Here is a 288,358-nt window from a genome sequence, read left to right as displayed (position 1 = left end):
GTCCTAATCCACCTGGGGCTGCCATGATATTTCTTTATGTGGCTCAGCTTTGTTTGTTCATTTTGTTCTTCTGATTACAATTTTTATGAGCCATTTTTCTACATTAAATACAATACATAGGCCTGGATTTTAGTGAGGTCAGTGTTTGGGGGTGGCGGTTTCCTAAGGTTACCACCACCTGCATCCTCCTGAGGAAAGTTGTTTCCAAATTGACTAACTTTAAAACAAGCTGTCCCACAGCAATAGCATACGGCCAATAGCTTAAATGAGGTGAGAGTCTGACTTCTGCCCTCTCAGTGACAGAAAGTCTCCTGTTGATAGCTGCTGGAAAATCTAATTGGCCAGCAGTTCTAGCTATCCCAGCAAAATTCAGTGGTTGGCACTGCTGGAACTATAAGGGGGCCTTAGAATGAAGAGCATTTGGCCATTGGTGAGAGGGAAGTCCAGGATTTGGGCAGCCTTTTGGATATGGGGGAGTTTTGGGCCGGGGGATTTGTGGGAACATTGAGAGCTTTGGAATCCAGTAGGGATGCACCAAGGGGACACGGGGACCTTGAATTTGAGGTTGCTCCTGATGTGCACAGGGTACCTGTCCAAATGACATGTCCCACTTTTTCACTGAAATAGTTTTAATAAGTGGAGTTTTGACTCTCACCTGCTATTCCCATGTTACAGTAGTGGATGCGCATTGCGTAGCCAAGCATAGTTTACAGGGAAGTGAAGAAACAGCTATCATTCTCTAAGGTTGGCACACTATGATCCCAACCGAGGTATGGTATTGACATGCAATGCCACCCCATGACTTCGGGATAGTATTAACTCATACGTGGTCCAATGGAGAGGAACACTCAATAGCGTATGCATCCCGGACTTTAGCTAATGCAGAAGGTAAATATGGCCAGATAGTGAAGCAAAATTTGGCGGTCACATTTGGTGTCTGGAAATTCTACCAATACCTTTGTGGATCTAAATTAGTTATAATAAAGGACCACAAATCCCTGCTAGGTCTAATTAAAGAGAATAAGGCAGTGCCACCCATAGCTTCAGGCTGAAGTTATTGTTGGGTTCTAACACTAAGTGCATATAATTATAAGTTGGAACACTGTCAGGAAGGCCAATTAAAGAATGTGGATGCATTGAGCCACTTCCTGGTGGCAGATGCACCGGAAGAGTCCATAATGGTCTTAAATTTTCTGGATACCCTTCTAATCATAGCTGACAATATAATTGAATTGAATATCAGACTTTGGATGCAAAAAGATCTGGTCCTAGCAAAACTGAAACAGCTAGTGGTAATGGGTGAAACCAAAGGACCGTCACAACCAGAACTGAAACCTTTTTGAACCCAAAGAGACCAGATCGCAGTAGAAGATGACAAATTATTACGGGGAACAAAGATTGCCACCGGATACTGGCTGAACTCCACCAGGGTAATCCAGAGATTTCCAAAATGAAGATCTTGGCAAGAAGTTACATCTGACGGCCAGGATTAGATGCAGACATAGCCACATAGGTGGGGCAGTGTCCAGAATACCAATAAGAACAAACATTACCACCTGCAGCTCCCTCACATTTGAGGGAATGGCTGGGTAAACTCTGGGCCCAGTGACACGTTGACAATGCAGGTCTTTTCATGGGCCCCATATGCTTTAGTCATTGTGGACATCCACTTAAAGTGGCATAGAGTTCATTCATCAAATACAGGGATGATAAGTGGAAAAACTGCATGGATTCTCAAAAGCAGGGATTTTGAGTATTTTAAGGTTGAAAGGTACTCAACATGTTAACGATACCTTTCATCATCCAATGGTCTGGTAGAAAGAGCAGTACAAACTTTGAAGGTAGGCTTAAAGAAACAGCGTACAGCTACACCAGACACCAAACTCTCCAAGTTCCTATTTGATTTTTGGACAACCCCATATGCAACTATAATTGCGAGAAGACTCCACACCAGATTTATACTGATCTGCCCAGACCTGGAGGGGGAGGGTGAAATGGCATCAGAAAAGCCAAATGCCTGATACAAGACATTTATTTTGTGACAAAGCTGGGCGTAGGAGGTCATGAAATGGTCCTGCACAGGTAAAAGGCATGGTTGACATGAGGTTAGATCAAGTACATATGAAGTTTGGGTAAGTGTGACAGTCCTGAACATGACTGGCTCCTCGGAACAGTCAGAAAGACTGGCGGAACCCATGGGTTCTTCCTCTCAATCAAGTATTAAAGAAACCTCAGAATCTGAGATGGATATGATAGATGTTGTCTTTTGATACCTTTGTCGCCTGAGGAAGACAATGAATTTTTTCCGAGACCCTCTGGGTGCAAGAGGTGAGCTACTCTGTCTTACATGCTGCCTGTATTCAAGTCAGTCAATGGAATCTGACCCAGAAGGAGCTACAGAAAAAAAAGAACCAACCTATGTCCTCAGACTCAAAGATGGAGGAATGTAGCAGTTGTAACGAGGTCAGCCAAGTGGGTCTCCTAGAATATGAGTTCCCTGATTGAAACAGATAAAAAATAAGATTGTCAGGGATTCTCACACTCTGAGAGCTGGCTCTCAGGGAGTGTCAAGGATCAGTGTTAAGGACTTTCCACATGTAAATAAAGAGTGCTTTGGTGATGGGATACTGGCTTCCATGGAGTTATTTCAGAAGCCAGGAGCATCTAGTTCCCAGCAGTATTTTTCAGGGTGTTGCACATCTCTATTTCAACGGTGATTAATTTGGGAGATGACTTTTATATAATTACCTGAATGGGCTTTCTTGTTAATGTAACCTCTTCTACTGCTGACATTTTTTAATTCTTCCGACAAATACTAAATGTCTAGAAGATGCACAGTGAACATTGTTTTTTTAAGTTATCTGCAGTCCTGTATACAGCATTAGATAAAATACACAGATATTGCTAGTCATTGCCAATCAGAAAAGCAAAATAAAGACTTGCAGTATAAGAGGAGAGTGCCATCTATAGTTTTTGGTATTAATGTCAGTCAGTAGCAAATAAATAAAGAGTTTACATCATATTGAGAGTCAGTTTCCTCATACTTTTTGATGCAATTCCATTGCTCAACATAGACGTGCAAATTTTTATGGCAGTAAAAATTAATGAGTCAGAAATAGAATGAAAAATATGCATTCGAAAAATATGTTCAAATTTATTTATTTAACTAACTTTCCAAATCGACAAATTCTTTTAAAAAAATCAACAAGTGCAAAAGTAACATTTTATGGATTTCTACTGTAGTTTATATTATTGTAATAGTTCTCTTATAGTACCAGGAAAAATTACAAAGCACTTTTACATCAATCAAGTTGAAAAAAACAGAGTAATGTATAATATTAATTCCACATAGCCAAATTATTTATCATCAATGAATGCTCCTTGAATGTTTTGAAGACCCAGATAGGCAGGATATGTCTTTTGAACATCAAATTTTACTATAAATAGCAAAGTCTGGAATGTCTGGAGTATGTTCTTAGGATGTCACATAGTAAATTCTTCTCAAAATTATCCCTTAAGGAGATGGGAGATGACAATGTCAGAAAAAATGGACAAATGTGATTATAAGTCATTAAGAGAATGAAAACTGACCATTTGAAAAACCAATACAAAAACAAAGGTTTTATGGGCTGCTGTAGGTAAGCATATATATTTGTCAACTTTGATAATTTGTTCATGACAGCATTCATATTTATCTGAAAGAATCCATAGTTTGGTTCACATATGAAGCCTAATACACCTAGAAATTCTATAACTTTTGTCCGATCTTAGAAAACATCTTTGTGTAATGCATCAGCAATTACATTATGAAAGGACTCTGCCAACTTTAGACATAGAGCTGTTTGAAGTTTCAGCTGATGATTTTCTCATTATTTGCACTGATTTTATCCTCCTCACAGATTTATTTTTTTTTAGGCACACAGTACAAAACTCAAGAGGTCTGCAGGTTATATTTGTAGCCTGAATAGAGGGTTGAGGGTCAAGTTGCATAGGAATTAGATAAGACCTGTCCCAATCAAGAGGGTGTCTGTTCACCAGTGACACACAAAGAACTGACAGGAAGCTCTTCAAGCTATTGTTGGATCCCAAGTTTAGAATGTGGTTTTATTACTATTTCAACAGGAGGTAAGGATCATAACTTAGGTCAGCATTTGTTCCTCCTTTCTACTTGTCTTTGAGCTGCCTTCTTGGACTGATGCAGTCCATATGTGGATACAGTCACAGTCCTGTTAATAACTGAAACAGTAATTAAGCAATTAGTTTTCTAAAGAAGGTACTTCAGAAAGGTTGAGAATTTGACCAATTGTGTTTTCAGCTTTTTGGTAGTGTTGTATTTCTGATGGGGAAGGAATGTATGCAGAGATAAGTTTTGCTTTAGTTTCATTGTTTCTCCAAATGTAATCATGCCATCAATGCCTCGAATTTTAAAACTGGCTGATATAAATTATTAACATGTTTCAAATCAATGTTTTCAACTTGATTACAGCAAATGTATAAGGGAGTAAACTGGAAAAGTATGATTAATGCTTAAAATATAAATGTTAATTATATTTTATTTAGAAAAAAAGTTTTTGAAATCCATCCAGTTAAGCAAGGTACTCTCTGCATCAATAGAATCAAATCCTAATTACAATATGTTCTATCAACCCTGCACTTCATGAGTTTGAGAAAGAAATTATGTTTGGAGTGGATAGGTGAAAAGTCATATTTAGTAAGGCAGAGGACATAATGATGGAGCAAATTTTAAAATCCTATTTATTATTGCATATTTATAAACAGCATTGTGGAATGTGTTTGTATTAAATTGTATCCTGTACATTAGTTCTTTCTTAAAAGATTCAGACTCATCTGAAGTATAGCAATCAAATACTTGCAACCCTCCACGTTTTTTCTTGAGTGCCCATTTTTCATATATAAACCAATGTATTAAGTGTTGATATTCTATATAAGTGCCTCAACATTGTCCAATATCCACCTAGTATCCACACATTTGCATTTTTCAACAAGAATTAATAGCAATCATAATCAAGTTATGTTTTGTTCCCCTAGACTGACATTACACCCTCAAGACCCCATTTGTCCTCTCAAGTGGATGCTGAAGAGTTCTCCACAATATCCTGGCCACTATTTATCCGAACTCGTCTTCAACCTATTACAAAGCTTATAATGTATAAGTTGGCTGCCATACTTCCCATATTGCAGCAGTGACTACATTTCAAAAGAATTTCATTAACATTAAAGCTTTTAGGATGTGATTAGTTGTGAAAACCATTATATAAATGCAAGTACTTTCATTCTTTCTCCCCTGTTTAATTCAGAACAAATAAGGTCTATTTAGCACCCATTTAAAACATCCTATGAAGATCAGTTAACTGTATAATTCAAAGATCAAACTTAGCAAATTGCTGGTCTGTCAGATCTAATTGTCACAAAGTAGATTATTTATTCTAAATCTGTGAAACATGATAACAATGAAAGATTCATTATTCACAAGTGTAACAATCTTGCATATGTGATGAAACCTTGAACATTTTTGCAGATGTGTATTCAGATTATTTCTGCCAGTTTATTTCCTGCTGAAATTATAAGTGCAACCTTTCTTGGACAAGCCTTTAAAGGAATTTTTAGAAAAAAAAATGCCCAGTTGATTAGTGTCAACAATACATCAAATATGTGTATCACTTGGTACTCTTAGATACCAATGGATTCACATAAGAAATGGATCTTAAGTCTCCTTATTAACATAGGGAGGAATTTTCCCTTTATCAGTTAATGCTTTTTTGTTCAGTGAGATTGCCCAGTCCACCACGACTAAGAGTTTCAGGTTTCTCAAATGACCTTTCACTCTTCACTTTGTTAATTATGTAGCCAGGTTCGTTGGCATCTTTCCTGTGGTATTGTGTAGCTGGAGAAGCAGAAACTCTTGGTACTGCTGGACCTGGTGGTGTTCACAATGTTGGTGCCACATTTAAATCCCAGACACTGAAAGACAAAATTGACCCTCACACTGTGGTGTCAACTGGTATCACTGATGCCATACCCCATAGGATTAATCTGGAAGTATTGGTGGGACAGGCTGGTACAGGAAAAGATCGTTTTTTTTCTGGGGATCAACATTTAGTCTAGTTGCATCGCTCTAGTCAGCCTGCAGCTCAGGTTCAAGATGATGTAGAACACCCTACTATGAAGGAAGAGGTCAGTAATCTTCAACACTCTTCAAGGAAATGCAATCAATTCCTCCCTGCTACCTCACACTCATTTGGCTATGATACGACACACTCTAATTCAGGCACTGTGCATGCCTCTTACCAAAGTTCACTCTTGCATGCATCATGTCTACTTAATGGTTCTCATCTATCCCACCCTCTCAAACTATTAACTTTCCTGCACTGTGCCTTTTGCTCACTCAATGAGGCCACTTCAACACATCTGCTTTTCAATCATCATTAACTGCACTTCTATCCACTACCATCATGTTTACTCCCTCCCTTTGCATCAATGCAGGACATCTCCTGGACTGATGTCTCCACAGCAACCCAATGGCCCACTTTAAATTTCCAAAAAGGGTTATGTTTGGCTTGCAGTACAGACTGTGGCCCAGTCCCTGTATTGCAATAATATGGATCCCTTGACAATGTTCGGACTAATTGCTCAAGTGGCTACAGCCAACCACCTGGAATGGAATAGGATGAGCTTCTTGACTGATTGTAGCAGTACCGTGACTGTCCATAGACCCCCTTCACCTCTCCAAAAACTGATAGATGAGGGACAGGAATGGCTGTTGGAGGTTCCTGGTTACAGATGTTTCAGTAAGATTAGGGAGGGTGGTAAAAAAGGAGGGGGGGTGGCATTGCTAATTAGAAATGGTATAACGGCTGCAGAAAGGAAGTTTGAGGGGGATCTGCCTCTGGAGGTAGTATGGGCTGAAGTCAGAAATAGGAAAGGTGCAGTCACCTTGTTGGGTGTTTATTATAGGCCCCCCAATAGCAGCAGAGATGTGGAGAAACAGATTGGGAAACAGATTTTGGAAAGGTGCAGAAGCCACAGGGTCGTAGTCATGGGCGACTTCAACTTCCCAAATATTGATTGGAAGCTCTTTAGATCAAGTAGATTGGATGGGGCGGTGTTTGTGCAGTGTGTCCAGGAAGCTTTTCTAACGCAGTATGTAGATTGTCCAACCAGAGGGGAGGCCATATTGGATTTGGTACTCGGTAATGAACCGGGACAAGTGGTGGGCTTGTTAGTGGGTGAACATTTTGGTGATGGCGACCACAATTCTGTGACTTTCACCTTGGTTATGGAGAGAGATAGGTGCGCACAACAAGGAAGTTTTTACAATTGGGGGAAGGGAAATTACGATGCTGTAAGACAGGATTTGAGGAGCATACGTTGGGAGCATAGGCTGTCAGGGAAGGATGTGGTGGAAATGTGGGACTTTTTCAAGGAGCAGATACGACGTGTCCTTGATATGTATGTACCGATCAGGCAGGAAAGAAATGGTCGTGTGAGGGAGCCTTGGTTGACGAGGGAGGTTGAATGTCTAGTAAAGAGGAAGAAGGAGGCTTACATAAGGTTGAGGAAACAAGGTTCAGACAGAGCAGTGGAGGGATACAGGATAGCCAGAAGGGACCTGAAGAAAGGGATTAGGAGAGCTAAGAGAGGGCATGAAAAATCCCTGGCGGATAGGATCAAGGATAACCCCAAGGCATTCTATGCGTATGTGAGAAACCTGAGAATGACGAGAACGAGGGTAGGTCCGATCAAGGACAGTGGTGGGAGACTGTGTATTGAGTCGGAAGAGATAGGAGAGGTCTTGAACAAGTACTTCTCTTCAAAAAAAATTCTTTTTTTTTTGAGTTTGTAAGAAGGCCTATGGAGTATTATCGTTCATTAGCAGAGGGATTGAATTCAAGAGTCGTGAGGTGATGTTGCAGCTGTACAGGACTTTGGTTAGGCCACTTTTGGAGTACTGTGTGCAGTTCTGGTCGCCTCACTTTAGGAAAGATGTGGAAGCTTTGGAGAGGGTGCAGAGAAGATTTACCAGGATGTTGCCTGGAATGGAGAGTAGGTCGTACGAGGATAGGTTGAGAGTTCTCGGCCTTTTCTCGTTGGAACGGCGAAGGATGAGGGGTGACTTGATCGAGGTTTATAAGATGATCAGAGGAATAGATAGAGTAGACAGTCAGAAACTTTTTCCCCGGGTACAACAGAGTGTTACAAGGAGACATAAATTTAAGGTGAAGGGTGGAAGGTATAGGAGAGATGTCAGGGGTGGGTTCTTTACCCAGAGAATGGTGGGGGCATGGAATGCGCTGCCCGAGGGAGTGGTAGAGTCAGATTCATTGGCGACCTTTAAGCGGCATTTGGATAGGTACATGGATGGGTGCTTAATCTAGGATAGAAGTTCGGCACAACATCGTGGGCCGAAGGGCCTGTTCTGTGCTGTATTGTTCTATGTTCTATGTTCTATGTTCTATGATCTCCTTTGACTTTCACACATGGCCACTTGTTCTATTTTTACATCATTCTTAGGATGGGTGGTTTGGCCAGCATTTCTTCTCATTTCTCATTCCTCATTGCTCTGCAGGAGATGGATTTGAGCTGCCTTCTTGAATCATCCTTGGGACATAGGGACATCCACAGTGCTGTTAGAAAGGGAGGTGCCAGATTTTGATCCAGTGTCAGAGAAGGAACAGCAATATAGTTCCAAGTCAGGATAGTGTGTGGCTGGGAGGGGAAACTGCAAGTAATGGTGTGCCCATTCACCTGTTGCTTTTGTCCTGGGTAGTAGAGGTTATTGAGGAGCCTGAATGAGACAAAGTAGGGTACGGTGAGGAGACAGTGCATGTTGAAGGTGGTGATGGGAAGTGAATCATACAGGTTATGTTTTCTTGGATGGTGTCAAGCTGTTTGAGTGTTGCTGGAGCTGCATTCAGCCAGGCAAGTGGACAGTATTCCATCAGACTCATGAGCTCTGCCTTTGTAGACTTTGGACTACAGGCATTGTGGGCACAGAAGGTGACTTACTCGCCACAGAATACACCATCCTGCTCTTGTTGGCACATTATTTATATGGCTGGTCCAGTTCTATTTTAAACCAGCAGTAAACACCAGGATATAGATAGTGGGATATTCAGTGTGGTTAGTTTTTCTGGTTGAAGACTAACACCTTGCAAGCAAGTAGGCATCTGTTGTAACTTCAACAGATTGAAACTTTTAAGTATGCTTGGTGCTGCTCATAGACTGCCCTTCTACACTCTTAATTGAACTATGGTTGATCTCCTGGCCTGATGGCAATGGTAGAATGGGAGATACACCAAGCTATTAGTTTGCAGATTGCAATTTAATAATAATCTGCTACTGCTGATGGCTGACATACCTCATGGATGCCCGGCTTTGAGTTCCTAGATCTGTTTGAATTGTATCCCACTAAGCACAGTGGTAGTGCCACACAACATGAAGGAAAATATTGTCAAAGTGGAAACTGGATTACAAGGCAGTGACATCATAAATACATACCACTTCCTGTACCATATACTTGAAGCATGTGCAGTCTGTTTGCTGCATAAAACTGTTGGCATATGCTGTAGGTGTGACGTTATCATGGTGCAGTGCTCCATGACATATCCAGTCTCTTGATTGTTCCGTGCTCCCCATCATTACAAGCTGCCAGAACCTCCCTCTGTCCTGCAAAGGAATGCAAGCCACAGAGAGCAGCACCCTCTAACCCTGTTTGCTTAGAATGAATTAGGACCAATACAGATACTGGGAGCACATAGGTCAGCGGCTGAGAATTATGAAAGCAATGTGTACTAGATAAAGGCTAGCAGCCTTCAAATAAGTACAATGTCAGTGGGTACTAGGAAAACCAGCTAGCAGCTACAAGACACAACATGCCTAAGTGCAAGACATTTGTGTGTCCCTGCACACAAAACAACCTGTTAGAAGCATAGATATCATAGATGTCCCTGAACTACGACTGACATTGGAGGGCTGAAATGGAATGTGAGTTGATCTGAGAACAGTTATTGTGAATGTGGTGAGCCTAGAGTTTTGTCAGAGTAGATTTGCATGAATGAAGGGTCAAGCAAGATGGTGGCCACGTAGCATGCAGGATTGTTATTATGAAGAACCTTTTGGGTGATGGTCATGAAAAGCATTTGGTCTTCTGTACCCATCCATTGTGATTTGCCTATCGGGAATTTGAAACATATAGTTCCTCAGGAAGAGAGAAGACTTGGTAGCATTTAAGCAAGGCAAGTTGGGAACTTAATGTGATGAAAATAAGGTAGTGGTCATGCAAATACAAGATTCTGAAATTGCCATTTAAGGCTTGAGGGGGAGAAAGAAAGATTTTAAAAATCACAAAACATCTTTCTCGATGTTAACATTTCTGACTTTATTATTCTTTTTTTTTGCCACGTTTCTTGACATTGCTCACACCACAACAGAAGGGTAAAACTCTGCCCATAATATATATAGTGAAGAGCTCATTATTCAAACTATAATATACAATTTCAATTTGCATACTTAGATAAAACATATTCTTTGAGTAGTTTAATTGAATCCAAATTCCCCTCCAGAGGGCAGTATTATATTAATTTGTGAAAGTTTGCATTGGATTTTAATGGGAAAGATATCAAATGACTGAACATAACATCCAACATATATGATTTGGGGATGCTGGTGTTGGACTGGGGTGTACAAAGTTAAAAATCACGCAACACCAGATTATAGTCCAACAGGTTTAATTGGAATAACTATCTTTCGGAGCGCTGTTCCTTCATCAGGTGGTTGTGGAGTACACAGTTGCAAGACACAGAATTTATAGCAAAAGTTTACAGTGTGATGAAACTTAAATTATATATTGAAAAATACCTTGATTGTTTAAGTCTCTCATCTGTTAGAATGACTGTTAGTTTTACTTCTTTCATATGTAAATCACAAAACATTTTTAAAAGTTACATTCTCCGATGAACTTTAATAATTGGTGTCAGCTCAGATAATGTGTTGAAGGTGTTATCCCCCTGTGTGCTGCTGTCTATGCCATCGTGTTTAGACTGATTCTATTCTAAAAAATGAATTGACAGAATCTTACATGGATTCATGCAGTTTTTGAGCAAAGTACAATGTAACTCTGCAAGCATAAATTCACCCCACAAATCTCTGTGTGTGTGGGGGGGGGGGGGGGGGGGGGAAACGGGGGGGAGGTGGAGTTGTGAGTGTCTGTGAGAAAGAGCATGTGAGAGTGTGGGAGTGTGTGTGTGTGTGTATGTGTGTATAGAAGTGCCTGTGTGTTTTTGTAGGAGTGCCTATGTGTGTATAGTGCAATGGGTTCCTGGTTAAGGCCATCCCTCTGGGTACAGAACTTAGCTATTAGGCTCCGCTCGGCCACTTTTCGCTGCTGCCTGTCCCAAAGTCTGCCTTGGAGGATGGTCACCCGAAGGTCCAGGGTTGAATGTCCTGGACCACTGAAGTGTTCCCCAACTGGGAGGGAACATTGCTGTCTGTTGATTGTTGTGCGGTGCCCACTCATCCGTTGCCATAGCCTCTGCTCAGTTTCACCAATGTACCATGCCTCAGGGCATCCTTGCCTTTAGCATATGAGATAGACAACGTTGGCTGAGTCGCATGAGTACCTGCCACCTACATGGTGGGATGTGTCCCCATGGGTAATGGTGGTATCCATGTCCACACTCTGACATGTCTTGCAGCACCTACCGTGACAGGGTTGTATGGAGTTGTCCTGAAAGCCTGACAGTTTGCTACGAACCATGATCTGTTTTAGTTTTGGTGGTTGATTAAAGACGAGAAGTGGAGGTGTGGGGAAGGTCTTGGCAACGTGTTCATCCTCATTGATAATGTGTTGCATGGCGCAAAGAACATGGTGTAGTTTTTTGGCTCCTTGGAAGTACTGGACAACAAAGGGTACCCTGCCGGTTGCAGCACGTGTCTGTCTCCTGAGCCCTCCACAATCACCTGATGAAGGAACGTCGCTCCGAAAGTTAGTGTGCTTCCAATTAAACCTGTTGGACTATAACCTGGTGTTGTGTGATTTTTAACTTTGTACACCCCAGTCCAACACCGGCATCTCCAAATCATGTCTCCTGAGGAGGTCATTATGGTTTCTCGCTGTGGCATGTCAGAACTGGCGGTCGATGAGTTGAGCATCGTACCCCATTCATGTCACACTATAGATGACCCATTGCCCTATGCATACACACAGACACTCCTATATATATACACACACACACACACAGACACTCCTATACATACACACACACACACCTACAGACGCATACACTCCCACACTCACACATGCATCCTCTCACAGACTTAGACCTCTTTACACTCACACACAGACAGATACGCTGTCTCCCACAAATACCCACTATGCCCTGCACCCCCCCCCCCACCCCCACACACACACAAACACACACAAAATCACATGCACACATACATGGGATGAAATTGTGGGATGAATTTGTGCTTGCAGAGTTACATTGTACTTTGCTCAAAAACCGCATGAATCCATGTAAGATTCTATCAATTCATTTTTTAGAATACAATCAGTCTAAACATTATGGCACAGACAGCAGCACACGGGGGGCTATCACCTTCAACGCATTATCTGGGCTGACAACCCTGGCCGACCCATTATCTCAGCATGCTCCTGCCCCACTGAACTCATCTCTACCTAGATTGACACTGTCCTATCCCCCCTAGTCCAGGAACTCCCCACATACGTTCGAGACACCACCCACACCCTCCACCTCCTCCAAGACTTCCGTTTCCCCGGCCCCCAACGCCTCATCTTCACCATGGATATCCAATCCCTCTACACCTCCATTCGCCATGACCAGGGCCTCCAAGCCCTCCGTTTTTTCCTCTCCAGACGTCCCAACAGTACCTTTCCACTGACACTCTCATTCGTTTGGCCGAACTTGTCCTCACCCTTTACAGTTTCTCCTTTGAATCCTCCCACTTTCTCCAGACCAAAGGCGTAGCCATGGGCACACGTATGGGCCCCAGCTATGCCTGTCTCTTTGTTGGCTATGTAGAACAGTTGATCTTCCGTAATTACACCGGCACCACTCCCCACCTCTTCCTCCGCTACATTGATGATTGCATTGGCGCCACCTCATGCTCCCGCGAGGAGGTTGAGCAATTCATCAACTTCACCAACACATTCCACCCTGACCTTAAATTTACCTGGACTATCTCTGACACCTCGCTCCCCTTCCTGGACCTCTCCATCTCTATTAGTGACGACCGACTTGACACTGACATTTTTTACAAACCCACCGACTCCCATAGCTACCTGGATTACACCTCTTCCCACCCTACCTCTTGCAAAAATGCCATCCCGTATTCCCAATTTTTCCGCCTCCGCCGTATCTGCTCCCAGGAGGACCAGTTCCACCATAGAACACACCAGATGGCCTCCCTCTTTAGAGACCGCAATTTCCCTTCCCACGTGGTTAAAGATTCCCTCCAACGCATCTCGTCCATATCCCGCACCTCCGCCCTCAGACCCCACCCCTCCAACCATAACAAGGACAGAACACCCCTAGTGCTCACCTTCCACCCTACAAACCTTCACCAACCAAATCATCCGCCGACATTTCCGCCACCTCCAAAAAGACCCCACCACCAGGGATATATTTCCCTCCCCACCCCTTTCCGCCTTCCGCAAAGACCGTTCCCTCCGTGACTACCTGGTCAGGTCCACACCCCCCTACGACCCACCCTCCCATTCTGGCACTTTCCCCTGCCACCGCAGGAACTGTAAAACCTGTGCCCACACCTCCTCCCTCACCTCTATCCAAGGCCCTAAAGGAGCCTTCCACATCCATCAAAGTTTCACCTGCACATCCACTAATATCATTTATTGTATCCGTTGCTCCCGATGTGGTCTCCTCTACATTGGGGAGACTGGGCGCCTCCTAGCAGAGCGCTTTAGGGAACATCTCTGAGACACCCGCACCAATCAACCAAACCTCCCCGTGGCCCAACATTTCAACTCCCCCTCCCACTCTGCCGAGGACATGGAGGTCCTGGGCCTCCTTCACCGCTGCTCCCTCACCACCAGACGCCTGGAGGAAGAACGCCTCATCTTCCGCCTCGGAAAACTTCAACCCCAGGGCATCAATGTGGACTTCAACAGTTTCCTCATTTCCCCTTCCCCCACCTCACCCTAGTTCTAAACTTCCAGCTCAGTAACTGTCCCCATGACTTGTCCGACCTGCCTATCTTCTTTTCCACCTATCCACTCCACCCTCTCCTCCTTGACCTATCACCTTCATCTCCTCCCCCACTCACCCATTGTACTCTATGCTACTTTCTCCCCACCCCCACCCTCTTCTAGCTTATCTCTCCACGCTTCAGGCTCACTGCCTTTATTCCTGATGAAGGGCTTTTGCCTGAAACGTCGATCTTGCTGCTCGTTGGATGCTGCCTGAACTGCTGTGCTCTTCCAGCACCACTAATCCACCAGTTGTTAAAGTTCACCGGAGAATGTAACTTTTAAAAAAATGTTTGTGATTTACTTATGAAAGAAGTGAAACTAACATAGTCATTCCAACAGATGAGACACTTAACAGACAATCAAGGTATTTTTCCATGTATAATTTCAGTTACATCACACTGTAAACTTTTGCTATAAATTCTGTGTCTTACAACTGTGTACTCCACAACCACCTGATGAAGGAGCTTTGCTCCGAAAGCTAGTGCTTCCAATATGTAGCAATCTTAGCAGCACATATGGTAAAAGTATTTTCCAGTTTGCCATTGGCAGAAAGAGAGGGCTGAACTTTATCTGGGTTTGAAGACTGGAGATGTGAGGACATTCTGAAGTTTCAGGGGAGGTCAGGAAGGGGCAGGAGAGGCATTGAATAGCCTGCTCATACCTAGGCCTATTGAGGCACTTAAGTGACCAGTTTATACTGTGGAGGGAGCCCAACAGCTTTAGCTGTGTCATTTATTTTTCAGGCGGGGTTGGGGAAGCCTCCTTATCCTGACCCTGGCCCAATCTCAGGCATCCACGCTTAAAATCATTGTTCTTTTTAATCTCACTTCAAGTCCTCGATAACCAGGACCCCTTTACTCATGAACAAGGCCCCCGATGTCAGATCTTCCTAGGCTCTTTGGTGTGACGGAACTGCACTCCTGGCTGTGACTGCTCAGTCTACAAAGCTACCAGTCATCTCATTAAACAGAAGCTATTTAAGACAAGACACCTTTTTCAGAAAAGTGTTAATAAGTCTCACTTTAAAGTCTTGCATTGCCAGGGTTAAACTACTATGGGCAGCAGTCTGGATTGTGATGACTCTGCTGAATTTTAATTGAGAAGTGTCTGTTTCTGTGCTGTACATCTGTATGACCCAATGACTCTAAGTGGGAAGACGCTGGGACTACAGTATTCTGTAAGATCCAGTCCACATCAGTCTTACACACACATGATAAACTTATTGCCATTTCTAGCTGGGGAACAGATGAAGGCTTGCTATAGGACATAACATTTTTGCATAAAGTCTGTGGTTTGGCATGCTACTGATCACTGTTGTTCCGGTTCCCTTTTCTCTAGTTGAAAAACACATAGCAACCCAGCAAATATTTATCATAATTTTCAAGTTCAAGTTAAAGACAAATTCTTTGATCAAATGTGCACTTGGAATGGAAAAACGTGGTCACTATTACTCAGAAGTTTCTGCACCAGGATTTCAAAAAAAGCATATTAAATAAAACACCTACCTATATTTAGGCAAATATTTGAATTTCACAGTACTCTCAACCCATAGGTTCAATCTCAGTCTCCTGAGCTGGTTAAGAAATGTAACGATTTTAAACTGTTCAATCTTTAGAAGTATTCACTGCTGTAGTTCTTCATAACAGATCTCTCAGCTTCAATTGTACATCAATATTAATGGTAAACATTCAATTATAATGAAGGTAAGCAAGCAGGTACAGCAGGTAGTGAAGAAGGCTAATAGCATGCTGGCCTTCATAACAAGAGGGATTGAGTATAGAAGTAAAGAGGTTCTTCTGCAGCTGTACAGGGCCCTGGTGAGACCACACCTGGAGTACTGTATGCAGTTCTGGTCTCCAAATTTGAGGAAAGACACTCTGGCTATTGAGGGAGTGCAGCGTAGGGTCACAAGGTCAATTCCTGGAATGGCGGGATTACCTTACACTGAAAGACTGGAGTGACTGGGCTTTTATACCCTTGAGTTTAGAAGACTAAGAGGGGATCTGATTGAGACATATAAGATTATTAAAAGATTGGACATTTTGCAGGCAGGAAACATGTTTCTGCTGATGGGTGAGTGCCGATCTAGAGGACACAGCTTAAAAATACGGGGTAGACCATTTAGGACAGAGATGAGGAGAAACTTCTTCACCCAGAGAGTGGTGGCTGTGTGGAATGCTCTGCCCCAGAGGGCAGTGGAGGCCCAGTCTCTGGATTCATTTAAGAAAGAGTTGGATAGAGCTCTCAAGGATTGTGGAATCAAGGGTTATGGAGATAAGGCAGGAACAGGATACTGATTAAAGATGATCAGCCATGATCATATTGAATGGTGGTGCAGGTTCGAAGGGCAGAATAGCCTACTCCTGCACCGATTGTCTATTGAATGTAAATTTGACATGTAGTGAAAAACAACATTGGTGTCGGTCTTGACCTGATGTGATAGTGTAGAACGAGTGATATCAAATCAGCAGTTTGTGTTATGTCTCTCACAACTTTTTATTTTTTATTTTGCATTAAAATGAATGTCCATAACTATTGAAAGAGCTGTAATGCAGGCTGTTAATGTGCCATCACCCATTCAGACTACTGCACAAAGTGAAATCTCTGGATTATAAAGCATTTCACTTTTTCTTATTATGCTTGAGTTGCATACACACAAGCTTTTTGATTACTTCTTTATTTCTACTTTGTCATCTAATTGTTTGATTATCAAAGGAAAAATATCAACTGACTTTTTAATTGGTTCTTTTTCACACTAGAGGTACTGGACAAATCAAATATTGTGAATAAGAAATATTTCTAATGCATGTTACAGGACATAAATGCTAATTTACCTTTATATGGCCAACAAGCATATCCTAGTGCATCCTTACTTGTCCTTCAGATAAACGTCATTCTTCTTCAGAAAGAGTATATGTAGTTTATCAGGTAACAGTTGTACCATGACCAAGAAGCAAACTTTCCATCACGTGACATATTGAGTGAATGTTGGCATACATTCTTATCATGGGAAAACTCCCACAAGAAACCTAATTGAGATCAGCTAACTCAGAACAAAACAATTTCATTTTTAATTGGAAAATAAACATAACCCAAAACTTTATGAATAATTCAAATCAGAAAAAAATGCAGCCAATGTATGTATATTTTTATCATGACATACAACAGTTAAGTTCTAATATAGATATTAACAGGGTAAATTTAAAATAGCATTTCTTTACAATATGATTTCTAAACCTGAGGATGTTTCTCAATAAAATTGCCTGTTCTATTTATCTAATCTACTGCTGATTCATTCCCTTGTTATTTCTTTGAAAAAAAAATACAAATAGAGCTTATGTAGTGTTGAAAACTTCTATCTGCTTTCCACAGTCAGCTATGAACTCAAGAGCTATCCACATAGTTGAAAATTATGACTGTGTCACAGTTTTGACGATGTCAGTTTCACTGAGTTTCATGAAGGGTTTCTGCTCACAAGACCTAACAAGTCGTCTTGCCATATCTTACCAAACTCCCCTCACTAACTACCTACTTGCCCTCTACGTTATCCCCTTTGATTCTAGCCTCAGTCTATCACTCACCGTACCTAGAACAACTCACTACTGCTGGGATATCTTGGAATTAACCTGCATCCCTCGTGCTGGCATCACAATTAACGAACCACTTTGTGGCTGGACACGCTTTTGTTCGGAAGCTGCCTTGGTCCTGATATTTTCCCAAACATGGGAGACAGGGAGAAAGTTGGCACCTCATTTTCACTCATGGACTTGGATGTTCTCCTAGAAGGATGGATGCAGGCCCAGGATGTTCTCTTCCTCAAGACCAGCAAAGGAAGCTACAGCCTGATTTGAGATTGCCATATGGGTCAGTGCAGGAATGCACAACAATTTAGCAAGACGGTCAAATGACCTTCTCCACTCCGCCAGGATAAAGTACACTATTTTCTCTCCAGTACCTCATATGCACTCTATCTCTGCTACTGTACCCACCTTCCACCAAAGCTCATGCTCTGTAACTCTCACAATTGCCTGCAACATTTTCCTCACTTGCTCTCACCTACCCTAAAGTATCCTTGCTGCAGCATTACAATGGTAATTACTGTTGCATCAAAAAGTAAATCACTGAAGTGCAGCAGTGTAACTGGATCAAGATATTTGATGAGGATTCAAAGAGATTGGTATCTATAAAGTACCAATGTCATGAACTTGAAGTGTGTGTGGCTGGTATCTATGGAACATGACCTGAGATGCTGAGCCTTGTGTCCAACATGGAGGTACTTTGGAGTAAGCACTGCGCTGAAGCAGCAAGGTAGCCCTTCTGACTTCCATCTTAAAACTTCTAGGTGTCCAGTTTGCTTGTGGTGATTGGAACAATAGTAAGCTGCATGTTACTGAATAACAATTAACAAGCAACAATTCCCATTAATAGATAATGTGTCACTGCCTAGCAAGAGTCTCATCTCAACATCCAGAATTTAGTTAAAAGAAGCACCACTGACATCAAGATAGGCTTTACCGGACTTCTTGCATGATTCTGCCACACTTCCTCAAAATCAACCCAGGGTAAAGTGTTCTAGAACTTTGTCTTTTTCTTCTGGGAGTGGTTAGGTTTCCAGGAGTCGTGGTGAGCTTTGTCAGAAACGATGCAGAGCAGGCCGGGCAGAAGACACTTTGTCGAACTCTTTTTAAAAAAAAAATCTCATATCAGTCACCAGTTCCCATCCCTCATCTCCCATATATTTCTTATGGTTCTTTCTAGCCCCTATGACAATTTAGAGGCAATTCATACCAACCCATCACCACTCTCCCACCAACCCATCTACATCCCAGTATTCAACTTATGACCTTGGGTAAGGTGAAGTACAAAATAGCTGTAAATCTATTGCAGATTTTATTTAAAAATCTAATTAATTAAATCCCATTCACTTTATTTACATTCCTTCAACTACATAATCATTTATAAAACAAACAGGTCATCGTAATGCTGAATCCTTATAAAAATGGAATTAGTAGTTCCGCTTCAAATAATTTAAAATTACTTGCGGCTGTCAATCAAATTGTGAAGTAGTAGACACCCCACTGAGAAACTGGAAAGTTGTAAAATCAAACAGACAGCCCTTCCCCAGGCTTCTGTGAATAGAAAGGATGAAATGGCAAGCAATGACGAACAATGATATTCCACAGACTTTTTTCATATTCACAAAGGGCAGCGATTTTAAATACCTTTTTTCGCACATTTCACCGTACTTTTTGCCAGTTCGCTTCATAGTTCTAATGAGTTTATGCATTTTTTTTCACTGTTATGTCTACTTTTAGTAATCTCAGAACACACTTTAACTATCCCAAAGAGCAGGTCACCTCTCACAAAGGGACCTGACTTCTCCAAGGTGCCCCAGGACAGATTGGAAAGGGAACCTACTTCACTGCTCCTAGCATTGCTCTTCCCCTAAAAGGTGAGACTGGACATGAGGTCTCCACACATTTGTACCTTAATTTTCACACATCCGGATCCCTCCTCCAGGCCAACTAAAATCAAACTAGAGACAGTTGCTGTTACATCTGGGCAACTGCCTCTGCGAGCAACAGATTTGTGAGTTCAAATTTACCATCGTGTTTCAAAGATAGTTGTGATCATTTGAGAGTGCTGCTTCCAGATTTAATTTTCTGCCATTGTCATAAATGTCCCTAAACTCCAAAGTGAAATCCTGAAGGATTGAATGGTGTGTAAGTTTATTCTAAAGCGAGCATGATAAAGTGGTGAGGCTGATGGTTTGGTGATGATCACTTGCATGGACAAAGTTTGAAAGAGGATGGTGTCCATGGAGCTTGCAGGAGCATTGTGAAGAAAAGTTGTTTGAAGGTTCAGAGAAACAACAGACTGGGAAAATGGCCTATGGTCACTGTTTCAGTGAGGCAGACTGGGAGTAGTGATCTGAGGTTTTTTTTTATTTCAAAAATAAACTTTATTCATAAAATTATTTGGGTCTCTTTACAATTGATCATGCCATTCTTGTGCACACATTACATTTCTTTACACACAGACATTGAAATTTATTTTTCCTATATTAAAGTCTGTACATTTACTATCCAGCTCTTCTGCTGAGGCGTCAGTGGAGCCCAAATGACTGCATGGCCCCCCTGTTCTTCTTAGGCAGGCAGATGTTACACGGTGGTCTTTCCCCACCGCACCTTGGCGACAGCTGCCCCAAGCTTCAGCATGTCCCTCAACACGTAGTCCTGGACCTTGGAACATGCCAGTCTGCAACACTCAGTCGGGGTCAATTCCTTCAGCTGGAAGATCAACAGGTTTCGGACCGCCCAGAGAGCGTCCTTCACCAAGTTGATGATCCTCCAGGCGCAGTTGATGTTCGTCTTGGTGTGCGTCCCGGGGAACAGACCATAGAGCACGGACTCCCGCGCCACGGCGCTGCTCGGAACGAACCTCAACAAACACCACTGCATTCCTCTCCAGACTTCTTCTGCATAGGCACATTCCAAAAGGAGGTGTGTGACAGTCTCGTCCCCCGCAGCCACTTCGAGGGCAGCGTGCGGTGCGGCAGAGAGTCCGGGCGTGCATAAAGGATCTCACAGGCAGAGCCCTTCTCACCACCAGCCAAGCCATGTCTTGGTGCTTGTTGGAAAGTTCTGGCGATGAGGCATTCTGCCAAATGGCTTTGACAGTCTGCTCAGGAAACCGCTCGATAGGGTCCGCCCTCTCCTTTTCCTGAAGGGTCTCAAGAACACTACGTGCTGACCACTTCCTGATGGACTTGTGGTCAAAGGTGTTTTTCTTCATAAACTTCTCCACGAAGGACAGGTGATACGGAAAGGTCCAACTACTCGGAGTGTACCGCGGCAGCGAGGCCAGGCCCATCCTTCGCAACACCGGGGACAGGTAGAACCTCAGTACGTAGTGACACTTGGTGTTTGCGTACCGGGGATCCACGCACAGCTTGATGCAGCCATACACAAAGGTGGCCATCAGGGTGAGTGTGGCATTGGGTGTGTTTTCTCCCCCAATGCCCAGATCTTTATACATCGAGTCCCTTCAGACCCGGTACATCTTTGATCTCCATATAAATTGGAAGATGGCCCGGGTGACTGCAATGGCACAGGTTCTGGGAATAGGCCAGACCTGTGCCACGTATAACAGCAATGACAGTGCCTCACACCTGATGACCAGGTTTTTTCCCGCGATGGAGAGCGACCGTAGCTTCCATCTGCCCAGTTTCTGCCTCACTTTGCTGATACGCTCCTCCCAAGACTTGGCGCATGCCCCAGCCCCCCCGAACCAAATACCCAGCACCTTCAGGTGGTCAGACCTGACGGTGAATGGGATCAAGGATTGGTCGGCCCAGTTCCTGAAGAGCATGGCCTCGCTCTTGCTTCGGTTGACCTTGGCCCCCGAGGCCCATTCGAACTGGTAACATATGCACATGAGTCTGTGCATGGACAGCGGATCCGAGCAGAAAATGGCGATGTCATCCATGTACAGGGAGGCCTTAACCTGCAGGCCCCACTGCCAGGAATAGTCACCCCTCTCAGGCTCGCATCCTTCCTGATGGACTCGGCAAATGACTCTCTGCAGTACATAGGAGCGAGAGGGCAGCCCTGCCTGACTCCAGATCTGACTGGGAAGCTATCTAATTTCCACCCATTGATTGAGACTGCACTGACAATGTTGGTGTAGAGCAGTCTGATCCAATTGCAGATTCCCTCCCCAAAGCCCATTTTGGAGAGAACATCTCTCATATATGTGTGTGATATCCTGTCAAAGGCTTTCTCCTGGTCCAGGCTGATGAGGCAGGTGTCCAACCCTCTGTCCTGCACATAGGCGATCGTATCCCTGAGGAGTGTGAGACTCTCAGCGTTCTTCCTGCCCGATACAGCACAGGTTTTGTCAGGGTGAATCTACGACCCCAGAGTAGACCTGACCCGGTCGGCGATAACCTTTGACAAAATTTTGTAATCTGCATTCAATAGTGAGATTGGTCTCCAATTTCTGAGTTCCTCCCTCTCCCCCTTCTGCTTGTAGACGAGGGTGATGATGCCTTTCCTCATGGATTCATTCATGGTACCTGCCCGAAGCATACTGACATACACCTCCAGCAGGTCCTGGCCAATCAAGTCCCACAGAGCAGAATAGAGCTCGACTGGTAAGCTGTCGCTTCCAGGAGTTTTATTCTTTTTGAAGGACTTGAGGGCCTTGGTCAGCTCATCCAGAGATAGCGGTTGGTCCAGCCTCTCCCATGTTCTGTCATCTAAGACCTCTGTGATAGTGGACAGGAACAACTGGGAGGCTGTGCTGTCGTTTGGCTTCGCGTTATACAGACTAGCATAGAAGGGTTTGCTGATCCTCATGATGTCAGCCTGAGATGACGATATCGAGCCATCTTCTTCCTTCAGGCTGCTGAGCACGGAGCTCTCTTTGTGCACCTTCTGAGGTCACCATCACAGTGAGGTAGATGAGGAAATGTGGCCAGGGGTTCACTGTCACAGTGAGGCAGACTAGGAGTTGATCTCAACCGAACGTTGGAACTGGCACTTTCCAAGGTCAAGGACGATGTGCTGAGTGATGCATTGAGGATAGCTGCTGCATGTAAGTGTTGTCTTGTATGTGTAAGAGATGTCTTTGGTTTGTTTGGATAGAGTCAAACCCTAAATTTTCTTTGTTTCCTTGATATGCTACTTCACAGAACCAAATTGCATTTGTAACTATGTATATATACAAAAGTATTTTTAATGAACAAAGTATATTTTTGAAATTAAAAAAAAGCAACACGACCTAGGGTCACCGTCACACTGAGGCAGACTGGGAAGAGAGGCCTGGGGTCACCGTCACTGTGGGGAAGATTGGGAAGAGAGGCCTGGGGTCACCGTCACACTGAGGCAGACTGGGAAGAGAGGACTGGGGTCACCATCACAGTGAGGCAGACTGGGAAGTGTGGCCTGAGGTCTGTTCTCTTTGAGGAAAAGGAACACTGGCATCATAATGTCCATAAGTTCATTGGCAGATGTTGGAAAGGAAGGATTTTAAGGCAGGAAGGTCACACCAAACTCCAGATCAAGATTTGACACAGGCACTTGTTTATCAGGAAATCCAACATTAGGCAGGGAGCATGTCTGGACTCACCTAAGTAGGGGAAGAACAATGCCAATAGCAGTGAAAACTACATAAAGCCAGAGATAATGATCATTCCAGTCTTCACATTTATTTCTTTTCTTTTTAGAAATTGGTGTCACTGAGAGCCATGGTCTGATTGGTTGGTAAGGGACTAGTCATAGAGATGTACAGCATGGAAACAGACCCATTGGTCCAACCTGTCCACGCCAACCAGACATCCCAACCCAATCTAGTTCCACCTGCCAGCACCCGGCCCATATCCCTCTAAACCCTTCCTACTCATATACCCATCCAAGTGCCTCTTAAATGTTGCAATTGTACCAGCCCCCACCACTTCCTCAGGCTGCTCGTTCCATACCCGTACCACCCTCTGTGTAAAAACATTGTCCCTTAGGTCTCTTTTATATCTTTCCCCTCTCACCCTAAACCTATGCTCTCTAGTTCTGGACTCCCTGACCTCAGGGAAAAGACTTTGTCTATTTACTCTATCCATGCCCCTCATAATTTTGTAAACCTCTATAAGGGTCAACCCTCAGCCTCCGACACTCCAGGGAAAACAGCCCCAGCCTGGTCAACCTCTCCCTTTCGCTCAAATCCTCCAACCCTGGCAACATCCTTGTAAATCTTTTCTGAACCCTTTCAAGTTTCACAACGTCTTTCCAATAGGGAGGAGACCAGAATTGCACGCACTATTCCAGCAGTGGCCTAACCAATGTCACGTACAGCCGCAACATGACCTCCCAACTCCAGTACTCAATACTCTGACCAATAAAAGAAAGCATACCAAACACATTCTTCACTATCCTATCTACCTGCGACTCCACTTTCAAGGAACTATGAACCTGCACTTCAAGGTCTCTTTGTTCAGCAACACTCCCTAGGACCTTACCATTAAGTGTATAAGTCCTGCTAAGATTTGCTTTCCCAAAATGCAGCACCTCATATTTATCTGAATTAAACTCCATCTGCCACTTCTCAGCCCATTGGCCCATCTGGTCAAGATTAGATTAGATTACTTACAGTGTGGAAACAGGCCCTTCGGCCCAACAAGTCCACACCGCCCCGCTGAAGCGCAACCCACCCATACATTTACCCCTTACCTAACACTATGGGCAATTTAGCATGGCCAATTCACCTGACCTGCACATCTTTGGACTGTGGGAGGAAACCGGAGCACCCGGAGGAAACCCACGCAGACACGGGGAGAACGTGCAAACTCCACACAGTCAGTCGCCTGAGGCGGGAATTGAACCCAGGTCTCTGGCGCTGTGAGGCAGCAGTGCTAACTACTGTTGTAATCTGAGGTAACCCTCTTTGCTATCCACTACACTTCCAATTTTGGTGTCATCTACAAACTTACTAACTGTACCTTTTATGTTCGCATCCAAATCATTTATGTAAATGACAAAAAGTAGAGGACCCAGCACCGATCCTTGTGGCACTCCACTGGTCACAGGTCTCCAGTCTGAAAAACAACCCTTCACAACCCTTGTACCTTTGAGCCAGTTCTGCATCCAAATGGCTACTTCTCCCTGTATTCCATGAGATTTAATCTTGCTGATCAGTCTCCCATGGGGAACCTTGTCGAACGCCTTACTGAAATCCATATAGATCACATCTACTGCTCTGCCCTCATCAATCCTCTTTGTTACTTCTTCAAAAAACTCAATCAAGTTTGTGAAACATGATTTCCCACGCACAAAGCCATGTTGATTATCCCTAATCAGTCCTTGCCTTTCTAAATACATGCACATCCTGTCCTTCAGGATTCCCTCCAACAACTTGCCCAGCACTGACGTCAGGCTCACTGGTCTATAGTTCCCTGGCTTGTCCTTACCAGCCTTCTTAAACAGTGGCACTACGTTAGCCAACCTCCAGTCTTCCGGCACCTCACCTGTGACTATCGATGATACAAATATCTCAGCAAGAGGCCCAGCAATCACTTATCTAGCTTCCATAGAGTTCTCAGGCATACCTGATCAGGTGCTGGGGATTTATCCACCTTTAACCGTTTCAAGACATCCAGCACTTCCTCCTCTGTAATCTGGACATTTTGCAAGACGTCACCATCTATTTCCCTACAGTCTATATCTTCCATATCCTTTTCCACAGTCAATACTGATGCAAAATACTCATTTAGTATCTTCCCCATTTTCTGCAGCTCCACAGAAAGGCCGCCTTGTAGATCTTTGAGGGGCCCTATTCTCTCTGTAGTTACCCTTTTGTCCTTAATGTTTTTGTAAAAACCCTTTGGATTCTCCTTAACCCTATTTGCCAAAGCTATCTCATGTCCCCTTTTTGCCCTCCTGATTGCTATCTTAAGTATACTCCTATTTCCTTTATACTCTTCTAAGGATTCACTCGATCTATCCTGTCTATACCTTACATATGCTTCCTTCTTGTTTCCTTTCACCCTGACAGGAATATACTTTCTCTGAATTCTTGTTATTCATTTATGAAGGCTTCCCATTTTCCAGCCGTCCCTATGAACATATGCCCTCAATCAGCTTTTGAAAGTTCTTGCCTAATACCGTCAAAATTGGCCTTTCTCTAATTTAGAACTTCAACTTATAGATCTGGTCTATCCTTTTCCATCATTATTTTAAATCTAATAGAATTATCGTCACTGGCCTCAAAGTACTCCCCCACTGATACCTCACTCACCTGCCCTGGCTTATTTCCCAAGAGTAGGTCAAATTTTGCACCTTCTCTAGTAGGTACATCCACATACTGAATCAGAAAATTGTCTTGTACGCACTTAACAAATTCTTCTCCATCAAAACCTTTAACACTAAGGCAATCCCAGTCTATGTTTGGAAAGTTAAAATCCCCTACCATCACCACCGTATTATTCTTACAGATAGCTGAGATCCCTGGGCGGCACTGTGGCACGGTAGTTAGCACTGCTGCCTCACAGCGCCAGAGACCCGGGTTCATTTACCCCCTCAGGCAACTGTCTCTGTGGAGTTTGCACATTCTCCCTGTGTCTGTGTGGGTTTCCTCCGGGTGCCCCGGTTTCCTCCCACAGTCCAAAAATGTGCAGGTTAGGTGAATTGGCCATTTTAAACTGCCCTTAGTTTTAGGTGAAGGGGTAAATGTAGGGGAATGGGTCTGGGTGGGTTGCGCTTCGGCGGGTCAGTGTGTACTTGTTGGGCCGAAGGGCCTGTTTCCACACTGTAAGTAATCTAATCTCCTTACAAGTTTGTTTCTTGATTTCCCTCTGACTATTAAGGCGTCTATAATACAATCCCAATAAGGTGATCATCCCTTTCTTATTTCTCAGCTCCACCCAAATAACTTCCCTGGATGTATTTCCGGGAATATCCTCCCTCAGCACAGTTGTAATACTATCCCTTATCAAAAATGCCACTCCCCCTCCTCTTTTGCCTACCATTCTATCCTTCCTGTAGCATTTGTATCCTAGAACATTAAGCTGTCAGTCCTGCCCATCCCTGAACCATGTTTCTGCAACTGCTATGATATCCCAGTCCCATGTTCCTAACCATGCCCTAAGTTCATCAGCCTTCCCTGTTAGGCCCCTTGCATTGAAATAAATGCACTTTAATTTATTAGTCCTCCCTTGTCCCTGCCTGCCCTGACTGTTTGACTTGCTTCTGTTCTCAACTGTACCCATCTCAGATTGATCTCTTTCCTCACTATCTCCCTGGGTCCCACTCCCCCACCTTACTAGTTTAAATCCTCCTGAGCAGCTCAAGCAAATTTCCCTGCCAGTATATTAGTTCCCTTCCAATTTAGGTACAATCCGTCCTTCTTGTACAGGTCACTTCTACCCCAAAAGAGATTCCAATGATCCAAAAATGAGAATCCTTCTCCCATACACCAGCTACTCAGCCATGCATTCATCTGCTCTGTCCTCCTATTCCTGCCCTTACTAGCTCGTAGCACTGGGAGTAATCCAGATATTACTACTCTTGAGGACCTCCTTTTTAAATTTCTGCCTAACTCCCTATAATCTCCCTTCAGAATCTCATACTTTTCCCTTCCTCTGTCATTGGTTCCAATGTGGACAATGACCTCTTGCTGGCCCCTCTCCCCTGTGAGAACATTCTGCACCCTCTCTAAGACATCCTTGATCCTGGAACCAGGGAAGCAACACACCATTCTGCTTTATTGCTGCTGGCCACAGAAACGTCTGTCTGTACCTCAAACTACAGAATCCCCTAACACTATTGATCTCTTGAAAGCCGACGTACGCCTCGTTACATTATAGCCAGTCTCAATACCAGAAACTTGGCTGTTCGTGCTAGGTTCCCCTGAGAATCCATCACCCCCTACCTTTTCCAAAACAGCATATCTGTTTGAAATGGGTATATCCACAAAAGACTCTTGCACTAGCTGCCTACCTCTCTTACCCTTCCTGGAGTTAACCAATCTATGTGACTGTATCTGAGATTTTTCCCCTCTTCCTATAACTGCCATCCATCACATACTGTTGCTGTTGCAAATTCCTCAGTCTTCACTAGTAGAAGATTCAGAAAGGAGTGTAATAATTTAGGGACGATCCAAGAATAATATTTCTCAACAATAAACAAAACTTAATTAATTATATTAGAAATGAACACACAGGTGATGTGTGGTCCATGCATGATGTGGGAACTGGTGGGTCCCATTGTGAGCCACAGTGATCACATCTGCACTAAGTGTCTGCAGCTTGGAGGAACTTCAGCTCAGAGTTGAACAGCTGGAAATCTGAGCTTCAGATAATGTGGCACATCCAGAAGGACAGAGTAACCTTGATATTGTGTTTAAGGCTAGCTTGATTGCAAGAGTTCTTTAGATATATAAAGGAAAGACAGAGGCAAGGATGGGCATTGGACTGCTGGAAAACAAGGCTGGAGAATTAGTAATAGAGAACAAAGAAATAGCAGAGGAACTCAGTAGGTAGTTTGCATCAGCCATCATGGTGGAAGACACTAGAAGCATTCCAGAACTTCAAGAGAGTCAAGGGAAACAGGTGAGTGTAGTGACTATCACTAAGGAGAAGTGATGCTGGAAGGTCTGAAGGTGGATAAATCACCTAGACTACATTCCATGGTTCTGAAGAATGTTGCTGTGGGGATTGTGGAGGCATTGGTAGTGATTTTTCAGGAATCAGTTGAGTGTTGGAAGGATTGAAAAATAGTTAATGTAACACTCTGTTTAAGAAGGGAAGGAGGCAGAAAATGGTAAATGAGAGGCCAGTTAACCTAATCTCAGTCATTGGAAAAGTTCAGTCCATTATCCCGGATGAGACTGTAGACCGCTTGGAATTGATGAGCTGAATGGCTTAATAACAATAGATTGGGAAAGCAAGAACCAAGATATAAGAAAAATGGAAAAGATTGTATACACTACACACACAACTTTCAATGTTCTTACGAACTTGCATTTTCTTCTTGCTTAATAATTTAACTGTTATATAGTAATTTTGAGCATCTGAGGAAATGATCCTCTGTCTAGAATCTAAAAAAAAATGCCAGTTGATTTCTAAATTTATATTTTTTATTTCTGTGACATTTTTGAAGAAATAAATTAACATGCAATTTGTGTCCCCAAATCAGACCTCTTTATAAATATGTTTTTGAATATCATGGATTTCTCTGACTCTGACATAATTGGGTCATTTAAAAGCAGCGATTTCCATTGAGATCGTTACACTACTTTACTGTATGCCTGAGAGATTCAGGTTAATACTGGAAAACGTTGGTACAGTGGAAGCATCACATGCCATTACATGTTTAGATGGATGATTTACTAATAGCACAAATCCCATTACATAAACTGAGGAAATTTGCCAGGATTTCCGGCTAGAGACAATTATCAGTGGATGCAACAAAAACAGAAATTGCTGGAAAAACTCAACTCTGATTTCTCTTCACAGATGCTAATGTTTCAGGTCCAATGACCCTTGTTCAGAACTGGATGGATGGATGAACCTTTTGTTGTCTGATAGCAGAACAACAGAGAAGGGATATCTTGGACCACAATTTGAAAGTAATTTGGAAAGTTTGGTAGTTTCAGTAAAACCAGGTTGAACTAATTGGTTTTCTTCATAATAAGAGTAAAAATTAATTTTAAATAGGGCAAATGATGAGTGGAATTTACCAATACATAAACCACTTAGTGGTCCTGACATTCATTTCAACATAAATTATAAATTTGCAGTTTAGGAACACTCAGAAAGTAATTTTGTAAAGGCTGAATTCGGTATGTATTAGGTGCTATCATAATGTCATGGTCTATAATTGCAATAACAATCACAGAGGTGTACAGGACAGAAACAGGCCATTCGTGCCAACTCGTCCGTGCCAACCAGATATCCCAACCTAATCTAATCCCATATGCAGCACTTGGCCCATACCCCTCTAAACCCTTCCTATTCATATACATTTCCAGAGGCCTTTTAAATGCTGAAATTATACCAGTCTCCATCACTTCATCTGGCAGCTTCATTCCACACACGCAGCAAACAAATTGCCTCTTTGGTCTCTTTTATATCTTTTCCCTTTCATCCTAAACCTATGCCCTCTAGTTCTGGACTCCCCGACCCCAGACTTTGCCTATTTACCCTATCCATGCCCCTCATAATTTTGTAAACCTCTATAAGGTCATCCCTCAGCTCCAGGGAAAACAGCCCCAGCCTGTTCAGTCTCTCTCTACAGCTCAAATCCTCCAACATCCTTGTAAATCTTTTCTGAACCTTCCAAGTTTCACAACATCCTTCTGATCAGAAGGACACCAGAATTGCATGCACTACTCTAAAAATGGCCTAACCAATGTCCTGTACAACCGCAACATTTCCTTCCAACTCCTATACTCAATGCTCTGACCAATAAGGGAAAGTGTACCAAATGCCTTCTTCACTATCCTATCTACCTGTGACTCCACTTTCAAGGAACTATGAACTTACATTCCAAGGTCTCTTTGTTCGGCAACACTCCTCAGGACCTTACCATTAAGTGTATAAGTCCTGCTCTTATTTGCTTTTCAAAAGTGCAGCACCTTGCATTTATCTAAATTAAATTCCATCTGCCACTCCTCAGCCCATTGGGCCATCTGTTCAAGATCTCATTGTACTCTAAGGTAATCTTCTTCGCTGTCCACTAGACCTCAATTTTGGTGTCACCTAACTATACCTCTTATGTTCACATCCAAATCATTGAAAAGCAGCAGACCCAGCAACAATCCTTACAGCACACCACTGGTCACAGGCCTCCAGTCAGAAAAGCAACCCTCCACCACCACCCTCCTGTCTTCTACCTTCGAGCCAGTTCTGTATCCAAATGGCTAGTTCCCCTGTATTCCATGAGATCTAAACCTGTTAAACAGTCTCCCATGTGGAACCTTGTCAAACACCTTACAGAAGTCCATATAGGTCACGTCCACCGCTCTGCCCTCATCAATCCTCTTTGTTATTTCTTCAGAAAACTCAACAAGTTATTTTAGCTCTCATGTTAACTTGGAGTCAAATGATATGCTGCAGGAAAAGAACTTTCTGATTATCTACTGTAAATGAAAAAAGAACACTAACTATTTGATTTGAAATGTTCAATACTCAGTACAATTTTTATGCCCACTTTTTATGATCACAGCTGATGATTTTGCTGAACAAGTCAGATTTCAGCTGGATTTGTGAGTACATCATGTTTTAGTTTTGATTTTAATACAGTGGTTTTACACTATAACATAAACACACAATGCTGCAGGTTCACTTATGACTCAAAACTCCTGACATTGTATTCCAATCACATTCCCAGTGTCAGCCATTTTATGAGAGTTGGTTTCTTAAGTGAGCAGGCCTGCCTCTCCCAATGAGATGGGTTGTCAATTAAGCCCATTAACAGCTTTTTTATGGCAATGAAGTGAGCCTAACTGGATTTTTCAGCTGGCTTCCAGTTTACCAACACAAAGGTGATCAGTTTAACTGTTTTGAGGTGTGCACCCAGATACAGCCTGTGAGACCAAGACCCCAGGCAGTACTAAAGGTCCATTCTGCTTCTTTGGGTGTAAGTCTCATCATTGGCCACACAGCAATAGCTTTTGGTTCCTCTATTCTACACTCCTCCTTGAATGGGCTAGATGCTTCTTCTGGAGTATGGTATAGAACATGCTGAATGGAGCCATGTAGAACAGATATACGAAGTGCAGGCTCAGAATCCAAAGCACTTCCAAAGGCTTCAGTGAAAATTTCAAGTCCTGGCAATAGAATCGAGAATCCTGGAATTGAGACCCAACTGTCATTTTCATCCCTGTATAGAGTCTCTCCCAAACTTTATGAAAATCAAACCCCTGGTTTCAGAAGCACTCACATTCAGATATAAGACCATAAAACCGTAATAAGTCGGAACAGGAATAGGCTGTTTGGCCCTTCAAGCCTGCTTTGCCATTCAATAGGATCATGGCTGATCCAATATTCCTAATGACCATTTCCTGCTTTTTCCCCATTACCTATGATTCCTCTACTAATCAAGAATCGAGCTATCTCAGCCTTAAACATACACAAAGACTCTGCCCTCACAGGTCTCTTTAGCAAGATATTTCAAAGACTCTCAAACCTTTGAGAGAAGAAATTTCTCCTCATTTCAGTCTTACATTGGCTCCCCCTAATTCTGATACCATGCCGTCTTTGCATTTATCCTGTCAAGTTCATTAAGAATCCTATCTATTTCAATGAGATCACTTCACATTCTTCTAAACTCAAGGGATAGACAACATTGCCAGAAGCATATTTTGAACAAAGGTCTCAGAAGTAAAGGCTAGTGCCCAACTCACTACACCACTTAGTTTTTGTTGTTACTTTTAATGAACCAGTTTTAATTCTTAAAGACCAGAGAATATTTCAATCCACTCTTTCCTAATGTTGACAATTAATTGCTAGTCAGTGGAACTCCGTGCATGCATCAAGTATATATGAGTAAAGTTTCTTCTCACTATGTGTGTGAGTCAAATTCAGGTCATTGCATACCATTACAAGATTCTACTGACTATGCAATGTAGCTAGTTGGCAGATGCCATTTTCAAGTCATAGAGGTGACCTTACTTGGTTTATTGGGTTTTAAGGCAACAAAGTCAGAAAAACCATTTGGCTTGGGCATCAACATTTTCAATCAATTGAAAGACAAGAATGAAGGATGATTGGATCAGGCGAGCGTTACCAAGGTGACTCAATTTTGGCAAGAATCGAAAAAATACGCAGTCCTCTTTGTTTTAAAAGCTCAGTTGCAAAGCCTTAATGAAATTGCACAATGCTGTATCTATACTTTTTGATTACTTTCTAAATTCAACGTTTGCCCTAAGCAGGTTTAATGAGTCTTACCCCGGTGGAACATTAATCCACTTTTATATGCATAGTAACGCTCTTAAACTTACTCTGGTATTTCCTGAATTGCTTCTGTTAGGCTCCAGGTTTACACCACAAAATGAGTACTTTCTATTTCTTTAAAGCTGTGTTGATCCAAAATATTTTTCTTATTCTTAAAATAGCTATTATAATATATGTCTTGATGGAATTCACAAGATGTAAAAAAAACATCAAACTTATGATGCATTGATATTAATTTACCATGCCATTAAATGTTTGGTTACAAATTTGAACACTTCAGTCATTGCAAGGTGTGGATTTAATTTTAACTCATTCCACTGAAATCTGTTGAGCAAAGCTGATCTTTATCATATAAACAGCAAATGAATGCTAATTGATGGGTGTGTCTGAGCAGTTATCTAAATACCCACAAAACTAAAAGCAAGAAACAAATTTCTACCTCATATTGGCAGCTGTGAGTAACTTAAATTCAAACGGTCTTGTGACACAGTGGTGGAGTCCCTGCTCTTGAGTCAGAAGGACTAGGCTCAAGCCCCACCTGTTCTGAACAGGTTGATTAAAAATAGCTCGAAGCAGGTTTCTTCCCCAGCGAAGGGCTTTTTGTAAGACGGCCATCTCTATGGTGGACAGGGTTGCATTCAGCAGTCCCATGCAATTAAAGGTTGGGTAGGTAGGTAGGTTAATGAGATACCATGCCACGCGTAGCCTTTGTAAGCTAGAGGAAACCAGTTTCTCATGTTTCTTTTATTCTGTTTTATTCACTTGTGGAATGTGGGTGTCACTGGTTGACCAGCATTTCTTACCCATCCCTAGGTGCCTTGAGAAGGTGGTGCTGAGCTGCCTCTTGAACAACTGAAGTCCACATGCAGTAGGTTGACCCACAAAGCTCTTAGGGAGGGCATTCCAGCCGTTTCATTCAGCAACAGTGAAGGGATGGTGATATATTTCCAAGTTAGGATGGTGAATGGTTTGGAGGGAAACTTGCAGATGGTGGCTGTCTTTGTCTTGCCTAAAGATGATGTCTAAAGACCTTAGGTGAATTTCTGCAGTGCATCGTGTAGACAATGCACACTGCTGCTACTGAGCATGGGTAGTGGATGGGGTGGATGCTTGTGAATATAGCACCAAGCAAGTGAGCTGTTTTGTCCTGGTGTGAAGCTTGAGTGTTGTTAGAGCTGCAACCATCCAGGCAAGTGGGGAATATCCCATCATACTTATGGCTTATGGTTTGTCGGATTTGTGGAGTCAGAAGGTTCACTGCAGTATTCCAAGCTGCAGCCACTGTATTTATTTGGGAGTCCAGTTGAGTTTCTGGTCAATGATAAACTCAAGGATGTTAATAGTGAGAGATTCAAAGATGGTAATACGATTGAATACCAAGAGGAGGTGGTCAGATTGTATCTTATTGGAGTTGGCTATTGACTGGGGTTTGTGTGGCACAAATGTTACTTGTCACTTGTCAGCTCAAGCCTGAAAATTGCCCATATCTTGTTGCATTTGAACATGGAGCTGCTTTAGTATCTGAGGAGTGATGCTGAACATTATGCTATCATTCACAAACATCCCCACTTCTGACCTTCTGATGGAGAGAAGATAATTGTTGAAGTAGTAAAAAAGTAGGACACTCTCATAATCTCCACAAGGACTATGCAGTGGTCACTCTTACTGATACTGTCATGGACAGATGCATCTACAGATGGCAAACTGGTGAGGATGAGGTCAAATATGTTTTTCCCTTTAGCAGTTATGTCCTTTAGAACCTGACCAGCTTGATTAGTAGTGCTGCTGCTGAATCACTCTTGATGATGGACATTGAAATCCCGCCTCCAGAGTATATTTTGCACCCTTGCCACTGTTGGTGTTTCCTTCAAGCTTTCTGTTCAACAGGAGTACTGATTCATCAGCTGAGGGAGGATGATTAGTGGTATTCTGCTGGAAGTTTCCTTGCCTATGCTTAATCTTAAGCCATGAGACTTCATGGGATCTGGAGCTAATGTTGAGTACTCCACAGCAACTCCCTCCTGACTGTATACCACTGTTTGGCAAAAGTGAGGACTGCAGATGCTGGAAACCAGAGTTTAGATCAGATTGGTGGTGGGAAAGCACAGCAGGTCAGGCAGCAACTGAAGAGCATGAAAATCGATGTTTCGGGCAAAAACCCTTCATCAGGAATAGAGGCAGGAAGCCTCCAGGGTGGAGAGATAAATGTGGGGGGTAGGGGGGTAGAGCTGGGGAGAAGGTAGCAAAGAGTACAATATGTGAATGGGGGTGGGGATGTATACCACTGTTGTCCAACCACTGTTGGGTCTTTCTTCCTGTGGGGACAGGATATATCCAGGGATGGTGATGGTGGTGTCTGCTACATTGTCTGTAAGGTATGATTCCGTGTGTATGACCATGTCAGACTGTTGCTTGACTGGTCTGTGAGACAGAGCTTAAAAATGTGTTGCTGAAAAAGCGCAGCAGATCAGGCAGCATCAAAGGAGAAGGGGAATCGACGTTTCGGGCATAAGCCCTTCTTCAGGAATCTGTCTCTCCCAAAATGTTAGTAAGAAGGACTTAGAGTCATAGAGTCATAGAGATGTACAGCATGGAAACAGACCCTTTGGTCCAACCCGTCTTTGCCGACCAGATATCCCAACCCAATCTAGTCCCACCTGCCAGCACTCGGCCCATATCCCTCCAAACCCTTCCTATTCATATATCCATCCAAATGCCTCTTAAATGTTGCAATTGTACCAGCCTCCATCACTTCCTTTGGCAGCTCATTCCATACACATACCATTCTCTGCGTGAAAAAGTTGCCCCTTAGGTCTCTTTTATATCTTTCCCCTCTCGCCCTAAATCTATGCGCTCTAGTTCTGGACTCCCCAACCCACGAAAAAGATTTTGTCTATTTACCCTATCCATGCCCCTCATAATTTTGTAAACCTCTATAAGGTCACCCCTCAGCCTCTAGCGTTCCAGGGAAAACAGCCCCAGCCTGTTCAGCCTCTCCCTTTAGCTCAAATCCTCCAACATCCTTGTAAATCTTTTCTGAACCTTTCAAGTTTCACAACATCCTTCCGATCAGAAGGACACCAGAATTGCATGCACTACTCCAAAAGTGGCCTAACCAATGTCCTGCACAACGCAACATTTCCTTGTAAATCTTTTCTGAACCCTTTCAAGTTTCACAAGGGCTGTTTCTGTTGTTGTCTTTTTGGTGCCTAGGTTGATGCCAGGTTTCTTTCCTGTGTTGAGACTTTCTGGTGATTGAATCAACTGAGTGGCTTGTTACAGAGTATTTCAGAAGGTAGCTAAGAGTCAACCACACTGCTGTAGGCCAGACCAGGTGAGGATGGCAGATTTCCATCCCTCAAGGACATTAGTGAGCCAGATGGATTTTTCCAACAATCAACAACGGTTTTATGGTGATCAGCAGATTCTTAATTCCAGACTTTTATTGAATTCAAATTCCACCAACTGCCATGGTGTGATTCAAGCCCAGGTCCCTGAGCTGGGTTTCCCGAGTAATAGGAGAAAGTGAAGACTGCAGATGCCAGAGATCCGAGTCAGAAAGTGTGACACTGGAAAAAGCATAAGCCCTTCATCAGGACGTGTGTGTGTGTGTGTGTGTGTGTGTGTGTGTGTGTGTGTGTTGGGGGGGGGGGGGGGGGGGGGGGGAGGTGGTGGAGGTTGGTGGGGGAAGGGGGCTGAGAGATAAATAGGAGGATGGGGCGGGGGGAAGGTAGTTGGGAAGGTGATAGGTAGATGCAGGTGGAAGGTGACAGTAATAGGTCGGAGGGGAGAATGGAGTGGAGAATGGCTCGGCAGCAGCACCACTGATCGCCTTCCCACCTACCTTCACAACACCCCCACCCTCCTATGTATCTCTCTCAGCCCCCGTTCCACGATACACCCCCTCCCTCCACCCCACACACGTTCCTGATGAAGGCCTTATGCCTGAAACATTGACTGTTCTGCTCCTTGGATGCTGCCTAACCTGCTGTGCTTTTCCAGAGCCACACTTCCTGGAGTAATAGTCTAGCAATAACACCACTAGGCCATTGGTTCCCCTAAATTTATTATAATATTATAAATAAAATTAATTATTAAAAAATTATTTAAATGCTTTCATTTTCAGTTCTCTTTTTAAAGAAACAGCTGCTTTTAAATGCTCGGTTGCACTTCAACTCCATGCTTCTGATCTAATAAAACCTACATTGACGAGGTTGGGCAGATTGAAAGACCTCTTCATTGGCCTGGCCAAGATGGCTATCAACAAATCTAGGCAACATCCTATGGAGCCCGAAAGTTTGCATATCTTCTGCCATTATGTCTATGCTCTGGTGTCTGAGGAGAGGTACCATGTAGGGTCCACTGATGTACAATTGACCTTTAGGGACTGGTGGGTTCCACAGGGATTGAGGTGCATCATCATCCCTAGTGATGACATATTAATTTAAATTTGATAAGTTTTCTTTTTAAGTTTTCGTTGAGGTTTTGTTTTATTGTTTCAGAGCCCCATTTGTCAACCCTGTCAGGACTTTCTCTTCACCAAAGTCTCACCCTTCAAAATTCTCATCTTTGTCTGTAAAGGCCTTCAAGATGTCATTCTACTTCCAATCTCCTCTAGCTCTACATCAAAATCAATACTTACATTAAAATTAACATCTTCTGGATTTAATACTTCCCACCTTCTTTTCACTCCCCAGTCAGAAAGAAACATTTTGGTGTTTGCTGCCTAAACGTTTCTTCCTAAATCTGTCTAACTTGCTTCACTTTCCTCATACCTCTGAGTGCATTAGTTCATTTCGGGACATCAAAGCTGATGTCGACATGTCAGTTTTTGTTGTTGTTCAGATGGGGTATTAAGATGAGGCCCCACATGCCATCTCCAGTGGTTGTAAAAGATCTAATCGAACTCTTTCATCTGAGTGTCCTTGTTCATGAATCGCTGAAATCTAACATGCAGGTGCAATAATCGATTGGAAAGGCATATGTTTTGTTGTCTTTTATTGCTAAAAGATTTGAGTAGAGGCATAAAGATGTCTTGTTTCAATTGTATAGAACTTTGGGGCATTATGTGCAGTTTTGGTCCCCTTACCTAAGGAAGGACATACTTTCCATAGAGACAGTGTAGTAGAGATTCACCAGACTAATGCTTGGGATGGCAGGACTGTTCTGTGATGAAGGATAGAGGAGATAGGGTCCGTATTCTGAACAGTTTGGAAGAATGAATGCTGATCTCATTGAAACCTACAAAATGCTTCAAGGGACAGACAGCATAAATGTAGGAAGGATATTTCCCCAGGTGTGGGGATCCTGGAACTAAGAGATACAATCTCAGAATAAGAGACACAGTGCTTGGACTGAGATGAGGAGAGATTTCCTTGAGCAGCTTTTTCACACAGAGGGTGGTTCGTACATGGAATGAACTGCCAGAGGAAGTGGTAGATGCAGAAGACATTTGGACAGGTACGTGAAAAGGAAAGATTTAAAGGGATGTGGGCCAAACACAGGCAAATGGGACTAGTTTAATTTGGGAAACCTGATCAGCATGGGCACTATGATGATAAAAGTGTATTCTGGCCATTGTTTAACTGTCAATCAAGTAGGTAAAATTCTGGCCAATAGATGTTGGGCAATGACTATCTCCAGTTCTAGAGAATCGCATCTCCTCTTGACATTCAAAAACATTAGCATCTCTGAATTCCTCACCATTGACACACTGGGCTCACTCTTCACCAGATGCTTAACTGGACGAGCCAAATAAATATCTTGGCTACAAGAGCAGATCAGAGGCTAAGAATTCTGCAGGAAGTATCTCACTTCCTGACTCCCTAACTACAAGGTGCAGGTCTTGATCAGGATGAGCCCTGCTCCAATAACACCCAAAAAGCTTGACATTATCCAGGACAAAGCGATTAGCTTAAAACCAAAAGAACTGTAAATGTTGGAAAACTGAAACAAAAACAGAAATTGCTGGAAAATCTCAGCAGATCTGACAGCATCTGTGGAGAGAAATCAAAGTTAACATTTTGGGTTCAATGACCTTTCTTTACAACCTTTCTTCAAAGCAGTTGACTTAATTATCTTAAATATTCACTCCCTCCAGTAGGGATGCAATGAAGCTGCAATGTGCACTGATGTAAAAGGTTGTAAGGGTCTTAGGATGGCAATACTGAGGCATACTTGAAGCACTACCCACTATAATGATGTTATTTGGATGATGGGGTGCAATTTAGAATATTGAAGGAGTAAGATAAAACATCTAGGCTTTCTGCATAGTCTCTGTAACAATGTCTATCATAGTAAGATTCAACCCGCATGCCATGGCACACTGGTGTGCCTTGAGTGCCAAGTGTGGCATAGAATTTAACATTATTTCATCTTAAGCAATATCTAATACTATCTACCCAACCAAAATTACAAGTAATAAAATTTAAATTAATCATCAGTTTAAAACTACGGTATCAGTCTTTTGATTCTAAATCATGAACACTGTAAAAGCGTATGGCCAAAGGACAAAATTGACATTATGTTAAAAAAAATGTGTCCCATGGAATTATTTGTTTTACTGCAGTATGTTGTGTTACTGAAAAGGTTGGGAAGCACTGGCCTATCACATCAGTGTAGCTTGTATGTCATTGCTATCATGCAAAAACTATTCATTTTTGAAGACAAGATTCTATTCTCATTACACTACTCAGTGGTGTCCACTACCATATACTGGTTCAAGCAGGCACTGTAGATCCCTGCCAAGGAAAAGAATAGAGGTACTAGATCAACCAGATAATTTATTCAACGTGATGAGGTGTGGTGAGAATTCATTCTTGCATTATGTGCCATTCACAAGATGTTCTGCGACAACTTGCCAAGCAGCTTTCAACAACACCTTCTAAACTCATGACCCTTACCATCCAGTAAGACTAGACCAATGATACACTGGAACACCACCTGAAAACTCCCCTCTGAATCATATACTCTCCTGACTTGGAAATATCTCACCATTCCTTCATTGTTGCTTGATTATAACCCTTAAACTCTCTGTAACGTTACAAAGGTATACCTATACCAGGTGAATTAAAATGGTTGAAACAGGTAGCTCACTATCATCTACTCAAAAGCAATTATGAATAAAAAACAGATGATAATACACATATCCATTAATGAATGAAAGAAAAATCATCACAAAAACAGATTAGCTGTTCAACCTCTCACTAGTGCTCATGGAATTTGCTAGCCACAAATTAGCTATTGCATTTCCTACATTACAACCTTCAAAAGTACTTCCTTGACTGTAAAGCATTTTAGGTTTTCCAGTCATTGTAAAAGATGCCATATGAATAAACATCTTTTTCGCTATGGTCCTGATACTTATTCCACTAGCACCACTAATACATAAGATGTAAGCCAATCAGTTCACCATGTGTAATCCACTTAACGCCACTTCAAGTTATCCTTACTCTCTGTGGGCAATGTCTTAGGAGTTTCACCAACTGCTAATGAACATCCAATTCTTCAGTTAATTGTGTGATGAATACTTTTTAAAAATGTATTTAAGGCAATCAGGAAAACAGAATCATATTTGTTGGTTATATCAATTGAAATCCTTTAGGAAATGTTGTTGTGTAATATTGCACAGCTAGTATACATTGTACCTTTAAGAGACATGCTCATTAACTTATGGTGTGTGATCTGATAGTATAAAGATCTCCGTCTCCATCTTACTGAGATTTTTTGTAGCAAGATATATTGAGGGAAGCGTGCTAAAGTTTGGAACCAAATTGCTCAGTACTCAGCCAGAATTGACAGTACCTGTGATTGTAATTTAGATAAGACTAGGAGCTGTAATTTATTGAATCTTTCAGTTCTATATGACTTACACTAAGTTCTTATGTTACCTGAACAAACATAAGTATCATCTCATCAGGTACAAATATCATGGTGAAGGTAAAAGCTCATCACTGCATCTTAAGCAGCTTATGAGGGTAGAACAGAAAATGCAGTGTCTGTTTATCAAGAAATGATTTCCAGATTCCAGGTATATCATGTTAAATGTTTTACAGAAAAATTTGCTTTATCTGGTACCACCGGAATATGAATGCTGCACTATCTGGAATCTCTGACATCTCCATACACTCCGTGTGTAGGCATCACTGTTACTACATAAAAATACTGATGTTCTCAGTTGGAATGATTGTAAAAGAATCTAAGTTTGTTCAATATATTGTACCAGTTGAATGATACTATGATATTTTGCTATAAATTTTGTGTCTCATGATCCTACCCCACGAGCTATCTGATAAAGGAGCAGTGCTCCGAGAGCTTGTACTTCCAAACAAACTTGTTGGACTTTAACCTGGTGTCCTGTGATCTTTAACTTTGTCCACCCCAGCCCAACACCCCAGGTACTGACCTTCACATCATATTATTTATGAGCATTCTGCTTTTCAATACATTTATCATAGCTGCTCATAGCAGATAACTTTCTCTTACTTGCATTAGTCTCCAAATTCCTATGTAACTTGGTTATAGACCTGCAAAATCATAGAATCCCTACAGTGTGGAAACAGGTCTTTTGGCCCATCAAGTCCACAGTGACCCTCTGAAGAATATCCCAACCAGACCCATTACCCCACCCTACTACTCAACATTTCCCATGACTAATGCATCTAGCCTACACATCACTGAAGACTATGGGAAATTTAGCATGGCCAATTTACCTAACCTGTACATCTTTGGACTGTGGGAGGAAACCAGAGCACCCAGAGGAAACCCATACAGATGTGGGGAGAATGTGCAAACTCCACTCAGACACTCGCCTGAGGCTGGAATCAAACCCGGGGCCCTTGCACTGTGAAGCAGCAGTGCTAACCACTGTGTCGCCAATTGTGAGCCACTGTTCCACTGAAAATGATTCTAGCCTCCTAGTTTGTTCCACAATAGCAGTGAGGTTCGTATCATGTCCTCTTATTAATGTGCAAAGTGTCTCGTAACATACTGAGGAAGAAATAACCTGTGAATTATGAATTGGCTTGGGTTGCTATACAATTTTTGCCACTGCATTGTTACCTTCAAGAAAACTGCAGCTCACCCTAATATTTCTACAATTTTAATTAAACTGCTGAATTTGCACACAATTGCAAATTAAACTCACTGTAAAAAGTTAGATCTTATATTCAAAAGCATGCCAATTGATTTTCCAATGCATATATTGAAAAATTTAAACTGTGACATGTCATCTCTAAAATTATAAATACTATAGTGAGTGTAATGAGGTCAGCCAGGTGGATCTCAAAGAATATGAGTTCCCTGATGGGGCTGTTAATCAGGGAACCCTGGCTGACAGATAAGAACAGGAGTGTCAGAATCCTGTTCATTCTGAGAGTTAGCTCTGAGTGAGCTGGATCAGTGTCGAGGAATTTCCAAGAGTGACTTGGTGATGGGACACTACCCTCTGTGGAGTTATTTCAAATACTGTGTCCTTTTTTTCTTTCTTGCTATTTGTGTGCTTGATTTGATTATAATTTGTCTTTCTTTCCTGTTACTGTTGTTTTCAAAATCCTAACTTCACATTGGTTAAGGAGACAGACTATTGGTTCCATCATACTAAGGCTCTAAGTGTTCCATTGGATCCTCACTTATCAGCTTGTACCGTGTGCTGCCAGCAATTTACAGAACAAAATGTTAAGAAAAAAAAGAAGCTGACTGTGTGTTCTGCCAAGTCCCTCATTTCAGTAAAATTTAGGCTGGTGAGTCATAATTTGTGGGCGGCACGGTGGCACAGTGGTTAGCACTGCTGTCTCACAGCGCCTGAGACCCGGGTTCAATTCCCGCCTCAGGCGACCGACTGTGTGGAGTTTGCACGTTCTCCCCGTGTCTGCGTGGGTTTCCTCCGGGTGCTCCGGTTTCCTCCCACAGTCCAAAGATGTGCAGGTCAGGTGAATTGGCCATGCTAAATTGCCCGTAGTGTTAGGTAAGGGGTAGATGTAGATGTAGGGGTAGGGGTATGGGTGGGTTACGCTTCGGCGGGGCGGTGTGGACTTGTTGGGCCGAAGGGCCTGTTTCCACACTGTAAGTAATCTAATCTAATCTAATTCCATAGTAAATTTCATGTTCTTTGTTAAATGTAATTTAAGCTCAGATTTAAACAATTTATCTATGTTGCTTTTCATTTTATTGGAAAATATTTAGGTTATAGATTTTTATATTTGGTACAACCATATTAAATTACATGATCGTAACATTTCTACTTGACTCTAATGGACATTATCAGGTAGAAGATCCCTTCATAAAGGCCAAAGTGATCTGCAATTGCATCTTCATTGCCCACATCTTCCAAAAGGCAATGAGATATTGATGGCTAAATTAATGGTCAGCGGGAAAGATTGGCCAGAGGAAGTAATACTACTCTGGTGGCTGGAAACAGGAAAAGTTTCTGACTGTTTTAGGCTCTTTCACTGAAGAATTTGATGTCTCACCTGTGCAACAAGGTTTGCTGATACATCAAACAACTGGAACTGTTTACTTTTCAACGCTGGATTTTCTTGTTATTTTCAGATGTAGTGGATGGTGTATGGGAAAGGGAATTAAAGTTGAATGCAAGTCCAAATTAATACAAATGTGTACGTTTCTTTACATGGATGTTTTGTTTTGTGACTTCTTGGATTCCTCAAGGTTAGCACTGAGAAGTGGAAGACTTTTAATTATGGGCATTAAATATGATGCTCAAATATCATATTGGAAATTGTACATTCCAGCATAGGGGTGTGACTATAATATGCCTTTAAGAGATGTATTCTGTCCTGTTTCTTTTGCAGCAGGGTGTTGTCACAGTGGTACCAAAATGTCTCCTTCAGACAGGCAGTTGACAAGCAATTTTAAGTTCCTCCTGAGCGTTATTTTTAAAAAGGAAGACAAAAGAATCATGAATGGGCAGGGTAAGGCTTACACAAAGGATTTTGGTTTTGCTTTCAGTTAGTTGGTGGATTTTGCTGGCTGTTGAAAGCTTGAGTTCTCTGCTGCTAGAGTGAAGTCTTAGACAGAGAGGCTTCCTCTTAAAAAAAATCAAAATGGGCGGATCATTTCTTTCGATGTTGCTTTCTACTGGGCTGGTGAGAGACAGCACTTGAGAATACTAACTGTGTTAGTGAATTACCTTTGCCAAGGATGTACTTGTCGGATGCTGCCTATAGTGGAACAATAATGATTAGTGGTTAAATAACACATGATTTTGTTCGGTATTTCAAGAGAGTAAAGTACTTCAATTCTTCTTTTGTCGCATTTTAACTGTGTTATATGAATAAAGTGTGCTTTCATTAAAGCTTTAGTGGTGGACCACTTGAATCATGTCTGGAACACAATACCTTAGACTTGTCTTTTTAGAAAATATAGAAGTTAGAGTCTAGGTTATCTCCAGAATATATTTTTGGGGTCTGGTTAGGTCCCTAACAAGGGGTAGAACCTTCTGCACTTTTATCCTCCATGGTAGCAGGGTGAAGCTACCATTTTCAGCACTGATCATCCTCAAGATCTTCGAGGATGCCAACCTATGTCAAATTGTGAGGAGTTTTGTGCAGTGGGAATGTACCTGTAAGGAAACTCATTTTCTGATAGTAGGTTGTTCTCACGTTTCTGGTTCCCAAACTTACTTTCAATCACATGCTTTTACATCTTTCTCTATTCCATCTTTGTTTGTCTGAACTTTCTTCTTATTCTTTCTGTAAGCTTCAAAGTGCTAGCACATTCTTTGTTACTTCCCTGCATGTACACAGTGCTGCGATCAGGACTCATAGCAACATGTTTAGTGTTAATTCATTATTTCCTACTGCCTTAAAAGTGTGAGACTCATTAATTTTCCAGTCTGCCATTATTCATAAACCTACACTCGCCATAGTTTACAGTATTACCACTTTTTGACTCAATCTTGCTTCTTTGCTTTTCAGTCTATGGGTTACATCTTACCATTTTTGGCTGAGTCCATGGCTATAGTGAGTTCTAGCATGTTCTCTTGCTATACCTTGCCAAATTTATCGCTTTAGTTAATTATAACAGCCCTAAGGCACCTCTGAAATCCAATTCCAGCCCCAGCTCACCAGGCACAATTCCCAGAACAATTTTCCACTCACTAGTCATTCCAGAAATCACCATCATCTTTTGTGCACAATTTCAAAGCCTGTGGTGCACCCCAGTAAGCACAGTCAGTCTGGAGCTGTCATGCATGGTTCTTGATATTTGCCCGAACATGACAAACAGGGCAAAATCTACACTCCACTTTAGAGCCAGCTCATGGTGGGATCGGGTGGTGACAGTGGGGGGAGGTTCCTGCTGGACAAAATGATTTACATGTGGGATATCATTATTCCTCATGTCCAGCAGTGGAGGCCATGACACCAGACCATGTCAGCATGGTCTGAGGTTGCCACCATGGTTAAAGCAATCTCAGCAACTTGGAGGAATGCACAACAATATAGGAAAAAGGCAATCACCTTTCATATTCTGTCAGCGTAAGTGCTGCCATCTTCTCTCTGTGACCTCACAATCTCTTTCTCTGATAATGTACAAGCCTCCCATTAAGGTTAATGCTTTAACACTCTCACTATTGTCTTCAATATATTCTCACCCTCACTTTCACCACACCAATTTCAAACATCAGGAATGCTGTATGACCTCTGTGCTGGCTAATCATTCATTAGGGACATCTCCCTACTTGCACCCAAACTTACAGCTGTGCAACCCATTTTCATCATATGTAATATCTGATTCTTTCTCATTCTAAGTGAAAAACAATCTACAGTCGGGCAGAAAACGTCATGATGGGTAGTGAGCTGGCTGACATTTTTGGAGTCTGGTTAGGTCCCTAACAAGGGGTAGAACCTTCTGCACTTTGATCCTCCACGGTAGCAGGGTGAAGCTACCATTTTCAGCACTGATCATCCTCAAGGGCTCTTCACCCCTTATGTGGAGAGGATACTGACTCTGACAGCTGCAAGCAGACCCTGGACTAGTTTCAGCGGCTGCCCTTGACTTACTGTGTCAGAACCTCTGGGTGAAAGCTATCTCCCCTGACTTGACTGAGGCTTACTGACAACTATGATAAACTTTCTTACTGTACATCTGCATTAAGTGGCCAGGAAAGACCGCAGTATTATGAGGTGCTGGAAAAGCGCAGCAGGCCAGGCAGCATCTGAGCCCGCTGCGCTTTTCCAGCACCACACTTTTCAACTCTGGTCTCCAGCATCTGCAGTCCTCACTTTCTCCCAGCAGTATTATGAGCCTGGTATCTCTGACTGAGGGAGAAAAGTTCAAAAAGTCAATGCAAGTCAGGGATGCTGTGAGTATCCAGATAAGTTCACAATGAGTCAGTGCAATGACAGTGAATAAAGAGCCCAAAGATGCAGCCTGGTCAAGTCCATAAGCTGGGTGTGTTTTCCTGAGTGTGCAGTGTCCTCGCAGCAACATTACGAGAGTTGTCAGTGTAGCCCAAGATGCAGTATTGAAGTGCAGAAGTGTTCTGTAAGTTAATTAGAAGGGTGTCATGAGGGTTCTTAGATGCTGGCACGTTCAGATGCCAGCACGTTCAGATGCCAAGATACATGGTCAAGAGGTGAGTGCGACCAGTGTCCATGGAGCCTATGAGCTGTTGTTTACCGTGTCCAACATGGAGGTCGTTTGATACAAGCATGAACTGAATCCACCAAGTAATCACTCTGATTTCCATGTCAAGATTTGCCTGATCATGATATATATTAAGGTTCCATTATTTGCAAAGCTGAAATTAAATCATGCTAATGCTAAGCTAACACTTTGAATGCAGACAAATTCATTCCTCCACAATGAAATTGCAGTACTGACACCAATTTAGGATCATTATTTGAAATTGCACACTCTATCTGGAAATGTTCTAAACAAGGAGACATGTTTGCCTGTGGTATATCACTGTACTGTTAATCTAGAGACCTAGGTAATATTCCTGGGAACCTGAGTTCAAATATTGCCATGACAGGTGGTGGAATTTGAATTTATTAGGGATGGCTCAGTGGTTAGTACTGCTGCCTCACAGCACCAGGGACCCAAGTTTGATTCCAGCCTTTGTGACTGTCTGTGTGGAGTTTGCATGTTCTCCCTGTGTCTGCGTGGGTTTCCTTCAGGTTCCTCTCATAATCCAAATACATGCAGGTTACGTGGATTGGCTATGAGAAGTATAGGGTTACAGCGATAGGATAAGAGAGTTGGTCTGGGTGGGATGCTATTCAGAGGTTGGTGTCAACTCGATAGGCTGAATGGCCGCATCCACACTGTAGGGATTCTATTATTCATATGGCTTTGTTTAAATCCTCAACATTTCATAGGTTGAACTAAATTGAAATTGTATCAAAGCATGGGCACAGGCATATATTCCACAATCCAAGTGTGCGTTAATGTCTGTGTAGTCACTTTGAAGTGATAACCTCTCAGTATCTGTGACCTACTTTATAAATTTAGATTACAGTTGTGCTCTGATGAATGATAGTCTGTGGAACAGTGGAAGCAAAGTGAAGCCGAAAGTATAACAAGAATTACAATATAGGCTATAGTGAAATATGTAGGCACAACATATAAAAGTAAATATACAAGGATTAAAAACTTGAGAAATGTGCAAAAAATGCTATAAAATGTTATCACAGCAAAACCTTCTGTTGGAGGTCACTGAAGAAAATAAAATGCCAGTAATGACCAGGGAGTTTAGTAGAGCTTAGAATGCCATTTGATGACCTCTTCTGCCTGTCACATGCACTGGCTTATATATTAACTCTTAATTTACAAGCAAACTGAAAGGCAGGGATGTGTGGATCAGCTGTCAAATTGAACGAATTTTTAAAAATGCACTCATGGGACATGGGCATCTCTGGCTGGCTTGCATTTATTGCCTGTCCTTGGTTGCCCTTGAGAAGATGGTGGTGAATTACCTCTTGAACCAATGCAGTCCACATGCTGCAGATTAATCCACAGTACGCCTGGGAGTTTGACCCAACAAAAGTGAAGGAACAGCAATATATTTCCAAGTCAGGATGGTAGGAGGTGTGCTCCCATGTATTGTCTGTCCTTGTCCTTCTAGATGGAATTGGTTGACTGTTTGGAGGGTACTATTTAAGGATCTTTGGTGAATTTCTGCAGTGCATCTTGCAGATAGTACACAATGCTGCTACTGAGGGTTGTTGGTGAGGGAATGGATGTTAGTGGATGAGGTGGAAATCAAGTGGGCTGCTTTATCTTGGATAGTGTCAAGCTTCTTGAATGCTGGAGTTGCTCCCATCCAGGAAAGTGGGGAACTATTCCATCACACTGATGACTTGTGCCTTTTGATGGTAGATAGGCTTTGGGGAATTAGGAGGTAAGTTGCTTGCGACAGTATTCCCAGCTTCAGACCTGCTCTTGCAGCAGCTGTATTTATGTGTCTAGTTGTATTTCTGGTCAGTGATAAACCTAAGGATGTTGGTAGTGGGGGATTCGAATTGAATGTCAAGAAGTGATGGCATGATTCTTTTTTATTGGTGGTGGTCACAGCCTGGCATTTGTGTGACACAAATGTTTCTTGGCACTTGTCAGCCCAAGCCTGGATATAGTCTAGATCTTGTTGCATTTGAATATGGACGGCTTCAGTATCTGAGAAGCTGTGAATAGTGCTGAACATTATGCAATCATTAGTGAACAACCCAACTTCTGACCTTATAATGGAGGGAAGATTATTGAAGCAGCAGAAGATTGTTGGGCCGAGGGCATTACCCTGAGAAACTCCAACAGGCTTGTCCTGGAGCTGAGATGACTGATCTCCAACAACCGTAACCATCTTCCTTTCCGCCAAGTATCACTCCAACCAGTTTATTTATTCCAGCTTTTCTAGAACTCTTTGATGACACACTTGGTCAAATGCAGCCTTGATGTCAAAGGCTGTGAGTCACTTCATCTCTTGTAATCAGCTCTTTTGTCCATGTTTGAACCAAGGTTGTAATGAGGTCAGGAGTTGAATAATCCTGGCAGAATCCATACTGGGCATCACTGAACAGATTATTGCTGTGCAAGGGCAGCTTGATAATATTATTGATGACACCATCCACCACTTTACTGATGATCAGGAGTAACTGATGGGATAGTTATTGGTAAGGTTGAATTTGTCCTGCTTTTTGTTTTCAAGACATATCTGGGCAGTTTTCCACATTGTCAGGTAGATGCCAGTGTTGTAATTATACTGGACCAGCTTGTCTAGGGGAGAGGCAAGTTCTGGATCAAGTCTTCAGTACTGTTGCTAGCAAGTTGTCAGGACTCACAGCGTCAGCCATTCTTTGACATCAATTGGAGTCAATCGAATTGGCTGAAGACTGGTATCAGTGATGTCAGGGGACCACTAAAGGAAGCCAAGGTGGATCATCCAACCGAATTTCTGGCTGAAGATTGCTGCAAATGCATCAGCCTAATCTTTTTCACTGATGTGCACTCGGCTTTTCTATCATTGAGGATGGGAATCTTTGTGGAGTCTCTGCATCCAATGAGTTCTTTAATTGTTCAATGGTATTCACAACTGAATGTGAAAAGATTGTGGAGCTTAGATCTGATTATTGGTTGTCAGATCACTTAACTCTTGCACGTGTTCTTCATGCTGTTTGGCATGAAAGGAGTCCTGTTTTGAGGCTTCATCAGGTTGACACTTCATTTTTAGATGTGCTGGCACTGGTCCTGCCATGCACTCTCTAATGAACCAAGTTTGATGGTAATGGTTGAGTAAGGGCTATAGAGTCATAGAGTCAGACAGCATGGAAATACACCCTTCACCCCAACTTATACATGCCGACCTGGTTTCCTAAACTGAATGAGTCCCATCTGCCTGCATTTGGCCTATATCCCTCAAAACCTTTCCTACCCATGTCTTTTAAGTGTTGTAACTGCACATATCTCTACCACTTCCTCTGGCAGCTTGTTCTATAGATGCACCTCCACTGTGTAATAAATTTGTCCCTTAAGACACTTTTATATCTTTTCTCTTTCACTTTAAACCTCTGCCCTTAAGTTTTGGACTCCCCTACTGTGGGGAAAAGATCTTGGTTATTCACATTATCTATGCCCCTCATGATGTTATAAACCTCTGTAAGGTCACCCCTTAGCTGCCTATGCTCCAGCGAAATGAGTTGCAGCCTATTCCACCTCTCCTTACATCTGAAAGCTTCCAGTCTCAGTTAAACTCTTGTCAATCTTTCTTGCGCCTTTTCTAGTTTAGTAACATCATTTCTATAGCAGGGTGACTGGAATTGTATGCCTTACCAATGTCTTGAACAGCTAATGACATATCTCAAATCGTGTACTCAATGATTTGACCGATGAAGGCAAGCACGCTAAACACCTTTTCACCACTCTGTCTACCTGTGTTGCCACTTTCAAGGAACTACATACCTGTATCTCTAGGTCTCTCAGTTTGACAACACTCCAATCATTAACTGGCTTTTCCGACCAAAATGCAACACCTTGTATTTTTCTGAATTAAACTTCATCTGCCATTCCTCTACCAACTGGCTCAGTCGATCAAGATCCAGTTAGAAAACTTTCTTCACTGTCGACTATACGGCCAACTCTGGTGTCATCTGCAAACAAACCAATCATGTCTTCTATATTTTCAGCCAAATTGTTTATATAAATGATGAAAACAATGGACCAAGCACCGATCCTTGTTGCACACTGCTAGTCACAGGCCTCCAGCCTGAACAACAATCCTCTCCCACTAATTTTGTATTCAGTTGGCTAGCTCTCCCTGGAACTCATGTGATCTAACCTTACTAACCAGCCTATCATATGGAACCTTGTCGAAGGCTTTGCTAAAGTTCGTGAAACAACATCTACCACTCTGTCTTCATCTAACTTCTTGATCACCTCTCCATAAAACTCAATCCAAATTTGTGAGACATGATTTCACATGCACAAACCATGTTGACTATCCCTAATCGGTCCTGGCCATTCCAAATGAATGTAGATATAGTCCCTCAGAATCTCCTTCAACAACCTATCCACCATTGATGTAAGGCTCACCGGTCTATAGCTCCTGGCTTTTCCTTCCAGCCTTTTTAAAATAATAACACAACGTTAGCCATCCTCCATCCTCCTGCACCTCACCCATGGCTGTCAATGATACAAATATTTCTGCCTGGGGCCCAGCAAATCCTTCCCTTGCTTCCCACAATGTCCTGGGATACACTTGATCAGGTCCTGAGGATTTATTTAACTTCATGCATTTTAAGAGCTCCAGCACCTCCTCTTTTGTAATGTGGACTCTTTACAAGACATCACTAATTATTTCCCCAATTTCCCTAGTGTTCAAGTCTTTCTCCTGGGCAAATACTGATGAGAAATACTCAATTATATTCAACAAGAAATATGCTGGGCCATGAGGATGCAGATTATGATGATGGACATTGAAATCCCTGCCCAGAGTACATTTTGAGTCCTTGTCACCACAATGCTTCCTCCAAGTGAGGATGTTCATCCAACACCTTTCCTCAATTCTGGTAGAGTTAAAGCAGAACTCAAATGAAGCAGAAAACCATTTGTTTGCTTTCTTCCCAAGAAACAATTACACAACTCTAGATAGGTCCACTAGCTTTTATGATTCTGCTGTTTTTCAAGGCCCATAGCACCTCACAGATATCCAATCTTGATTTGCCAGAGCTGCTCGAAATCTGTCTCATTGAGCACAAGTATAATGGAGGATATTCTCAATGCAAAGACAGGACTTTGTCTCCACAAAGATTATGTGCTGGTCACTTTTACCGATAGTGTCATGGACACGTGTCTGCAGGTTGCAGATTGGCAAGAATGAAGTAAAGTATGTGTTTCTCTCTAGTTGGTTCCCTTACCAACTGCTGCTGACCCAAGCTAGGAGCTACATCCTTAGGACCTGACAGCTCGATCTGTAATGCTGCTGCCAAGCCACTTATGATGATGGACATTGAAATCCCTGCCCAGAGTACATTTTGAGTCCTTGCCACCACAATGCTTCCTCCAAGTAAGGATGTTCATCCAACACCTTTCCTCAATTCTGGCAGAGTTAAAGCAGAACTCAAATGAAGCAGAAAACCATTTGTTTGCTTTCTTCACAAGAAATAATTACACAACTCTAGATAGGTCCACTAGCTTTTATGTCCAAACAACCCATTAGAATTTCAGGATCTGTTAGCTTTGTATAAGCTGGGTGACTCACAATACTACTTTGTCCTTAATTACTGATCTGCTTGTCTGTTATTTTACTAATATTCTGGCCCTGGTTTTAGCAAAAGAAATGTTCAGTTTGCAAAAATGCAACTGATTATATATCTGAAGTTAATTGTTACATGGAGTAAAGTGATTGCAAGTTCCTAATAAATATTGAATTATTTGAAAAGAATGGACACAGGATAACTATACCAAGGTTTACGCATGTTGCGGAACATTGGTGGATATTGATCCCCTGAAAATTGAGCCTTTGAATTTGTATATTCTATTTTCTAATGTCCATTTTACTCTCAGAAAGTAGATAATGATCTAAACTGTACTAACTCCCAGTTAAACCAGAAATCTCGACCGCTGACTGGATGGTTGGCAAGAGACCTGTACGATCTCCTCTGGGAAGGCCCACCATTATTAGTTGCCATTCAGGCAGGTCAGCAGTCAACAGTATCAAGGACCCTGAGTGCAGAGACTCCACCTAGCAGCAGTTTCTAGATGACCAGAGAATTGAAGTTCTTTTGAATGATAATGTCACTGGGAAAGCTGGGAGTACTGTCAGAACAACATCTGCTGGAGGCTTAGGATTCAGGAAAGACTCATGCCACAGGTAAGTAATGGTGCAAGGCATTTGGGAAGGTCAACAATAATATTGGATGGAGCACGTCAGTGATGGGTTTCTCTCTGTGATGTTGTATCACTTGGTCAGGTGTTGAGTGCCTTTGAAAGAGAGACCTTCACACCTCCCCTCCTCTCAAGATACTACAAGCAGACCACATAATTTTTCCTGTCATACATAATATGTTAATCCACTGTTCTGCAACTGGGCTAATGCTAGCAGTGATAAGAAGTCCACAATGACTTAATTCTGCCAGAGGCAGGAATGTGGCATAATTCAGGTATGTGACAATCCTGCCAATTCAATTGCCCTTCCCTCCACTGTAAGAGAGGCCATAAAATTCCACCAAAAGTAAATTAACATGTTCATTTGAAGGTGGACTAGCCTGTTTGGAAATCTTTTTTAAAGTTGCCTTACTGCAGTTTTGACTATAGTGATTTCAATAGATTAATTTGACTGAACAATTACACACTACATGCTGTATGAGGGCACTGTTTACTGTAGCAGGTATTCCTGAAAGGCATCCTTGCACACAGTATTGGCTGTTAACTACTCTAGCAGATGTGGATCTGCACTTTTGCCCACTGACTCCTGTTGACCAAGCCACCTTTCAATTGCAGTACTCATCTACAGAATGGCAAGTGATGGCAGGGAATGCAGCTCCTTGTAGACACCATGAGCACCAGTAAAACACCACCCCACTGGCTCAGGAGCCTCTATGTTCCCAGCAGCACCCCCTCCCACCTCCCATTTCCACACACTAACAAAATAGCACATTTCCACCCATCCTACCCATGTGGTGACCCAACACATTGAACTTTACATGTCCCTTCGGTGTTGCTGGGTCAAAATGCTAGAACTCCCTCTCTATCAGCTGTGTGGGCATAGCTACACCAAGTAGACAGCAGCTCACCACTACCTTCTGAAGAGCAACTAAAGATGGGGAATAAATACTAGCACAGCCAGTGACACCTACATTTCATGAAAGAAATAAGACATATCACCTTTTTGTTAACTTCCCTTTCACAAGGTTATTAACAGTTTGAAAGTGATCTGATTCCAGCAAACCGTAAAGGCAAGTGTGCAGGTGACATGAGGGTAAGAACTAGGAATTCAGTTCTAGAATTAGGTTGGAGTAAAGCCACAGAGGGACTTTAAATGTGAACAGTAAAATTATGTTTGGGAGTTATTCTACTTTTATATTTCCAATCACTCCTAATATATCCATAATGGTGAAGAAAAACATTTATCTCTTCTGTTGTAGTACACTAATCTATTTGATCCAAATGCTGAACTCTTTCAGAGGTTCAGTATTACCTGAATATAGTCAGTGCTCACATTAGTAATTTTGTCATGAAGTTGATATTTATAGAAGACTCTCCATTTCATCTTATCTAGTCTGAGAGTACCATCAATCATTTGTTGCATGAGGGACCTTGTAATGTGTTTATCATCCCTGAGCTCATTCTCAGTGCTACTGACCTAAATACTCCATGTTAGGATGGAGATAACAGTTCCTGTTCAAGCATAAAATACCATAGATAAGGCATTTAAACTGAACTAACAAGAATGGGAAGGGAAAGATGATGAAAGCAATTTCACTCAGGTTTAAAGATAACTATAAATCAGGCAAGACATCGACTATGGATTGGAAAAAGGTTGTATTTGAAAATATCCCGAACAAAAATGAGATAAAGAACTGAAGTAAAGTTAAAGGTAAAGTCATGAAGTGATATTTTATATTACACATACACCCTTAAAAGAATACTTGGCATCACCCCTACTGTGCACTTCAGTGAATCACCTCTATATATAGATTTTAAGGAAAAATTGGCTTAGGTGGTGGGAGTAGTTTCCTGTGAGACCTGCCAGCTGTAACAATGTACCATAGGAAGCTGTTCTAAATTGTTGTACATAAACTGTGTTCAAAGTGCCATGCCAAATTGTAATTGTCACCTTCAGATTCTTGTTGCTTTGTATAATTCAAGTTTAAATGTTTCAAACAAAATCAAAAGGACCTTATAAAGTGGGAGAGGAACAAATAATAGCATTGAAATTACATTGTGGGAATCTAGTGAATGAGGGTTTAGCACATTTATTTTAAGCAGATTAATGTCTGCTAAAATAAAAGACAAATGAACTTCAGGTAAAACACATTAAGCATTGTACTCTAATATCTTCGAGAATAATGCCAAGGCCAAAACTATCACCAGAATAAATTCTTATTATACATTGACTTTAGCATTGCAAAATTTCCAAAGCAATTGGCAAGCTGAGTTTGGAGAGGCTGGGTAGGCAGATTTCAGATGCTCAGTAGGAATAAAGACAGTAACTAGGCAACATAATCTAAGGTGTGGTAGATGAGATGGATTTTTCGAGAGTACTTTGTAGGTGAAGGAAAATGTAATAAGGTAGAGGAATATAGGATAAAAATTCCAGATTTCAGTGCGAAAATAGCAGGGAGTGATATAAAAGGGAGTATGAAGGGCCAAACCAAGGAAAGCACTGAGTACAAACTTTCTGATCAATTATATACTTGGTACAAATTTAGGGCTGAATCTTCACCCCAAAGTGAGCATAGGATTTGAAGCAGATGTGCTCGCAATTCTTCAAACAGCCAAAATGTCAATCTGCCAACATGCATTCTTTCTGACCTTTTTTCAGGGAAGCAGCTTCTAGGATTGATGGTTACATGTCTGTCAGTGGTGTGTAGACTATTATCAATTAAGAGCACTCGATACAGTTTCTGGACTTTTGAGATGGAACTGGAGCTGTACAATGCAACTGGAGCTCATACATTAAGGATTAGTGGCGTCTTGGAGACACCATATACAGAGACAGAGCCATCTCTCCTAGTGGGGAAATCAGGCAGTTCAAAGCCTTCTGTGCAACCACTGACTCTGTTAAGGTACAGAGTTCATCCATTTTCTTAACAGATGGCTTTTCTTGAAAGTCTCCTTCAATGTACTGCCATGGTTACATCTGGATTTCCCACCTGGAATTCAATTCAACACATTACTAAAACCCTGGAATTGAATGTCCTTCACATTTGCCTCCTATTTGACCCAGAATTTAATGTCTGATTACATAGTAAGATAATCTACTATTTCTTCCATAATATTATTTGTTTCCATTGCTGCATTTGCTTATCTGATGCTGAAACCCTCAGTCATGCCTTTCTTTACTGCATCAAGATTTGACTATTTCCTGGCCAGACTTCAACTTTCTGTACTCCACAAACTTCTCCAAAATTCTGCTGACCATGTCAAGATTCGCAGCAAATTCCATTCACCCCTTATCCTGGTGCTCACTAATTTTTATTGACCCTTGGTTCATCAGTGTCTAGATTTTAAAGTTTGCACTCTGATTTTCATTTTCGTCTATGTTCTCACCCTTATCTTTGTAACCTTCTCCAGCCTTGCAACCCTCAAGCATCTTCTTCATAGTTGGCACCTTGTGCCCACTCAGTTTTCGTCTCTCCACAGATGCTCCTGGATCTGCTATGTTTCTCCAGTATTCTCCGTGTTTGTTTCTTCTCTCCATTACTGGCAGTCGTGCCTTCAGCTGCCTAGGCACTAAGCTGTATAAGTACCCTGAAAGTCTCTGATCATTTGAATTTGAAGCAAGGTTAGGCCATTCAGCCTGTCACGTCTACACCACATTTGATGTAATCATGGCTGATCTGAATGCAGTCTCAACTTTACTTTCTAGCTTACCTTTTTACTTTCTTGTCAAATCAGGAATCTATCTAACTTAGCCTGAAAAATATTCAGCGACGCTGCCTTCACCATGCTCTAGGGAAAGGGAATTCAACAGATGATCCACCAAGTGAAAAAAAAGTTTCTCTTTATATCGGTCTTAAATTGGAGATGCTTCATTTTAAAACTGTGTCACCTAGTTCTATTCTCTCCCATAATAAAGGAGAAACCTTTATTCATTTATGGCAAGTGGGCTGCTCAGGCTAGGTAACAATTTATTGCCTTTCATTCATTGCCCATGAAAAGGTGACAGTGTTCTACATTCTGAAATGCTACAGTCTTGGTGTAGATATGTCCACCTTGCTGTTAGGGTGTGAGTTCTAGCATTTTGACTGAACAACATTGAAGAATCAACAATCTATTTCAAGGCAGGATGGTGAGTGGCTTGGAGGGAACTTGCAGCTGATGGTGTTCCCAAATATCTACTGCCCTTATCCTTTTAAATAATAATGGTTCTGGGTTTGGAAAGTGCTGTCTGAGGAGTTTTGATGAATTTGTCTTGTGGATAATTCACACTGCTGCTACCGCACTGGGCCAGTGTGTGGGAAGAGTGAATGTGGTGACAATCAAATGGGCTGCTTTCTCCCAGGAGGGTGTTTTGGGTCCTTGAAACAACAGCCTCTTATCATTGAGCCTCATTAGTGGGTTTCTGCTACCACTGTAAACCAAGTAAGCATTTAGACTAGTTAAGGAAAGAGGAAGATAGTATATACTACCCACAACCTTGTAGTGGCTGGCATTGCAACACGTACAATAGATGTCACCTTCTATTATAACCCAAATAGCAAACAATAAAACTCCTTTGAAATTATTAGGACTCCTGAAAATGTGTTAAGATCTTAAAAGCACTCCTCTGGTGGATCAGAGCAGGGCTCTTATCAGGTGATCAAATTAATTTTTATTTTCAAATTAAATCATTAACATTGTTCAAACCTGTGATATAATAATTAAAAATCCCTGCATTGCTTTTATTAGATTTGGATAATAGTCTATTTTAATTTTCTTTATTTTTGACTCTAGTCAACAACAAAAACCTATGTCAACTAGAAAGTATTAGATTTGAAACAACTGTATCAGACCGACTGTTTAATTATTTGCAGAAGAAACCATATAAAGCCATACACATACTACATTCTCTTTAAGGTGTGCCTTACTTGTCAGTTTCCTTTTTTTTATATATACACATATGAGAAATTTCCGATGCACATATTGTTTGCATCTGAAATAAGAGATTAAAGGTTATCTTTTTGTTTTACTTAATTTTTGATTGTGGATTGCACTCAGTAAAGGACTGAGAAAGGAATTGATTTTAGAAAACAAATTACTGAAACTCATCATAAATCATGTACCTTCCTTTGCAAAGCAACAGTGTTAACAAGAGGAGATGATACAGTTCAAAGGGTTCTGTGCATGGTGAGATTAGGCCTGCACCATTCCAGATCCACATCAGATGCCATATCACTTGCCCTTCACTCCTCCCTAGAACATCTTGACACCAAGAACAGCTACGTAAGAATCCTACTCATTGACTACAGTTCAGCCTTCAACACTATTATCTCCTAGAGATTGATTACTAAACTTAGTGATCTCGGACTAAGCCCCACTCTCTGTAACTGGATCCTCAGTTTCCTGACCCACAGGCAACAATTAGTGAAGCTTGGGGACAATATTTCATCGTTATTAACACTCAACACTGGACCCCCTCCAGGGGTGCACACTCAGCCCACTACTGTACTCACTCTATATCCATGACTGCATCGCCAAATACCAAACTAATGCCATTTACGAGTTCGCTGATGACACCATCATTGTCAGTCAATCTCAGATGGTGACAAAACAGGCTACAGACGGGAGGTTGAAGACCTGGAAAAATGGAGCAATGCTGGCAAAACCAAGGAACTCATTATTGACTTCTGGTGGGATGTTACTCCTGCCCACCTACACATTAACAGCACAGAGATGGAACAAGTGGAGAGCGTCAAGCTCCTGGGAGTGGTCATCCACAACAAGCTTTCTTGGACTCTTCATGTGGACACACTGGTTACAAAGCCCAACAATGTCTCTTCTGTCTTAGGTACCTGAAGAAATTTGGCATGATAGCAAATGCCCTTACCAACTTTTATAGGTGCTCCATCGAGAGCATTCTGTCTGGATGTATCAGTAACTGGTGTAGCAACCGTACCATTCAAGATTGGAGACTGTTACAGAGAGTGGTGAATTTGTCCCGGACAATCATAAAGGCCAACCTCTCATCTATAGATTCTACCAGGCCCGTAGTCAAGGAATGTCTGCTAGCATTCTCCATCCCACCCTGGCAATGTTTTTCTACAACCTCTACCATCGTGGAGAAGGTACAGAAGCCTGAACACACGCACCAGCTAGTTTTGCAACAGTTTCTATCCTACTGTTGTTAGAATACTGAAAGGACTCAAACTCTTAACATTCGCCTGTACCTGTGTTTTAAGTTTTTGCCGCTGTTTACCATCAATGCTACTTAACTTCATGATCTGCCTGTATTGCTCGCAAGACAAAGCTTTTCACTGTGCTTCAGTACATGTGACACTAAATTCAATTCAATACCAAGTTGCTGATTGGTTTGTGGAGTGGTGAGCAGTTGGGAATGCTAGAGGCCATCAGCATGACAATGACTGTCTGCTTGGCTCTCGGATAGCTGAACAGCTTGTAAATGTGAACAATACTGCCAGAAACATTCAGACTTTGAAAAGGGCAGATGGTGTGTATCTCTTTCTCCAGTAAAATACTTAAAGCCTGAAGAGAGCTAGTTTATTTTCTCCCATCAGCTGCTGTAAACTTTTATTTTTAACCAACAAGTCAGAGATTTTATGATTCGCAAATCAGTCACTTTGTACATCCTGTAAAAAAAAGATAGGAATATAAAGGATTTGGGAAACAAAAAGTAACACTTGCAAGTTTTGAGAAGATTTGTAGCTCAGGTTGAGTTCTGGTTGTTGGTTTGCTTGCTGAGCTGGAAGCAAACCAGCTCAGCGAGCAAACCTACATCCACAAGTAACACTCCATTGAATCATGTGGATTGGAGTTATTGAACAGCTTCTCCTGCATTTGTTTTCCTCCACCCCTTATGTCAATGTTTTTGTCTGTAATGACATTGTAAGTAGGAAATAAGAGAGTTTTAAAATAGTAAAATTAGAAGTCAACAGTTTGCAGTTTATTTGTATTATGTGCTATTTATTTGTAATAATTAATAGCTCATGTTAGTGCAGAAACCTGGTGCAGTTTTTGTTAACTTTGGGCTGTCTGACAGATAGATTGGGGACTGCATACTTTGATAAAAATTGTAACTTTTGTGATAATTCTGGGCTGGATTTCCATGATATGACCTCATTGAAACTTAACAGGAGCCCCAGGACATTTAACTGACTAGTTTATCTATGCATATGTTCTGATCACGTGAACAGAGATGAAACACAACCGCTCTTTTCAGACAATTGTTCCTCTCTTCAGTTTAAAAAGTGTAGTTAACTAGTTTGCAAGAAACAGTACAGGAGCCAGTTAAAAGATTTTCTTGAGTTAAAGAAAGAATGATTTTATTATCTGCTAACTCCAGGGAACATAAAAATACAATGTCAAACACACAGGTATATAGAATCCAGCTCAAAAAGTTGAAGAAATATAGTTTTCAGTCCTTAGGGTGTCCTTGGAGAATAACTGTTTAAAAATGAGACTACAGTTTTTTTTAATTGATGTCATGTACCCTCAGCAGTAGTGAATATTTCAGTTGTACTTTGAGTTTTCAATGTTCTAAAGTTTGGTTTTAATCAGCTGTTACTGGGCACTTTTCCTTAGAGAGTGAGAGAGAACACTTTTTCCAAATGGTCCTGATTACAAATCCATCTCCTCTGCTCTGTCAAAAGCAGCTCCCTTCAGTACAGCTGGGCTGTGCATTCCAATATATTTGTTCCTTGTTTTCACAGTTGGTACCTACAGACAATGATTTTAATCTCCAATGTAAAATTTATCATACAAGTGTAAACCAAAATAGAAGAACAGCATTTCTTCATGTATGTCAAGACTGCATGTCTTGAGAGAAATATTAATTTTATTTCAGATAATTCTGCTCAGTCTATGTTGGTTTCACAACATTTGACTAACCTGTGTCATCAATTGATTGCCATATTCATTTTAATTATATTTCCCTTTTTAAAAATTTTTGGTTCATGAAGATCCCAGGTATTAAAATTTGAAAATCAATCTATATTTTATCACAATCATGGCATTTCCAGAAGTAAATTGGTCGAAATCAAAAATCTAGAATGAATAACATGCATAGATATGACTAACCAAATATGGACCTCTGCCAGAAATTTTGAAGGATACAGCGTGAATATACAATTAAGTTTTGGTGTGATACCATCTAGAAGAGCAATTGTCCAGACACACAGCATAACAGCAAGGCCAATCAAACTGCTCTAGCATTATTCATCATCTGAAAGAAAATAGGAAATTTGAAGTGCCATACAAACAGGAGATTTAATAAATCTACTACCTCTTACAGGAACATCAGTTAAATATTTTTGCTTAAAATAACTGTAAAGTGTATTTTTACGACTTCAAAAATATTTACAATTAACGTCTGGGGTTATGGAATTGAATTTTTCTATCAGTATTTGACATTTAAAAGTCTTTCACATTTAAAACAGCATGTTATTAATTATTTCATGTTAATCCCATTCTTTGAGGCTGATGTAGATCTTTGTGTAATAATTATGATAAATTTTCTAATTATGGCAATTTGTTCTTATTAAACCAATACTGAAATCTAAGGAGAAAGCAATAATAGGAGGGAAAAAAAAGAAGTGAATCAATTAGTAGTGCTTAAATCACAATCAATCAATTTTGAGTGTTATCACTTGTAAAAAGGAAGTGAAAACTAAGATATGGGAGTTGAGCGTTCTGTTATTTGGAAATCCTGGAAACAGTGAGTTGTGGTGGCAGGCAATGACGTAGGAGTTGATTTTAATGATGTGATGATGCAGTGAAAGGCACGTAGTCTAGTTGTACAGCATGGAAACAGACCCTTGGGTCTGAACCATCCATGCTGACCAAGTAGTCTAAATTAATCTAGTCCCATTTGCCAGTATTTGGCCCATATCATTCTAAACCCTTCTTATTCATGCATCCATCCAAATGCCTCTTACATGTTGTAATTGTACCCTCCTCCACCACTTCCTCTAGCAGCTCATTCATTAACACTGAATTGAGGAAGAACGTCACCCAATGGGTTGTGAACTTGTGGAATCCCCTGCCCAGTGAACACGTTGTGGCCACCTCATTGAGTGTTTTTTCAGCAAAGTTAAATAGATAGATTTTTGAATATTAAAGGAATTAAGGGTTATGGTGAGCAGGCAGGTAAGTGGAGCTGAGTCCACAAAAAGATCAGCCATTATCTCATTAAATCTGCTCTGCCCATTCAACAGACCAGATGGCCTACTCCTATTTACGTTCATCAAAAAAAAACTCAACCAAGTTAGTGAGCCATGATTTCCCACGCAGAACACCATGTTGATTATCCCAAATTAGTCCTTGCTTTTCCAAATGCATGCAAATCCTGTCCCTCAGAATTCCCTCCAACAACTCACTGGTCTATAGTTCCCTTGCTTTTCCTTACAGCCCTGAAATAAAGGCACCACATTAGCCAACCTCCAGTCTTCTGGCACCTCACTGATGGCTATCAATTATATAAATGTCTTAGCAAGTGGCCCAGCAATCACTTCACTAGCTTCCCACAAAGTCTGGGATACATCTAACTAGGTCCTGGGGATTTATCCACCTTTAAGCCTTAAGACATTCAGCACCTCCTCCTTTGTAACATGGACACTTTAAGATATCACTATTTATTTCTGCAAGTTCTCTAGCTTCCACATCCTTCTCCGAGGTAAATACTGACAAAATACTCATTGCACTTGTATGGGATACCACATTTAGATTTCAAAGGAAAGCTTGATGGAAGAATGATTAGAGCACTTAATACAGAAGATATACTGATAGTGAGATTTCTTGCCATGAAATGTATCAATGCTCCTTTTAAGAATAAGGTAGATCAAAGTAAAGCATTTTTTAAAATGACCACATTTCACTCAAAATGAATTATTTTAAAAATATGTTCATGACATGTCTGAACTACTGCCATTGTTTATTGCTCATCTCTAAATTCCCTGCTGAAGGAAGCTTCTTAAAACGCTGCAGTTGTACGGTGTTAGGGCACCCATGTGCTTAGGTAGGAAGCAATATTTCCTCCAAGCTGTAAGCCACACAGCAGCCCAAAAATATCCAGCCTGTCCACAATACAGCCTCTTCAAATTGTCATGTATGAGCAGTAACATGAGGTGACAAGATATCCTGAAAATCTGCCAGTAATCATACCGTGACATCCTAGAGGCTAGAAAAAACAAACTGCAGATGCTGGAATCCAAGGTAGACAAGCAGGAGGCTGGAAAAACACAAAGCCAGGCAGCTTCAGGAGGTGAAGAAGTCAACATTTCGGGTGTAACCCTTCTTCAGGACTGTCCTGAATGGTTACACCCAAGATGTTGACTTCGTCTCCTGTTGCTGCCTGGCTTGCTGCATTCTTCCAGCCTCCTGCTTGTCTACCATGATACTTACTTTGGCTCCCATAACAAATGATTCACAGCTCACACCATATTGATGAAGTTGATGAACTTTTATTATAACTCCTGGCATTTACACAAGTACAGTATATGACTAGAGGAACTCATGTCTACACTTATACTAGGCAAGAGAGATATGACTGCAGGACAGATTGCTCAATGTGTTATGCTTCAAGAGTACAGAGCTCAGTAAGATGAAGACAGCTTTATACCAATAGAACATGATATGGTGATGACACCATGAGCATGTCCCATAAAAGGTATTGATATGGACCAGACCAGACCCCTCAAAATGTTTTAAAAGGTGGTAGCCTAGACCCTAACTTTTCTTTTTTTAAAAAGACAAATATAAAGTGCTATGTTCCGGATGCAATTCGACTGGTCAAATTAATCAATGTTAAGCTAAACACATTTTATTCAAACATTATAGTTAAAATACAAAAGGAAGAACTTAGAATAACTTAACTATGGGAAAAAATGTTAACAGAATAACAGACACTGTAACATTACTAATTAACTGTTCCAATATAGTAACATCCCATAGACACATCTTCGTAAAAAGGCAAATTCAGGTAAACAGATTTTCTTACATGCGATACCCATAGTAGGAAAAGAAACCCCAGCTTCTAGTTGTAATCAAGAGGGGAAAATGCTTCAACCTCAAGGCTTCAAAAGCTTCTGCCAAATTTTTAAAGCAAACAAAAAAAGAGAAATCCTTGTTGGACAGAGCTGGCCACACCAGTGCAGGCTGCTTCTGTTATTCCAATTTTTTAAAAAACTCCAAGTCCTCATAAGCCGTACGTTACCACAAACTGCTCGATAACGCTCATTCAATCTTGCTCTTGAAAGAAATTTAGGACAAAATATGCCTCAAAGCCACAGCATCATCACAGTATCACACATTCACAGCAAGACATAACACAAGCAGCAGTGAAACATTCTAAATGGTATATGCATTTAAACAAATTGTGGGTGCATTACTGAGACAATTGAGAAGGTTCACAGGGAAGGGGTTTCTAAGATTTTGACTAAGCAATCATAAACATAAGGTGGTGTATTTCCAAGTCAAGATATTGACAATAATATAAAACAAAGGACCATGAATGTTGGAGATCCAAAAGAAAAATAGGAATTGTTATCCAAACTCAGCAGGTCTGGCAGCATCTGTGAGGAGAAAGCAGTGTTAACATTTAGAGTCTGGTGGTTTATTGAATGGGTGGTGTCAAGATTATTTGTGACTTAAACAGGAACATATAGTAGCTGATGTTCTCATGCATCTGTTCTAAGTAGCAGAGTTTACAGAGTATCAAAGATTCTGTTGAAGTTTTGTCACAGTGAAATACATAGTCAGTTTCAGTAGTAGTCTGTTATGCTGCTAAGTGTATAGCTTTGTAAAGGGAAATGGACAGGCATCTGAGCAGGGAATTACAGAGTTACAGGGATAGGATGAGGAAAAGGAGACGAGCTGAGCTGCTCTCAACATGAACTGGCAATTAAAGATGGACTGAATGGCCTTCTTTTGCACGATAACCATTTTACGTTACAATAGTGACCACATCACTTAGCACAAGCACTTGTAAGCCCTTCTCCTACAATCCACCACCTGCCCTTACCCCCTCCTAACCACCATTCCTCTAGTCCCAGTCCTGCATCCTGCCTCTCCAAAGTCTTGGCTGCCCACCATTCTTCATATATCCCACACCTCTTGCCTATCACTCCACCCATTCTTCCCTATCGCATGTTAATCACTCATGTCCTTCCTGCACACACTCTATCACTTTCATTCCCGCTCATTACTTCTCTTGTTCCTTCTGCTCCTGCCCATCGCCCCTCCTTTCCTCATACTACTGCACCCCCTCCTGTCTTGTCCCCATTGTGTCCATCATGCCACCACCTGAACATCCCCATCCCCTGTTCTCCTGTCCCTCCCCCTGCTACATCACTCCTTCTCGTCCTGTCCCTCCTCCATTCTGCCCATCCCTCATCCTGTCCAACCCATCCCTCCTCCTATCCTGCCCATCCTGCGTCCATCCTACATTCCTCCTCCTATCCTGCCTCCATCCCACATCCCTCCTCCTATCCTGCCTCCATCCCTCCTCCTATCCTGCCTCCATCCCTCCTCCTATCCTGCCTCCATCCCACATCCCTCCTCCTATCCTGCCTCCACCCACCTCCTATCCTGCCTCCATCCCTCCTCCTATCCCGCCTCCATCCCACCTCCTGTCCCTCCTCCATCCTGCCCACCCTTTCTTCTGTCCCTCCCCATCCTACATCCCGCCTTCTCCTCCTGATCGCCCCAATGCTACCCATCATTCTGCCTGTCCCTCCTCCATTCCGCCCACCCCCCGCCTGTCCTTGGTCCAACTTACATCACTCCTCCCGTCCCTCCTCCATCCTGCCCACCCTTTCTTCTGCCCCTCCCCATCCGACATCACGCCTCTCCTGTTCGCCACCATTCTGCCCATCATTCCTCCTGTCCCTCCCCCTCCCGCCCTTTACGTCGTCGCGACGTTCCGGCTCTCAGAGCCTAGAGGACACGGGGACGGGTGAGAGGAAAGAGCCGAGCGGGGCTGGCCCTGAGCGACACAGTTTAAGACAGAGAACAGGGGGGGGGAAAAAAAAAGTGCAGAATAAAACAGCGGGAGCCACCGAGGAGAAGAATGGGGACGGGGACGACGAGTAGTTTGGGCATCGTGATGCTGCTGGTTTACAGCGCGGGTGCTTTCACAGGTAAATAACAATGAATTCCATCTCCAAATTAAACTCAGTACTGCCTCATAGATTTTTTTTTTAAAAAGTGTCATTTTTCACCTGAATCTGCTCCTCAGCCGCTTGTTTTAAGAAAATTAAACGAGGCCTTTTATCGGCCGCCCCCTTTTTCTCTCTCTCTCTTTTCAGTCAGCGAAGGGATGTTTTTTTTTATAAAAATCGTTAACAGACGGTCGGAAGGGGCTCAGGGTGGCCGTTGTGAAGGCGGGTCGGACGGTATTGTACCGACCGGCTCCGGTCATGGCTGGGATTAACTGGTCTGAACCTGTTCCCAAGGACGGCGGCCGAGCGCCACCAAACGCCGTCCCGCCTCGTCGAAATGGTGGCCCCCCCTTTGTCGCAACGCTCCCGACTCATTATATAACACATCGGGTCGACAAATGTTACCTTCCCTCTTCTCCCTGTCTTCCTAATTAACCCACCCCACCCCCAACACACACACACACAAAAAAACCCGAATTAAATCGACACGCGGCCTCGGGAGTTTCAGCAGCTGCTTCTCAACTGCTGGTAAATCGTGGAAGGGCCGAATTGCAAGTAGGAGGCAATTCAGTCCCTCGCGTTGGATCCACCATTTGATAAAATCGCGGCTGGTTTGATTCTGGTCTCCCAATTTCCTTTCCTGTCCCCATGCACCATTTGACATTCAGTTGCCAGCAGGTTTTGATGCCTTCGAGCTAGATCTTCGTTTATGGAGCTCAAGCAATGTGGTATCTATTTTGTGGTTTTGCAAACCAAAAAGCTTGGCGTTTGTTTTTTCTTTAAAAGATGAATTTAACGTTAACTGCGTAAAGTATAGACAGAAATGTAAGCACTTGTACGTAAATCTGAACCTACAGATGTTTCCGTGGTAAATCATAGTCTGGAACAAAGTCAGTAATGCCCATCGGACATGATGATCTCTACTTTGATCATTGCTGAAATATAAGTTTGAATAATTGAGAAACAGTGAGTATGTTATCACTTGACTGGAAGATTTATCAGAAATGTTCCCCAAAGGGAATTGGGTGATTCCCTGGTTTGAGATTTTGCAGTTTAAAGAGCAGGAAATGTGTGGTTTATTTGCTTCAGGGACGTTCAGCTGACGTTTTTGAGGTGATGCAATTTTCATTTCCATGGTGATGAACATCAGAGTCATGATTCCTTCTTAATTTAGCATAAGTACTGTTCTGTGTAGCAAAAGTTTTTAGCTTAGACCATTCTGAGTTATAAATTGAAACTAGGTCAGTAATAGCTTCAGTGTAGTCAGCTTTACTTAGTAATCCTATAGTGTGAAAGTCCACATGATAAACCAGAATCTGAAAAGCAAACGTTTTGTTTCATTCCATTCAAGCAATGACCTACCCTGATTTTTTTTCTAATTTGTACTTAACTTAGTTCTAAGGATTAGTAAATTCTTAAAAAATCTAATTTGGTTACGAATGTTTGTATTGCAAGAGGCATTGTGAAAACATAATGTACATTAATCTAATGCATCAGAGAGAAATGTGTTCAGTTTTCATTCTTTTACTGGATGAGGTCAGTCAAGTATTGTCTGATAGGCTGTACTAGTGCAACCTTATTTGAAAATTAAAAAGCTAATGTCCAAAAAAATTTGAACAATGGCAATCTTAAAATATGCAATAGTATTTAACTGTTTGAACATGTCAGCTGAAGGAATGTCTTTAATTAGTAACCTACAGGCTAGTTGCATGAGATTTTAAAAAATAAGTTCCAAATATTTGGGATTTGAACCCTTGTTGGCAGATAATTTGGATCCAAAAAATTTGAATGGGAAACCTCTCTTTCTAGTGCCCAACTTTTGCATATTATGATAGTAAGCTGGATGTGTTATCAGGTTTTGTGGGCCTCATTTAGCTTCAAACACATCTGAAGTTTACTTGACTTGACATTTTACCTCACCTATACTTGTGTGGCACCCAAATATGAGCATCTGAGAGATACGCTACCAGAGAAAATTGCAGCAATGTGAAATTTTCATGTTTTAGGTTTGCATTATATTGCAGAAAAGTTACGCAGGTTGTGAATTTGGAAAGAGAGGCAATTTTATTGACATGGTAAAAGCTGAGATGGTTCCCCTTGTCGGGAAGTCAAGTTCTAGAGGTTTCAAATTCAAACCTGAGATGCTTCTGAGGGTCATTGGTTTATAGAGTCATAGATTCATACAACAGAGAAACAGACCCTCTGATCCAATCAGTCCATACTGAACATAATCCCAAATTAAATGAGTCCCATCTGCCTGCTCCTGGCAATATCCCTCCAAACTTTCCCATTCATACACATATCCAAATGTGTACATATTTTCATTTTTTTAGTTAAGGGAGTTGAGCTATTGCGAGGTGGGGTGGGGAGAGTGGAAAGAAAGATGGAATTGAAGCCGCTGTACATTCAGTCATGATCTTATTAAATGGTGGAGGAAACGTGAGGGGCTGAATGCCAGCTCTTTATTTTTGTTTCATTTGCTTGTGAATGAGAAAAATGCATATTATGTACAAACAGACCCCATTCTTGGTTTACCATTAATATGATCTGATGGGGTGTGCTGAACCCATTTATTTCTCAAATAATTAAAACCTGTTCTTTGTACGATATGGCAGCTTCGTTGTCAAAGTTACAACATGTAATGATCATTATTAACGTTATCACAAATGAAATGCACAGTGTTTTGTGACATGATGCAGCTTTCTGTGACTTCTTCCATTCACTTCCACTAGATGGTTCATGTTCAGTGTGATTGCCTGCAACAATATCAACAAATATCAGCCTTATGTTAAATTGGTGTTAGGCATTCAAGAATCAATTTATGGATTAGAATCTCTTTTAGTATAGCTTCTGAATCGATGGTACAGTTGGTTCTGAAATTATGGGCCTTCGGTGATCATTGTTTTGTGTTATTTGGTATTGATCTTCACCAGTTCAGCAGCTTCAAAGTGGGTAGGTGGAGTTGGAGTTGTAGGGCAGGGACAAAATTTGAATCTTTTGTATGCAGTGCATTTAACTTGATTTTATAATCCAGCATGCAACTTCAAATATTCCTTGCATAATGTTTTTCATTGTTTTGTGGTTTATGGTTTTTCCCTAATTGCCTGCGAAAAGGTGACTGTAGTTTTTGAACTATTGGAATTCTTGCATACACCCACAGTATTATTATGGAGGGAGTTCAGGTTCTGAATGTAGGTTTGCTCGCTGAGCTGGAAGGTTAGGATTTGCTACCGTGAGGGATTCTTGAAGTGATGGCTTGTGGATGTGTTGACTGGCCTTCAGTAGGCATTGCCATTGTTCTTTGTAATGTAAGTTTCCAACTAGTGGATAGTTTCCCACTGATTCACGTTTTTATTTTTGATAGGGATTCTTAATGGCCATGTCCATTTCAAATGCTGCCTTGATGGCAAGGGTAGTTACTCTCACCTCATCCTTAGGGTTCATCCTTTTTCTCCATGTTTGGAGCAGCTTGTTGAGGAAATCGAAAGGTTTAGAGCAAGTGACCTCTGAACCAAATCCTTTTATGTTGTGGCTTCATCTTGTAGTTCTGTTTTACTTGCACCCAACGATGTGCTGAAGCTTTGGTGCAAGTTTTGCACCACTGGATTATGGAAAGATGAAGTAAAATAAGGTGTTTTAAAAGTGCTTCTCTGAATGTCATTCCTGTATAACCCACTCTGAAAATGCATTTAAACAATATCGTGTTCATGCACTGTCTAAAAGGATAACAGAACGGATTCAGTAGGGACTTTCAAAAGGCAGTTGGGTAACATTTTACTGGAGAAATTTGTAGAACCACAGGGATAAAAAAGGGGAGTAATAACCTTCTGAGCTTTGATTCCTTTGTATAAATTTTGTTTTTTTTAGTCCAGATTTAAGTTCCTGTTTAAATATATTGGAGTTGGCACCATGAGTCAGTGGCTCATGGGAAATATAACATGTCAAGTTAAATGTTGTGAAAGAATTGTATTGTGTAATTTTATCATGTGCTCTATGTAATGACCATAAATGTTTTTATACAGTTAATGGTAGGGCCCTGGGGAGTGTTGCTGAACAAAGAGACCTAGGGTTGCAGATGCAAATTTCCTTCAAAGTGGAGTCCAAGGTAGACATGGTGGTGAAGAAAGGCATTTGGCTTGCCTGCCTTCATTGGTCGGAGTTGGGATGTCATGTTGCAGCTGTACAGGAGATAGAGGCCAGTTTTAGAAAACTGTAGAATTCTGGTTGCCTTTCTGTAGGAAGAATGTTGTTAATTTCGAGCGGGTGCAGAAAAGATTTACAAGAATGTTGCCAGGAAGGGATGGTTTGAGTTGAGGGTTAGGTTATTTCACCTGGAGCGTTTGAGGCTGAGTGCTGACCTTTACAGAGAGGTTTATTTAAAAAAATGAGGGGTTGGAGAAGGTAAATAGCTAACATCTTTTTCCTAGGGTGAGAGAAACCAAAGCTAGAGGGCATAGGTTTAAGGTGAGAGGGAAAAGATTTAAAAGGGACCTGAGGGGTAACACTTCATGCAGAGGATGGTGCGTATATGGAATGAGCTGCGAGAGGAAGAAATGAAGGTGGGTGCAATTACAACGTTTAAAAGAATCCTGGATGTGTATATGAATAGGAGGAGTTTACTGAATCTGTGTCAAATGCTAACAAATGGGACCAGGTCAGATTGGGATGTCTGGTCGGTGTAGATGAGTTGGACCGGTGCGTCTGTTTCCGTGCTATATGACTAGGAATTTGTCTGCACAGCAGCTTAATTTTTGCTTTCATACATGTTACAATTTGACCCTAATGATCATGAACTCCATTATATCAAATTCTGTTGCAACTTGCATAACTTTGTGATTTTTTTTGGTACACTTTACCAAATTTCTTTCAGCAGATAAATCACTGCCTATGGAGGTGGGAGCTTTCTGTCAGAATTTCATGTAGGTGATCATTCCTCTCTTTCATTGGTCACTAAGTACTACACATTCACTGATGCCCTGTGATCGCTTCAATGTTGTTGGCGCCCATTATTTTTGGTAACATGGATAGTCCATCAAGTTGGACATTAGATCTAGTTCCATAAAGTGTATGGGTAGTTCTGTTATAATGCACGTTTCATTAACATAATTGACAAATTGGGGACACTGTTTAAAAAGTGTGAACTTTAAAACGTGCATTGGCTGTAATGTGATTACATTACCAACACTTTAAGCACTGTTTCTAAAACTGTTTTTCTATAATGTGGGTTGCACAAGAACGCACTCATCACGTTACTGAAGAACTACCTGTATTCAATTTGGCACTTGTATACACTGCCTTTGACGGTTCCCTCTATTGGAGTGTAAGTATTAGCAGATTACTTAGCAGTGCGAAGTGTCCACTCGAATTGATATTAACTTGCACTTTGAATAAATCTATGCTTTGGAATGTTAAAACATTTTTAAAATCCTACGTTTGAGAAATCTTATGGTAGAAATTCAGTTCTGTGCTGCTATGTGTGGAAGTAAATGATGGTACTAAAATAATACCAATAAAAGGAAAATTATAAGTGTCCAATGATTATCACCGTTTATCAGAGAATAATGGTGAGAGTAGCTGGCAAAATGTCCACACCCAAGTCTTCTATATTACTGAATTGAGAAAAAATAGGCAGAATTGAAACACCAGTTGGAGTGAAGTGTGAAAGCAGAGTTCAGAAAACGTATTGATAAACTCTTTCAAAGGAACTGAAACAGCTATTTGGTTGGAAGAATGATTCTTGCTACCACCTTGTGGTGAGAAATCAGTATTTCAGATTTCTAAGTATGTTAGTCACTCACTTAATCTGCTTTCTCCTCATCTTGTTAGGAGTCTCTTTAATCCTGTTCTTGATGGCACTAATTTTCTAAATGTCTTTTAGGATTTGTTACTACAGCAGCTACCTAATCTGAGTCAAATCAAATTCCACTGATATTGGAAATCTGAAATAAAAACAGAAAGTGCTGGAGAACCTCAGCACCATCTTTGGAGAGTGAGAGTTAACATCTCAAGTCCATTATGACTTCTTCAGAACCTAATCTTTTTGCTTTTTTGTCTTATTTACACTTTTCAATTGGAGCTGATTCCTTTTTCAAAAAGAAATTCTTTGTATTACAGTAATTTAACTGGAATTTATTACTGCTGCTTAAGGTCATAAGTATGTGTAGAAAGCATTTTTATATAGGTAGCCTGGAATGGAAATAAAACTTTACCACTGCCATTTTGTCTGAAATGTTGCATGGTAGTATTTTTAAAAGGCCTCTTTTTTGCTGAATGCTATACTTTCATAATACCATGTTATCTTCGATTAAATGTTGGAAAGCCATATACCCTGTACTTGGCAAAACCTTGCTAGCATTTTTTCCTAAAAAAACCAAATGATATGCTCAAGTTTCTGGAATCTGCATTTTTCTGTTTTTATATTTTATATATGGCAAATTCTGTATCTTTGAAATAAAATTTCCACCAGAACAAGGGGGTCATTCAGCCCCTTGAGCCTATTTTGCATTCCGTTCAGTGGCTGTACTTTAACTTCATTGGCTTATCACCATTTCATATCTCTAAAACTTTTACCTAATAATGCTTAAAGAATCATGCCATTTGGGCTCTTACACACATGCAGCCTTAAAGCTGAAAGTGCAATTCTCAATAGAAAGAAAAACGTTTCTAAAGTGAGTTTCGATTTTACATGAAGAATAAAATGCTTTTTATCCAAATAGTGAAAGATTGCAGCATTCTTGAGATGCAGAACTATGAGAATGTCCTTGTACATAAAATGCAAAATGTTAGAATACAGGAGCATTAGAAAAACTAATAGAATTTTATTAATTATTGTGAAGGTATATCTGGAGTACTGTGTACTTTATTGGTCTCATTATTTACAAAGGATATAAATGCGTTGGCAACAGTTAGAAAAGGTTCGCTAGACTAATACAGGAGATGAACACTTTTGCTTATGGGTATCTGTAGAAAAAGGAGTTGCTGTTAAAATATGAAGAGTTGCTCATTGAAGTCAGGGTTGAGTAGAATTCTGAGGGTCATGCCTTCGGAGCTCTCACTGAAAAGGCTGTAGAAGCAGAATCGTTTAAGGCACGTTATTGGTGAGCTCAAATGATAAATTTTCAAAGGTAGGCAGGAATGTGCATTCCTCAGATCAGTCATGATCTTAGTGGTGGAGCAGGGTCGAATGGCCTACTCCTAACTTGTACACGATGACTGTTTGTTCTGAATAACTGCTGAATTACATAACACTAACATAAAATCTGTTCTTTACTAACAATAAATGAAGATATGGCTCATGCCATATCCGTAACACAGATTTCATTGTTTCTCATTTCTGTTTTGTGCAATGGCTATGTGTAAAGATTGGAATAAAAATCTGCACTTTATGGATATTGTTTTGTTATTATACTGATTCAGAGATTCTAGGCAGCATGTCATTTATTATTTAGAATATTGATACTGCCCCAAATAGTTCAATATTTTGGTTTTGTCAAAACTTTTAAACGTCGTCTTCTCTGGAGTTAATGGAGTTTTGGCTTCATTGGATGCCCTTGAGGTTTGTTTATGTAAAGGGCCCAAGGTGACTCTGAACAAAACAATAGCTGGTTGGCCAACAAGCCTTTCTAATTTGTGAACAGAGACAGTTGAGGCTTAAGAGTTAAGTGTGTGTGTTTATTACTAATATTAGAGATTTTTCTCCAGCAAGCGTATTCCAACACATCAAAGTCAACCGTCTTTAGATAGAAGTATAAATATTTAAAATATTTGGTGCCATCCTATGAGTGCAGTGCAGGCCATCTTTCTGTCACTTTTAAGGTCAAAATATTCGGCCTTTTCTTACTTGCATTCATTTTGTTTCACTTGTACGATCTAGGTTCGCTAGTTTACCATGCCTTTTACGACCACATAATCATACAGTACAGAAGACACTCTTTGGCCATTGAGTCTGTACCTTTTTCTGCCTTCCCACTTACAGACCGATATTCATTGATAAAGTGGAGAGGTTGCACATTTGAGGAGGATTGGTTTCCCCCAGTCCTGAATGCTCTTGAAAAGTTTTTTTTTTCTCTCTGCACCCTTACAAGGATAGACATTTGTAGGGACTTCATTTAGTTTATTTTTCACCAAATGGTCTGAAACTTTAACCTTTTGCTCCTGTGACAATATTTTGTTCTCCTTCTTCTTTGGCTCCAGTAACTTGCCCACATTGTATCAACCACTATGTATATTTTAGTAGCATTCATTTCTCCAACTGCTTATAGATAGTTCCACCAGTTTGTTAGTTAGGACTTGTTCACTCGCTAAATTACTTGCTCACTGTACCAGTAGATCACTGCCTATGTTTTCTTTTTTTGTGTTTTTCCAATGCATTTCTTCTCTGATCACATCTCTGCACTCTTGATTTTGTGACATAGAAACTCTCTAGCCCTTAATGTCCTTGTGACAAATGACATTACATTTCATGAGGCATTCTAAAAAGTTACTGAACTGGAGTTGAGTTCCCTTTAAATGTTTGCACATAGGGTAAGAAAATCAATCTCCGGTTCTGTAATCTCCTGAAACAATAATTCATCAATAAATGAACCACTTCCTAAATCTATATATGCAGTGTGTTTAAAACATAGATTTTACAAAAGCTCATTCATATTTCACAAATTTCAGTAACTAAACTTCATCTGCAAAGAAGTTTGGGACATTCCAAAGGCATGAAGGTGCTACATAAATATAATTTCGTTCCTCTCGCTTGTTAAAGGCAAACAAAACTAAGAAAATTTAAGAACTGAAAAGTAATTTTATGCAGAGTTAACGTTTCTTATGTTACACAATATATTTTGTGCTGTCATCATGTACATAGTCTGATGTCTGGTGTATTAATGTGCTTTTTAGACTTTACTGCTCCTTTTACTTGACTACCTGCTTTACCCCCCCCCCCCCTTAAAGTAAATAATCTTGAGAAAGAATATCACCAAGCAGATTATTTAATTCTGTGTTTAACCTAAATTAACTAAAATATAGTGAACTCTTTTAACTTGTGCAGTGTTGAAGTGGTTATTCATTGTTTCAACAACTTTTGGTATTTTTAACTTGCGCAATTATCTGTGAAATTTTTGTTGGATGTGCACTGAAATTCCATTGCAGACAGCTTTATTACTGATCTTTCTCTTCCAAGATTTGAATCAATTAATTGACTGTCAGATAAGTGTGTGTTGAAATGTTTCAAAATCCTGCCTTTAAATACATTGCATAAACAAGTGAATAGTGCACACTGTGAATATGGCCGATGCTGATGGCTAACATATCTTGACACGAGAGTTGCAGTGGCATAACATTACTAGCTGATGGTGTGTTTTAATTATGAAATTTAGAGGCAAACTCATTTTTAATCAATCAATATATAAGTTTATCACAAATCTCTGAAATAGGTGGGACTTGAACCTTGGGCACTATCAACGTGCCAAGAGCACCTGTATGCTTGTTTGGAGAAGTGGAGTAATGCTTTATGAGAACATTTTTAGTATATTCCTTTAATATTATTGTGTATGTGCATTAACATAAATGTATGCAGCTTAAATGTATTCAACTTTTTCTTTTATTGCAAATGGCCTTTTTATTGCAGCTGGCTTTACAAAGTCACCTCTGTCTGAAGTAAAGCTAATGGAAGAGGATGTAGAATTGAACTGTGAGGTAATTGGGAAGCCCACACCTGAAATTCAGTGGTGGGCCACAGAGGGAAATGATTCAGAGGTAATGTCACAGCTCTACGATGGTGCATGGCAACGGCGAGTCAAAGTCAACTCCAGCTATAACATTGATGCCAAGAGCTCTATCAAGATAATGAATCTAAGTATCGAGGACACTGGCATATATGAATGCAGAGCCAGTAATGATCCCTACCGTAATGATTTGCAAAAGAGTCCAAAGGTCAAGTGGATACGGTCCCAGGCGACATTAATAGTCATTGAACGTGAGTGGTGATTGCCAAGTTGAGGCAGACATGTGTACCAGTAGCTTTGTCCCAAGAGCCTGGTATGCATATTGGTGTCCCTTTTGCCATCCTTTCAAGAAAAGCTCCTGGCACGTGCACCGCTGTCCTGTGATCAAAGCCTTACCAACCCTTCTCCACCTTGGCAGTTACCTGTTTTTATCCAGTGACTTGGTGCAAGGTTGTGAGATTGTTTCACAGCATTTGAATATTGAAAAAAAAGATTTAATTTATTTTGACTCCCACAAGAAGAACTCTTGAATCAATAGATTTCTAGCTGTCTAATGAAACTGATCAGGCACAATATTTGGAGAGCTGGTGGAAACTGCACATTTTTATTGCTTAAAAGAAAAATCAAACACATTTTAAACTTGTTTACCCCTCCAAAGCATTATGGACCAAATTTTGGAATAAGAAAGATTTTGCTTACCATTTATTTTTTTAAAAAATTCTTTTATAATGTTGCAATCTCACACTTTGTTACTGGACTTTGCACTTTTACCTTCAAAGTTAGAAGATGGCACCTGAAAACTTTAGGAAGGCGTGGATTATTCGGTGGTGTCTTAATGGCTACATTGTGATTGTCATTTTGATATCTGTACTGGTTGCCATGTTCTCTCCATCCATACTCTGACTTTGAGTGCTTAGAATTCTCCTTAATCTTCTCCTTGCCATGTCCTGTGCTGTAGTGCCCTTGCATTTTGCTAGTTTGTTACAGTAGCTAAAATACTACAGTGCAAACCTATTAAGTGTGGGAAAATGAGAATAAACAGGAACCTCAGTCCCTGATCAGACTTCTTGGTTGTAACGTTTTCTTTCGTGCCAATGAATGAACTGGTTATTGTGTACCCTTATTTACGAACAGCAACCAGTCTCTCTAAGATGATGTTGCTGGCATATTACCAATGGGTTTATACAGTGTTGAGGATACGTGACTTTCTTTTTAGATTTTACAGAATGGTCTCTGTTTCAACACTTTTATTCAATTTTGTATCTTTTTGTGCAGAGATCAAACTAGCAGATAGCTCAAGTATCCTATCTGATTTGTGTAGGCTGACATTTGTGACAACAAAACAGTAGTTTGGTTACTATAATGGAGGTATTTTCCTAATCAATCTGTTCAGATGTAATTTCACATCTGGAGAGGGTGGGACTTGAACCTGCACCTCATTTTTCTAGAAACCAGATCATCGAGATTTATTTACATGTGATTTGACTCATCAACTTAGTTGATTATCAACATTCTGGGTAGGTCATGTACTTTTGTGGTCAGTGGAAAAAGTATTTTTGACCGTTCTTTATAGAGGGTTTGCATTTTGCTGCTGTAAAGAGCTTTCGTAGTTTACTTTCCTCCTTTGAAACCAATTTGTGCAAATGTCTCAACAAAGCAATTATACTTTTTGTAATACTACTAAAAACTGTCCAATAATATTTCAGTTCACAGTGCAAGCTTTCACTTGACTATTGTTTTGAGTTGAAAGCCATATATTGAATTGAAAATGGTTTCTGCATGTTTATAGTTCATGCTTTTAAATAGTAAAATTGTTAATTGAATTATTTGTGGCTTATTGTTGTTAGTGCTTTGTGTGGATCATTCGTTTTGTTTTAATAAATACATGCATATTGAATGAAGTATGAAAGCTTGATTACTTTTTGTGGCAATCTTAGTCTCAAGCTGAACAACTCGTTCTTTCTTGCAACCAGACCCAATAATTCTTGTGGATCCTCCTTTCTTGGAGTTGGGGGAATCTTTATCAGAAACAATACTTCGCTGCAACCTGACAAATCCACCCTCTGTTATTGAGGGGCATGTGTGGAAAAAGGATGGCATGAATATCTCAGACACCAGTAACAGTGGGAATTCAACAATTATGGAATACACGTACGTATCAGTGCTTTTACTGTCACTACCTCCTGAATAATTCTATTTTTAAGAGAAAAAACACGTCAATAACTTGTGTCAGAATTACCACTTAGGATGCTTTTCTTACATTGCCCCATTGTTGTAATGCTTTGTTGTTACTGTTTTTCTTAACCTATCCTCTCCTCTCCTTTCTCTTTGTCCTCACCCCAGGAGGGATTTTTGTCCATGAGCAAAGTCCTGTTTCATATTAGTATGTGGCATAGGTATTGGACCTTTCAGTACAAATTGCTCTTATATTTACTGTCACAACGTCTTTCATTCAAGTTTGAATTCTAGGAATTTGAGTATTTAAACTTTGCATTAAAAAGTTTCCTGAATTTTTTTTTCTCTCTTTCAAACCTTTTGTGCCACTCATCCAAGATATTTACATACTATTTATGAATATACAGAGTTTTGGAAAAATGTTGCGGTGATTCTTTCTTTATTTGGTAATTTGTTGAGGTATCTGTTGCGACATTGTTTTGCAGTTGCTCCAATTTTTAATTAATATTTATCTATGCCTTTGCATAAAAGCTAGTTTGCACTTGGATTTTATGCTGTTGGTGGCACTAGTTCATCAGATTTTTTTCTCCCACCTCAGCCATTTGCTTTTTGTCTTAGACTGTCTATTTTAACTTTTCCTGCATGCACCTTTTATTTTCTCTTTGCCGTCTCTTATCTAGTTAAGAAATATATTCTATAATCCTGTCACCCATTTCTGCTGTGTCTAATTTCCTGTTTTTGTACATGAAGGCTTGGGTTCAGTTGGTTACGTCAAGCCTGAGAGAGAGCATTGTAGGGTGGGATGCAGAGCAGGCTACTTCTAAGTTTGCTTTTAGTGACAAGATGACATAATTCAAAGTATGCGAAGAGATACACATGGATGGTGATATCTGTATTAATTATGTTTATGTCCTGTCCTTGGGAAATGTCACCAGTAAGTGAACCCTGTGTATGCTTTCCATCAAATATGGACACTGAAACCTCTAGATTATCACCTACTGCCCCATTCCCTCAGCTGATAAAGCCCGATTCCACCATGTTGCAAATCACTTGGAGGAAGCACTAAGGGTGGCAAAAGTACAGTATGTACGTTTGGGTAGGAAGCTTAAATGATCATTACCAAGAATGGTTCGTTATCACAACTTTTGCCAAAATAGCTACTAGACTGAGTTTGCAACAAGTGGTGAGGTAACCAATGATGGAAAAGTCCAGTTGACCTAGTTCTCACCAATCTGTTTTGGGATACCAAACTTTCAGCTCTTGAGATGCCAAATGTGTTTAATAAATAAAACAGCAGAAGTCAGTGGGTCAAATCGATTAAAAAGTTTTGTACAGTTTACACACAGGATCCATAAGAACCTGAATATATAACTGAAATGTTGAGTTAAAAATTGATTTAAAATTATTTTTTCTTAGTGGTTTAAATTATAAGTGCATTATATGTGGTTACTTTGACAATGTCTTAGAGCATGTAACATAATTAGAATCAAAATAAGAAGCATTTAATTTTCTGTTTCTGGTGTACATGGCCTTTAGGAAGTAGTCACATGTCATATAGGCTTCATTAGTTATGTCGAGCATGCAGCCACATTTTAACGTTCATCAGCCTCCTTCAGTATTAAGAGCCAGTTTATGATTTTTATTTTAGAAAATGCTTACGTGGTAAATTTTGGGTTCTTTAATTGAATAAATATTTTTCACCCAGAAAATCTCTTATTGTTCATAACAGAATCTTGTGTGTTTAATTAGAATATTTTCCTTTTGACTACATTCACTTTTATTCTTTAGACTGACTGGTGTTGATGCAAAACATTCAGGAGAGTACAGCTGCCATTACTTCACTACACCTCTTGTCAACCATAGCATCTATGTGAAAGGTAAAGAAGTTTACATGCATATTCCTTGATGAAAGTGTGAACAAGCTGAATAAAAGTATAGATTGGAGTCCTGTCCAGTTTCTGTGATAGATGTGCATGTAATTACAAAAGAATTGTTGAAAAAATCAGATGAATTTTCCCATATTCCGGCTACGCCACTTTTGGGAAGTTTGTTGCAAGGTTTCTCTCCATGACCCTTGGCTACTTACACGGTTCCCTGCTGCTCACCTACACACCCCACCTCTATGACTCTGCTGTGACATAATCTTGTGCTCACCAGTGCTGGGACCTTGTAGCACTCATGCTTTGGGCATCATATCTACCACTCTGGCTATACACAGTTTCAAATGCTGCTAGCCTGGTCTAAAATAACCATCCAGCATTGTCCTTGCTCCACAAGACTCTGCAGAAATTCTGAAGGTTAATGGCCTGTGCTCCACAACTGTAAGTCCCACTATTTCTGTTATCTCATACTTATTCTAACACTGCCATTGCATCTGACTCCCATGGTTCATGGCCTATCTTCACACAATAGTTATTGTCCACTCTTTCCCCTGAACTAACTTCTTCTGAGTGTCCAACTCACTCACTTTGAATGCCTTTTATTACCTTTCTTGACCGAGTGGACCAGCCCCCTCACTGATCATCGCGTCCCTTGACTGGACTAAAGACTAATCTTTAGATTTTGGACATGACCATTTGGTTGAACCATATGCAATGAGTTGCATATGTTGTAAGTGTGATACAGTGCTGTACACCAACATTTCCACCCTCTAGATCAGAACTGGCAAAGATGACTGGCTACTTGGCTTTCTGGTGCTAAAAGGCAAGGCAGAGATTCCGAGAACGTTCAAATGAGTACTATGAAATCAAGCTAAGTGCTCTAAAATACACACTGATCTGATGTATGAGATGGGTGCCTGTCCTTGAACACAGCCGTCCAGCAGCACATTGAAATGTAAGGTTTTCATTGAGCTGCAAACTTCAGTATTGAACTGCTGAAATGTGTTCTAAATTAGTCCATGATGTGCCGTGATGAAATGGTGAGGTCGGTGCTTTGCTGGATAGAGGGTGAAGGCAGTTGATGCAAACTCCAGCAGAAATGGAGAGTGCTGATTGGGCTCGTTTTGAAAATGTGCAAATTTTTTTTTTAACCTAGCTGCACCTGGTGTAAGCAGTGACAAGAAATCTGAACATGGGAACGAAGGTGATGTTGGTGTACTCACGTGCAAAAGCAGCGGGTATCCACCAGTTGAGAACTGGTTGTGGTCTCGAAAGACTGATGACGGTGATGAGGTAACCAAGGACATTATTAACTAACTGTTCATGACTGTCTTAAGATATTTCTATACTTTGAGTACACCTATTCAGTACTACTCCTTTACCGTTAGCATTTTTAATTTTGCTGTGAAATGCAGCATCAACATATTTAATCAACTATTAAAATATTTAAATTCCTCCCATTGAGATAAGCATGATTGAAGTGCAGCCATTGCAAAAGTTTGTTGAGTTCTAGTGATTCAGCTTTTGTATCACAGTTCACAATTTTGCTCATATTTATACAATTAGATTCATGAGCACATTGTACGCTTTTCTAATATAATCGAGATCATCTGTGGCTAACAACTACTTAAAATATCATTTTAAGCATATAGGTAAAGGAAATGTATATAATATATATTTTAAACCCAATAGTCTTTTACTGAACATCAGTCTGAATTGCTCATCAAAGCCTGGAATGAGGGAGCTGTTGGAGTACTGTTGTTACATTGAACAGCATTATGTAATTTTGGACTTGGTTTGGCGTCATATCTGGTGTTGGAGGTTAGTCATCCCAGCTTCAGGACATTTCTGCAAAAATTCATCAGTAATATTCTAGGTCCAACCATCTTCAGCAGCTTCATGAATACTTCCCTCCATCATTAGATCAGAAGTTGGGATAATTTACTGATGACTAGAAAACATTTCAGCACCATTTGCGATGACTTAGATCCTGAAGCAATCTACGTCCAAATGCAGCAAAGCCTGGACAGTATCTAGCTTGGGCTGATAAGTGGCAAGTAACATTTGTACCACATTAATGTTAGACAATGACCATCTCCACTAAGGGACAACTAACCACTGCCTCTTGACATTGTAAGTTTCCATCGCTGAATACTCTACTGTCAACCTGTAGAGGGTTAACTTGACCAGACACTTGACAGAAGTAGCCATGTAAATACAGTGGCTACAAGAGCAGGTCAAAAAGTAGGAATACTGCAACAAGGAACTGAACACCAGATTCCTCAAAAAGCTTGTCAGCATCTACAAAGCACAAGTCAGTGTGATGGAATACAGAGATATTCAGCATGGAAACAGACCCTTTGGTCCAACCCGACAATGCCGACCAAATATTGCAACCCAATCTAGTCCCACCTGCCAGTATCTGGCCCATTGCACCAGAATTGCACGTAATGTTCCAACAGTGGCCTAACCAATGTCCTGTACAGCTGCAACGTGACCTCCCAACTCCTATACTCTATACTCTGACCAATAAAAGAATGCATACCAAACACCACCTTCACTATCCTATCTACCTGCGACTCCACTTTCAAGGAGCTATGAACCTGCACTAAGGTCTATTTGTTCAGCAACACTTCCTAGGACCTTAACATTAAGTCCTGCTAAGATTTGCTTTCCCAAAATGCAGCACCTCGCATTTATTTGAATCAAACTCCATCTGCCACTTCTCAGCCCATCCTGTTGTAATCTGAGGTAACCCTCTTCACTGTCCACTACACCTCCAATTTTGGTGTTATCTGCTTTTGCTTGCATCCAAATCATTTATGTAAATGACAAAAAGTAGATCCTTGTGACACTCCACTGGTCACAGGTCTCCAGTCTGAAAAACAACCCTCCCCCACCACCCTCTGTCTTCTACCTTTGAACCAGTTCTGTATCCAAATGGCTAGCTCTCCCTGTATTCCATGAGATCTAACCTTGCTAATCAGTCTCCCATGGGGAACCTTGTCGAATGCCTTACTGAAGTCCATATAGGTCACGTCTACCGCTTTGCCCTCATTATTCATCTTAGTTCCTCAAAAAACTCAATCAAGTTTGTAAGACGTGATTTCCCATGCACAAAGCCATGTTGACTATCCCTAATCAGTCCTTGCCTTTCCAAATATATGTACATCCTGTCCCTCAGGATTCGCTCCAACAACTTGCCCACCAGTCACGTCAGGCTCACTGGTCTATAGTTCCCTGGCTTGTCCTTACCACCCATCTTAAGCAGTGGCATCACATTAGCCAACCTCCTGTCTTCTGGCACCTTATCTGTGACTATCGATGATACAAATATCTCAATAAGAGGCCCAGCAATCCCTTCTCTAGCTTCCCACAGAGTTCTCAGGTACACCTGATCAGGTGTTGGGGATTTATCCACCTTTACCTGTTTCAAGACACACAGCACTTCCTCCTCTGTAATATGGGCATTTTGCAAGATGTCACCATCTAATTCCATGCAGTCTATATCTTCCATATCCTTTTCCACAGTAAATACAGATGCAAAATACTCATTTAGTGTCTTCCCCCATTTTCTGCGGCTCCACACAAAGGCTGCCTTGCTGATCTTTGAGGGGCCCTATTCTCTCCCTAGTTACCCCTTACTTGCCTGGATATGTGCAGCTCCAACAACACCTGAAGCTTAACACTTACGGGTGAATTTAGACTGCTTGATTTGACTCCACATCCACCAACAATGTTCAATTGGAGCAGTGTATACTATCTACACAATGCATTGCAGAAATTCAAGTTTTCTTAGTCAGCACCTGCAAAACAATGGCCATCTAGAAGGAAAAGAATTGCAGATACATTTGCAAGTTCTCCCCCAAGTTGTTCTCCATCCTGACTTGGAAGCGTATTCCCATTTCTTCAATTTTGTTGGGTTAAATGTCTGGAATTCCTTCCCTTCAGTATTGGTGGTCTCACTGCCGCACAGGGACTGCAGCAGTTCAAGGCAGCTGCTTACCACCACCTTCAAGGGTAACTAGGGACAGGCAAGAAATGTGGCCCATCCAGTGATGCCCACTTCCCCTCATGAATAAAAAGTATCAATGTTAAAAATGTCTCAAATCATGAAACCAGATAGATAACTGGTATTGACTAAGAATTAGTGGCTCATTGGTTAACTCTATTGCCTCTCAGTACCAGAGACCCTGGTTCAGTTCCAGCATTGGGTGACTTTGTTTGTGCTGGGTTTCTGCTGGGTGCTCTGGTTTCCTCCCACAACCCAAAGTTGTGCAGATTAGGGGGATTGGCAGTGCTAAATTCTCCATAGTGTCCAAGTATGTACAGGCTAGATGGATTAGCCATTGGAAATGTAGGTGGGGGTGGGGGAGTGAGGAGGTGTGGATGGGACGCTCTTCAGAGAGCCATTGGGCCAAATGGCCTGCTCCCACACTGTCGGGATTCTATGGAAGACAAAATGGCAAATTCAGCCTTGCCAACACTTGAGAATTCTCCTCATTGATGTCTGGGAGCTAATTCCGAAATTGGGAGATGTATATAACAGCTGGTCAAAATGCAATCATCTTTCTGTGGTATGACATGTACCACTAACAGGAAAGGTTCAGCAGAGATGGCAGCAAAGTGATAAATAGTCAGGAGGGAGTTGTCCAGGAAGTCCTGAATGTTCACTTGACACCTTGTGAAAACCCAGCCTTGCATCGGGCCTATTTGTCCACATAGAGGAAGCACTGAGGGTGACAAGGGAACAGAATGTACCTTGGTTAGGTGACCAGTCAGTCACTAAAAGTAGCTCGGCAGCCTCACCACTGACCAAAGTGGTCAAGTCCTAAAGGACATAGCCACTACCATAAGACATAGCAGACATTAGGCCATTTTGTCCATTGAGCTTGGTCAGCCATTCAATCATGGCTGATTTATAAGTTTCTCATCCTCTTTCTCCCCAGCACCTTTGATCCTCTTGGTGCTCAAGAACCTATCTATCTCAGTCTTAAATATACTCAGCTGAGCTGGCCTCCACAACCTTCTGTGGTAGTGAATTCCATAGATTCACCACTCTCTGGCTGAAGAAGATTCTCCTTATCTCCATTCTAAAAGCGTTCGAGTAACAGGAAGACCTATCCCCTCTGGTCCTGGTCTATCCTACGAATAGAATCATCTTCCCAACAGCTACTCTGTCCAGGCCATTTCAGTATTCTGTATGTTTCAATTCGATTTCCCCCCCCCCCCGCCCAATATCCTTCTAAACTCCATCGTTAAACCCAGAGTCCTCGAATGTTCCTCATATGTTAAACTTTTCTTTCTTCTGAACCTCTGAACGTGCTTTGGAGCCAGTACATCCTTCCAGAGATATGGGGCCCAAAACTGTGCACACTACTCCAAATGTGGCCTGACTAGAGCCTTCTACAGCCTCAGAGAGGTACATTTCTGCTTTTATATTCAAGTCCTCTCAAAATCTTGGTTCAATGGAGAATGCAGAAGGACATTCTAAAAATGACACATCCACTTATTGAAGCTTGAAAAAAAAATTGGTGGGCCAAGCAGTATAAGAAGTGACTGATAACTAAGTCTAAGTTATTCTACCACCAAGAGATCTAATCTAAGCTCTGAAGTCCTGACACATTCTATCGTGAATGGTGGTGGGATATTAAACAACTGACTGGAGAACAGGACTCCACAAATATCCCCATACTCATTGGAGATGTCCAGCCATCAGTGGAAAAGAGAAGGCTCTGAAGCATTTGCAAAAACCTTCAACCTATGTCTGCCTCATCTGTGATATTGGGCATGTCTGGAGGCTAGTCTTCAGCAAATTCTATTCATTCCACATATCCTGAAACAGCTGGAGGTTCTATGGCTATGGGCCTAACAAATTTGGGCAGTGGTGCTGAGGACATGCACTCCAGAGCCTGCTGTTCCTCTAGCCAACTATTTTAATACAGCTACAACATTGACATCTGCACAACAATGTGGAATGTTGACAAGTAATTTCCACAGATCACGATAACTCCAACTCTGCTAGTTTCCGTCCAGTCAACCTATCTCTATCATCAGAAAAGTGATAGATGGTATTATGAAGTGCTAACAAGCAGCAATTACTTTTGCAGTGATCTGCTCGTTATTGCTCAGTTTGGGTTCCACCAAATCTCTTAGCTCCTGACTACACTACAGCCTTGGTTCAAATGTGGACATAAAAGTTGCATTCCAGAGGAGGTGGATCACAAAGGGCCTGAACAAAACCCTAGAGCCTGTGGCATTTAGCAGTGGTGAGGGTGAAAAGATGGTCATATCTAGCTAAAATAAAGATGATTGTGGTCATTGGAGATATATATTCCCAGCTATATAAGACTTTCTGCAGGTGTTCATCAGGGTAGTGTCCTCAATCTAGCCATATTCAGCTGCTACATTAGTGACCTTCCCTTTCATTGTAAGGTGAGAAAGGAGGATGTTCCCAGCTTGACACCATCCAGGAGAGAGCCCATTTATCGAACACTTGTCCACAAATGTTCACTCCCTCCACTGAATATCAGCAGTGTATCATCTGCAAAATGCACTGTGAAATTCACCAAGACTTATTCTTCAGAAGGGGCTGTCTAATGCCACCAGCAATAAGGGCAAGAATGGCAGATATATGGAAACCCCACCAGTTGTAAGTTCACTGTAAGCCACTCGCCATCCTGATTTGGGAATAATTTGTATCTTTCTTCACTTTTTTTTTGTTGTGAAGAACCTATAGCTCCCTCCAAATAGCATTGTGGGTCTACTTTCGCCAAATGGACAGCAACAGTTCAGGGAGCAAGGTCACCACCACTTTCATGAGGGCAACAACAATTGGATAATAAATGCTGGCCCAACTGTGGTACTCACATCCAGTGATTGAATAAAAAAAAAATCACTTAAAAAGCAGGCATCCACCATTTGAAACCATGATATATTTGAAAACCTGATGTGTCTTAATATATATGGAAGTGTTTTATTAGCATTGAGAATATTGTGAATATTTGAGTACTGCTTGCGATTTGAAATTAATGTTTTAAAGGGATGTTTGTTTTCAATGTAGGTAATTATGAATACAACATCAAAATTTGAAATCAAGAATACAGCACATGAGACACAGTTGCGCATCCGTTCTCTGACTATTGAGGAAGACCAAGGATATTATGTTTGTAATGCAACCAATGAGATTGGCACCCGAGCGGTAACCATTCACCTTCGAGTTCGTGGCCGTTTAGCTGCACTCTGGCCCTTTTTGGGAATCGTTGCAGAGGTGATTGTGCTTGTTGCAATTATCTTCATTTATGAGAAAAGGAGAAAGCCTGATGAAATTTCAGATGGTAAGTTAACAACAGACCTTTTGATCACTTTTGATATACATGAGCTTCTGCTCTCTCGAAATTTAGAACTTAATCCTTACCAGAGTCAAGATTATAGCTGTATTTGTCATTTCTACCATATATAAGTGATACAGTAAAAACACAGCAGTGTTCTTCCAGGACCAAGGTGCTACATGTAAAACAAATTACACGAGAGTACAGTCATACACAGGCAGCATAAAGTGTATAAGAAAAGTGCAACACAAGGCAGCACAATAACTTCTGACACAAAACAATAGGCACAGTGGTAGACAACTTACAATTTAATAATGAATGATCTTTAATAAACCATTGTTTTAACAGCAATTCGAAAAGTTGTGCAAAGAATTGCAAATGGGATAGAATGTGACCATACAGTGTTAAGGAGTCTGATGGCTTGGGGGAAGAAACTGGTGCACAGTTAACTAAAAGTGCATTTGATTTCATTTATGAATGGAGTTTCTCAAAATGCTAGCTAGTACTGAAGATATGCACTGAAGTTCTGTTTCATTCTTGTTGGCTTTCATGCCACTGAATAATGCTAGAAATTATATAACACCAGGAACATGCTGGGAATGAACCTATGATGCCTTGACCATTAAGGAGGAGAACATTTGAGTGCGCAAAAAATTGTTACAACTGCAATCTCCTTCCTTCTGTTTTGCTGCTCAGTCACTTGGTTTTTGAAATACCATGTTTTGCTTGTAACAGCACAACTTATGGTAGGGTAAGTAGCAAGCAAGATGAAACATCCTGCAGTAGTCTCAATCCTGGTTGACTAAAATTTGGACATTTCTATAAATTGCTATACATTGTCAGTTTTAATTGTTGTTAATTCAAAATGACTTAGCAGAATAATTTGGCTAGATGGTATATTGGCAGCATGTTAGGTTAGTTATTGGATTGTGACATGTTGGTCATTTTCTCTGCTTTGGCTCAAATTACCCTTCGTACCACCTAGAAATGTATTCACTTGATTTCATGTCTCCTATTTACTGAAGTAAGGTTCCAATTTCTTCTTCCCTGAAAAATCGCAAGATACAAATTCTGGCAAGGACATGATTCTAAGATTTTTAGAAATAGTCTGATTTGTTTCTTAATTGTAACACTTGGACTGCTTGTGAGAGGAATCTGTCTCATATTTATTGTTCACACATTTGACTTGTCTTTGGTCTTCAACGTTTTATGGTATTGTAGAGATCAGGGTCAGACTCAGGCTAGCTAGACATTACATGAAAATGGGAGCATTAAAAGAATCCTCAGGTAGAATTGCTCCACAGCTGTCAGAATTACAGTAACTTCTCTATCTTCTTTCTTTGTCAGAGTCCTAGAACGTAATTAGATTTTTATTTTTCATTGAAGCTGAAACAGCATGTACACGTTCCTTTTTGACTTGGAACAGTCCATTCATTTTACAAGATGTGTAATTGGAAAATTCATTGGAGAGCCTGGGAGATGTAAGGGCAGGTGACCGTAAATGTGATCAGTGGAGTTGGTTTTAAGGAGCATCATAAAGGTTGAGGAGAATGACACACTTCAGGATATGAATTGCAGGAGAATTTAGTTAGAAGTGGAAGTGCTGTTATGAAATTGTCATAGAGCTCCCCTTTAACCCAGTATTCTAGGTATTCTTTTCATTATGCTGACAAGGTTTTGACATTGCTACATAACTAAGGTACATGTAAGCTTCCAAAAGTAATTATCAAATTTAATGTTGTTGCCCTTTGATTCTGTTTTAATTTTCAGTGAATTATAGATGGAAAATGTGTATTTGTCATTTTATTATGTGTACGAGCTGGTCACTTAATTTGACCAAAATGTTAATTTCTGTTCAGTGGGATCTGATTTGACTAGAAATGCACATCTGACTGGTTGGTATTTAAAGGTAAAATAAAAGTTAATGGTTTGTATGAAACCTTTCATCAGCGTAGGATGTATAAAGTACAGATTCTTTAAGAAAAGAAAATTGATCGAATAAGATTGAAAGTTCCAACATATTTTATTCTGATTGTACAACAAGTGAGAGAGATCTTATTCATTTTGCAGGACATCATTTTACAACACCATGTCATCCTCCAATGTGTTTATTATTCGTGCATTGGTCTTCAATTGGACTAGCTAGTTAGCCACTAAGTAGGTAATGTAATGGCATGGACTTGGGCATATACCACAGATGAGAAGTGAATTGAAATCTGGTTTCCGATAAATTGACCATGCCTAGCTTGTCTCTCCCCTTACACAATATCTAACCTTATAGTAAATGCATTGTAAATACACAATGAAATAACTGTTTGAAAAGTAGTGCAGTACATTGATACAATGAGTCCAGTGTTATTTTTTTCTATTGTTGAATGTCTGAAAGTTTAGATTTGCAATTTTAGTAAGGGTTTGTGCACTTTTCAATTACTCGAACTGAATATAGTCTTCGCTGTAGCTACAAGGATGGTTTGAGGCCCATGCCAACTGCTGGGATAACAATTGAACTGTTTTTATTTAAACTATTATATTTTTTGCTGACAATATTGAGACTGGGTCATGAAGGCTGCAGTGGGAGAAGTCACGATGGTGGGGTGATGTTTGAGTCAGCCAACTAATAGATTAGCTTGAGAAACAAACACAGGAGAAGCACACTTCCACCTGACCTGCAAAAGTTGCTGAAGAAACATTGACCTATGCCGTGCAGCAATCCTCGCATCCCTTTAATTTCCCAATTTCTTCAAGTCTTAGGAAACACTTCCCACATCCATTAAATCAAAATAATTGTCAAAACATAATTCTAATGATCTGCACATTTTTTATTTCAGTGAAGAGACATTTTGGTTGAAATAATCTGCATGGTTTGCTTTGATTAAGGTTCATTTGATTCAAAATACAGTACAGAGAACTTCTGAAGGAATACAGAACTGCAGATGCTTGAAATCTGAAGCAAAACAGAAATTGCTAGGGGTCCTCAGCAGGTTTGGTAGCATCTGTGGTCAGAAAGGTATTAATGTTTCCAGTCCAGCAAGCATTCTTTTCAGAAAAGGAGGGCCACTGGACTTGAAACATTAACTGTTTTCTCTCTGCAAGTGCTGCCAATCTGCTAAGTTTCTTCACTTTCTGTTTATGTACTTCTGAAATATTTATTATATAATGTATAGAACTAAATGTTTGCAGCTCAACAAGTAGAGGCACTAGAATTTGCTTACCTCTGTGGTTCTGCTATTTTATGACACGTGAGTCGAGAATGAAATTGACCTTCACCAAAAGAGAGAAACTGCATCATAGCGCATCAGTAGTCAATTTACCCAGGCTTCTTTTCATTTTCATAGCACTGTTTTGTTTCCATCAAATTGCAGTAGAAATTAAAATTGGACATAATGTAAAATAGATTGGTTGTTGGTTATAAACCTGCTTTGTGTTACTGTTTATGACAAATTTCAACCCTAAGCTATTTGGTTAAGAGAGTATGGCAATTGAAACAGTGGAGCACTGACATTTTAAAGCTTCTGTTCACTTGCTGTTAGTTAAGTACAAGGTCTCTCTCTAAGCAGTTGAAGCAAAATGCTATTCCTTGATGAAAAATCTTTTCTCTCTCATGTGCTGCTGGTTCATATCCTGTGGTAAGTGGAATAAAATGCATGTCAGTCTGAAGTGACATACTGTATTACCTGAGTCGCTGAGAATTCAGGTTCCTGACGTCACTGCACTGTTGTGCTTTTGATATGTTTAGCATTAAGTTACTGTAAATCGAACAAATTGCTGGTTCAACATGGCCTTTAGCTGTCACTTCAGAATGCTGTAAAGCCACATATCATGCTTAACTATGTTTGCTTCTCAGCAAGTCATTCTAAAATTGAAGAATGATCGATTGTGAATGGGTAATATAGAATATAACAAGTATCCAAAGTCATAACATCGGGCATAAGGATACTTGTAAATGTCCTTGCATCCTATACTATTTTATTTATAATCAAAATAGAACCAAATACTGCATGTCATGTAGGTTTTTTGATTGGCACATTCCATTAGTCATAGAGCACTGCACCATGACCTACTGATGGCAAATGTTTACTATTTTATGAACTTCATGGTAAAGTCCTCTGAGGGCTTCAATTTTGTAAACCAAATGTCACAAATTATAATATTACTGCAGTGATTACTACTCCCCTTGCTAACATAAATAACTGCATATAACATAAGTATGAAGAAAATGTTGTGGTAAGATCAGGAGAAAATTTGTTTGGATGGGAGAATAGAAGACATAATTTTTCACCAGTACCTTCGTTCCCACAGGAATATGGGAATGATGGATTCATAGAATGATACAAGATAGAATGAGTCCAGTCAGTCTGTTATTCCTTTTTGTGTTCTTTGGTAAAGCTATCCAATCAATCACACTTTCTGCACTTTCCACATAGCTTTTTAAATACTGCAAAAATTATACCTCCCCTTTCCCTCGCCCTATCCCAATCTACCTGTTTGATAAAGTAAGTTTCATACTTGGTAGTTACTCTGCATATAAATTATTTTAGCCAAAGCATGTCCCTTTCTGAATTAAAATTATTCTATAGCTAGGAAAACATCTAAGGCTAAGCCTACAGCATACAAAGTTAAAAATCTCCTCATAACACCAGGTTATAGTCCAACAGGTTTAATTGGAAGCATACTAGCTTTTGGAGCGCAGCTCCGAAAGCTAATGTACTTCCAATTAAACCTGTTGGGCTATAACCTGGTGTTGTGATTTTTAACTTTGTATGCCCCAGTCCAACACTGGCATCTCCAAATCATAACCCTATGGCAATGCATTTATTTAGTTGTGTTTTTATATGCAACTATAATCAGCTTTTGTCAGTACAGTTTTTCGATTTACAGTACTGCTAAAATGGAAGCAAACAGGATTAGGCAAAAGGTGCATTCACATAATCACAGAATGTCTCCAAATCATTATCATTGGAAATTGGTTTAAAAAATAACTAAGTCAACATTGTAATTCAAACAAAAAGTGCATTTGTGGATATTCTGACAGGGCTTTTGGAGACTTCCAAGACCTTGAGCCTAAACTTGTACCTCATTTAGGATGAGCACTGCTAAACAGCTTGCCAACAACAGAAGGCTGCTGCTGATTCGCAGCCGTACTCTGGTGCTAATTTTAGAGTTCTGCCTATTTTAGTGCTGGTTTTAGGTGTAAGAAAATGCTGCTTTTTTTGCTTACAGGTTTAAGGTAGTAGGTTTGAAAACCACAAATCACAGCTGCAATGGCAAGGCATATTCCAATGGGAAATCATCTGTTTTTAGGGAATATATCCCTTACAGCAATAAACATGTTTGACACCTGAAGGTAGCTTCTCAAATGGTGCATTATGAAATTAAGGTGCAGTGTTGTCGTTTGGTTTGCTGAGGACCTTGAGAAAGCAATGAAAAATCCCTGCAATTGCTAGGGAACCTAGCAAAGCAAATGCTAAACGCTGGTTTCAATGCTATCTCAACAGGTGATATGCCACGATACAGTGACGTTGGCCTCTTTCTGGAATTGTTCTGTCTTTCAGTGTTAGTGGTTTATTCTGTAGCTTCAATACCAAGAACTGCTGATAAGTCTGTCACATTATGGTGTTGAGGTACCTTTGTCTAGGGTCTAAAATCCAACACTCTTGACCAGAGTAACATTTGTTACAAAGCTGAACAAAAATTTCATATTAAGAAATTGAATGACCAAATAAAATGTTAACTGTGAATTCATTAAAGACGTTCATATATCCTTACTAACACTTGTTTATTTTTTGTTTGCATGCTGATTTGATAACCAGATGACGAACAAGGATCTGCACCCTTGTAAGTTTGTCCAAATAATTTCATACTTAAAAATCTGTTTTTACATTAGCTATTGCAAATAGCTTATAACTGAATTTTATTCTTTCACCTGTAGGAAAAGTAATGCATCCATGAATCATAAGGATAAAAATATCAGACAGCGAAACTCCAACTGAATTGGTTTCATCCTTCAGGAAAGGTCAGGAGAGACTTTCATTAAATAGTTAAGTCTTTGCTGATTCATGTGAACTGTTCCCTGTTTCACCAAGTTCCTGATGCTGAATCATTCACCTTTATTTGCGTGGCGATAATTATTTTTAGATACCTTCATAAAAAGTCACTCCACAATGCAGCCTGCATTTTTCTTTTGTTTTAGCCATTTTTGTCAATTGCATATGGAGCATAACAAGACAGATTGGCGCCTACTGACCTAAAACCTAGCGTGTGTAAAATGTTTTATGAATACTAAACCAACTGAATACTAGCGTATAATGTTTTTAAAATGGATAAGTCTTGTATTTACATAGTGCCTTACGTGCCCACAGAATGTCCCAAAGTGCCTTGCAGGCACCAGTTTTAAGAAAAAAATGGCAGTCAGTAATGTCATTATGACCAGATAATTTACTTTGAATTTGATTGAGGGACAAACGTGAGTCAGCACAAGGATTATGGTACTATCCTGATAAGTGTGTTTAGGGAAGTGTTTCATGATCTGTATAGAGGACTTCATGTTGTCTGTGATATTTTGTTAAAGGTTTCTTGTTACTGTTTCCATTCACTGCATTGATTAAAATTCTCATGGACCGTAATTGGCTCAAGCTTAAGAGCAGTAGTCCACATTCAAGTCACACCTGCCATGGAGATGTCAGAATCTATTCTAACTGGTTGATAAATAATAATTAAATGTAGGGTGATTTTGCTTAATTAGTTCTTGATGCTATGAAAGATCAGTGGTATAACAACTGTTTCAATGATTTTGTACCTTATGTAATACAGCTGAGTTTATGCTTATTGCTATTACACCAAAAGCAGTTGGGCACCGAGATTCTTTTGGTTGTGTTCCATTGGCAAAAACTGTGTAGGTTAGTTGCTCAGAAAATGAGAATTTTAAGTGGGAAAAGAGTAATGTCATGAATATTTTATATAGGTATACCATTCCAGTGAAATATTATGCCATCATAAAGGTGGGTGGCAACTTATTTAATCTTTTTCTTGAAGTGAATGGCAGTTTAATACAGAAATACAAGAACGTAAAATGATTCACACCAGCCTCAAATTTGACCATTAGTGGTGAGGTGTGGCCTAACCTGGGTATTTCTAGGATTTTGACTTATTGCTGTTTTTACCTCAGATTTTCATCATCTTTGGTGTTCTGTTAATAATTATAGCCATTTATTCAAATAACTAAGGAATTGAAATTTTCTTTTTTGTTTTCCTAGGGAGAAGCCTATGCAACTTTAAGCAAGACTACAGAATGGACAGGTTTTGTAGATGTCACAGAGAATGTCATCTTCAACACGATTAAAAGTATTGATCTATTCAGATCCTAAAGTATTTGGATCTCTACAGAAAATTAAATTTTAAACAATTTAACTGCTAGTACCTTTCACCCACTGTATGATGCCATTGGCACTAGCAGTCAATTGGTTAAAGGGACAGTATATCATATTCTAGGCCTATTTCACCTGTATAAACTGGACTAAAATGCTCCTGGTACAAATTTGCTTTTCCTTAGACAGAAATTTGTGTTCTGTTACATGTAAATGATAATTAATATTCAGTTCTATCAATTGCAAATTGTCATAATTAATTTGATACAGTTGGAATTTGTGAATGCAAATGTTTCACCTTCCAACTTTTTAAATGTAGTCCAATAGGTGTGCTGTCTCAGTTCTGCATGCTTAGAGTGAAAATTGGCTTCTGCAGTTCACAGTATGGTGCTGTTCTAATGTATTCAGGTTGTTCCTGTTATTATAGTAGTACTTTACTCAGAAAATGTTGTTTTGATATTTTAAATTCAGTGCTTGCAGGAGTCTTCCATTAACCAAGTTTATCATCGTGAATAGAGACTTTTTAAAATGACAGAATAATACTGTAGTCCCCACCTTCATATTTACAGGTAACTGAAACTAAGATGGAGCATTTTATTTCTCCTGTCTGGAAAGTGGATGGTATGGAAATTAAAATCAAAGTGAATAAACATAATAGTTTTTAAGCTTCCTGTTATTGGTTTTATTGTAGGTCTGAGGAGGTTACCAGAATCAGGCAAATATTTTATGTTTAAATCAAGGCCCTATTGTGTAACTAGAGCTCACATACCACAAACATTGCTCAGTAATACAACATACAGAAATTGCAAGCCCTGAAAAGTTGCTACAAGTATAATTTTGTAGGACCAGAACATGCAAGATTGTTCCCAGGCTCCATAATGCTTCTACTTTGGACTTGAACCACCAAAGTTTGCCTTGTCTGAATCCAGCAATCTATTTGGAAACACCCATTTTGGAGCGAGTGTGTTGCTGGTTTAATTTAACTTGAGTCTGCAAATTCTGCTGACTGTCTTCCACTTAATGATAAACATCCCAAGAGACTCACTTTGTAGCACTGGTTTCCTGTTGAGACATTTAAGTGATGGCGGGGTTTAAAATGTACTAGAGTTATCACTTGCGACTCCTTTTCATCATTGAACTTAGTGTTTGTCATCTCCCACACCTCAGTATTGTTGGTATGAATATGTATAGTATGTTACTTTTCGAGTAAGCTAGTTTCTTGTTTTATGGATTGCAATTCCCAATAGACTGCAGCTAGTATATTTATAGTACAGTTTTGCTACTGTCCAGTTAGTGGTAATATTGATGGAGCTTGATTTTGCCAATGTTTTGTTGTCCAGGAAAGAAAAGGCCCAATTAATATGGTCACTTTGTTGTTTTGTGACTTTCACCTTTTTAACCTTCAAAATATGCCCCTCTGAAGGATCAACTTTGATCGAAGTTTGAAATCATTCTGCTCGAGTCACACTTGTTCCATAATTAATATCTTTAAAAATGATAGGCACAGTATGATTATTGAGAGTTATTCTTTTATTGGAATCCTTGAGTGACAAATCCTTAGAAATGTATTTGGTTTGGATTGTACCATTTTTGTATAGATGGGGGGCTAGTTTATGGTGTTTGGCCATTACACTCTACTAATGTTTGGTCATGTTATATGTAATGCACTAACTTTTGTGCTAAATCTGTACTGCTAAAATATAATAATTCTTTAAAAATGAAACTTGATAAACTTTTTCATGTTGCCACACCGCCTCAGCAGTATGTGTTACCATTGTCAGAATTCCCATCAATAAAAATTCCTTTGATTTTATCAACTGAATCTGCAAAACTGTTTGTTTTACTATTTCTTGAACATCCTTTTTCCCCCCAATTCAGATGAAGGGATAAAAATGCTTTTAATGTGAAATTTGAAATCTGATTACAAAACTATAACTATAGGACCTGAACAACTCAGCAGGTTGACCACACTTTTTGGAGGTTGAATTTGAAATGTCTGTCCTTCACTGGCTACATGGACATGAGTCACAATGCTATGTTGATTAAGTAACTGTTTTATAGATCATGGACCTTGCTTAAATGATTGCTGAGTTCACTGCAGGCTACAGAAACTGAAGCTCTGTTTAAGTCTTCTGATCTGTATACTCGATAGTCATATTTCATAAATGACTGGAAGAAATTTCATGTTCAAAACTATCTAGCTTGATCAATCCCATTGCTTTCTTCAGATTTCAAAGGCTGTCTGCGAGAGTACTTCTGGAGATGTGTGTTAACTCTTGTGTGTGGTCAATTAATTTTAAGACCTGTTACAAATTTGCCAGTAGCATTACTTTCTTCTTCATAAAACCTGTACTTTAATCAAAATATCACACCATAGTTTACAAGTGATACACAAGGTTAAATGCTCCATCATGGGTGTGTTGTTGCTGCCTGTTGATTGCATTTGTGATCAATGAGTTACAAAAATCTACAAAGAGAATGTTAAAATATGCTTACTATTCTATTAACGTGTCCAATATATGACCTCCAAGGTTTTTGTTGGCACCAAACAACTATTTAAATGGATGTATTTAGATTTAAATCCCTGCATGGGAAAAATAGCATGCAGCATTGGCATCCCCAAGAAGTGTCTAAGATATTACCTAACACAGCAATTCCAAACTTGGAAATTGTGTCTGATTGTGGAGCTGATGTTGATTGGCTGCAATTGATAATAGGCAAGCACAATGGGCAGATATGGCTGATGAAATTAAATTCAAGAAAGTGCAACTTGATGCATTTATGCTGAATGGATAGAGAGAGACCGATAAACCTCAGAGACGTATAACACGGAAACAGACTCTTGGGTCCAACTCCTCCATCCCAATCAGATATCCCAAACTAATACAGTCCCATTTGCCAGCACTTGGTCCATATCTCTCTAATCTCATCTAGATGCCTTTAAACATTGTTATTGTACCAGCTTCAACTATTTTCTCTGGCAGCTCATTCTATACAGTCACCAGCCTCTGTGTGAAAAAGTTGCCCCTTAGGTCTCTTATAAATTTTCCCCCCCTCACCCTAAACCTATCCATGCCCTCATCATATTATAAACTTCTATAAGGTCACCCCTCAGCCCTGTGGTGCTCCAGAGAAAATAGTTCCAGCCTATTCAGCCTCTCCCTTTAGATCAAACTCTTCAAACCTGGCCACATCCTAAAATCTCTTCTGAACCATTTCAAGTTTCACAACATCCTTCTAATAGAAAGGAGACCAGAAGTGCGCACAATATTCCAAAAGTGATCTAACCAATGTCCTGTACACCGCAACATGACCTCCCAACTCCCAGCAGTCAATGCTCTGACCAGTAAAGGAAAGCATACCAAATGCCTCCTTCACTATCCTATCTACCTGGAACACCACTTTTAAGGAACTATGAATCTGCACTCCAAGGTCTCTTTGTTCAGCAACACTGCCCAGGACCTTATCATTAAGTGTAGAAGTCTTGCCCTGATTTGCCTTTCCAAAATGCAACACCTCATTTATCTAAATTAAACTCCCATCTGCCATTGCCCATCTAATGGCACATATCCAGAGATCTTTGGAAGTGAAAGGGCATTTAATGAGAAATCAGCAAAACATAGGATTTTGTGCTTAATTTTAAAAAGTGGTATTGAATAGAAAAGTAGGGGATTTATTCTGAAATTATAGCACTTTGCTTAGACCATAGCTGGAGTACTGTATTCCGTTCTGGAAAGGGATACACAATTTTAAGGTTTTGGTGAGAGTTCCAATGATAATGTGAAGGAGAGCTCCTTTACTTAACAAGCAATAATGACTTGGAACTCTGTTTAGGAGGGTGTTAGAAGCAGAGAAGGAGCATTATTTTGGAACGAAATTAGATTGGCATATGAGGGAAGTAAGGGTTGTTGGGCCTGAAACAAGAACTCTGATTGCTCTTCACAGATGCTGCCAGACCTGCTGAGCTTTTCCAGCAACTTCTGTTTTGTTTCTGATTTACATCCTCTGTAGTTCTTCTGGTTCTAATTAGGGAAACAAGTTTGCAGGACAATAGGGATCAAGTAGCAGTGTAGAACTGGTTTGATTGCTTGACAGCTGTAATGAACTCAATTGGATAACATCCTTTTGTGCCACAATAACTATCTCTCAATGACTAGAAAGGGACCTAAGGGGCAACTCTTCATGCAGAGGGTGGTGCACGTATGGAATAAGCTGCCAGAGGAAGTGGTGAAGGCTGGTACAATTACACTACTTCAAAGGCATCTGGATGGACATATGAATAGGAAGGGTTATAGAGGGATATGGGCCAAGTGCTGGCAAACAGGACTAGATTAATTTAGGCTATCCGATCGGCATGGACTGAAGAGTCTGTTTCCGTGCTGTACATTTCTGATTTGTATATGAGGAATTGCCTTACTACTACATTTGTACACAGGAGCACTCTGGAAATTAAGGATCATTGGAGGAAACGTGACAAATTGCCAGTAGATTTCCTTTTTTTTTTGTGGAGGCAAAAACCAGCCTAGCCTGGAGTCTTGATTTCTCTATGGAGTCCAAATAGCAACTGACTTAGAATCTCAGATTTATAAATTGAAGCAAGTTAACGACTGTGATTTCAGTTTTGTGACAAGGATGGGCATTCCAGGTGCTCATAGGTTAACTGGAAGGATATTTGCAGCTTTGTTTTACTTCTCTTCTAGAGAATAATTCCCTCAGGTCATTGTGGGTCAACCTTCTGTATGTAGACTGCAGTGGTTCAAGAAGGCAGCTCGGCACCATTTTTTCAAAGGCAGCTAGGGATGGGCAATAAATGCTGGCCAAGCCAATGATGTAAATGGACCAGAAAAATGTTTCAAGAGCTTTTCTGGACTTTAGTGAGGCCACTTTTGGAATACTGTGTTCAATTCTGGTCTCCCTAATTTAGGGAAGATGTATAATTTGAAAGGGTTCAGAAAATATTTACAAGGATATTGCCAGAGTTGGAGGGCATCATCTATCGGGAGAGGTGAATAGGCTGGAACTATTTTCCCTGGAGTGCTGAAGGCTGAGGGGTGGCCTTATGGAGGTTTATAAAGTCATGATAGGGTGAATAGCAAAGGTCTTTTTTTTTCCCAGGGTGGGGAAGTCCAGAACTAGAGGGCATAGGTTTAAGGTGAGAGGGGAAAGATTTATAAGGGGCAACTTTTTCACGCAGAGGGTGGTGCATGTATGGAATGAGCTGCCAGAGGAAGTGGTGGAGGCTGGTACAATTACAATGTTTAAAAATCATCTGGATGGGTACATGAATAGGAAGGGTTTAGAGGAATCGGGCCAAATGCTGGCAAATGGGACTACATTACTTTAGGATATCTGGTCGCATAGATGAGTTGGACCAAAGGATCTCAATCTGTTTCTGTGCTGTACGTCTCTGACTATGACAAAGTGACTGTAAAAGTATTAGCATTCATTTCAGCATTATGGGTCTTGATGTTTTCCTTTGTCCAGAGCTGGCTGGAAGTAGATAGCCCGTCCTTAGCAAGCCATTTCTGTCTTCTTTATTTGGAGTGGCTGTACAATTTAATTAAGCTTCCGGAATACAATCATGTGACTATCTTCAGCCATTTTATAAATCCAACAAGGTTGTCCATTTTAAATGAAACAATTTAAACACAAAAATATACAATAATTTCCTTTTGGAATTTTGCTTCATACTCTCTGGCCACAACAATACTGTGCTTATGTCCTGATCTCCATTGTGTTTTCTGTAAAGGGATTTAACTGTGAAGTGTAGTGTTTGTTGCCTGTGAGAATTACTTGTTGGACATTAATAGATCAATTGTAGTCTGTGTTAACCTTGCTATAGTTTTTAAAAAATTGGGTAGTAGTAGTATAGCAGTAATACCACTGGCCAAGTGATCTAGAACCTCATGTTAATGTTCCGAGCACATGGTTCTGAATCCCACCACAGTAGATGATGTTTGAATTCAACTGAAACAAACTGATTTTTTTTTAAACAAAGCAAGCCTCATGGTGACGGTAACTACAATTCATTTTTGTTTTAAGAAAAAAGCCATCTGATTCATTAATGGCCTGTAAGGAAGGAAACAACCATCCTTGCATGGTCTGGCCTACATGTGACTCCAGACCTACAAGAATATGGTTGACTCTTAATTAGGGATGGGCAATAAATGCTGATCTAGCCAACAACACCAACATCCCATGAATGAATATTTATAAAAGTTGCATTTTGTTAAATAATGGATTGCGCTTTTAACACTATGATAAGATCATAATTATTGCTAAGCAGTGTCACTGGCGCTGAAAGAGTAATTTTATGTTTGCGGGATTTGATTTTACTAAGCCAAAGTTGTTTTAAATGTTGATGTTTCTGTGACTTTAATCTTCCAGTTAGGCCCCAAATGTGTTGTTCTAAAATGTCACTTCTAAAACTAAGTGAAAGAATGGCTTTTACTTCCTGTTTTGCTGATTGAGCACTACATTGTGCTTAGCTGTTTGGAAATATCACTAAAGCTGGACATTTGGAGATCCCTTGATCACTGCCAGATTCAAACCAAAGTTAGGAAAGGGAATGCATGCCACTGAGATTGAGAGATGTTTGGGTGGTGGGAAACATTTTGCTTTGGCTTTGAGTGCAACAAGTAGGCCTTTGTTTTATTTTTCCAACTCTTCTATGATAAATCCCAACCTTTCCATCCATCATTAAGCCCAGGCTCGAAGTGGTAGATCTTTAAGAGTGGATCACTAAGCTGCTTAATGAAGGATGGAGATTGGTGTCGAGCAAGGGAAGCATTCAAGAAGTTGATTTTAAAGGTATTACCCATCCACCACACATCTGGTGGATATTTGTAGGCAATATTCTGGAAGTGGACCAAAACGCTCTTCTAATGGACAGATTTAATTAATGTGATGATTATTTGAGATTTTAAACACACAATTTGTTAAACAACACAGACACAAATTCCAGAAAGTCGTCCTTCATTCTCACTAACTCCATTAGATGACACAAATTGCTACAACTTTGCAGAATGAGCATAAGCTATGAAGAAGCACTTTTTTTAAGAAGAAAAAGCTTGACATTTATACATTTTACATGACTAATGAGGTCACAGCTAAACTGTTACATTATTGACTCTAAAACAATTACTGTTAAGCAACTTGCGGTATGATAGGGGCTTTGAAGTTTGTTAATACAAATGCAAAATTTAATAGAACGTTTCAATAGGAAATTACCACATTGACACAACCAATTGCAATAGCAACATTTATTTTATCCTCTTATAGCAGCAACCTGCTTCTTGCAGCCTTAAGTTAGAGATTCTACAATACTGGCAAGAAATTCATTACCTCAGTTTTCCTGATTTTCATTAGCTGCATATTCCTTTGTTGAAATGTTTGAAACTACAATTCCCTCATTGCAGGCCCTTCCCTCCTTTCACAGATCCTCTTCTCCAAATCTGTTCCCCCCCCCCATCACCAGGACCCCCTCCAACCATTCCAGTCACTCTTCCCCATACCCTGTGGCTTTCGGTATAGCAGAATTGAAACAGACCATATTATCTCAAGGAAAGTGTAAATCCTTGAAGAAATAAGATGGCATTATTGCCAACTTAAATTGTCGTTATAGAGAACTACCAAAAGTAAACAGTAGGCTGCATTTATCCAGAAGAGACCCGTGTTGGTACATCTGCCAATATACTGAATAAATATACTGTACCAATTCAGTGTAATGATGAAAGAGAATTAGCTCATCAGTTCTGATAGTCGGAATCTTGGATCTAATATTGAGAGTCAAATTGAAGAAATGCAAAAGAGATTGAAGCACAGGCCATAGTGTTGTGTTGTGAAAGTTGTTTAAAGAGTCCGAGAATTAGCGTCCACCCCATTAGGAGAGATAACCTTCATGTAAAAATGAAAGAAAAGTTTGTAATAAAAGTATTAAAGAGGTGATTTAGATGTATTCTGCTCCCTAGTTACACAGAACCAGATTACTTTGAATTCTTAATCAAGCCCGTGATGGGTTCAAGTTAAAAATATTTCTGCTTTCAGAATCATAAAACTGAGCCATGTTAATGATACTTTGAACACTGCTGCCCCCTGGTGACTTTTTAATATAAGAACCAGGCTTCCGTAAAGTGCAGGAACAAAATAAATAAAAATAAAATACTATGGATGCTAGAGATTGGAAATAAAAATAGTACTAGAGAAATTCAGTAGGTCAGGCATCAGAGAAACAGAGTCACTGTTTTTGAGTTCAAGACGATTTCTTCAGAACAGAATGACAACTTAAAGAATGAGTTATCTGTGCCTACTATCCCTTCCAAAAGTCATTTTAAACTGTTTGTGTTAATTATTGTATCATAAGGGTGTAAGGATATCAAAAGAAGTGCCTTAAACCACCCAGGATGATGATATATGGTCCTCGTGGGAGAACAGCTGAGAATCCTACAAAAGTAATACCAACCAAGAGTCAAGTCCTCATACTTTCTGAAACTTCATATTATCATATTAGTACAACTTCTACTTAGTTACTGACATGAAACAAGATGCTGATTCTTTGAAACAAAATCCTCTGTTCATTAAAATAAGTGTTTTTTCTCTACCACACCAGACCAAGAAGGTAGTGATGGAGGATTGCCTTTCAGGCTGGAGGTTTATGACCCGTGATGTGCCACAAGGATCGGTGCTGGGTCCACTGTTTTTGTCATTTATACAAACGATTTGAATGTGAACGTAGGAGGAATGGTTTGTAAGTTTGCAAATGACGCCAAAATTGGAGATGCAGTGGACAGTAAAGAAGGTTGCCTCAGAGTACCATGGGATTTTGATCAGATGGGGCAATAGGCCGAGGATTATCAGATGGAATTTAATTTAAATAAATGTGAGGTTCTGCATTTTGGAAAGGCAAATCAGGGAAGGACGTATGTACTTAATGGTAAGGTTCTGGGGAGTGTTGCTAAACAAAGAGACCTTGGAGTGCAGGTTCATAGTTCCTTGAAAGTGGAGTCTCAGGTAGATAGGATAGTGAAGAAGGCATTTGGTATGCTTCCCTTTATTGGTCAAAGCATTGACTATGAGTTTGGAGGTCATGTTGAGGGGGTTCTGAACAGATTTACAAGGATGTTGCCAGGATTGGAGGACTTGAGCTATAGGGAGAGGCTGAATAGGCTGGAGCTGTTTTCCCTGGAGCATCGGAGACTGAGGGGTGACCTTATAGAGGTTTATAAAATCATGAGGGGCATGGATAGGGTACATAGACAAGGTGGTTTCCCTGAGTTGCTGGAGTCCAGAACCAGAGGGTATAGGGTTAGGGTGACAGGGGAAAGGTTTAAAAGGGACCTAGGAGATAACATTTACAAGCAATGGACGGTGTGTGTATGAAATGAGCGCCTAGAGGAAGTGGAAGAGGCTGGTACAATTAGAACATTTAAAAGGCATTTGGATGGGTACATGAATAGGAAGGGTTTAGAGGGATATGGCCCAAGTGCTGACAAATGAGATTAGATTCATTTAGGATATCTGGTCAGCGTAAATATGTTGGACCGAAGGGTCTGTTTCTGTGCTGCACATCCCTATGACTCTGTCAGTGAGATAATGTGGATTCCTACCCTAATAGAGAATGATGGTGGCAACCCTTCCCCATGGCCTATTGACAATGTAAATATGCAGGAATCTGAGATTCTCCTCGGGTCTAAGCTTATGATCAACTACACCAATTAATTCCTACCAGTCTGAGGATCCCATTCAAAGTTGCTAGGGCCAAAACAGAGCACAGCTCCAAATCGCAGTACTGTGAAGAAAGTTCAGTCTCCAGATCAATATTAAAATGAGGCCATAAGAAATAGGATCAGGAATAGACCGTTCATTCCTTGGAGCCTGCTCCACCATGTATTCACATCTTGGCTTCAAATCCACTTCTCCACACCATCATTACATCACTTCCTTCCCTGTTGTCCAAAAATCTCTCAAGCATCTGCAGCTTTTGGAGGTACAGAATTGCAAAGATTCATAACAATATTCAGTTTTTAAAAATTCTTTCATAGAACATGGGTAGCGTGAGCAAGATCCTCATTGCCCTTAAACAAAGCCATTTCAGAGGGCAATGAAGAATCGACCACATTGCTGTGGATCTGAAATCACATGTCGCCACACCGGGGATACATGGCAGATTTCATAAAGGACATTAAAAGGACATTGATGGTAGCTGGACTGAGAGTAACTTTACATTTTAGGTTTATCAAACAAAATCCTGCCCAATGAGGAGAGATTTGTTCGACTAGACCTGTATTCACTAGTGTTTTGAAAGATGAGAGTGGATGTGAAGGAAATTAATAAAATTCTAACAGGCTGGATGGACTAGATGCATGGAGGATCTATTTCCTGGTTGGGGAGTTTAAAACCAGATGTTGCAATCTCAGGATATATTAAAGAAAGTGAAGTTTCATTTTAAATTTTAAAGGCATTAAGGGGTTATGGAAGAAAGCAGTAATATGAAGATGAGATCGAGGATCAGCCATGATCATATCGAATGGTGGAGCAAGCTCAAAGGGCCAAATGGCCTACAGCTGCTCCTAGTTTCTATGTTACACTGCCAAGCCATTTAAAATTAAATGCTTCAAGGAGATCACTTCATATTCTTCTAAGAAATGTAGGCTTAATCCATATACAATATCTCCGTTTATAATCAGTGTAAGCTACATCTCGGTGCAAGGTTCATACTCACTCTCTTAAAAAAGCTCCAGAGTCAGAGATGGGTTGAGGAAGTTAAAAGGAAATTACTGAGTCAGACTTGGACATCCACTTTTTCCTTCACATCCACTCTTATCTTTCAAAACTCTAGTGGATACAAGTCCAGTCGAACAAATCTCTCCTCATAGGGCAGGATTTTGTTTGACATATCTATTACTTAAATGCGTAAGATTTTGCATCAAACTTCAGGAAAAGGCATTCAGGTCAATAGTCAAACTGCAGCTGCCAGAACATGAAGGGAATCTAGCCTGGGTCTTAGACAAAATGGTATTACACCTCCAGACATAGAGCATAACTCTCACCTTTTTTCCTGTCTGCGAGCAGCGGGAGACAGAGTGGAGGTGATGTGGAGACCAGGAGAGTACCGGAAAGGTAAGGACTTAGTATATACTTGGGCAGTGGCTAAACTCAGATACTACATGTATAGTATCTCCCTCCCCTCCCCCACCCAGAAGAAAAAGACTCTGTAAGGTAAGGTTTTTATTTTTTCTCTGTTTTTCGTATATTTAAGTGCATTGTTTGGTTTTAGTTTTATGATATAAAGCTAAGGCTTACAATGACAGGGGAACTCAGACCCGTGGCATGCGCCTCTTGCTTGCTGTGGGAGCTCAGGAACATGGCTGATGTTCCTGACTCTTACACTTGCAAGAAGTGTGTCTGCTGCAGCTCTTGTTTGACCACATGACGGCTCTGGAGCTGCTGATGGACCCACTGTGGAGCATCCGCGATGCTGAGGAGGTCGTGGATAGCACGATTAGTGAACTGGTCACACCGCAGATTAGAATTGCTGAGGGAGACAGTGAATGGGTGACCAAAAGACAGAAAAAGGGTAGGAAGGCAGTGCGAGTGTTCCCTGTGGTCATCTCTCTCCAAAATAGGTATGCTGTTTTGGATACTGTTTGAGGAGTTGGTTCACCAGGGGAGGGCAGCAGTTGCCAAGATCATGGCATCGTGGCGAGCACTGCAGTTCAGAAGGGCGGGAAAAAGACTCGTAGGGCCATAGCCATAGGGGATTCTATTGTGAGGGGAGTAGCTAGGTGGTTCTATGGCCGAAAACGGAACTCCCGGATGATATGTTGCCTCCCAGGTGCTCAGGTCAGGGATGTCACCGAACGGCTGCAGAGTATTCTAAAAGGGGTGGGTGAACAGTCAGTTGTCTTGGTGCATATAAGCACCAACGATATAAGTAAAAAATGAAATGAGGTCCTGAAATTTAGGGAGCGAGGAGAGAAGTTAAAAAGGAGGATCTCGAAGGTAGTGATCTTGGGATTACTACCAGTGCCACATGCTAGCCAGCGTAGAAATTAAATAATAGGCAGGATGAACATGTGTCTTGAGGGATGATGTAGGAGGGAGGGGTTCAGATTTGTTGGACATTGGGACCAGTTCTGGGGAAGGTGGGACTATTAAAAATTGGATGGTCTGCATCTGAACTAGACTGGAACTAATATCCTTGCAGGAGTTTTTGCTACTGCTGTTGGGAGGTTTGAAACTAATGTGGCAGGGGGATGGAAACCAGAAGAGAAGTAGGCAGAGAGGTGGAAACTGGAGACTGTAAGAATCATGAAGATAGCATTAATAAGGGGAAGAGGAGGCAGAGAGCAGATGAATGCAAAAGAACTGGTGGCCTGAAGTGCAAGGAGTATAGTGGGAAAGGCAAATGAACTTCGGGCTTGGATTGATGCCTGGGAGTATGGCATTATTGCAATCACAGAGACTTGGTTGAAGGAAGGGCATGATGATTGGCAACTAAATGTTCCAGGATATAGATGCTTCAGACAGGACAGAGAGGGAAGTAAAAGGGGGGGAGGAGCTGCATTGCTGATCAGGGATGATATCACGGGTGTGCTAAAGGAGGACACGATGGTAGGCTTGGGTAGTGAGGCATTATAGGTGGAGCTGAGAAATAAGAAGGGTGCAGTTACATTGTTGGGGCTGTGTTACAGGCCTTCCAACAGTGAGCGTGAGGTAGGTGAACAAATAGGTAAGCAAATTATGGGAAGACGTAGTGGCAACAGTGTAGAGTGATGGGAGATTTTAATTTTCTCAACATTGACTGGGATACATTTAGCATCAGAGTCTGGATGGGGCAGAATTTGTAAGAAGCGTCTAGGAGAGTTTTCGAGAGCAGTATGTCAATAATTCGACGAGGGAAGGGGCTATATTGGACCTGGTACTGGGGAACGAACCAGGACAGGTGGTGGAAGTTGCAGTGGGGAATTTCTTTGGGAACAGTGACCACAATTCTGTAAGTTTTAGAATACACGTAGATAAAGATGAGAGTGGACCTAAGGGAAGAAACTGGGCCAAGGTCAGTTATATCAAAATTAGGCAGGAGCTGGGAAATGTGGATTGAAGGGAGGTCCACATTTGAGATGTGGGAGGCTTTCAAAGATAGGTTAAAGATAGTGCAGGGTAGGCATGTCCCATTGAAAGCAAAGGCAAGATTTGTAAACTGTGGATGATAGGAGAAATTGTACAACTAGCCAAGAGGAAAAGGGAAGTGTGCATAAGGTCCAGGCAGCTAAGAACAGAACAGGCTTTGGAGGAATATTGGAAGAGTAGGACCAGTCTTAAATGAGGAATCAAGCGGGCTAAAAGGGGTCATGAAATAGCTTTAGCGAGCAGAATTAAGGAAAATCCCAAAGCATTTTATTCTTATATAAGATGCAAGTGGATAACTAGAGAAAGAATTGATCCTCTAAAGGATAATGAAGGAAGGCTGTGTGTCGAACCTGAGAGAATGGGTGAGATTCTGAATGATTACTTTGCATCAGTGTTCACTGAGGAGAGGGAATGATAAATGTTGAGATTAGAGATAGATGTTTGATTAGTCTGGATCACATTGACATAATTAGGGAAGATGTGTTGGGCAGGCTCGATGTTATTAAGGTGGACAAATTCCCAGGACCGGATGGGATCTATCCTAGGTTGCTGAGGGAGGTGAGAGAGGAAATAGCTGGGGCCCTCACAGATATCTTTGTAGCATCCTTAAACACAGGTGAGGTGCTGAAGGACTGGAGAGTTGCCTATGTTATCCCCCTGTACAAGAAAGGTAGTAGGGATATTCTGGATAAGTAGAGACCAGTGAGTCTGACATTAGTGGTGGGAAAGTGGCTGGAGAAGGTACTGAGGGATAAAATCTATTTATATTTAGAAAAGAATTGGCTTATTAGTGATAGGCAACATGGTTTTGTGTGGGGTAGATCGTGTCTTACCAACTTAATAGAGTTCTTTGAAGAAGTGACCAAGTTGATAGATGAAGGAAGGGCTGTAGATGTCATACACATGGACTTTAGTAAGGCATTTGATAAGGTTCCTCATGGTAAACTAATAGAGAAAGTGAAGTCACATGGTGTGCAGGGTGTTCTAGCGAGGTGGATAAAGAACTGGTTGAGCAACAGGAGACAGAGAGTAGTAGTTGAAGGGAGTTTCTCGAAATGGAGAAAGGTGACCAGTGGTATTCCACAGGAACCAGTGTTGGGGCCACTGTTGTTTGTGATATACATAAATGATTTGGAAGAGGGTACCGTTCGTATGATCAGCAAATTTGCAGATGACATGAAGATTGGTGGAGTAGCAGAAAGCATAAGGGACTGTCAAAGAATACAGGAGAATATAGATAGACTGGAGAGTTGGGTGGAGAAGTGGCAGATGGAGTTCAATCCAGACAAATGTGAGGTGATGCATTTTGGTAAGTCTAATTCTAAATTGAATTATACAGACGGAAGAGCTTTGGGAAAGGTTGATGAGCAGAGAGATCAGGGAATTCAGGTCCTTTGTACCCTGAAGGTTGCTGCACAGATGGATAGAGTGGTCAAGAAGGCATATGGTACGCTTGCCTTCATCTGACGGGGTGTTGAGTATAAGATCTGGCAGGTCATATTAAAATTGTACACAATGTTGGTTTGGCCGCATTTAGAATACTGTGTACAGTTCTGGTCGCCATATTACCAAAAGGATGTGGATGCTTTGGAGAGGGTGCAGAGAAGGTTTATGACGATGTTGCCTGGTATGGAAGGTGCTAGCTATGAAGAGAGGTTGAATAGGTTAGGTTTGTTTTCATTAGAAAAAAGGAGATTGAGGGGGGACCTGATTGAGGTCTACAAAATCATGAAGGGTATAGACAGGGTAGATAGAGATAAGCTTTTTCCCAAGGTAAGGGATTCAATAACGAGAGGTCACGCTTTCAAGGGGAGAGGTGAAAAGTTTAAGGGGGATACACGCGGCAAGTATTTACACAGAGGGTTGTAGGTGCCTGGAATGCGTTGCCAGCAGAGGTAGTAGAGACAGGCACGGTAGATTCATTTAAGATGCATCTGGACAGATGCATGAGTAAGTGGGGAGCAGGGGGATACAGATGCTTAGGATTTGGGCGACAGGTTTAGACAGTAAATTTGGATCGTCTCAGGCTTGGAGGGCCGAAGGGCCTGTTCCTGGACTGTAAATTTTCTTTGTATTTGTTCTTTGTTCATAGTCAGTACCATCATCCCCAAGGAAAATCAAACAATCAATTCTCACTGTGTTCATATCAGAGAACAAAGTTGTGTGGGAAATCACTACTAAAGCCATAATCACTTAAGTAAATATCTACATTAATTAAACAAGTAATATAGCCAATAAACAAGCTAAGTAGTCTAATCATAAATTAATTTCATAAATTTTTATCATGGTCAGAACTTAAATGCCAATATATAATTAGCAAATTAGTTAATGTTGAATTCCTTTGAGCTAGCTTAACTGTGTTCATAGACTTCATTATCATTCTGATATGTAAACCATATTTACTGTTATGATACCAATAAGAGCCTTAAGCCAAAATAATCAAATTTACTGAACAACAATAGAATGAAGAAATTACCAATGAAATTTCACTTTTGGTGATTCTTTTCTTCAAAATGAATCTGTACCAATGCACATAAATAGACAAATCACACTCTATATGAATGATAAATTACAAATGGATTGTCAAAAGACTTAATCATGCAAGCATGTACATCATTCGTCACAGACATGTTACCACGTATAATCTCTCAGCCTTGCTTAATATAACCCCCAATACTTAGGATCTCTAGTTTCTCTTAGTCAATGGATTTGATTCTCAAATCATCTACAACAGGAACTGTACCCTTCTGAGTCCCTTGTCATCACTCCTGCAGAACCACTTTAGATTGGTTCACAAGTAACTTGATGGCACAGATACCCCAGAAACTCCTTTAGTTGACCCCTTTAATAAAATTTTGCTAAGTGATATGGTGGACTTTCAAAAATCTGAAGCATCCTGTCTTCGGTTTTGTGTGCCAGAAGTGCTAATTGATTCTGAATTGCAGAGTTTAGTTACTCAGCTGTCCAGGAAATGAGAATTTTTGACTTTAACAGTTTTATGAACTTCAGAAAGGTGAAGTACGGACTGCGGGAATAAATTCTCTGTTGAACCAGGGTTGATTCCTGGCTTGATTGTAATGGTAGATGAAATTAAGTTGAATTAATTGAGAAGGCGAAGGCATGACACCTGACAATGAACTCATTATTAGAAAGGTCACAGGTTTCAAAAGTGTTTCACTGAAGGATGTGTGTGTTTGTTTCCATCAAGCAGTGAACTCAGCAGAAACTAATTGTATTGTCATAGTAACTCTGGAAAGGCTGAGGTTTTGTTTAAAACAGACATGGGGAATAATGGTGATAATATAGACTATTTATCAGTTAAGTCTATGATTGTCATGGAATGGTGCTGTATAAATACTATACAGTTAACTGGATAACGTAAAACTGGTGAACAGCATGTGTAAACTAAAGTTTTATGTCAAAATTCAGTAAAAGAAAGAGATAGGCATCTTTCCACAACAAGCCTTAACAAGTTAATTGATCAAACCAGTGTGGAAAACATAGCGTGTTTGTGATGTTTGCTTGTGGTAATGCTGATCATTTGCTGGAGACTGGACAGTGTGAATGCTTAAATTCTTTGTATGGAAAGATACAAAATATGTTTTCCTTGTAGCAAACTTTTAGGTGGATCAGGGAGGTTAATTGATCAATGACTAGAAGTTGTGACCAAATGGGCTGATCACCTGTTCTGCTCTGATCTTCGGACAAGTCCACCTAAAAGGGTTCACTTGTGATTGCAAGCATTGGATGGCTAAGATTTTTGCAGTATGTTTTGTAAAATATTTTGCTTTAATAAAGAGCATTGGGTATTTTCCATTGTTACAATTGTCTTGAGGTATTGATATTCAATGATGGACTAGGGAAAGTGGGAATAAAAACCTACATTCATGAAGTTGCAATTTGTACTGAAGTCCGGTTCAACTGCTGCCCAGCTCTGGCTTGCTAGATCTGTTCTAAGTTTGTCCCATTGAGCTTAGTAATAGTGCCTCATAACACCATGAAGAATATCCTCAATGTGAAGATAAGACGTCATCTCCACAAGGTCTGTGCATCAGCAAGCTGGGCAGGGTGTGGTACATGATAATTAGCAGGTGAATTCCTTCCCTATTTTGACCTGATGTCATGAGACTTCATGGGGTTCAGAATCAATGTTGAGGATTTCTGGGATAACTCCCTCCCAATCATATACCACTGTGGAGCTACCTCTGCTGGGTTTGTCCTGTCAGCAGAATGATAATGGTGTTGTCTAGGACTTTGTGGAATTCTGTGAGTTTGTCTATTTTGGGTTTTTGCCCTGATGAGTCTGTGAGGTAGCTCTCCCAATCTTGGCACTAGCCACCAGATGTTGAAGATGAGAACATTTATAGAGTCGATAGAACTGAGTTTGCAGCTGTTGTTTCTGACGTCTTAATGCCAGGTGGTCCATCTAGTTTTATCCATTCTTTTGAATTTGTAGTGGTTAATAAAATTGGGTAGCTTCCTTGGTCATTTCAGATGGCAGTTAAGAGTGAACCACACTGCTATGGAGTCACATGTAGGCCAGATCAGGTAAGGATGGTAATTTCCTTCCCTGAAGGACATTAGCAGACCAAAAGTTTTTTATATGACAATTGTTAGCATTTTCATGGTCATCATTAGACTGCTAATTCCAGATTTTTATTCAACAAGAGATTTGGCTTACTGATTGATTGTCACCTTCTTAACTGTCTTTGTCCTTTCTAACGCTACAAAATACTCAGACCTTGCAACTTACTACAGAATGGATCTGCTTTTCTTCTCTATGGTAGTCAGCTAATATATTTCCAAGGCAGCCATTTCTGAGGAAACAAAATAAGGGTACTTCAACATGGAGGTGTGCAATGACAAGGCTGAAGGTGGGCTGTTCATAAACATCGATTCAGTGTAGTAAGGTCTATGCACATGTCATCCTGCAACCCTAGAGGGATATGTAGCCTTCTTTACTCAGTTGTTTCAATGTTATAGATGACATTTCCATCATCTAAGGTTAAGACAACAAGGATGCTTTACTTGAAGGGCAAAGCTTCAGGAGAAAATGGAAGTTGCTGAACTACAGAACAAGGCCTCATCTAACATTTACTATCATTTAGAAATGCTTAACTTACAGTCTGCCTCCTTTATTCCTGGGTCATTACATTGTCTGCTCCCTTGGTGCTCTGCGCCATGATCTCCCTATGTCATCAATACGATGGGAGGACAAGCGGCAAGTGAAACCTGGGGCAGAAAAAATGTGAAGGGATGACGGGGAAATGGGAGACCTCATGAAGAAAGTCGATGGGGTGGATGGATGATGTGTCCAGTTTTGGAGAGCAACAAAAGTAATTGATCATATCCAGCCTCAGCTATACTTCTCTTTAGGCAATTCCTAATGTCTGGCAACCTTGACCATCCAGGATTAAGTTTTTAAAAGTGGTAAATAAAAGCCTCTTTATAATATTTAAAAAGTAAACACATCCCATATGAGTGGGCTTGTTGTCTTCCTTCCCATCCCTTCTGTTAGAACTGTATTGTAGTGGGGAGAGGAAGTGCAATCTGTTTCAGGTCCAGATTTGATTTTCAACATTTAAGCGTCCCATCCATTTTCATAGGTTAAAATTATCTACTTTTCCTCACTTTCTGATGAATCTATTTACCAAAACTGCCCTTTCGTACTCTGTTGAAATGAGTTTGCTTTGGTGCCTGTCGAGAAACACGCTGTTTGACGCGTAGGTCTTGCTTAGGCATGTTTGAAAGATTTATGTCATCAGGGACAAGTTAAATGGAACAATGCCATCTAGTCTCTAAAGAAAACTGTTAAGCATGTCTGATGTATTTCTCTATGTCACCAATAGGCTGCATATTTTAATAAGAAACTTGTGCATCATTTCAAGGCTCTCTGTGCATGATATAGTTTTGATTTTCAGAGGTTAAGGACTTTTATTTAATGTGTATATCTTTGAATCAGGAATCTAAAAAATTATTTGAAGGTATTAAATAGGGCATTATAAAAGCAACTTTCTATCCTAGGAAAATTGTTTTCATAATTTGTTTTTTTTTTAAACACACACGTGCTTTAGAAATGTACAATTTATTTTAATCTTAACCTCAATTTAACAAAGTGTACCTCTTACAATCTTTAGAACATAGAACAATACAGCGCAGAACAGGCCCTTCGGCCCTCGATGTTGCACCGTCCCATGAACTATCCTCAGCTCGTCCTCCTACACTATCCCATCATCATCCATGTGCTTATCTAAGGATTGTTTATATCTCCCTAATCTGGCTGAGTTAACTACATTGGCAGGTAAGGCAAGCCACGCCCTTACCAGTCTCTGAGTAAAGAACATGCCTCTGACATCTGTCTAAAATCTATCACCCCTCAATTTGTAGTTATGCCCCCTCATACAAGCTGATGTCATCATCCTAGGAAAAAGGACTTTCACTGTCTACCCTATCTAATCCACTGATCAACTTGTATGCATCAAATCCCGTCTTAGCCTTCTTCTTTACAATGAGAACAGATCCAAGTCTCTCAGCCTTTCCTCACAAGACCTTCCTTCCAGACTAGGCAACATCCTGGTAAATCTCCTCTATACCTTTTCCAGTGCTTCCAAGTCCTTCCCAAAATATGGCGACCAGAACTGTACACAATATTCCAAGTGCGGCTGCACTGGTGCTTTGTATTGTTGCAGCATGATATTGTGGCTCCGGAACTCAATCCCTCTACCAATGAAACCGAACACACTGTATGCCTTCTTATCAGCGCTATCAACCTGGGTGGCAACTTTCAGGGATCTATGTACATGGACTCCAAGATCCGTCTGCACATCCACACTACCAAGAATCTTTCCATTGATCCAGTACTCTGCCTCCCGTTATTCTTCCCAAAGTGCATCACCTCACTTTAGCTGCATTGAACTCCATTTGGCAGCCCTCAGCCCAATTCTGCAGTTTATCCAAGTCCCCTGCAACCTGTAACATTCTTTCAAACTGTCCACTACTCCACCGACCCTTAGTGTCATCTGCAAATTTACTAATCCATCCATCTATGCCTGCGTCTAAGTCATTTATAAAAATGACAAATAGCAGTGGTTCCAAAACAGATCCTTGTGGCACACCACTAGTAACTGGACTCCAGGCTGAATATTTTACATCAGCCACCACTCGCTGCCTTCTTTCAGAAAGCCAGTTTCTAATCCTAACTGCTAAATCACCATAATAAACTGCTAAATCAATCCCACGCCTCTGCATTTTCTCCAACAGCCTCTACCATGTGGAACCTTATCAAAGGCTTTACTGAAGTCCATGTATACCACGTCAACTGCCCTACCCTAATCTACATGCTTGGTCACCTTCTCAAAAAACTCAATGAGGTTTGTCAGACACAACCTGCCCTTGACGAAATCATATTGACTTTTTGAAATCAAATTGTTGCTTGCTAGATGATTATAAATCTTATCTCTTATAATCCTTTCCAAAACCTTTCCTACAAAAGAAGTAAGGCTCACTGGTCTACAATTACCTGGGTCATCTCTACTGCCCTTCTTGAACAAGGGCGCAACATTTGCAATCATCCAGTCCTCTGGTACTAAACATGTAGACAATGATAACTCAAATATCAAAGCCAAAGGCTTTGCCATCTCCTCCCTAGCTTCCCAGTGAATCCTCTGATAAATCCTATCCAGCCCAGGGGACTTGTCTACTTTCACTCCTTCTTGAATTGATAACACCTTTTTGTAACTAACCTCGATCTTTTCTAGTCTAATATCTTGTATTTCATTCTTCTCCTCTACAATATGCTCCTTTTCCTGAGTGAAAATTGATGAGAAATGTTCTTTTAGCATCTCTCCGATCTCCACAGGGTCCACACTCAACTTCCCACTTCTGTCTTTGACTGGCCCTATTTCTACCCTAGTCACCCTTTTATTCCTCACATACCTATAGAAAGCTTTAGGGTTCTCCTTTATTCTATCTGCTAAAGACTGCTCGTGTCCTCTCTTTGCTCTTCTTTACTCTCTTTAAATCATTCCTAGCTGATCTGTAACCCTCCAGTGCCTCATCTGAACCATCTTGCCTCATCAACACATAAGCCTCCTTCTGCTTAACAAGAGATGCAATTTCTGTAGTAAACCACGGCTCCCTTACCTTATCACTTCCTCCCTGCCTGACAGGGACATACCTATCAAGGACATGCAATATCTGTTGCATCTTTCTCAGAATTAAAGTTTGGATTTCAGCAGATTTCCAGATGTGATCTATTTCCTGATGTTATTCCGATAGATTGAAAGGTATCCCCAAATTAAGGATGAGGATAGTAGCATAGGTTCTAGTAATGGCACCTGCCAATCCTGAGCTGTGGACTAGTGCTCCAAAGATTATCACCGAGGCTAGATTGATAGCAGACAGGAAACAAAGAGGAGGAATAAATGGGTCTTTTTCTGAACGGCAGGCAGTGACTAGAGGAGTACTGCAGGGGACTGATACTAGGAAGCCAGCTATTCAAGATGTGTGCGTGGGTTTCCTCCAGGTGCTCCAGCTTCCTCCCACAGTACGAAGATGTGCAGATTAGGTGGATTGGCATGCTAAATTGCCCATAATGTCCAGGGATGTGCAGGCTGGGTGAGTTAGCTCTGGGAAGTGCAGAGTTTAAGGAGTATGGCAAGGGACTGATACTGGGTGAGGTGCTGTTCGGACGGTCAGTGTGGAGCCGATGGACCAAATGGCCTGTGTCATATTGTAGGGACTCTCTGATTCTATGTTAATGTTTTAGATGAAGGAACTAAATGTAATATTTCAACATTTGCAAAGCTGGGTGGTAGGGTCACCAGTGAAGAGGACACAGATGTTGCAGGGTGATGTAGACAGTCTGACTGAGTGGGTAGATGCATGGCATATGCAGTATAATATGGATAAATGTGAGGTTATCCACTTTGGTAGAAAAACTAGGGAGGCAGATCATTATTTGAATAGTTGTAAATTGAGAGAGGGGAATGTTCAAAAAGACCTGGGTGTCCTTGTGCGACGGCCATTGAAATTAAATGAACAGGTGCAGCGGGCAATAAAGAAGATGAACTGTGTGTTGCCCTTCATAGCAGGAGGATTTGAATACAGGAACAGTTTTATCATGCTGCAAGCATATAGTGCATAGGTGATGCTACACTTGAAATAATGTGTGCAGTTTTGGTCTGCTTATCTGAGGAACGATATTCTTGCACAGAGAAGATTTATCAAACTGATTCCTAGGATGTACATATGAGGAAAGATTGAGTTGGTTAGGATTGCATCCATTGAAGTTTGGAAGAATGAGGGGGGGATCTCATAGAAACCTATAAAATTCTAACAGGCCTTGATTGGTTAGATGCAGGAAGGATGTTCCTGATGGTGGGGGAGTCTTGAACTGACATTCATAGTTTAAGGATATGGGGTAAACCTTTTAGGACTGAGATGACGCGAAATTACTTCAGTCAGAGTGGTGAGCCTGTGGATTGTACTACCATACAACACGGTTGAGGCCACAACATTGTGTTTTCAAGAAGGAGGTAAATATAGCTCTAGTGGCTAAAGGGATCAAGGGATATGAAGGAAGGGTGGGTAGGTGAACTTGACCATCAGAGCAGGCTCGAAGGAACAAACGGCCTAGTCCTGCTCCTATTTCTTATGGCCTTATTGTCTTAACAAATACTGTTGCATCATTGAAAGACTGGTCACTGATCCTAGTCTTTCATCCATCCTAATCACAGCTTCTACTACCAACTCCAAACCAAGATTCCACCTTCGCTTCCTCCTATTCATAGGTTGTAAAATCTAAAATTGATGTTATCTCATTATTAATTCTAAATTAAGTGTAAGAGCCCTGTTCAGCTCACTAAGAGTTATTGTTACATTTGGTATTTGATTAAAGGGTGCAATTTGTTTGATTGAGTTTTCTTTTGAAGGAGAAATATTGAAAGTAAAACTTTCTGGGGGTCATTCCATTTCATTTCCTGCTGCTCATTGATACATTAGCACTGAGTTTCAATTGTTTTGCTGCAGACAGATCTATTGGGAACTGGACTGAGAATAATTGAACCCATAAAGCATCTCATTGGAATTATCCATGCTGATAGCTACATGTTAGTACATGCTGGAAATTTACAGCGGAGATATTATGAATTGCGTAATGTTATTTTGTCTGTGTGATTGCACATCAAGGGTAAAACCTGTCTGTTCCTGACCTATGAGAAAATTTGTGATGCAAAGTCAGAGAATTATATCACATTTATATAAAACCTCACACAACAATTAATGTTTTATTGGGCATCAATGGAAATGACTAATAGAGAGCTGTATGAAGAGTGGGTGAACCAATTTCATTTATTTACATTTTTTCTCAAATTCAAAATGACATCCATTAGGACTTTCTCCTATTTTTGCTTCTTAATTTGTTTACTTGGGGAAACATATGCCCATCAGTAAATGCCCACAATGTTCCATAAAATCATAAGACATAGCAGCAGAAATTAGGCCATTCAAGCCATCGAGTCTGCTCTGCCATTCAATCATGGCTGATAAGTTTCCACTGAACTCATCTCTGCACGAAGATTCACACACCTGACTTCCCCAGTCGACCCATTGTCTCAGCCTGTCCCTGTCCCACTGAACTTATCTCTTGCATACATTGACACCATCCTGTCCCCCTTAGTCCAGGAACTCCCCACCTACTGGGTGTAGGTTTGCTCGCTGAGCTGGAAAGTTCATTTCCGGACATTTCGTCACCCTACTAGGTAACATCTTCAGTGGGCATCAGGTGAAGCACTGTACATGATTCCTGCTTTCTATTTATATGTTTGAGCTTCTTTGGGTTGGTGATGTCATTTCCTGTGGTGATGTCATTTCCCGTTGTTTTTCTCAGGGGTGATAAATGGGGTCTAACTCGATAAACACATCGAGTTAGAACCCATTTACCACCCCCTGAGAAAGATAACAGGACAGAACACCCTTGGTCCTCACCTTCCACCTCACTAACCTCCGTATACATCGCATTATCCTCTGCCACTTCCACCACCTACAAACTGATGCCACCACAAAGGATGTATTTCCCTCCCCATCCCTATCAGCATTCCTAGAGACCATTCCCTCAGCAACTTCCTTGTCAGATCCGCCACCACCCCCGCAACACCCACTCCAACATCTTCCTCTGCCACCGCAGGAAGTGCAAAACCTGTGCCCACACCGCTTTCCTCAACTCTGTCCAAGGCCCCAAAGGATCCTTCCACATCTGACAGAAATTTACCTGTGCCTCCACAGATGTCATCTACTGTATCCATTGCACCTGATGTGGTCTCCTCTACATTGGGGAGACAGGATGCCAACTTGCAGATCATTTCGAGAACATCTCTGGGACACCATCAAACAACCCCACCAACCTGTGGCTGAGCACTTCAACACCCCCTCTCACTCCACCAAGGACATGCAGGTCCTGGGGCTCCTCCATCGCCAAACCCTAACAGACACCTGGAAGAAGAACACCTTATCTGAAACCTCACAAGACTAATGTGGATTTCACCAGTTTCTTCATTTCCCCTCCCTACAGCTTATCCCAGTCACAAGCCTCCAACTCGGCAACACCCTCTTGACCTGTCTGTTGTCTTTCCCATCTATCCGCTCCAACCTCCTCTCTGACCTATCACTTTCTCCCCCACTTTCATCTACCTATTGCATTCCCAGCTATCTCCCCCCCCCCACCCCCCCAGCCCAACCCTGTTGTCCCACTTTCTCCCCATAACCCTTGATCCCTTTGATACTCAAGAACCTATCTATCTCCGTTTTAAATGTACTCAATGACCTGGCTACTACAGTCGTCTGTGGAAATGAATTCCATGGATTTACCATTCTCTGGCTGAAGATATTTCTCCTTATCTCTGTTCTAAAAGGTCTTCTCTTTACTCTAAGGCTATGCCCTTGAGTTCTAGTCTCTCCTACCAATGGAAACATCTTCCCAACATCTACTCAGTCTAGGCCATTCAGTATTCTGTATACCTCAATTAGATCCTCCCTCATCCTTCTAAACTCCATCGAGTACAGACCCAGAGTTCTCAAACATTCCTCCTATATTAAGCTTTTCATTTCTGGGACCATTCTCGTGAACCTCCTCTGAGCACACTCCAGGGCCAGTGCATCCCTCCTGAGATATGAGGCCCAAAACTGCTGCGCACAATACTCCAATGTGGTCTAATCAGAGTTTACAGAGGCTCAGAGGTACATCGCTGAGTAAGGTAAAAGAAGGAAAGTTACACACCAACTAGCTGAAACTTGATCATGGATAAGATCCTGGAATCTATTGTGAAGGATGAGATTTCTGAATTCTTAGAAGTATATGATAAAATCGGGCAAAGTCAGCATGGTTTCATCAAGGGGAGGTCATGCCTGACAAATCTGCTAGAATTCTTTTGAGGAAGTAACAAACAGGTTAGCCTAATGAGAGCCAAATGGATGTTATCTACCTGGACTTTAAGAAGGCCCTTGACAAGGTATGCACAGGGAGCTAGTGAGTAAGATAAAGGCCCATGGTGTTAGAGACAAGATGCTAGCATGGATAGAAGCTTGGCTGTCTGGAAGAAAACAGAGTGGGGATAAAAGGGTCCTTCTCAGGATGGCAGCCAGTGGTGCTCTGCAAGGCTCAGTGTTGGGACCACAACTTTTCACTTTATACATTGAATTCTAGATGAAGGAACTGGGGACTTTCTGGCTATGTTTGCAGATGATAGAAAGATGGGTAAAGGGACAGGTAACATTCAGGTAGTGGGAGGCTGCAGAAGGATTTGGACAGGTTAGAAGAGTGGGCAAAAAAGTAGCAGATGGTGTACATCATGGGAAAGTGTGAGGTCATGCACTTTGGTAGGAAGAATAGAGGCATGTACTATTTTCTAAATGGGAAGAAAATTCAGAAGCCTGAAGTACAAACAAACCTGGGATTTCTAGTCCAGGAGTTTCTGAAGGTAAACTAACAGGTTGAGTCAGTAGTGAGGAAGGCAATTGCAATGATGGCATTTATTTTGAGAGGACTTGAATATAAAAGCAGGGATGTACTTCTGAAGCTCTATAATGTTCTGGTCAGACCATTCTTGGAGTAATATATGCAGTTTTGGGTCCCATATCTCAGGAAGGATGTACTGGCCCTGGAGCGTGTTCAGAGGAGGTTCACGAGAATGGGACCTGGAATAAAAAGCTTAACGTAGGTGGAACATTTGAGAACTCTGGGTCTGTACCTGATGGAGATTAGAAGGATGAGGGAGAATCCAATTGAAACATACAGAATACTGAATGGACAGTGTAGATGTTGGGAAGATGTTTTTTATTGGTAAGAGAGACTTGGACCAAGGGCATAGCCCTAGAGTTAAGGGAAGACCTTTTAGAACAGAGATAAGGAGAAATGTCTTGGCCAGAGAGTGGTGAATCTATGGAATTCATTGCCACAGAAGGCTGTGAAAGTCAGGTCATTGAGTATACTAAAGGCTGAGATAGATATTGTCTTGAGTATCAAGGGCTATGAGGAAAAAGCGGGAGAATCAGGTAGAGAAATTTATCAGTTATGATTGAATGGCAGAGCAGACTCGATGGGCTGAATGGTCTAATTTCTGCTCCTATGTCTTATAGTCTTATATCCTTGACCATTCAGCTCCCAATCGTGATCCCTGTGCAGCCACGTTTCCGTGATGCCCACTAAGTCATACCTGCCAATTTCAATCTGCACCACAAGCTCATTTACCTTATTCTTTATACTGTGTGCATTCAGATATAACACCTTCAGTCCTGTATTAACCTTCCCTCTTCTCATTGTCATACGTTTGTCCAGAGTACTTGAAGTTTGATTGCTAACCCTTTCCATACACACTGTCCTATTTGTGTCTTTTAATAACCTCTCCTAAGTTCTGCTCTCTTACCTTCTCCTTTTAGTTAGAGTTTTCTAATTTCCCCTATAACTGAACCCTCCCCCTGCCTATTAAGTTTAAAGACCTGTCTACAACCCCAGTTAAGCAATTCACTAGGCCTCTGGTCCTGGCATGGTTCAGATGAAGATTGTCCCATCAGAACAGGTCCCTTCTTCCCCAGTACTGCTACCAATGTCCCATATATCCAAACCCATTTCTCCCATACCAGACTTTGAGCCATGCATTTACCTGCTCAATCTTATTGACCCTGTGCCAATTAACTCATGGCTCAGTTCATAATTCAGAGATTATTGGTTCTGCTTTTTACTTTAGCTCTGATTTGGAGATGCCGGTGTTGGACTGGGGTGTACAAAATTAAAAATCACATAACACCAGGCTATAGTCCAACAGGTTTATTTGGAAGCACTAACTTTCGGAGCGCTGCTGTGAAACCATTTGATGAAGGAGCAGCGCTCCGAAAGCTAGTGCTTCCAAATAAACCTGTTGGACTATAACTTGGTGTTGTGTAATTTTTAACTTAATTTAGCTCCTAGCTGTTCATACTCCCTTAGCAGAACCTCTACCCTAGTTTTATATATGTCATTGGTAGCTACGTGTACCACGATCACTGGCTCTTTACCCTCCCACTCCAAGTTCCTCTGCAGCCCAGGTGAGAGATCCCGAACCCAAGCACTAGGCAGGCAACACAACCTTTGGAACTCTCGACCCTGGTCACAGAACAGTGTCTATGCCTTTAACTATATTATCCCCAATTACAACAACTTCTCTCTTTTCTTCCTCCACTCGAATGACTCCCTGCACCACGGTGCTGCAGTCAGTTGGCTCATCCTCCCGCCCATTCCCATCCGCACAAGGAGTAAATCTCTTGAACCTGTTGGACAAGGACATGGGCTGAGGCTCCTGCAACTCTACCTCCTGGATCCCTCTCCCTGCCTCACTCACAGCCACACCTTCCTGTCCCTGACCACTAGCCGAATTCGAGTTAGTTAATCTAAGGGGTGTGACTGTCTCCTGAAATACAGCATCCAGAGTAACTCTCCCCCTCCCTGCTGTTTCTCAATATTTGAAGCTCAAACTTAAACTCATCAAAGCTGAGCCAGAGTTTTTCCAGCAACCAACATTTACTACAGACATGACCACTGGGAACCACAGTGGGGTCCACCAGCTCCCACATCATGCAGAACCAACACATCATCTGACTCTCCATCCTTATTTTATTTAATTAGTTTTGAAATTAGTCGTTTTTTTCAATTTGTAACAGTTTCTAATCCCTGCTTATGCAAGTTGTAACCAATAAAATAACAAGATTCAATTTAACACAGATTTAAATTTAGCAGACTCCTTATTAGCCAGTCAAATCACAGACACCCTGTGATGTCACTTTTCAGTTTCCCTCTCAGAATCAGCCACTCTTACCTTCCCAGACTGCTCTCCGCTCACTCCCGTTCAGCTCCAATCCTGAAGTGGAGGCCCTAATCCATGAGGTAAGCTTTTATAATCTTTTTCCTTCCCAGATTGCTCTCTGCTCACTCCTGCTCAGCTATGGTCCCAAATTGAAGGCTCAATGTTCCCTCGGCGGGCCACATCCAATATGCTCATTAAAATCATGTGACTGTGTAGGGATTAGAACCAGGTGGATCTTATTGACTATGAGATCCTTGACTGGGGTTGCTAACTTGGGCCAATCAGGGAGCCTTGGCTGACAGATATAAACAGGGGATTCAGAGTCTCCTGCTTTCTGGGACTGACTGTCAGCTTGCTGACCACAGCCAGTGTACTGTTCACAGGTAAATAAAGGATGGCTTGGTGATGGGATACTGACCTCTATGCAGTTATTTCAAACTGCAAGATACCAACAATTCTCCAGGTGAAGATCAGGAAAATGAATGCTCACTTTGATAAAATGATATGATGCTAATGGGAGCTGAACATTTTAAAACCTATTTTGCAGTCAGGCCCCTCCTTGATTGTGATCTCCCACTTCCCACTGGAATAGGATGATTGATTAGGGCGGTACGGTGGCTCAGTGGTTAGCACTGCTGCCTCACAGCGCCAGGGACCTGGGTTTGATTCCAGCCTTGGGCGACTGTCTGTGTGGAGTTTACACATTCTTCCTGTGTCTGCGTTGGTTTCCTCCCACTAATCCAAAAATGTGCAGATTATGTGAATTGGCCAAACTAAATTGCCCATAGTGTTCAGGGATGTGTAGGCTAGGTGCATTAGTCAGGGGTAAATATAGGGTCGGGAAATGAGGCTGGGTGGGTTACCCTTCTGAGGATGGTGTGGACTTGTTAGGCTGAAGGGTCTGTTTCCACACTGTAGGGCTTCTATGACTCTAATATGTTTGAAGACAGGACTCACCATTTTTATAACAACCAAAGGCAGTCAATACATCCCAGCCATCCTCACTTCCAAGGATAAATGATAATAAAATTCTTGCAGCAATTTTCAGATGGGCATTCAGCATGCACTCTTGCAATAACTGATTTTGTAATCCTGAAAAATGGCTTTCAAGACAAGGAGAAAACCCTCTTATATAACTGTATAGTATGTGAGAGAAGGAACTTGCATTTATATAATGTATTTTATCCAAATGATTTCTGAAATGTAATCTTGCAACAAAGAGAAACATGGACACAAGTTAAAATCCCCTGCCATTCTTCAAACAGAATATCCAACCAACAGGGCAACCAGACCTCAGTGTAATGTCTCAGTTGAAAGGCAGCAGCCCTGAATATGCAGCATTGCCGTACTCTGATACCAAGGAGTATAATTGAGAATAATTATTAAATGATTTTCTAAGTATCTAACGCTGACAAGATAGAGGTTCATTTCTACATTAACTTTGTAAATTGAGTTAGGCTAATCAAATAATTCCATTAAATACCCTGCTAGAAAGTGGTGAAGTACAGAAAATCAATGATATAATAGGTTTGGTTAAAACACACGGATAGCTGTTTTTGCTTTCTTTAAATAGTTCAACTTCAGGGCCACAAAATGTGTTTGCATTCTAAGTTCAAAATCATATCCCGACTGTACAGGATATGCCAGTTGCCATTTTGTGCAGACATAGGGATTGTAAGCTGTGAATATGCAGAGCAGCCAGATTGTTGGTATTTAATGGCTCTGAAGGGTTAATATGGCATTACTCTCCACCCAATCTGATGATATCATAAGAACCTTGATGGGGAAAGACAGAACAACTCTGGATCTAGGAGGCAACAGACCAACCATCAAGATCTCCTCATTCTTTGAAACAATATTGGTCACACCAACTTGACTTATACCTCATTGTTATACTGCTTTAATTGCTTTTCGGTGACACCCTCTGCTGGAGGACAGAATCAGGAATGTGCCTTCAGATCCTAGTCTGTCCTATCAGTGGAAACATCTTCTTCACATCCACTCTATCTAGGCACCTCAGTATTTTGTAAGTTTCAATAAGGAATGTCTGTATTCACATGTAACTAGCTTCAGAATAAAGTATGATCACTTGACAAAGTACTGGAGTGTTACCAGAACATGTCGAACTGCAATGTAGTTATTGTATCCCAATCCTAACTCCTCAAAGATCAACCATCTGACCACAGAGAAATGAAGAAGTCAAGCACCACTTTCCATTCTGTGTGATCTAATGTTACACTGAATAAGCTGAAAAGGTTATTTTAAAATTGCCACATAGACTTGAAGCTGTGATAGTCCGGTACTTTCAGGAAAGAGGAATGGAAGATATTAGCAAAAAGAATCTTTTTTTCTATGCTGTTAGCTGTTAATGTTTACTCTTTAGTTAATTATTAAAGATTCAGTATGTAGAAACTACTGTGTTTGTGATAGCTAACTCTTCTTTCCCATGATTAGTGCCATAAGCAGACAAAGCACACACTTTCCATGTGTCCATTGCTAGTTTTTCCTGAATAGTTCATTAGTGTATTGCCTGAAGCTACAACTTGAAGCGCACTACTTCACCACAATCATGACTGACCAGGTGACTCTCCCATAGGGATACTGGAAGAGTTTACAGTTTGATAATCAAACTGTTTGTCCATGTCATGAGTGTACTTCCGTAGCCATCAAGTCCCAAAGCAAATCCAGAATTTCGAGCAAGGACACTACCACTGCATCACAAGTGCTCCATTGTGTATCATATACTTGTAAACAAAGTTATGGACCAGACCAGACACCCTCAAAATATGTGAAGAAGGTAGCCTAGACCCTATTTTTTTCTTATTTTAAAGATGTATGGAGTTCCAGATGCAATGTGTCTGGTCCAACTACTCAATTTTAAGCAAACAAGAATTTATTTAAACACTGTAGTTAAAATACAAACAAAAGAAAGAAGAATTTAGAATAACTTAACTCTATTGGAAAGCTTAACTGAATAATCAATACAGTAACTATTACTAGTTAACTGTTCCAATATAGTAACATCCCACAATCACCACCTTGGCAGAAAGAGGCAAACTCAGAAAAAATAGATTTGTCTCACAGGTAACCAGTGGCAGAGGGAAACCAGAGCTTCTAGCTGTAACCAAGGGAGAGAGAAGATATCGTCTACTTCTTCAAGCCCACAACAGCAACTGCTTAAAGCTAAAACAAAAAACTAAAAAAAGCTAGAAATCCTGGTCTGTGAGAGCTGACCACATCCATCCAAGCTGCCTCCATTGTTTCAAACTTTTAAAAAATCCATGATTTCATAAGTTATTTACTCTAGTGGTTTTGGTAGACTGCTCAGAACCACTGCCTTACAACATCTCTTAAAAAAAAGACAAAATAACTCCTGAAGCTACAGAATCATTACAACAATATTTTCTAGTGTCTTCACCATATTCTTTTGATCATGCTTTTCACTATGTGTCAAATAGTTTCTTCTTTTTCTTAACACAAGAGCAACATTGTACTGACGAGGCTGTGTAAGGCTGTAGTCAGACCATATTTGGAAAATTGTGAGCAGTTTTGAGCCCTATATCTCAGGAAGGATGTGGAGGCCTTAGAGGAGGTCCAGAGGAGATTGACAAGAATGATCTCTGAAATGAAGGGCTTGTCGTAAGTGGAGCCATTGAAGACTCTGGATGCATACTTAATGGAGTTTAGGAGGATGGGAGGGGATCTCATTGATATTTACAGAACATGAACATGCCTAGATAGAGTGGATGTGGAGAAAATATAAAAAAGATCAGGACCTGAGGATACAGCCTCAGAATAAAGGGACAACCGTATAGAACAGACATGAAGAATTTCCTCAGGCAGAGGGTGGTGAATCTGTGGAACTCATTGCCACAGAAGGCTGTGGGGCCAAATTATTGAGTGTCTTTAAGAGAGAGATAGACAGGTTCTTGACCAGTAAGGGGATCAAGAGTTACAGGGAGAAGACAGGAGAATGGGGTTGAGAAACATAACAGCCATGATTGAATGGAGGAGCAAACTTGATGGGCTCTTATATCTTATGGTCTTCTGGTGTAATAGAAATTATTATTTGATTGCACTCACATGAAACACCTTGTGTTGTTTTTCCATGGTAAATATGCTTTAACCACAATTTGTTGTTGTTTGTTGTTATTGCTATGAAAGTGGGAAGTGCACTAGCCTGTAACATTAGCTAGCTGGGCTAAGTTGATGCTGATGATACACTATGACGCTGACTCTAAACATGTACCAAAATCGATAGCAGCAGAGATTTATTTAAAATATATGTCATAGAAATGTAATCAGCTTTTGATGTCTGACCCTACATTCTGCAATTTGATCCCCCAAAACTACCAACCTTCCAATTCACAATATGTTCAAGGTTCAAAGGTAAAATCAATTATTGAGCCACAAATTCTATATTTAATATCCGTCTTCCAATATAAGTTTGTGGCAAACAGGAAATCCATTAGGTAACACAGAGATAGCATGAAGCCATCTGACTTTGATTACACTTTGTGCTAATGAGTTCATGGATGTAATTGAATGTGACCTGGACATAGTACTGCATTAGTCTAAGGTTACCAACAACGTACATTGACTTCAAACTTTTTTCCTGAACGTGGCAAGAGTAGTTTATTGAAGTTATGCAAATAAATATCTTAATAGCTATTAATGTTTGTCATTCTAATTTATATATTGCGAATAGTATTTTAATTGATATGCTAAAACAAAATAAAATTTGATCAGCATTTGGTGCAAAGCTCTTGCTGAAGGTAAAAGAGAACAGTTTATTTGTGTAGGTCACCTTGTCAGCTGGAATAGCCCACTGATATTCACTGAGTGAACTCATACTTTAAAGACGGCAGATTGGGGTCCAGGTTATGGCCTGACATACAAGCTCCCTGATATATATGCGACACCACTAATGCAGCTGTGCCAATTGTTATCCTTGCCTGTGGGCCATCCATCAGCTGGTGCGACAAGGAGTTACGTGGTTTTAAAAGGTTTGAGTATTCATTAAGGATCTGGCGCCAGCCCTTTGATCCAGAATTCTCTTAAGGACATGGTGGTGCTGAGTGAAATATGCTTCAGCAAGACTTGAGTCTTCAAAATGAAATGAGTAAACTAGTCAAGTAAGGTGCCCGATCACCTCTCTGATGCACATCAGATAACACTCCCATGATGTTCTTTGTGCTATGTTACCACATTAAAGTCACTACAGTACATTAATGTAAATATTTAACATTGCTGTTCATCACAGAGAAAGGAGAGGCTACTTATAAATGGAAATGCCAGTGACATTGAAATGGTTAAGTGATTTGAACACAGGATCAATGCCATAAGTAGTGATGCAGAACAGCAGAGAGATTGACTGGGGCATAAGCAATATTTGTGAATAATTGGGGATTTTTAAAATTAAAATTTGATGGCTTGGTTGAAATGAATTTTAAGTTAATATGAATTCCATTTTCTGTTTGAACTTTTAAACTTACATGTTCAAAACCGCTGTATGAAGGAAGCTGATGGAAACTGTGAAAAACTGAAGCTACAGTTGGAAACCCAAATTAGAATTTAAATTGAACAGAAATCCTAAACAGTATATTAAGATGAGACACGCTAAACAGAGGACTAAGAAATTGCCTATCACCTAAACTCGTAATGTGTGCATCAGCAGAACAACAGTACAAAGCAGGGAAAGATTGCATATACACAGGACCTTATCACATTGTCTGAAAAAAAAATCTCAAGGTACTTCATGGATGATGAATTGCTTTAAATTTGAGTAATTGTTGTTATGAGTTGCCATTTTGAACAGAACAATGTTCCTTAGCGATGGAATGAATACCTAGTGAATCTAATTCAGATAGTATACTTTGCAAACAAATATTGGTCAACAACAGTAAAGATTCTCACTCTTTGAAAAATGTAATTGAAATGTTAACACCAATCTGAGTTCCTTGAACAAGCAGAGAGTTAAACTATAATCCATAGTTTGATGCCTCCAAGAGTGTATCATTTCCTTACTGTATAACGGCATTGGTTCACACTATGAGCTCAAACAACTGAGCTGGAGATCTTAATTTTCTTACTCAGAGAGGGACAGAACTATTTATTGAGTTCAGTCATCATGCAAGATCTTTACAATTATGCTCAAGGCAATTATCCACTTTTCAAAGGCCAATATTTTTGAGTTACCTACTGAAACATTTGTCAGTTTCCCAGAGCTTCATCCTGTAAATGCAGATATTTGATTATTCATGACTCTTAGCAAGTCAACTGTGGACATATCATGTGTTTCTATGCCCTGGGCATTTCCATCTCTTTGACAGTGTCTTTTGAGGTTTGATAGAGCTGCAATGTTTCATTTTATTATTAATTTGGACATTATGGCTACAACTATGATTGACTCCATGCCAAGAGTCAGAGAATCTCAAGTTTCTTGGCAGGAATTACAATCAAGGCTGACGTTTTGCTACTGAACTGAGAAACAGGGTACTTTTTGATTCAAAAACTGAGAAATGCTCAGCATATTCAAATAAATATAAAATGTTTCCTGGCACATTATTATTCCAGTCAAAATTTATTCTTCCATCCAAAACTACTAAAACCGATCAACAAGCCATTTACCTCTAGCACTCAACTTTCTGCAAATTTGTTAATTTGAACATCAATGTGAAGATGCTTCAAAAATAATTAACTGTCTGAAAGTTATTTGCGACATCCTGAGGGCATGATAAGGATGACTTAAATTTTTTTCTGAGTGGCATGAATGTTCCAGCTTCTGGATCTTAGGAGGACAGATGTACGACCGAAGGCACATTTTGGAACACCATTGATGTCCCAATGTGCTGAAAACCATGGGAATTGCCTCGGATATTTGAACTTCCAAAGGACAATTTCCACTGCACAGAACCCTCTGCAAAAGGTAATTTTATGTCAGATCCGAGATGGACTTGTAGACTTTGGACAGTACTACAATACTTACTTACATTTTAGATGGAAATATCCTGGTCTAACCAATTGGTAACTATACAACTGACCCTTCCCATCCACCCCAATTACTCAACTGACCCTCCTCCTCACTTGATTCCACACAACACATCTGAACCTCATACCGTCTTCCCCAACCAACCCTATAAATCACTCAATAATGTCTCCCAAAAGCACTAACTCACAATCACCCAACTACCTATGACCTGACCTGACGAGTCCCAACCTGTGTAGGTCTTACAGCCTAACTATGCACCTATTCACTTTCCACCCTCCTGACTTGTCACCCTTACCTCCTACCATCCTACTTATGTGCCACATGACCTTCCCTACTTACCTACCATCCCATCCCCCACCACCTCTCCCAATCCACTTACTTACCTCACTGAACTATCCATTCTACCACCTGCCCATTGTTTGATTAAACCATCCGTTTGTCCATCCATCCATTTGTCCATCCGTCCGTCCATCCATCCGTCCCAATTTACACTGAACCTTAAAACCCACTTTGAGGAATTACTTTTGTAAAACAAGACACTGGCACTCCAGTAAGGCTAGGGAAGCTTCAGAATGTGAAGTAGGAAGAGAAGAGTATCAATCTAACCATGATTGCTGCTTTGAGGAAGTCTGGACCAGTGTGATATGGCTTGGTTTGTAATTTTAATTGCTGTAAATGGCCATTGGTATGCTAAGGCAATTTTACATTTTTTCCTCTGTACTTTTAGTATAAACTAGGATAGAGATAAAACAATGTTTATTGTTATTTAAGTTGTTTTTGGGTATAACCTGTTAATGAGAACATAGAAGCATAAGAAATAGGAGCAGGAGTAGGCCATGTGACCCCTCAAGCCTGTACTAGCGTATATTAAAACCATGGATGATATTATGAATGCAAGATTTTCTAATGTGATTATGTTTTGGGACCACCTCTTTAATTCAAGAATTTAAGAGGGTTGCGAGATCTGTTTCAAATTTTGCCCAACAACTGACCATAGAATCATACAAATGTACAACACAGAAACAGATCCTTCGGTCCAACTCATCCATGCCGACCAGATATCCGAACCTAATCTAGTCCTATTTGTCAGAAATTGGCCTGTATCCCTCTAAACCCTTCCTTTCATATACCCATCCAGACACCTTTTAAATGTTGTAATTGTACCAGCCTCCACCACTTCCTCTGGCAGCTCATTCCATACACGCAGCACCCTCTGCAGGAAAAAGTTACTCTTAGGTCCCTTTTAAATCTTTCCCCTCACACCTTAAACCTATGCCTTCTAGTTTTGGACTCCATTATCCTGAGGAAAAGACCTTTGCTATTCACCCTATCTGTGCCCTCATGATTTAAAAAACTTTGATAAAGTCACCCCTCAGCCTCCAATGCTCCAGGGAAAATGGTCCCAGAATATTCAGCTTCTCCCTATAGCTCAAACCCTCCGACTTTGGCAACATCCTTGGAAATTTTTTCTGAACCCTTTCAAGTTTCACAACATCCTTTCTATGGTAGGGAGACCAGAATTGAATGCAGTATTCCAATTGTAGCCTAACCAATGTCCTGTATAGCCGCAACATGACTTCCCAACTCCTATATTCAATGCAATGACCAATAAAGACAAGCATACCAAATGCCCTTTTTACTATCCTATCCACTTGCAACTCCACTTTCAAGGAATTATGAACCTATACTCTAAGGTCTCTTTGAGCAACAACACTCCAAAGGACCTTACCATTAAGTGTATAAGTCCTGGCCTGATTTGCTTTTCCAAAATGCAGAACCTCACATTTATCTAAATTAAACTCCATCTGCCACTCCTTAGCCTACCTACTTGTCAAGGTCCTGTTGTACTCCGAGGTAACCTTCTTGACTGTTCATTACATTATCAATTTTGGTGTCATCTCCAAACTTATTAACCATACTTCCTACATTCACATCCAAATCATTAATATAAATGACAAAAAACAGTGGACCCAGCACCAATCCTTATGGCACACTATTGTGGTCACAGGTCTCCAGTCTGAAAAGCACTCAGTCCCCTATCTTCAAGCTAGCAATTCATTATCAATGGGGATAGGAGTGTCCAGATTCTCTCATAATACAAGCAATGCACAAAATATTCACATCTACAAACAAAGGCAGAGCAGCTGAGCCAACTAGAGTCATACAGAACACACAGCCTGTAGACTGACTGTTGGTTTCTAAGAGTTTGGGTCATGAAAGAGAGAGACAGAGAGAGAGTCAGTGAGGTTGCACAGGGAAACAAAAGCAAGACAACACTTGGGTTAACTGGCAGAATACAGAAGGCTACGTGTTTGCTGTGAGCTAGCAGACAGAGGATGATTACGGATTGACCAGAATTACACCATGGCAATGCAAAGGCTGTGTAAAATTTGTCCAGGCTAGGCTGGAAGAAGAAATCACCAAAGCTAATTTTAAAATCTATTTTCGCAATTAGAATAGTAGATACACTTCCCAGTGTTCATCAGCTTTTTTGATGTACCAAATTAAGAACAAAGGAGGCAGCTCCGAGTGAAGACTCAACTCTCACATTGTTTTCAGTTTCTCGGACGGCTCCCTTTCTCTCAGAGCATTACTGAGAGTTATTTTATGTAGCTTAAAATATTAGCTGCCTAATATTTAGTTATTTTTGCATTTAGTCAGTTTGTTTCAGGAGATGTCTTAAAACTTGAAATCTTGTTGTGTGATTCCTTTAAGTTTGTCATTGGTAATTAAAATGCTAGTCTTTATTGAAATATATAATTTCTATTATAAAAGTGATAATTTTTAACATATCTCAGAACTATAGCCCATGTAGCACTTACTTTTAGCAGCATACATATTTCTTGGCAGCAATAAACAAAGATGCTTTTAGGGATGCTGTAAAGCTGATATAATTTCCCCAGAAAAATCCTGCCATGAATAACAAGTGGAATCCTTTCTTCTCTACAGTAATTTGAAATCTTGAGAATGATATGCATCCATAGTATCATACATTTGCACAAAAGATGGTCTCTTGGGAAATCATAATTAGAGAATCAAGTAATTGAATGATAAATTGCAAACGAATCAAAACGATGCACAATATGTAAAATACAGAACTAGCAATCAACAAAAAACTAAGCAAGCAAATAGGTGTTTTTTTTTATCCAATATATTACTGATTGACAAACAAGTAAGAATTGTAATGTGACCAGTCAGACTGCTCAATAATTTCTTTAGTTAGTGGTGAACATATCACTTCTTCACTTCGGTTAGTGCCTGCAATTAGTTATGAGTGTGTATAAAAATGACAGAATTCTGAACAAAATTATAAAATAACCCATAAAACCTGTGCACATTCTCTCACATAGTTATATCTATGCTAGACCTTGTGGTCTTGAGAAATTTCTCCCAAGCTTTGGAAGTCTCACCTAGGGCAGGCTGTTGGAGGGGTCTGTGTCCTGCAACAAAAAAAATGGTTGAGCACTTGTATGTGTGGTTCTCTGCTATTGCTCCAGTTCTTACAAGTACAGTTCTTACTTTTAAAAAAAACTTTTGTTTTTTTTAGTATTATTTTTCCAGGCCTCTTCTGGACTAGTTTACGTAAATTGATGACCAAACAAGCAAGTATTTGAGATGTACTTTTCCTGGGATAATTTTAATTGCTCACTGGGCCAGTTTCAGCTGGGCCACAGACTTAAAATTGCCCTAAGAGACTGTTGTAAATGGGAAGATTATTATAGCTAGAAGATGCAGTAAACAGCAGGCTAACATCTTTTTAACAATGGTAGCAGCAGCAGCTTGCATTTATTAAGAGCCTGTAATGAAGAAAAACATCATTTCCATGGAATGGTAATGTATATTTTCTCTACCAGCCCTTCCACCTCCAGCAATTTTCCACTTGGACAGACTATTTGGCTAAAGCTTATTATCATTCCTGAAGAAGGGCTTATGCCCGAAACGTTGATTCTCCTGTTCCTTGGATGCTGCCTGACCTGCTGCGCTTTTCCAGCAACACATTTTCAGCTCTAAAGCTTATTAAGACAACAATAATATGAAGCTGTGTTACCATCCCCAAGGGACAAAAGAAAATCAGAGGATGATTCACCAGATGCTGCTTTCACGTACCTTCAGAAGCCAGTCTTGAGCAATCTTCAAGACTCACGATTACAGAATGGTTGTTTTGCTCAATCATGACACTTTTACAAGTCATCCACTGCCATTTTTATTTAGCTGTGATTTAGTTTCTGTTATTTTAGAGACAAATGTAATTGCATCCAGTCAACCATCAATCAAAAGTCTACAAAGCAAGTGTTTGACAGAAATTGCATAAAATGTGAAGTTAAAGTCACTGTGTACTATAAATGTGAAACTTTATTTAGCATTGTTATTTGGATAAACATTTCAATATAACTTAAATACTTAAATGTAATACTACAAATGAATCAACTCCACTGTGTTTACAGTCTGTTGCTGGTAATAAATCAACATAATATTTATCTACATTATAACAAATATTGCACTTCAAAATGTAATCCATCATGTGGCACATTATAAGCACATTTTGAAACAAAAGCAGAAGTTAATGGAAAAGCTCAGCACACCTGGCAGGATCTGTGAAGAGAAACCAAAGTCTACATTTCAGGTCTGGTGAAGCTTCCTCATAACAGATGGACAAGAAGAAAGACTGGAACGGAAATCCCATTGGAGGGAGGAGCAGAACTTCAAGGTGGGTAGAAGAGATGTGGTAGTGAATTAAATACCAAATAAAAATTGAAAGGTAAAAAGCATTCTGAGGAAGAGTCACCAGACCCAAAATGTTAACTTTGATTTCTCCTCACAGATGCTGCCAGACCTGCTGAGTTTTTCCAATAACTTCCAATAATTTACAGCATCTGCAGTTCTTTCAGTGTTTATATAGCACATTTTGAAGTTGTGCCAAAGAACTCTTCCTGTTTAAGTCTTGATTTTATCCCTGGGATGTTGTGTGAACTTCTTACTTCCCTTAAATGTATCCTGTACCAGTTTTGTACTGTGAGTTACATGTTAAATTAGTATTAAGTTGCCCTAAAATATGTGCTGTGATATCAATCCAAAAGCTTTTAGATATTGAGTGTTCACATAAAATATAAAGTTTGATAGCTTTCAGAATGACTGCCAAAATCAAGCTTAGATTTGTTCCAAACTAAATATATGGACATGTTTGACATTGTTACCATAGTGTCAGGGTAGACTTGGAAGAAATTAAATAAAATTATTATATTTGTGCCAAAGTGCTGACAAATGAATTGTGAATTTTCTTGACAATAAAATCAATGGTCTGAAAAACATGGACCATGAAGCAGCCTCAATATTCTTCTGACCAGAAATCATGATTCTGCCAGGACAGTCCTGGTGCATTATTAAATGTCTCAGTGTGATGAGAATTTGCTCAAAATAGCTCAAATCTTTCAGCTTGCAGCTCTTCCCTCCCCACATAAAATCTGTCAGAGGTGACTGTTTTCACAGAGCATCAGCATCACTTCGTTTTACTTCTTCTCTCATCCCTTTTACCTTGCTTTCCATTCACTGTCAGCAACCCCTCCCCAAAAAGGAACTCTGGGCTGCACACTGTGCAACAGAATGTCCTCATTGACAACCATTACATAGTACGCCATTATGCTACTGCAGGTGCAGAAATCCTTCTCGCTGGCTTCAAGAGCCAGTGGCAAGGATGGGTTAGTGCTCAATAGAACTTTTTATTACCTAGTTGCTTCACACTTCAGTGTCCTTGTTGGCCATTCCAACTCAATGTTCCCTTTGGCCAATTAGGAATTGCATAGAGGAGGCCAGTAGAGGACAATGGAGGGAGAGCATGAGTCCAACAGGTGAGGCACTGATCTATAGGAGACACTGAAGTTAACATATAGATTCTATGGGGTTAATCTTGCCCCAGGATCTCCTATACATTAACACCGTGACCCCCTTGGGATTTGGGAGGGTACAAGTCTCTGGGTGATTGACAGTCATGTCCACCAACCACAAATGCAATTGCAGCGATAGAACATGGAATCACAGAATCATTACAGCATAGAATGAAGTTATTTGGCTCATTGTGCCATACCTATTCTATTACCTGTGCCAATCTCCCACCTTTTCCCCATATCCCTGCTCACCATTTCTTTCCAAATAATGATCAAATTCTCACTTGAAGGCTTCAATTGAACAATGGTTTCTCAATGCGCTCATTGGTAAGCCACTGGATCAATGCTGAGGAAGGTTGCAGACTGGTTTGAGCCATACATTGCACATTCAACCAAACTTCTCAGAGAAACATTTTATACCTTCCTGCTTGCTGTTCTGGCTGCAAACATGCTTGTTTCTTTCAAATCCAGCTTCTAACTGAAAATGTCACTGTGCAAGTGAAGTATAAACAAGGATTAGATTAGATTACTTACAGTGTGGAAACAGGCCCTTCGGCCCAACAAGTCCACACCGCCCCGCCGAAGCGTACCCACCCATACCCCTACATCTACCCCTTACCTAACACTACGGGCAATTTAGCATGGCCAATTTACCTGACCTGCACATCTTTTGGACTGTGGGAGGAAACCGGAGCACCCGGAGGAAACCCACACAGACACGGGGAGAACGTGCAAACTCCACACAGTCAGTCGCCTGAGGCGGGAATTGAACCCGGGTCTCCGGCGCTGTGAGGCAGCAGTGCTAACCACTGTGCCACTGTGCCGCCCATAAATGTAAGGCTTTCACCATTACATTTTAAAGTTAGAGCAGAGCAGTGGATCCTGGGATCTTGCAACAAACATAGCCTTGTTTTAGTTATATTTTGATAATGAGCCAAAAACATCGTGGAATTGAACTAGAGTTAGACAAAAGGAGACCATTAGGGTATGGTTGGTAATTAATTAGACAGGTTGGCAAGAAATCTGCTTGGTTTCATTGAGTAAAATCCTCCATGAAATATGACAGAACTTTGTTTTTATTGTTTCATAGGATGTGGGTGTCATTGGCTAGACCAGCATTTATAGCCCAGTGGGAAATTCAAAGTCTGGAGTACTTGTAGGCCAGACCAGATAGGGACGGCTGATTTCCTTCCTTAAGTGATGGATTTTTGTGACAATCCAACCAGTTTTTTATTCAATGCAAATTCCACCATCTGCCATGGCAAGATTTGAACCCATGGCTACAGAATATTAGTCTGAGGATCTGGATTTCTAGTTCATTACCACTACATTACTCCTGAGCTGCCAGCCAGAAAAATTAAGAATCAGCCCTTATGTTGAGCTGTAAAAGACATTATTATTGTTAAAGAAGTGATATTATAATAGCTCCATATCCTCAACTCGCCTCCAATTGCCAGATTAAGAAAATCAGGAGTAGCAAATGAGACCTCTTCTATCTCCAGTCTCTGAGCTTCTCACTCTGCTTCTATTTTGTTGCTTGCTGCTGCTACTGTAACTGTTATATTGCCACACAGCCACTTGCCAGGCTCTGTCTCATCCTGACCTTTCCTAATCCTTGTTCAATACCCTGGCTCCCCAGGCTCATGTTGCTTGACCCTTTCAGTCATGCTACAGCCTTGTTCTCCCAATCCATGGACCATCCCAGCCTCATGGATTGCTCAATGGTTGTTGATTTAAAGCAATCAGCATAAGGTTGTGGTGTCCTGTGGAGCAACCAATAGGAGCAGAGTGTAGCCCAAGAGCTGGGAGGATCAGGCAGGGTCTGGGAAGATACCAGGACACATCAGGATAATGTGACCCAGGGAACAGCTAGAAAAGAGGCAGTAAGGCTGAACCAGGAGGAACACAGAGCACTCTACAATTAGTACCATGTTCACAAGTTGCTTGAACATCCTGACAGCCACCAACCAACCTTTACGCACTTATTAGGATTGTCAATTTATTCAGCTCCCTGAACAAATTCTGCTGCTGCATATTATTCAAAAACATTGATGGAATCTCAGTCAATGTTGTGAGACAGAGAGAGATATTAACTATTGGTAAAAGTGGACTGTGACACAAGGATCTCCAGTGACTACATCTGACTCCATCTTAAAAACATTGACTCTCTCTCTCCATCCCTGAACTGTCCTCACCTATTGTCCACCTTTTTAGGGATTTTCAGTCAGCTTCTTTTAATTCTTTTCCAGAATACAGCATACTCTTCCCACCAACCTCCCCCAAACCCTGTATGGAAACCATAGGACCTCAGACCAGTACTTTAAAGTGGGAGTACTGCCACTGAGTTCATGATTGACATTATAGCACTGATAACTAAAGATATTTATAAAAGCTATAGTTATTTTTCTATTGTTTCATGCTTTGTGATTAGATTAAAATATTTTGATTTTTTCCTTATCTTGAGAAGTTTTCAATATTAATACTTTTCATCATTTGCCAATCCGTTACCAAATTGTAATCAAGCAGAATAAAATACAAAGTATTTGAAATGGTTGACTATATCAGAACTAATAAATTTATATATGGTAATGGTATTAAAAAACGTCAAGCATTGAAAAAACATCATACTGCTCTTTGTGACACATTGCAAATTTGATGTGAAACTATCAAATCTTTCTTTCTTGGAAAATATGATACTGATTTGACTTAGATCAATCTAATTGACTTCAACTGGTACAGTTTCCACACTAAAGAATCATGGAAGCAGCTACATGCTGACAGGCTCCACTTAACTATAACTGGTGCCAATAAAATTGAAATGGTTATTGTTGAATTCAAATGGTCAGATGGAATCACAACTGATTTCCAGTTATAGACTCCAGTTATGTTGGTTGTTTCCAATTAAAACTGATTGTAACCTGTTCATTCCAGCAAAAAATGATTATGACCTGTTGACATTTTCAAACTGGTTTCAATTAATTTATTCTTCTCTGCCCAGCCATGATGCCAAAGCATTTCCTGAGGAGCTAAGGGGAGGCTAAATGGACAACACAGCAGTCATTCATCAAGTAGATGTGATAGCAATTGTCTCTCCTACTTCATTGTCTTTATCACAGAACTATACAGGTATCTTTTTAAAGGTTTCTTGTCCCCACGCTTATCACTGGAAATTGAAATAAGTAGAAGTGGTGAACAGTAAGATACTGGATACGATCCTCAGTTGATATTTACTGACGGCAGTGTTAGTATCCACAAGTTTTTGCATTGGGTGATGTCTAAGGCCAGTAGCAGTAAAGCCCTTCCAAAGGATGGATATGTGCCAAGGGAGTGTTTGAATGCAAAATTGCAACACTCACTCGGGGTTATAAAAGGTCAGCCAATTATATCACAGGGTCTAGGCTGCCGCAACAGATATTTAAGACCCAAAAAAACCTACATTTAAAAAAAAAATTCATGTGAACATCACAGACCAAGCCAACATTGATTACCCATTTCTAATTGCTCTGGGAGAAGTTAAGAATCAAGCTTTCTGTTGAGGATCTGGAATCTCATTTGGGCCAGAGCAAGTAGGGACAACTAAGGAGCATTAGTGAACTAGATGGTACTTTCTTACAGCTAAAGCAACTGAGGTTGCTAGGGATGTCAAATAGGACCCAGATAAGAAATGTACCACAAGGCTATATATTCAGAAAGAAGAACTCTAGAACTTAAATGTTTCTCATGAAGACTGTTGAAGAATCCCTTTCAAAAGTATATGGCATCAAGATAACAGTAACTTCCATAAATATTAAAGTTCATCACATGGTGGAAAAGCAAAAACGTTTTCAATCTGCTTAACTCACCCTACCATTCAAATTTTATTTCAGCAACAATGTACATATTTTTCATTTATTTATTCATCGGGTTTGACCTTCATTGGCTAGGTCAGCATTTATTGCCTATCCCTAATTACCCAGAGGACAGCTGAGAGTCTACACCGCTGTGAGTCTGGGTTACACGTAAGCCAGACCAGGTAAGAATGGCAGATCCTTAAAGGATATGAGCAAACCTTTTTACAACAAGCATCAATAGTTTCATGGTCATTAGATTTTTAATTCTAGATTTTTGCTAAATTCAAATTTCACCATTTGCTGTGTGCCCACATATTAGCCTGAGATTCTGGATTACTAGTCCGGTGATATTACCACTACATTGCCATTTCCCTACATCACCTGCTCCACCTCTCTTCCTATTTCAATGAGAAAGCTGTCTTTTTATTTTAGGAGCACTTTTATGTGCATACATTGCAGTCTACTAAGCCATTAACAACAGACTGATTAAAGACCTGAAAGTACATGAGGGAGAAGTGAGAAGAAGCACCAATCAAACCAACTAGATAACTGAGGTGAGTGTAATATCATTTGGGCAACACATTTCATTGGCAAGCTTCATTTCTCAGTGTCTATAGTTCTTAAGGTCAATATGGATTTTAATTATATGATGATTTTGAGGGGAATGCTTCAATATGTTTACAACATGACCAATGGCAGCTTGAGTACTGATATAGTTCAATTGTTCTTAGTCTCTGGAGATTAATAGCTTTAGAGAATTAATAATACATAAAATAAAAGTGGCAATTTTAATTAAAAGTGACTTTCTTCTGACTGAGTTGATGCCAGGAATCTATGTCTGCCTTATAATATCAAACGCAGTTGATTACTGTTCCAACAGAGCTAATGTACATCTGTTAGTTTATTAATATTTGTTTAAAAAATAGAATGCTGGTTACATAACCAGAAGAATCTATCTTGAGCTGTTTTGAGGTTGATGGATTAAGGGTTAGAACTTACATTGGCTGGAATTAATTCAGTGTAATAGAAACAGAAAGGGCTGGAGAAACTCAGCAGGTCTAACTGTTGATCTGTAGGGAAAGAAATGGAATAAATGGAAACATTAACTGTGTTTCTCCCTCTACTGATGCTACAAGACCTGCTGAATTTTTCCAGCATTTATTTTTATTTTATTTCAAGTTTCCACCATTTGCAATATTTTGTTTTTATTAACGTTAAGGTAGTTTGACTATTTTCTCATTTCAGCCTGCCTCTCTATTGACTTCACTAATAGATCTCAAGTCAGCATCCTTTGTATCTATGTGATCTAACCTCAGAAAAAAAATGGAAAAACAGATGGTTTGAAAAGCACAGCTGACTGATTAATATTTACCAAGGGAGGAAAGCTGCCAGCTGTACTCAGTATAATGTACATTAACCAGCTTCCTGACATTGTCCCATACACCACCATCCCCACCCTGGGTTGTCCTAGCAGCAGGCCAAAGTCACCAGAATTGGCAGCATAGCATTATACAGACATATGACCATGATATTGGCAACCCTCAGTATTGATTCTAGACCCCATGAAGTTTCTTGGGAAACGTCCTGCTGCTTTACTCCTAGCAACCCCTCTGCTGATGAATCAGTATACATGGAGTAAGCATTGAATGTAGCAAAGAAACAAAACCACCTCTAAAAGGGGACTTGGTAGCACAATTACGAACTGAGCTGGCCAACCCTAAATAACATAGCTGCAGCAGGGACTGGGACTGTTGCAGGTGGTGAAAGCACCAATCAAGAGAGAAACCTCTATTTAAATTTGACTATACCAATCTATCTGTCTCGGATGCATCATCATAAAGTTAAAATGTCATAGAATCATACAGCCCTTTGGTGTAGTTCATCCATGCCAACTAGTTTTCCTAAAATGAACTGGTCCCATTTGACCCATATCCCTCTAAACCTTTCCTATTCATGTACTGTCCAAATGTCTTTTAAATGTTGTAATTGCACCCCCATGACAGTGTTGATAGGAAAGACAACTGCACAGTCACTGTTGAGAAATTTTATTGCTTGGTATTCCTACTGTGCTAACTGGGATAGATTTTGAACAGATCTAACAGTAAACTATTGGGTATCCACCGGGTATTGAGGATCATCAGCAACACCAGATATATATTCATCAATCATCTGTAACTCATGGCCTGCATATCCCCACTTTACCATTACTATCAAGCTGAGAGATCAATCCTGATTCAATGACGAGTGCAGGAGGGCATGCCAGTAGCAGCATCAGGCATACCTGAAAATAAAATGTCAATCTGATGATGCAAGAATACAGGATGCTTGCATGCCCAACAGCAGAAATAGAATGCAGTTGACAGGGTTATTCCAGAAGCAACAAATTGACTGCTCTGCAGTCCTGTCATATCCAGTATTGTGTGATGTTGACAATTAAACAGCTAATAGGAGGACTCCATTCTCAATGATAGGGGAGCCCAGCACACCACTGCAAAACATTAGGCAGAAGCACATTCTTCCATCTTAAGCCTGAAATTCCAAGTGGATAATAAAACAGAGAATTGTGGTTGCTGAAGATCTGAAACAAAAACAGAAATTTCTGGAGAAACTCAGCAGGTCTGGCAGCATCTGTTTCGGGTCTAGTGACACTTCCTCAGATGCCAGTCTTCAACCAATTTGATTCACTCCAATGTGATATCAACAAACAGGAGAAGGCACCAGATACTTGCACAAGATGAGTGCAAAATATTTGACACCATTTGCAAGTCCTCAGATACTGAAGCACTCTGTGTCCAAATCAGGCAAGTCTTGGCCAATATTCAGGTGTAGCTGTCAAGTGGCAAGAAACATTTGTACCAGAAAGTGCCAGATGATTACCATTTTCAACAAGAGAGAATCTAACCATTATCTCTTGACACTCAATGGCACTAAAATCACTAAATCACGAAATAGCAGGAGGTTACCATTGATCAATTACTGGCCTATTTTCCACATCTCCTTCCTCAGTACCTGCCTACAGAACTATCTGATAATATTTTTCCACATCTCCTTCTCAGTACCTGCCTACGGAGCCATCTAATAATATCTTTGTCAGGCCCACGCCCCCTAACAAACCACCTTCCCCTCCCAGCACCTTCCCCTGCCATGCAGGAATTGCAAAATCTGCACTCACACCTCCCCCCTTACCTCCGTCCAAGGGCCCAAAGGAGCCTTCCACATCCATCAAAGTTTCACCTGCACTTCCACACATGTCATTTATTGTATCCGTTGCTCCCAATGTAGTCTCCTGTACATTGGGGAGACTGGCCGCCTTATCACGGAGCGGTTTAGAGAACATCTCCGGGAAACCCGCACCAACCAACCCCACCACTCTGTGGCCGAACATTTCAACTCCCCCTCCCACTCTGCCAAGTACATGCAGGTCCTGGGCCTCCTCCATCGCCACTCCCTCACTACCCGACACCTGGAGGAAAAACGCCTTATCTTCTGCCTCGGGACCCTCCAACCCCATGGCATCAATGTGGACTTTAACAGTTTCCTCATTTCCCCTCCCTCCACCTTACCCGAGTCCCAACCTTCCAGCTCAGCACCATCCTCATGACCTGTCCCACCTGTCAATCTTCCTTTCTACCTATCCGCTCCACCCTCCTCTCCGACCTATCACCTTTACCCCCACCTCCATCCACCTATTGGTCTCTCAGCTACCTTTCCCCTCCCATTTATCTCTCCACCACGAAGGTTCCCAGCCTCATTCCTGATGAAGGGCTCCAGCTGGAAACATTGATTTTCCTGCTCCTCGGATGCTGCCTGATCTGCTGTGCTTTTCCAGCAACACAATCTCAACTCTGATCTCCAGCATCTGTAGACCTAACTGTCTCGAAGAACTGGCCCAGCCATACACTTTCTGTGGCTACAGCAGCAGGTCAGAAGCGAGGAATCCTGCAGCGAGAACTCACCCCTGACTTCCCAAAGTCTATCCACCAAGGCACAAGTCAGGAGTGTGCATTCAAGAAGCATGGCATTATCCAGGACAAAGCAGGCCATTTGATTGGCTCTGTGACCACTAATGTTCAATAGCAACAGACCATCTATAAGAAGCACAAGAGCAACTCACAAAGACTCCTTCCACATCTGCAACCCTTACTGTCTGGAAGGACAGGGACAGCAGGTGCGTGGGAACACCAGCAGCTGCAATTATCCTTCCATGTCACACACCTATCTCAACATGCCATTTTTTCTGTTCCTTCACTGTATTTGGATCAAAATCCTGGGACTCTCTTCCAAACAGCGTTGTCAATGTTCCTACACTCCAACGTCTGCAACAGTTCAAAAGGCAGCTCAGCACCATCTTATCCAAGCAGCCAGAAAAGGATAATAAGTACCTAGCCAGTGATATCCACATAGAGTCACAGAGTCGTAGAGATGGACAGTATGGAAACAGGCTCGTCCAAGCTGACCAGATATCCCAACCATTTGCCAGCCCTTGCCCTCCAAACCATACCTATTCATATATCCATTCAGATGTCTTTTCAATGTTGCAATTGGAGCAGCCTCCACCACTTCCTCTGGCAGTTCATTCCATACACGCACCACGCTCTACGTGAAAACGTTGCCCCTTAGGTCTCTTTTATATCTTTCCCCTTTCACCCTAAACCTATGCCCTCTAGTTCTGGACTCCCCGACCCCAGGGAAAAGACTTTGCCTATTTATCCTATCCATGCCCCTCATAATTTTATAAACCTCTATAAGGTCACCCTTCAGCTTCCGATGCTCCGGGGAAAACAGCCACAGCCTACTCAGCCTCTCCCTGTAGCTCAAATCCTCCAATCCTGGCAACATCCTTGTAAATTTTTTCTGAACCCTTTCAGGTTTCACCAACATCCTTCCGATCTGCAAGCAATATTCCAAAAGTGGCCTAACCAACGTTCTGTACAGCCACAGCATGACTTTCCAATTCCTACACTCAATACTCTCACTAATAATGGAAAGCATACCAAACGTCATCTTCACTATCCAATCTAACTGTAATTCCACTTTCAAGGAACTATGAACCTGCACTCCAAGGTCTCTTTGTTCAGCAACACTCCCAAGGACCTTACCATTAAGTGTATAAGTCCTGCTAAGATTTGCTTTCCCAAAATGCTACACCTCACATTCATCTGAATTAAACTCCATCTGCCACTTCTCAGCCCATTGACCCATCTGATCAAGATACCACTGTAATCTGAGGTCTTCACTGTTTACTACACCTCCAATTTTGGTGTCATCGTCACTTACTAACTATACCTCCTGTGTTCACGTCCAAATCATTTATATAAATGACGAAAAGTAGTGGACCCATCACCGATCCTTGTGGCACTCCACTGGTTACAGGCCTCCAGTCTGAAAACAACCCTCCACCGCCATCCTTTGTCTTCTACCTTCCAGCCAGTTCTATATCCAAATGGCGAGTTCTCCCTGTATTCCATGAGATCTAACCTTGCTAACCAGATTCCCATGGGAAACCTTGTTGGAAGGATTTAAACTAGTAAGGTGGAGGGGGGCGTGGGACCCAGGTAGATAGTGAGGAAAGAGATCAATCTGAGACTGTTACAGTTGAGAACAGAAGTGAGTCAAACAGTCAGGGCAGGCAGGGACAAGGTAAGTCTAATAAATTAAACTGCATTTATTTCAATGCAAGGGGCCTAACAGGGATGGCAGATGAACTCAGGGCATGGTTAGGAACATGGGACTGGGATGTCATAGCAATTACAGAAACATCGCTCAGCAATGGGCAGGACTAGCAGCTTAATGTTCCAGGATACAAATGCTACAGGAAGGATAGAAAGGGAGGCAAGAGAGGAGGGGTGGCATTTTTGATAAGGGATAGCATTACAACTGTACTGAGGGAGGATATTCCCGGAAATACATCCAGGAAAGTTATTTGGGTGGAACTGAGAAATAAGAAAGGGATGATCACCTTATTGGGATTGTATTATAGACCCCCTAATAGTCAGAGGGAAATTGAAAAACAAACTTGTAAGGAGATTGCAGCTATCTGTAAGAATAATAGGGTGGTTTTGGTAGGGGATTTTAACTTTCCAAACATAGACTGGGACTGCCATAGTGTTAAGGGTTTAGATGGAGAGGAATTTGTTAAGTGTGTACAAGACAATTTTCTGATTCAGTATGTGGATGTACCTACTAGAGAAGGTGCAAAACTTGACCTACTCTTGGGAAATAAGGCAGGGCAGGTGACTGAGGTGTCGGTGGGGGAGCACTTTGAGGCCAGTGATGATAATTCTATTAGATTTAAAATACTGATGGAAAAGAACAGACCAGATCTAAAAGTTGAAGTTCTAAATTAGAGGAAGGCCAATTTTGATGGTATTAGGCAAGAACTTTCAAAAGCTGATTGAGGGCATATGTTCGCAGGTAAAGGGATGGCTGGAAAATGGGAATGTACAGGATGTACATGTATTTGGAAAGGCAAGGACTGATTAGGGATAGTCAACATGGCTTTGTGCGTGGGAAATCATGTCTCACAAACTTAATTGAGTTTTTTGAAGAAGTAACAAAGAGGATTGATGAGAGCACAGCAGTAGATGTGATCTATATGGACTTCAGTAAGGTGTTCGACAAGGTTCCCCATGGGAGAGTGGTTAGCAAGGTTAGATCTCAAAGTAGCCAATTGGATACAGAACTGGCTCAAAGGTAGAAGACAGAGGGTAGTGGTGGAGGGTTGTTTCTCAGACTGGAGGCCTGTGACCAGTGGAGTGTCACAAGGATTAGTGCCGGGTCCTCTACTTTTTATCATTTACATAAATGATTTGGATGCAAGCATAAAAGGTACATTTAGTAAGTTTTCAGATGACACCAAAATTGAAGGTGTACTGGACAGCGAAGAAGGTTACCTCAGATTACAACAGGATCTTGACCAGATGGGCCAATGGGCTGAGAAGTGGCAGATGGAGTTTAATTTACATAAATGTGCTGTGCTGCATTTTGGGAAAGCAAATCTTAGCAGGACTTATACACTTAATGGTAAGGTCCTAGGGAGTGTTGCTGAACAAAGACACCTTGGAGTGCAGGTTCAAGCTCCTTGAAAGTGGAGTCGCAGGTAGATAGGATAGTGAAGAAGGCGTTTGGTATGCTTTCCTTTATTGGTCAGCGTGTTGAGTACAGGAGTTGGGAGGTCATGTTGTGGCTGTACAGGACATTGGTTAGGCCACTGTTGGAATATTGTGTGCAATTCTGGTCTCTTTCCTATCGGAAAGATGTTATGAAACTTGAAAGGGTTCAGAAAAGATTTACAAGGATGTTGCCAGGGTTGGAGGATTTGAGCGATAGGGAGAGGCTGAATAGGCTGGGGTTGTTTTCCCTGGAGCGTTGGAGGCTGAGGGGGGAGCTTATAGAGGTTTATAAAATCATTAGGGACATGGATAGGGTAAATAGAAAAGTCTTTTCCCTGGGGTCAGGGAGTCCAGAACTAGAGGCCATAGGTTTAGGGTGAGAGGGGAAAGATATAAAAGAGACCTAAGGGGCAACTTTTTCACACAGAGGGTGGTATGTGTATGGAATGAGCTGCCAAAGGAAGTGGTGGAGGCTGGTACAATTGCAACATTTAAGAGGCATTTGGATGGGTGTATGAATATGAAAGGTTTGGAGGGATATGGATTGGGTGCTGGCAGGCGGGACTAGATTGGGTTGGGATATCTGGTCGGCATGGACTCTATGCCCTTACTGAAGTCCATATAGATCACGTCCACCACTCTGCCCTCATCAATCTTCTTTGTTACTTCTTCAAAAAACTCAATCAAGTTTGTGAGACATGATTTCCCACACACTAAGCCATGTTGACTATCCCTAATCAGTCCTTGTCTTTCCAAATACGTGTAAATCCTGTCCCTCAGGATTCCCTTCAACAACTTGCCCACCTCTGACATCAGGCTCACCGGTCTATAGTTCTCTGGCTTATCCTTACCACTTTTCTTAAACAATGGCACCACGTTAGCCAACTTTGAGTCTTCCAGCGCCTTGCCTGTGACTATTGATGATATAAATATCTCAGCAAGGGGACCAGCAATTACTTGCCTAGCTTCCCACAGAGTTCTAGGGATTTATCAACCTTTATGCATTTCAAGACATCCAGCACTTCCTCCCCTGTAATATGGACATTTTTCAATGTCACCATCCATTTCCCTCCATTCAATATCTTCCATGTCCTTCTCCACACTAAATACTGATGCAAAATACTCGTTTAGTATCTCCCCCATTTTCTGTGGGTCCACACAAAGGCTGCCTTGCTGATCTTTGAGGGGCCCTATTCTCTCCTTAGTTACCCTTTTGTCCTTAATGTATTTGTAAAAACCCTTTGGATTCTCCTTAACCTTATTTGCCACACCCATCTCATCTCCCCTTTTTGCCCTCCTGATTTCCCTCTTAAGTGCACTCCAATGCCTTTATACTTTTCTAAGGATTCACTTGATCTATCCTGTCTATACCTGACATATGCTTCCTTCTTTTGCTTAACCAAACCCTCAATTTCTCTAGTCATCCAGCATTTCCTACACCCACCTTTCCTTTCACCCTAACAGGAACATACTGTCTCTGGACTCTTGTTATCTCATTTCTGAAGGCTTCCCATTTTCCAGCCATCTCTTTACCTGCGAACATCTGCCCCCAATCAGCTTTTGAAAGTTCTTACCTAATTAACCCTCCTCCAATTTAGAACTTCAGCTTTTAGATCTGGTCTATCCTTTTCCATCACATTGAACAAATTAAAAAAAAGGAAAACAGACACTGAAAGCAAGCTGATGAGTTTCAAAGGCCTCTCCAAGTCCTCCAGTATATTCTTACTTTCCTATTATACTGACACACATCCATACAAGAAATGGATTAAACATGACATACACAGAGATAAGCAATCTTTTTCTAAAGTACCATTTGATCTTATCAGGAACATATATTTGATGCATTAGTAGTGACCTAAAGCTTTGTACATAGTAACAAATTACTCTCAATCCATTTGTTAGTATGATAAGAAACTTGAAAGACACAACAGAGTGCAATAAATGTTAAAGTGAAATATTATTTAACAGCTCAGTTACATATTTGACACATAGGACCCAATGATTAGCTGAATGAAGTATACTGAGTGCAGTCAAACAAATTTCTTCGTAGTTTGGGCTAGCTCACTGGTTTGTTCAATTCAAATGTGCTTCAATTCCACATGAAGCAGAATATTTTCCATATGGCCTTTCAGGAAAGATTATATATTTATTTTTACTGAAAATGAATGCCAGTGAAATAAATGGAGGGAGGGGGCTGGAATGGGGAAAGATTAATGCTCAGTCAAGAAGATTGTTACCCAGTCGCGTATGTTTTATTTAAACCTGCAGCTGAGTGGATAACCTGTAGCAATAACCTGATCCCACAATAGGAAGATAGTTATTTTGCATGCACATGGTCCTTCTGATCTCAGTGAGAAATTTAACTGACTAAATATCTTTTGGGAATTTCTAATCAGAGAGACTGGGAGCTGGGTGACTCAAAGGGTCTTAAAGTGACTTAAAAGCACTTTACATCTGACTGAGAAAGTATTGGGCAATTCCATATTTGGACACATCCCCAACAAGGATGTGTTGGTAACATCATCAACATTAGTCTCGCTTTTAATTCCAGAGTCATAGAAATGTACAGCATGGAAACAGCCCCTTCGGTCCAACCTGTCCATGCCGACCAGATATCCCAACCCAATCTAGTCCCACCTGCCAGCACCCAGCCCATATCCCTCCAAACCCATCCTATTCATATACCCATCCAAATGCCTCTTAAATGTTGCAATTGTACCAGCCTCCACCACTTCCTTTGGCAGCTCATTCCATACACATACCACCCTCTGTGTGAAAAAGTTGCCCCTTAGGTCTCTTTTATATCTTTCCCCTCTCACCCTAAACCTATGGCCTCTAGTTCTGGACTCCCTGACCCTAGGGAAAAGGCTTTGCCTATTTACCTTATCCATGCCCCTCATAATTTTGTAAACCTCTATAAGCTCACCCCGCAGCCTCCGACGTTCCAGGGAAAACAGCCTCAAATCTTCAACTTTTATAGTTCATTTCTCTTTCATTCCATTCTTTTTAAACTTCTTTTGGTTTTTACCCATTCCACTGAAGTGAGGGCACTCTAATAGATTATTTAATAATCCTTGTAATCTTCAATCACTGGAAGCTCTTTAGTTCCAAACTGACTTTGTTATACAGAATATGTAATTGGCCCAGAGGTTGTTTATATTTCAAACCAGATAGACTGTTACTTACAAAGTGTACTTTTCATGTTACCATATTCCATTACCTTACTGGACTGTAAACAATAAGTGTTTGTACAAATAAGAAAGAGTCCAGTCAAATATTTTTCATTTTAATATTGCTGTATGTGCCAGATATATACATAATTCATACTTGTTTCTACTCAAGATATTGATATTGTTGAACTGTGATAGGATAATCATAAAGCTTGTGGCATCTTTAATTTGATAGTTTTTTTTTGATAAACTGATCCATCACTGTAATATAGCATTTGAAGCAATTATTTTAAAGAGTACCACTAACATGAGGCAAACTGTTTCGGAGAATATTCTCACAATATAAATATTTTGTAAATTCCACAAAAGGCAGACGTAATGAAAAAATGACATTTCTGGCAGTAGCTGTTGTCACACATAGAATGAGAGAAACCATGAAAGAGAACTTGTGGCTTTTCATTAACACTATGGAGTTAACTTGTAGGAGGGTGGTTACAATTTTATCGACAGACACTGCCTTTAACAGGCAAATGTCCTTCAGTAGTACGTGTACTCAATTTATGCAGCAAGATTTAAACCCAGAACCCAGAACCTTCTGATCCAGAGGCAAACAAGACAATCAACTAAACCAAGCAGATATTCAATAAAAGACACACTATGGGTATTTTCCTATTAAACTAATTGAGCACAACAAAATAATTCTATATAGTTCATGTACTCCCAATGAATAATGGCTCAAGAGATAGATGAGCTTACGTCCACTTGCAAAGTGATATAAACTGCAACTCTGTCGCTCTTGTATCATAGTGTAACAATGCATAATTCCAGGGCCTGATAGTTTAATAGCAATATAATTCTGAATATCTGCTGGCCCAAAAAGTTATAAACAATTGAGGAGTGTAAGATAGGCATGAACAACTATATATCTTTGTCCACAGATGCTGCCTGATTTGCTGCAATTTTCCAGCATTTTCAACTTTTATGTATCATTTTTATTCACTTCTGGGACATGGTCATTACTGGTTTACCAGCATTTATTGCCCATCTCTAATTGCCCTTGTGAAGGTGGTAGTGCGTTCGCTTCTTAAGCACTGCAGTCCACATGTGGAAGGTTGACCCACAATGCCCTTATGGAGGGAATCCTAGGATTTTGATCATGAAGATCGTGACAGATAATTCCAAATCAGGATGGTGAGTGGCTTGAGGGGGAACATGCAAATGATGGTGTTCCCATATGACTGCTACCCTTGTGATTTCAGGTTGAAGTGGTCATGATTTTGGAAGGTCCTGTTTAAGGATCTTTGGTAAATTTTATAGTGCATCTTGTAGATAGTACACACTCCTGCTCCTGAATGTCAGTGTGGAGGGAATGGATACTTGTGGATGTGGTGTCAACCCAGTGGTCTACTTTCTCCTGGATGATGTCAAGTTAATTGATTGTTGATGGAACTGCACCCATCCAGGCAAGTGGGTACTGTTTCATTACACTCTTTGTGCCTTTTAGGTGATAGACAGGCTTTGGGGAGTCAGTAGGTGAGTTACTCATCAGAGTATTCCTCGCCTCTGACCTAATATTGCAGTCACTGTGTCATGTGATGAGTCCAGTTAAGTTTCTGGTCAATGGCAAGCCCGCAGGATATTGATAATGGGGATTCAGTGATGGTTACACCATTGAATTGTGGACTTCAGCTGTTCATGAGGCAGCTCACCACCATCTTCTCAAGGGCATCTAGGGACAGGCAATAAATGCTGGCCCAGCCAACAATGCCCACATCCCACAAGCGAATAGAATAAATATCAAGTGGGGTTGTTAGAGTGTCTCTTATTGGAGATGGTCATTGCTTGGCATTTGTGTGGTATGAATGTTAATTTCCACTTGTCAACTCAAGCCTAGATATTGTTCAGCTCTTATTACATTTGATCATGTATTTGAAGAGTCATGAATAGTGCAGAACTTTATGCAATCATCAGCAAACATCCCCACTTCTGACCTAATGATGGTGGGACGTTCATTGATGAAGCAGCTGAAGATGCTTGGATCTTGAACACTACCCTAAGGAAATCCTGCAAAGATGTCCTGGAACTGAGAAGACTGATCTCCAACAACCACAGCCATCTTCCTATGGGCCAGGTATGACTCCAACCAGCAGAAAGCTTGTCCCCTGATATCCATTTATTCCAGTTTTGCTAGTGCTCATTGATGCCATGCACATTCGAATGCAGCCTTGATGCCAAGAGCTTCACTCCCACCTCAACTTAACTCTAGAATTCAACTCTTTTGTCCATGTTTGAACCAAAGCTGTAATGAGGTCAAGAGCTGAGTGGCCCTGGCAGAAACCAAACTGGGTATCAACAAGTAGGTTATTGCTGAGCATATGCTGCTTGATTGCATTGTTGATGACAACTTCCATTACTATTGGCCATTGAGTAGCTATTTAGTGCTGCCTTTCCTCCTTTGTTAGTAATCTACAGTAATTTAGACATTGGGCAGATATAATCAAATAAAGTTACTCTGAATGCAAAGTGGAATTCACTTAAACCAGTTCCACCAGCATTTCCAATAGTTAAAAAAACTGCAAATATTTTGTTATCTCTTTACTTTATCTACATTAAGTCAACTATTGAGATTAATTCTGATTTTTGAAGAATCCAACTTTTCATATGCAGATCAATATGTTGTTTTTAGTCTGTTTAACTCATTTACAACTGAAAATGTCTAAAATATAGCTTTGTTTAATGCATTGGAGGAGCAATTGACTGAATGACAAAAATGCTTGGCAATGCTTTTTGCAATTGGACTTGACACCCATGAGAATTACTTCTTATCAAATATATAAGGAAACAAAAAATTATTCCCTGTCATGTAAACTAATCCTCCTTTTAATAAAAAGTATTCATAACAGAAATTGTTCCAATCTAAATATTGACGAGATATAATGGAAAAACTGTTGATGACAAAGTTTTGTAATTTGGAGCATGAGGTAAAAGGTGAGTGATGATTCTAATGGCGAATCATACAGGGTTTTGTGGCTAAGTTGAAGCTCAGCTCAACATTAAACAGGACTCCAAAATTGCTTCCATAAAGCTCAGCCTAAATAAGCTGAGGTCTTGGATTTTGATGGGAGCTGAACAGGATGGTAGAAGGACTTTGTTACTCATCTCGAACTTGAAGTTAGATAAGCAAGAAATAGCATGCAGATGGTTGAAGAGTCAATGATGCTGGTGGAAGACTTGATCTGGGTGTTCACAGTATATATTGAAATCTGACTATCTGAACATAAATGATGTCATCCAAGGACAGCTTCTTAATGATTCCTAGTCTGAGACGAGTTAACTGATCTTGGCCAGTATAAAGATAGAGGGCTTATGCCCTAAACATTGACACTCATACTTCTCGGATGCTGCCTGACCTGCTGTGTTTTTCCAGTACCACATTTTTTGATTCTGACTCATCGGCATCTGCAGTTCTCACTTTCTCCCAGTATAGAGTTGGAGGTAATTAGTTCAATGTTCAAGTTACCACAAACAATGAGTGAAATTCGATGGGAGTCCAATCCTGAACAGCATTGGAAATTTAGGTAGACTTCATCTTTGTTTATATCCCATTTGGTCTTGATGCATGTAAAAAAATCAAAACAATACCCTGCTGTGAAGTAATCATTAACTTGATTTTATTCTATATTTATTGAGGATATTATTTGAACCCACAGAATATAATTTGTTCTCTATTAGTATATAACAAAAGGATTCTTAAAAAATCTTTTAAGCAAATTTAGATTCTTACCTTCTCAATTTGTACGATAAAAACAAGGATAAAATTTCTATTTATTGATAAATGTGTTGGATAACGCAATAGGTATAACATTTTCTGATCGAATACAAACTTGATAAAATCTTGCATAATTTACATATATACAGGGAAGTTTTCAAGTATGTTTTGTTATAGTCATTGATGAGATATAAGAGTTTCTAGCTAGACCAACACTAATTGCCTGGTGAAGTTGGTGATGAGCGACCATGATGTACTGCTGCAGTCCTTCGGGTGAAGAGATGCCCAGAGCATTGCTAGCAAGTTCTAGGATTTTAATTTAGCAACAGTGAAAGAGCAATGATATATTTCCAAGTTCAGAAATTGTGTAGTTTATAGGTGAGTTTGAAAGTGATGACATTCCCATGCATCTGCTGCCCTTGAATTTCTAGATGGTACAAGTTGTGGATTTGGAAGTTTCATAAATATTATTGACATTTCGCTTTGACTTCTGTTGAAAAATGCTGCAATATGACTATTTTACAAAATCAAATTTATCAAAGATTGTGAATTAAACTCCTTGATTATTTGAATTGATCCTATTCCTCATATTTCAAGCAGAACATTGACACTGTAGATTTGTCTGAGTCACTATGGAAATGCAAAATGTATACACTGTATATCCAATATGAATGGTAGCTAGAATTTGAGCATAATGATCAAAGAAAAGACAATGGATACCACATTTAGGACTTATTTTAACATTTCAAGGGAAAGGCTATTAACCTGCTGCAGCAATAATAGGACCTCCTCTATGAGGAGCAGTGGTATAGTGGCAATGTTGCTGAACCAATAATCCAAAACACCAGCTAGTGTTTTGGTCACATGGGTTTGAATCCTACCATAGCAGATGGTGACATTTGAATTCAAAACACAAATCTGGAATTAAAAGATAACTTAATGGCAATTATGTACCCACTATTAAAAAAACACTTTCTGTTTCTCTGATGTCCTTTGGGGAAGGAAATCTGCCAATCTTACCTAGTCTAGCCTACATGTGACCACAGACACACAGCAACATGGTTGACTCTTAACTGACCTGTGTGTAATAGGGATGGCAATGAATACTGGCTGATGCCCACATTCAGTGAATAATAAAAAAAAGTAACCTTGAAACAGTAAGGTGTAGAATTCCTAAAGTAATAAGTAACACATTGGCCTGACTCACAGTAAAAAGCCAGTGTTCCTGATCCCTTACGCTGGGTTTGGAGGGATATGGGCCAGGTTGGGATATCTGGTTGGCATGGATGGGTTGGACTGAAGGGTCTGTTTCCATTCTGTACATCTCTATGACTCTATGACACTGTCTCCAACAGAAACATGAAGTAAAATATATTTGGAAAGGACTATGCCAAATTATATAAGTATAACATTCTATTAACCTTTAAAGCACAATGTTGGACTATTTCAGAAATGAATTCACTTTTTTGGGTGGACGCAGAAAGATCCCTTCCATTCACTCAGCAATGCCTTTTTCTAAGTGCTGCCCAGGGGCCATTTTGTGACCTTAAAGAGTGTGATTTGGATGTTCAGTTTCCACCAATTTATCCTCTACCTATGCGATAAAATCTCAACATTCCTGTTTCAAACTAAAGAAACTTTTTTATCCAGTTATGGCATGGATAGGGTAAATAGGCAAAGTCTTTTCCCTGGGGTCGGGGAGTCCAGAACTAAAGGGCATAGGTTTAGGGTGAGAGGGGAAGGATATAAAAGAGACCTAAGGGGCAACTTTTTCATACAGAGGGTGGTACGGGTATGGAATGAGCTGCCAGAGGAAGTGGTGGAGGCTGGTACAATTGCAACATTTAAGAGGCATTTGGATGGGTATATGAATAGGAAAGGTTTGGAGGGATATGGGCCAGGTGCTGGCAGGTGGGACTAGATTGGGTTGGGATATCTGATCGGCATGGACGCGTTGGACCGAAGGGACTGTTTCCATGCTGTACATCTCTTTGACTTTATAATTGAGATCTTCTCCCCTTTGTACTGCGTGTGTGTTTGTGTGTGTCTGCTTAGAAACTGCAGCAATCCTAATGTACCATGTGGGAGCACCGTTTTAGCAATCTGTACGGCAGCTGGGCGCCGAATGGTGATGCTTTTTTCCCTGAAGTCTGTATTTCTTTACCAAATGAAGCATTGGGACTGGGGACTAATTCCACACATTTGCAAGAAGTGTTACTTGTCAATTCCTTTGTTTGTCCTGTAAAAGATTTTTCTAAAAGAAAATGTCAAACAGACACAGGAGGGCGCCATAAATATATAGTTTTTTTTGGTTTTAATTCTTCCCTCCACCCCAGGGTAAGCGCAAGTACTCTTTGGTAAAAGTAATCCAGGGGATTCACTTCTATTGGGCACCATTTGCAAGAAGATCCCTGCCTCAAAGACGGAAAGAATGAGTTCTAGCCCTTCCTTGTCAGGGATTTTTAAATGAACTCTTCAGGTGGGGAACGAAAAGGGGGTTGGATTCTCCCTCTTCAGTTAACCTCCAGAAGCAAGGTCTAGGACATCTGTCTCTCTCTCTCTCTCTGGCTCCCCGCGCTGTTTAAGAAAAAATGTCACGTAGGCGAAGCCCAGACCACGTCAAAGCAGACTTCTCCCAGCATCTGAGCAAAACTGCGTCCTAGTGAGCGGAGAAGGTGGTGCAGCTTGCCCCATTAGACTGGTCCCATCATGGACGAAGACGACGAGAACGAGGAGGATACGCGCAGCAAGAGCATCAGAATGAAAGCGATCCCGTCCCCCCCAGGAGGGGGAGCCGGCCGAGGCTGCCACAACAAGGTGAAGCAGCCGGCGCTGGACTCCAACCCGGGCGAGCTGGAGACGGCGGTCAGCATGAAGTGCAACACCAACGGGGATTGCAGGGTGGCCCAGGGAAGCCAGTCGTCCATCAGCCGGGCGGCTGAGGGCGAGGAGCGGAAGGTCGCGATGGAGGGAGGCGGCTCCACCCGCAGCGAGGACAAGAGGGAGAGCAAAGTGGCTTTCTCGGCGGAGCCGCCCAGCAGAAAATCCTCGCAATTCCAGCAGCGCGGCAGGAACTCCGTCAGCCTGCTTAAGTCCGAGGGGGCCGAGCAGATCTTCCCCGAGGATGCCGAGCAGAACGGCAGTCAGGCTAGCTTCATGCAGCGCCAGTTCGGGGCGATGCTCCAGCCGGGAGTTAACAAGTTTTCCCTGCGGATGTTCGGCAGCCAGAAGGCTGTGGAAAGGGAGCAGGAGAGAGTCAAATCGGCTGGCGCCTGGATTATCCACCCTTACAGTGACTTTCGGTGAGTGCTACACTAACCCTCCGGTAATAAACAGGGGAGAGAGAGGCACATATCTGTGATTGTAGCACTCAAAAGTGGACACCAATTGAGTCAGCTGCAACTTGCAATATTGAAGGTCGATGAACATTAACCCGCTACTGGTTCTTTGCCCCAATGCGGAAATTCATGAGGGTATTTAGGAAGCCACATTTAAGAAAAGCAGACAATAAAAAATCTGGGCAGACCCATCCATATAGCCAACTGAAGCCTGTCTCTAGGTTTGGAATCGGTGCTGGGTGTAAGAGTGAATGTGGTTCTGATCTCGGAGAGACGCAGCAGAGCTGCAGTGAAGGGGATTTGTCCTCTATTCCAAATTACAGTGCTCACGTTTCTGCGGAGTTAACAGACCGTGCAGGTGGTCCCGGGGACAGGTACACTGATGAGAGAGCTGCTTCTGAGACAGCCCATAATTGGTGCCATAAACCACACGTACACACAAGAGCGGTGCAGGCAATAATTGTAAACGTATTCCTTTTGCAGAGTGTGCATGTTAATGGGTCTGCTTTGTGTGTGTTTTGGGGGGATTAACCTGCTCGGAAAGGTGGGACTTGAACGCGGCCCTTTAGGTTAAACAATCAAAATCGTGCCGAGCCAACAGTGTTAGACGTTTGGAGAAAGGGTGTTTTCCTTCATTCCTTTGCTGTTAAGCAGTGCCGGGTACATTGGGTCACCGCTACAGATTTATGTTTCTATGGGTGTGGATCTGATCTTTGGTTCTGTCTAATGTCCTTGGAAGGTGTAGGGCTGTTGAGGTGGTGTTCTCGATTTTTTTAGAAGGTGAGACCTTTTTGTCGCCACAGTCTGGGGATTAGGAATGGGCAAAGCGTGTTTGTCGCTTGTTCCAGTGTTTTCTGTTACCACTGTGACAGGTTATTTCAGGAAAATTGCGGCAATTCATGCATCGTTTACCGGCTTCCAGTCCAATGGGGACAGGAGACTGTCATCAGTTCCTGCACCAACGCTAGACTGCAACTCATACCGGGGTGAGGTGACCTCCTGGAAGGTTCGACATCACGCCTCGGCGGTTCCCCAAAAGTATCATCGCATCAAACAAAACATAAACCGGCCGAGTCGTGCTAGTTCTGTTTGAAATATTACAGATTTTTAAAAAAAAAATCTCTCTCAAAAGATAAACACGTTTCCACACGTAAAAACTGCTTTAAAGTGTTCCTTCCCTGTGATCTTTACACACTGGGTATAAACGTCAGACTGATATACCTTCATACCCATCTGAATAAACAGTTTTGTTCACCCTTATTGCGATTCTTAGTAGTTTAACATCCACTGATATTCTCACTTATTTGTCTAAGATCTTGTAACTGGAAAACATTGAATTGTTTATGGTTAGTTTCACAATAATCAATCTTTTCAAGCCATGCATCATGACTAACCCTCTCAAATATTTCTATTGCAATCGGTTTGATGGTTTACTCTTGAAACACTGAAATTTTCTAAAGGCTAAGTCATTGATTCATGGGTGATACTTAGAAATGAATTGAAACATTTGTACAACCTGAGCCATTCATCTCAGATTTTTTGTTTCCAAAAAAGCTTTGGAGGTTTTCTGTGAACTATCTGTAACCTTTGCGTTCTTTGGGTCCAGTAATACATTTTAGAACATCCTTCCTACAACACTTCCTTCCATCTGTGAGCATTATTAAGACACTTCACCCACCTGGAAACGAACACAATGTCTTGCACAGCGTCTTTGCACTGATGTAGGTATTTATCGGGTTGCATGTTTTCTTCCCTCTAACTCGTGATACTTCATATTAATAAATCATAACTCGTCCAATTTAGAACAAATTGTTCTCTGGGCTGCCATCCATTTTCCTTCTTTCGTTCAGAGAGTTCCCCTAGAGGACATCATGTGCAAATTATGCTAACAACAAATACTGTATTCAATGAAGTACAGGTTCCAAACTGGTTATTAAGTTTGCTTTTATTGATTCATTAAACATTATTTTCAATTGTACTTTTGTACATGATTTGCATAGGTTTCAGTTGATCATCATTTTAAAGCTCAGACCTTTCACTGGTCAACCAATACACCTTGTTCTCACTTCAACCTTTCAGCACAAGTTAACAAATCAAATGGTGCATAGAACTGAAGAGGGGTGACTGAGCAACTAGTAATTATTCAGGTGTGTTCAAGATAGCCTTTTTAAAAGTATGAATTTTAGCACACGTTTGGAATATTTAAGCTATATGTTATACTTGTCTTAGTTGCTGCTCTTGGGCATTAGAACAAATTATGATTTGTTCGCTGCCATTTTGGTAACAATGAATGGAAGGAATTTTAAGATGTTGTGGGTTTTGTGCTGTGAAAGAGAGAGGGAGATAAACAACATTGCTGCATTTTGAATGCAAGTTCAGGCCCTAGTTAAGTTTCAGTTGAGCCAGCATGTTTGAAATATTGCAGTGATGAAAATATTTTACCAAGGCCACTGAAGAGTTACAGTTGTTAAATGTCCACTGTATGTGATGTGTGATAAATAGCTGTTTGGATGATATACGTGGCAAGGTTAACTTATCATGGCTTTGCTTTTCATACATTTGCACCAAATATCTCTGAATCAAAATTTAAAGCTAACCTATTATGTTATACTGCTCTGGAGTGAATCAGTTGGTGGGACAACTAAGGGTATTATTGAACAAGTATAAAAATGTTCAATAAATGAATACTGTTAAAATTACATTTGCTCAAAAAAGACATTGTAGGAACCCTTTGTAATGAAATTATATGTCACATAAAATGATGTTTTGAAATGCAAAGGGAACCTGTCAGGCATAAAATGGAAATTCTGCATCAGAAGCTGATAGAGGTAAACAAGATAACTGAAATAACTTTGAGGATAAGGACCTCAATCTTGATTTTTCTTAAAGTCAAACATTCTCAAAAATATATTTAAGTTTGAAATGCGTCTTTTGTATTTGGAGAATGCATTATGTTACACAAATGATGAACATTTCAGCATTGTTGTACTGGAATGGAGAGCTAGCAGATGATTAAACAATACAGTGTAGCATGCAACCCCTTAACACTGGAGAAATCACCCTTCATCTTTAACTACAGTTATCAATACACAAATGGCTAGTTATCAATTTAATATTCCCTGCAAACCCAAACAGGTAGCTGAGTTATCTCACTTCAACCATTAATGAGCTAGGTAGAATCTAGATTGGTTAAGGGTTAAACAGTGAATATCTTTCAATAACTTTTGAGGGCAATAAATATGTTCCAGATATAATTAATTGGAATTGTTTTATACTATATCTATATTTGATACAGGGAAATTTATCAAAATATGTAAAGCTTTGCTTAATTAAGAATAATAGTAGCTAAGCCATGGTAGACATGGAAGTTATTCTTTGATCTAATAATAAGATTTGTTGCTTGAGATGTGGACCCCACACAGTTGAATTTCCAATTACAGGCATTTTGTACATGGAAATAAGTGTAGGAAGGGTACCACAGCAAACTGAACAGCAAACATTTTCAGCTGACTGGATTTGTGATTCTCAACACAGGACCACTTAGAGAACATAAGTAACCAATTACCTGCACATAGCACAAACCACTGTGAAATTCACCAAAGATCCTCAGACAGCACCTTCCAAACCCATGATCACTTCCATCTAGAAGGACAAGGGTAGCAGATGCACAGGAACACCACAACTGTGAAGTTCTCCTCCAAGCGAATCATGATCCTGACTTGGAAATATATCGCCGTTCCTTCACAGTCACTGGCTCAAAATCCTGGAATTCCCTCTCTAATGGCATTTGTGTGTCAACCCACATCAGATGGACTGATGGTTCAAGAAGGCATCTCACCATACCTTCTCAAGAACAGCTAGGGATGTGCAATAAATGTTGACCATTTATCAATATCCACATCCCACAAATGAATTTTTAAAAATCGAGAACAGTGACTAAACAAACTGATTATTTGTAAAGTAAAGGTTAAGATGGATTTTCTCTCTACTATGCATGGCAAAGTAGTTACCTTTTTTTTAATAAATAACAATATTTTGGTTGTAGTACACAGAGGAAATTCACCCCAAATTTCTTAAAGAATTAATGTTCATGGGGCAGGATATTTTGAGATAATTAATGTAAAATATTTTTATACCTTGTCTGATTGTGTGTGCATGTATATAAACTTGCACACTATTCAAAATAAACTTTAAAACCAAATAATTTTTCTTATTTATAATCTCTCAGATCATAAACATTCTAAAACCAAAATTATAGCTCAGTACTATGTGAATGTTATCTTGTACTATGAGGTTAAATCTGATACTTAAAATATAACAGTACCAAGATCATTCTGGGTACAATGGGCAATGCATAGTAAATATTTATACAAGGCCTTCATTAAATATCAAACTTAACTAGAGAAAAAACATTTTAATGCTTTAAAGTTATCATGTCTTTACGTCACTCTGAAAATAACATATTTGGTTGGACAGGATGTGATGCAGCTACAGATGTCTTTTGAAAAGCTAATAAAAAAACATTTTATTTTTAAATGACCATAATTTTGCATAGTTATAGTTCTGTAAGCTAATACAGCTAGTATGCAAATTACTCCATGGATATACATATCTTCAGGTCATGTGACCTTTCATCCTTTGTATATATTTGAATACAGATTTGATTTACAGGATAAATATATCTTCTGTGGAATGAGTTTGAATGGTGTGAATAAAATTTCTGGTTGATATGGCAGTATCAAGTAATCCTGTAGTAAACAGCAATTTTGTAGTGAGAGTTTAAAGTGTAAATGACACAAAAGTGTAAGTAATAATCATGTAGGACCTGCTAACCTAGGTTTGGTCTTTGTCTTGATCATTTTACATCTAACCATTTTTTCTTGACTCTGGAATATTTAATGGTGAGGCTTGGTGGCGAAAATTAAAAGTAAAATTGAAATAATCTGCAACAGTAACATTCTTAAACTTGATAAACAAGGAATTCATATATATATATTTATATATAAATCCACTTTGGAGAGGTTACAACCCAGCTCCTCCCCCATTTTGCTCGTGAGCCTCAGTTTTTTTTTTGCTTGTCATAGAGTGTTCTGCTGAGTTTTATTTCGGAAATAAGTTTTTTTTAAAAAATCCCTCGTAAATAGTTTCTAACTGATAAAGTGTCTGTGAAAACATAGGTCGCATGCATATATTTTGAAAGTGCTGCAAATTCGGAGAAATTTGAGATATTATTCGTGCTACTGACATTTTGTCATTGTGGGTCATTGCCCCATGTTGGTTTCCCTTTGTAGCAGATATAGTGAGCCATGTGGGAATGAATTATAATCTTTCCCTTGTTGTTTTATTTGTTTCCTTTACATACTCTTCTCAGGAATTCCATTGGGAAAAGTCTAACCTAACTAGGGATCTTGGGTCTTCCCAACAGAAATTGACTCGAGCTGTCTTTCCAGTACACGAGCTGCCAGATGGCGTCTGCTCCAGCACCTGGGAGGTTTGGGAGTCTGCAGCTGCAAGGAGCTGTTTGTGGTGCTGAAATTTGAAATGCCACCCATTGCAAAACTTTCTTTTAAAACTCAGTGGCATTTTCTTCTGCAGCGTTAACACTAATCCACTTAGTCGCAAAAGCTACAGATGGGGCCCAGAAAAGAGAATAGTTTTGCAAAACTCAATATTTTGACATTGAATTATTCTTTCCAGATATTTCCATTGCCTATTGTGTACTTGCCTGACTTTTAAAGGTAGTTGCAACACCAATAAGTAACCGGTGCAAAAATCGCAGAAAACCAATGGTGCACATTTTAATGTCAATCTCGCAGTTGACGCCGTGACTGTACTGTGAATGGATGGCCCTAATAATGTGGAAAATAATCGAACCCATGTTGTTAATCTTTTATTTTCTATCGCTCTATGCACAGTGATTATTGCTCAAGCCTCTGACAATTTAATCAGTGATATTTTGTTTTGACGATTGGGCATCACGAGCAGAGGGCATTCATCATGTAAGATTCAGCATCACTGTCTTGAAATGACAGCCTCTCATTCAAGGACCAAACTCATCATATTTTGCAGCTAATTCACACAGCGCCGAACACCACACGTGATACATTACCTCCTTCTGCCGCTAGTTAATTGTATTTTATATTCGGAAGGAAGCCCGCAGATGTTCTACCATTCTAACCCTTTATGTGAGCTTTTCCCGCAGTCAGGCTCTCCTTGTGGCGACCTTGCGGACAAGGAGACACTGTCACCTGATTCACGTACAGGCTGAATGCGTTGGTGACCTTTTATCGATGGTGTCTTTTAGACATTAATTGCTGTGCTAACGCTGTCGGAAACGGCAGCTCCTCTGTCATGCAGCGTCCGTTTCCTCAATGTGTGTGTGTCTTGTTATCATCATTAAGGTTATTTCCTTCGGAGTCTCATTACTGCGTTTCTGATTGTGGCTGATTTTAAAGGGCCCGAGAACTCTCTTAGTGGGTGTTATTGCGACTACTGTTTTTTTTCATGAAATAATCGATTCATTCACCTATTTTTTCTTAACATCTTCCCCCTCCCTTTTGATCATTTACCTTTCATTTTATTCAGCTCCCTCTTGGCTTGTGTACTGATAATACAAATTAGTTTTCTAACTAAAAAGTTGAATCATGCAACAAACGGAATTAAAAATATAGGTAACATTGGACAGTCAGAATGTGGAATCAAAGAAAAAGGATTATCATTTAATCTGAAATAATGGACTTTGAATTAGGATGAACAATCATATATTTCATATTTTATCTTTTTACTATGCCTATCTCATTCTTTGTCCTTTTCACAGTGATTAATTCTTGCCAGTTATTTTCTACTTCAATGAGTCTCTTTTAATCTTTTTCCATTTCATTTTTATTCATAATTTATGTATCATTTCCAATGTATTGACTTTTTTCCCCCATGATCACATTTTGTATAATAAAGTATTTTTGATTTTACACTAAGGCTTAATGTACACAAAAATAATCAAGTCACCTTCCAGTGAAAAATTCACTTCAAGCTGGTTGTGGTCTGACTTTACTGATGAAAAGCGAAGTATTAAAAATTCTCTGGCCCACACTTAAGATTAGTTTGGATTTATTTTTTAATGTCACCGGAGTTTTCACAAAATAGTTGAGTTCTTGTCACATAAATCTAACCATCACTTGAAATTAATAGAATTGTGCATGATATTCAAACAGTGCTATGTAATGGACTCCCTTTTTTTGAGCCAAAGAGTTACCATGGGGCCATTAGTTTAAGTCTGGATTTCTTGTCTAACATTGGTATGGTAGCCTTAGTGCAACCTTTCTAATTTTTGGATCCCTGAGCATGACTTAAGAATTTGCTGGGCCTTTATTCATTTTTTTTTCTAAGCTGAAGCCCATAATATGTAATAATCTTAGTTCAATGATTTATTCCTGTTCATTGTATTCTGCTACAGTTAAGGTCTTGTTTTCTGCCCATGTGTATTGTTCTTCCTTTCTTTGCTCCTTAGTTCCCTATTCTGTTTACCAAACCCCCTATTACCCCATATTCTCCTCACTGTGTGTCTACACACAGTATAGACAATGTCGACATGCAGCACCTTTGTTCCTTCCAGAGTAATATACTTAGTATAACTTTTGCATTAGGTTTTTACTTTTTTGTTCTGAGTGCCCTGCATTAATTCAGCAAACAGTCCCAGCATGTTGCTGACACTATTGGAATGCATTGTTCTCTTCTAATGTGCATTGCACTGGTTCTCGATATTACTATTAAAACCAAATGGCACTATTGCTCCTGTTGAAGTCATTTATTTAGCCAACTGAAACTTGCTATTTACTTCCATCAGTCTTTAATCCTACTAGTAGTAACAAGATAAAAGTATAAAGTTGTAAGTAATGTTATTTCATATTTCTTATGCAGGATAACATTTTGCACTGTATTCAAAGCCAGTAATGCTTTTGTTATGTTTAACTTGTTAAATTTGCTTTCTTGGATTATGTTGTCATATTAAGGCTTTAGTATGTTGCTGCTTTATTCTGCAGATAGTGTATATTATGTTTGTGGTAGATGCGTTCATATTTTGAATAAATTATTTTCCGTTTACTAGTTTGTATACTTTAAACATGCATTTAGTCTTCTACAAATTTATTGGAGATGCTAAATTGTTAGCAATGATTTGTCTATATGCCATATAACTTATATATGATATAACATTTTAAAGAAGTTTTAAATACACAAGTTGTGAAACATAATGATACACAACCCATGGGACAGAAACTGCTGGGTCTTCCATATCTTCTTTTGTTCTTCAAAAGAACTCTTGTTCTTGAAGAACAGCACCAGCATACCAAGTGGATGTGAAGCATGTGAGGATTTATATTAATTTATTATATTAATATTATGTCTATTTTCAACATTGTTTTTTATTCATTGTGTTGAAAAGAACTTGCATGTATTTGAAACAAACGTCTAATGGCAAATGGACTACTTTCCACGGAAAATATTTCATGTTAAAATAAAATTATTGTAAATTGGTTGAAGAGTTTAAGAAGTATTCTCTATTTCAATTAAGTTAATTTGACAACAATAACTATCCTTCAAGAAATGAACAGTTAACAGGCTGAGAGCTGTGAGTGTTGACAATGCAAGAAAATTATCCAGATTAGGTGCACTTAGCAGAAATAATATTCCACAGAAGTCTGTGAATTTTAGTTTTCTATAAAATCATTAAAGGTGTTAACATTAAAGAGTGCATATTATTTAGAACTTTGTTTAAAATCAATCCACAGCCAAGCCATAAGTATATGATTTCTTTGAGAGTCTGGTGTGAATGTAATAATATGTATCATTGCAGATAATAATTCATTGACTGCATTGACTATTGAAGAGATTTGAAAATTGATAATTTGAACGAAATATGTGTCATGAGAAAGGTTGTCTCTGCTACTCAGTGCATTTTTTCTTGAGCCAATAATGAACATCCTAATATGTTTGGTTTCAAACTTAATATATAAATGTCTTACTGTACCAAACCTGAAGTTTTGTTCTGGTTTCATGCACAATGGTGAATGCAGAAATGTATTGAATCATACCATAAATCTAAACTTAATAACCTTTTTACTAACTGGTGTTCCTCAGTCTTCTTTGTTGCCATGATTTAGAATTGCTGGTGATTGTGATTATTGGCAGCCCTTATTCTTCCTATCACAAATGCAATTTCTTTATCTCTGTGAGGATTTCTATGCAAAATGGCTACCACCAGGAAACCTGTAAACAGCACTTTTAAAGTATAAGAGTAGACAACAGGGTGCCTGAGAGGTACCAGTGGGGACACAGATCTCTTTTATTTAGGAGAATACTTAAATCAAAGACAATGATTATACTAGTTATTTTTCATTTACATAAATTACTAGGATGCATTAACCTGTTGTGAACTTATTAAGTTTGTACTAAGACTGGAGGATGCCTCGAAGATTTTGTGGAAAGTATTGCCCAATTGAGATATGTATAGGAAATAAGATTTAATATTAATAAGTGCAAAGAAGGACAAGCACCATATGGAGGTGGATATGAGCATAAGACCATAAGACATAGTTAGGCCATTCAGCCCGTCAAGTTTGCTCCACCATTCAATCATGGCTGATAAGTTTCTCAATCCCATTCTTCCTCCTTCTACCTGTAACCCTTGATCCCCTTAGTACTGAAGCATCTATGTATCTCCATCTTAAATATACTCAATAATCTGGCCCTCACAGCCTTCTGTAGCAATGAATTCTATAGGTTCACCACTCTCTGGCTGAACAAGTTTCTCCTTATCTCCATTCTAAAAGATTGTCCTTTTACTCTAAGACTGTGCCCTCGGGTCCTAGTCTCTCCTAACAATGGAAACATCTTCCCAACATCTACGTTATCCAGGTCATTTAGTATTTTGTAGGTTTTGTTTGTTTCAAGGTGATAAAGGTTTGAAATGATCTACCAGGTAGGTCCATGGAATTAAAATGAAGATCAAAATGCAAATTAAAGCTAGGCTAAGTTTGAAATATTGAAGAAATGAGTCTGATGGATCAAATAGTCTTATTATACTAGTCTTTGTTAATATTTTAATGATTAACTGTACACTAAGAAATCATTGCTAGTTATGTGGTGTGAAATAATAATTTTGTTTAACTTGAAGTATTTCAGTCTGTTTCAATGATTCTGAAAGGAATGCCAAAGACTTTTCATTCTTGGCAAATATTGAAAATATTGAAAGAATTTTTGAGGCTTATTAATTAATTATTATCTTTCTTTACAGGTTTTATTGGGATTTCACAATGTTGTTGTTTATGGTTGGAAATCTCATCATTATCCCAGTAGGAATCACCTTCTTCAAGGAAGAAACCACCACTCCATGGATTATCTTTAATGTTGTGTCCGACACTTTCTTCCTCATGGATTTAGTCCTAAACTTCAGGACTGGAATTGTTATAGAAGATAACACTGAGATCATACTGGATCCACAGAAAATTAAGAAGACATATTTAAAAAGCTGGTTTATTGTAGACTTTGTCTCCTCAATCCCTGTGGATTATATATTTTTGATAGTAGAAAAAGGAATCGATTCAGAAGTTTATAAAACTGCTAGAGCACTACGAATAGTGCGGTTTACAAAAATTCTCAGTCTTTTACGATTATTGAGACTCTCCAGGTTGATAAGGTACATTCATCAATGGGAGGAGGTAAGGCTATTTTTAAACACATTTCCTTTACACACATTTGACACCAATGTTATAGTCTTAGAAGTTTAAACATGAGACAGTGAAAATTTTACAATATTGCATCAATTTTATAGTGTTCAATAGTCACAGCAACTTTAGTGTAGCGGTGGGAAGGTCTTGTCTGTAATGAAACGTGACAGGACATTTTGTTAGGCAATAGCAACCAGAGTTGAGTGCAGGCCTGTGGTGTGAACTCATTCACAGCATTAGTAATCAGTAACTGTAAATATTTGGTGTTTATGAATTAATCAGAATAGAATTTTCAATATATTTCTCTAATTATAAAATCCTGGTGCTGTTGGGACAATACGATCATTTTATCTAAGTCATGGGATGAGGGCATCACTGATAGGACAGCATTTATTGCTCATTCCTAATTTGTCCAGCGGGTAGTTAAGAGTCAACCATATTGCTCTGGGTCTGGAGTCACATGTAGGCCAGACCAAGTAAGGATGGCAGTTTCCTACTCTGAAGGACATTACTGAACCAGATGGGCTTTCCTGACAATTGACAATAGTGTCATGGTTATCATTTCACTCTTAATTCCATACTTTTATTGAAATCAAAGTCCACCATCTGCTGTAGTGAGATTCGAACCTAAGTCCCCAGAACTTTATCTGAGTCTCTAGATTAACAGTCTAGCAACAATACAACTGGATCATCGACTCCTCTCTAATGTTAATACCTTTAATATCTAGAAGAACTAAGGAATATGGAGAGTGTGGGAAAAGAGTATTGTAACAGAAAATCAGCTAACTGAATGGGGGAGGAATGATGAGGGGCCAAATGAATTATTCCTCCTTTATTCCTTAAGGTTCCCTGGCTTTTGTTGAGGGATAGCAATGGTAGAAAAGAAATTTGGAATTAATAGAATTATGATGTTCAGTAAATGGATGCTTCTAAATTGAATGTAATCAAATTGAGATTAAACCGTTATTGCATAACATGGAAGAGATAACACAAAGCTCAAAACTGGCAGTAAAGAAAGAACTGGCATACGTGATTCTGTGACCTTGGGATATTGCAAAGTGGGTTATGGCCAAAGAAATGTTTTTGTGTTGTAATGTAGAGAAACACAGCAGCCAATTGGCACAAAGCAAGGTCCCATAGGTATGAATAAGATAATGGCCATATTTTCTGTTTTAGTAGTGTTAATGAATGGATAGCTATTTGAAAGGATAAAAATAGAAGCAATTCCTTTTTGAATAGTGACAGAAGGTGACAGGATTTTCAATGTTAGAAAGATTCTGTGGGCCTTTAGAAAGGGTTACTGGGACTCAGATGCAAAAGTGATTTTTTTTGCCAGCAGAGGGAAGGGAATGAGCTATGATTTCTTCAGGCCACATCTGCCCTCATAGAGGCCATTTGAACTTAGGTCTGTTTGAACTCTGAACTAATTTCTTTTGGCTATACTAACGGTGCTGCAATGTGGGAGTCACAAATTCATGGAGTATCTGTCGACATTCTTGAATGTCTGTATAAGTATCATGGTCTGAAAGTTTTTGAATATCTTGATCATTACGTGTGAAAATAATAATTGAGTAAAGCTGTCAGTGACAGTCCTTTTGTTTTGCAAAAGTCTGCTGGTCTGCTTTAATTGACAGACCACCTGGTGTAGATTAGAACAAAATATGTTCTATAATTTCAAAGGGGTGAATCTTTTGTCTGTTCCCATGGTGAGTTTAGGGATTGGGATTTGATCAGGTGGAAGGGTAGCAGGTGAGATGTCCAAATCTTCATCCACTGAGCCTAATTGTGTCCTCAACATGAATTTCCATGGATTGCCTTTCTGGCCCTCCCCTTAATTGAGTGCCTGAGTAATATGAAATAAGCTGGGCTTTCTTGAAAAGAGGTGATAGAGAGGTCAAGGCCCACATTGACTCCACTGAATTGCATGCAGTAGAATTCTTTATTGACATTACATAAGTACAGTTACTTTGTCAGTGTGAATTCCTACCTAACTTTCAAATACTACAGGTATCTCTTCTTAGTTCGCTTTAACAGTTTAAAGTGGCTTTTAAAGGAATATCTGACTTCGATACAGATTATATATTAATGACACGATATTTAAAAGCTTTGAATAAGTTTCATGAATCATTTTCACTATAAAACATGCATGTGAGAGCTGTTTGAGTATTATCCTTTTCATCTCCACATGAGTCCCCTTGACTGCTCATTGTGAATTTTAGGTGTGTGATTATGGTGATGATATGAGGAGTGTTGAAGTTCTGAATGTTTTGAATATCAATCCTGAAGAAGGCTCACTGGACTCAATGTTGACTGTGCTTTCATATGACACAGATGCTGCCAGACTTGCTGTGTTTCTCCAGCAATTTCTGTTTCTATGTTTGTTTAATGCCTCATCCAAAAATTAACTTCTTGAAAATGGTACCTTTTCCAATCAGGCTGTCCAGTCAGATGCATTGAACAGTGTGAAGTTCCTGTACTTGCATAATTGACACAAAGCATACTGGTGAAAGAAAGTTAAGTCAAGCCATTTCAAATCATTGTATCCTTTTAGCAGCATGTTAAGTACTAATTTCTGCCAGTCAACCTCTCTGGGACTGAACATTAACTGTTGCACATGTGGAGTCACATTGTTTCTATTTTTAGTTATTGCAGATCTAAAAACAAATAAATGTAAAAGTTGTATTTTTCACTTTGTGAATCTTGTTTCTCTGTTATTCCAATTTTTAAAAATTTATCTTTTTATCCATCTGACATCAAAATCATCCACTCTAATTTACACATAGTTTTTTAATCCTTGTTGCACATTTTATCAATCCAGCAATTTAATTGGCTAAAGAGATGCATAATGGTTTGCATTATTCATTCTGATCCTAGGTTTCCTGTAGAGGGTACCATGCTATTTTAATTTAAGACCTTGAGCATGCTGCTGCTCAGAATATCATCAACATTAAACAAAGCTAATTGATACACAATTTTGAGCTGAAAGGCAATCTTTAAAGGTTAGATGTTTATATTCAGTTTTATTTCCTTAAGTGTAGATATCTGTGAGAATGTGAAAAGGGCTAGGTTTTCACAATTAAGAGGTAACATAGCTTAAATGGCATTCTGATCTCGCTGTGAAATTTGAAATCCTGCGATTTAGTGTTTTGTTTTATGTTATTAGGTTCATAGCTTGCTGTTAGTTGCTGAATTGTTACTGCAAGCGGACTGGAAAATTTTAAAGAGAAGAGACTAATTTAGTCTGTCGTTAGAGGTCAAATGCTGGTGGGTGTAGCAGTGGAGACTAGAATCTTAAACCATGAATGCACAACTAAATATCATTCACATAAATACTGGACATTCCTGACCATTTAAAAAAACTATTCTTCTACGTTCAGAGATCGTATTAGGGTAGGCATATTAGTTGTGTTACAGTGGTGCACAATGTCAGAAATTGATATCTGATATTGTCCTACAGAAGAGGGATCTGAGGGAGGAAGAGAAATCAGTGTGGTGAGCACAGTGTAGGCTAGGACTGGGTGTTTATGCTTGGAGTTGAAATCTTGAATAGTATTTGAGGATAGTGATGAGTAGGAATACTGATCAGAAGTTACAGTCTTTATCTTTTTATGCTTTGGAAGTGCTTGGATCCAAGTGAGCCTATTCTATTGATGAAAAGGTTTCAAGCTGTTGAGTTTAGGGATGTGATCATGTAGAACTCAACAGGGTAGCCATCAGGCCGAAGATTTATCCTCGAGGTGAGTATGATAACAGACAAAAACTTCGCTAGTGAATTCTGCTAATCTTCTTCTATATCGTTCATATCAAGATATGTCCCTTGGCTATAATCTTCCAAGGATAATATACATTCTAGTTTTCAATAATAAATATTAATATCTCATCTAGACGGACATAGTCAGTTAAAGTTAGATAGAATCCAGTACTGAATTTCTAAGAAGTTCTCTTTCTGCAAATGAACAGTATTCCAGAAAGAAAGCCACATCATTATTTCCCTGGAATATTGTGGCTCAATAAATAAAACATCATAATTCCTTGTCTGGCAAGAAATAAACAATAAAAATATGACACACGGAACAATAACACTACTGCAATATAAATCATTTTTCACTGTCACCTTCTTTCTTCCCACACTTAGTGACAGATAGACAAGGTACATGCTTTATTTTTGTGTGTAGTTTTTTTTATCTTCAGGAGCTTGAACAGTGTCATTTTACATTAAGGATGGCTGACCAACTGGTTTACCTGCATCTACTGTCTGTCATAGGTATAATTGTAGGATTTACAGCTTGAAAATCAACCTCTTTGCACGTTATTCATCCATTGCCATCAAGTCCTGGAGTGGATCTCAGTCCCAGAGCTTCTGACTCAAAGGCAAGGATGCTACCCAATGCCACATGATCTACCAATTGAATCTACTCCAGATTAGGCACAAATCAGGCACAACAGATGATCATGAAATAAATATCTGTGTTTATCTTGCTGTCAAAGAAATGGGGATTTTATATTGTTTATTCAAATAAGTCTATATTCAATGAAATATTATTGTTCCATGCTAGAAGCTAGATAACTGGCATTTGTAACTGACAGCACCTTTTCAATAATGGATGTCTGATTTAATTTCATATATTTTTTCACTTCTTTTACCCTAGGACAAATAAGTGACACAGTATTAACATTAATTAGGAGCAGGTAAAGGAACAACTGGAAGTTTATAGGGTATAGTTCATGTCCTTGGGATATACTAAAGGACCTTTCAGCCAGTGAATTACTTTTAATTTGGAATCACAGTTGTTGTGTAGCCAACTTGGACACAGGAGAGAGCCTTAACTAGTCATGAGATGGACAATCAGTGAATCTATTTCTGATTCAGGGACAAATACTTGCCAGGAAGCCAGGTAAATGGGTTTGGAATGTGCTGTCAAAAGTGCTGTGGAGAGTTACTGTAGTACACCTGGTACGTGGTTCACACTGATGGAGGGAGTGAATGTTTCTGGATGTATTGCTAATTTGGCCCACTATTTTGACTTGTGTGGTGTCGAGCTGCATTCATCCAGACAAAAGTAGAGTATTCCATCAGATTCCGACTTGAGTCTTGTAGATGGTAGCCAGTCTTTGGGGAGTTAGGAGGTCAGTTACTCATAGCAGGGTTCCTAGCTTGTGACCCACTCTTCTGGCCACTGTATTTATATAGCAAACCCATATAACCCCCTGGATATTGGTAGTAAAGTATTCAATGACATTATTGCCATTAAATGTCGAGCGGTGGTAGTTGGATTGTCTCTTATTGGACATGGTCATTGCCTGGGATTTATGGGAAGCAAATGTTATTATATGGTATCAAGCGTGAGTTTTGTAGGAGCTGCATTCATCCAGGCAAATGAAGAATATTCCATCATACTCTTGATCTGTGCCTTGTAGATGGTGGACAGGCTTTAAGGAGCCTCTGCCCTGCTCATATCCACAATATTATGTGGCTATTCCAGTTCAGTTTCTGGTCAATAATAACCACCAGTATGCTGATAGTGGGCAATTCAGGAATGGTAATGCCATTGACTGTCAAGGGACAATGTTTATAACTTCTGTTGTTGGAAATAGTCATTGCCTAGTATTTGTGTGGTTTAACTGTTACCTGTTTAGTTAACATCTAGCTTGTTTGGTGAGTTTGTTAAGATAGAAAGCTGAGTATATAAAATCATGAGGGGCATAGATAGGGTAAATAGATATGATCTTTTCCCTCAGAAAGCTGAGTATATAAAATCATGAGGGGCATAGATAGGGTAAATAGATATGATCTTTTCCCTCAGTTGGAGGACTTCAGAACTAGAGAACATAGGTTTAGGGTGAGAAGGGAAAGATTTAAAAGGGGCCTAAGGGACAACTTTTTCGCAGAGGGTGGTGTGAGTATGGAATGAGCTTCCAGAGGAAGTGGTGGAGGCCGGTACAATTACAAGATTTAAAATGCATCTGGATGGGTTCATGAATAGGAAGGGTTTGGAGTGATAAGGGCCAAGTGCTGGCAAATGGACTAGATTTATTTAAGATTTCTAGTTGGCATGTACAAGTTGGGCTGAAGGGTCTATTTCTGTGCTGTACACTTCTATAACTTTATTAATGGATCAAAAATAACCCCTAGCATGTTTTCAGTGGGGAATTTTGTGATGGTATTGCCACTAAATGCCAAAGGGGGGTTGGTTAGATTCTCCCCTGTTGGCGATGGCTGTTCCCTGACACTTGCATAATATGAATGTTAATTAACAGCCCAAGCCTGGATATGACCCAGGTCTTGCTTCATAAGGGTGTGGCAGTATTAGAGGCATGAATGATGTTGAACATTATGCAATTGTCAGCGAACGTTACCCTTTGTGACCTAATGAAAAGTAGTTGTTAAGGCAGCTGAAGATGGTTGAGGAACCTGGGTTCTTTTGGCACAGTGGTAATGTCCCTACAGCCTGGGTCAGAAGATCTGGGTTCTTAACCTACTTGCTGCACAGGTGTGTGATAACATCTCTGAACAGGTTCATTAAGAATAGCTAACATGAGGAATTGCTGCATTGATGGCCTGGGCTGAGATGACTGACTCCAATCAAGAGAGCTTTTCCTTTGATTCCCAATTGACTCCAGTTGCTAGGGCTCCTTTATGCCAGACTGTGTCAAATTCTGCTTTGATATCAAGCACAATCACCCATGCCTCAACTCTGTTTTGACTATCTTTGTACCAAGGCTGTAATGAGGTTAGGAGCCAATTTGGGTTGATGGATCCAAAATTATGCAGCATTCAGGTTGCTCCTTTGCTGATTCTTCTGGGTAGCACAGTCAGCAATCCCTTCACTTACTTTGCTACTGATTGAAAATAGTCTGATAGGGCTGTGAATGAACAAATGTTTTGTTCACTTTGCTCTTGGCAATGTTTCACATTGCTGGGTTAATGCATGTATTGTAGCTGTTCTGGAATAGCGTGGTTGGGGTGGAGGTTGCTGTGGTACTGTTTTAATGCAGATGTGAAAGTCTTCAGTACTGTTGTCAGAGCATTCTCCAGGCCCATAGCTTTTGCAATATCCAGTGCATCCAGCCATTTCGTGAAATCAAGTGGAGTGAATCAAATTGGCTGAAGTCTGGCATCTGTGATGCTGGGGACCTCAGAAGCAGGCCAAGATGGATCATTCACTCAGCACTTCTAGCTGCCATTCAATGCAAATGCTTTACCCTTCCCTATTCGCTCATGCGCTAGGCCCCACCGTTATTAAGGATGGAAATATTTGTGGAACCTATACTTCCATTAGTTTTTTAATTGCTCACCACCAAACATAATTGGATATAGCGGGACTGCAGATCTTTGACTTGGTCTGTTGGTTGTCTGTCAGCCCTGTCAATTACATGTTATTTCCACAAATAGCCCTGTGTTGTAGCTTAACCAGATTGAAACCTGGTGCTGCTCTTGGCATGCACTCTTTGTTGAACAAAGATTGATGTCTCAACTTGATTTGGATGTGAACATAAGAGGTATAATTACATAAGAGGTACAGGAGGCACATAGGAGGTTTGCAGATTACACCAAAATTGCAGGTATAGTGAACAAGAAAGAACGTCACTTCAGAGTACAACAGGATCTTGATCAGATGGGCCAATGGGCTGAGGAGTGGCAGATGGAGTTTAATTTAGATAAATATGAGGTGCTGCATTTTGGAAAGGCAAATCAGAGCAGGAATTATACACTTAATGGTAAGGTCCTGGGGACTGTTGGTGAACAAAGAGACCTTGGAGTGCAGGTTCATAGTTCCTTGAAAGTTGAGTCTCAGGTAGAAAGGATAGTGAAGAAGGCATTTGATATGCTTTCCTTTATTGGACCGAGCATTGAGTATAGGAGTTGTGAGGTCATGTTGTGGCTGTACAAGACATTGGTTAGGCTACCTTTGGAATATTGTTCGCAATTCTGGTCTCCCTCCTATCGGAAGGATGTTGTGAAACTTGAAAGGGTTCAGAAAAGATTTACAAGAATGTTGCCAGGGTTGGATGATTTGAGCTATAAGGAGAGGTTGAATAGGCCGGGGCTGTTTTCCTTGGAGTGTCGGAGGCTGAGGGGTGACCTTATAGAGGTTTATAAGATCATGAGAGGCATCGTCTTTTAATAGACAATGTCTTTTCCCTGGGGTGTGGGAGTCCAGAACTAGAGGGCATAGGTTTAGGGTGAGAGGGAAAAATTTAAAAGGGACCTCAGGGGCAACTTATTCTCACAGAGGGTGGGTACATGTATGGAATGAGCTGTCAGAGGAAGTGGTGGAGGCTGGTACAATTACAACATTTAAAAGACATCTGAATGGGTATATGAATAGGAAGGGTTTAGAGGGATATGGGCCAAGTACTGGCAAATGAGACGAGATTAAGTTAGAATATTGGTTGGCATGGACAGGTTGGACCAAAGTGTTTCTGTGCTGTACATCTCTGTGACTCCATGACTTAACTTGATGATAATTCTGAAGTGGTGGATATGCTGAGCCATGCAATTACTGGTTGTGGTATAATATAATTCTGCTGTTAATGGCCTGTAGCACCTCATGGATGCACAATTTGAGTTCTCAGATATACTTGACGTCTGCTCCATTTAATGCATTAGTAGTACCATACATGTTGGAAGGTATCCTCAATGTGAGCAGTATGTAAACCAATAGATTTCATTATGGTCCTCATCTTTTGCCATTCTGCACTATGTTCTTTATTTACCAGGACTTTGCTGCATTAAAACCTGTCATCAAAGCCCAATGTGGTTGGTATTCACCCAGGTGGGCTGTGGGCCTGTGGCTACAATCCCACTAAGGGGCCTCCACTGAGATAACAGGCTGCACCTCCATGTCTCAGTCCAGTTGGATCAGTCTATAGCTTCAGCAGTGCCACCAATACAAGTGACTAGTAAGCACGGGAAAAGAGAGGGCATCTCCATATCAAGGTTTTCTTGTAGACAAGCACCAAAAAAAATAAATTTGCTGTTGAACCCCAGTAATAGGCTGCCCAAATCACAATGACTTCTTTTTTATATTTTCTCTTCAGCAACATTGCGGTCGATGGAGTGGACTTTGTTCCAATGCCCTTCTGATCCAAATATTTTGGGGCATGAAGCCTGAGGAAACCTTACCCCAGCAAGTCACAGGGAGGTGACTTTTCCATGTGACTGATGAGCACTCCTAGTGGTGGAGATGGGGTGCAGCAGGCTCTTTGGCCAGCAAACCGAGAAGATTGCCTTCAGTGGGTGTTTTTAACTATTCTTTGGCAGCCCATTTCTATTCAATGTGCTACCAGGCCACTACTGTTGTCCCTGCTGTGACTAAGATCTTTGGCATGAACACAATTGGCTTCCCTCTTGCACTTTTTATTCCCATGTTCCTGCCCTTCATGCCTCCAGAACCCTATTCAAATCCCAGCCATTAACTCCATTTTGCTTCCATGTTGAACAAAAATGTTTTGGAGTCAGATTTATTTGTATGTTGCTGAGCAGAACATTTGTGAGATATCCAGATATTAAAAATAGTGTCAGCCGTATGGAACAAGGTCAGACTCCGATAGCCAGGCCCACTTCATGGAAATTGATGTCTATTCAGAAACCATGAAAAAATGACATTGGCAACTATCCTCCGGTAGCAATGTAGACTAAGCAAGATAAAAATGCTGTTATATAAAACACAACTGAGTAAAACAGTATTGAAAAAAGGAGAAAGAATGAAGAAATGAATGAATATCTGAACCGCAAACAAAATCAGTGTGGGAAGATTGGATTTTTTTCTTTCATGGCATGTGGGCATTGTAAATGAGGCCAGCATTTTTTGCTTATCTTTAATTGCTCTTGAATTGTGTTGACTGTTTTAACATTTTGGAGAGCAGTTAAGAGTCACCCACGTTGCCATGGACTCTGGATTCATGTCTAAGCCAGGCTAGGTAAAGATCGCAGATTTCCTTCTATAAAAAAAAATTTGTGAACCAGATAAGTTTTTTCAAACAGTCAATGATCATTTCAAGTCGCCATTGTAGTGACTAACTTTATAATTCCAGGTGTTATGTAATAATACATTATAAAGAATTGAGAATAAGATTCTCTAGAAAAGGGGGCTGACAGTAATCTAAGTTTGCAATGTCAGTACGCTCATGTCAACCTGGCAACTAATTTTTCACATCACTTTTTAAGTTTGCATTGAATTTGAAAACATAACAAGATTTTAACTTTTAAACCAAGTCAGAGTAACAATGAGAATAGTCCATCAAAGAAAAGGTTTGCACTGACATTCTGTCAAGGATTCTGGGTAATCCAAAATGGAGGACAGGAAAATTTCTGGCTGTAACAGTTCCTCCTTTTTTGAGGTATTTTAGGTACTGAAGGTGATTTCCTTGAATTCCAGGAGCAGCAAATACTGTTTCATATGCTATTGGATTGTTTTGGAACTTTGGGAAAAAAAGTCAAAACAACAGCAGGTGAGAGGGAGAGAGTGAGAGAGAGAGAGAGAGACTGCATTTGCTTTTGAATTCGTGTATCATTGGACATCGGGGTGCATCTGGGAAATTTAACAAACAGTGAAATTCACAACTGATCTTGGAGGAACTACTGGGTAAAGTTCACACCACATAATCAGATAACTTCAATGTTGTTTTAAGTGTGTCCTACAGATAATCTGCAGTAGTGAGTAAAGTGAGTTCTTTCTTGATTATGTTTTTGGAGATAAGTCTTTTGATTAAACTTAAAATATAAGCCATAACTATTAATTTAACCTGGGGCAGTATTTGTAGAGGAATAAGATGGTGTTATTTTCTGGATCTGTAGATTGTGAAGAAGCAAAAATGGCTCTTGTCAGATGTGGGAGTTTAAAGACACTTTAAGGGTTACTGTGGATTATATCTGCCATAAACGCTGTTGGCTGTGAATCTTATCAGTTTGAATGGATCGGTTGGAGAAACAGTTAGAAGCAATGAGGAATTTGCAACAGCAACAGTATGTGATGGATGGCAGTTATAGAAGGGGGGAAAGTCTCAATTACAGTCTCATAGATGGGTTAACTCCAGGAAGGGTAAGAGAGGTAGGCACCTAGTGCAGGAGTCTTTTGTGGATATACCCATTTCAAACAGGTATGCTGTTTTGGAAAATGTAGAGGGGGATGGATTCTCAGGGAAACATAGCACGAACAGCCACGTTTCTGGTATTGGGACTGGCTCTAATGTAACGAGGGGTATGTCGGGTTCCAAGAGATCCACTGTGTTAGGGGATTCTCTAGTCCAAGGTACAAACAGACGTTTCTGTGGCCAGCAGCGAAAAATCAGAATGGTGTGTTGCTTCCCTGGTGCCAGGATCAAGGATGTCTCAGAGAGGGTGTAGAATGTTCTCATGGGGGAGAGGGGCCAGCAAGAGATCATTGTCCACATTAGAACCAATGACATGGAAATAGTAAAAGGTTGAGATTCTGAAGGAAGATTACAGAGCGTTAGGCAGAAATTTAAAAAGAAGGTCCTTGAGAGTAGTAATATCTGGAATACTCCCAGTGCTACGAGCTAGTGAGGGCAGGACTAGGAGGATAGAGCAGATGAATGCGTGACGGAGGAGCTGGTGTATGGGAGAAGGATTCATATTTTTGGATCATTGGAATCTCTTTTGGGGTAGAAATGACCTGTACAAGAAGGATGGATTGCACCTAAATTGGAAGGGGACTAATATACTGGCAGGGAAATTTGCTAGAGCTGCTCAGGAGGGTTTAAACTAATAAGGTGGGGGGAGTGGGACCCAGGGAGATAGTGAGGAAAGAGATCAATCTGAGACGGGTACAGCTGAGAACAAAAACAAGTCAAACAGTCAGGGCAGGCAGGGACAAGGGAGGACTAATAAATTAAACTGCATTTATTTCAATGCAAGGGGCCTAACAGGGATGGCAGATGAACTCAGGGCATGGTTAGGAACATGGGACTGAGATATCATAGCAATTACAGAAACATCGCTCAGCATTGGGCAGGACTGGTAGCTTAATGTTCCAGGATACAAATGCTACATGAAAGATAGAAAGGAAGGCAAGAGAGAAGGGGGAGGGGTGGCATTTTTGATAAGGGATAGCATCACAACTGCGCTGAGGGAGAATATTCCCAGAAATACATCCAGGGAAGTTATTTGGGTGGAACTAAGAAATAAGAAAGGGATGATCACCTTATTGGGATTGTATTACAGACCCCCTAATAGTCAGAGGGAAATTGAGAAATAAACTTGTAAGGAGATGTCAGCTATCTGTAAGAATAATAGGTTGGTTATGGTAGGGGATTTTAACTCTCCAAACATAGATTGGGACTGCTATAGTGTTAAGGGTTTAGATGGAGAGGAATTTGTGAAGTGTGTAACAAGACAATTTTCTGATTCAGTATGTGGATGTACCTACTAGAGAAGATGCAAAACTTGACCTACTCTTGGGAAATAAGGCAGGGCAGGTAACTGAGGTGTCAGTGGGGGAGCACTTTGGGGCCAGTGACCACAATTCTATTAGATATAAAATAATGATGGAAAAGGATTGACCAGATCTAAAAGTTGAAGTTCTAAATTAGAGAAAGGCCAATTTTGATGGTATTAGGCAAGAACTTTCAAAAGCTGATTGGGGGCATATGTTCACAGGTAAAGGGACAGCTGCAAAATGGGAAGCCTTCAGAAATGAGATAACAAGAATCCAGAGAAAGTATATTCCTGTTCGGGTGAAAGGAAAGGCTGGTAGGAATAGGGAATGCTGGATGACTAAAGAAATTGAGGGTTTGGTTAAGAAAAAGAAGGAAGCATATGTAAGATATAGACAGGATAGATCAAGTGAATCCTTAGGAGAGTATAAAGGAAGTGGGTGAATACTTAAGAGGCAAATCAGGATGGCAAAAAGGCGATATGAGATAGCTTTGGCAAATAGAGTTCATGAGAATCCAAAGGGTTTTTACAAATACATTAAGGACAAAAGAGTAACTGGGGAGAGAATAGGGCCCCTCAAAGGTCAACAAGGCAGCCTTTGTATGGAGCCGCAGAAAATGGGGGAGATACTAAATGAGTATTTTGCGTCAGTATTTACTGTGGAAAAGGATATGGAAGATATAGACTGTTGGGAAATAGATGGTGACATCTTGCAAAATGTCCAGATTACAGAGGAGGAAGTGCTGGATGTCTTGAAACGGTTAAAGGTAGATAAATCCCCAAGACCTGATCAGGTGTACCCGAGAACTCTGTGGGAAGCTAGAGAAGTGATTGCTGGGCCTCTTGCTGAGATATTTGTATCATCAATAGTCACAGGTGAGGTGCCGGAAGACTGGAGGTTGGCGAACTTGTGCCACTGTTTAAGAAGGGTGGTAAGGACAAGCCAGGGAACTATAGACCAATGAGCCTGACATCGGTGGTGGGCAAGATGTTGGAGGGAATCCTGAGGGACAGGATGTGCATGTATTTGGAAAGGCTAGGACTGATTAGGGATAGTCACCATGGCTTTGTGTGTGGAAAATCATGTCTCACAAACTTGGTTGAGTTTTTTGAGGAAGTAACAAAGAGGATTGATGAGGGCAGAGTGGTAGATGTGATCTATATGGACTTCAGTAAGGCATTCGACAAGGTTCCCCATGGGAGACTGATTAGCAAGGTTAGATCACGTGGAATACAAGGAGAAGTAGCCATTTGGATACAGAACTAGCTCAAAGGTAGAAGACGGAGGGTGGTGGTGGAGGGCTGTTTTTCAGACTGGAGGCCTGTGACCAGTGGAATGCCACAAAGATCGGTGCTGGTTGCTGTACTTTTTGTCATTTACATAATTGATTTGGATGTGCGCATAAGAGGTACAGTTAGCAGATGTAACCAAAACTGGAGGTGTAGTGGACAGTGAAGAGGGTTACCTCAGATTACAACAAGATCTTAACCAGATGGGCAAATGGGTTGAGAAGTGGCAGATGGAGTTTAATTCAGATATATGCGAGGTGCTGCAATTTGGGAAAGCAAATCTTAGCAGGTCTTATACATTAATGGTAAGGTCCTAGGGAGTGTTGCTGAACAAAGAGACCTTGGAGTGCAGGTACATAGCTCCTTGAAAGTGAGTCACAGGTAGATAGGATAGTGAAGAAGGCATTTGGTATGCTTTCCTTTATTGGTCAGAGTATTGAATACAGGAGTTGGGAGGTCATGTTGTGGCTGTACAGGACATTGGTTAGGCCACTGTTGGAATATTGCGTGCAGTTCTGGTCTCCCTCCTATCGCAAAGATGTTGTGAAACTTGAAAGGGTTCAGAAAAGATTTACAAGGATGTTGCCAGGGTTAGAGGATTTGAGCTATAGGGAGAGGCTGAACAGGCTCGGGCTGTTTTCCCTGGAGCGTCGGAGGCTGAGGGGTGACCTTATGGAGGTTTCCAAAAGTGTGAGGGGCATGGAAAGGGTAAATAGGCAAAGTCTTTTCCCTGGATTCAGGGAGTCCAGAACTGGAGGGCATAGGTTTAGGGTGAGAGGGGAAAGATATAAAAGAGACCTGCAGGGCAACTTTTTCACACAGAGGGTGGTACGTGTATGGAATGAGCTGCCAGAGGAAGTGGTGGAGGCTGGTACAATTGCAACATTTAAGAGGCATCTGGATGGGTATATGAATAGGAAGGGTTTGGAGGGATATGGACCAGGTGCTGGCAGGTGGGACTAGATTGGGTTGGGATATCTGGTCGGCATGGACGGGTTGGACCGAAGGGTCTGTTTCCATGCTGTACATCTCTCTGACTCTGTGACTCTATAACGTTGCTGGAAAAGAAACATAGGAGTTGTGATAAAGTAACTGAAGTAACTAAAGTAACAAGTCCATTTCATTTTCCTGGCATAGATCAATTTCACCACCATAGTTATTGCACGTTAAGTAAGTTTTGTGAAGTGAACTATATTACTGATATACCTTTGAAGACAGTTTATTTCGCAATCAGTGGCATATGCCATTTTGTGCATGTAAGTTGATATGTTCTTTCTATACATTTCTTGCATCATAATGCAGAGATCGACAAATTATTGCCGGGATTAGGTTGGTATGAAACCGTCAGAAACTACATTTCATAGATCTGAGACAATCTCTGAATCGAGACATGAGAGATCTATTTGTTACATAATGTATTTCTGTTTAAAACTTAAAACTTCCAAAAGCAATTGTTTTTCTGGTTCATCCTAAAATTATTTTCCCTTCTGTAAAATCCTTTTGACCAAAGCAAGAAGCTTTCCTTTGTGTCATGGACCAATATTGTTAATTTGTTCTTTATAAAAGGATTTACAAACTCATTCAAAGTGGCTCACTGAGGAACTCTTCCTCTCATCTGTCTAATTTTGAATAACATTGATTGAAAATCACAGATACCAAAATATCCCACTGAGGTGTGTTCTGGTTGGGTATGGGAAAGAAAATCTAACCTTTTCAGCATATACATTAGTCCTGATTTTGTGATTCTGAGTCAAAGAACCATGCTTGCCATTTTGCACACAGTGAATTTTCATGTTCCAGAGCAAATTTCTTATTCCAATACTAATGTGAGTTTGGAGGTATCGGTGGAATAAATGAAAACAAGAGGCACGTGGGTCAGTAAATCTAATTTAAGAAATCTCATAGCCAGCAAAGCTGGAAATAAAAGGCATATTTACACAGCAAAAATTAATGATTTTATAGAAAGAAAATTTATAGTGTCATGTCTTTCAGTTTTTATTGTGAAATACTGTACTTAGTGTTATTCAGCTGGGGTTGAGTTAGAGTCAGAAGGTTTTACAGTCAATATCCAAGACTTGAGTGCAAAGATTAAGGCTAAATTAGGTGCAATGTGGGTGTGTATTGCACTATTGGAGGTGCTACCTTTTCAGATGGATGTAAAAAAATCCCATTATTGTTCTTCAAAATGGTGTAATCCTTGATATCCGGGACAATATGTATTTCTTCACGTTACTCAAAAAACAAATCATTTTGTCATCAGTACCTTGCTATTTTGTGGGAGCTCATTGGGCATAAGTTGGCTGCGACATTTCTGACATTACAGTGGCAATTAAACTTCAAAGACATTTCGTTTGCTTTGAAGAGGTATATGACATTGAGTTTGTGAAAGGTCTTATATAAATGTTTTATTTTATTTATATTGTTGCAAAGAACTGTGGATGCTGGAATTCAGAAACAAACAAAAACACAAAGTGCTGGAGAAGCTCAACAGGACAGACAGTATGTGTGGCGAGAAAACAGTTAACATTTCAAGTTGGATGTTATTTCTTATGAATGTTTCTGAAGAACGGTCACTAAATGAATGCATGTCTTCTTCAGTTTTACGTTTTTGCAATCACTTTCTTCACGCTAACATAAGTAATGCTAGTATCCTCATGTTACGTTTTGCATTTCTACGGTGCACATTTTTAAAATTGTTTCAGCTGAAGTGGAAACTGTGATGTGATGGGACAGGAGTATGTTGCATTGAGCACTGATGTTTCTTAGCTGTACAATCTCCATCAAACCACCAGAAATGTTCCTGTGTGTTCCTAAGACCTGGGAAGCTGGCCTTGAGCTGTGCTCACCCATAATTCAAAGAGCATCATTCTTCAACCCACCTACAATTTAGCAGCTGTATCAATTTAGATGCTGAAGAAACTTGTGGGAGATGATTTGAAGGTGTGTGCTGATTGGAAGTCCATTGAGCCATTTAGATAAACCAACCAACATAGAAGCTATTTTGAGCTGTAGAGTTGTATTGCTGCATTCAGTGTATTCAGCACTTCTTGTAATCTATGTCTCGCATTGACATCAACTCTGTTTCCCATTAATGATTTGTAGGTAGCCATAATTAAGTCCAACCAAAGTTATCCAAGTTAGTAATTCACATGCATGGTGATCTTTGAGAATGAAGCAAATGATCTGAGGCAGCAGACTGGGGAGCTGATTGACACTCAGGATGGTTTTGCCAAAACTGTCCATGTCTGCAGACAAAGCCTAAACTCAAGTTGTCCAAGGGTAACCTGCTTCACGGCTTATAGTACTACGGGACAATTGCAGAAATCTATCCGCTTTTACCAAAGTGCAGACAAGTTCCATTACAGGGTAAAAACAATGACTGCAGATGCTGGAAACCAGATTCTGGATTAGTGGTGCTGGAAGAGCACAGCAGTTCAGGCAGCATCCGAGGAGCTTCGAAATCGACGTTTCAGGCAAAAGCCCTTCATCAGGAATAAAGGCAGTGAGCCTGAAGCATGGAGAGATAAGCTAGAGGAGGGTGGGGGTAGGGAGAAAGTAGCATAGAGTACAATGGGTGAGTGGGGGAGGGGATGAAGGTGATAGGTCAGGAAGGAGAGGGTGGAGTGGATAGGTGGAAAAGAAGATAGGCAGGTAGGACAAGTCCGGACAAGTCATGGGGACAGTTACTGAGCTGGAAGTTTGGAACTAGGGTGAGGTGGGGGAAGGGGAAATGAGGAAACTGTTGAAGTCCACATTGATGCCCTGGGGTTGAAGTGTTCCGAGGCGGAAGATGAGGCATTCTTCCTCCAGGCGTCTGGTGGTGAGGGAATGGCGGTGAAGGAGGCCCAGAACCTCCATGTCCTCGGCAGAATGGGAGGGGGAGTTGAAATGTTGGGCTACAGGGCTGTGTGGTTGATTGGTGCCAGTGTCCCGGAGATGTTCCCTAAAGCGCTCTGCTAGGAGGCGCCCAGTCTCCCCAATGTAGAGGAGACTGCATTGGGAGCAACGGATACAATAAATGATATTAGTGGATGTGCAAGTAAAACTTTGATGGATGTAGAAGGCTCCTTTAGGGCCTTGGATAGAAGTGAGACAGGAGGTGTGGGCGCAGGTTTTACAGTTCCTGCGGTGGCAGGGGAAAGTGCCAGGATGGGAGGGTGGGTTGTCGGGGGGCGTGGACCTGACGAGGTAGTCACGGAGGAAACGGTCTTTGCGGAAGGCGGAAAGGGGTGGGGATGGAAATATATCCCTGGTGGTGGGGTCTGTTTGGAGGTGGCGGAAATGTCGCTGGATGATTTGGTTTATGTGAAGGTTGGTAGGGTGGAAGGTGAGCACGAGGGGCGTTCTGTCCTTGTTATGGTTGAACGACTGACCTCTACACTGCTGAAGCCAAATGCCAACTCGAGGACACCTCTTCCTACTGCCCCTCGACCATGACCCCACCCCCCATCACCAAACCATCATCTCCCAGACCATACAGAACCTCATCACCTCAGGAGATCTTCCACCCACAGCTTCCAACCTCATAGTCCGGGAACCTTGCACTGCCCTGTTGTACATCCTCCCCAAGATCCACAAGCCTGACCACCCTGGCCGACCCATTGTCTCAGCATGCTCCTGCCCCACTGAACTCATCTCTACCTACCTCAACACTGTCCTATCCCCCCTAGTCCTGGAACTCCCCACGTACGTTCGAGACACCACCCACGCCCTCCACCTCCTCCAAGACTTCAGTTTCCCCGGCCCCCAATGCCTCATTTTCACCATGGATATCCAATCCCTCTACACATCCATCCGCCATGACCAGGGCCTCCAAGCCCTCCGTTTTTTCCTCTCCAGACGTCCCCAACAGTACCCTTCCACCGACACTCTCATTCATTTGGCCGAACTGGTCCTCACCCTTAACAATTTCTCCTTTGAATCCTCCCACTTCCTCCAGACCAAAGGGGTAGCCATGGGCACATGTATGAGCCCCAGCTATGCCTGTCTCTTTGTTGGCTACATAGAACAGTTGATCTTCTGTAATTACACCGGCACCACTTCCCACCTCTTCCTCCGCTACATTGATGACTGCATTGGCGCCACCTTGTGCTCCCACGAGGAGGTTGAGCAATTTATCAACTTCACCAACACATTCCACCCTGACCTTAAATTTACCTGGACCATCTCTGACACCTCGCTCCCCTTCCTGGACCTCTCCATCTCCATTAATGACGACCGACTTGACACTGATATTTTTTACAAACCCACCGACTCCCACAGCTACCTGGATTACACCTCTTCCCACCCTACCTCTTTCAAAAATGCCATCCCCTATTCCCAATTCCTCCGCCTCTGCCGGATCTGTTCCCAGGAGGACCAGTTCCACCACATAACACACCAGATGGCCTCCTTCTTTAGAGACCGCAATTTCCCTTCCCACTTGGTTAAAGATGCCATCCAATGCATCTCATCCACATCCCGCACCTCTGCCCTCAGACCCCACCCCTCCAACCGTAACAAGGCCACCTACCAACCTTTGCATAAACCAAATCATCCGCCGACATTTCCGCCACCTCCAAACAGACCCACCACCAGGGATATATTTCCATCCCCACCCCTTTCCGCCTTCCGCAAAGACCGTTCCCTCCGTGACTACCTGGTCAGGTCCACGCCCCCCTACAACCCACCCTCCCATCCTGGTACTTTCCCTTGCCACCGCAGGAACTGTAAAACCTGCGCCCACACCTCCTGTCTCACCTCTATCCAAGGCCCTAAAGGAGCCTTCCACATCCATCAAAGTTTTATTTGCACATCCACTAATATCATTTATTGTATCCATTGCTCCCGATGCAGTCTCCTCTACATTGGGGAGACTGGGCGCCTCCTAGCAGAGCGCTTTAGGGAACATCTCCGGGACACCCGCTCCAATCAACCACACTGCCCCTTGGCCCAACATTTCAACTCCCCCTCCCACTCTGCCGAGGACATGGAGGTCTTGGGCCTCCTTCACTGCCACTCCCTCACCACCAGATGCCTGGAGGAAGAATCTTCCTCCTCGGAACACTTCAACCCCAGGGCATCAATGTGGACTTCAACAGTTTCCTCATTTCCCCTTCCCCCACCTCACCCTAGTTCCAAACTTCCAGCTCAGCACTGTCCCCATGACTTGTCCGGACTTGTCCTACCTGCCTATCTTCTTTTCCACCTATCCACTCCACCCTCTCCTTCCTGACCTATCACCTTCATCCCCTCCCCCACTCACCCATTGTACTCTATGCTACTTTCTTCCCACCCTCACCCTCCTCTAGCTTATCTCTCCATGCTTCAGGCTCACTGACTTTATTCCTGATGAAGGGCTTTTGCCTGAAACATCGATTTTGAAGCTCCTTGGATGCTACCTGAACTGCTGTGCTCTTCCAGCACCACTAATCCAAGTTCCATTACAGGGCCAACTCTAACATTCATGCATTAAAACAATTGGCAGTTGTCTTGTCAGCTAGGATAAACTTTCTCTTAGGTATTTGCCCCATTGAAAGCTGGCAACCACACAAGAAATTAAAGTAATGGTGAAGGGTCACTGGACCCAATATGTTGATTCTGCTTTCTCTCCACAGATGCTGCCAGACGTGCTGAGTTTCTCCAACAATTTCTGTTTTTGTTTTACAAGTCACTACATGTTTCCTTGAATTGCAGGCAGTTATTCATGGTTACATATCTAGCCCATTCTTGAATATTGTGATGTACATGTGTGTTCATAGATTCTTATAGGAGAAAGTGAGGACTGCAGATGCTGGAGATCAGAGCAGAAAATGTGTTGCTGGAAAAGTGCAGCAGGTCAGGCATCATCCAAGGAGCAGGAGAATCAACGTTTCGGGCATAAGCTCATGCCCGAAACGTTGATTCTCCTGCTCCTTGGATGATGCCTGACCTGCTGCACTTTTCCAGCAACACATTTTCAGCGCTGTTCAGAGATTCTTACCCTATGCTTGACCATTGCCATGTTATGAGTATCCAGAAGTTACTTTTCCATTCGTATCCATGACCTATGATCTCCGAGGGCACAGTGACTTCCACACGCTCATTTCCAGTGAATTTTGATCTAAGTGTGAAAGGGCTCAACTTTTTTTCTGCAGCATGTGCTGAAGTAGCACCTACAGAAAGAACAGTTTAGCCCATACTGCTGATGATGCTTGGAACTGTACAATCACCTTTACTTTCATTCAATAGTCTTCAGCACTTGTTGTGGTTTCTCAATGCATCCTGCGCAACAATCAATTTGTGCTGGGATAATGTATAAATGAATGGAATGAGTGAAATTTATTATATAGCATGATATTGGCCATGATCTCCACCGATCATGCTTATAATGTGCAGTTCTTCTAACCAATACTATGATGAACACACACACCTATGACAGTGAAGGTGTTTTGCATCTTGCTATTGTTCAGAATTTGTTCTCATCATAGCCCTGATTTACTGATGGCCAGATAGTAATTTCTGCAGCATAGTTGGGAGTCACACATTGGAATCCTTCAGACACCATGGGAATTGCCTGAGAAATTGAAGATTCTGATTAGCAATTGCCCTGTGCCTGGAACTCCCTGAAAGTGTCAATAGACAATAGACAATAGGTGCTGGAGTAGGCCATTCTGCCCTTCGAGCCAGCACCACCATTCATTATGATCATGGCTGATCATCTCCAATCAGTATCCTGTTCCTGCCTTATCCCCATAACCCTTGATTCCACTATCCTTAAGAGCTCTATCCAACTCTTTCTTGAAAGTATCCAGAGCCTCCACAGCCTTCTGGGGCAGAGCATTCCATACACCCACCACTCTCTGGGTGAAGAGGTTTCTCCTCCACTCTGTTCTAAGAGGCCTACCCCTTATTTTTAAACTATGTCCTTTGATTCGGGACTCACCCATCAGCAGAAACATGCTTCCTGCCTCCAGAGTGTCCAATCCTTTAATAATCTTATACGTCTCAATCAGATCCCCTCTCAGCCTTCTAAACTCAAGCGTATACAAGCCCAGTCGCTCCAATCTTTCAGCATAAGATAGTCCCGCCATTCCAGGAATTGACCTCGTGAACCTACGCTGCACTCCCTCAATAGCCAGAATGTCTTTCCTCAAATTTGGAGACCAAAACTGCGCACAATATTCCGGGTGCTGTCTCACCAAGGTCCTGTACAGCCGCAGAAGGACCTCTTTGCTTCTATATTCAATTCCTCTTGTTATGAAGGCTAGCATGCTATTAGCTTTCTTCATTGCCTGCTGTACCTGAATGCTTGCTTTCATTGACTGATGTACAAGAACACCTAGATCTCATTGTACTGCCCCTTTACCTAACTTGACTCTATTTAGGTAGTAATCTGCCTTCCTGTTCTTGCCACCAAAGTGGATACCACACATTTATCCACATTAAACTGCATCTGCCATGCATCCGTCCACTCACCTAGCCTGTCTAGGTCACCCTGTATTCTCCTAACATCCTCCTCACAGTTCGCCCTGTCACCCATCTTTGTGTCATCAGCAAATTTGCTAATATTATTTTTAATACCTTCATCTATATCATTAATGTACATTGTAAAAAGCTGCAGTCCCAGCACTGATCCCTGCGGCACACCACTGGTCACTGCCTGCCATTCCGAAATGGAGCCGTTTATCACTACTCTTTGTTTCCTGTCAGCCAACCAATTTTCAATCCATGTCAGTATTTTGCCCCTAATACCATGTGCCCTAACTTTGCTCACTAACCTCCTATGTGGGACTTTATCAAAGGCTTTCTGAAAGTCCAGGTATACTACATCCACTGGATCTCCCTTGTCCATCTTCAGAGTTACATCCTCAAAAAATTCCAGAAGATTAGAAAGCATGATTTCCCCTTCATAAATCCATGCTGACTCTGACTTATCCTGTTACTGCTATCCAGATGTGTCATAATTTTATCCTTTATAATTGACTCCAGCATTTTCCCACCACTGAGGTCAGACTAACTGGTCTATAATTCTCTGTTTTCTCTCTCCCTCCTTTCTTAAAAAGTGGGACATCATTAGCCACCCTCCAATCCGCAGGAACTAATCCTGAATCTATAGAACATTGGAAAATGATCACCAAGGCATCCACGATTTCTAGAGCCACCTCCTTTAGTACCCTCTGTCCAACACCATTTTCTGCCTAATATAAATTCCCTTCAGTTCAGGTCCTTCAACCACTATTACATTTGGGAAAATACTCATGTATTCCCCAGTGAAGAGAGATCTAAAGTACCAATTCAACTCTTCTGCCATTTCTTTGTTCCCCATAATAAATTCACCCGTTTCTGTCTTCAACGACCCGATTTTAGTCTTAACCATGTTTTTTCTTTTCACATACCTAAAAATACCTTTACTATCCTCCTTTATATTTTTGGCCAGTTTACCTTCATACCTTATTTTTCTTTGCATATTTCCTTTGTAGTTATCCTCTGTTGTTCTTTAAAAGCTTCCCAGCCCTCTGATTTCCCACTCATCTTTGTTATGTTATACTTTTTCCCTTTTGTCTTTATATGGTCCTTAACTCATCAGCCATTTATATTTGAATTTGAAAATTCGGAGAATTCTGCTGCAATTAATAATATCTAGAAAATGGTAGACAATTTAACCTAGTTTAACTCCTGGGTAACTATACTAAACTGAACTCCAAACTCATGATTGCACCTACTCTTCATCCTTACGGAATAGACCCCTCTCCTCATCTTCCAGGATCTGACATTTCTCCCTCTCTCTCCCCGGCTTTTTCATCTCAACCACCTCCATCTCCACTACCTCAAAACTGGGACCCAATAACGGTCCCATCTCTTCTCCGACCACCACTCTCTCTCAACACTAGACCTGGTGCCCCATCCATTCTGGGACATTTCCCAAGGTAGAACTTTAGTTAAGTCACATTTGGAATATTGCGTGCAGTTTGGGGGGCGGCCTCACAGCACCAGGGTCCCAGATTCAATTCCAGCCTTGGGCGACTGTCTGTGTGGGGTTTGCACATTCTCCCCATGTCTGTGTGGGTTTCCTCTGGGTGCTCCGGTTTCCTCCCACAGTCCAAAGACAGTAAGTCAGGTAAATTGGCCATGTTAAATTGCACATAGTGTTAGGTGCATCATTCAGAGGGAAATGGGTCTGGGTGGGTTATCCTTAGGGGGCTCGGTGCAGACTTGTTGGGCCGAAGGGCCTGGGATTCTAATCTAATCTTCTGGTTGCCACACTACCAGAAGGTTGTGGAGCTTTAAAGACTGTGCAGAAATGGTTTACCAGATGTTGCCTGGTTTGCAGAATATTAGCTATGAGGAGAGATTGGACAAACCTGGTTTGTTTTTCACTTGAACTCTGAAGGATGTGGGGTTGACTTGATAGAAGTTTACAAAATTGAGAGGCCTGGATGGAATGGATATTCAGAGACTTTTTTTTCCCAAGGTAGAAATGTCACTTACCAAAGGACGTAGATTTAATGTAAAAGGGGGTAAGTTTAAAGGAGATGAGAGGCAGGTTTTCTACAAAGAGCAGGTGGCGGAGGTGGATACAGTAGCAGCATTTAAGATTTATGAGTGGGCAGGGAATATTGAGACATAGACAGCGTAGAGGAAAATAAATTTTAGTTTAGAAGGGCATCATGTGTCAGTGTAGTCAAGGTGGGCTGAAGTTCTTGTTCTCTACTGTTCTTAATGACCTTGCTGGACATGACACCCACAAGTCCAGACATACCCTATACACTCATTCATTTACTTGATACCCTTTCTTCCCACCTCATCCACTTGTCCTTTCACAGGAGTTGTTGTCTGCATTCCTGGAATGTGCTATTTATTATGAAAACAGAGGCATGGTTTTATTTTTGCAGGAACAGTGATTAGCTCCATATTTCTGGCTGGAGATTCTTTTACTTAATGTTAAAAAAGTAGGTGCAGACAGTAAATCTGGTGATGTTTGCAACTCCTTGGAAAATCTGGCCCAATATTCTAAAACGTTGCAATATTCAAAATGTAGAATTGAGAAAATATCACACGGAAGACATTGTCTAACATAGGCAGCTATCATTTGTTCAATTAACTTTCTGATTTTCTCAATTCCGATTTGGCACCAGCCAAGTAGGAAAACATGCTATTACCAGCTTCTGTCTCTCCAAAAACATGCCTTGTTGGGCCGAAGGGCCTGTATCCACACTGTAGGGATTCTACGATTCTCCTTCAGTTACATAGAAACATAAAACTCAAGAGCTGGAGCTGGCCATTGAGTCCATTCTTTCATTTAACATGATCGTGACTGAACCTCTATTTCAACATTAAAACGTATGCCCTTCCCATAATGCATGAAACCGTCAGCCTCTAGAAATCTATTTCTTTCTTATATTCTATTCAGTGTCTTGGCCTCCACTGCCTTCTCTGGTAGAGAATATCACAAGCTAACCATCCTCTAAGTGAAAATATCTATCCTCATCTCAGTCTGAAATGACCTACCACATATCCTGAAAACGTGACATCTTGTTTTGGACAGCAGCCAAGAGAAGTCATCATCCCTGCATCAGGTCTGTCTAGCCTTATCCTTGATGGGTGCCATTGGTTGCAGCAGGAATGTTGTCAGGGTGCAGGAGGGATTGTATGCATGAACACAACGGTTCATACATTTTGTCAATTCCAAAACACTGTTAGCTTCTATCTATTTCACAGCTCAGGCTACGTTCCTGATGTTAGACTGTGATGTGCTCTGATTCACATTTGCAGGAGCTTCATCACCAAGTTAATTTTTTTATTTATTCATGTGATGAGGGCATTACTGGCTAGGTAGCATTTATTGCCCGTCATAATTGCCCAGAGGGCCGTTAAGAGCCAACCTCATTATCATGGGTCACATGTAGGCCAGACCAGATAAGGATAGCAGTTTCCTTTCCTAAAGGGCATTAATGACCAGATGGGTTTTTCCTTACAATTGATTCATGGTCATTAATTGATTCTTAATTCCATATATTTTATTGAGTTTAACTTCACCATCTGCCATGGTAGAGATTTGAACCTGGGTCCCCAGAAAGTTATCTGGGTCTCTGAACTAACAGTCCAGCAACTAGGCCATCGTCTCTCCCAGGGAGCTAGTGACTAATTGAGGGACTAATGAGTCCCCTGCATATTGTTCACTCATTTGGTGAAAATATCTTCTTATACTTAAAATCTATGTGGCCAATCACAGATTTGAGTCTAATAGGATAACAAATAGGTAGCAGAACCAGACACTATCTTGGACACATTGCTTTGGGCCTTTTTGATCTAAAAGTGAAAAACATAAATGTCATATTTAAACTAGTTGTCCTAGGAGGACCATTAATACTTCAGCATTTACATTTAAAGCATCCCATCTTAGGCTCCAATTTGCATTGAACACGTCAAATAGCTATGATATTGTAGTACAACATTCATTCATTCACGTCAATATAACTGGAATAGTGGCACCATTTTGATTGGCACAGTTTAAGTACAGCTTTGGTATGAGAGCAGTGCTTAATTTCTATCTATGACATGTGACTGGAAACAAGCAGAATCCAACTCTATACCTGACAGCTGGATATCATACAAGGTATTTGGTGGGATAAATCCAGCACATTTTGGACTATTGCCAGACAAAGGAGAAGGAAAGATATATTTTCTCCTGTCATTAGAATGAAATTGCTTGGGTTCTGTATCCATTTATAACAGTTAATAACTGTCAGCAAGAAGTGACCTTCTTCTCAGCCAGTGTATTGGATTTATAGTAGTAGTGTAGAAATTCCAGTCAGTCAAGAAGTATTTAATAGAGTCATAGAGATCAACAACACGGAAACAGACCCTTTGGTCCAACTCATCCATGCCAATCAGATATCCTAAATTAATCGAGTCCTATTTTCCAGCATTTGGCCCATATCCCTTTAAACTCTTCCTAATCATATACCCATCCAGATGCCTTTTAAAAATTGTAATTGTAATTGTACCTGCTTCCACCACCTCCTCTAGTAGCTCATTCCGTACATACACCATCCTTTGGGTAAAAATGTTGCCCCTTAGATCCTTTTAAATCTTTCCCCTCTCACCTTAAACTTATGCCCTCTAGGCCTGGACTCATCTACCCCGGGGAAAAGACCTTGACTATTTGCCCTATCCATGCCCATCATGATTTTATAAACTTCTGTATGGTCATCCGCAGTCTCCAACGCTGCAGGGAAAATATCCCCAGCCTATTCAGCTTCTCTCTCTCTAGCTCAAATCCTCCAATCCTGGCAACATCCTTATAAATCTTTTCTGAAACCTTTCAAGTTTCACAATATCTTTCCTATAGCAGCAGGGAGGTGTGTGTGTGTGTGTGTGTGTGTGTGTGTGTGTGTGTGTGTGTGTGTGTGTGTGTGTGTGTGTGTGTGTGTGTGTGTGTGTGTGTCAGTTCATGCATTTGTCAATACCAAACTGCTATTCGTTTCCCATCTACCTCACACCTCAGGCTATCTTCCTGATGTTACCCTGTCATATCCTCTGACACACACAATGTACAAACATTTCATTACCAAACTAAATTAGGCAAATAATGGGTCCTCACAATTCCTGTTTACTTGACTTGTGCTCGTGTTAAAAGCGAACAAGCAAGGTTAATAACTGTTGCGATGGAGTATTTCACAACTGCAATGCTAACTTACTTCATCATTGAGAAGCTGGCTCAATCTGGATCGTTAGCCAAATGTTTATTCACACCTGCAAATTAGCAAAGTAGTGTAATGTGTAAAAATGCTTCCTTCAAGATACCCCACTAACTCTATTTGCATGTGATATGTGATGGATTTGGGCTTGAGCTCATATCCCTTTCTTATAAAGAGAAATTCTTGAACTTGTATTCATTTTGTATACAAGAATAATGAGGCTCTGATGGAAGTGTATAAGTTATTATTTAAATGTAAAGATACTATTGTCCCAGAGGGCCATAAGGTTGCATTCCCATTAAAGAGAGATGACTGGTGGTGGTTTAGCCTGAGGGCCATCGCTCCTCAGGCCTGGGGCAAGGTTGAGAAGGCGGGACCTTCATGGGAACCTCCGCCAGTGTGGGAATTGACATTAGTTAGGCCGCAGCTAGAGTACTGTGTACAGATATCATGGCCACTCCATAGGAAGGATGTCCTGTAGCTCCAGAAAGTATGTAGAGGAGATTCACTGGAATGTTACCTTGGCCAGAGCGATTCAACCATGAAGAGAGATTAGATATGCTGGGCTGTTTTTCCTTAAAGCAGACAAGGCTAAGAGGGGATCAAATTGAGGTGTACCAAATTATGAGGGGCATACGTAGGAAGAAACCATTCCCTTTAATAGAGGGATCAGTAACATGGGTCCATTGATTTAAGGTAAAGGACAATAGACTTAGAGAGGATTTAAGTTTTCTTTTCATCCAAAGGGTGGTGAGTATCTGGAACTCGCTGACTGAAAGGACCATTGAGGCAGGAACATCATGACAGTTTAGTAGAATTTACTGTTCTTGTATTAATCAAAGATCAGAAAATTGCATTTCCAATTTCACAGGCCTCAAACCTGCTATTTATGACGGTTAATGGGTTGTTAATTGGCACTGAGTGGATTGGTCAATTCCTCTACCCATCACAGGGTTTGCAAAATTCCACATTGTCCCAGAGGTGTTGGAACTCTGAAACTAAATTTCGGTGCCTATCTTGTGGACCAATTGCAAATCTGGCCTAGTCAGACTTTTCAACATGTTGTGTTTTTTTCATATTAAAAGCTATTTTAGGCAACTGTCAACTTAGAAAATGTAATATCATTTCCATCCATTCTGAAGCCGCCATCACTATATCAAATGTTTAGAAAAAGTGTTTTTTAAAAGAAAATTATAGCAATTTAAAATTACCTTTCAACAAAGCATAATACATCATTTCAGATAAATAAGTTGGTGAGACAGAAACCAAAGTGCCTTTCTTTGTGGATAGAGTTTTTATTAACTCTATTTTCCTGTGATTATGTTCACCCCCAGGTCAACGTTTAGAATTCATTTTCTGGCCTTCTCCATCATTACCTCATTTTAGTGATCTGTGAATCTTGACTCCTATCCTTCCCCTTACCTATTTAGCTAATATTTGCTTTCCTGTGGCTTTTCCTGCTCTCCCTATAATGGCTGCATTCTTCCATAAACTGGCTGTTTCTGGCATTTATGTTATTTTGGTGCCAACCTTTGGTTGTCCTATGGGGCAAATAGCCTTGTTTCACATTCTTGAACCACACTGTTTATAATTCATTCATCCCTTTGTCCATCAATCCGATGCTCATAATTGTCCAATATATGTATAAGCATGACGTATGGTGGCTTATTACTTTCTAGGATGTGTTGGGATTCAATAAGTGTGTAAGTAGTGCCAATTATGCTTGAGGAATGCACCCTGCATTGTTGCTATGCTGTATAATTACTGTTTTCTATCACTAACCTTACTCAGATTTTTCCACTCTTTCTGGATCTTGTCTTTTGCAATATACAACGTCTCCGGGAATAAAATTTATTTCTGATGAGCTGCACAACGTCCAGAGAATTTTCTCTGGAATTTCAGTTTGGATAATCAATGCCCATCTTCCTGCTTTCTAGGCATTTAAGAATTCAGAAAAAGTGCAGCTAATTTTAGTCCTTCCTAAGTTGAGTGATGATCATTTATTACTGAAAGAATTCCTAGATTTCTCCCAAATGACAATTGATATGAATTGTAGTCTCTAACCATTTACAATGAGTCCTTCACATGCACTGTCTATGCCAAGGCAGATGTTAATTTACAATTTTTGTTTCTTAGGATTTTATAAAGCAGCTGTATTATCAGGTGATTTATTTCACACTGTCGAATTGCTAGAGGCACCTTCTGCTCCCATTTTCATGACTACAATGTTAATACTTTCATCACTTGCCAATTTTCTCTCCCCTACTTCATGTCAGTTGTGAATTTGGCCAGTGTGGCCTGTACAGTCCCTATCCATTTCTCCAGTATCTTGTCCACTATTGTTCTCTTTTTCTCTTTACCAGATTGATAACTGAATTGATCTAGTTGCCATACTTATGAATTGCAAGGTGACTTTTTTCCCTCTCTCCCCTGCATTTACTTTCAGTTACTAGTGGTGTACCGCAAAGCTCTGTTTTAGGTCCACTGCTGTTTGTCATTTTTGTAAATGACCTGGGTGAGGGCGTAGAAGGATGGGTTAGTAAATTTGCAGATAACACAAAGGTCAGTACAATTGTGGATCATGCCAAAAGATGTTTTAGGTTACAGAGGAACATAGATAAGCTGCAGAGCTGGGCTGAGAGGTGGCAAATGGAGTTTAATGCAGAAAAGTGTGAGGTGTTTCACTTTGGAAGAAGTAACAGGAATGCAGAGTACTGGACGAATGGTAAGATTCTTGGTAGTATAGATAAGCAGAGAGATCTCAAGTGTCCATGTACATAAATCCCTCAAAGTTGCCACCCAAGTTGCTAGGGCTGTTAAGAAGGCATATGGTATGTAGAGGGATCAGGTTTTGGAACCGTGAGATCATGCTGTAGCTAAACAAAACTCTGGTGCGGCCAGAATATTGTGTGTAGCACTGGTCACCGCATTATAGGAAGGACGTGGAAACTTTGGAAAGGGTTCAAAGGAGATTTACCAGGATGTTGCCTGGTATGGAGGGAAGGTCTTATGTGGAAAGGTTGAGGGACTTGAGACTGTTCTTGTTCGAGAAGAAGATTGAGAGGGGACTTAATTGAGACATATAATGAGATTGGGTGAACAGTGAGAACCTTTTTCTGAGGATGGTGATGGATAGCATGAGGAGGGCTTAGCTTTAAATTAAGGGGTCACAAATATAGGACAGATGTCAGTTGTGGAAGTGTGAAATGCACTGCCTGCAACAGTTGTAGATTCACCAACTTCACAGGTATTTAAATGGTTACTGGATAGGCATATGGATGCGAATGGAATAGTGTAGGTTATATGGGCTTCAGATTGGTTCCACAGGGCGGCGAAACATCGAGGGCCAAAAGGGCTGTACTGCACTATGTTCTATGTTCTGTTGAAGTCTATTGTTACAACACTGCTCCAGTCTCCTTTTTAATAGGAGACACGTTACATTTCACACCAAGTTATTTTAAACGTTTAGTGTGTGCATTGTCCCTTATTTCTGAATCCCTTAGTAGGATTTTTAACCTGTGAGAAGGTGGTAGATAAACTGCTGATATAATTTTAAGATAATTGGCACCTTTTCCCTCAAACGTTTGTTTCCTGATGTCAGCAGCACCCTAAAACTTTCAGTAGAGAAATTAGGTCTTAATACACTCATGTATGGATTATGCAAACTCTAGAGCCACTGACATCCTGAAAACAAGTAACACTGCCTGTCTGTGGTGATCAGTTAGTTAACTCCAGGTATCTTCCAGGGTATTGCCACTTTTTTTTTTGTTTTAGTGATTGCAGCACATTGTCATCACAAAACCTGAAGCAGGTAGAAATTTCAAGTTCATTAACTTTACTTCCTTTTGTTCACTAGATTCTCGAAATAATATTCAACGAATCCACATCATACATTGGCCATGCATCCACAATCCAACTCAGCACAATTGAATGACTCTCTGACTAAAACATTCATTACTAGGCTGAAGCTTCTTGTAAGTAATAGAATTCCCCCTGCCTGATCAATATCAGATTAGGTTAAATTCCCTACAGTGTGGAATCAGGCCCTTTGGCCCAACCAGTTCATACCGACCCTCCGAAGATTAACCCACCCAGACCCATTTCCCTCTGACGAATGAACCTGACACTATGGGCAATTTAGCATGGTCAATCCACCTGACCTGCACATCTTTGGACTATGGGAGGAAACCAGAGCACCCAGAGGAAATCCACATGGACACTGGGAAAACGTGCAAACTCCACACAGCCAGTCACCAGATGCTGGAATTGAACCCGGTACTCTGGTGCTGTGAGACAGTAGTGCCAACCACGGAGCCACCGTGCCACCCCACACCAGAATCTTCTTCTGAACCTTTTATCTCCTGCATAATTTTCATTTCATTGTTATTTCATTTTTGACTATCCATTGCAAAGTACTTGCCATTTTCCTTGTAGTGGCTCCTCGTGGCTCCATATTGACCTTTAATCATATTTCTGTTGGTGGTGCTTATTAGAGTTTGAATGTCCTAAATCCTGTATTTGGTGTCCAGTTGAAAATCATTCAGTAAGTAGCCATATGATTGATATAAGTCAAGGTGAGACTTTACTTTTAAAACTTTTGTGTTCTGCGTACATTTGACCTCCTGTAATCTGGCAAAGGCCCAGTTCTGTAACATGCCCACCACCAATTGCTTGCTAAACTATGAGTAACTATATGACTTGGGATAGAGGCAGGCCATTCAGCCCATTGAGTTTGCCCCACCATTCAGTGAGATCAAGACTGATCTGATAATCTTCAACTCCACTTTCTTGTCTTTTCCGCATACCTTTTGATTGATTCCCTTACCGATTAAAAATCTGCCAATCTGTTATTTGCTGTATTAAAATAATAGGCTGATAACTTAGAGCCAGTGCTAAATTATAGAAAAAGTAATAACATTTCTTAAGTTGCATTTAGAAATGTTATTTATTGATGGAATAATGTATTTTCACTCTATTGCTTCTAATATGATCAGCAAACTATACACAGCATCTTGAGATTTGACTTTTTTGTATAACATAAGGACATATGACTTTAGGCTTATTAAATGTAGATAATTGTTTAAAGAATAATGGAGTTTAGAGTACCCATTAATCAAAAATAGGAACACAATTGTTGGCCTCCATTAATAACAATTAGATAATGTTAGTTATCCTATTGTTACAAATTGCATAATTTTTTACATTTGTATGTTCTGATTATCCATATTTATTTAAATTGTTTGAAACACGAAAGCAAAGTCTAATTATAATCACATTTTATTCCCTCCTACCAAAAGATCTTTCATATGACCTATGACCTTGCCAGTGCAGTGATGCGAATATTTAACCTTATTGGAATGATGCTTCTCTTATGCCACTGGGATGGATGCCTACAATTTCTTGTGCCATTGCTTCAAGATTTTCCAAATGATTGCTGGGTTTCTTTAAATAATATGGTGGTAAGTACTGAATTCTATAGTATGAGGCATTATTTCTTAATCATTGTGATTAAATGTTTTTGTTTCTCTTATTTCTTTCATATAATGCAATTTCTAGCATGACAATGTGAAATAATTTGTCTTGGGTGATATAAGCAAAGTAACAGAGGTCTTGTGATGCATTGGATGAGTTCAAGTCACACCTCAAGACTTAATAGCCATGGAAGATTCGTTCAACACGTACAGGTGATAATAATGGGAATAATTCTTAGTCAGCCATGTTGCAAAGAAATTGGCTTCTATACCGTCACTACCCATTGCTCTAGGCTACAACATGTACAAGTGCATGCTGCCAAAGCAACTGGGATTTCCCAAGTGATCTGTACACACCGTGCAATGTGAAGTCATACAAAATCTTAGCTAAAACACTTCCATTCCTGAAGGATCTTAGCATGATCCTCATCAATCAAAGTTCCCAAGTACACAAACGCCAATTCAACCATTGTCTGAAATGATGACATTGTGCTGCATTAGAATACCCTGATAAAAGAATAATTTGAAGTTGGTATTTAATACTTCTACAAGTGCTAACATGTTGATGTTCTCTACATCATGGAATGATCTGTATCTGCATCAAAATGATAAGTTATGTTTTAACTTCAATATTAATTATTGAGAACAATTTTTTCATTCAAATTTAGTACAAGTAATTTCTTTAGAACAACTGCATTAGGTGTTTCCATTGTCACTATGCATGACATCTCCCTAACCTCTCCAAGCACGCAACTGGGCTCATAAACCTACCAATGTCAGAATTTTAGCATGAATGTTTATATGTAGGCTAAGATGAAAGTTTTTCTGAGGTAGTAATTAAAAAAGCATTCTTTCCTCATTATCCTAGTTCAGAAATTAGGCAGGGTTTCTCTATTACTGTACTGTCTATTGGTGATTTACCTACACTGGTCAGTGCCCACCTTCTTTTATCTTATCACTTATAGCTGAGTAGAGAGACATGTTCTGTGAATGTACCTAGTCTCCAGTAATCCTCAGGGGTGCCAGAGACCAAAAGAGTGTGTTCTTTTTATTGGCTATGTACATTCCTAATGATGTGTTCACTGGATTGTGTCTTGAGTCTATTCTGATGAATGTACCTCCAAGGTGTGCTTTTGGAGGGTTTTTGTGAATACATTGCTGGTGCATCCAAAGAGGGTTCTCCACAGAGGTGGTGTTGTCACAGAGAGGATCAGACTGTAGCCTTTTCCCTATTGAGCATTCCTGAGTACAGGTAGAACCTGTAGAAGAACAGGGAGAGATCTAGTTGGTGAAGTTGGGATCTCATAGAAATCTATAAAAATCTAACAGGACTAGACAGAGTAAATGCAGGAAAGATGTTCCTGATAACTAGGGAGTCGAGAATCAGGGGTCACAATCTATCTCATTTAGGACTGAGATGAGAAATCGTTTCACACAGAGAGTGGTGAGCCTGTAGAAAATGGTTGAGGCCAAAATTTGAATATTTTCATAAGGGAGTTAGTTATAGTCCTTAGGGCTAAAGGGATCAAAGGATATGGGCAGTAGGCAGAAACAGGGTATTGAGATGGATGGCGGAGCAGGGTCAAAATGCCAAATGGCCTACCCCGTTCCTATCTTTGTGTTTCTGAATTGGAGAGAAATGTATGCAGGCCAACGTGTTAGCATTTGTGCTCATTTGAAAAGAGCAGAACAAAACATTGCTCACTGGGTTGCTGATCTGTTGGCATTGCCTTGTCATCACAAGAATAATCCTGGTCTTCTCTGGATAGCGCAATGGCCCTTTCCTCAAAGGAACTTGATGTCACCACATCACTGGCCAGTCTTGGCCTGGTTATGGGCCAGTTTTATTCCTGCAGTGAGTTGAGGGAGGAATCGAATTTAATGGGAATGGGTGCAACAGCAGTTTGTGAGCAAACAGTAGCACTGCCAGGTGGTGAGATATGCCCAGCAAATGCACAGGAAGTACAGAGAGCAAGCAGAGCTCGTAGCTTGAGAGGATGAAGTGGGTGGGAGCCATTGAGTGGACAGTATGTGATGCTGAGGCATGCAGACTGTAACTGTTTTTGGGATGTCTGTGCAGCGGCAGAGTGAGACAGAGATGGTCCTGTGAGTGTGAGGTAGCAGAAAGAAGATGGTACCACTTGTAGATCAAGTGATAATTGACTTGATTATCAGCTCTATTTGTTTTCCCTTTTCAACAACACTCACCTGTGTTGCCATCTGTGCCCAGGGTGGACATGTCTGATGCCAAGAATCTTTATTCTACTGGCCGGAAAGAGGATAACCCAATTTTTCTGTGATCCTGACCAACCATAAAGGCATGTTCTGTGCAGTGGGAAGCAACTATTGTTCTTTTTTGTTGGAGTATCTTGTAGAAGTGACCAGCAAGGCTATGTGGATGGTCCTGGCTATGTGGATGGTCCTGGGCTATGTGGATGGTCCTGGGCTATGTGGATGGTCCTGGGCTATGTGGATGGTCCTAGCTATGTGGATGGTCCTGGGCTATGTAGATGGCCCTGGGCTATGTGGATGGTCCTGGGCTATGTGGATGGTCCTAGCTATGTGGATGGTCCTGGCTATGTGGATGGTCCTGCCTATGTGGATGGTCCTGGCTATGTAGATGGTCCTGGGCTATGTGGATGGCCCTGGGCTATGTGGATGGTCCTGGCTATGTGGATGGCCCTGGGCTATGTAGATGGTCCTAGCTATGTAGATGGTCCTGGGCTATGTGGATGGTCCTGGGCTATGTGGATGGTCCTAGCTATGTGGATGGTCCTGGCTATGTGGATGGTCCTGGCTATGTGGATGGTCCTAGCTATGTAGATGGTCCTGGGCTATGTGGATGGTCCTGGGCTATGTGGATGGTCCTGGGCTATGTGGATGGTCCTGGCTATGTAGATGGTCCTGGGCTATGTGGATGGCCCTGGGCTATGTGGATGGTCCTGGCTATGTGGATGGCCCTGGGCTATGTAGATGGTCCTAGCTATGTAGATGGTCCTGGGCTATGTGGATGGTCCTGGGCTATGTGGATGGTCCTGGGCTATGTGGATGGTCCTGGCTATGTGGATGGCCCTGGGCTATGTGGATGGTCCTGGCTATGTGGATGGTCCTGGCTATGTGGATGGTCCTGGCTATGTGGATGGTCCTAGCTATGTGGATGGTCCTGGGCTATGTGGATGGTCCTGGCTATGTAGATGGTCCTGGGCTATGTGGATGGTCCTGGCTATGTGGATGGTCCTAGCTATGTGGATGGTCCTGGGCTATGTGGATGGTCCTGGCTATGTGGATGGTCCTAGCTATGTAGATGGTCCTGGGCTATGTGGATGGTCCTGGGCTATGTGGATGGTCCTGGGCTATGTGGATGGTCCTGGCTATGTGGATGGCCCTGGGCTATGTGGATGGTCCTGGCTATGTGGATGGTCCTGGCTATGTGGATGGTCCTGGCTATGTGGATGGTCCTAGCTATGTGGATGGTCCTGGGCTATGTGGATGGTCCTGGCTATGTAGATGGTCCTGGGCTATGTGGATGGTCCTGGGCTATGTGGATGGTCCTGGGCTATGTGGATGGTCCTGGGCTATGTGGATGGTCCTGGGCTATGTGGATGGTCCTGGCTATGTGGATGGCCCTGGGCTATGTGGATGGTCCTGGCTATGTGGATGGTCCTGGCTATGTGGATGGTCCTGGCTATGTGGATGGTCCTAGCTATGTGGATGGTCCTGGGCTATGTGGATGGTCCTGGCTATGTAGATGGTCCTGGGCTATGTGGATGGTCCTGGGCTATGTGGATGGTCCTGGGCTATGTGGATGGTCCTGGGCTATGTGGATGGTCCTGGCTATGTGGATGGTCCTGGCTATGTGGATGGTCCTGGCTATGTGGATGGTCCTGGGCTATGTGGATGGTCCTGGCTATGTGGATGGTCCTGGCTATGTGGATGGTCCTGGCTATGTGGATGGTCCTGGCTTGCAGAACCTGAAGTGGTGTCCAGTTGGCCAGTAAATATGGCATCACACTTTTTGAACCCAGAAGGTTTAATATCGTTGGCCGAAGGGCCTGTTCGGTGCTGTATTTTTCTATGTTCTATGTTTTATGACTAATGCCAAGAACTTTGAGCCCTCTTGCCATACAATTCACCAAGTAACTCGAGCGATGTCTCACTTGCGTAGACATGAAGCATGTGACCGGGTGTGATCATACACACAGAATTTGGTTGATGGGAGGCCATCCAATGCACTAATACCATACTTGAGATTCAAAAGGGAAAACTCCACTCATAAAGCCAAGCATTGAGTCTCTGTGCTGTCCAGTTCTGTAATCAATGATCAATGAACCATATTTTGTTCTGTGTTAGTCTGGTGTGCTTTTTGTTGTACAGTCTCTTTTGGCTATCTCATGTCTCATTTCTATTGAAATGAGTTCCTTATTCTCAAAATAAAAAATTAATGAGTTGTTCATGTTTCATCATTTTTTCAAGAATAGAAAGTGATGTTAGGAGACAGTTGATGTTTCATATTTTACGAATAGCTACAGGAATGTAATAATGCATTTTATAACCATTCTCTGTCAAATGTAATTATCGACAAGTGTATTCTTGTTATATTTCTTGCAACAGGAAGCTGTTGGACAATCTTTAGCTTTAATTTAATTGCGTTCCCTTCTATCAGAATACATTTTTTCATCAAATTAAAAGTCAGAATGCTTGTGTTTGTAACTTAAAATACCTCTATCAGCCAGGCTGAAATTATTTTTAGCATTTTCTTTAGGGTATGTTTTGAAGAGACCAATTTTTAAAAAAAATCCTTCGCCCACACAGAAAATGCTGTGAATTTTGTTAATTCTCCATAATTAAAGTAATTTGAAAATGATCACTTGCAGAGATTGTTCAACCCTACAGCTCAGATTGTATTTAACATCACATTATTTTATGAAAAACAAATTTCTTCTGGCATGGCACATGGATTGTAAGGATTCCCCCTGTGCTGTACTTTGACTTCTTAGAGTTAAGTATAACCATAAGAACCTAAGAAATAGGAGCAGAATTAGCCATTCAAGCCTTTAAGTCTGCCCCATTATTCAATAAAATGGTGGTTAATCTGTCCCAGGTCTCACTCCTCTCTTGTTGCAGTTCCTCCACTCACCCCAGGATTTCAAAAATCTATCTACCTTCTCTTCAAATACTTGCAGCGATCTAGCCCCTGGGGTGAGGATTCCAAGTATTTGTTATCCTTTGACAGGAGAAATCACATCACATCTCAGCTTTAAGGGACTGTTCCCTGTTTCTGTAACAATGTCCTTTGTTTCAAGACCACCCTCCCTGCAACTAATGGAAACATCATCTCAACATTTATCTTGTCAAGTGCCCTCAGAATTCTGTATGTTTCAGTAAGATCATTTCTCATTCTTCCTAAATTCTAAGGAGTGAAGGCCTACCTGTTTAGCTGGGGCATGCATGTCCTCTACTTTAGGATTATTTACATGGTGTTTAATCAAGAGAAAATGAAAATAAAAATGACTATTCTGTGAGCACATGATGTATCCCCAATTGTGAAATATTTAATTTCTTATAGATAGATGAATTGATTTAGAAACATATGCCATCTTATCCATTTATATCTAAATACATATTAATTCTTCTCTTCAACACCTTGCTCTTCTCCTATTCATTTCCATTCACCTTTGTCCTTCCACTTCATTTCCTATCCTGTTCCCCAACACTCTCAAAACTGAAAATGGTACAGTAATCTTCCAAATTAAATGATCTGTTGTTAATTTTCAAACATTGAAGAGTTCAATTAAAAAGTGAGGTGTGGCAGATAAAAGGATACAATATTTAAGCAATGTTTTTAATTTATTTTTGATTTTCCATTTTCTTTTTCCTTTGTTCAACAGAATGATTCCTGGAGTGAGCTCTATTCTTTTGCACTGTTTAAGGCAATGAGCCACATGCTCTGTATAGGCTATGGCCGCCAAGCTCCAGAAAGCATGTCTGACATCTGGCTAACAATGCTAAGCATGATAGTTGGTGCCACCTGTTATGCCATGTTTATTGGTCATGCGACTGCCCTAATCCAATCTTTGGATTCATCGCGCCGTCAGTACCAAGAAAAGGTAGGATGCTTATATGAACATTTTCAATGTGTAATAACATCACAGTGATTTAACATTGTCCATAAAATGTTGGGATCAGTGCAATTCTCAATGAATCAACATTAACCAGATCACACATTTCATCAAGGCTTCTATGTGAGTAATGTACATAATAAGATCATATCCCTGAGCATATCCATGCAATATCATTGCACATAAGTTGTTTCTGAAACCATTGGCAATGTGTATATTGGTAAAATAGCACGCACCTACAAACAGCTACTCAGAATATTACATTTTATAATAGGTTAATGATCTACAACCAACATGGATACACAGGGAAAAGATTCTGAATGACATTCAGGAAACGGTATCCAAAATAAACATACTACAATGTATCCAGGCTCTGAAAATTGTGGTCAGTTAATGCAAGAAAGCCTTTTACTTGAGATTAAATGGTTTGAGTTTCAGGGTAAATCTTGGGAAATGACACGAGAGTGACCAGAAGGTCAGGTACTTGTGGGTATTATTTTGAAGTATATATATTGGAGGAAGTACTGGAAGTATTGGTATTATGGTCTTAGTGTTTTTTTTAAAATTATACCAGTGCCCTAACTTTAACTCAATGTAAAATTACAAATTCACAAACAATACTAAACTGCTGATGGGTAAACAAATTAAGAAGAGGCAAGCAAACTGCAGAGCAAGTTAGGTAAGGTAGTAATTGATTAAATGAAATTAAGAGAAGTGTGAAATATTGTTGCCTATTTTTCGTAAGTGCTTCATGAATTGGATCAGAAGAGATGATGGTGAGGACAAAAGAGTTATAGGGGTAACTATGGTCAGCACATCAGAGAACAAATATTTAATTATACAATCAAAATATCAGAGAGTGCATCATCAGAGGGAGTTGTTTATTGGGTTTTTTTCACATTATTGCTTCCAATTCTGGTTATCGAGACTCTAGGAAGACATTACAAAGTGTAACAAAAAATGAACACATGACTGACCATTCATGTCAGAAGGAACCAAGGCATTCCAAGGAGAAAAGTATGGAGACATTTGTTAAAATGTAAAATGACACTTTAACATAACACTATAAGCATAGTTGCTGAATGATTCGTACTGACACCAGAGTTGTAGTGAGAATCTGGAACCTGATCTGACCCTGGAAAGATATCAGTTGGAGCTTATGGATGGGGTGGTCTAACAGCAAAGTTTTTGATATTATGTAAAGTGTATGCAGATTCATTATAATATATAGTCAGGTTCCAACTATGCTCAATGATTCCTTTGGAGACTTTTAAAAATAACTGGAATAGTAGCTCGAGAAAAGGTGCAGAAAAGTTTCACAGTAATATTTCCAGGGAATATCAGTTGGGCAGATAAATTGGAGAAATTAGAGAAGAGAAGATTAGCAGGATATTTGATAGAAATGTTCAAATTTAGTGGGGTGTTATGGACAGAGCTATGGAGAAATTGTGAAAGTATTGAAACCAGAGGAGACTGAGTGAGGGTAATTGCCAAAAGAAGCAATAGTGATGCGAAGGAAAACCTTTCTAAGAAATGAGTGGTTGGCATCTTGAACGTACCTGCCTGTGGGTGTATCCAATACAACCCGGACATTCTGAGTATAAAACAAAAATCTACTAGCGTCGTGAAAAATACTTGAAGTCGTGATGGCTCCAAAGTCTCAGACAAGGCATTAAGTAAAGTTGGCAAGAAATATTTAAGCAGATTCAGACAAAGCAAACATGGGAATTGTAAATTATTTGTGGATCCATGAAGAAAAGGTAAGTAATGGGACTAAGTGAGTTCCTCCTGAAAACCAGCAGAGTCACAGTGGGTTGGACAGCTCCTCTGTGCTCTGACCATTTTATGAATGTTCTGTGATAAATAATTTGAGTTTTGACATAAAGTTAAAAGTCAAAATTAAGTTAAAGTTGCTTGTGAGGATCTCTCGCATATTTGTAACCAAACAATTTCATAGGAGATATTTGATGATATTTTATGGTTCTGTTTTAAGACTGCTCATGTTTTTAACAAAATCGTCATGAGATATAGACATCGCTGCCTGGCCAGCGTTTATTATCCATCCCAGTTGCCCTTGAGAAGGTGGTGAGGAGCTACCTTCTTGAACCGCTGCAATCTGTAAGCTATGCTCAAAATGCCACTTCAGAGGGAGATTCACAAGTTTGACCCAGCGACACTAAAGGACCAGTGATATATTTTCAAGTCAGGATGATGAGTAGCTTGGAGGAAATTTGGGGTGATGGTGTTCTCATGTATATGCTACTTTCCATCTTTCTAGGTAGTAGTGATCGTGGATTTGGATGGTGCTGTTCAAGGTGTCTTGGTGAATTTCTGCAGTACAACTTGTAGACGTTGCACATTACTATTGCCGAGCATTGGTGGGGGTGGAGGGAGTGAATGTTTGTGGCGGTGGTGCTAATCAAATGGGTTACTTTGTCCTGGATTGTGTCAAGCCTCCTGAGTGTTACTAGAACTGTGTTCAACTAGGCAGTTTTCCATCACACTTGTGGCATGTGTCTTGTAGATGGTGGACAGGCTTTGGGCAGTCTGGAGGTGAGTTACTCTCTATAGGATGCCAAGCCTCTCATTTGCTCTTGTGTATATTTTTAATCAACTTGCTCAGGGCAGGTGATGTTTAAAGTTGGACCTTCTAGTTTAGAGGTAGGGACACTACCACTGCACCACAAGAGCCCTTAAATTATTATGGCTAGTCCTATTTAGTTTCTGAAGGGCTTATGCCTGAAACGTCGACCCTCCTGCTCCTCGGATGCTGCCTGAACTGTTGTGCTTTTCCAGCACCACACTCTCGACTCTGATCGCCAGCATCTGCAGTCCTCACTTTCTCCCAGTTTAGCTTCTGGTCAATGTTGATAAATTATGCATTGTATAAATTTGGTTTTCATAGAGGACGTGAATAAGATCATAACGAGAAATAAAAGCAGGACTGGTTCTGATACAGGATCCTATTTACTGTGTTGCTGTCAATGGACCACCATGGTCCACCAAGGGCCATTTTGCAAATTTTGTTGAAGCTGCCAATCATTCCGATGAAGGGTCATCGGACTCAAAGCATTAACTTTGCTTTCCCCCCACAGAGGCTGCCAGTCCTGCTGAGTTTCTCCAGCACTTCCTGTTTTTGCTTCCGCTTGAGTCATAGCGTCATAGAGATGTACAGCATGGAAACGAACCCTTCGGTCCAACTCATCCATGCTGACCAGATATCCCAACCCAATCTAGTCCCAACTGCCAGCACCTGACCCATATTCCTCCAGTCCTTTCCTATTCATATACCCATCCAGATGCCTTTTAAATGTTGCATTTGTACTAGCCTCCACCACTTCCTCTGGCAGCTCATTCCTCTGCATGAAAATGTTGCTCCGTAGGTCTCTTTTATATCTTTCCCCTCTCACCCTAAACCTATGTCCTCTTGTTCTGGACTCCCCCACCCCAGGGAAAAGACTTTACCTATTTATCCTATCCATGCCCCTCATGATTTTATAAACCTCTATGAGGTCACCCCTCAGCCTCCGATGCGCCAGGGAAAATAGCCCCAGCCTGTTCAGCCTCTCCCTGTAGCTCAAATCCTCCAACCCTGGCAACATCCTTGTAAATCTTTTCTGAATCCTTTCCAGTTTCACAACATCTTTCCGATAGGAAGGAGACCAGAATTGCACACAATATTCCAACAGTGGCCTAACCCATGTCCTATACAGCTCACCAGCTTCTGCAGTTCTTTGTTTTATTTTAGTTGCCCCCATAGCCTTGTTGCAATTAACATTGCCACGTGAGATCATAGACTTAGAAAAATGGTACCAAGAGCACAGGGGTTATTGGTGGCAAGTGTATCCAGGGGTTGTGCCTTCAGGACAGGAAGGTGATAAACGAAGACAAAGGAAATGAAGAGAAATGCAACTATTATAAACTTTGAAACTGCTGAATCACAGTCGAAAGTGAAACCATTATGTAACATACGTTTTTAGAATTTGGTCAATTGATTCACTGTATATTGTTTTATCTGTCCTTCACTGAAGCCAAAATGAAAGTTCAAATCTCTTACAAGCTTCAGTGATTCAATTGTGCTGTGATGGCATGAATGGCTGCCAAATTGTACAGCAAACAGCTAAACCTAAGTCGTGACCACATTTTGTCAGTCAGTAAATTAAGTCAGTAAACTACAGAAGAACTGAAATCTCAAAAATAACTAAATTTCTGTGCCAAGGTTTCTCAATGGAAAATATAACTGATTAAAAATGAAATGGGAAATTGAGAGCCTTTCAAATGGCTGTTTAATATTGATTTTCTTCTCAGCAGAGACTTATTACAGGCTTCTCTAATAGAAAGAAAGAGTATTTACTAATTGTGGAAACAACTCAAGCTGTTTTGTAGCAACCAAGTAAAAAGCTTTTCTAATTGTAGTCCCTGATACTTTGGAGGTTCTCAAAGATATTTCATTGAAATCCCTGTGGTTATTAAATGGGTGAAAGTTTTTGAGACTAATTGTGGAAGTGGAGGCCCAGTCATTGAGCCTCTATAAGGCAGAGTTAGCTAGGTTCTTCATCAGTAAGGAGATCAAAGGTTATGGAGAGAAGACGTGAAAATGGGTTAAAAAAAATCAACTATTATCATATGGCAGAGTAGACTCAATGTGCCAAAAGCCTTAATTCTGCTCCTATATCTGGAAGTGTGAATTTTGAAAGGGTTGAGAAAAGATTTACAAGGATGTTGCCAGGTTTGGAGGGTTTGAGCTAGAGGGAGAGGCTGAATAGGCTGGGGCTGTTTTCCCTGGAGCGTCGGAGGCTGAGGGGTGACCTTATAGAGGTTTATTAAATCATGAGGGGCGTGGATAGGGCAAATAGGCAAGGTCTTTTTCCCAGAGTGAAGGAGTCCAAAACTAGAGGGCATAGGTTTAAGTTGAGAGAGGAAACATTTAAAAAGGACCTCTGAGGCAAATATTTTTTGCAGAGGGTGGTGCATACATGGAATGAGCTGCCAGAGGATGTGGTGGAGGCTGGTACAATTACAGTTACAGTTAAAAGGCATCAGGAGGGGAACATGAATAGGCAGGGTTTAGGGGGATATGGACCAAATGCTGGAAAATGGGATTAGATTAATTTAGGATATCTGGTCAGCATGGACAAGTTATACCAAAGGCCCTGATTCCATGCTGTAATTTCTATGACTCTAAGTGGGCCAAAAACTGGGAGGTACATCCATTGAAGGTGAGCTGGGTTTCATCACGCAATTGTGTTTTGAGCTCATTGTATTGTCATGCATGAGTGCAACACCAAATGTTATGGGCAAGCATGCAGAGGATTTTTCTCCTGCCTGCCATATCCAGATGCTATATTTAAAATATATTTGGATTCCACCATACCCTCTACCACCCAGGAGGATCACACAACCTCTGTTCGTCAAAACTAACCACCCTGAAGATGTCACCCTGATGATTTATTGGTGCCTCCCCATGGTTCAGGAGGCTATCCAGGAGAGAAGGAAGGTGCTTTTCTGTGGGGATGGCAACAAAAGACAGTTATGACTGATGAAGTCATGATTTGGAGATGCCAGTGTTGGACTGGGGTGTACAAAGTTAAAAATCACACAACACCAGGTCATAGTCCAACAGGTTTAATTGGAAGCACACTAGCTTTCGGAGCGACAACCTCCACTACCACCTGATGAAGGAGCATCACTCCGAAAGCTAGTGTGCTTCCAATTAAACTTATGAGTGATGAAGACAGGCTGAAAGAGGTGACAGCAGAGGTTGGCATGTGTGGATGGCTCAAGACTACCTGGCAGTACTGTCATAAGAGGGCAAATTGACCCTGTACTTTGCCAGGGTATGTGCCAATGCAAAATATTCATGTGTACATGCTGATGTTCCTTAATGTGAAGGGGGGATACTTAACGTAAATTTCCTCATCTTCTAAGAGTTTACTGAGCTGACAGGAGAGCAAGGGGAATGTGCCTGTTTTGAAGCCAAGATCAGCTATTTCCAGTCATTCAAGCAGTTACTCCCAGTTGCACATTAAGCAGCAAATTCTTCATAAAATCATTGGTAAAGGAGGTACCTCGTTAGGCTAACAAGTTTTACTTTCCCTATGTGGCCTCCATACACCACTCTCAAGCCAAGACCCAAAGAAGAAGAGCCTCAGGCCCTAAGGCCCGGTACGTCTCAGCGCAGCTCTGAGGAAGGGAAATCATTAACCTCTATGGATGCACTGTGATTGTATGGGCAGAAAGCCGGAGCAGGGTTAAAAGGTCTGATTTTGGTCCATGCAGGAGATCTCAGGTCATTTGCATTTGTCCTGTGCATCCTCTGAGAGGACTTATTTTGAAAACTGATTTAAAGAAAGATTGCTACAAATGTTTCCTTCACCCTTTACCTTCTCCCTAGAGAATACATTTTCTCTCCATCACTAGAAATGGCCTTCTCCTTGCCTGTGGCATTCATTGTCTTTTTTCAAAATTGCCTCCAGAGGTTTTTCACCTGACTACTTTCCTCAATACTCCTGCTCTTTCATTTGACACCACTCCCAAACAGATTCCTAAAATGACACTGCCCTTATTCAGTTATTATGCTTATCCCATTGTGTTGCCCACCCTTGATATGCAACTACCGCACTCATGATTAAGTAATTAAGTATATTTATGGCAGAAATAGATTTGTAATCAGTAAGGGAATTGTGGCTTAAGGGGAAAAAGCAAGAAAATGAAGTTGAGATCAGCCATGGTTTTGTTGAATGGCCTACTGTGGTTCCTGTGTTTTATGGTTACCCTTTCTTGTCTTGTTATCCCTCTCCCTTTGATTCTCCCACCATATCCCAGTTTGTTCCCTTCATTCCTCAGGAGGAAGAAGCGTACCTCACCAGTTATGTGCAATATTGCATGCATGAGCATAATTTCAGTGAGTTGGGATGTTGATGAGTAATCAGAACTTGCTAATGAATGTAAAAGCTGCCCTGTCTGTAAGTTTCTGAGAACATATTAACCTTACTTTAATTTGCTGCCAGGAAAATGAGGTTTTACCTTCTGCCTTCAAAAGGCTCATCCGATATGCACTATGTGTACTCCTTTAGAGACAGTGAATAGCAAAGTTAATGAGATGAAACTATAATAAAACTCTGAATACATGCCAGACTTGCATTCGTACTGTTAAAAATATCTACTGGAGAATAAAAAAATTGTAATCCTTTAGATGCCCGTGAACAAACAAAAGACATATTAGATTAAATTCCCTATAGTATGGAAACAGGCCCTTTGGCCCAACAAGTCCACACTGACCCACTGAAGAGTGACCCACCCAGACCCATTACACTACACTATATTTGCCCCCAACTAATGCACCTAACACTATGGGCGATTTAGCATGGCCAATTCATCTGACCTGCACATCTTTAGATTGTGGGAGGAAACCAGAGCACCCGGAGGAAACCCACGCTGACACGGAGAATGTGCAAACTCCACAAAGACAGCCACTCTTCCGCCCCCAATATTCTCGTCTAATAGATTGCCGGAAGTTTCAATTGTTCTTGAATCAGTAGACAGCCTGCTGACCTGAAGCCATTATTACATTTTGAAACCTAGTTAGACATTCATAATGGCTACAGCTGTCTTTACACAAGCATCAAGATGTATTTCCTGAAATTGACAGAATAAAGTAGTGTCCCATTTCCTTTTCAGGGGAAACAGGTGCAAAAAGCATCTTCAACTTTAAAAGGCAGATTTCTTTCAATTCAAATCATTGTGCAAAACATGATATCAGGCTGACTAGACATTTCTTGATATCTTTGATGTATTTTGGCACTTTCTGCAATGGAAAAAAACACGGCAGTCCATGACAAGACTTACACATTGGTGTTGAATTCATGGATCACCCTACCTTGGCCCGATCGATCTGTATAGTTGAATCACTGCATTGAAGACACATGTGGATAAATTTCCTGGTCGTGCACAGATATATCCAAGAACACCGCAAGAGGCTAGAGAAGAAATTCCGGGGGCCCCAGCTGATATTTTTTGCAGCATCATTCGCGTGAGGTCCCGGAATACTGGAGGGTGGCGAATGTTGTGCCCTTCTTGAATAAGGGCTGCAAAGAAAAACCTGGAAACTATAGACCAGTAAGCCTAGCATCTGTGGTAGGTAAGTTACTTGATAAGATTCTGAAAGATAAGGTATACATGCATTTGGAAAGACAGGATTTGAATAGGAATGGTCAACATGGCTATGTGCATGGGAGATCATGCCTCACAAATTTGTTAGAGTTCTTTGATAAAGTGACCAGAAAGGTTGAAGAGCGCAGGGCGGTAGACGTAGTCTAAATGGATTTCAGTAAGGTCTTTGATAAGATTCCACCTTGTATGCTACTCTGGAAAGTTAGATAGTATGGAATCCAGGGGAGCTGGCAAATTGGATCCGCAATTGGCTTGATGGTAGGAAGCAGAGGGAAATAGTGGAAGGATGCTTGTCAGATTGGATGCCTGTGACTAGTGTAGTGCCTCCGGGATCGGTGCTGGGCTCATTATTGTTTGTTATCTATATCAATGACTTGGATGCGAATGTATAAGGCATGATTAGTAAGTTTGCAGATGACACTAAAATATGAAATATCATGGACAGTGAGGAAGGTTATCAAAAATTGCAGCAGGACCTTGATCAGCTGGGGAAGTGGGCCGAGAAATGGCAAACAGAGTTTCATATAGAGAAGTGTGAGGACCTGCATTTTGGAAAATCAAATCAAGGTAGGAATTTCATGGTGAATGGTAGGGCCTTACGGAGTGTAATGGAACAGAGGGACCTTGGAGTTCAGGTTCAATGATTCTTTGAAAGTGGAGTCACACATAGACAGGGATGTGAAGAAGGCTTTTGGCACACTGGCCTTCATCAGTCAGGGCATGAGTAAAGAAGTTGGGAAGTTATGTTGCAGTTATACAGGATCTTGGTGAGGCCACATTTGGAATATTGTGTTCACTTTTGGTCACCTTGCTATCGGAAGGATGTTGATAAACTAGATGGAGTGCAGAAGAAATTTACAAGGATGTTGCTAGGACTCAACGTTATAGGGAGAGATTGAACAGGCTAAGACTTTTTTCTGAGGTAAAAACAATGACTGCAGATGCTGGAAAGCAAATACTGGATTAGTGGTGCTGGAAGAGCACAGCAGTTCAGGCAGCATCCAACGAGCAGCGAAATCAACATTTCGGGCAAAAACCCTTCATCAGGAATAAAGGCAGTGAGCCTGAAGCATGGAGAGATAAGCTAGAGGAGGGTGGGGGTGGGGAGAGAGTAGCATAGAGTACAATGGGTGAGTGGGGGAGGAGATGAAGGTGATAGGTCAAGGAGGAGAGGGTGGAGTGGATAGGTGGAAAAGGAGATAGGCAGGTTCGACAAGTCCGGACAAGTCAAGGAGACAGTGCTGAGCTGGAAGTTTGAAACTAGGATGAAGTGGGGGAAGGGGAAATGAGGAAGCTGTTGAAGTCCACATTGATGCCCTGGGGTTGAAGTGTTCCGAGGCGGAAGATGAGGTGTTCTTCCTCCAGGCGTCTGGTGGTGAGGGAGCGGTGGTGAAGGAGGCCCAGGACCTTCATGTCCTCGGCAGAGTGGGAGGGGGAGTTGAAATGTTGGGCCACCCGCACCAATCAACCAAACCGCCCCATGGCCCAACATTTCAACTCCCCCTCCCACTCTGCCGAGGACATGGAGGTCCTGGGCCTCCTTCACTGCTGCTCCCTCACCACCAGACGCCTGGAGGTTGGCCATGCTAAATTGCCCATAGTGTCCAGGGCTGTGGGGGAAAGGAGTGTTTAGGAACACTGCTATTTGAGAGGTTCGTGCACAAGCAGAATTCATGAACAATTTAATGTTATACACAAAAGCCCTTAAAAAAATCCACAATATTTCCTGAGCTAGAATCTCTATTTATTCAGTAGTGAGGTGTTAATCCTATTCAGAGAAATGTAAACATTAAGGTTCACAAAATGTCACTCAGGTTTGCTACATCTTAAGAGAATTTATATGTCTCTATTCATATGAATTTCCAGTCACGTTTGATTAGATTCACAAAAGCCATCCTTTCGTGCCTGGATTACATTAATAATTTTGTGTAATTTTAACAGAACAGCTATAGAATTATGCTGCCTCTCTGAATAGTGTTTTTTTCCTTTAAGAGAGAAATTCAATATGGTAGCAATTGTGCCTTAGAGTTGCATTGTTTTATGTCCTTGATTATGATTTTCGCTCCTTGGAAAATCTAACCCAATATTGCTATTCTGTTTGTTTCTTTGTACATGTTATCAGAAAGGGTTCCTATTCTTTAAAAGGAAAAAGTAGAGATGTTGTATAATAGCATAAGTCTAGATCTGATGCGCCACTACATTTAAAGATAGTTATATTACATTGCAACATGTATTATTCCAGGACAAAGGCACCTGACTTACCTTCAGCCACTTTGTCTATGTAATCGAGTCAGTGTAGTCAATCAGTTAGCTGTAATGTGCAGGAACATTAGTAAACACAGAACCCAGACTCTGTGTCTAAACCTATCATGTTTTGTCTTTTTCCAAATAGTCAATATTGTAAATAAACTTCAAGACATCTCTCTCTCAAAACCCCAACTCTTTGTCATGGACATTATACAGGATACAGGATTAGAGTGATGCTGGAAAAGCACAGCAGGTCAGGCAAATCTGAGGAGCAGGAAAATCGATGTTTCGGACAAAAGCCCTTCATCCGGAATGATGTGCTGCACCCTCATTCCTGATGATGGGCTTCTGCCTGAAACGTCGATTTTCCTGCTCCTTGGATGCTGACTGACCTGCTGTGCTTTTCCAGCGCCACTCTAATCTTGACTCTAATCTCCAGCATCTGCAGTACCCACTTCTGCTTATTATACAGAATACCATATAATAAACCCCATATTGCATCAATCATGTTGCAAGATATATGATTATGAGGGAACTAAATGAAGTAGATGCTAAGTTTTGGTCATGGGGGAATCAGAAACTAGAAGGTACAGTTTCAGAATAAGAGACCTTGCAATTAAGACAGATGAGAAAGTTCTTCTGTAGGTTCCTAATCTTTGGAATTTTCTACTCTGAGATCAGTGAAGGCTGGGTCATTGAATAACTTCAAGACTGATTTTCACAGAGTTTTGAACGACTCAGTCACGGGTTATGAGGAGCCAGCAGGTAAGTGGAGTTGAGGGCCATGATCCTCTTGAATCACAGAGCCGGCTCGAGAGATTGAATGGCCCATTCTTGCTCCCTCTTTTCTTATCTTCTTATGTTCTTAGGTGGGGAGTAGGCTGTCCATGTACCGTTGGCATCAAAGATTTGACTGCAATGAGAATTTCAGGTGATATGAAATTACTTAAATTTGAAGTTCCTGAAAAACAATTAATGTTTGTAATTATTTCTTTAAATGGGATTGATAGAATTTATTCAGTATGTTATATTAATATGATTAAGTTACTGATTTTTATAGAGTCTGAGAATGCAGTTTTTGATTGATAAGAGACAATGGCGTGAAAATGGGGATAGAGGATTAATTTGGACTTATATTGTATGGTCTGACTAACATTGGAGGAGAATGCCAGTCAGTGAATTTTCTGTCAAAAGATGTGCTTGTCTAAGTGGCCTCTTTCTGCACAGTAACTTGCATTGGAAAGTAATTCCAATAAAGATCTAATCTGACCTCTCCCTTCATCAAGAAGGCCTGGAGTACCAATGTGAAAGTCCCTTAAAAGTATGGCTGACACAAAAACATCTGATTGAGTGGGTGGCGGGGGTGGGGGGGGAGGGGGAGGGGAGAGAGAGAGAGAGAGAAAACAGTTCAATATTTGTGTACTGTGTGGTAAACACTAGATCAGTTAAGTAACATAGAATGATCTGTTTATGATATTAAGATGCTTGTTAGGTATTTGATATACAGCAAATAAATCTGCGTTATTTATTCTTCTGATTTTGTCAATTTCAAAACTAGGCTAATTAACAGTGAACTTTATGCCATCAGGCTATTGTGTAATTAAGTACGCTGAACCAACAACATTTAAAAAACTGTATTAAAAATGACTGGTTGTCCCAATGCTAAGCAGTTAGGGGGTCAGATATGTAATTACACAGTTCTAGCTTATCAAGTGTGCAAATATTTGCCGCAGGACAATATATAATGTACAGATTGCAGACATCCAATTAGATGGACCACATGTCATTTGGTTAATCTTCTGTCTTGTCACCTCACAGGACATGTGTGTAAACAAGAAATATAAATATCCATGGGACTAAGTTCCCTGGACTTCAAGGATTAAAATGCCATTGCTGAGAAACCACATCTGGCCTTGAGCTATAGTTTGGATACCTGCTTAACTCAAATCATGCTGGACCATAGATTTACTTTGAACCTGGAAAGAACTTACAATATTCAATTTCATTAGATAAATGTGAAGTGTTGCATTTTGGTAAGGCAAATCAGGGCAGGTCGAATACACTTAATGGTAGGGTCCTGGGAAGTGTTGCCAAACAACGAGTACTTGGAGTACAGGTTCATAGTTCCTTGAAGGTGGGGTCACAGGTAGTAGGAGAGTGAAGATGGCATTTGGTACACTTGTCTTTATTGGTCAATGCATTGAGTACAGGAGTTGGGATGTCATGTTGCAGTTGTACAGGATATTGATTTGGCCACTTTTGGGATACTGCATTCGTTCTGGTCTCCCTCCTAGAGGAAAGATGTTGTTAAACTTGAAAGGGTTCAGAGAAGATTTACAAGCATCTTACCAGGGTTGAAGGATTTGAGCTAGAGCGATAGGCTGGATTTATTTTCCCTGAATCGTCAGAGGCTGAGGGGTCACCTTTATAAAGGTTTATAAAATCATGAGGGGCATGGATAAGGTAAATAGACAAGGTCTTTTTCCCAGGGTAGAGGAGTCCAAAGCTAGAGGGCATAGGTTTAAAGTGAGAGGAGAAAGACATAAGAGGGACCTAAAGGGCAACTTTTTCCCCCCGAGGGTAGTGTGTGTATGGAACAAGCTGTCAGAGGAAGTGGTAGAGGCTGGTACAATTACAACATTTAAAAGGCATCTGGATGAGTATATGAATAGGATGGGTTTAGAGGGATAAAGGCCAAATATTGGAAAATGGAACTAGATGAATTTAGGATATCTGGTTGGCATGGATGAGTTGGACTGACAGCTCTGTATCCATGCTGTACAGCTCTCTGACTCTGTAACTCACCAGGAACCTAGCACAGTCATGACCCTCAAACTGTCTCACAAAGAAAAGACAAATTGCTGCTTATTACTTGTCACTCCATTTCTGTTTGTGGCAACAGCCAACACTTTATTTTGCTTTGGTTTCCAAACACAAATCCAATTCAAGTGCAGAAAATAGACATTGAATGTACACATATCTATGAAATATCATTTCAGTTTAACATGAAGAAACATTATCTATAAAATCAGAAAGAGTTAGCACATTCGATTAGTGTTTGTTTCAGAATATGTGTTGCATTCAATGGTACCATTACCTCAGCTGGAAGGTAGAAATTAACTAATTGGAAGAAGCACAATATAGACTCAATGAAACAAACTTACTTTGAGAATCTTGTCACCCGTAGTTTTAAATAATAAGCATATGCACATTGGCACTCTACATTTTCAAGGGAACAGGAGTTGGCCAGTGTATTACAGAGCCTGTATTTGATAATCCCTTGCACTGTGCCAAGTGGGGAGCAGAATGAAAATGATCCCTTAGTGCAGTGTACTAAATTAGCCTCGTTGGCTGACATTTAGCTGTCATTCTTAAAGGTTGCTTATCTGAAAAGTTCAGTATTCTATTCACAGTGAAGTACATTAACATTGCCTTGAGCTGAATGCTGTAAATCTTGCTGATCAATTGACTTTCAGCCATCACCATGCAGGGCATAATTTAATCTCAGCATTTTGTTTGAGCACACTACGTGTTCAGAGTTTGCTTCAATTATGTGGCGCACACATCTGTTACAATGTTTGTGTGCAAAGTGGGAGTAGTTTATTCAACCATCAGAACTCTAGAATTCTATCGAAATAATCCCTCTTGGACTGGCATCCTTTGGCATAGTTTAGGTGCAGAAATCCCTGTGAAAAATTGTCAGTTATTTCATAGTAACATTGGCATAATACCCTTGAGTGAATATCATTGCCTGCCAGTGGTATCATGCTGACACAAAGTGGCAGCACAGCAGAAAAAAGGTCCAAAGTTATAAAAAAAACGACAGCAGGGGTGAGACATTGAGCTTATCAAAGATGCCCATCTTCAAAGTGCCACAAATGCCCTTGGAAGTCCAGCAGCTACGACACTGAAACATTTGTGTGGTCATGCTTGTCATGGTACTGTTATACTCAGTGAATGTTGTCTGGGAGTATGCAACCCACTTAGTTCATCTTTCTGACATCTGCACTGGGGCACGGCTACAGTCACATTACCTGAGTCTGTGAAGGTGTCATTATCAATTAAGTGTTACGTTTGTGTCTTTTTCCAGATTGCAGTTTGAGATATCTACAACATCCCATAGTTGGTATATATTGTTGTATAAGGGAGTTCACTGACCAGGACTGTATGCCAAATTCTGAGGCTTAAGAGCTCTTTAAAAAAAAATGTTGGCCATATCATTTCCAAAACTATTACTTCTTGATTGCGTACAAACATAGACATGAAATATTTGTTGTCCTAAGTTTCATCATTTGAGTCCCTAAGACAAGTGACAATTGAAATCTTTCTTTATAAAAAGTTTAAAGTGCCTAATTCCAAAGGTAAAATGAAAATCTTTAACTCTCATTCATTCATTCATTCACCCTGTCACACTCACAATTGAGGAAGCACTAAGGTCAGTTGGAGATATGGGAACATAAGGCTTAGACAAATACATTTGGAACCAAAGTTAGCATGACCTACAGAGGAAGTAAATCCTAAACGTATCTTGGAGGAAGAAGTTGCTGAAGACCTTTTGATAAAAGACCAGTCCTACACCTGCTGATCCTAGGTGTCAATAGCAAGTAAGGACCTGTTTGTTCATGACGTTGTCAAATTCCAGTGGAGACAATACCTCTTCTAGGTCCCAATAATGCAGCCCAAACTGGTGAGTAAATCAGAAATACATGTCCTACCCACAAGACTCTACAATCAGGGAGGGGTAGGGAGTGCCTCCATGGGGGTCTAAGCCAGTGTTCTGTGAAAATGGAGTCGGGTTTGGAGAAATACAGTACACAAAGCTTTTCACTGTACTTGTATACACGTGACAACAAGTCAAATCAAATCAAATCATATAAATTCAATATCCAGACAGTCCTATGGTTATTTTTCAGAAGCTTGCCTCATAAGATCAATGAAAGTGAACTGAAAGAATTTTTCATAGGATGCAGCAATGTGGTAGAGCTGCGTATTGACAAGAATTGTGGCTGAAAGGGATTGGGAAATAACCCAAGACAAGAGTCTGAGCTCGCACACCAATGGGAGAAGGAGAGTTGGAAGGGCAGTAAGATCAGGCACCAAGCATTTTACCTTGTAGAATCACTTGTCTTTCTTTGCTCTTTGACATGTTCCTTGCCATTTTCATCTTGAGAACAATCATCCATGTCATACAAAGATTTTTCACAGCTTCTTTGAACTTTGCTGGTAATCCTATGTCACTGTCAGTGTATTTTAACAACTGCCTCACTCACCATGTGCCCAGGCATACTTCCATATTTTGCTTTTACTATTTCACCATCTCCTTGCCTTGTATTGAAGTTTACCACAGTTTCTTCATAGCTACGTCTACAGTACTGAGCTTCCAGAGTGTTCTCTTGCATGTAGAGTATCTGTGGTGGATTCTGAGACAAATCAAATGATGATTATTTACTTGGTAGAAGGGGTGCTGCCTCATCTTGCACATAAGGGTGATACCCTGAGGTAGTGAAAGATTTGCAGTTGAAGTTCGCCTGGTATACTATCAATCAAGGCTTGAGTTTCTTTTTTTTCTTCTGTGAGCTCTTTGTGAGACATTTCTTGAGGGCAACTTCTTGATTGCGTACAAAGATTGCGTACAAACATACACATGAAATATTTTAACTTGGAATCTATAAATAGTATGTTTTGTTAATTTATCATATCATGGAAGTATCCATACTGATGCAGCCAATGATGAATGATTCAAATTTTAGTATAATGGACTAAGAGTTACCAATTGAAAATCTAACTATGAATGGAATTCATTCCAAGGATTTGATGGGTTGGTTGGAGAAAAAAACTAGTTTCTTTGGTAAGTTGATCAAAAAAAACAACGGGACATGATTTGAACATTTGCATTAGGTCATTTAGAAGAGAAAGCAGGAAGCATTTTTTGACACAGGATGATGCAGATCTATAATTCTTTTCCCCATGAGGCTGCAAATGTTAGATCGATTTCAGCTTTTAAGACATAGAGATTTTATATGTATTAAAGGACAGGAAGTTGAGTGATGTAAATGGAGCAGAGGTACAGCTCACCAATGAATAAACAAGCTCAAGGTGTTGAATTCTCTACCTCATTTTTCTTTCTGCCTTGCTTACTTCAACATTTCTGTCAATTCATGTCTTTCAGTGTAAGTTTCAATTTTGTTATTACTTGCATTGTTTAATTCAATTTTATTAACACAAATCACAATGATCAGAAGATTCTCAAGCATCTCAAAATGCTTCACAGTCAATGAATTACCTCTGAATTGGGGTTACTGACGTTACATAGATAAATGCTAAAGGTTTTTTGCACACAGCAAGATCTCACATGTAGCAAACAAAGTAGGTATCAGATACAAACTCTGTGATCCTGCCATAATCAGAAGTGAATGATGGACAATTAAACAATTCACTGGAGGAGGTTGCTCCACAAATATCCCCATGATAGGGAGCCCAGCATATTAGCACAACAGTCTTCAACCAGAAATGGTAAGTGGATGATTCATCTCAGCCTCCTCAAGAGGTTCACCCAATTCAATTCACTCCATGTAGTACCAGGAAAAAGTAGGGGGCACTGGATGTTGCAATAGTACTGAAGAGTCATGATTGAGAACTTGATGCACCCCATCCAAGCTGTTTCAGTACAGCTATAACACTAGATTCTACGTGACCATGTGGAAAATTGCCCAGGTGGTGTTCTCGACACAAAAGTACAATAAATCCAGTCAGCCAGTTACTGCCAATCAATCTCCTCTCAATCATCAGTAAAATAATGCAAAGTGTAATCAACACTGCTATCAAACAGTAATAATCTATTGTATGACACGTAGTTTGATTCTGCTAGGAGTGCTCCACTTCTGACCTCATTCCATTCCTGGTTCAAACATGGACAAAAGTGCCGAATTCCCGAGGTGAAGAGAGAGTGATTGCCTTTGGCATCAAGCCCACAGTTGGCAGAGTGTGGAATCAAGGAGCCCGAACAAAACCAGAAACAATGGGAATCGGGGGAAACCTCTCTGATAGTTGGAATCATATCTGGCACATTGGAAGATAGTTGTGGTTGGTGTAGGTCAGTCATCTCAGCCCCGGACTTTCTGCAGGAGTTCTTCAGGGTGGTATACTCGGCCCAACCATCTTCAATTGCTTCAATAATGGCCTGCCCTCACCAAGAAGTCAGAGTTGGGATGTACACTGCTAACTGATGCCTAGTTTTGCACATTTGTGACTCCTCAGGTGCGGAAGCAGTACATATCCAAATGCAGTAGACCTGAACAATATCCTGCTTTGATCTGACAAGTGGCATGTATTATTTGTGCCACACAAATGCCAGGCAATGGCCATTTCTAACAAGAGAGAATCAAACAAACTCCTCTTGACATTCAGTGGCATTACCATTTCTGAATCCATCACTGTCAACATCCTGGGGTTACCATTCATCAGAAACTGAACTGTCTACCCATTAAATACCATGGCTACAAGAATAGGTCAGAGGTTAGGAATACCATAGCGAGTAACTCACCATTCAACCAAGTATCTCAAAAAAGGTTAAGTCATAAGATAAGAGCCCACAGTGTTGGAGGTAGTATATTGGTGTGGATAGAGAACTGGTGTGGGGGCAGGCAGCAATGAGTACGGGTAAGGGATTATTTTTCAGGCTGGTGACCTGTGATTGGTGGGGTTCCTTGAATGGAGGAAGTGAATGTACTATAGCCAATATTGCAGATGACAAAAGTGAATGGATACAAACAGTTTACAGACAGATATTGATGGGTCAAATAAGTGAGCAAAACTGCAAATGGCGTACAATATGGAATGATTCATAGTTATTCATGTTGTACGGGAGAACAAAAGGCCACTTTTGGAATATTGCATGCAGTTCTGGTCTCCTTCCTATGGAAGGATGTTGTGAAACTTGAAAGGGTTCAGAAAAGATTTACATGGCTGTTGCCAGGGTTGGAGGGTTTGAGCTATAGGGAGAGGTTAAATAGGCTAGGGTTGTTTTCCCTGGGGCATTGGAGGCTGAGGGGTGACCTTCTAGAGGTTTATGAAATCATGAGGGGCATGGACATAAAGAGACAAAAGTCTTTTTCCTGGGGTGGGGGAGTCCAGAACTGGAGGGCATAGGTTTAGGGTGAGAGGGGAATAATTTAAAAAGGGACTTAAAGGGCAATTTTTTCACACAGAAGGAATGAGCTGCCAGAGGAAGTGGTGGAGGCTAGTACAATTGTAACGTTTAAAAGGCATCTGGATTGGAATATGAATAGGAAGAGTTCAGGGGGATGTAGGCTGGCTGCTGGCAAGTGGGACTAGATTGGGTTGAGATATCTGGTCAGGATGGACGAGTTGGAAAGAAGGGTCTGTTTCCGTGCTGTAATCTCTATGACTCTATAACCATATTATTTAATTGGAAAAAACTGCAGAAAGTTGCAATGCAGAGGGATTTAAGGATATTTGTGCACAAAATCCAGGAAGCTAGCAGAAGGGTGCAGCAGGTAATCAGGAAGGCTAACAGAATGTTGGCCCATAGTTCAAGGGGGTTGGAGTATAAGAATAGGGAAGTCTTAGTGCAACTGTAGAAGTTTTGGACACCTTATTGAAGGAATGATATCATTTCAATATAGGCAGTTCAGAGAAGATTCACTTGGATGATCCCTGGTATAGAGGGATTGTCTCATGAGTAAAGGCTAATTGGGATTCTAGCCACTGGAGTTTAGAAGAATAAAAAGTGATCTTGTTGAGACATATAGGATTTTTAAAAGGCTTGACAAGGTAAATTATGATTCTGGATTAGTGGTGCTGGAAGAGCACAGCAGTTCAGGCAGCATCCAAGTAGCTTTGAAATCGACGTTTCGGGCAAAAGCCCATTATGAGAAGATGTTTCCCCTCATGCGAAAGTCTGGGATCAAAGGGCACAGTATAAGAACACTTGAGAATGTAACTTTAAGATAGTTACATATGAAAGGACTGAAACCAAAATGCCCATTCTAAAAGATGAGAGACTTAACAAAAAATCCAGATCTGAGTCCTGTGATCTTATACTCCACAACCACCCGATGAAGGAGCAAGGCTTCAAAAGCTAGAGCTTCCAAATAAGCTTGTTGGACTATAACTTGGCGTTGTGTGATTTTTAACCTTGTTACACCCCAGTCCAACACCAGCACCTTCAAATCATGTCAGAATATAGGGGTGTCAACTTAAAACTGAGGTAAGGAGCAGTTTCTTCTCTCAGGGTGTTGTGAAGCTTTGGAACTCCTTGCCACAGAAAGCTGTGGGAGCAGAGTCCTTGTGCATATATATAAGAAGGTTGAGATAGATGGATTTTTGATGAGTCAGGTCACAGGGAAAGGGCAAAAAAGCGAGCATGAAGAATGTCAGATCAGCTATGATCTTTATAGTATAGAACGGTGGAGCAGGCTTAAGGGGCTGCATGACCTACTGCTGTTCCTGTTTCTTATGGTCTTGTGTCTTTTTTTTATTCATTTATGGGATGTGGGTGTCAGGGCTAGATCACCATTTATTGGCTATCTCTATTTGCTCAGACAGCAGTTAAGAGTCAACCACATTTTGTGGGTCTGGAGTCACATGTAGGCTATGGTTATGCACAAAAGGGAGGCGGTGACATAATTGTTATGTGACTGGACTTGTAATCTATAGCAGCTGGTTGAACTTGCTTCCATTTCCAGATGTATTAATAATAGTGTCAGAATGGTGATTGTGATACTATCGTTGATTGTTGGGAACCTATCTGGTTCACTGTTGTTCTGCAGGGGAGGAAATCTGCCATCCCGACCTGGTCATGACTGCATGTGACTCCAAACCCACAAAATGTGGTCGATACTGAAATGGCCTTAGCAATCCACTCATTTCAAGAGCTACCAGGGATGAGCAGCAAATTCTAACCTTGCAATGGTGCACACATTCCATGAAAGAATAAATGAAGGAACATAATCAAGCTGATTACTGATATTATGCCAACATAAGTATTGTGTGCTATGGAGTCACCTGATATTAAATTCTGCCACCAGGCAGCTGGGAGGCCCTCCTCTTCCCCCGTTTGTAATGGGAAAGCATACTGACACTTGACCTGATGTTCAGTGCTCCTCTCCAGTTGACAGTTATAAGATAGATGGGGGCCCACCTCTGGTTCACTAGGCGAAAGTGAGGACTGCAGATGCTGGAGATCAGAGTCTAGATTAGAACGGTGCTGGAAAAGCACAGCAGGTCAGACGGCATCTGAGGGGCAGGAAAATCGACGTTTCAGGCAAAAGAAGGACCGATGAAAGGTTGCCCGAAACGTCAATTTTCCTGGTCATCAGATGCTGCCTGACCTGCTATACTTTTCCAGCACCACTCTAATCTAGACTTCTGGTTCACTGCCTTCTGTAGTTTTGTGTACTATACTCTGCTTTCCTGCAAAATGAGAAAGAAGGAACTTGTGATCGAGTGTAGTGTCATTTGTTGAACAGATGGATGGAGAAAGTTTGTTTGTGGATGACTGATGGAGAGACATGAAAATGCTTGAGGATTAATTGTTTATTGTGAATGAGCAGATGGGGAATGTGAGGAAGTGTAGAGTCAGAGAAATAAAGTGTATTTTCAGTGTACATTGGTGTGAGAAATGAGGAGCTAAAATAAACCTGGCAAGGCAAAACACTTAAGGCGTGGAGGACATCAGGATGTGGGGCAATGTGTAATCGTAATCATATTTTTGCCCTGCTTAGTTCATTCAAGCTGCTTTCAACATTGAGTCTGTTCTCCTGCTACTCAGCTGGTGAGAAAATGCCAGTCTTCATTGTTTCACCTTTCCTCCCATCAATAAGTATTTGCCTGTTGGCGCTCACAGCCCCAGAAACACTTCCCAGGAGGTTTCTCGAAAAAAAATGCGCAGCCTTTGAACTTTTTCCATTCTGCCAATTCATTTTATTCTGCCCTCAACAGCAGAATACATTAAATTGCAAGATTGAAATGTTAATGGAGTTGAAATCGCCCTACTCCTGCCAGCCTACTCTCTTTGGTTGTGAGGTCAGTAAATTATTTAGCAGTATCGTGGCTGTATTTAAAAGCCACTGATGGGCACACATTGCTTACTTATCTAGAGTGCTCCTGAACTCCTCCGCCTGCTTTCGTTTTGGTCGCTATGACTCTGTGCCAAATCACCACCTGTCTTTACTCACTTAGCCATTTGGAAAGCTCGCATTTAAATTAATTTCAGCTGATTTTTTTCTTCAGTTTGCCTTGGTGTTTATACAGTGCATAGCACATTAATGATGTTTAATATCAAGCATGCTGCAAACAGAATTGATTCGTATGTAAGGCACCCAAGGTGAATTTGTTTATAGTTTGGCTCCAGTGAACTTTAATGCTGGCCAAGGTGCTATACTGCATTGTCCAAAATGTTCTGTGCTTTAAAATAGTTGCAGTATAACTGGAAGCAGCATTGTGTGTTAAGTGCACTCGATATGCATGAACTCTTAGGACAGAGATACCAAAAATAGGTGCTGTCCTTGCAGCGTAAGTGCAAATCTTTATTTTCCTCAGTATTCCCTAGAACCATAGAATTCCTGTGGAAGCAGGCCATTCAGTCCACACCGCCCCTCCGAAGAGCATCCCACTCAGATCAACGCCCTTTATCCTATCTCTATAAACCTGCATTTCCCATGGCCAATTCATCTAATGTGAACGTCTTTAGACTGTGGGAAGAAATCAGAGCACTCAGAGGAAACCCACGCAGACACAGGGAGAAGTACAAACTCTGCATAGACAGTAGTTGGAAGATGGAACTAAATCTGGGTTCCTGGTACTGTGAGGCTAACCACTGAACCACCATGCTGCTCATAAAATAGAATAAATTTTTTAAAAAGCAGGTATTTATCCACTTTTCACCAGAGGTGCTTATGGTGATCTATCGTTCAGTAAATCCTTGCTGCATGTGATGCATGTGACATGCGTGTAAAACAGTCGGGTATGCAAACCTTTTTACTTGTATCATTTGCAAAACACAATTACAAGTTGATACAACTGTGTTTAAATATATCTATTTCTGCTCAGATTGGACATTAAATCCAACTGGAACTGAAGGTGCAAAAAGTCTTTTAAAGTCTTGTATTCTATTATGATGGCAGAATTTCTTTGGCACTTTATGGAGCACAAGGTACATTTTTATGCTGATTTAGTTACAGTCTCAATTGAGGCTGTAAATTTCTTTAATTCAAACCTTCAATTCATGGCTGAAAGAATGGCATACCAAAATTCAATGCTTCATGACTTACACCCTGAACTGTAACAAATGACTAAAGTTTTGTTTTGTTTTTTGCAAATACTTTGACTTTAAATTATACAAATCTTATACTTATTACAGATTGCACTCTTTGTGGATCTATGGCCCCTATTGCAAGCAGTTCATTGTTGCTTAGTTTCTACTAGTTTGCATTTCCCCATTTTGCTGAGTAGTGACATAAATTGACCACTGCACGCATTTTCTTTGCTTTTGGAGTAAATGTCCTAAATTTATACCGCAATAAAAATTGTATAGGTGAATTTTTTCCTGATCATACCAGAGTGAATCTCTCGAATTCTTAGATGACCATGGAATATGTATTTTGTACAAGAGAATACCTTCTTCCTGCATTTGGCCATGGTAGTTCACAAAGCTAACCTGCCCTTTTCTCTGTTGAGCACATTTCTGGTTTATCACTGATCATGAATGGGGGTAGGGCATGGATTGCACGTGAGGGGAAGCCAGACTGTTTGCACTCATTGCTGAATTGAATTAGACCTCACTTTCTCTGCAGTGAGAACCTTATCCCAAAATTTAAGAGATATGATAACTGGCAGGTGTTGTCTAAGGAGCTATCAAGCTGTCATTAAAATCTTCTGTGCCTAAATTTTGAAACACAAATGTCTGCCTGTCCGAGTTCAAAAGAAAGCTGCTCGGAGTTCCGATAACTGTTTATTCACCAGGATAATATTGTCTTCATAGTATTATTACTACTTGACTGCTTCCATAACCTATTATTATCACAGTGGGTGCTACAACTTCGCAGTTTGGTTAACAGCTCAAATTGATTATTAAAGGATTAACTGTCTTTAACATGGGGTTATGATTACAAATGGATCAACAATTTCATCATTTGGGGTACTATTTCCTAAGTCAGGTGAGGTGAGCTAGAACATTTTTTGAAAGTGCCCACATAGCTCGTGAGTAAAAATCCAGACCTTAAAATTTTCTGTAACAAAATCAAAATACTGCAGATGCTGAATACCTGAAACAAAAACAGAACGTGCTAGAGAAACTCAGTAAGTCTGGTAGCATCTATATATGGAGAGAAACAGAATTAATATTGTGATTCTAACATGACTCTTCTTCGGAACTCAATCATTTTACTACATTATCCCAGCAACCAGTGTAGACCACCCAAATGCAGTGTCAGAATAAATAACATGATGTCTTCCATCTCACCTTACCTCAAACAGTTTCAAAACAGCATTATAAACCTTGTAATTGTAACAGTATCAACAACATGATTTGAAAACAGCTTTATTTTTGCATGTTGTTTCAGTGCGTGAATTAAATCTAGTAACAACAGGTTTTGAATTTTTTGATCATTTTCTCACAATGTTCTTTCTTCCTCTTCCATTTTATTTGAGGTCACCACCATGCTGTTTGATCACCCATCTCCATCCCTTTCTGTTACCCACCCTATCCTCTTCTAATCCCAGTATATTTAAGTCTCTTGGTCCAACCCCTTCCATCTGGTTTAATACTTGTTATTACAAACCTATCTGACATTATTATTGGACAAATCAGATCCCAGACTGAAATCTGGCTTGATAGATCATGTTTGGTTTGTTTAATTTCAACAAGGTGGTCTCCCATTGAAACATTAGCATGCAATGTTGCGGATTCAGTTTTAAAAATTAGGTGCAGAAGATTAAAATACAATTAAATAAACCATTTACATAAATACAAGTTTAAGGATTTCAAAATTTATGGTAAATATATAATTCCACTAATCCCAAAAGCCTTGTGCAGTACTCGCACCAGAGATAATTATTATGGGGCTCAAATTAAGTGGTACCTTGAGAATCTGACTGCCTCTTTCTATAGTCGTCATACAACTGGACTTCAACTTTTTCAATTTCAAATAATCCCTTCAGAGTTTTAACCAAACACTTCAGATCTGGAACTTTTCCCAAACACCTGACATTGAAGTAACTATTTCCTCCCTTTCCCAGGAGCAACTGCTTTATAGTTTCAGTCAAGAACCCTGGCAAAGTTCTCAAATTGAAACTAAGCAAAACTCTTGTATTAGGAAGTTTTGAGAAGATTTGCAGCTCGGGTTGAGGTTCTGAATGTAGGTTTGCTTGCTGAGCTGGAAGGTTCATTTCCAGATGTTTTGTCACCCTACTAGGTAACATCTTTAGTGGGCCTCTGGGCGAAGCATTGTTGATAATTCCTGCTTTCTATTTATATGCTTGGGATTCTTTGGGTTGGTGATGTCATTTCCTGTGTTGATATCACTTCCTGTTCGTTTTCTCAGGGGGTGGTAAATGACCCTCTCTCACTAGTATCCTTACATGCAGATAAGGAAGGACACCACTTTGACTGGGATAATAACACCTCTATCCTAGGACAAGCCAAACAGAGACATGCATGAGAATTGTTAGAAGCATGGCACTCCAACTGGAACTCTATCAACAAACACATCAAATTAGACCCCATCTACCATCCCTGAGAAAAAGAACAGGAAATGATATCACCACAGGGAATGACATCACCAACCCAAAGAAACCCAAACATATAAATAGAAAGCAGGAATTATCAACAATGCTTCACCCAGAGGCCCACTGAAGATGTTCCTTAGGGTGACAAAATGTCTGGAAATGAACCTTTCAGCTCAGCGAGCAAACCTACATCCAAAACTCTTGTTTCTTCACCAAAGACGGTTTTTGCTTAATCAGAAGAAAAACAAAATTTGCCTTCTAAACTGGAGTCAAATGCATAACTGTTCACTATGTCTGCTGGTAAAATTTTCACAATGTAAACAAAAACCCACTATTCTCCCGGAAGTCTTTACCTTACACTGTTTTAAAAGAAATCACCGTGGCTACAGAAATGCAAGCTAATTAGCAAATTTGTTCTAATGCACAGAAAACTCATTTGCTATTAGTTCAAAGTGAAACTCCAAACTCAGAAATAAAATGTATTAAAATATATATTACACATATTACAAGACAGATCTTCAACTAATTGAGAGTAGTCCCCCGCCAACACTCATCTCACTCCATAATCTTTTTTCTCTCTTTCTCTGCAACTCATTAACAAATGATTTCAATTTTCCATCATCCCCTTTTGTCAGTGGTCCCACAATCTTCACTAACTCTGATGTGCTTGTTCCTGATATTGTTCTTTTCCTTACTTGATACATCTGTCTCAGCATTTGTATCTCATAACTACCCAGTTGTTGTTCCTCTCTTCCTATTGTTGTTCCAACTTCTGCCTATCACAAAACTGATCTTTCAAATAACTTGTAGAATCTTACATTCATTTCAATATTTTTCCATCATTGAACACACTGCTGCACTTCAGATGACTCCACTCAGAGCTAATTAGTTACTGAATTTCCATTCCATGCTTCATCTTCTGCCAAGATTCTTGAAATGATACACAATGTCGTCACAGTATTCAAGTTCATAAATGGAGTCACATCTAGCATGTTAACAATGCGCTAGCTTTTAATGTACACATTGTTTCAAAAGTACAGAAGATTAACAATCCGCAATGAGATAAGATTCTCCAGCATTTCTTGGTTAGTTTATGTGCTTGCCTGTTGCTTTGTATAAAGGGCATCTCCTCCTTTGCTTTCTCATTAGTCGTAAGTGCTTGCTGTATTTGCTCATTAAATGTACAGTAAATTCATTGCAGAGAGTTAGGTCTCATAATTAATGGCACAAGGTACTCTTTTAACAGTATGGTAATTATTAATACAATGCCAATCAATCTCTTGAAAGGAAAGGAAACAACTCAATCCATAGTATCAAGGACCCTTGTGATACAATGATGCCCCTACTTCTAGGCCAGGAGACCTGGGTTTAAGTCTCACTTGCACCTGGTTTGTAATAACATTTCAGAGAAAAATGATTGTAAAATATTAAACTGGTGGAGTTGTATTGCTGTGTGTAGTAAGTTAATATTAGAATTTTAATAACTTGGATTTAAAAACTATTTACCACTTTTTGTCCTTCTCCTCTCTTAATCCAAATATTTCATCCTCTCTTTCCTTCTCTTTTGGTATATGAATTGATTCTATTTCAACAGCCTTCTTTGTCCATCCTGTTTTTTTAATTCATAAAATCATGTCAATTTAGGGCAGCACAGTGTCTCAGTGTTTAGTACTGCTGCCTCACAACACCAAGGACCCAAGTTTGATTCCAGCCTCAGGGGACTGTCTGTGTGGGTTTGCATATTCTGCTTGGGTTTGCATTGGTTTCCTCCAGGTACTCTAGTTTCCTCCCACGGTCCAAAGATGTGCAAGTTAGGTAGATTAGTTATGCTAAATTGTCTGTAGTGTCCAATGATGTGCACGCTAGGTGGATAAGCCATGGAGAAATGTAGGGTTACAGGGATAGAGTAGTGGGGTGAGTCTGGGTGGAATGTTCTTTGGAGGGTCAGTTGAGCCAAATAGCCTGCTTCCACACAGTTGGGATTCTGTGGCTCTAAGGAGATATATTATTGGTGCCCCCATTTACTAGTCTCTGAAATATGCCATTACCCTCACTATGCTGTTAGTTGGTCACATTTCCAGCAAGTAAAAGTGCAAAATATTTATAATTAGAAGTTCAACTAACAGTATCATGAAATCTCCCACTTGAGCAAACTCTTGTCCCTTTGTAAATAGACAAAGTGAAGAAAATACTCTGAATATAACCATTAAATCAGAGTGGTTTGAAGAATTAAATAACCTGATTGACAAGAGTTTTGGATCTTCTAACTTTGTCATAGCGCTGGGAAACTCCAAAAAATACATGAGTCACTCCAGCCATCTGTATGTATGTCTAGATATTACTTGGATTTAGTCAACTAAATTGAAATTATTAAAGAACAGACATTGATGTTTTCAAAGTATAACTTGTAAACTGTGAGAAATCTTATTTCATAATATTCTTTGTTCCTACCTCTACTTTTTATTATTTATTACTAGTCACAGCGTGCATTTGAAGATTAAGAATGGATCTATGTGCATTAAAATAATGTAACAATATAACAAAGGAACAAGACATTGGTATTGATTTAATTCTTTGAAATTTATATTTGTATTTTAAGTATCGACTTCAGTGCTACTGGGCAAGTTCTATCAAAAAACTAATTTATATTTATGTAGTTCATTTTATGACCTCAGGATCCTCCAGCATGCATCTCATCCAATTAACTATTATTTTGTCAGTAAATGCAGCAACTAATTTGTGCAAGGTGAGATTGTATTAACAGCAGCAAAATAAATGACCGTGATAATACAAAGAAAAGAACTGTGGATGCTGGCAATTTGACACAAAACCAGAAACTGCTAGAGAAACTCAGCAGGTCTGGCAAAATCTGTGGGGTCAAAATAGAATGGATGATGAAGAATCACTGATCTCGAAACGTTAACTCTGCTTTCCCCTCTCTGCCTGACAAGACCATTTTTAAAATTGTCTGTAGGATGTAGATGCCACTGGCTAGGCCAGCATTAATCACCCATCCGTAATTGCCTAGCAGGCTGTAAAAAGTGAACCACATTGCTGTGGCTCTGGAGTCACATGCAGGCCCAATCAGGTCAAGGTTTCTGTTCCCAAAAGAATGTTATTGAACCAGATGGGATTTTCCTGACAATCAACAACAGTTTCAAGACACTTCACTCCAGACTTCTATTGGATTCAAATTCCAACCTCTACCATAGTGGGATTTGACCCTGGGTTTCTGGATTATTAGATTAGTGCTAATCAGTTGGTGATAATCACCAATTCATAGAATCCCTACTGTGCACAAAGAGGCCATTCTGCCCATCCAGTCTGCACCGACTCTCTGAAGAGCATCTCACCCTATCCCTGTAACCTTGCATTTCCATGGCTGATCCACCTAGCCTGCACGTCCCTGGAAAATACAGGGCAATTTACCATGGCCAATCCACCTAACATGCACGTCTTTGGATTGTGAGAGGAAGTCAAACCACCTGGTGGAAACCCACACAGTCACAGGGAGAATATGCAAATTCCACACAGACAGTCACACAAGGCTGATATCAAACCTGAGTGCTTGGTCATGTGAGGCAGCAGTGCTAACAATAATCCAAGGTAGTGTCCACACGTATTCTTCAGTTGTTGTTTGAGGAATAGTTGTTATCCAGGAAAGCAAAGATATTTATTTTGTCTGATTTACCATTCCATCCAATGGTTTAAATCTGACAATTGGAGCTTATTTTAATATTTGTTTGAAACAGAGGAGTTTACAGGACTCTGGGAACAATAGAAGGAAATGGATTAACTCTAGATTACTCTGGGAAAGAGGAGATATGACCCTAATTGGCCATTGGGTTCTTGTCCTGCAACACTCCATGTTAGTGATTATTTATGTTCAAGAGATTAGCGATGCCGCTTCATTATTTAGTCAATCTGGGCTGGATTCTAAGACAGGCGCCACAGATTCCAATAAACAGTACTAACAGTCCATAAAATAATGGATATTTTACTCTTTATTTAGATGTAAGGCTGGGGTATGAGTTTCTGTGCCTATTAGCCTGGCACTTCTGGTATTTGAAATAATTTTTGAAGCGTTATGACTGCAGCATTGTCAGGAAAATAGCTACCAATTTGTGCATAGCAAGTTCCTACAGCAACAACACAATAATGAACAGATAATCTCTTTTAATGAGGGCACTGTAAAAAGTTCCTTTGCTTTGAACTGTAATTGAGTAGACGATATTTCCTTTCCTCTAGACTGGACAGGATGCTTAGTAATGATACCAAGTTCAGACAATTCCTGAACGCACCATGTGATTCAACACCATCTAAGTGACACTTTTAAAATTTTTAATTTTTTAAAATTCACTACTTGAAACAACCAAGACTCAAGATCCCAATCTTGTACATTGTCAGTTTCAGAAGTGGATGACACAACAATATTTACAGATGATAATTTGGAATACCTGATCACTTGGGGCTGGATGTGGCTGCTTTATTACATACAGCAAATTAGCCAAATACTATTAGGGAAACTGTGAAAATATTGATTTGATTAATTCAATGTATTTATGGAACTTCCACCAACATTCTTTGTTTCTCCTCTGATCATGTCAGCAAAAAGGCCTGTGTTAATTTTTTTTCAGAGGAATAAATAGTTCAAATAACATGTATTTTGTGAGAATCGCATCCTGTAAGTTAATGTTATCACATTTATTCAAATCTAGGGTGGTTATTATTACAGGGAAGCAGAAAAATGGGGCCAGACACGTGATGTGCCAGAAATGAGGCTTCAAAACATGACTGAAATCATTACGCCCAGAAAATATCAAGGAATTGAGTACTTCACTTGTCACTAATTAAAGGGAATTGCAATAAAGAGAGATAAACATGTTCATGGAGCCTTTCGCAAACACAGGATTCCTTAAAGCTCTTCACAACTAATGACACACCTTTTGAAGTATAGTCGCTGTTGTAATGTGAAAGCATGGCAGCCAGTTTGGACACAGCAAACTCCCAAGAGCAACAATGTGATAATGTCCAGATAGAGAAAAAGACAATATAGAAAATTGAAGGTCATTCAGCCCTTCAAGCCTGGCCCACCATTCATAAGATCATGGGGCTGATCATTCAATTCAATTATCTGTTTCTACTTATCCCCTGTATCCTTTGATCCTTTTAGTCCAAATACTATATATAAGTCCTTCTTGGAATCATAGAATGTTTTGGATGCAACTACTTTCTATGTTAGTGAATTCCACAGGCTTGCCACTCTCTGGGTGGAGAAATTTCTCCTCATCACAGTCCTAAATGGTTTACCCTGTAACTTTATACTGTGACTCCTGGTTCTTGTCTTCCCTGTCATCAGGAACATCCTTCCTGCATCTACCATGTCTTGTCCTGTTTGCATTTTATGTTTCTTTGAGATTCCTCCTGCCCCTGCACTCGTTTTTCTGAAGTCCAGCATACATGTACCTAATCAATTAGACCTCTCCTCATCTGCCATTCCTGCCATCCCAGGAATCAGTCTTGTAAACCTCTGCTGTATTCCCTCTATAACAAGAACATACTTCCTCAGAGAACGAGACCAAACTGCGCACAGTAGTGTGATGTTTGTCCCTTAATTAACATTGTGCAGAGTGCTAGGATAATTTCCTTGCATTTCAAAGTAGCGTCATAGGATCTTTTATATCCACCTGAAAAAGCAGACAGGGCCTCATCTAAATACTATCCAACAGACAGCACCTTCCTCAGTGCACCATTTTCTCAGTATGACAGTATGGTGTCAGCCTAGATTCTTTTGCTCACATTCTTGGAATGAATCCCAGACTTCTTAGCCAGAAGCAGGAGTGCCAACTGAGACATCGTAGATACTTTTGCCAAATGAACTGTAATGTCAGTTCAAAGTAATTTCTCATAGACTTATCAACAAAATAATGAATGCTAAAAAATAATTATTCACATGAAGTAATCGGGCAATCTATAAAGCTTGTAAAAGATGTTATATAGGAAAAATGACTGTGATCAAAAAAGGACAGCATGCAGGTTTTGATGCAATGACTATATTCATTCAGCATAACTCAGCTGAAGTCCCCTGTGTTATATTCAATACATAGAAGAATAAATAATTGTTTTTCAAGCTCTCCTAAAAGTGGAAAACCTCTTCAGTAAGGAAAAACAATTATTGATTGAACTCCACAGCTTGTGATGATTACGGAGACAGGGTTATAGTACAAGGGACTGAGTAATGGGTTTGAAGATGGTTCCTGAAGGAATTAATTTTTTGATTAATTATCATTATTTTTTAGCGTATTTAGAAATAGTCAATGCTATAAAATCATTTATTTGATGTCTTAATGGGGACATGTTTTAGCACGTTCAACGTGATTACTTATGCCCATCAATGTCTATTTGGCAGAAAACATTCAAGGGTTAACTTTAAAAATAAAATTTAAAAAGCTCCACAGTTAATTGTGTCCTGTTTTTTTCCCACTCCCCAGAGGCTGGTATCCCATCACCAAGTTACCCTTTATTTACATGTGCAGAATCCTTTGTATCCTGGTTTATTCATCATTGCAATGTTAGTGACAATCAGTGTTCACTGCTCAACCAATCACACCCTCTCCTTATACAATATTAATTGTTGTTTGAGATTTGCAATTCTGTCTTGATGAGTGCAAGATGAAACACTTTATTTCAACAATACTCAAGCAAGTATTTTTTTCCAATTATTTGTTACATTTTCGTATCTCTAAAATACGTTGGAATTGTGCACATAATTTTGGTTGTCATATTTTTGGTTTTGGTGTTTTTTTGGAGGTAGGTGGATGGAAAGGGAGCTTTAAATGACCAATATTGTTTTAACATAATATCTAGTAAATCATCAGAACATTTACTTTTCCTGTCTGGAACACAGATAGATTTGCTGTACTCAGGACCACGGAAATGGAAATTAATTTGCTGAGAGCACATTTATGGTCATTGTATTCTTCACAATAATTCACTGTTTATAATAGTGCGTAGAAAATTTCTACATAGCCTGCTCACCTCAGCACACTCAGTATTCCACTTGCATGTTTTGATGCATGCAGCACTGTGCCAAGAATGTGGATTTATTAAATCTATTTAACAAGATATGATATGCCAAGTGGCTCAATATTGACAGTCCCAGTCAGACATGATCTCTTACAAGGATCAAGTGGTTTCACAGATTGTTTGATAAATACTGTTGTTTTATTATTGCTGCTTTTTATTTCACTAGCCTGGGTTCTGTGATAAAGGGCAAGTGCATTTGGCCAGGATAAGGTAATGGCATTGTATACAAGTAATCTGCAGGCCCAGACTAATAATCTGGAGACATGGATTTAAATCCTGTGATGTAGATGGTGAAATGTTACTTCAATAAAATCTACAATTAAAAGCTAATCTAATGGTGACCATGTAATTATTGCCAATTGTCATAAAATCTCATCTGGTCCACTGATGCCTTTCCTTAAGAAAGAATTTCTGCTGTCCTTACCTGGTCTGGCCTCAATATAAATCCAGACCCGCAGCAATGTGATTGACTCTTAATTTTGCTTCTGAAATCGCCTAGCAAGCTACTCAGATCAAGGGCAATTAGGGATGGACAACAAATGCCATTGACGCCCATATCTAATGAAAAAGTGAATTCTCTGGAGTTTGGAAGAATGGGAGATGATTCCATTGAAACATATGAGATCCTGAATGGGAGAAGATAGCATAGCAATACCGAAGGTAAACATCTGGATGCAAAATCTAGAACACAAGCACTGATTCAGGATAAGGGACCAGTCGTTTAGGACTGGTTTAGGATAATTATTTAGGAGAATTTTCTTCACTTGGAGGGTTGTAAATTTCTGGAATACTGTATCGCAGAGGATTGTGGAAGCTCTGTTGTTGAGGATATTAAAGGGTAAGATCAACAACTATTTAATCTCTCAAGGGATGTGGGGAATATTTGGGAGAGTGGAATTAAGTCAGAAATATCAACCAGATTGGTCAAGTTGCCCTACTCCTGTTTCTTATGTTCGCAATGTTATTGTTATATTAGCCTGGCACACCTGACCAAAAAGTAAATAGTGCCACCTTTATTAATGTCAGCCTGTTTGTTCTGGTTGTACACAGCAGTGTGCCATCTCCCCCAGGCAGGTACTGAGCAGAGATATTGGGACTGTATTTGTATTCATTGTGCTTCCAGCATTTCACAATGAACACATTTCTAATGTGAGAATGCAAAGTAACCAATCTACACACATTGAATGTATTCATGTGCAGCAATCTGCAGGAGTTAGATCAATGCAACACGCAGTATGAACCCTGAGTCATTCTGTTGCTCTTGCTACTCCATGAAACTGATAACAATGCTCTACGTCCAGGCCAATTGGCTTAATATTATGATGACTCCACAGGCAGAATGAACGGGTGATTGAGTGCTCTCACAAATAATAATGGAAAAGCAGGTTTAGCAGTTTCTGTCAAGTGAGAAAAGACAATATTTCAAGTCCAGTATGCCATCATTGCCATTTCAGAATTAGAATCATCACAGAAGTTTTTTTCAGCAAACATGCCACATTTCAAAGTTTCTGAACTAGTTTCTTAGAAGCTATTTCAAGACCAAAATACTGTTACTGATAGAAGTGTGAAATAAAGGTAGAGGATGTTGGAGGTATGCAGTAGGTCTAAGTGAATGTTTCACAACAATGACCTTTCATCTGCATGACTTGGAGGTGCTGGTGTTGGACAGGGGTGGACAAAGTTAAAAATCACACAACACCAGGTTATAGTCCAACAACTTTATTTGGAAGCACTGGCTTTCAGAGTGCTGCTCTTTCATCAGATGGTTGTGGAGAATACAATCATGATCACAGAACTTATAGCCAAAGGAGTCTAGTGTCATGGAGATGTCATACATTAAGCAATTTTTAGATTAAATCTTTCATCCTTTAGAATGGGATATGCTGTTTCTGTCTTTGATATGTAAAAACTAGAAATTCTTTTAAATTATATTCTCAAGATAGCTCAGCTTTTCTAACAGTAGGTGTGAAGTCCAAAAGCTAATGCTTCCAAATAAAACTTTTGGACTGTAACCTGGTGTTGTGTGATTTTTAACTTCCATCTGCAGTTTCTTTTCAAAAGCTCATGAATCTAAGACAATGAGCTGGGTTTTGCCTCAGGCTTTGAGACTTCAGTGTTAATCAGTCCTGAGTCCAACCTTGTCAGCAGCAAGATTTAAATCACCAATTTGTCAGGGGCTGCCCCCCACCCCCCCCCAGTTGACTCCCTCCAAGCACCCCATCCAAACATAAATGATGGGGGAAGGGGGCAGGATAGGGACTAGGGAAGGTGATGCAGCTGAGGGGGACATGGATCATAACAGCACCCCAATATAGTGACGTAGAAGTGCATGAGTAATTAAAAGGGGCAAAATCCCTAGGTCCATCAGAATGAAGGGGAATAAATCCAGCAAGACAGTATGAGCTGGTGGTACAATCTTTCCTGACCATTGCTCCATCATTAGAACATGGAGTGTCCAACTCCAATGAACCCTGCCCCTCCCCCACCTTCCATAGCACCTGCATCATTTGAGTGGTAGAAGCTGTTCCATCGTTGACAAAATGCTGGTGAGTGCACTAAGTTGGGATGTTGACCAGGTTATTTAGCAACCCATTTCTGTGCACTGGGTGGTAAATCCAGTTCCGTGACCACTCCTGGGAAAGTTCCCCGATTGGGGGAATGCATTGGCATGCTGTTCAGAAGTGGATTCTCACTGCAACTCCAAATCTGCTGACTTGGGGCTAGAAAAATTCAGTCTATTCAATCTCTTTCTGTGCAGATGCTGCCTGGCCTTGTTGACTTTTTCCACATTTTTTTTGTTTTATTCCCATGGAGCAAAGCATCTTGAATTCAGACCAGCTTTTAAAAAAGTATTCTGGTGCAGATGATAGTTTAAAGGTTAATGATATTTCTTTGATGTTGTTTCCTCCGACAGTAATAAGCAATTTGTTAGCTTGATTAATGTTAGCTCATTTATTGATAAACACTTTGCACCCACCGAATTAAAAAGGCTTTGATCTCTAATTGTGGCTAAGGACAGTGAGTGATACAAAACAGAGATATGCACAAGCAGGGACTGATGCTTTTCAATAAAGGACACTGATATGACTCTTGGTATCTTAAAGAGAAAGCTCCAAAGACCTTTGCCAAGATGAAGAAGTCAGATATTACTGGGGACTAGCTAGTGGACATAATGTTTGGCAAATAAGCTTATTTAACAATGTTAGGAAGTCTGGAAAATTGTCTATTTTCTATCATTTTGAAAGTAAGTTGAGCTTTAATGTTTGAATTAAGTGAGTCTGATTATAGTAGCTGTTCTGCATATTACTGTGAAAGTAAAAAAAGTTATATATTCATATCAAACCATCTCTCATCAGGTGCTTCCTTGATTCATCTTCAGAGATGTTGAAAACACATTTAGCTGGCAGTCACGATTACTCAGGTCAGATCACAAGGTGATGATATTGGTACACCAATTGTTTACACGCTTGTAAAAATAGATTCAAGGCAGGGAGTCAAGCATAAATGTACGATGCTCATAATATGATATTTTTAAACCCTAAGCAGTACATATGGCACTGGAATTGATAATTAAACTGTTTCTATTACAAGTAACCAATCTACAACAGCAGTTTTGCAATGGATGTCCCATGTAATATCTATACTGTGATCTGCACTGTTATAGCTCTCATCATGGTGAAGGATTTTAGTGTTGGGAATGGACCATTTTCCATTTTAAGCTGCCAGTGTCAGCATTAAACATTCCCTCATGTCAGATATAAACAAGTAGATATAAAGGCCTATTTAATCTCCCCTAACTATGTTCTTCAGCCACAACCTGAGGTGAGCTAACAATGCATGACCATTGATGTTTATTTTTCCTCCACCTCCCATTGTGGTTGCACTCTATGGATCCAGTTAGATATCTTGCTGCTCCTCAAAATTAAACAAAAGTCAGTTACCATACCTGCTGATTTGTAATCTTTTCTCTTCTGGTATATCAGTGGAAAAACATTCCTTCCTATTTTAATACACATAGGATTATTGATAAATACACAAATAGTTGTAAAACTATAGTCAGCAATGCTTTGTACTGAAAAAAAAGTAATTTGTGAAAGTTTTGCCTGCTGCAGTTACCTTTGAAGCACAGACAGGACCATGAGTGAGCAACCACTGTTTCTGTGACCTCCCTTAACACTGTGGTCGAAAATTATTTTCTGGTCTCGTTGAAATTGCCTCTTTCTCCTGACTGCTTCTGCTGCTTGTCTCACCCTGTTTGCTATTCTCGTGAAAATTGCATTCAGCTGCAAGCTTTCATTATTGTTATCTTCAGTTCAGGTCCCAGTAATTCTGATACAGTTACCTTTCAAACCCGAGTTTCAAATGGGCAGTGGCAGACAGCAGGTAACAGAGAAAAGTCATGTACGTGATTACAATGAGGAAAGAAAAGTCTGCAATGTTATAATGCCTTTCATGAACTTAGGATATCCTAAAGAACTTTACAGCCAATGTTAACTCTGCTTGAAGTATAGTTGCTCTGTAATATGAAACTCAAGGCAGTCAGTTGGTATACAATATGGCCCCACAAGCAGCAATGAAAGTCATAACCAAATTGTGTTGAGCTTTTGGCTATCTGGCAAATTCCCCTGCTCTACTTTGAACAGTTTAATAAGATCTTTGTTATCCAAAATGAGAGCAGATGAGATCTGCTCTCATCCTCATTTACTGAGAATTTAATGTTTGATGGGCAAGTTAGCAACTCTCTGACAATCCAGCTTTCTCTCAATACTGCATTGTAATTCCAACCTAGGTTCTGTGCTCATGTTCTCAAGAGGGCTTGAACCCAAACCCAGCAAATGTAGGAGCAAAGTCTTACTCTAAGTCATGAGTGACACCATCTGAAATAAGTGTTTACCAAACTAAGTCTGAGAGGTTGCCCTCCATTGTGCAGGTGAAATCCATCTATCAAGAAAGATTGAACAGCCCCATTGAGAATCTGGGATGCAGTGGTAATGTTGCTATCTTTGAGCTAAGATACCTGGGTTCAAGTCCCATTTGCTCCAGAGATGTATTTAATATCTCCAAACTGATTGAATGGAAAATATCTGAACATACCCATTCCTTCATAATTAACAATTGACCAAAAAATTGACAGGTTTGAAAACTGAATGTTCCCATGATTAATTATGCAGTCATTAATTATTGAGGGAAAAAAATCCTCATTTTTGTTAGAATTGGAATGTCAACTTTATTACTGTGCTGTATTGAATAGCTATAGAAGAATAGCAATAACATCTAATTTACTGGCTTGATGTTCAGTTCACTGGTGGGATAATGTCAACATCAGTTGGCTAATCATAATTACAACAGAAGGGACACCATCAATAGAATTGCACAGTAATTACAACATAGAAGAAGACTGTTTGGTCTAATATTGGTATTTAGTGTGTTTTTGGTGTTCCTTTGTGCTAGGTATGACTCCAACCAGGAGAGGGTTTTCTCCTTGAGTCATATTGACTCCAGTTTTGCTCAGGTTCCTCAATGCCATACGTGGTCAAATGTTGTCTTGATGTTACTCTCACCTCACCTCTGGAGTTCAGTTCTTTAGATAACATTTGGACTGAAACTGTAGTAAGACCAGGAGACAAATTGCCCTGGCTGAACCCAAACTGAACATTAGTTTGATTCCTTTGCTAGTGCTGCTTGATAGCATTGTTGTTGACCCTTTCCAACACTTTGCTGTTGATTGAGAGGAGACTGATTTGGTGATAACTGGACAATTTGGATATGTCCTTTTCATACAGAGGACATATCAGGGCAATATTTCTCATTTCTGAGAAAGGGTCACTGGATCCAAAATGTTAATTCTGATTTTACTCCATAGATGCTGCCAGACCTGCTGAGGTTTTCCAGCTATTTCTGCTTTTGTTTCAGCAATTCGCATGCAGGGAAGATGTCAATGTTGTGGATGTACTGGTTTGCCTTGGCGTGGTTAGTTCTGGAGCATGTCTTCAGTACTAATACTGGGAATAGTGACAGAGGCCACAGCCTTTACAGTATCCAGTGCCTTGCTTGATGTCACGTGGAGTGAATCAAATTGCCTGAAGATTGGTCAAGATGGATTATTTACTTGCCACACTTCTGGCTGAAGATGAATGGTATTGACAGTGATGAAACTATTCTCAGCTATTGTGAAATCCCTCCTAGATCACTGTTACCCTTTTAGAGATTGAAAACTGACATCCTTATACGTCTGGCCTACCTGTGACTCCAGAATCAATTTAGTTGTCTCTTAAACCCTTGAAATGGTCTAACAAACTAATCAGTTCAAGGGCAATAAAGGATGGACAACAAACATTGCCTTGTTAGCAATGCCACATCTCATCAAATAATTTTAAAAGTAAATTTCAATTATCTAAACAATTTAACTATAAATTCTAGATAATGGGACATTTCCAACACATAATGTTGCTGTTTCTTAGATTCAAATTTTATGTTGCACATTTTGTCAGAGAAAAGATGCACAACAGGGAACTCTTGCAAATAATGAACTTATGATTGGGGTTGGTTAGCTCAGTTGCCTGGACAACTGGTCTGCAATGCAGAATGATGTCAACAACAAATGTTCAATTCCCACACTCCCTGAGATTACCACATGGACTCTTCTCAACCTCTCCCCTGGTCTGAAGCATGGTAACCCTTAGTTTAATCACCAGCAGTCATCTCCTTCTCATGGAAGAGTTGGACAATGGCAATTTTACCTCTACCTTGAATTCATGGTGCATGATTCAACACTTTCTTAATTTTACAAGAATTTACTTCATGATTATTCTGAATTTCAGTCTATTTTCAGAGTGCATGCACATAGAATCATAGAGATGTACAGCACAGAAACAAATCCTTCGGTCCAACCTGTCCAAACCGACCAGATATCCCAACCCAATCTAGTTCCACCTTCCAGCACCTGGCCCAAATCCCTCTAAACCTTTCCTATTCATATACCCATCCAAATGCCTCTTAAATGTTGTAATTGTACCAGCCTCCACCACATCCTCTGGCAGCTCATTCCATACACGTACCACCCTCTGAGTGAAAAGGTTGCCCCTTAGGTCTCTTTTATATCTTTCTCCTCTCACCCTAAACCTATGCCCTTTAGTTCTGGACTCCCCGATCCCAGGGAAAAGACTTTGTCTATTTATCCTATCCATGCCCCTCATAATTTTGTTAATCTCTATAAGGTAACCCCTCAGCCTCTGACGCTCCAGGGAAAACAGCCCCAGGCTGTTCAGCCTCTCCCTATAGCTCAAATCCTCCAACCCTGGCAACATCCTTGTAAATCTTTTCTGAACCCTTTCAAGTTTCACAATGCCTTTCAGATAGGAAGGAGACCAGAATTGCACGCAATATTCCAACAGTGGCCTAACCAATGTCCTGTACAGCCGCAACATGACCTCCCAACTCCTGTAATACTCTGACCAATAAAAGAAAGCTTACCAAACGCCTTCTTCACTATCCTATCTACCTTCGACTCCACTTTCAAGGAGCTATGAACCTGCACTCCAGGTCTCTTTGTTCAGCAACACTCCCTGTATAGTCCCTCTAAACCTTTCCTATTCATATTAAGTGTATAAGTCCTGCTAAGATTTGCTTTCCCAAAATGCAGCACCTCACATTTATCTGAATTAAACTCCATCTGCCACTTCTTAGCCCATTGGCCCATCTGGTCCAGATCCTGTTGTAATCTGAGGTAACCATCTTCGCTGTCCACTACACCTTCAATTTTGGTGTCATCTGCAAACTTACTAACTGTACCTCTTATGTTCGCATCCAAATCATTTATGTAAATGACAAAAAGTAGAGGGCCCAGCACCGATCCTTGTGGCACTCCACTGGTCACAGGCCTCCAGTCTGAAAAACAACCCTCCACCACCACCCTCTGTCTTCTACCTTTGAGCCAGTTCTGTATCCAAATGGGTAGTTCTCCCTTTATTCCATGAGATCTAACCTTGCTAATCAGTCTCCCATGGGGAACCTTGGGAATCCATATAGATCACATCTACTAATCTGTCCTCATCAATTTTCTTTGTTACTTCTTCAAAAAACTCAATCAAGTCCTTGAGACATGATTTCCCACACACAAAGCCATAGTGACTATCCCGAATCGGTCCTTGCCTTTCCGAATACATGTACATCCTGTCCCTCAGGATTCCCTCCAACACCTTGCCCACCACTGAGGTCAGGCTCACCGTTCTATAGTTCCCTGGCTTGTCTTTACTGCCCTTCTTAAACAGTGGCACCACGTTTGCCAACCTCCAGTCTTCCGGCACCTCACCTGTGACTATCGATGATACAAATATCTCAGCAAGAGGCCCAGCAATCACTTCTCTAACTTCCCGCAGAGTTCTCGGGTACACCTGATCAGGTCCTGGGGATTTATCCACCTTTAACCATTTCAAGACATCCAAAACTTCCTCCTCTATAATCTGGACATTTTGCAAGATGTCACCATCTATTTCCCTACAGTCTGTATCTTCCATATCCTTTTCCACAGTCAATGCTGATGCAAAGTATTCATTTAGTATCTCCCCCATTTTTTTTGTGGCCCCACACAAAGGCCGCCTTGCTGATCTTTGAGGGGCTCTATTCTCTCCCTAGTTACCCTTTTGTCCTTAATATATTTGTAAAAACCCTTTGGATTCTCCTTAATTCTATTTGCCAACGCCATCTCATGTCCCCTTTTAGCCCTCCTGATTTCCCTCTTAAGTATACTCCTACTTCCTTTATACTCTTCTAAGGATTCACTCGATCTATCCTGTCTATACCTGACATATGCTTCCTTCTTTTTCTTAACCAAACCCTCAATTTCTTTAGTCATCCAGCATTCCCTATACCTACCAGCCCATCCTTTCACCCTGACAGGAATATACTTTCTCTGGATTCTCGTTATCTCATTTCTGAAGGCTTCCCATTTTCCAGCCGTCCCTTTACCTGTAAACATCTGCCTCAACATCTGCCTCCAATCAACTTTTGAAAGTTCTTGCCTAATACCATCAAAATTGGCCTTTCTCCAATTTAGAACTTTAACTTTTAGATCTGGTCTATCCTTTTCCATCACGATTTTAAAACGAATTGAATTATGGTCGCTGGCCCCAAAGTGCTCCCTCACTGACACCTCAGTCACTTGCCCTGCCTTATTTCCCAAGAGTAGGTCAAGTTTTACACCTTCTCTAGTAGATACAGCCACATACTGAATCAGAAAATTGTCTTGTACGCACTTAAGAAATTCCTCTCCATCTAAACCTTTAACACTATGGCAGTCCCAGTCTATGTTTGGAAAGTTAAAATCCCCTACCATAACTACGCTATTATTCTTACAGATAGCAGAGATCTCCTTACAAGTTTGTTTCTCAATTTCCTTCTGACTATTCGGGGGGTCTACAATACAATCCCAATAAGGTGATCATGTCCTTATTCTCCTCTATTTATGAGGGGGCCTAAATTATGAATGCAACTAGTGCCAATATTCTGACCTGAATATGGGTGAGGGCTGCCTTTTCCAGTTGGAACCCTTACTGGGAAATCATAATTATTTGGGCATTCCTTGTGGGTGAGAACCCTCACTAATGACATGGAGTTCGTCAAGACACCTTTGTTTTATTTTATTTTATGAGATTATCAGAGGATGATAGCATTATTGTGTTGGTGGTAATCTTGCTTCATTTGGAAAACGCAACATTTTGGAAATACTAGCATGATCATTTAGATGAAATCATGCCGTGGTGAATTTTAGATGCCTTAAGATTTGATATTGTGAAATTTGTATCAGAAATATAGCAATGGACTAAATGTTGACTGCTCTAGTCAATTTTTTAAAATTATTCTTTCACTATAGGTACATCACTGATTAGGCGAGCACTTATGGTCAATCCCTAATTGTCCTTGAGATGGTGATAGTGAGCTACCTCATTGAACTGTTTGAACCTTTTGAGGTAGATATATCATGTGCTTAGGAAGCGGCTTCCACAATTTTAGCATAGATATTTTAATCTTTGACAGCTCCTTGGAAAATGAACTTCTGTACACAAATGCAAAATAAATTAGAAGTGAATTATGATGAATTACTCTAAATGCTTAAATATGAATGTTTCACAATCTTCCATTCTGTATGTGCTAACACAATACAGGCATACATGCATATATGTATTATTGTTTGGTATTGGTATTGAATTATGACTTCGACTTATGTTCTTCAAGTTATTAACAAATGGGTTATTAACAAATCATTTCTGTCATAAGATCATCTTTGTTCCTGATTTGATACATGCCTGTCCCCAGTAAGAGTGTTTCATACTCAGTAACTTTACATTGCCAATTAGCGCTATTTTCTATTTGACTGAAACTATGCTGTATCCAATGACAGGCTTTCTTTCTGTACAGTACAAGCAAGTGGAGCAGTACATGTCTTTTCACAAGTTACCTGCTGACTTCCGGCAGAAGATTCATGACTATTATGAACATCGTTACCAGGGGAAAATGTTTGATGAGGACAATATCCTGGGAGAGCTAAATGAACCACTTAGAGAGGTAAGTTGAAATTTATAAGCATCTGTACATTGTAAAAAATTAAGGGTCATCTTGCTATTGTAATCCGTTAAGACACTCAATTGAATATTGTAAGATTCACTTTAGAGACCAATCTGTGAATAAGTTGAGAAAGAAACTTGCCTTGACAGTGCCAGGTTCTAAATGAGGCAATGCTGCTGTTCATTTCTCCTGCTGACAGTCAGGAGTATTCTAAGATAGCTCTTGTCATAATTTAATAAGACCTGTGCTAAATCCCTGGGGCCCCCTGTTCTCTGTAACCTTCCACAATGCAATACTATTCTTATCCATCTTGACTGGGTGAAAAACTGAGTCAACCCTGCCAGATTCTGAGTAGGACTTGTTAGTTCACAATCCAGTATTAACACAACTGAGTTAGCCAGCACACAATTATAATAAGGAAGGGATAAAATAACATTCTTGGAAAAAATAAAGTAATAACAAATGAGAGGTGAATGCTTGGAATTGCTGGGAACAAGAAAATTGTGGAATTGCAAGCATGGTGAAGTGCTTATGAAAAAAAACATGCTGTTAACCTAATTTTCTGTCTCCATAATTATTGAGTTGCTATATATTTTCTTTATTTTCTATTTTCTGTTTAACTAGTAGATATTCAAACTTTAGTATTTGCATGAGCAAACCTCCACTACAACCCAAAATAATAAGATAGATTTGATTGCATAATTAATGAACTAATTAAAAATAACATATTTGGAAAATCGACATTAATTAATTCACATGAGTGTCACCTCCGTACATCCTAGATAGATTTAATTGCAATGGAGAGGAAGAAAAGATGTGGATGTATAATTTGCATGACAATATATGCCATTATTATTCCTAATTATACTTAAGTTTGCTGTGAACATATTCAGATGTTTCCGCAGGTCAAACGCCAAAACTGAAGTTAGTTGAGTGAAGAGTAAGGCTGGTAAGGGTAGGAAGCAATGGATGAAGAAAGATATTGAGACTCTGGTTAAGAATAAGTAGGAGGCTTATGTTAGGTATAGACAACTGGGATCAAGTGAATCTCTTGAAGAGTATAAGGGATGTAGAGGCAGACATAAGAGTGAAATCAGGAGGGCAAAAAGAGGATATGACGTAACCTTGGCAAATAAGATTAAGGACAAACCAAAGAGATTCTGCAGGTGCATGAAGAGCAAAAGACCAACGAGCGAGTGAATAGGGGCCCTTAAAGATCAACAAGGTAATCTATGTGTGGAACTGTAGGATATGTGAGAGATTCTAACTGAATATCTTGTGTCAGTTTTTACTGTCGAGAAAGACATGGAGGCTAGAGCTTGGGGAAATAAATGCTGATGTCTGGAAAATAGTCCACATTACAGAAGAGTAGTGCTGGAGGGCTCAATAACATAAAGGTGGATAAATCTCTGGCACTTGATCAAGTGAATCCCAGGACTTTGTGGGAAATTGTAGGACCCTAGGAGAGCTATTTGTACCATCTGTAGCTACAGGTGAGGTGCCACAACACTGGTAGGTAGCTAATGCTGTGTCTTTATTTAAGAAAGACCGTAAGGAGAAGCCTGGTATCTGTGAATTTGAAATCGATAGTGGGTTAGTTCTTGGAGGGGATTCTGGGAGATTTTCATGCACTTGGAGAGGCAGGGACTGATTAGCGATAGTCAGCATGGCTTTGTGCATGGGAAAGTGTGTCTCTCAAACTTGATTGAGTTTATTGAGGACATAACCAAAAAGATTGATGAGGACAGAGCAGTAGACGTTGTCTACATGAACTTTAGTAAAGCCTTTGACAAGGTTTTGCATGGTAGACTGATTAGCAAAGTTCGATCACATGGGATTCAGGGACATCTTGCCAATTGGATACAAAATTGGGTTGACAGTAGGAGACAGAGGGTGGTAGTGGAGAGTTGTTCCTCGGACTGGAGGCCTGAGACCAGCAGTGTTCCATAGAGATCAGTGCTAGGCCCACTTTTGTTTGTCATTTATACAAATGATTTGGATGAGCATTTAGGAAGCATGGATAGTAAATTTGCACATGATACCAAAATTGGTAGTATAGTGGACAGTGAAGAGGTTTTCTAAGATTACAAAAGAATTTAGGTCATTTGGGCCAATAGGCTGAGGAGTGGCAGATGGAGTTTTAAGTTGGCTAAATGCAAGGTATTTCTTTTTTGTAAAACAAACAAGGACAGGACTTAATACAGTTAATGATAAAACCCTGGGTGGTGTTGTCAAACAGAGAGACCAAGGTGTTCAGGTACATAGCTTTATGAAAGTTGGGTCACTGGTAGACAAGGTGATTAAGAAGGCATTTAGCACATTGGCCATCATTGCTCAGACCATTGAGTAAAAGAGTTGGGACATCGTTGTACAGGACATTGGTGAGGCCTTTTTTAGAGTACTGTGTATAGTTCTGGTCGCCCTGCTATAGGAAGGATATTATTAAATTGGAAAAGGTTCAGAAAAGATCTACCAGGATGTTGCCAGGACTGATAGTTTGAGTTTTAAGGAGAGGCTGGGATTTTTTTCACTGGAGTGTAGGTGATAAAGGAGTGACCTTAAGAGGTTTGTAAAATCATGAGAGCATAGATTAGGTGAATAGCAAAGTTCTTATCTCTAGGGTGGGGGAGTTTAAAACTAGGGGGCAAGAGGGCAAAGATTTAAAAGAGACCTTTTCACAAAGAGTGGTTCATAAGTGGAATGAACTGCCAGAGGAGTTGGTAGATGCAAGTACAGTTACAACATTTAAAAGACATTTGGATAGGTTAATGAATAGGAAAGGTTTGAAGGGATATGGACCAAATGCAGCTAAGTGGGGCTAGTTTAGTTTGGAAAATTTGCTTGACATTGACAAGTTGGACTTAAGGGTATGTTTCTGTGCTGTATGACTCTAAAAATATTTAGTTGTCAGGTGTTGTGGTTCATGATCAGCCAAATGACCATGCCAAGGCATCGACACAGTGTTGTGCCATCGGTTTTCTGCATGGCAAGTCTCTGATTACTGTACCACGACCAGAGTGGAGTCAAAGCATGAATTTTAACTTTGAGATTTTCCTCTGAGTGTGCCCATGAGAAAACTGGCCAGTGTTAATGGAAATCAATTCATGCAGATGCACACATTTTGCAGAGGCAAAACTCTGGAAAAAATATAAAGGATTATATGTGACTGAGTAAAGACTTTGTCATGCATTCAGGAAAACAAATTTACATTGCCCGGTTTAAATGAAAGTGATGGTTGTTTGAAAAATTGGACCATGCATCTGAAAAAAAAGATGTGTCTTAATACTTGTGCGTAAACTTTAATGTGCTAAACTGTGGACCACTGACTATCTCTAAAATAGCATAGACTAATAAGGATTGTTGCTGGATGTGGAGACCAGTGATGCCTCAGGGAACTGTAACACAAATTATGTAGAACATCAAATATGGAATAGGTCTTTTGCCAGTGGGATAATTGTCTGTGTTCATGTTATTTCTGTGGTAGAGCAGACACAATATCATTTGATTCAATTGCCACTACTCATGATGGGAGCAATAAGGCTTACTTGTACTTTATTTTTACATCTAGGAAATAGTGAATTTTAACTGCAGGAAACTGGTAGCCTCTATGCCACTTTTTGCCAATGCGGACCCAATTTTTGTGACAGCAATGCTGACCAAGCTGAAGTTTGAAGTGTTCCAACCTGGAGATTACATCATCCGAGAGGGGACGATTGGAAAAAAGATGTATTTTATCCAGCATGGAGTGGTTAGTGTCCACACAAAGGGCAACAAGGAAATGAAACTATCAGATGGCTCATACTTTGGAGGTTTGTCACTGAACTTAATTCTTGCATATTGGGGCTACCACATGAATTGCCTGCCTGTGGTGTGACAATGCAATGTTTTAGCCCTGGTTACATTCTGATGAGAATTGGTGTTCTACAGGCAATGTTCCACTGTTGCTCAATGACTATACCACATGGTGGCTCTAACCCAATAGCTCATCAATTTTTGTTTATAATTTACCCTGTTGCTTTTTCATCATTTACTGTTAGTGAACTCTTCACTGGGTCACTTGGGAAAAGTGTGGACTTCCTTCACAATGAAAGCACAATAATCATCGTATAATTCCTTTGAAGTTTTTTAAACAAAATCTTTCCCCACTTACTAGATAACAAAACACCCATATAGATACTTCTGTTGCTTCTCAACAGCAACAAAAATGGTTTTTGAAAAGCCCTTAATGTGGATTAGATTTTCATTTTAACAGCCTTAGTGCTTCTAGGCAAAGCACAAGAAGGAAAATCTGACAGAGGTTTGACAGAACCTCTTGGATTTTTGTGTGTTTAGCTGGTGAAGACGTAAATAAAATCTGTTGTTTTTTTGTTTTATTGACAGTGAAAGACCAAATAGTGACATTTCCATTTTTGATGGATTTTGAATAGATAATCCACTACTAGATAAACAACCAAATGCCAAATGATAAAATGCTAATTTAATATATAGACATTAGTCATTTACTCAAACAGAACGATGTCAATGTTGGTATTTGAAGGGGTGAATTTTCCCTTCCCTGGATGTAGAGAGAGGGGTAATAATTGGGTGAATTACTGCTGGAAAGATAATCACATCCTTTTCAGCACCCTGTCAATTAACTGCTAAATGAGAGGCCCAATGTGGGCTTTGATAACTGTGTCTGCAGGTACTTTCAGCAGATTCTGCCTAAAGTGCTTTGAAAATAATTGTTTTGACAACTGAAGGTGTCAGTTAGGATAAAAATATTGCTTAAAATAAACCTAATCTGAGTCCAAAAGAGGTCAAAATCTTTCAAAAGTAATTTAGCACAACACATTCAGCAGTACTTGCAAAAGCATTTGTGAAAAGCATTCACTTTTGGTTATTAAGGTGTTAAGACATGGGTTTTTGTGTTTCTAAAAATGCCAATGCTTCAAAACATTAGCTTGACTTTTGTTGGTGTCACAAGCCAGCAATGACAAGTAAATGAATCACATGACTGGGGCAGTGATGCATGCCCAAAATGATTCAGTGCAAAAGTGGTTGCTATCCGTGTTCTGTCTGCTTGTACTCGATAATCTTTCTCTTTTGACTTGGCACTGGTTGCAGCTTGGTTGCAAGTGGTCCCAAGCCAACTCATTGCTCCACTTCCACTGTGCTGAATCGTTTGTTCATGACTTTGGTGTAGCTGAGGAATACTAATCTATAATTGTGAGCTATTTCCAGAAATCTTCTCACAGCCCGCCTGATAAATCCCATCTTCAAATTCAAAAGATAAATGATTAAATGTTTAGTTTCAACTATTGATGGTTATTGATTATTTGAAGTCACCATCTTGCTGACTTGAGCTTGAGTTCCAACTAGACTAAGATTTCATCATCTTTTTGCAAGGTAAAGTTAAAGCTTTAGTACAAAGAACAGGAATACCACTGTTTCGTTGATTTCCACCATTTAAAAAAAGAATATTCTTTTCTGTATTCAGGCAAATAATAATTCCTCACCTGTTTCACAAAATATTGACAATAGTGCAACAGCCATTCCACCCACAAGGTTCATGCTAGTATCTATTCTTCAAACATTTCTCTTCTCGACTCTGTCTAACCCTATCACTCATGTCTGTCTAGCTTAGTCTCAAATGTTAACTTCAGCTCTTCCTGTGGTTGAGATTTCCACATTCTACCCACTCTTCAGTGGAGGAGGTACCCCCCCAAATCCTGTACTGAGTTTATTATTGACATCTTGTACTGATGGCACCAGGTTAAGTTCTTTCCAGCAAATGGAAACACTTGCTGTGTTATCAGTTGGCCTCTCACTGTGATGCACGTGTATACTAGAAGTTACCTTTTTTTTAATGCACGTACAGAAAGAATATGTATATACATTGCACCTGTTACAACATAAAGCCAGTGACAAGATTCTCAAGTTCATTTTACATGTCACTACTTTGCCCAATCAGATAAGAAGGGTGGCATTGTGGCACTGTGGTTAGCACTGTTGCCTCACAGATCCAGGGACCTGAGTTTGATCCTGCGCTTGGGCAACTGTGTGGAGTTTACAAATTCTCCCTAATCTGCATGGGCTTCCACTGGGTGATCCAGTTTCCTCCCACAGTCCAAAGATGTGCATGTTAGTTGGATTGGCCATACTAAATTGCCCATAATATCTATAATTAGCCATGGGAAATGCAGGGATAGAGTAGGGGAGTGAGTCTGGATGGGATGCTGTTTAGAGGTTCATTGTAGACTTATTGGGTTGAATGGCCTGTTTCCACACTGTAGGGATTTTATTCTATTCAGTGGGTCTTTAAAATTGTTTGACAGTTAACTGTCAATCACCACCTAATTGGTGTATTCTCCATTTCTTCTACCAATCAGAGTCCACTTGCCAACCAATTTGCACACTTCTCTAATACAGATCTATGTTGTTTTCTCCATAAATTGGTATTCTGCAAAATGCTTTGACATGGTTGTCCTTTTTCAGCAGTAATCTTTGAATTAAAAAAATTGCATGTCAACAAACATAATTAGTTGCAAACAGTTATATCAACACCCACATGCTATGTCAATCAGTGTATGCATTGGAATCAATTCTTGAAGCGTCATTGGAAATCAAATGTAAGAAGCTTTCCTGTCCTTTATCTATCAGTGCTGAAAATAATCCAGCAATTCTTTCACTAGGATAGAGAATCCTGTCAATGTTGAAACATTTACAGACCATTATTTGGCCAATGAATTTTGGGAGCAAAAAATCAGATCTGTCACAATGGTGCCAGAAGTAAAGTACTTTTGTAGGGTTGTTACTAATGGCTAAAGAGAGATAATTTAGTAAAGAAAACTGTCTACATTTGGTGTAAACCTGCAAGCAACTAGCACATGATGTCACCATTACAAATGCAGAAACTATTCCTTTCAAATTCCTTCTCCTTTATCAGAACCAGATGGGCTTTATGTACAGATCAGAGATGGTCACATTGCATGATGGAAAAAGCTCAAGGAGCTACGTGATTCATTCCTGTTCCTGAGATCACTACTGCCTCACTTCCTGAGATCACTACTGCCTTACAGCACCAGAGACCCAGGTTCAATTCCCACCTCGGAAGTTTGCACATTCTCCCCATGTCTGTGTGGGTTTCCTCCCACAGTCCAAAGATGTGCAGTTTAGGTGAATTGGCCATGCTAAATTGCCCGTAGTGTTAGGTGAAGGGGTAAATGTAGGGGAATGGATCTGGGTGGGTTGCTCTTCGGAGGGTCAGTATGGGCTTGTTGGGCCGAAGGGCCTGTTTCCACACTGTAAGTAATCTAATTCAAAGACAATGGTGCCATTACAAAAAGTAATATATTGTTATACCCTTCTCATAACATAGATTTAAGCAATGGATAGGTTATGGTGAAATCTGCAAGCGACAACTGTGATTAGCTTACAATTTTCTATTCTAATTTGCAGAAATCTGTTTATTGACAAGAGGCAGGCGAACTGCCAGTGTGCGTGCTGATACCTACTGTCGTCTGTATTCTCTCTCTGTGGATCATTTTAATGAAGTATTGGAAGAATACCCCATGATGCGAAGAGCCTTTGAGACTGTGGCCATCGACAGACTGGATAGAATAGGTATGCATAGTGTCCTTATAACACTACTAAACATCCTCTCTTCTATTTTCCAAATATAATTCTCCCTGAAAGTGCAGAAATTTATTCCATACTGTAGCAAAAGATTAGTAATTACTTGGTGCAGTTAGATATGTGTTCGGAGCTATGTGCTTCAAAATTGTATGTATCCTAGCAACAGACAGCCTGTCATAGATAAACTACAATTCATTACAAAGAAGTAATCCTCTTATACCACATCATTTTTCAATAAATTATTGAATGATGTACATTATTAAGTATTGCATAACATTGAGTATTATTCTGCATGATAGAAGCACCATGTAATTACTTTGGTACTGAATATTCTGGTAGTTCATGCAATATAAACTGTGAATAAATGTAAAACATTTATTAGTTGAATTATTTTTTCATAAAAATAAAAGAGAGCATGGAAAACTAAATAGTGATATTCACTGATTAGCTGATGAAATATTACATAAGGTTTGCTGTTTTCCAGACTGTTTTCATTACTAATTGACCCTCTAAATCTATCTGTTTCTGAGGGTAAAGAATGAATCACTAACTAGACAAGATCAGTAATTTACAATGTAAGGAGAATATATTTGGCCTGATTACATTAATTTATAAATTTTAATCCCTTCACAAACAAAGGATTGTTAACAGGGGTTTTCCAACATATTATTACTGTCTTTTACACCACTCTATTGATTTTCCACTCCTGAAATGAGTTATCACGTAACTGAGAACAATCAAGTCAAAGTTTGCAGAACCAATGATTGCTTTTCTTTTATTCTTCATTTGAAAGACCACTTTTGAATTTCACACTAATCGTCAATAATGTATTTTTCCATTATCAGATATGCACACAAATTATGAGCAGTTGTAGGCCATTCAGTCCCTTGTACCTGCTCCATCATTCAATGAGATCATGGCTGACTCATTTGACTTTCAAACTCCACAATCCCATTTATCCCCCATAACGTTTGACTCCCTTGCCTAACAATAATTTATGGGCCTCTGTTTAAAAATACTGCAGTTACTCCACTTCTGTCACCTTATAAGGCAGGAAGTTTTAAAATTGCACACCCTCTTGAGAGAAAGCATTTTGCTTCACCTGTGTCCAATGGATAAACATTGCCCCTGAGTTCTGGACTCAGCCACACTAGGAAATATCCTTTGCATATCCACCTTATCAAGCCCATTGTGTACTATTCAGTCAAGTTACTGCCACACTCTTCTAAAGCCCAGTGCAAACATGCCTATTCTGTCCAAGCTTTCTTCAGAGAACTTGCTAATTTGAGGTATCAATGTATCTTCTGACCTGCTCCAACACATTTGTATTCCCCCTCTCCAATAGGCTATACATAGTCTTTGAGATGTGGTCTTACAAATGCAATGTATAACAGCAACATAACACCCTCACTTTTATATTCAATTCCTCTCATCATAAAAGATATCATTCCATTAGTTGCCTTATCACTTGCTACATTTGCATACTAACATTTTGTGATTGAGCACAAGAACACCTAGATTCAAAACTTTCTGCTTTTTCATTCTTCCAGTCAAAGTGAACTTCACATTTTCCCACATTATACTCCATCTGCTGGACTTCTGCCCACTTACTCAACATTTCTATATCTGTCTGCATCCTCCTTTAGATACCATGTCTTTGTTACCTTTGTCTAAATTATTGGTATAGATTATACAATTAACTGAGGCCCCATCACAGACCTCTGCAGGATTTTATTTATAGCATTCTGTTAATTAGACAAAGACTTACTTCATTATACTTTCGGCCTTCAACCAGCCAGCCAATTTTGTGTCTATGCTAGCATGTTATGCCATAAACCATGAGCTCTTACTTTGAGCAATAACCTTTTACGTGGCACATGGTCAAAGCCTTCTGGAAATCCAAGTTCAATGGAGCTGCAAACTCCACTTTATCCACAGCATATGTTACTCCTTCAAAAAGCTCCAATAAGTTGATGGAACCGTTTCAAAATAAGCCAATTTTGGAAAATTTGCATGAACGCATCTACTAATTTATAGGACATGCCTTTTAAGACCCTGGAATGAAGTCTTTCACGACCTAAGGGCTTGTCAACTTGCAGCTCCATCAGTTGCACAGTACAGTTCCCTTGTGAAGGTAATTTTGCCCAATTCCTCTCACCCTTTCATCTCCTAATTTATACAAATTATGGAAATGTTTTTTGTAGCCTCTGAAGTGATGACAGAAGCAAAATATTTGTTTACTTTTTCTGCTATTTCTTTATTTAATTCTCCAGACCAACACTTGCTTTTTTCCTTTTGTATACTTTCAGAAACTTTGCTGTCCAGTTTTACATTTCTAGCTAGCTTCCTCTCTTTCTAATTTTTTTTCTCCTGATGAATCTTTTCATCATTCTTTGCCATTCTTCTATTCTGAACAATCATCTGACCTACCACTCATCTTTGCCCAGTTGTTCTTTTTTCTTAATTGTGAAGCTCTTTTTAACTTCTTGATCTAACCATGGATGGCGGGGGTCTTCCCTTTAGAATTTCTCTTTATTGCAGGAATATACTATTTTCTGAGTATTCTGAAAAATCCCATCAGTGTCTTCCACTGCTTCTCTATTGATCTATCCCCTAGTCCAGTATCCAGTTCATGTCAGCTAGCTCAACTTTCATGCCTACAAAGCTGCTTGTATTTAAATTTAAAATACTGGTTTTAGACCCTCTGTTCTCAGTTTCAAGCTGAATGTAAAATTCAATCATATTGTGATTGATGTTACCCAGGGATGCCTTTACTCCAAGGCAATGAATTAATCCTGTAATGTTATATTTAATATAACCTGCTTTCTGTTTGGATTGAAGAATGTGTTACTTTAAGAAGCTCTCTTGAAACCATTTAATGAACTCCTCAACCAGTCTACTCTTGCCAATCTGATTTTTTCCAGTTTATATGCAGACTGAAATCCCTGATGATTACTGCCATCCCTTTTATTACAAGCATCTAATGTTTCTTTTCTCATATACCTGGTCCTACTTTCAGGTTGCTGTTAGGAGACATTTAGACTACTCCTACTGGTGACTTATTTCCCTACTTTTCCTCATTTCCACCCAAACTGATTTTATATCTGATCTGAATCAAGGTATTTTTTAATTATTATACCAATATTCTACTTGAATGCCTTAAACTGTTTAATGTCCAATATTCAGAACCCAATCGTTGCCATCATACATCTCCTAATACCATCAGATCATATTTATTTATATAAATATATACAGAGGAATCTTGATTATCCAAAGGATACGTGCAGGGAGCATTTCATTTGGTTAATCGAATTCCGGCTAATTGAGTGCCAGATAATGTAGTTTAGCCAAGCATCAGGGCCTTGTGATCTTGCTGGTAATCCGATATTCGGATAATCGAATGCCGGATAATCGAGGTTCCTCTGAACTAACAATTATTTTACATTTTTATGAAGCTATGCACATACAGATATAGAGCAAAAATAAAACAAAAAACTGTGAATGCTGGAGATCTGAAACAAAGATTGAAAGTATTGGAGAAACTTAGCAGGTCTGTAACACCTGCAGAGAAAACAGAGTTAACATTTTAAGTTCAATCACCCTCCATCAGAACGCTATCCCTTGATTTGCTCCATTTACCAAGTTTCATCCCTCACTCACATTGTTTCATTTAAGGCCCTGTCTACCTCTCCAGTTTTATGGTTCGCTAGAACACTAGTTTCAGCACAGTCCCCACATTCCATAGTACTGATGCCTTTGAACTGGTGAACCAGCTATTCATTTCAATAATCTTATGTGCCCTCTGTCGATTGGCAAGTGGCTCAGGTAATAATGCAGACATTATCATCCTTGAGATTCTGTATTTTTAATTTTGTCCCTAGCTCCTCATATTGTGAACAGAGCCTCCTTCTTTGTTCTGGCAATGTCATTAGCATCTACGTGGAGCATGACCACCCCAAACCCCTGTCCAGCCCTGACCTGATGTCCCAAATGCTGGCAATAGGGTGGGAAAAATAGCTTTCTGCACTCACGCTCTTCATTGAACAGGATTGTCTTTATCCCCCTCGCTATAATGTCTTCTACTACCACACATTTCTGTTTTGAATGGCTTCCTGTGCCATAGTTGATAAAATATGGTGCTAGAAAAGGCATAGCAGGTCAGGAAGCATCCAAGGAGCAAGAGAGTCAATGTTTTGAGTAGGGCGCTTCTTCCTGTGCCATGGTGCCTAGCTCATCCACCCTGCAGCCCTCCTGCTTATCCAAGCAAGCAGCAAAAACATCAAACCTGTCAGATCATTCTCAGGGTCCTGTCTTCCTGTCCTCTGTTCCTCCTCTCCTGCTTCATTTGCAGTCACACCCTTCTTTCCCTGACCACTGACCACATCAAAAGTCCCTACCCTGTCGGATGTGGTCACCTCCTAGAACAAAGTAATGTACCCCCTCCCAGATTTGTTGCAATGTCTGTTGTTCATAAACTCTGAGCCAAGGTTGCTTGAGCAGTAACCATTTACTGCCGAAATGTTGGTCCTGGATTATATTGACATCCTGGAGTTCCCAACTATGACCAGTTCTGCCATCCTTTACGTGTTTCTTTGATTTAATGTATTTGTTCTGCATCTGAATAATTAATCCAATTCTTTGTTTCCTTTTGTTTTTTGTTAACTATGCCACTTGTAGGCTTAATAATCTAATGAAATAATTTGTCAAAAGGCATCTGAATCCATTTATCAAATAGAAGCCAGCAAATGTTTTTGAGTATAACACAAACCTCCAGGAGCTTTGTGGAATTTGTCTGATGTAATTCACTTCCTGGCAGTCAATGCTAACCTTAATTTTTTTTTAAATTAATCGTTCCTTTTAAACCATCTGCTGTTCAAAATCTCAAGCTAAACTGTGATTTTATAATCATTACACCTATTCACAAATGTACCACATTTTCCAAACCTGAATATGAAGAATGGACCTACGATTGGAAGTAAAAATAAGTATTGAAATAAGAAATACACAGGATGATGTTAGATATGGAGCAAATACATTTGGAATAAAAAGGCCTGCAGCCATATAGCACCTTTCATGATCACAGAAAACTCAAAGTATTTTACAATTAAGTAAGTACTTTTTTGAAGTGTAGTTAACATTGTAATGTTAGAAATGCAGCAGCCAATTTGCACACTGCAGGCCTCAAATACTGAGATATGAAGTTGGCCAATTATCTGCTTTGATTTGAGATGTTGATTTGAGGGATAACTATAAAAAGGATAATAAGGATCAAGAATTCTCTTGTTCATCCTCAAAATGGTGCTATGACATTTTTTTTATATCTACTGGAGAGGGCAATTTAACATCCCATCTAAAAAACATCACCTCCAGCAGGGCAAACACTTTCTCAGTACTGCACTGGAATATCAGCCTCTTTTTTTTTCTGCTGCTGTACTGGATTGAGACTTAGAAACACACCCCTCTAAGACTGAAGTGCAGTGCTCCAAAGGGAGACATGACTGAAAAAAATGATTTAAAGAATGCAAAATGCAGTTATAGGAAAAAGACAGAGCAATTTAGGTACTTGATATCCTGGTGATTTGCTCCATCTTAACACTTTGATTGAAGGGGGAACTACGTGAAATAATGACTCATTATAAGTCATTATTTCACATGGATTTCTAAGTGGGAGACAGAACATAACAATTTCCAGATCCAGTGATGGATTGGTGGTTAGAGTCATTTCTGATTAGTAATATTAGGCTTGATGTTTGAAATGTCACAAAAATAATCTTGCAATTCAAGGAACACTCATCTCATGCCTTTCATGTGGATTGATGACAAAGTGAAATAGTTTGAGTGGATGCTGCTCACTCTAAGCCTACTTTATATTCTTGCTTCATATATCTATTCTATGATGGGCTGCCACAATTGTTCATTTTCCCTGTGATATTTGTCATTATCATCATTTTTTCAATATTTTGGTCAGGTTCTCAGATTAGAACATGTTTTGTAGCAGTCAAGAAAGTTTCAGTGAGGGACTCTCTCTTATTACTGGTGGTACTCTGCAAAATATTGATTAATGATAGATGGGGAACCATCGTTACAGGGTATGTTGCAGGATATATATTAAGCAAGCAGCGGTCATTTGAAAAGTAATATAAAACTGTTAAAAATTGAGGCCTCTTTGACACAAAGTGTCATGATGATGTGTTTCATTTGTTTCCAGGCTATGCCATCAATCCCAGCACGCTAGCCAAATGCAGTGTCACAGAGAGATGTGACATTTCTCCTAAATGCATTTGAAAAGGACATATAAGTTTGGGAAAGGAAGGGAAAGGGCATGGAACAGTTTTAAATAGGGTGCCTTCGTATTATCTCTGTGGATCTGATATTGTATAGAATAGAGATAAACATCAAACCAAGCCAAGATGGGCAAAACTTCAGATGCTCAGAAAAGGCAAAAATCGTTAGTTTAGACTCTGATATTTCTGTGAATTTAATAAGATCAGATAGTATAATTTCATTTGCAACATTTGGAACAAAATTAAGTGTGGGCAGGATGAGCATCATTGGAGTGGAACTGTGAGGCAGGGTGATTGGAAACCAGGGCAGAGGCTTTTGGCTGCTCCCACCAAATCCCCCTGATGCCAGGTTTCTGAATTGTATATAGAGTCTGTGATAATGAGAGACTCCCACCACCAAGACGTAGGAAAGCCCCGTGGCTCTTATTGAATCCCTGAGATGCCACTGAACTATGGGCTCATTAGATGTGGGCTCATTAGAGAGACCAAATGACATCTTGCTGGAAGTGGCCAGGAATCCTGTATCCCTGTTTCCTACACTGGCAGATTGAAGCAGATCCTTTCCAGGGATCCAATGGACCCAGCCACCATAGCTCTTCTGTTTATTTATTTAGTGAATGTAAATCCACAAATTTTATTGATAATCTCATTTGCTGAGTTTAAAGTGATTAATCTATCACATAGCCTATAGAAGGAATACTCCATGGTGTTGTGCAGGGGTTTGGAGTGTGGCCCCAGCGGTGCAGGGTAGGTGGGTAAGGGCCGTGGCTTGTCCTATTTAACAAGGACACACTCATTGTGGTAGCTTGAACGCTGCTTTTTGACAGATCAGGTTTGTCATAACGAATCTGTCTCTTCCCTGATCTTCCACTCCTTGATCCAAAGAGTATTTGCTGTTGGATCTTGCTCAGGTGGGCTGTTCCACATCAGGCACTGGAATCAAAGACAGGCATAAAGTTGATGAAATATGTCATTATGGATTGTTTCAACAGCTTGTAGGTTTTTGTCAGCCAGCAGATATGAGGGCTAGTTCTGCTTGCAAGGATAAAGCCAGGGGAGGGGTGTTGAATGGAAGGTTCAGATTACAATGTATTTGTTGTAATCCATTGAGTATCTGATATTTGTGTATGATAAAATGTGCCATACAGTCTGATGTAGAGTATGATAGGACAAGTGCTGTGGCCTAGAGTGTTGTGGTAGCGTGCCCCTTTCAATCCAACAAATTTAGATAATATGCTGTTTCTATATTTGGGCTGTGCTGATGTTTTCTTCAGATGCTTCTAAAGTCCTGTCCAGAGTCAATCCCAAGAATATTGGATTGAAATCATGCTTTAGCCTCAAGCCATCCATGTAGCAATGCATTTTTTTGGGGGTGAGGGTTGATTTTGTGAAGGTGGAATACCCTGCATATGGTTTTAGATGGATTCATTGGGAGACACCATGCACTGCAATAGTCTTTCATTGATGATCTGATCCAGGATGCAAAAGGATAGAACTTGGGTGGCATAACTTGGTGTGAAAGGCGGCATTAAGTTCTGCCCTTGGATTTTATAGTGTTATTTATAGCCAAAGTATGAAACAGGAAGTGGTTGAGGAGCAAGGAGTTGAAATAATTAAGAAATATAGTCACAGCACTAGTGAGAAGGTCATATAGTCATGGAGATCTACAGCACAGCAAAAGGCCCTTCATCCCATTGCATGTTTGCCAATCAGAAACAACCACCTAACTATTCTAAGCCAATTTTTTAAGCACTTGACATTGTTGGAAGTTTACATAGGCAATTTCCATTATAAATACGGATAAATTAATTTATAATAGAACATAGAACATAGAACATAGAACATAGAACATAGAACAATACAGCGCAGTACAGGCCCTTCGGCCCTCGATGTTGCGCCGATCAAAGCCCACCTAACCTACACTAACCCACTATCCTCCATATACCTATCCAATGCCCGCTTAAATACCCATAAAGAGGGAGAGTCCACTACTGCTACTGGCAGGGCATTCCATGATCTTACGACTCGCTGAGTGAAGAACCTACCCCTAACATCAGTCCTATATCTACCCCCCCTTAATTTAAAGCTATGCCCCCTTGTAATAGCTGACTCCATACGCGGAAAAAGGTTCTCACTGTCAACCCTATCTAACCCCCTAATCATCTTGTACACCTCTATCAAATCACCCCTAAACCTTCTTTTCTCCAAAGAAAACAACCCCAAGTGCCTCAGCCTTTCCTCATAGGATCTTCCTACCATACCAGGCAACATCCTGGTAAACTTCCTCTGCACCCGTTCCAGTGCCTCCACATCCTTCCTATAGTATGGCGACCAAAACTGCACACAATATTCCAGAAGCGGCCGCACCAGAGTCTTATACAACTGCAGCATGACCTCAGGACTCCGGAACTCAATTCCTCTACCAATAAAAGCCAGTACGCCATATGCCTTCTTCACTGCACTATTTACCTGGGTGGCAACTTTCAGAGATCTGTGTACATGGACACCAAGATCCCTCTGCTCTTCCACACTACCAAGTAGTCTACCATTAGCCCAGTAATCCATCTTTTTATTACTCTTACCAAAGTGAATCACTTCACACTTAGCTACATTGAACTCCATTTGCCACCTTTCTGCCCAGCTCTGCAGCTTCTCTATATCCCGCTGTAACCTGCCATATCCTTCCTCACTGTCTACAACTCCTCCGACTTTCGTATCATCCGCAAACTTGCTCACCCAACCTTCTAACCCTTCCTCCAGGTCATTTATAAAAATGACAAACAGCAATGGTCCCAAAACAGATCCTTGCGGAACACCACTAGTGACGGCACTCCAAGATGAATCTTTGCCATCAACTACTACCCTCTGTCTTCTTCCAGAGAGCCAATTCCTAATCCAAACCTCCAACTCACCCTCAATGCCATATCTCTGTATTTTCTGCAGTAGCCTACCATGGGGGACCTTATCAAACGCCTTACTAAAATCCATATATACTACATCTACCGCTTTCCCCTCATCTACCTCCTTCGTCACCTTCTCAAAGAATTCAATAAGGTTTGTGAGGCACGACCTGCCCTTCACAAAACCATGCTGACTATCCTTGATCACATCATTCTTATCCAGATGTGCATAAATCCTATCCCTTATAATTCTCTCTAAGACTTTGCCCACAACAGAAGTGAGACTCACTGGCCTATAGTTACTAGGATTATCCCTACTCCCCTTCTTGAACAAGGGAACCACGTTTGCTAGCCTCCAGTCCTCTGGCACTACTCCTGTAGACAAAGAGGACACAAAAATCAAGGCCAATGGCTCTGCAATCTCCTCCCTTGCTTCCCAGAGAATCCTAGGATAAATGCAATCAGGCCCAGGGGACTTATCTATTTTCACCCTTGCCAGAATTTCCAACACCTCTTCTCTACATATCTCAAAGCCATCCATTCTACTTATTCGTGCCTCAGTATTCATATCGACAACAATGTCCTGTTCCTGAGTGAATACTGACGAAAAGTATTCATTCAGCGCCTCCCCAATCTCTTCAGCCTCCACACGCAACTTCCCATTACTATCCTTGATTGGACCTATTCCTTCCCTAGTCATTCTTTTATTCCTAACATACCTATAGAAAGCCTTAGGGTTTTCCCTAATCCTACCAACTAAGGACTTTTCATGTCCCCTCCTTGCTGCTCTTAGCTCTAAATTGAATGAAAAAAATTGCCTGTAGTAAGTAAGTTTTAGGAGACTACATATTTTAATATTTTCTACATAAAATGAGGAGGTCTGTGATGCAAGGGGTAGTGTCCCTGTCTCTAAGCTACAAGCTCTAAAGTTGAGGTCCTCTCTGCCATCTTTGAGTTCCACCTTCCTTGTCCCATTTTATGAACAAAGAAAGTGCTATCATAATGCATCCAGATATGTTGAGTATCACCTGGCAAATCTTTCCAACTCTCAGCAATAGCAAGTGGGTGAGAATTGCCTGCATAGTTGTGTGATGTTATGAAAATTGGGGTCTTGACCTTCACTAACTACAGCATTCATGTAAAGATGCTTGTTGCCACAGCTTATGCGCTGGGATGATTCCTTAGTTGGTTGGATGGCTGATGTGGATTGAATTAGTGCCGATTGACCCCTATTCTATCTGCAGCAGGTTTGGGATCTCCTCTTTGTCCCATCAAGGTTATCACACTGTGCATCGCCAGGACTTCTTTCAGGCAGAGAGCTTCAAGCAGAAACACAGATAAAACAATGCACACCATGAATGAAATTTGATTATTATGACGGTGGCCCCCTCCATCAGCTGGAGAGCAAGGTGCAACCTCAGTGCAGCCTTTCCGAGCCTCAACGACCTGACTTTGTGTCCTTCAAGCAGGAATGGTGGAAGGAGGAGTGGGGTTGGGGGGAGATGTGTGGCGGTAGAAGGAGGGAGTGAAGAAAGCGATGAAGTCTCCACCCAACTATGCAGCCAATCTACATCCAAATTGCACCCTGTGTGACATGCAAGTCATGGATGAAGCAAAGCAATATATATTTATGGTGTCTAGATCTGTTTACTGTGGTCAGCCAATTCTGTCCATCTATAAAATGCATTTATTGCTCTATGATACTCAAAGAGCCATTCACTGAAACACCTATGATTTTTATTAAATATCCTCATTGGCTGCTTAACTTTACAGTTTGTTTTTTTGTGCAACTACATGAGAGTATCAAGGTCTCATGTTGAAAATTCCTCTGATTTTTTTTTGTGGGCAGAATCGATATATTCGTGTCAAAAAAATTCACTATATGCCTGAAAAATAGAGCCTTGCAGTCTTGCCATTGCTTTCATAACTGTGTAACAGAGAACTATATTTTTAGAGATGCCATTATCACTTTTTGTTAAATCTGTCCTGAATGTGTCCTCTATTTATTTCATTCATTGGATGTGGGCACTGTGAGCACTTCATTGCTTATCTCTAATTGCCTGTACTGCAAATAAGTGTCAACCACGTTGTTATGGACCAGGCTAGACCCTCTCAAAATATCTTAAGAAGGTAGCCCACACCCCAACTTTTTCTTATTTTAAAGATAGATGTGAAGTGGATATTCCAGGAGCTGGTCAAACCACTCAGCTTTAAGCAAAACAGAATTTATTTAAACACTACAGTTGCAACATGAACTAAAGGAAACAAAATTTAGAATAACTTAACTATTTGAAAACTCAACTGACTTAATACCGCAACTTAAATGAATTGGCACAGTTCCTTAGTTAACATCCCATAAACGCACCCCTTGGCAAAAGGTAAATCCAAACACAGATTCTTACAGGCAGGAGAGATCTCACAGAGAGAAGCCAGTCAAGAATCATCTGCTGAAGCTTGGAAATTTCTCCTGGACTGCAGCAGCTTCTCACTGTTACAGTGAAAAGAAACTAGAAAAAAAAACTCTGAACTGGGACAACTGACCACTCCTCTGCCATTGTTAAGTTAGTCTCCTGCCCACACATTTCGGCACCTCTGCCTTTATGACTTCTCTTTTAAAAAATACCCACGCACAAAATAACCTTGTTGAAGAGGTTGAACATCACTTTGGATCTGCAGTCACACACAGGACAGAAGAGATAAGGAAGTCATATTTCCTTCCCAAAAAGACATTGGTGGTCTAGATTTTTTAAAATAACAATGGTAATCATTATGCTAACTTATTTTATTCCTGATTTGAATGGAAACATCACCGTCTACCATGGCTGAATTCAAACCCATGTCCTAGAACATTACCTTGGGGTTCTGGACTACTAATTCAATAGCATTACCACTACCCATCACTGTCCAAATTGTCAATGATGTTCTATAGTACTATTCCTTTGTTTCATTCCTTTAAAGTTATTAACTTAATGCATTGATAGATTAATATAATAAATAAAAATTAAGATACAAGTGGAAGATACTGGAAATACTCAGCAGGTCAGGCAGCATCTTGTAGAAAGAGAAGCTAAGCTTACAAGGAGAACATTGAAGTAAAGGTCATTGACTTCAAACATTAACTCTTGTTTTTATCTCAGATTCTGCCTGACCTGCTAAGTATCTCTCACATTCTCTGTTATTTCAGATTTGCATCACCGGCTATATTTTGTTTTTATTATTAATAATTGGGGAATTTGTTGCTTTTCCACCTCTGCAATCTGAATTTGAATCAACTCAAAATAATAGAATGAAGATTTAGCTCTTCTATGTCTTATGTGAGTTAACATTGGCCTTTTATTCTGCCTTGGGACCCTGCAACCACATGGGATAAATGTGGATTTCAACAGGTTCCTCATTTCCCCTCCCCCATCTTTATTTCAGCCCCAAGCCTCCAACTTGGCAGCGCCCTCTGGACCTGTCCATCACTCCCCCCTCTGACCTATCACCTTCTGCCTCACCTTCATCTACCTATCATTTTCTTAGCTACCTTCCCCCAAATCCCACCCCCTCCCATTTTGTCTCAGCCCTGACCCATAAGCCTTATTCCTGATGAAGTGCTTATGTCCAAAATGTCGATTCTCCTGCTCCTCGGATGCTGCCTGACCCGCTGTGCTTTTCCAGCACTACATTCTCGACATTGGGCTTTTTCAACCCAATTACTAGTGGGCACAGCAGAAAAGCTATCATAATTTCATGCTAATTTATATAAAATTGGTAATTCTATCAAAAGTGTCTAAGCGATGCTGAAATAAAATAGAGTTGGTGTACAAGCCCGCAATGATTTGAACATTGGAAGAGGCTCAAAGGATTGAATTGTGTCCTCTATTCCCAATGCATAGAAAATGGAGAAATGTCACACTGATCCATCAGAGATGTTTTTCATCATTTGCAGCCAAATAGTTGTTTCACAAACTGAATTTATTATAGATGATCTGGGAGTGTGTGATGATGGTGTTCCATTTCCCAACACTAACACCCTCCGTCTTTCTATAAGCTCATTAAAAAAGAGAGAAACAACTGTAAAATTGGACACTTTATTAGCTATGGTGTTCCCCACATGGGAAGGCAGAAAGGGTAACTGCTAACTGCTCATGTCCTGTCTTGGCAAAAATCAAATGGATGATTTTCAAACTTCTATCCACCCCTTTTCTCAAGCACTCAAAGCCAACTTTTCCAGTTCTCAGGCAGATCTTCAAATGGATGTAGAAAATGGTTGCCTGCTTAGATAAGCTTGTCAGAATCCTGCGCCAGTTGCGGGAGCCATTTGCAACTTTCATGACTGCATGGTGCTCATTTTTGCAAGATGTTGGACTGTCTGATCATGATGCTTCTATCTTAACGAGCCTGCTGGCAGCTCCTCCTGACAGCACTCTTCAATATTTTTGAATTGAGTGAATATTTGTGAAGCTAGGAGAATTCAGAATGTGCCTCATGGCCCTGCATAGATTGTGGTTTCTGATCCCCTGACACACAGTCTTCTGATTTTATTAATCAGGGATGATTCAGCTCAATCATGGAGCTGCTGGAAACTGTGCTTCACAGCATCCCCTGACTGCTCCCTACCAGTATACAGTGGTAGTCGCTATTGAAGGTAGCCTGCCAAACTCATGACAATGGTGACCACATTTGAAATGGTTCTGCTTCCAAGCCCTGGCGTTAAGCAGACATGTGCCAACTCTGCCAAAGTTAAGATCAGTGATCTGTCCCTCCATTATTTTCCCAGAAGTTGACACAGTTCTGTTTGGCTTTGGGAATGTTGCTCAGTTTAAATAATTTAAAAGAGAACTGATACTTTGCACACAAGTGATATCATCAAACTGTTTTGAAATCTAATTTGTTGTTTCTCTATAGGAAAGAAAAACTCTATTTTGCTGCACAAAGTCCAGCATGATTTAAACTCGGGTGTCTTCAACAACCGGGAGAATGAGATTATCCAGGAGATTGTGAAGTATGATCGAGAGATGGTTCAACAAGTGGAACTTCAAAGGCCTCTTGCCATGTCCCACACACCTCCATTTCATGGAGGCTCCATGTTCAATTCCCAAGGCCAACTTGCTAACAATTCGGCAATTGCTACTCTCCAGCAGGCTGTAGCTATGAGCTTCTGTCCTCCATCTACAGGCCTTTTTATTGGGTCTGTAGGTGTGCAATCACCTAGGACAGTCAGGCGGTTACAGCCTGTTCAGAGTGCAGCAAGCCCACTTTCAGTGTCCCCTGGTCAACAATCACAGACACAACAACAAGTGGCTTCAGTTTCACCATATCCTTCTGCTGTCTCCAGTCCTCCAAACCAAAGCCCTCTAACAAACCGAACTTTCCAATATGGATCACAGGCTCAATCAGGCTCGCAGCTGTCACTAACACAGCAAAAAGCACCCAGCCCTCCCCAGCGTCCTGCAGCTCATAAGAGCACACAGGCACTGCATACAAGCAGCTTATCCCAAGAGGCAAGACCACTGTCTGCTTCCCAACCCTCATTGCCTCATAATATTTCCCAGACAGTAACCTCAAGTCCACCACAATCAACCAGAGAATCAACATCATCAATAGGAGGTCAGATGTCTGTGCAACCAAGTACGGGAGCTCTCCAAGGATCGATTCGAGGACCTGTCCCACCAAGGATGACCCTGACACATCAAATGTCCACAGGTGCAATGTTTCAAGTGTCACCAATGGCCGGTGCACAACAGGACTCAAGTGTTCCCAAGAAAGATTCTGTTGTATGTGTTACAGATATGGACACAGGCAAATCAAGGCTTTCCTCCAACTTGTGATGTATGGGTCACCGTGATCTTTTGTGGTAAATAAGAAGATTAAGTTTGAGAACAGTTAATAGTTGGTTGTGTGATTGAAAAGGAAATGCTGCTGGTTACTGCACATTCGAAACGAACTGCACATTCTGCCCTTAATTGCCATCTTACAGAAATTCTACATTTGTGCAAGAGTTCAAAAATCAAATGTCTGACAAATGGAGATGTGCATAATTATATCAAAGGATGCTGAGCTTATCAGCTTTTATTTCTTTTATCAATTTGTCTGTAATAGATGCATTATAAGTATTTAAACGCAATATGTGATTTTCTTCAGAAAAAGATCTTATTGTGGTATTTGGTGTGATGATGTTGTCTTAGATATTGTTGTATAGTTAGATGTAAATGGTTACCCCAATGCAAACAATTTTAATGTCTTAAGAAATTGCTGCTACACCATAATACAGCAAAACAACCAGCTTTTAACCTCCATTCTTTTTTCAGGGTGTTTATGCTAGGAAACATTTTTATTTTAATACTAAAAATGAGGAATGTTTCCAATATGGTTTTCCTTGTGTGATGTAACAGAACTATTCAGTAATGTAGTCTGATTTACCCCAGACTATAGGAAACAAAATCAACTCTTAATTTTCTGTTGAATATTTTTGAATACATTTAGTATCTCGATAATGAATGGATTTCTAGTTAATTAAAAACATTGTCCAGTGTTACTGTAAATGTAAATGATTAATTACTGAATCTGGACACTGAAACAGAGATTATGTGCATACCATTAGGACCAAAAGTAGTTTAACGTGAAACTACATAGACAGTTGCAATGGTGGAATTCAAATAGCATTCTGGACTCCACCAGCCACCAATATTTTCCTCATTGAATGAGTGCATGATGTGAGAACATCATCCAACAGTCCATACAGGGCATTGGTATTGCTATAAGGGAGACATAGTGATCATCAAGTATTAATGATAAACTGATGTCTTCTCATACTTTAATGCGCAATACAACAACTGAATCAATTAGCTGAATCATCCCTTTTTTATATGTTAGTTGAACTGAACACATCACTGCAATAAAAACTTTAATTGACTTCACTGATACTTCCCACGAGGCTTGTGACTGGCATCACAAAGTTTGTAAGACATTGTCATTTTATATTGAGCTTTAGTGAAATGCAAGCACAACTGTACTTTTGGGTTTGGTATTATCACTTCCAATGCCCAGAGTATGGAGTAATTAGAAAATAGGTAAGTGCTTTAGTTGTCCAGTACAGTTCTGTAAGATCATTTCTCATGAGATTTGATCAGTTCATTTTATTTTGACAAGATCAGCATCATTGTAGTTAACTTATTGAAGACTGCAATTACTCCAAATTACATCAATTACTATTTTGTGATGTATTTATTAATCAAAAACATATGTATTAAGAAATGTCAATGTTTCTCTAATTGTGTTCTATTACATTCTTATAGATATTGCAAAAGGGAGTGAGCATAGTTAAAATACTGAAAAAATCTTTCAATGTTTCAAGTGTCTATGAAATCTAGAATCAATTGCTTCTCTGAAAGGAAAATAAAATAATTTATTTGCAATAGAAATGAAATTAAACCAATCTGGGAAGCACTTAGATATTTTTTGTTTCTGAGGAAAGATTTAACACACTGGTGAAATTGCAGCTTATCACCTTGCTGAGCTATCATGGCCTTTATTGAGAATGTAGCTGAATGTAGATGATCGTGTTAGGTTATATCTCATAACTAAACAGACTGTAGTCATTGCAGCCATATCTTTAGTATAGGAAGAAGTAACCACTAGGTACTTTTTTTGAATGTATAAATGTAAATGGGCAAAGATTGTTCAATACCTAAAATGGAAAATGCTTCAACCATCTTCCCTTCCTTAGAATGACATATTATTAGAAATGCTCCATCCTACAAATGATTTTTCGCAACCTTTATGCAATAAATGTTTCAAGCTTTGTTTTCTAGTGCTTCCATTAAGTACTGGAAATGTGCTATCTTTCATAAATTGTATAAAGCCATAATATGTTGCCATCTGCCTTGTTCTTCAATCTAAGCTGTATTATATGATCATTCATTCACAGTGGGATCTGGCCTGGGAAAAACCCTTTAAAAAAAGTTAAAACAATAGGCATCTATGTGTGACATGGAAGAATGTATGATGTTGGTTGGAGGTGATGAAAGAATCCTTATTTAGAGGGTTTAAGCTGTATACTTTATTGTAATTATTCATACTGTGTTTTAAACAGCTCAGTTAATGGGGGAGTCACTTTGAGTGAAACTAATGATGTATATTCTTGTCTCAAAGAAATTCAGAATGAAATAACTCTCCATTACTACTGAATTCACAGTTTCTAAAATTTCTAAATTAGTCACCATTTGCACTAGTAGTAAGCCATACACATTGAGCCGTCATTTCAATTTTTATTTCTCTCACTATAGCATTCTTGTTGTCTGAGGGTTGCTAATTATACTTTAGCTTATCCAATAATCATATTATGAATATTTAATAGTTTTCAAGACAAATTAAATGGCTTGTTTAATTTGTAAAATAATTGGAGTTGTTTGTTGACCAGCTTGTCTCATTTTAAAAAGGAAAACTGTTTTGGAAGGGAAAACCAATATGCCATCACCACTCCGATTCAAGCTTACAATGCCAGCTACTAAATAACTTTTAATTTGGGTCCATAATACTTAATTCTTGATTGTATATGTGCATGGTCACAACTGAAGGGTAATCATGCTCTCATACATTGCTCTCCACATTGCATTTTCTTCATGGCTGCAGTCCACAACACCTTTCTTGTGGCTGAACATGTATATTTACTTATATAACACAAGTTCCACTTTAATTTCAGTGATTTACTGCTTTGAGGTGCAAACAGCCACAACTGGTAACTTCTTCTTAATGTTGGTGTTGAAATTCTGATCTTAATTGTTTTGCAATCAAATCTATTTATATGCAACTAATTCAAAAACAACTTCCTCACCTAAATAAATAGCAAGTACATGTTAATCTTACATTAGTTGTTTCATGAAGACAGACACTTCACCAACTATAGCAACTCCTTAGCCTTATACTGCTAAACCATGTATTGCACCATGTATGCACTTCAGGTACATAAGAGGGTAGAGATTTTCTTAAATGCTTAAATTGGCAATCTTTTCTTGCAGCCTTTTTTATTCATTTTTGCAGACTTTGTATCTGATATTGTGCTTTCTCAGTGTGCTCTGTGATTAACTAATATGTAATTGTGTAATATTTAATGCCTGCTCAGGAGTTGCATTGACATCCAGTAAATTTAATAAATTCAATCTCGTGGAGAGAGCTGCAAGTCTGCACACTGAGAAAATTGTAGAATCTTTATTGAACATTCGTATTGAATAAAATGTCTTTTCTTGCACTCATTTTGTCAGCCATACAGGCATTCAATATTATGTACACTATGTCAAGTAGTTAGTTAACTGTCTGTAATACAAAATGTAAGAAGGTTTGAAAGAGTCATCTTATCCTTTTAGAGTCTGCCTAAAATGTAATAATGCAACAATATTTCTTGAATGTTGTATGTTTGGACTGTAAAATAATGTATAGACTAAATGTATTGTCCTTTAGTTCCAACAAATGACACCTTTTATGCATAGTTTTCTAGCCTATGGAAGAAAAGGAAAAAATAAGCAATGTGGAGTGTTTATATTCCCAAATGCAGGTAATTTCTCACTGCACTTGCAAAATTTCAAGTGTTCATGTTGCTTTTAAATGTCAATGAAGTTTTTCTATTATTTTCGTGGATTTAGTAGACTTAAGCTAGTGCCTGGCAAAATCAGAATATTATCAATGAGATAAACGTATCAATGGGTGAATGTATATTGCAGCAACATTATTTTTTCTTTTAATGTGTTTTATTTTTCTCTCAAAGAGATCCTAACTGAACCAGCTGGAAGTCTTGACTTAGCAGAAGTTCACCTTGGCTGCATTCCATATTGGCAGCTGTTTAACGAGATAACACTTGTTTGCCACCTTAGAACTTGGTCCAATACTTGTATGCATGTTACATTCCTTTGTATTTTTCTAAATAGATAGGGCAACATTTTGCTAAAGTGTACAATCTTCTATTATTTCCAACTATGTTTAACAGATTTATGCTTTAATGTCCGGGAAAGAGAAAATAGTAGAGTAAATTCATAACGGTAATGTTTCTATCCCTGAGTTAGAATGTCACAGTGAGTGGGAGTTGCAGTATCAGTTGTAAGTAATGGATTAATGTCCTGCAGAGGTTCTTGTACCTGATGGCTGCATGTGACTTTCTTTATTTAAAGTAGGTAGCGCTGTTAAGTTGGTTGGTTGTCGCCCACCAAGGAAAGAGAAACAGACTTGTGCTGGTATAATATCTTTCCTGACCTCAAGGACCCAATAAACAGCAGTTACATATTTTTGAAGTATAATGTTGGTTCCAGTGCTGGAGATGATGCAAAGTTAAAATTCAAAATTTCAGTTACAGTAACCTAGTGGTACTAGATTCTCATGTGAGACTTGAATTAATTTTACCAACAACAAAGACTTATACAATATTTGCATAGATAATTAGTAAAATGTTCCAAGGCATTTTGCAGGAGCATGATCAAACCAAGCCACCTAAGTAGGTATTGGGATAGATTAGTCAAAGAAGAGTAAGAAGAGATAGAGAGGAAGTTCCATACTAGTTCTCAGCTACTGTTGGAAGGTGTGGCTACGAATAATGAAAGTCAGAGAATGCAGAGGAGGAAACCATTGAATGATTGCAAAGATTTTCAAAAAGTTATAAGACTGAGGAGGGTCAAGACAAACAGAGCAGCAGAGCCATAAAAGGATTTGGTAACCAGGATGAAAATGATTGTCAGGATGTTGCCTGATTGGGTGCCAATGTGAACAACATTATCTCCAATTTCTTTATATTGTGCATGGCGACTCATTTCAGTGCGCGGAAACTTTACATTTTTTGAATGCTCCCTCAAAAGGGCCGTCTTGTAGTCACCTTGTTCTAGGAACACAACTGAGTTGCTGCACAACCATATTGTCACAAAGCTTGGAGGGTCATCAGTAATAGAAGCGTGAGATTTGGTGTGAATTAGGATACAGGCAGAACACGCCAGACAAGTATAATACATTCTTTATGAGTTTGTTTTACACTTTATGGGAATAAACAATTTAATGGATATTTTATTGGATTGTGAAGCAAGTTCTCAGTTGTATCATCAGACTTAATGCACAATTTGTCAATGTAGTTCATTATTTAAAGTAGCATTCACACTTAATGACCTATATTAAAAGCAATTGCATATTGCACTTCACAATCATTGCATTTGAGAGCTACTACTGTAGTGGTCTCATATTTAAATGGAATACATTTACTTTTAACTTTTGCTATTCAAATTTTAAGTATATTTGTGTGATGTAAATGCAGATAAATGATTAATTCTATCCCATTTTGGCATTAAATTAAACTTGTTCCTTGTGAATCATCAGAGTAACTTGTTTCAATAAAGTAAACCACACCTGCACCCTTCATTAAATATCTTCTATTTAGTGTGAACTGGTAAAATATAGGGCCATATGAACATTTTATTTCAGTGGAGATGTTAATACATAAACTAACACTCCAATTAAAAGTGCAGAGAAAAACTTGAAACAAACTTACTTGGTGTTTTAATATACTTATCCAAGGGCATAAATTCAGGATTTAGATAAACAGAAAAACTTTGCTGAGACTTTGCTTTTGTTGTCTTAAATAGAATTAATCAAAAAAGTAATACTTTCCATATCCAAATGGAAGCAATCAACTGAAACTGCGTACTTTAGCAAAGAATGCCTTGGTTTTAGTTTTATAGTTTTAAAGGAATTGTTTTATTTGATTTTTGTTCATTGATAGGATGAGGGTATTGCTAGCTAGATCAATAATTGTTGTCCATCCCAGTTCCCCTTGAGAAGTGGTAGTGAGCTGTCTCCTTGAACTGCTGCAATCGTTGGGGTCCAGGAACATCCGTTGTGCTCTTAGGAAGGGAGTTCTAGAATTTTGACCCAACAACGGTGAAGGAATGGGGATGTAGCTCCCGAAACAATACGGAAGGGATCCGCTAAGTGGTGGCCTAATTTCAAATCAAAAATGCACAGTCTTGCTCATAGAATTGGGGTCAACATTTGCTCAGCTAATACGTTTCATGAGTTTTAAAAGTCAAGAAAACAGGAATTTGTAAATAGATTACCAAGCAATAACAGTACAATAATACTGAATTCAAAACAAATCTTAGGTGGACTTCAATAACATCCATCTCATTATAATAACTGCAACCCAGTCATAAAGTTGTGCATGTCATGGGGTTTATTGACTCTATTGTTAAAGTAACAAAGTTATCAATGAGAATCACTCCACTATCAGCCTGTGAGATCGCAAATCCAATCCAACATTAAAACATTCACTGACAGTTATATTCCAATCACGTTTACATTTCTGGTGGCTTTGGGAGTTGCATTGTGATAATAATGAAATTGTATCAAATATTACTTCTTGCATTTGGAGTGGACTGCACTGTTTTTATTTATTTTTATAAAGTGCAAACTTTCAATCATCTTTTAGAACATGATAAATGTGAGCAATTATAAAAATCAGTCAATATTATTAAGTGCTAATTTAATGAGCTGAAATTATTTAACATTGGGGTTGATGGAAATGTATAAGTGCCACCTCTTTGTAAGTGCCTCCTTATTTGTCCCACTTGTACTTCCCCACAGCAATTAAGGAAACAAAGTAACATAGAGGACAGTCAGCCCCACAAACTTGTTCTGTCACTCAATTTGATCATAGTTGATCTGCATCTTAACCTATCCACTCACCTTGGTAGCAAAAATCTTAAAATGATTATATAACAAAATCTGTCAATCTCAGTTTTGACAATCTTAATTGATCTACACTCAAATTATATTGGGCATCTTGAGGTTCACCCTTCTAATACCGTTTATATGAAGGAGTGATTTCTGATATTATCACTGAATGAATTAGATTGGCATTTAAGGTTGTGTCCCCATGTTCCCCTTACCAGAGCAAATAGTTCACTATCTATCTTATAAATTTATTCAGTCGTCTTAAATTCAATTCACTTTGACCATTCCCAATTAGTCCAATCAGTTCTCCTGAATTCTGCTACTAGCCTTGTCGTTTGTTCACTACATTTCCAAATTGCCATTACTCCATAATCTCATCAGTTTTCAAAATTAATGGTTCAGACTTTTACATTAAAACGAAAACAAAAGCAGGTATTCTGGATGAAAAGGACCCAGCAACCAAACCTTTATACAGACCTTTAATAACTAAGCTGTATTGTTTATGGAGGATGCAATCAAGTCGCTACTACTTGTAGGAGCTATGGTTTAAAATAAGAAAGTGATACTCATTTGAAATTGTAAAAAAAACTTTTAAAAGATGTCATAGTTTTAGTAATAGAATGTTTAACTCTAAGTCCTGCAGTGTCTGAAATCTCTTAAATCTTAAACATGAAGTATATCTGCTTATTGGTTAATTTAGCTTATTTCTGACTGCACTGCTAATTCGGCAGCTGTGTATGACAGCAAACATCACAGACAGAGAACTAATAAGGTTACTCTGTATTCTACAAATCCACATTACCTGCTGACCGTAGGGTTGACAGCAAACCTAGTAAGTCTTCTGCTCAGTAAATTCTGTCTTCCTATCTGAAGGAGCTAATGTAGTATGGTTATTTCAATGGGAGAGAAAAATATAACTATATTAAGTCATATCAGAAATGAATTTGATGCAGTTTGCAAGTGACCATATCTCTGAAGACCAATCACATCATATAACTGATTTTTGAAGATAATCTATCTTCTTTGAATAAACTGTCTTGCTTTGTATTTCTCAATTTTTGATTGGTATACAATGGGTCCTTTAGCAATATTTAAATATAATGAGAAGTAACAATGTAAGAAGTAGGGCAGGAGTAGGTAGGCCATTTGACTCTGTGAGACTACTCTACAATTCTGGTTGATTTTTTGCCTCAACTTTGCTTTTCCATATCCTTTACACATCTTTTCCATAAAAGAGATCAAGAATTTGTCTATCTCAGCCTTAAATCTACTCACAAATGGAGAATCGATAGCCCTCAGGGGTAGACAATTCAAAAGATTCACAGCCGTCTAACTAAATAAATTATTCCTCATTTCAGTCCTGAATGTTCTCATCTCACCTTATCCCAAGACTGTATGCCTATGTGTTCCCAGCAAGAAAAACATCCTCTCAATTTCTACCTCTTAAGCCCATCTTGTATGCATTAACAGAATCATCCCTTATTTTTCTAACCTCCAGACAACATAGGACCAATGTATTTCTTGTCAAAGGAACCACTGTCTCATTACAGAGGAACTAGGTGCAGGAGTATGCCGTCCAACGCTTAGAGTCTGCTCTACAATTCAAAATGGCCCTGGCTGATCTTCTGTCTGAATGACATATTTTCATTTTCTCCCCATACCCCTGGATGCCTTTAGAACTAAAAACGTACCTATCTCTTTCTGAATTTATTCAGTGACCTGACCTCCACAGCTTTGTGTGATAGAGAATTTCATAGATTCATTACTCTTTGAAGATATTTTTCATCACCTTAGTTCTAAGTAATCAACCCCAAATCCTGAGACTATGTCACCTCTCCCTAATCAGGGAAAGCATCCTCCCTCCTCCAGGTCTGTCCAGCCCTGTTAGATTTCATATATTTCTATCAGATCCTCTCTATCTTTCTGAACTCTAGTGAATACAGATCCAGTTGAACCACCTCTACTCATTGGAGAATCCTAACATCCTGGTAGCAGCGTATTGAACTTCTGCTACATTCTCACTATACCAAGTAAATCCTCTCTTAGATAGAGACCATCCAGGATCCAATCTAGAGAATGTTTGTTGTACCATGCTAAGGAAGTGTGACCTTCATTCGATATGGAGTCCAAAGCACACAATAATCCAGATGTGGTTTCACCAATACTCTATTCTTATACTCTAATCCTCTCCCAATGAAGGACACCATACATTTCAACTTTTTAGCTATAGCACCTGCAAGTGTATTTAAACATCACCATTTAGATTAGATTACTTACAATGTGGAAACCGGTCCTTCGGCCCAACAAGTCCACACCGACCCGCCGAAGCACAACCCCTACATTTTACCCCTTCACCTAACACTACGGGCAATTTAGCATGGCCAATTCATCTAACCTGCACATTTTTGGACTGTGGGAGGAAACCGGAGCACCCAAAGGAACCCCACGCAGACACGGGGAGAATGTGTTAACTCCACACAATCAGTCACCTGAGGTGGGAATTGAACCCAGGTCTCTGGCGCTGTGAGGCAACAGTGCTAACCACTGTGCCATACCTTTTCAAACAAAAAAATTTGTTTTTCTCATATTATCAAAGTAATTAACATCATACGTTCCCACATTATTTTTCATCTGCCACCTTGTTGCCTAATGCTTAACATCTTTGAAGCCTCTTTTTTGCCTCCTGACAACTTCACATGTGTATTTGTATAGCACCGTTTTGACCGCAGGACATCCTAAAGTGATTTACAGCCAATAAAGTACTTTTGAAGTATAGTCACTGTTTATAATGTAGGGAATATGGCAGCCATTTTGCACACAATAAGGTCCCACTGCCAGCAATGTGATAGTAATCAAATAAACTGCTTGAGATACAAAAGAAATTTCAACTGCATAATTTTCCCTCCACTCACCCTCCTTTCCTGTTTCCCTAGGAAAAAAAAGCAATGAAAATATAACTGCCTACTATGAAATATGCATACAACTTTGGGCCAAAGTTCAGCTCCTGAATTGTTTAATCATTATAAATCACACTGTGATTTCTCTTTAATTTATCATTTACCTCTTCACAGAGTTTGAGTTCATAAAGAAATGAATATTTTCTATGTTTACTTATTTTCCAACTATTGTTTGAAACAACAAGATACCATCTCCCTCCGTAATACAATGCTTGCCTTTTATGTGTTGGTGCAGAATACTGCTGCTGTTAGATTTGTGCCTGAGGTATGTCGATGGTGTTACAGATATAATAGTAATGAATTAAACCAGTCATTAAAAGCCTGTTGAGAATTCCAAAGAAAAATAAAGTGTAACAATGTGCACAATGTATGTATTCTTAGTATTGTTCAATTTTTCCAAGCCAAACATTAAATTGCAATTTCATTCCTTCAATTAATGTCTACTATGACAAACTAATGGGGCAAAATGACAGTGATACCAGCTTGCAAGCAGTTTAAAATAAATGAGTACACTAACTTCAAATAATATGATTTCATTTTGTAAGGAGTGAGCAAGCAAATGTCTTACACAGAATATGACAATTTAACCCAGGAGAATAAGTAAGAACTTAGTAATTTTGTTTTAATCGAAGCAGTTATGATCAAGATTCCACATGACTGGGTGTTTCCTATATTCTTCATCGGCAAGAATTATTCACCCCCTTCCAAATTTATTTTGTTCTCCTTAAAAGTGATGGCTTAGGCCGGGCAAAGTTTCACAGGCAACAGCAGCCTGTCAACTTTTCACATGCCAGTCTTTGGGCAGACTATTCAATCACAGTCAGCATCACAGCTCAGAACACAATCCTACTGTTACTCAATATCCGCATAGGCTCTTTCTGGATAAGATTTCCGAATAGCAATCATCACTCTGGGTGACCTTGTGCATCAGCAAAGATACATTTGAGGAACTTCCGTTATGTGGAGAGATTAGAGGAATTGGATAGTTAAACATTGGAAGTATTCAAAATTAAGAGCAATCTTAATAGGGTAAAAAACATATTTTTCTATTGACAGGAGGGTTGGTTAACTAGAGGAGACACAGATATTTCCAAATCAACCTGTTCAAAAATGTTCAGATGCACCTCTAGAGTTGGTGGACCTCCTAGCTCAGAGATAGGACAATATCACTGCACCACAAGAGTCCTAACTAGACGACACATTGTAATAGTTGGTGAAAGACCTAGACTGGAGATGACTGAATCTTTTTTAATGCAGCAAGATCTGATCTGGAATGAACTATCTGCAAGGTTGGTAGAAAAAGGATTTAACTGTTACTTTCAAAAGTGAATTAGAGAAATATTGGAAGGAGAAAAGTTGCAGGGCTTTACAGCAAAGGAAGGAGAGTGGGACTAAATGGGTAACTCTTTCAAAGAAGCAGCACAAGAACTAAACATCTCCTTCAATGTAGAACAATTCATGATTTATATTTATAACGTGCAAATACACCAAATTGGTGTGGATTTATGGATCAGAAATTGACCTGAATAATGACATTCAAGCTGCTGTACATGATTTTAAAGTCTTCTTACACTTTTTAATTTATATTATCAATTCGCAGTTTTCAATCACCATTTTCAGTGATGACAGATGTGAAGAGCCAACTAATGAGGATACATTGCATACTTGACACTTAGTTTCTCCATCTAACTGAGGGGCCATCGCATTGAGGTTTTAACATATTAACAGTGTTTAATTGTGTTGTAGAAAAATTGTTTTCTCGAGAACAAGAGGCATAAAGTTAAGCCATTCCGAACTAATACAGTAAAGATCTGGAATCCTCAAAGAATGCAAATACTGGGCCAATTGAAATTTCCAAGCTTTAAATTGATTACATTTTTGTTATATAAGGATATTAAGTAAAACAGATTAAATGCAATAGAGGTGCAAATTGGTCATTATCCAACAGAATAGTAAAACTTGATTGTAGGGCTGAATGGCTTCTGTTTTTGTATAGTCAACTAGGGGATAAAGTTCTCAAGATGCAGAGAGATACCATGATGCCATAATGAACAAATCGGGATTATTTTGATAGATGATGCATTTCATTCTCATTTCGACTTGCATTGAAGCTTTACGGTTTCCCCTTACTTAAGGTGCAGGAGATTTAAAGATATCACTATTCAAACTATTTTACAAACCCTGTTTATTTAAAGACACATCATTAGTGTTTTCGTGACAAGAATGTAGAGTCGGAAAGATGTACAGCACGGAAACAGACCCTTCAGTTCAACTCATCCATGCTGACCAGATATCCCAACTAAATTTAGTCCAGATTGCCAGCACTTGGCCCATATTTTTCTAACCCTTACTATTCATATACCCATCCAGATGCCTGTTAAATGTTGCAATTGCACCAGCCTCCACCACTTACTTTGGCAGCTTATTCCATACACACACCACCCTCTGCGTGAAAAAGTTAGCTTTTATATCTTCCCCTCTCACCTTAAACCTATGCCTGCTAGTTCTCCTGCCCCCACCCCAGGGAATAGCCTTTGTCTATTTACCCTGTCTATGCCCTTCATGATTTAATAAACCTCCATAAGGTCACCTCTCAGCCTCCGCCGCTCCAGGGAAAACAGCCCCAGCCTATTCAGCCTCACCCTATAGCTCAAATCCTCCAACCCTGGCAACATCCTTGTAAATCTTTTCTGAACCCTCTCAAGTTCCACAACATCCTTCCGATAGGAAGGAGACCAGAATTACATGCAATATACCAAAAGTGTCCTAACCGATGTCCTGTACAGCTGCAACATGACCTCCCAACTCCTATACTCAAAGCTCTGATCAATAAAGGGAAGCATACCAAACATTTATAATTAGTATTGTTGTGAGTGTTACAAAAATAAGGGCAAACAAGAATATTTCTCATTGATTTTAACGTTTGAAACGTTTTGAAATAAGGGATACAGGACTGAAATGGGTAATAGTAACTTTACTCAGGTTTTGAAATGGCAACATTGATTGAGATGTTGCTGGTAAGTACAAATATATACATACCAATTATTTGTCAATTATTTATCAATTATTATATATAAAAGACTGAAGTACTTTAAGAATATATTCACAGTCTTTGTAGAACCTTGTCCTGGAGAGTACTTCCTAAAATCACTGAGGAACATAAGCGCAGCAGGCATTAGTTTCAATTTCCTTCAACAAAGCTATTCATCAAGAGATTAGGCCTGCCCCTAAAGTGTTTCCTTAACTCTTTCCATCTCCAGTCTTCTTAAGCAGAAGGACAGATTAAAGCAATTTTTAGAATAAAATTCATTTACGTTTGAAGATAGGACGGATTTGCCTTTATTGTCCTGTGATGATTGGACATGAAATTGGGGACTGGTGGTATATTTAGGAATGTAAATGACTGGGCAACAGTGTTATAACTACCCTAGTGTCAGAGGTTTGAAATTCCCACATAGGTCAGGACGTCAGGACTTCTGCAAGGTCCCAATGTGCATCTGTGGTTGTATGTATGGTCTCCAATATTTGATAGACTGAAAGGTTTGGCCTGTTGATTCAAAAGTAAGCAGCAGATGAGAGAATTGCCCACCACGTGTATATTTCGTGATCCTGGTTGAGGGAGGGTGCCTGGAAATATTTCCAGTTCGTCACCCGCGAGGTATTGGGGTACTTCTACATTTAATCTACCAACTGACCTTGGTGTAACATCTCATCGAATATGTGGGAACTCTAAAAAATATCACCCCACTGTCAAAACAGCCAAACTGTGTGCTCTGGGACTTAAACCCACAGCCATGTCTAATAGGAGAGACTGATGCCAGTAAATCAGCACAGCAGTCACATTACTTACTGCCATGAAAAGTTCCCCTACTCAAATATTTTTGAAAGAAAAGTCCTTTCTTATTATATGTTTTCATCTTGTTTAAAAGGAGATATCTATTAAATTCTCAGTTGGCAAATGAGCTACGACTGTGGTATTGAAGCAACATATCAAAGGCCACGGAATGATTCTCCATCAGTATTCATTTAGCTGCTCTCATTCACAGTCACATCCACAATAGGCTTCAACACAGCTGAGCTACTGAGGGAGAACTGCTTCCTCAATTGTTTCCCAATGTCTCATGTTGGAAATGATGCATTGGTCGTGATGCTCCATCAATCAAATAGTCTGCTGTCTTCATTGTGTTTGCAAGAGTGAGAAAGTGCGAAACAGCTGTCAACAATTGTTCAACTGCACATCTCCAGAACAGAGGAAAGAAGAGACGCATTGGAAAGTAAAAGGACAATAATCCTAATGTTAAAATTATTGAAAAATGAACTTGCTATAACTTCTTAGTATATTGATTTCATACATTATGTTTCAATATTCATTATCACAAACTATAAGCAACACCCTAATCATGTATAATTAGACACAAATGTTACTAACAATGGCCAAAGATAATGGAATTTAACAAGACTATCACCATTAAAAAAACTTAATTATTTTACAGTGAATTCATTTTGATCATCTCTTAATTATTTAGCACTTTAAGAACGCCATCATCCTTCATGTCAGATCCTATTTTATGTTTCCAAGCAAACTATGAGATAATTGGAATATTTTTCAGCTTGACTGTCTTTTGCATTGCATTGCCTGCCAGTTGTAGAATACACCTTTTTTGTCTGATTGTGATAAATAGGATTAAAATCCAGATGGATTCTACAATAGACAGATGCTTTGCCCCCGCCGCAACTCCCCTAACCATAGCACCCACCCCTCACCAGAAGTCAACAGTGAAAAACACCCAGTGTTTCTATTTAATTAATTGAATTTTAAAATTGCTATTCCGTAATTGTCAACATATTCTTCATATCATTTTCAGGTGAGAAACACTTTTGTTTTTATTAATATTGGGAATAACCTAGACTTGATGCAGGCCTTTTAAGTAAGGAACAGTGTAACTGTTGATTAAAATGAGTTTTTTTTTTAAAATAACTGTAGTTCTTGTCATTCCCAATTCCAAAAAAACTATTTTTAAATATCCTGTTCAGTCATGTTATGATACACCTCCAGCATTGGTGGGATTTGAAATTAGACCTTCTAGTCCAGAGAAAGGGGCAATGCTACTGCAATACAAGACCTCCTAATACCAAGTAGATGATGAGCCAGTGAGGTTTACCATTCCAGCAATGAAAATGTTCCTAATCACATTCCATTTGAGTCATTTCATGAGTCAGCATCCTCTGATACATCAAAAAGAGGCTGAGAATACATCCCCAAGGTTGCTAAACTGTCTTTATACTTAACATACAGTATCAGGAATGTATGCACAGAGAGAGTTACTTAATAACAGGCTCCTAAATCCATTTAGATGTTTTACAAGACAAGCTGTGAATTAAGAATTAAATTATTGTGAGATTTATTATCTCTAAATTCCATAACTACTCCTCAGACTCAAAGGATGAGGCAGCGCAGAAAGAGGTTGATTGATCCGTGGAGTCTGTGCTGGCTTTGCAAAGAGCAATACAGCTAATCCCACTCTTTCCATAATCCTGCAATTATTTTTCTCCTTCAAATACTTATCCAATTCCATTTAAAGACCATATACCATTCCTTCATGAAGTGCATTCCAAATCCTCATCATTAATTGTGTAAAAAGGTTTTTCCTTATTTGCATCTGATTTCTTTGTCATTCACCTTAAACCTGCCCTCTGGTTATTTACCCTTTGGCCACTGGAAACCCTTTCTCCTATTTACTCTGTGGCACCCTCCTTGGTTTTCAACATCCCTGCCAAATCTCTTCAGAGATTCTTTATTCACTGCTTGAAGAAGAACAATTCCAGTTTCTCAAGTCTATCCACCCAATTGTAACTCCTCATCCCTTGAACAGTTTTGATATATCTTTTCTGTACACTCCCCAAAGTGCTCACACCCTCTCTAAAATAAGACTGTGAGAATTGGACGTACTGCTCCAAAAGTGACTATAATTCTGCACACATTCAGCATAACCTCCTGGGTTTTTGTTTTGCTGTGCCTCTACTTATAGAGCCCATATTGTGAACTACTTTGTTAATCTATTTGAACCACCTTCAAAGATCCAGCCAGGGTAACAGACATGGATTGAGTGGCCCATCTAGAGTAGGATGAGCTGCAGACATCAGGAACCACACTGTGACATGAGTGCAGGGAAAGCAGCTGATTGGTGAGTAGGATTGGTGAATATTTCCAGTCTTTAAGTCAAAAGTGACGTTTTCAATTTTTGTTTGGAGCGCTAGTCTTTTTCTTTTTTTTCTTTAGGAATAGCTGGTCAGATATACAATAGGTGTTTTAAAAGATTATTACAGTAAAGTTTTAAAGGGCAGAGATGCTAATGTAACAATCAATGCATGAAATAAAATACTGTAACAATGGCAGGACAAATGATGTGTTGCTGCTACAGCATGTCGAAGCTGCTGGACATCAAAATGGTTGCAGCTCGAGAAATTTCAGATTCATAATTAGAAGCTGAAGTCCGAGCTCTTGATATTGAGCCACATCAGGAAGGGGATAAGTTGCCCTGGACACCTTGCTCCAAGAGGAGCTCATATCCCTCAGACAAAGTAATTCAAATTCAAATTTGCTCTTTGATCAGGGATGACTGAAGGGGAGGCAAGTATAGGATCAGCATTTGAGGAAAAGGCTCTTAAGGCACAGTGTTAGTGTTCCAACCTTGGAGAGCTGGGTTCAAGATCCACCTGCTTCTGTGATGTAAAAT

At 40.2% G+C, this 288,358-nt stretch overlaps 2 protein-coding genes across 3 annotated transcripts; both read left to right on the top strand.

Moving 5' to 3' along the window:
* The first annotated feature begins 65,425 nt into the window (after positions 1-65,425).
* Positions 65,426-95,956, top strand: bsg (basigin). 2 transcript variants are annotated; one of them, XM_072594191.1, is made up of 9 exons: positions 65,426-65,659; positions 75,297-75,644; positions 77,367-77,544; positions 79,357-79,445; positions 80,605-80,741; positions 86,512-86,785; positions 92,590-92,614; positions 92,709-92,792; positions 94,033-95,956. In XM_072594191.1, the coding sequence occupies exons 1-8, from the start codon at positions 65,590-65,592 to the stop codon at positions 92,767-92,769; spliced, it is 1,182 nt and encodes a 393-aa protein (XP_072450292.1). In that variant the 5' UTR covers positions 65,426-65,589; the 3' UTR covers positions 92,770-92,792; positions 94,033-95,956. The 2 variants fall into 2 exon arrangements, with proteins under 2 accessions (XP_072450292.1, XP_072450293.1); XM_072594192.1 differs by lacking the exon at positions 75,297-75,644 and having other exon boundaries at positions 65,436-65,659.
* Positions 95,957-155,768: 59,812 nt separating this feature from the next.
* LOC140494699 (potassium/sodium hyperpolarization-activated cyclic nucleotide-gated channel 2-like) lies at positions 155,769-281,991 on the top strand. The gene is made up of 8 exons (XM_072594190.1): positions 155,769-156,662; positions 166,990-167,413; positions 200,071-200,232; positions 206,133-206,351; positions 249,033-249,179; positions 252,748-252,988; positions 256,620-256,784; positions 270,871-281,991. The coding sequence occupies exons 1-8, from the start codon at positions 156,070-156,072 to the stop codon at positions 271,791-271,793; spliced, it is 2,874 nt and encodes a 957-aa protein (XP_072450291.1). The 5' UTR covers positions 155,769-156,069; the 3' UTR covers positions 271,794-281,991.
* Positions 281,992-288,358: the final 6,367 nt, after the last annotated feature.

This window comes from Chiloscyllium punctatum, chromosome 24, assembly GCF_047496795.1.
Source record: "Chiloscyllium punctatum isolate Juve2018m chromosome 24, sChiPun1.3, whole genome shotgun sequence".
Taxonomy (NCBI): Eukaryota; Metazoa; Chordata; class Chondrichthyes; order Orectolobiformes; family Hemiscylliidae; genus Chiloscyllium; species Chiloscyllium punctatum.
Note: the sequence above shows the minus strand (reverse complement) of the source record. Positions and strands in the feature narration are given on the sequence as shown.

What these genes read in the sequence shown, in the direction of transcription:
- bsg (XM_072594191.1), top strand. Translation starts at nt 65,590, where the DNA reads ATGGGGACGGGGACGACGAGTAGTTTGGGCATCGTGATGCTGCTGGTT. An exon ending in GACATTAATAGTCATTGAAC is followed by an intron (nt 75,645 to 77,366) that starts GTGAGTGGTGAT and finishes TCTTGCAACCAG; the next exon opens with ACCCAATAATTCTTGTGGAT. An exon ending in GAACAAGGATCTGCACCCTT is followed by an intron (nt 92,615 to 92,708) that starts GTAAGTTTGTCC and finishes TTTCACCTGTAG; the next exon opens with GAAAAGTAATGCATCCATGA.
- LOC140494699 (XM_072594190.1), top strand. Translation starts at nt 156,070, where the DNA reads ATGGACGAAGACGACGAGAACGAGGAGGATACGCGCAGCAAGAGCATC. An exon ending in CACCCTTACAGTGACTTTCG is followed by an intron (nt 156,663 to 166,989) that starts GTGAGTGCTACA and finishes CTTTCTTTACAG; the next exon opens with GTTTTATTGGGATTTCACAA. An exon ending in AGATGGCTCATACTTTGGAG is followed by an intron (nt 252,989 to 256,619) that starts GTTTGTCACTGA and finishes TCTAATTTGCAG; the next exon opens with AAATCTGTTTATTGACAAGA.